The sequence below is a fragment of the Nuphar pumila genome, chromosome 1 (assembly GCF_984573655.1).
Source record: "Nuphar pumila chromosome 1, dmNupPumi1.hap1.1, whole genome shotgun sequence".
NCBI lineage: Eukaryota > Viridiplantae > Streptophyta > Magnoliopsida > Nymphaeales > Nymphaeaceae > Nuphar > Nuphar pumila.
The window spans coordinates 72,423,063-72,711,420 of record NC_143249.1 but is presented as its reverse complement, the minus strand read 5'-3'; the positions used below and the strand labels follow the sequence as shown (position 1 = coordinate 72,711,420).

Below are 288,358 nucleotides of genomic sequence, written 5' to 3'. Positions count from 1 at the left end.
ATAAATTTGTCATCATTGTATCCTTTTAAAATATTGCATGAATCTTATTTATATTCTTTTTACATGTTTGTTTTATTAGAGAGATTTGTACGCAAGATTCTTTGGATTCTGACACCCTACTTTTTATGTTTTTCGCAACCTCAGATGCCTGATAAGAAAGATTTGTTTTGGGGGAAAAGTCATGAGGGGACTACACAACTTTATGATAGATTCTTGGGATGATGTGACTCTTTCTTTTGTTTTCTTTATTTTTATTTACTTATGTCTCCGACTCTATACATTTGAATAAATAAAGTTTGGTTTGTTTTGGTTTGGTATGAAAGATGAGTATAAGACCCCTTGTGGCGGTGATTGTGCTTAACTGTAAGACTCCAGGTCTCTGGGATTGTTTCCGCACTTGTTTAAAGAAATTTTTTTGCCACTTTTTCATGGGAATGAGTTCGGGTCGTTACACATACGCACACATGAAGGTAGATTATGTAACGACCCCAATTCGTACCATGAAAAAGTGTCGAATTTTTATTTTTTTCAAGTGCGAAAACATTTTCAAAAACTCGAGGCCCTTACAGTTAATCACAATCACTACCATAAATGATCTTGTACTCATTTTTCAAACCATACCAAACCCAAACTTTATTTATTAGAATACATAGAGTCTGAGACATAAGCAAATAAAATGTAAATAAAGCAAAAAGAAGAGTCACGCTGTTCAAAAGAATCTGTCAAGCAGTCGTGTAGTCCCTCGTAGCTCCTCTCAAAAGCAAGTCGCCTCATTGGCATTTAAGGTTGAAAAAAACACAAAAGTATGGGTGTCAGAATCCAAAGAATTCTGTGTACGAATCCATCTAGTGAAACAAATAAATAAAAAGAACATAAATAAGATTTAATATTTTAGAGGGATGCAGGTAAGACAAATTCATAACTCAAATAACTAGTCATGCAATAGAAAACAATTATTAAGCATGAAGGAACAATTTAACAACCAACAAAGACCACAATTTAAGTAATAAATATATTTAACATGCATTAAGGAACAAACATCATGCACTCACCAATATATCACAATTAAGCGGATAAGTAAATATGCATGATCTAATGCATAGTAGGAATATGCATGATTTCAGTGCAATGCATGAATAAATTATTATCTTTTATTAGATTTTTTTTTTCATATGCATATCCCTATTAAATGCACACAATTTAAGTTTTTTTTAATTACTGTTGTCTGCAGATACTCCAAACGGGTAAGAATTCTCGAGGTTAAGTAAGGTCACAGAGTAACTTAGCACACAAGTTATATTTTATTAATGAATTTCAAATTTAGCCCTCGACCAAAACAGTCTTTGAAACATTAGACATCCAAATCTAATGTCGAGACACCAAAGACATCTAAATCCACAAGTGTCACTTTCTTGGTATACCAAGATAACAACTGTGTTTACACACCACCCCCAGGCAAAGTGACAGATTCTTTCTAAAACCATGGCCAGGAGAAGAACCTCAATATCGATGGCAACAATAACGCACCCAAAGTTTTAGTATTCTCACGGTTCCCCAAAACAGCAATGCCCAAGATTCTCAAATTATAGACGAGATATCAAGAAAATGTATATTACACTGTTCTTTAATTTCTTTTATCTCGTTATTAATTCATTTATTTTAAATTTGCAATTCAACATGCAAAATTAATAACACAAGTTCGCACATCCACATGCGAAACTCTTTACGGGACCAAAACCTATGGCAACATAGGACAGTGCAATTAGAATGATAATATCACATGTGATTTTTGCAATGCATGAAACAATTTAAAACAAAGAGCAACACATGCTCAATGCTCACACAACTCATGATGATCCATTTTGATCATCGATGCATTCATCTGCAAAAATCATAAATATCATGCGACTATGCATTCCTTTTTAAATGATTTTCAATGCACATTCATTTATGTCAATTTAAAGATGTGCATGAAACAATAATATTTGTATGCATGTGCATGAGTTCATGCCTTCGTTATCAAATGCATGCTTTTATTCAATTCATATATTCATGACAAATGCATGCTTTCATTCATTAATCACTTCACTTCAAACATGTGAACATGCATGCAATTATGTACACGTGAAACACATATCAATTTCATGTATACATATACACTTGAAACAACTTTAAAATAACATATTGCTCCAGCATGTCACATCAAGCACGTGAAAAAATTCCATATGCATGTGAACATAGGCTTAGAAACACACATCTTGTATGCGCATGTTTGTTTCATGCATTTAATTCAAACCTACACATGCCCATGTTTATACCACAAACATTCTGCCCATATGTGGTGTCGTGTGTGACCCCAAATCATGCAACAATTTATGATGCAGGATTATGCAAGCCGGAATATATATGCCTAACTAGTAAATACATGAATGCTGGTCATATGTCAATACTCATGACAAAACATATAATGTTTGAAGCACTTATGCCAACAACACGCGACACATACATACTCTTGACATTTAGAATTTAAACATAGGTAAACATAAAAAAAAAACTGAATGGTGACGCATACTTAACATAAAATAATTATACATTTTTTTTTGTCGAAAACTGCCTAGCCGAACCCCACTTGGCTGGGTTCAGCAGGCTCGCCAGCTGAACTCAGTTCAGCTAGGCCTGATAGGCCGACCAGCACGTAAAACAGGTCTGGTAGGGGTTGGCCAGCCGAGCCGAGCTCGACTGGTTTGCCGACCAGACTAACTAGTGGCTCTCTGGTGAGACCCTGCACTACCCTACACAGGTCGAGCCTGTGCAGATCTGCCAGCGCATGACAGGCCAGCCCAGTGTAACTCGGCTGGGCTACCAACCAGATAAAAAAAAGTATATAGCAGGTATGCTGAAGACGATTTTGTCATGTCACGTGTGCCAAGAAAAATACTATGATTCACGGTCATGCATTGCAAGCCTTTACTTAGGCATGCATATTCAAAAACATATGCATACTTATACCCTTTTTGCATCCCTGCATGTACAGGTTCATATAGAGATAGGTAGGTTCATGCACAAATACATGCAGATTTCATCATCATGAACCATGCATATGCTGATTTTTTTATTCCAGGTTCACGATGAATTCATGAATCATACACAATACATGACATTCTAACAATATTAATAATCAAACACAATTGCTATTTCTGCATGACCATAAACACGTAAAAAAAAAAATTAATATATATATATATATATATAGTTATTCTAGAATAAGCTTCAAAAAGATGGGAAACACATTAACTTCCACCATGCATCCTAGAGTAAATATTCAGATTTACTCTTTTCTCATGGGTTTTCACTAAAATATTGCATGGAAATCGAATCCATGCCCTTTTTCTCATTCGAAACAAGAGAGAAACCTGTACCTTACGCAAAGATCGAAAGAAGAACACTAATGGATGGTTGGAAACGATGGATGATTGAAGAAGGAAACCTTCTTCTTCATCCTCTTCTCTTTTTCTCTCCTTTTCTCTCTTTCTCTCTTTTTTTTTTTGATCTATTTATAAGCCAAAAAGAGGGGACACCCCCCTTCTCCAGTCCCTTCTAGATGGGCTGGAGAAGAGAGTGCAATCCTTTATGGCTCTCTTCTCTCACTCACCCGAATTTTTCGAAACTCTGTTGACTTTTCCAATTTGAGTATTTTTAAAAGTCTTTCTTAAAGCTTCTAAAGCATAAACAAGGGCTCTATAAAGAATCCTAAATACTCTAAAAAAATAAATCTCAGAAATAATTAATTAATTATTTATTTATTTATTATTTATTAATGAATAAATACCTAGAAGCTTCTAAAAATTATATTATTGAACTAGAACACTTCTAAAGTGATTTTATATGGGTTTAAGGGCTCTACTTAGAGTCCTAAACAATTGTCATATTAAATTTTCGGAATTAAATTAAATTAATTAATTAATTAGTTATTTATTTAATATTAAATAATAAATATCTAGAAGCTTCCAAAAACTACCAAATTACCTTGGGAGGCTTTTTAGCATTAATTAACTCTAATTTAAAGGTTTCTAATGAATTTATAGTTGAAAAAATCATTGGGCATGGATTTGGATTCGGATCCAAGATCCAAATCTATCTCTAAAAATCCAAATGGGTCTTGAATTGGATCAAATCCAGATTAATATGGGTTTTGGATAGAGTCCGAATTCATATTAATTCAGATTAGATCCATCAGATCTGGTCCGCTCCAGATCTGGATCTGAACCAACAAACTGCTCAATTTTTGAAAAAATACAATTTTCAGGCTAACCGTCTAGCCCGAATTAAAGAAAATAAAATATCGTTATGCTCAAACTTTTAAGACGCATCCAACAATATATAACTCGAATTTTGCTTTCGAAATTTGCCAGAAAATAACCCAAATTTCGCTCGAATTTAAAGGTAAAAAATAAAACTTTTTCTCACATTTTGAGTGGCTCGTTTAGGCCTTGACAATGAGATCTGGGCCAAGGCCAGACTCCAAAACGTCGGCCTAAAATAAGGAATCTACCAATTTTTCTTCTTTACTTAGCCAAATTTTTGAAAATCTCAAATTTAACTAAGTGTGAAAATGCGCGATATTACAAATTATATGACAATAATACTACGGGTCACATGCTATATGACAGACTCATATTTCCAAATGGATTGAAACCGTCACTTGCGAAGTCAAGATGAACATTTTGAGGTTCCACTGCAAATGATATATGTTTCCTGTCAAACTCGTTTCACAATGCATAATTTAATGGATAAATTAGTATATTCTCATTGCTTGCACGTTGGGTCTTGTGCCACTTCATATTTGATGTTGTTTCCGTTGTCATGAACAAGCGTTGCAACCTCGACTTTTCGAAAAAATATCATAACACCTTTGAAGGCACTTTAATTCCTTTGCCTTTGTGTGGTTTCCATCCTGAAGCATTGCACTTTGGGCAAGTTTTCTTTCTTCTTATGCTCATCTCAGAAATGCATGCAGTCATTCATGTGTGCACTTATCTTCACGTAATCAAAGCCAGTTCGATTCACAAATTCATTCACCTCATAGTAAGAGTTTGATAATCTTTTTCACTCGGAGAATGCCTGATTCAATAAATTAATAAGCATGTCGAACAATTTGTTACTTCAATTGTTCATTAATTTGATATGTAATAACTTAAGAATAAAAGCTAGTTTTGTTAACTTTGTACAACCTGATATAGATTGCTCCGGGCATCACTCATTAAGTCTTGAAGGGGCTTGCATTTGACATCATCATCTGGAGCTTGATCCAATATTGTTCCTATAATAACACCGTTCAACATTTCTTCGACCTGATCATGAACCTCTATCGTATCCTCGCTCTCATCATGAAGTACATGTTGTAACGACCCCAACTAATCCTTGTAAAAATGGTGATTTTTTTTTGTTTTAAAACAATTGCGGAAACAAACCCAAGGATCTGGGGTTTCACAGATTTAATATACCAAACTGCAAACAGATGGTGCATTGAATAAAAGAAAAATGAATCAAACTTTATTAATCAATAAATAAATGTCAAATAAGCTGAAACAGTAAAATCGTATAAGACATAATGAACCAATCTGTTAGGGAACCTAGAACTAGTCACATAAGTCAACCCATCACTGAGCACTCGGTCTTGAAAAACAGTTTTATGAAAACGGGTAAAAACCAAAGTCCTTTGTATGAATTTCTCTAAAAATTCAAACAACAAGGAAATAACATAAACCAAATTCTTGCATAATTTCAAAAAAGTATAACTATAACAATTTCCATAATCAACTTACCATTCAAGCATTTAAAACAAGTATCATGGAATAACAAATAACATATGAGACAGAATAGGCATGCATGCATGAACTAATGCAAAATAGTAAAGATGCATGATTCAATGCACATACATGAATAACTTATTAAGTTATTATCAGAGTTGCTTTTGTATGCATGTCCTTATTAAATGCACACAATTTTAGTTTTTACTTTTCTTTAAACCCGAAGATACTCAAAACGGGGACCACATTCTCGAAGTTCGAGTTAGGTTCCCAGTTGTAGCTTAACACAATTTGTATTTTATTACTTCGTTCAACACTCCTTCCTCGATCGATATCAGAAATTTGCACCATCCATCGAAACATTAGAAATCAATATCTAATGTCGGGATATCAGGAGAATCAACATCCACTAACGCCACTTTTTTTGTATACCAATAATTATAGCTGAGTCAACAACACCACTCCAGGCAAAGTGGTTGAATCTCTCTAAAATCGTGACTAGAGGTGAACCACCATATCAAGTTTTGGGGCACAATCGCACACAAAGTTTTAGTATTCCCACGGTTTGCCAAAGCCGTCATCCAAGATTCTCACATTTTATAAGGGATATCGAGGAAAAAATTAATTACACTGTTTGGTCTCTTTTACCTTTTTAAACAATTTCAGATCCTTTACAAAAGAACCGTTTTGCAAATCAACATGCAAAACCAATTTTAGGCCCTGACTCGTATAATTTAACAATATAATTAATTTAATAGGCTTTATGCATTTTGACTAAGTCAAAAAGCATAAAGCACTAAGAGAGTCGTTGGACTCCCTCTCTCTCTCCTTTATTAGTTCTATAAATATGGGGCCTAACCCCATTGTAATGTATTCTTTTTGGTTGTGGGTAATATCCCACTTGAATAAAATTATATTTTTCATTTTGGATTTGTATTCTCTCTTGGGTGATGTTTGTATATGAACCTTATTAGTTCTTGTGAGTGAGCTTTGCTTATGAACCTTTATGGTTCTTGTGGGAGATCTTTTGTGAGAATCATTTGAGGATTCAGATTATGGGTTGCATCTTATTACAAACGTGTCGACTTTCCAACCTGGATCTATCTCAAGAAATTGGGTTGGGTTTATTGGGACCCAACTTCATAAATATATATATATACAACAACAACAACCACTATGCCTTCATCCCAAAACAATTGGGGTCGACGATATAAACCAAAAAAGAAAATCATTCTGGGTCTTCCACATGAATCCTTCTCCTCCAATCATTTCTATCCAATGCCATGTCCTCGGTGAGGTTCAAAGCATTCATATCCTTTTCTATCATCTCCATCCATGTCTTCCTAGGCCTACCCCGACCTCTTTTAACTAATATATTTTCTCATTTCTCCATCCTTCTAACTGAAGCATCATTAGGCCTTCGCCGAATATGTCCAAACCACCGTAAACGATTCTCTCTCATTTTATTTTTAATGGGTGCAATGCCTACCTTCTTACGTATCTCCTCGTTCCGAATCTTATCTTTTATTGTATTTCCACATATCCATCTAAGCATACACATCTCAGCTACACTCATTTTTTGAATATGATGTCTCTTGGCAGCCCAACATTCTGTACCATATAGTGAAGTGGGCCTAATAGTCGTCCTATAAAACTTTCCCTTCAACCGCAATGGCATTCTACGATCGCACAACACTCCAGTTGCACTTTTGCATTTCATCCACCCAACCTTTATCTTATGATTTACATCTCCATCAATTTCTCCATACTTTTGAATGATATATCCCAAATATTTGAAACAATCATCCATCGGTATTTCTTGCTCACCAAGCTTCACTACACTCCCATCACTACTTCGTTGCTTACTAAACCAGCATTCCATATATTCTGTCTTACTCCTACTCAACTTAAAACCTCTTGCTTCCAATGTCTGTCTCCATAATTCTAACTTAGCATTAACCCCAGTGCTAGACTCATTAATTAAAACAATATCATCAGCAAACAACATACACCACGACATATTTTCTTGAATGGATCTCGTAAGCTCATCCATCACTATAGCAAATAGGAAAGGGCTTAAAGTAGATCCTTGATGTAACCCAACCATTATAGGAAAATTGGTTGTCACCCCTCCACAAGTGCGGACATTGGTTACTACTCCATACATATCCTTATTTATACTAATGTACTTGAGAGAAACACCTTTCTTCATCATTGTCCACCAGAGAACGTCCCTAGGTACTCTATGCCTTCTCCAAATCAATAAAAACCATATGCAAATCTTTGTTCCTCTCTCTATTTCTCTTAATAAGTTGTCTAAGAAGATGTATAGCTTCCATAGTTGATCTTCCAGGCATACAACCAAATTGATTCTCCGATATCATGACAACCTTTTCAACCTAGACTCAATCACCCTCTCCCAAAGTTTTATAGTATGACTCATAAGTTTTATACCACGATAGTTTGTACAATCTTGTATATCACCCTTATTCTTATATAGAGGCACCAAAGTACTCTTCCTCCACTCATTAGGCATCTTATTTGTCCTCCAAATCTTGTTAAAAAGATTTGTCAACCATTCTTAACCTTTCTCTCCCAAGCATTTTCAAGCCTCGATAGGTATACCATCTGGGCCAACTGCCCTTCCTGATTTCATTTTCTTCAATGCCTCTATAATTTTTTTCTTTTGAATCTTTGTGCATGAAGTCACAATTCATCTCATGAAAAGGAATGGAGAAGTCTCTATGTAACGCCCCTGAAATTTTAACCCAGATTTATGTGGATTTTTTTTTATAACAGCGGAAAGAATAACCAATATAGGGTTAAGCATTTCGGAACATTACATTTGAGAGAAAACTCAAATCAGGTATTTCATTTCATTATGATATAAACATTTAAATTACCAGAAACCCAAGGAATCACTGGAACAGTAAATCAACAATCACGATCCAATGCCTCATCCCGCAACCGCTCATAAGTCTACTCGTTTACCTGAAAATGGTAAAAATTATAGGAATCAGACTACCACGTCTAAGCATGAATTCTGTACTCATAGTGCAAGTATATCGTGAATCGAGTGTGTGGTATGAGTGTCATGGTTGATCTTTAGTGTATCACAAGACATGTAAGCATTATGTAACAAAGATCTAAATTCATGTACATGAGCAGGTAAGCAGTTATATAATCATAACAACTATGCCACATTAATATGCAAGTGAGCAGTTATTTAGCAATAACAAATATGCAACATTGATAAGCAGGTAAGGTATGCCACGATCAGTGTAATAACATGTACACTTTCAGATAACTATTTAATTACCTCGTATCCACCAACTTAAGAATTTTACTAATTTACAAGTTGATAATATGAAGCATCTTAAATACAACTTACATATATCTCTCTAGTGTCTCCACTAGTTGTGACACCCAACTCCTCTAAATGATGTTTAATTATCTTATCCCGTGGGTACACACGGGCACATGTGACCATCTCAGAAGAGAACGTTCGGGGGTATATTATTATTGGTAATTTTATTAACCCGAACATTCTAATGGAGACTGAATCCCCAAGGGAGCGACCAATAGCCGAAAGAATCTCCCAAAGGCTTAACTCAAATCAGGATGCATCCCTAACTTCTGCAGAAGACGTGAGACTACCACCTAGGACACATAGGTAGTCTTGGTCCCTAACTCCGAGGACGGGGACCCACGAGCCGCTTCACGCTCGACACCAAACACAAGTCCTCGAAGTCTTGTACCACCACCCTCTCCAAGGTAGGTCTCAACCGAGTAATTGGGTTTCATTAATTTCGTTATTTTCCCGAAGTTTAGAACATTTTCACAACTTCTAATCATTGCCATAACATTAACCCATTCTTAGTAATACACACACACTCAAACATTGAGACCCAATTTCCTTGTCATGTGATATGTTCATTGTTCTCCATATACTAAACATGAGTACCTATCATATGTATCTATCTGATAAATATAACCCAATTGCTTTGTTAACAGAAGTATCATGTACCTTGAGAGTTTGTTCTAACCAATTTGTTTCCAGCTAGATATCTTTTCAAAACTAACAATTAAGCTACTCTGAAATTTGTGGTAAACTACTTTGTGCTGACACTTGTTCAATATAGAATGCAGTTGAACACTGAATTAGTTCAGAAATATAATATTTCATACATAGGGGTGCAGTAGCGTATCAAACAAATTTCCAAAGAAAACAGATAGCACAATTGGCAAGGGTTACTTCTTCAGCCAGATTTAATAATCAGTCATAAACCATTTAAGATGAGAAGTAATAATGGCTCCAAATGTACCAATATGCAGGTCACTCATGGACTGACATGATTCACTACCTACGGCTAAGATAAACTGACGGAATTAGCCACTAATGGATAGAAAAATAAACTCATTCTGGAACTACCCTTGCATGTCAATAGGGAATCAACATCTTCAGCAAAATAAAGGATTCAATACAATCATGCATAGAACAAAAATGCCGAAACAGTATCAAACAATCTGTGTTAGCATGATGTCCATACAACAAGTCAATCAAAAAGGGTGCTGGCACAGTTTATAATATATATATATATATATACCTTTCACACAGCCCTGCCGATATTTAAAACTATCATTACTTTTGGATTCTCAAGAACAACAGATGAAACGAAAGGAAAAATACATATATAGTGGCTTATCAATACCACTGGTTACTCATCTGAAGTTAACTGAACATTAGGATCGGATGCAAGAAAATGCTATTTACCACAAATCAACCATGAGCAAGAAAATCAGTCTGACAGATAAAAGAAAAACAAATCCTAATAAGAAAATGCATAAGATCCAACCGAATGCCAAAAATGTTATAAATTAAAGATTTAAGGCTTAGTCAGCCAGCCCCTTTTAATTTTTTTTCTTTGATCGTACCAAGAAAGGTAAACAAGAATCGGCACCCCCAATCGAATTGGATTTGGGGATTAGGTATTGCCGTGTTAGGGTAAATCAAGAAGACCCCCAAAACGTTTCGGTTTTCAAGATTTAGGGCTTATCAAGAAAACCCCCAAATCGATTTGATTTGGGAATTTATGGTTTATCAAGAAAACCCCCAAATCGATTTGATTTGGGGATTTATGGTTTAGCAAGAAAACCCCCAAATCGATTTGATTTGGGGATTTATGGTTTATGGTTAGGCACGAAAGCATATTCTCTTCCCAATGCTATTGTTACCCTTACCGGTAATCCCAGAACACAACGTTTGTAAGACCCGCAATTTTTCAGAAAATATCTGAATAAAATTCATGAGGCATTTACCGGTAAAAATAGCATTTCTTCTCAGAATGCGAAACGAATCAATTCCTGCGAGCCAGTTATACTTAGGATATTCGTCGAATCGCGAATATATGCTCAAACACTCTGGAAGCCATAACTTCCTACCTGAATAAAATCAAAGGATTCCTGCGAGCCAACTTTCTTAGTTACGTCAATACGAAGGGAATGGCGTACTCAGAATTTTTCGGAAAAAAATCGTCGGAAACCCGAAATTCTTGCGGGACCCACAGAAATATTGGTGGGACCCACAAAAATATCCCATGGAATATCCAAGTGGGCCCCACACCAAGGAACCTCTTGGAATTAAAAAGAAGCCAAGGGGGTAGAAGGGGGATGAAAATTCCCAAGAGGAGGTGGGCTTGGGCTATAAATAGCCCTCCCCACTCTCTCTCTTCTCATAAAAATCGACCCCCCCTCTCTCTCTTGCCTTCTCTCTCTCTCCTAAACCTCCCCTACCTAGCCTAGCCCACCTGAGCCCACCTGACCTTGTCTGAGCCTGCCTGACTTAGCCTGAGCCTGCCTGACCTGGTCCTAACCCACCTGACCTGGGTCTGAACCCACTTGACCTGGTCCAAACCCAGTTGACTTGACTTGAACCTAGTTGGGTTTAAAGTCAAAGTCAAAGTCCTTTTTGGTCCAGATTCTGGTTTGGGTTTCTGAACCCAGACTTAGCCTACTTGAGCTGAGTTTGAACCTGCTGAACCCAGTTGACTTGGATTGAACCCTGTTTGGTTCAAACCACTTAGGTTGAGTAGCTTGACCTGCTCTACCTCTTTCTCAACTAAGTCAGCTTCATCTGACTTAGTCTGACCTCTCGAAGGAAGGCTCGAAGCCAAAGAAGCAACCCGGAGCCGTTTCTTCCACGATTTGAAGTAAGTTCGCTTCGTTGATCCATCTCTCTCAAGTATTTGATTGTTTGTATATAGAATATACTTTCTGAAGTAGTATCTTGCTTTAGTTCTTGGTTGAGCCCCCTAGGACGCTTCGGTGTTCACGCGCTCGCCTCGTAACTATCGTCGGATATATATGTTCGAATGCGCAGTATATGCGTTCTTCAAAAACAGTATCTCACCCTAGTTCTTGGTTGAGCTCTCTAGGACACTTCGGTGTTCACTCGCTCGCCTCGTAACTATCGTTGGATACAGATCTAGGTGTATATCTGCTGATTCTGCCGACGCGTCTTATATCGCACAGGCTATGTAATTTACCTTTGCCGTCGCGTCGTATGATGCCAAGGCTCCCTGTTTTCTGCACTTCCGATTACTGCACTTCCGATTATGCATTTACTTACGCCGTCGCGTCGAACGATGCCAAGGCTCCTGCTTTCTGCAATGTCTTTACTTACGCCGTCACGTCGAACGATGCCAAGGCTTCTGCTTTGTTATATATGTAGAATATTTCGTTCAGTTACACACCCTGAACAATAGTATATGCATTTCTTTACGCCGCCGCTGTATAAAGCACATGCTTCTGCTTATACTACATATATAGCGCATAAATGAGCATTCAAATGGAGATCAACTCCAAATCGCCCATGCGATTCCTTGACCGCTCCTCGTTCAAGATTCTGCTTGACGAATGAAGCCCCTATTGGAAAGGCTTCGGTTTTTGGCAAAATGCTCTTTACGTAATGACTAAGTCAATTTCGTATGGCCTGGCTATGGCCAAGGGTTCCTGCAACCTTGATGGATGCAAAGTACGCACAACGGTGCTTATCCATTTCCCGAATTAAGCATGGCGATTTCCTACCAAAGAGGGGAGATGCCGCTGAAATGGATAAAAGAAACGCACGCTTTCTCCGTAAAAGAGAGGAAGTGCTGCTGAAATTTCTGAAGAAGCTATGAATAGCTCAGAAAGAACGTAGCAGGATACTCTGACATATAGCAGAGTGCTACCCAGTTCATGGTTTGCCCTCTACAACGTAGAAGGGTTCGTCGCACCACTGCCGGTAGAGCAGGGGAGGTGCTGACGAAATGGTTGGCAGAAGAGCTGCCGGAACCAATGGAACGGCATAATGATGTCCGTTGATGGAACGATGCCAGATCGGCTCGTATCCTTGTGCCTGCAAGGGCACCTTGCTCGTAAGGGCCGCTAAGCCGGAGTAGAGGTTGCGCCTTGGCTAGGTTTGGACTCGTTGCGTAAAAATACGCCGAGTAGCCGATCTATTTAGATCGAGTCATATGCATGCTCATTGAGAACGGTTACACAACCAGACTCGTAAGGGCCGAAGAGCCAGAGTGTGTTGTTTCCACCCAAAGAGGTGTGATGCTTGTGGTGGCCGAAGTGCCAAAGAGCGGTGTTCTGCATGCATATGAATAAGACTTAAGGTCGCACATACCCCGCGGTTGAAGATCGTGTTAGGGGTACCCCCTCAGTAATGGATGTGTTGGGGAAGACTGAATGGGGTCGGGTACATACTCCCGTAGTGCTGAAAGCACGAGCTGCCTAAATGGCATGCAGATTCTGTCCAAGTAATTGTAAGACTGGCAGACCCCTTCAGGAATTATGCTCACTGTGGAATGACAGTGATGGTACAGCCTTGAGTGACATGTATTATACTTTGGACCTGATAGAGTCCACGATGGCCTCAGTCACTCATGGGTTTTGGGGTCGTGGTTATCCTTAAGATCTAAGGATTGAACCCAACTACTGCAAGTAGAGGATGCATCCGAATATGGGCCTAGTAGGATTCTCCCAGTTGAAACACACTGCCCTACTATGGATAGGGTCAACAGGCCTCTGGGGTATCTAAAATACATAGAATAATCAACCCCCAGAACGTCGCGTTGATGCCCGGACAATAGCTCTACCTACGTACCAAAGGCGGCAGCGGTTAATTATCAAACAATGCATTAGTTCTAGGTACAACGATGCTTTGAATGTATGAGTGGATGACGTGTTGAGTCAGTCCTGCATAACCTTTGTGAAGGTGTCATGTTCGGTATACTACTGGACCGACTGGGCAAAGACCCGTGTTGTATCCGCACGACTAAGCGAAGCTCGAGGAGTTGTCCTTAGATGCGTGGGATACGGATGTGCCAAGTATGAAGACTTGAGCTAGACATCACTTTGAGACCCGGAAGAGGTCATGGCTAAGTCGTGGAGACTTAAGCGGCTATTCAAATCACAGCCCTGAAAAGGCTTGCTCTAAGTCATGAGGACTCGAGCGGATGTTCAACTCATAGCCCTACGGAGGCTCTTGCGATATACGCTAAGTCTTGGAGGCTTGAGCGTCGTTATTGCGTATTGCGACCCTGAGTGGTCATTATCATACTTGAGTTGAATGGATGTATGACTGCATGCTTACCAGACCATCAGTGGTTCTGACCCCGTTTCATGGGGTTTTCAGGTGTTGTACCTGCGTGGCGATATGCGGAGCAAGGCGGCATCGAGTTCCAGGGTTTCTCTAGACAGAGTTGTACTGCTTCCTTTTTATTGAACCTACACTGCTTTTCTAAGCAGTGGTGTTGTAATAAACAAGTGGTTTTCGATAAATGGAACACTTTGGTGGTCAATGAGTTGCTTGACCACATACCTGCAACGTGCTCGGAGTTTTCTAAAACTGACGACTCATTATCGTCTGATTCCGTTGCTAAAAGCTTTTCTAAATTCCGCTGCAAAGAAAAAAAAAAAGAAATTCATGGAAATTTTAACTTAGCTTTGTTTTGGAAATCCGGGGCGTTACAGAATTGGTATCAGAGCATGAGTCTGAGAAACCTGGTTCAAGATCCGTCATGGTCCCGATATCGCACTGTAAGTATATGTTTTTATACTTTTGTTCTGATTTGGGAGCATCTTTGTATAGATGGCAACTCATGACTCGCGTGGATACTGCTATCGCTGCAAGGTCATGCACGATGAGTGGATATGCCCGTATGAAGTCCAAGACTGCCAATATTGTGGCGAAGATGGGCATTCCTCCAACGAATGCCAAAGGAAATATACCGCCGATATGGGTCGGCGGGCTTCAAAGGGTCTCAGGGATGAGACTTCGCGTGTCAGTGGATCGCATCACTCTAGTGTTGGGAGCAACCATACCCCAACATCTTTTGATGAATTACCAAGGCTGAGGGATTTTGATTTGAACTTCCCTGCGGAGGTCTATCACTCGCCAAGCTACCATCCGGCATCACATATGCCGAGCTTAAATGGCAGGAACAAAAGAGGGGATTCTTTCTGTTCGCCAATCATTATTCCAGACTCCCAGAGTCTTGATCTTGCTGACTGGGAAAGTGGACTGGAGTCTCTCATATATCCCCAGTATTCGCTTGCTAGTGCGGAAGTGCCGCCCAAGCCAAAGCTAGTAGTGCCTGCACCAAGGCCATGTGGCAATAGATGGACCTTTTGGAGTTCGTCTTCATCAAAGAAATCCAAGTCTTAAAGAGACTGGTGATGTTTTGGAGTCAGTAGACTCATGTATATAGTTTCTCAACGCCTAAAGTCTGCCAGTGCGGCATGACGTTTTGTTTAAGGCGATGCTTGTGTAAATGTGATGTATATTAAGTAAATAAAGCTTTTACTTCCTCATATACATCGAGAAACTAAAAACAAGTGCTTGTGTGTGCATAGATAAATGGCTCCTACGACGAGGAGAACCATACCAAGCGAGGAGTCCCATACGCAAGGATTCCTGTTGGAGACACTCAACAACCTGGTTACCGCCATCCGTGAAACGAGGCCAGAACCAGTCGCACCACGAAACGAGCACCTGGGAGGAGTGACTTATGAGAAGTTCCTCAAGCTTGACCCGCCAGTTTTCATTGGCAGAGCCGATCCTGAGCTCGCGGAGAGTTGGATCGAAGAGACAGAACGTGCCTTCTTAGTACTGGGAGTACCAGAGGAAAAGAAGACTACTTTGGCACGTATCGGTTGAAAGACAATGCACGGAAGTGGTGGGATACCACTAAACTTATCCAGTTCTCACAAGTCGAAGTCATTCCTTGGACTGACTTTCAGAGGACTTTTATGGATAACTACTTCCCGTTGCATTCCAGAAACAAGAAAAAGATGGAGTTTCTGGAGTTGGAACAGGGCGGTATGAGTCTAATGGACTATACCACCAAATTTCAGAATCTAGAGCGCTACTGCTCTCGATTGTTCGAAACAGACCAAGAAAGGGCCGACAAATATGTGAATGGTCTGCGCGAAGGATTGCGATCTCGAGTGATAACAAGCATGCCTTCGACTTTTCAGGCTGCGGTAGCAGCAGCTTCAAAAATCCAAGAGGACTGGGCACGATCTAAAGTGATCGTAGCAAAGAAGCCCATAGTGAATGGTGGGAATCGTAAAAGGACGTTCCCAAGTGGCCAGGGTTCACGACAACCCTTTCAAAAGAAGAAGTTCCAAGGAGGGAACAACACTCAACAAGTCGTGAGGCCAAGACAGAACCCAACTCCGAATGGTCAGCAGTCCAACTTCAGCTGCCCAAGGTGTCGTATGAACCACCCTGGAAAGCCATGTCCTCGTGACATTGGTGGGTGCTTATATTGTGGCAAGATGGGCCACTTTATAAGGGATTGCGCCAAGAAGGCTGCAGATGAACAGAGGAGTAATGCCGGATCTGCCGGACCCTCTCGACCAGCACCACAACGTTCTCAGTTTCAACGACCTCCACCTAGAATAGAACAAAGGCCTGCTGCAGGTCGTGTATATGCTGTAACGACTGAACAAGTCGAAAATGGTGACCTGATTGAAGGCACCGTACCTATTAATGGACATGCAGCTTACGTCTTGTTTGATTGTGGTGCTACTCATACGTTTATCTCTGACGATTTCACCGAACAACTCCACGCCTCGGTGCAACCGATTGATAAAATGATCGAAGTATATAACCCGTTGGGTTCACGCACCAAATGTATCCGGTGTGTGAAAAATTTGGATATTGAGATAGCAGGGCAACACTTGCCTACCGACGCCATCCTGATCGATATGATACAGTACGATGTCATTCTGGGAATGAATTGGTTGGCTCAGAATAATGCCAAGATTCTGTGCCGCGAGGGCAGAGTGATTCTATCTCGACCCGGATTGCCTAAGATGGAGTACCGGTTATCCAAACCAGTTCCACAGAAAAGGCTCATATCAGCACTTAAGGTACAAAAATACCTTAGGAAGGGTTGTGTGGCCTTCCTGTTGAGTCTCTCGGTAGAAAAATCCAACGACCAACCCCTTGAGAGTTTGGAAGTGGTACGGGAGTTTCCCGATGTGTTTCCTGAGGAATTGCCAGGACTTCCGCCACTTCGTGAGGTTGAATTTGGAATTCGATCCTTACCTGGAACAGCGCCGATATCCAAAGCCCCGTATCGAATGGCGCCAGCTGAACTCAGTGAGTTGAAGTGTCAGTTGGAAGAACTGATAGAACAAGGGTTCATCCGACCGAGTGTGTCACCGTGGGGAGCCCCAATGCTGTTTGTAAAGAAGAAGGATGGATCCCTTCGGTTATGCATCGATTATCGGATGCTTAACCAGGCAACTGTTAAAAATAAGTACCCGTTGCCTCGGATTGAGGACTTATTCGATCAGCTCAGAACAGCGAGGGTGTTCTCCAAGATCGACCTCAGGTCTGGGTACCATCAACTCAGAGTAAAGGAAGAGGATATACCCAAGACTGCCTTCAGAACGAGATATGGCCATTATGAGTTCGTAGTAATGCCCTTCGGACTCACTAATGCGCCTGCTGCCTTTATGGATCTAATGAACCGGATATTCAGACCATATTTGGATAGCTTTGTCATCGTCTTTATTGATGACATTCTCGTATATTCTGAGAACAAGGAACAACACGTGGAGCACTTGAAAATCGTCTTGAAAACCCTTCAAGATAACCAACTCTATGCTAAGTTTTCAAAATGTGAATTCTGGCTAGATAAAGTGATGTTCCTTGGTCATGTGATCTCGAAAGATGGAATCGCAGTAGATCCTGCGAAGGTGGAAGCTGTGATGGACTAGAAGCAGCCAGAAAATATCACTGAGGTTCGTAGCTTCCTTGGACTTGCCGGATATTATCGGAAGTTCATACAAGACTTCTCCCGAATCGCAGTACCGATGACGAAATTACTTAAAAAGGGAGTCAAGTTTGAATGGACTGACCAGTGTAAGGAGTGCTTTGAGGTTCTCAAACAGAGGCTTACCACTGCCCCTGTCCTTACCTTACCTTCTGGTCAGGGAGGCTTCGTGGCATATATCGATGCCTCAGGAACGGGTCTGGGTTGTGTGTTGATGCAGCATGGCAAAGTAATCGCCTATGCGTCACGACAGTTAAGGGTCCATGAGAAAAACTATCCAACCCACGACTTGGAGCTTGCCGCGGTAGTGTTCGCGCTTAAAATCTGGCGACACTACCTGTATGGAGAGAAATTTGAGGTCATGTCGGACCATAAAAGCCTAAAATACCTCTTTTCTCAAAAAGAACTCAATATGCGGCAACGGCGATGGCTGGAATTCCTCAAAGACTATGAATTCACGCTTTCCTATCACCCTGGAAAGGCGAATGTTGTAGCAGATGCCCTTAGTCGCAAGACTGTTGGCACTCTGGCCAGCCTAACCGGACAATGGAAGTTGATGGAGGATTTCGTCAACTGGAAGCCATTTTTGGCTGATTCTGGCAGAATCCAAATGTCATGTTTGACGATCCACATTGAGTTCCTCGATCGCATCGTAGCCGAACAGTTCAAGGATCCCCAGTACTTGGAATTGAAAGCTCGTGCTGAAAAAGATGATACTTTCTTCCATTTGAAAGAAGATGGAGGAATATGGATGGAAGAAAGGATTTGGGTTCCAAATAACCCTGAGCTAAGACAGGAAGTACTCCAGGAGGCCCATAGTAGCAAATATACTATCCACCCTGGGGGTACGAAGATGTTCCGAGATTTGCAGAGAAAGTACTGGTGGAAGGGTATGAAGCGTGATGTGGCTACGTTTGTCTCGAAGTGTTTGATCTGCCAGCAAGTTAAGATCGAACATCAGCGCCCTGGTGGAAAGATGCAACGGATCGAGATTCCAGAATGGAAATGGGAAGGCATTACGATGGATTTCATCGTTGGATTGCCTCGATCCAAGAGACAACATGACTCAATATGGGTGATCGTGGACAGACTCACCAAGTCTGCTCATTTTCTGCCAATCAACACTCGATACTCAACTGAACGATTGGCGGAGATCTACATTCGGGAAATCGTTAGACTCCATGGAGTGCCGATTTCGATCATATCTGATCGTGACCCGAAGTTCACCTCTCACTTTTGGGAGCAGCTTCAGAGAGCCCTGGGGACGAAACTCAAGTTCAGTACAGCATTCCATCCTCAAACAGATGGGCAATCAGAACGAACCATACAGACTCTTGAAGATATGCTAAGAGCCTGTATGCTGGAATGGAAAGGTGATTGGGATTCCCACCTAGCGTTGGCTGAATTTGCTTATAATAATAGCCACCACGCTAGCATTGGGATGGCACCGTATGAAGCCTTGTATGGACGACCCTGTAGATCACCAATCCATTGGGGTGAAGTGGGTGAGCGAACCTTGGACTCGCCCATTGTGTTGCAGCATTACACTGAGCAGGTCCACATGATCAGAAAGAAGCTACTGACTGCTCAGAGTCGACAGAAGAGCTACGCCGATCAGCGGCGTAGGGAACTCACTTTTGCGGTTGGAGAAAAGGTTTTTATCAAGGTCTCTCCAACCAAGAGTGTGTTTCGTTTTGGAAAGAAGGGGAAGCTCAGCCCCAGATTCGTTGGTCCCTTCGAAGTTTTGAGCCGAATCGGAGAGACTGCCTACCGAGTAGCATTGCCACCACAATATGCGCAAATACATGATGTATTTCACGTATCAATGCTTCGAAAGTACGTTCATGATCCTTCTCACGTCATTCAACATGAAGACATTGACATCCGAGAAGATATGACGGTAGAAGAAAGGCCAGTGGAGATCATGGACCGACGGGAGCAAGTGCTAAGAACGAAGGTCATTCCACTTGTTAAAGTGAGGTGGCAGCATCATGGAATCGATGATTGCACTTGGGAGCCCGAATCGGATATGCGGGATAAATATCCTGAACTCTTCACCTTGTACTCTTAGCTGAATTTCGCGGACGAAATTCCTTTAAGGGGGTAATGATGTAAGACCCGCAATTTTTCAGAAAATATTTGAATAAAATTCATGAGGCATTTACCGGTAAAAATAGCATTTCTTCTCAGAATGCGAAACGAATCAATTCCTGCGAGCCAGTTATACTTAGGATATTCGTCGAATCGCGAATATATGCTCAAACACTCTGGAAGCCATAACTTCCTACCTGAATGAAATCAAAGGATTCCTGCGAGCCAACTTTCTTAGTTACGTCAATACGAAGGGAATGACGTACTCAGAATTTTTCAGAAAAAAATCGTCGGAAACCCGAAATTCTTGCGGGACCCACGGAAATATTGGTGGGACCCACAGAAATATTCCTCAGAAAATATCTGGTGGGACCCACAAAAATATCCCATGGAATATCCAAGTGGGCCCCACACCAAGGAACCTCTTGGAATTAAAAAGAAGCCAAGGGGGTAGAAGGGGGATGAAAATTCCCAAGAGGAGGTGGGCTTGGGCTATAAATAGCCCTCCCCACTCTCTCTCTTCTCATAAAAATCGACCCCCCCTCTCTCTCTTGCCTTCTCTCTCTCTCCTAAACCTCCCCTACCTAGCCTAGCCCACCTGAGCCCACCTGACCTGGTCTGAGCCTGCCTGACTTAGCCTGAGCCTGCCTGACCTGGTCCTAACCCACCTGACCTGGGTCTGAACCCACTTGACCTGGTCCAAACCCAGTTGACTTGACTTGAACCTAGTTGGGTTTAAAGTCAAAGTCAAAGTCCTTTTTGGTCCAGATTCTGGTTTGGGTTTCTGAACCCAGACTTAGCCTACTTGAGCTGAGTTCGAACCTGCTGAACCCAGTTGACTTGGATTGAACCCTGTTTGGTTCAAACCACTTAGGTTGAGTAGCTTGACCTGCTCTACCTCTTTCTCAACTAAGTCAGCTTCATCTGACTTAGTCTGACCTCTCGAAGGAAGGCTCGAAGCCAAAGAAGCAACCCGGAGCCGTTTCTTCCACGATTTGAAGTAAGTTCGCTTCGTTGATCCATCTCTCTCAAGTATTTGATTGTTTGTATATAGAATATACTTTCTGAAGTAGTATCTTGCTTTAGTTCTTGGTTGAGCCCCCTAGGACGCTTCGGTGTTCACGCGCTCGCCTCGTAACTATCGTCGGATATATATGTTCGAATGCGCAGTATATGCGTTCTTCAAAAACAGTATCTCACCCTAGTTCTTGGTTGAGCTCTCTAGGACACTTCGGTGTTCACTCGCTCGCCTCGTAACTATCGTTGGATACAGATCTAGGTGTATATCTGCTGATTCTGCCGACGCGTCTTATATCGCACAGGCTATGTAATTTACCTTTGCCGTCGCGTCGTATGATGCCAAGGCTCCCTGTTTTCTGCACTTCCGATTACTGCACTTCCGATTATGCATTTACTTACGCCGTCGCGTCGAACGATGCCAAGGCTCCTGCTTTCTGCAATGTCTTTACTTACGCCGTCACGTCGAACGATGCCAAGGCTTCTGCTTTGTTATATATGTAGAATATTTCGTTCAGTTACACACCCTGAACAATAGTATATGCATTTCTTTACGCCGCCGCTGTATAAAGCACAGGCTTCTGCTTATACTACATATATAGCGCATAAATGAGCGTTCAAATGGAGATCAACTCCAAATCGCCCATGCGATTCCTTGACCGCTCCTCGTTCAAGATTCTGCTTGACGAATGAAGCCCCTATTGGAAAGGCTTCGGTTTTTGGCAAAATGCTCTTTACGTAATGACTAAGTCAATTTCGTATGGCCTGGCTATGGCCAAGGGTTCCTGCAACCTTGATGGATGCAAAGTACGCACAACGGTGCGCATCCATTTCCCGAATTAAGCATGGCGATTTCCTACCAAAGAAGGGAGATGCCGCTGAAATGGATAAAAGAAACGCACGCTTTCTCCGTAAAAGAGAGGAAGTGCTGCTGAAATTTCTGAAGAAGCTATGAATAGCTCAGAAAGAACGTAGCAGGATACTCTGACATATAGCAGAGTGCTACCCAGTTCATGGTTTGCCCTCTACAACGTAGAAGGGTTCGTCGCACCACTGCCGGTAGAGCAGGGGAGGTGCTGACGAAATGGTTGGCAGAAGAGCTGCCGGAACCAATGGAACGGCATAATGATGTCCGTTGATGGAACGATGCCAGATCGGCTCGTATCCTTGTGCCTGCAAGGGCACCTTGCTCGTAAGGGCCGCTAAGCCGGAGTAGAGGTTGCGCCTTGGCTAGGTTTGGACTCGTTGCGTAAAAATACGCCGAGTAGCCGATCTATTTAGATCGAGTCATATGCATGCTCATTGAGAACGGTTACACAACCAGACTCGTAAGGGCCGAAGAGCCAGAGTGTGTTGTTTCCACCCAAAGAGGTGTGATGCTCGTGGTGACCGAAGTGCCAAAGAGCGGTGTTCTGCATGCATATGAATAAGACTTAAGGTCGCACATACCCCGCGGTTGAAGATCGTGTTAGGGGTACCCCCTCAGTAATGGCTGTGTTGGGGAAGACTGAATGGGGTCGGGTACATACTTCCGTAGTGCTGAAAGCACGGGCTGCCTAAATGGCATGCAGATTCTGTCCAAGTAATTGTAAGACTGGCAGACCCCTTCAGGAATTATGCTCACTGTGGAATGACAGTGATGGTACAGCCTTGAGTGACATGTATTATACTTTGGACCTGATAGAGTCCACGATGGCCTCAGTCACTCATGGGTTTTGGGGTCGTGGTTATCCTTAAGATCTAAGGATTGAACCCAACTACTGCAAGTAGAGGATGCATCCGAATATGGGCCTAGTAGGATTCTCCCAGTTGAAACACACTGCCCTACTATGGATAGGGTCAACAGGCCTCTGGGGTATCTAAAATACATAGAATAATCAACCCCCAGAACGTCGCGTTGATGCCCGGACAATAGCTCTACCTGCGTACCAAAGGCGGCAGCGGTTAATTATCAAACAATGCATTAGTTCTAGGTACAGCGATGCTTTGAATGTATGAGTGGATGACGTGTTGAGTCAGTCCTGCATAACCTTTGTGAAGGTGTCATGTTCGGTATACTACTGGACCGACTGGGCAAAGACCCGTGTTGTATCCGCACGACTAAGCGAAGCTCGAGGAGTTGTCCTTAGATACGTGGGATACGGATGTGCCAAGTATGAAGACTTGAGCTAGACATCACTTTGAGACCCGGAAGAGGTCATGGCTAAGTCGTGGAGACTTAAGCGGCTATTCAAATCACAGCCCTGAAAAGGCTTGCTCTAAGTCATGAGGACTCGAGCGGATGTTCAACTCATAGCCCTACGGAGGCTCTTGCGATATACGCTAAGTCTTGGAGGCTTGAGCGTCGTTATTGCGTATTGCGACCCTGAGTGGTCATTATCATACTTGAGTTGAATGGATGTATGACTGCATGCTTACCAGACCATCAGTTGTTCTGACCCCGTTTCATGGGGTTTTCAGGTGTTGTACCTGCGTGGCGATATGCGGAGCAAGGCGGCATCGAGTTCCAGGGTTTCTCTAGACAGAGTTGTACTGCTTCCTTTTTATTGAACCTACACTGCTTTTCTAAGCAGTGGTGTTGTAATAAACAAGTGGTTTTCGATAAATGGAACACTTTGGTGGTCAATGAGTTGCTTGGCCACATACCTGCAACGTGCTCGGAGTTTTCTAAAACTGACGACTCATTATCGTCTGATTCCGCTGCTAAAAGCTTTTCTAAATTCCGCTGCAAAGAAAAAAAAAAAAGAAATTCATGGAAATTTTAACTTAGCTTTGTTTTGGAAATCCGGGGCGTTACAACGTTGGATTTTCCGACAACCAAGAACAGATTAAAAATCTCGTACCTGCGATGATAATCGAGGTTTCCCTTGACCGACCCAACCCTAACCCGATTCAGTGCACGCCCAACAAGATCAGAGCCAAAATCCTACCTCTTTCCGGATGAAAAATAATTGGAGGTGTCGGCATTAGCAGTTGCAGGTGGTCGACTTCCTCCGGCGTTGGTGCTTCTACAAGCAAGTGCAAAAAAAATCGTCGACAGCGAGGAGAGGGCTCCAGTGAGGTGGGAGGGAAGAGTCGAGAGGGAGGCGAGAGAACAATGAGAGGTGAAAGGGGATCTGCCGAAGGGCGAGGTCCTCTTCTCCCCTTTATCGAGCGAATGTCCCCTCCTTCGAGAATGGCAGAAAAACTGGGTTGTAGCCTCTTTGTAACCCTTCCCCATTCTTCCTGTATTGGGCAAGAATTGTGCCCCTGACACAATTCATCTTTAAATCTTTTAAGATGGGGTCGGGTCCGGGTCTCGCGACCCGTGGTGCCGCTGTACCAGATCCACTCTAACGTGGATCCGGGTCAATAATAAGTTATGGATCCACTCTAATGTGGATCCGGGTTGGCCACCATTTGACAGATCCACCTGGATCCACCTTAATTCAGGTAATGGATCCATAAATTGGATCTAGTTGGCTCCAATATGGATCCAAACCCCATTTACCCAAATCTTTTATTATATTACTTTTTAATTATTTATTTATTATACATTACTATTACATATATATTTTTAATACTCATATTTATATTTCTTTTTGGATCCGGTTAACGGATCCTAGGCCCAATATGTATAACATCACTCAAATTTTAAGGGTATTACATCCTTTCCCCCTAAAAAGAATTTCGTCCTCGAAATTGCCTGTAAAAGTTTTACTCGAAAAGATTGAGGTACTTCTCCCGTATATTAGCTTCAGGCTCCCACATGTTTTCATCAATGCCATGATGTTGCCATCTCACCTAGTTAGTTGACTCATGTTAGTTCTTAGTTAGTTATAAAATTAGTTATGTTATTTTGTTTTTTAGTGTAGTGTTATTCCATAGTTTATTTAGTATTTTTGTGACTTTTCGTAATACAAACCCTTAATATTTTTGTAGTTTTTCATCGTATCTTTGTGTTTCGTTTGTTTATTCTTTCAGGGAAGAGATCAGACGTGTAGTGAGCCCCATTTTGAGCCCTCAAAAGGTTCTTCAAAAGGCTCTTCAAGCCCCTCAGAGAGCCCTCAGGAATACAAGACATTTAAATAGGAATAAAATACTAGTAGCTTGGATTCAGAGGAAAGCACAAGAATCAAGGAGACCAAAGACTCGAAGCACTGAAGGCCTTTTTTTTAGTTCTAGATTAGGATTTATTTTATTTAATTAATTTAGGTTTGTAATAAGGCCATTTATTTTATTGTTTAAAGTCCTCCACAGAGGGCTGCACTCTCTCCTTATTTACTCAATTAATTGATTTTTCTTTTTGACAATAAAGAGTAGTTTAGTTGTTTGTGGAATATAAAGTATTTTCTCGTTCCCTGAGTTTGACCCAGACTTCACCACTCGTGCGAGCCAGTTTTTATGATTTGATGCACGGTTTGCACAAACATTTTTATTGAAAATATATTTTTAAAATGCTTTATTGAAAAAGTTGCATCACTTGCTGACATTCAGAGAAATCATCTTCGAAATGCATTATTAAGGGAATAGTATTTTTAGAAAAGAAATTTAACAATCAAGATAAATGGATACACTTAATTAAAATTAAGTGTTATGCTATGGGTTATGTAAGATTTAGAATACGTGTATGAAATACACCCACACGCCCAAGGTTTTCATTGACCCTATTGGAATCCATTTCTTCAGAAATTATTTCTGAACAATACGAATTAGCCTTAGAAAGGATATATGAAATAAATAATTTAAATATATGAAAATTAGAAATTTAATAGATGAAATTCAATTACATTTAAGCCTAATTCAAATATCATTTAGTGTCATTTCATGTAATTTCACATTTGAATTCTTTTAGAATTTCATTTAAATTTAATTTGAAATTAATTAAGAATTTCATTTAGTGGAATGAAACTCAAGAATTAATTGGACTTTATAAAATAGTAGGGGTCCATTGGTGGGGCATCCCATCCTATGTGGCACCCATTTTCAACTTAAAAAAAATGAAAAACAAACTTTAAAATCAAAGTTATTTTAAAACTTGCCAAAAAGCAAAACATAAAGCAAAGTCAAACTTTCTTGTTTTTTTTAAATAGAAAGCTTGGAAACCCCAAGGGGAGGTGACGTCCAGCCCATATGCTCACATTAAACTACCTATATATTAAACATACTATATGCTATATATAAAATAAATCTTATAGCCTAAGTAGCTAAGATAAAAATACAAAAAAAAAAAAAGAAAGAGAATTTGTCAACTTGCTTGCCAAGTAAGCAAAGTTGCAAATATAGTAAGGGGTTTAACCAAGGGGGTTGACCTACCCTCCCTCTATTATAATTAGTTCACGTTACATATAGTATATAAGGTATATAAAGTATATATATTATATAGGTTGTACTTAAAAAATATATATATCAAGACAAAAAAAAGAAGAAAAAATAAAAAATAGGAAAGGGGGTGTCTTGGGATTTAGAAACTAAACCAATGACTAGATCAAGGGATGAGAATAGTCTTTGCCTTTGACCTTCCCTAACCCTATATAAAGAGCGGAGGTGCTCATGCCCCCCCCCCTGCTTCGCCTATTTGATATTTTTTTTTAACAACTTCTTATTTTCCCCAAGCTTCTTCTACTTTTCCTCTTTTTCTCTCTTTTCCACATCAAATCTCTTGGTGTTTTCTTCCTTGGTTCAATAAGGGAGGCCTTCACGTAATTGAGAAAGGCTTAAGGAGAGCCTATTCAGTGTCTTAGTGTGCGTGGAGTGGACGGATCTTGCGAAAAAACCCATCGGCCTGCGTAGGAGAAAATTTTCTAATAAAAGGTGGGTGGATTTATACTTCTCTTGCGAAACGAAATTCGTAGCTTTTGGGACCCCCGAGCATGAGATGCCCTGTTCGGGGGGGGGTAACATATAACCTGCTTCACAGCGTACCGGGCTTATGAAGGATTTTTTTTAATGTTTTTCTTAAATCTGATTATATCGATGTATTCCCTCATGCATGATTTTATTGGAATGGACTCTATGATCGTCTGATTCTGACATGTGAATAGGTTTTTATGAGGTTTGAAAATGGTTGGTCTAATTTTTTTATAAATATTCAAGCTTAAAAATTCATGTTTTTCATGGAATGAATGTCGTTTTTTTAATTATGTCAAACACATCTGCAGAAAACACCTTGAAAATCCCCTTCTACTTGGGGTAGTCACCAGATCCCCACTCATAATGTGTGTTGCGACAGTGTGTAGGTTCCTCCAAATCATCTATATACTGTCAACAATGTTGATTTTTTTTTTATGTTTGGCAAATATGATTCCATAGATGTGTTTAGGCGTTTGCTAGGAATCGACTGTTGGATTGTGCTTTTTTTGATAAAAAAATAAATTTATGAGTATTTAAGTTTATAAAAATTTTAAGCTATTAATAAAGCTTTATAAACACTTGCTTACATATCATAATCAGATGATCTAAAAGCCTATTTTTATTAAACAAGCCATGTACTTATATCACATTATTAAGGTTAGATTTACAAAAAGTTGAAAATTAGGAGGAACAACCAATATATATATATATAAGGGGTAGCTGCCTATGGCAGCCAATGCTCAGGAGCCATCCATTATGAGATGATGGCAAGCTCCAGTTGATCGCATCACATAACATGCACGTGCAAGAACAGACTTTACTGACTGTCGTGACTGTCTTAGCACTAAAAAAATGTGCGATGTCCATAGCACGAGTGATGGACATCGTGCGGGTGTTAGCCACGGTAAGCACAGAAGGGCGTAGTTGGCTATGCCTCTCTCTCTCTCTCTCTCTCTCTCTCTCTCTCTCTATATATATATATATATATATATATATATATATATATATATATATATATATATATAAGGTAAATATTGTCTATTAATGAAGGTAAAGAACTAATGAGTAGAAATCACTTTTTTTTAAAAAGGTTTTAAATTTTTTGTAGATCAAATGTTACTGATGTGATCTACATGGTCTGTTTAGCAAGAAACTTGTTTGGAATCATGCCATTATGACAAGTAATTAGGTTTTTAAGGGGGTCCAAAAATTAATGGCCCATGCCAAAATTTTATAACTCAAAAGATTATATTTTTACATCAGACAAGCATGATCCAAAACTTAATCTTTAGCAAACAAACCTTGTTGAGCACATCTATGTGGTAAGATTGAGTTGATACAACTTAACTGCAGCTATAATTTCTAGCTCATTAGTTCTTTAACTTCATTAGAAGTATATATATATATATATATATATATATATATATATATATATATATATATATATATATATATATATATATATATATATATATATATATATATATATATATATATATAAACTAGTTTATGTTGGGTTCATTTGGTTCGTAAATGAGCTATCTCGAACTTGGCATTATGAGCTCCAGCTTGGCTTCACTCGCCATAAAAGAACATTAAGAGCTGAAACTTCATTGGACTTGTGATCATGCATACATTTTGCATTTTATTCATATTATCTTGTGCATGATTCAGTGAAAAATCATATTAAAAACTTATTCTTATCGATATTTTTGAAAAACTACATTTAAATTGAAAATAAAAGAAAAACCACCTTTTTAAACCCTTCCCAGCATTTTTTTTAGAGTTTTAGTTATTTTAAGCTTAGTTAGATTAGGAATGTTATTGACTAATTCTAGACAGTTTAGAAGTAATTCTTTTTGTAAAACATGTTTTTTTAGAAGAAGACCCTTCCGAAAATTTTAAAAACTATTTAGACTCCCTCATAAAATCATGAAGCATATGGTTTTAGTATAAATACTAATTTTTAGAAGTAGCCCACATTTTTGCTTCTGAGAAAAATGCCCCCCTTCTCTCTCCTCTCTCTCTTCCTACCGGTTCCTTTCATGTTCTTCCTTTCTTCTTCCTCTTCTTCTTTTCTTCTTAACCCTTTCATCGCTAGTATCTTCGTTCTTTACTCGTCAGGGAGGTGTTTGCAACTCAAGGAAAAGCCATCTTCATCTTCTCAACCCTTTCGTGGGAGGCGAATTGCTTGGTGAGTTTCTTCTTTCCCTTCTCCGTAGTATTTAGAATCATTGCATTGTATTTTTTTTTTGCATTTTCGTTGCATCTAGTTTAATCTAATTTTTATTTGCTCCTTTTTTGCATCATAGAATAGTTATAAGTATTATAGAAATTAGCTTTGCTGCATTTTCTGTCATATTAGATTTCTGATTGATCATTTTAAATAGCATAAATTAATAATAAATTTTTCTAGCAATAATTAGTTTGTAGATTGATCCTTAATTGTTGTTTATCAGTTATTTCTTTTTTTTCTGAGCTCACACATACCGTGGGTCGGTTCAGCATAACACGATCAGCAGATCTGTGCGACACTGAACCACATGAATCGTGGTGTGTGGTGGTTGTGGTTCAAAAATGTTGTAGCACACCCTACGTGTTCTCCGTGCTGAGCACACAAGCCGTGACATCTGCATGGATCATCATCTGAACAACGCTTCACGTTTTCAATAGAATCAACCTTGGATTAGCATCAAACATGTTGTTCAACATGATTGACGCTAATCAGACCACCAGCGTGAAACACTAGATCAGCCGGCATCAATGTCAAACACGCACTAGGCGTGATTGACGCTGATCTCTATTTTAAATTTTTTATTAGTATTCTGTCGTAATTTGTTCTTATTTTTATTAAGTAGATTAGATTACTTATGTCATAGCATTAACATCGTACACGGGTAGAGATCCACATGGCAAATAAAACAAAGCAGGTTATATGTTCCCCCCCCGAACAGGGCCGGTACTGAGATCTCATGTTCGGGGGTTCCAAATAGCGCCACGTATAAGATGCAGACCGGCATGTATCCCCATGTGTGTCCGCATCATATTGCATCGTAATTTGGTGCAGCAGCAAAGACTTAAGTACCCTTTACCGCCATTCGCTTTCTCTTCCTCGAACGGACATAAATGCCCTCCTTCTAGAAAACTGAATCGTCAGTTCGTGAAAAGGACAAAACTTCCCTCCATCGTTATCGCGCCAAAACGTTCCGCAAAGTTTGCGTATGTAGCAAGCCTTATGTTATAGGATTTAAATAGTTAAAAACAATTCATTCTCGGTCTAAGCAGAAAACTCTACCGGAGCATACTCTGCTTTCATCTGTTGTCGCCGGAGCATCCTTTCCTTTGTTCCAGGGCATCCGTTTCCGTCTTACGCGCAGTCGCAGCATCGTTGCCACCTTCTGTTGCGTATTAGTTGTTACTGTTGCTTACTCTACAGTTGGAATATCCAAAATCTCATCGTTTCGGTGAGTTTCGTGTAAGGTTTCGTTATTCAATCTGTAGGTTTCTTCTTATACAACGACTTGGAAGTTTGAGAAATCTTACAAAGATGTGTACTTATGAACCCAAATATTGCAATGATTTGTAATCATGGTGATCGTTTAATGTGTTGTGCAGGTTAGCAATGTCTGCGCCTCATCAGAGAAGAGATGCCCCGTCGTTCTATGGTTTGTGTATTAGAGAAGTGATCCGCCAGTCTCATCTATCCAAGGTTCTTGAGAGGTACCAAAATATACTTAACATTGAGAACGACGAAGACAGGGAGAAAGCCTTGGAATTGTATTATGCGGAGGATTATCCCTCAGATATCGAGGCTGCGGACCAAAAGAATAATGCTGAAGAACGAAAGATGCAGAAGAAGGATGACGAAGAGAAGGCAAAGCAAAGAAATACGGAGGAGAATGAAAAGAGAAGGTGGAGGAAGATGGCAGAGCTTAGGGAAAGGCAAAGAAAGAATAAGGAGGAGAGGGAAAGGTATTTTAACCAGGTAATGATGGAGGCTAGGGCAGAATTAGATAAGGGGATCTTGGAGAATAAAGCAAGGCGAAACAAGGCAAAGCTACTGAAGGAGGCGGAAGAGAGGCAAAGACAAATGAATAAGGAGGAATTGCAACGGAAGGAGAAGGAGGATGAGGAGAAGAAGGAAACGCAATGGAAGGAGGAGGAGGAACAAAAGGAAAGAGAAAGGAAGAAGTAGGAGGAGGAGGTGCTGGAAAGAAGAAAACACTATTTGGAAGAGGAAGAAAGTCGGCTGGAGGAGTTGGAGGAGGAAGAACAGAAGGAAAGGGAAAGGAAAAGCAGGAGAAATAAAGGCAGTAGGCCGAAGAAAGACGGCGGAAGGAGAAAGAGGAGGAGGAAGAAAGGCAGCGGAAGGAGAAGGAGGAGGAGGAAGAAAGGCGGCAGAAGGAGAAGAAGGAGGAGGAAGAAAAGGAAAGAGAAAGGAAGAAGCAGGAGGAGGAATTGCGACGAAAGGAGGAGGACGAGAAAAAGGAGAGAGAAAGGAAGGAGAAGGCGCAAAAGGCGAGAGAAAGGAAGGAGGAGGAGGTGAGAAAGGCGAGAGAAAGGAAGGAGGAGGAGAAGAGAAAGCAGAGAGAAAAGAAGGAGAGGGAGGAAGAGCGAAAGCAGAGAGAAAAGAAGGAGAGGGAGGAAGAGTGAAAGCAGAGAGAAAGGAAGGAGAGGGAGCACGAGAAAATGAAGGAGAAGGAGGACGAGGAAAGGAAGGAGAGAGAAAGGAAGGAGAAGGAGTTCGAGAAAAGGAAGGAGAGAATAAGGAAGGAGGAGGACGAGGAAAGGAAGGAGAGAGAAAGGAAGGAGAAGGAGCTCAAGAAAAGGAAAGAGAGAATAATGAAAGAGAAGAAGGACGAGGAAAGGAAGGAGAGAGAAAGGAAGGCGATGGTGGAGCCGGTAGTGAAGGAAAGGGAAAGGCAGTTTGAGGCATTGGACCCACCAGAAAGGCCTAGGTTGGAGAGAGAACATGAGAACAGAGTGACCAAGGTAAATAAATCTGGCCTGTCTTTGAAGATTTAATAATTTGTTTAGCGATTTTGGTACAGCGATTACTGTGTTAGGTATTAATATCTTTAGCGATTACCGTGATAGTCAATATTATTTATAGCAGTTAGTAGAATAATATTTATAAATACAAATGGAACTAATTGACAATTGGTATGAATAATATGTTATTTTTTGTTACAGGGAGGTCACAGGAGAAGGAGAGCACCAGGTGAAAAGCTCGAAGGTCGGTGTCAATGGCCTGTAGTTCTGTCATGGTATGGTCAACTGAGTGCATATCAGAAGGACCGATTACGAAATATGCACTTCGGTGCCCTTTTGGACCAGCAATATTTTGAAACTTGCTGGAATACCATGACCCACCTGGTAAATAAGTGGAATAATAAGACTAACACATTCCAGTTTGATTCTTTTGAGATGACGATGACTCTAGAAGATGTGGCGAGGATCACTGGCCTTAAGTGCGATGGCAGTGCTGTCCTATTACGGCATTCAAACTATAACGCAAGGGAAGAATGCACGGCCCTTTTGGGAATGTCGATGGACGAATGGAGTCAATGTATTTCTGGTGGAATGAAGTACACATCAATGAAAGTGTCATTCATCCATAATAAATGGGAAGGTTGCTCCGCTACTTGTGCATCTGAAACAGCTGACCAAGAGTTGCGCAGCTTCCTTCTTTATTTTTTTGCTCTTACATTATTTTCCGATTGTTCTGGTTCGAGAATAAGTTTCATGTGGATGCAGTACCTGGCAGACTTAGACGAAGTCGACAACTATGCCTGGGGTGCCGCTATGCTCGCACACTTGTACAGTCAACTCTACCGTGCGAGTAATGGTACGAAAACCGTTGGGGGATTTTGGCCATTTGTTCAGGTATTTGTTGATTGCATAGTTAGTAATTGTAGACTAATTTTATTAAAGGTTGTAGTATTACTAATAATATTGTTTTTGTTAGGCTTGGGCGTGGGAACATATTATCCCATTGCGTCCACGTGCTGCCCCTGCGAGTTGTGGTTTTCCAAAAATCAGTCGGTGGGCTAGAATAAACGTCACAATGCATAATGTTAAGTCCATTTTAGATGGGTTGCAACTGAATGAGGTAAACGTTCTAAAATTGTTTACTTATCATTGAGTATTATAAATCGTTGTAATGTTTAGCATTCTTAAGTAATCATCGTTGCAGGAATGTTTTCCGTAGTACATATTGTTGTCGTCATATCATGCTTAAGTAAATTGTAATATATTTGTCACTCGTTATTGAAAAGAATTAGCAATGTACAGGTTTTGTGGAGACCTTATGGAGATGGGGAGGCCGATGACCAAGACGTTGTTGCAGAGGCTGCTAGATTGTCTGACCGCGATTTGTGGTTGTTTTGCAATTATGAAGCCGAGTTGCAGCATGGTAGTCGAGTTCTCCTACAATCTGGCTCAGTGCAGTCCATACCAAATATGCCTTTGGAAGTGAGAAGGAAGTTGAATAGTGGTGGGTGCAGGAACGTGGATTGGTGCGAACTCTACAGGGATGAATTATTCATTTGGAACTTGGGTGGTGTCCCTGCTGTATCGTATGATTCTAACGGACGACAATTTGATCCCTTCTATTTCGAACGCTATTGGGAACCAATGCGCCGAAATCTGTCCATTGATAAAATTGGGAACCCATGCATCCCAACTGCCCCCTCTCATGTTCCAGCCCAGCCTCTACAACCAAAACGTCGTCTCTCTTCTGTTACAACAACGATGCCCTCACCAACAAACCGCGATGAGGAGCGAACAATTGCTACAAAAGAGTCTGCCTCAAGGTTCGATCTTATGGAGAGGGAGAATAAGAAATTAAGGACAGAAGTTAGCAATATGGGGATACAATTGAACTCAGTTGTGGAGATGATGACCAGCTTTTTTAGAATGATGCACGCAACCCATAGGCCACCCAGGATAGAGGGTCCACCAATAAAAACAGAGAGACAAGTGTATGATATTTCATCTGATTCGTCAAGTGCCTAGTAATAAACCCTGGGCATTCTTTTTTATCACGGTAGCTATTTGTTGTAATTGTATAATTAATTGTTGTAACTTGACATTCTTTTATTGTTTAATTCTTTATTATTACATGTAACAGACACGTTTCGTCTGTGGATCTCGTAAATAAATAAATTATAATAAAAAATATATGTTTGTTCTTCAGAATGTGTGGCATTGAATTGAATAAGGTCGTCATCGTTATGATAGAGCATTTCTGCCCAGCAATCGTTGTATTTGTCTGAACACTAATTTAACGAGTTCTGACGTCGTAATTGACATCAGTGAATAGCGATCAGAGAAGATTGATGCGACAAAATCACTACTGATGATCATAAGTAAACTGTAAGTAGATTGCAATCGCGCAATAGTATGCCGGCCAGCCAAAATCGCTACGATATTGTTCTCTGCCAGAAGTCGCTCATTTGCGAGGATTTTAAATTCATGAGGTCAACAACGCAAACGGCAATGGCTTGTCCCTTTGTAAACGTTGTAAGTCAACAAGGATTTGCGGTGTTAAATGATTCTCGTATAAAGCGACAATGAACGTTTTTAAAAAACCGACAACGGCTACAATATTTGGCATGAATATGTCGCTGTATCCATGTTTGATAATCAATTCAGTAATCGTCAAAGATTATTCATACCTGAAAAACGGGTTTGTTCAGGTCGGGTCAATCTCCCATTCAACCATTGTTATAACATGAAGTCTAAACGACGGTTTTTTAATTATTTAAAACGCAATCATATAAGTTGTGGGTTGTCTTCGATAAAGGGCGGTATTCGAAACGACGGTTTTTAATTATTTAAAACGAAATCATATAATTAGCGGGTTTTTTTCGAAAAAGGGTGGCATGGGGAAAGACGTAAGCTATCACCACACGAGATTCCTATTTAGCTGACAGCACAATCACTTTCCCGCGATAACCACAACTGGCTATGCAGTGATTACGAAGTCTACTTACACATCTCCAAGCGATTTCGAGAAATCGAACCTTACATTTCAACGGCGCATTCCTGGACGAAGAAAGATCAACCATGGAACAAAGGAATTCCGGTCAATGAACCTCTTCGTCTGTTATAGGGTGAGCAACAATCGCTTTAACAGTGGAACTGCAAGTGTGAGTGGTACTCCTTAATTTTTCACAATCGTTCAGATCCCTCTCGTTTTTATCAACAAACGTTGATTATCGCTTTATACTAGTATCGTTTAACACCGCAACTCGGTGTCGACTAATACCATTTACAAAGGTCGAGTATTACAGCACAAATCGCTTTCCGCGATAAGCACAACTCGCTATGCAGCGAATAAGTAGTCGAATTACGCAATTCCAACCGATGGCCATAAATTTTGGATTTGTCGTACATTATTCATTGATCATGTTGGTTGAGCAGTAGAACTTTTGGGTCATAAATAATCGCACAAGTACTCGACGGTGTGATTATCTTCAACTTCGTGAATCAGCAACAATCAAACCAACGGTTCCTTCATAAACCTGGACTCCCCCCCCCCCCCCCCCCCCCCCCCTCCTCCGAACATAGAAAATTGTGGTTGGTGAGGCAGACGAAGACAACTACACGACCAACAATGGCGAATCATGCGTATATTGTCTTCACATTGTCTCCATTTGCAACAAAATCCGTCTCTTTGAAGCCGTTATTTGCGGTTTGTGTTGTGTACTATGTAATGTAATTTTCATATCGTTCATTGCAATGTCCTTATTCATTTCAGTAGTATATCCACCGACAAAGTTGGGCGAAAACTTAGTCAATCACTCGTGGAGGACATCAAACGAATGCGCAAAGAATTCTCAGAATGCAACATGATCAGTAATTTTGTTCGTATGAAACTTGTAGGAGTTGTCTTTATACGTAAGCCATGTGTACGTGCGTTAACAACACCATATTTGCTTCAAACAGACTATATCCGATTTCGTCAGTTATATTAAAAGCAACGCACCAAGCCAGACTATAAGCATCGTCAGCCCGTATTTCATGATATATCGGTTGTATTTTACGTTGCTTTTGGTTATTGATTAAGTCCGATTGATTCGTATGTTAACCTTGTTGTTAGCAATGTTTCGGTATGCAGACGATCTTACGCCGTTTGCCATATTCCAGTGGATTTAAAGACGGCCTACCTTATTGGGTTAACGGTAATCATTGCAGAGACCTTTTGTCAAGTGAAAAGGTAAGCAAACAAACCTAGAATGCAAGGTGACAGCTTGACAGTGCTAACAGCATTTTTTCGATCCATTTGCAGATATTGATTCCTACACTCTGGCAATCAGAAAAGCATTGGGTCTTATACGTGATGAATTTACACGAAAAACAACTCTGGTGTTACAATTCTTTGGAAGTTGACACTGGTTTACGGCTAGACATTTCCCATCTCGTAAGATTCCATCTTTATGAGTATCGTGTCTTGTACTGGGGTCATGAATTTACTTTGCGTCGCATTATTCTTAGATCGGTTTCGTCAAAGCCATTTTGGGAGTCGATGTTAGCGAGTGGATCTATCGCACGGCATACCATGCTCCATTACAAGATAATGGCGTTGATTGCAGCGTATTTGTAATGAAGTACATTGAAGCGATATACAATGGTGCAGAACCCCGTTTCGACGCTGTATGCCATTTCTTGTCCTATGTTATTAGTCATTACATGCATGTCTATTGGTTCCATATTATAATTTGTTTTTGTAGGTTGATATACCTGGATTCCGTGAAGAACTCTGCCAAATATTGACGTCCTTCCTAATTGCGGAGGCGAAACTAGCAGAGCCGCCATGAGGATGTAAAAGGCAGCGACAAGCGGTGCCCAAAACGCATGATTGACAGTCGCAGAATTAGATAGCGATGTATGCAATGAACGAAGCCTTGTAATGTTCGAAATAATAATAGTCAACATCGTTATGAAATGTTTGATTTGTAAACCGTCGTTTCGAATACCGCCCTTTATGGGAGACAACCCACTACTTAAATGATTGCGTTTTAAATAATTAAAAAACTGTCGTTTCGACCTCATGTTATAACAATGGTTGAATGGGAGATTGACCCGACCCGAACAAACCCGTTTTCCAGGTATGAATAATCTTTGACGATTACTGAATTGATTATCAAACATGGATACAGCGACATATTCATGCCAAATATCGTAGCCGTTGTCGGTTTTTTAAAAACGTTCATTGTCGCTTTATACGAGAATCATTTAACACCGCAAATCCTTGTTGACTTACAACGTTTACAAAGGGACAAGCCATTGCCGTTTGCATTGATGACCTCATGAATTTGAAATCCTCGCAAATGAGCTGCATCTCATGCCAACAACATTTTGTAGTATTATCGGGCTTTCCTACACTAATTTGTAGTATTTTCCGGTCTCCAACGAAACCCTATAGCGATTTGTAGTGTTATTCAGTAAGCAAATCGTTGTAAATCGCTACCCGAATTAGGACCAACTTGTCAGGGTCATATCTCCCTAACCGGAGGTCATATTCCAAATCCGTAAAAAGTGGTGTCTTCGTTATTGAGTCTAGTTTATTTCTGTAAATTTTCAGCGATTTCTATTATCATTTCATTTCCCATTTTAACTTCAACGGTACATTACAACCACAATCATCAAAAGAAAGATTGTCCAAGCTAAGAGTCTTGAGAGAGTAGAGGAGGGCCTCACCACCCACCGAACAACAAAAATTACAATGACTCAACTTCAAGTGCAGTAAGGACCCAGAGTGGAATAAATTTAGAGGCAGCTCATCAATAAGGACCCACAACAGTCAATGTGCAGGTCAGTCAGTGCTTGATGGAGCAATGTAGGATCTTCTGATGGATGTGCATAGAAGCAGAAATAGAAGGTAGAGAGAGTGAGAGGGTTGATGAGTCCCCGGACCCCCCTTCTGTAAAGGCAAAAGGCCATGAACACGCTGGGAGGAGCCCTCAGACCACCCTTCTGTAAGGGTAAAAACTCTGAATCAGACTCCATAACTCTTCAAGTTGAATGATGCTACCCACACTGGGAGGAGCTCTCAGACCCCCCTTTCTGTAAGGGTAAAAACTCTAAATCAGACTCCACAACTCTTCATGTTGAATGATGCTACCCACGCTGGGAGGAGCCCCCAGACCCCTTTCCTGTAAGGGTAAAAACTCTGAATCAGGATCTACAACTCATTTAGTTGAATGATGCTACCCACGCTGGGATGAGCCCCCAAACCCTCCTCCTGTAAGGGTAAAAACTCTGAATCAGGCTCCACAACAGTCAATGTGCAGGTCAGTCGGTGCTTGATGGAGCAATGTATGATCTTCTAATGGATGTGCACAGAAGCAGAAATAGAACGGAGAGAGAGAGTGAGAGGATTGATGTTCATGGCCTCCTCCAGGGGAGATTTCTTTCTCAGATAATCATGCAGTGCAGAGACTGGGTCTTAAATAATCATCTTCGGGGCACTTAAGTCTTTACAACCACTCCTTTTCAAGAATCGTCATTTTTTTTTTCAACCAATGGAGGAAAGGGTACTTAAGTCTTTGCAATCGCATCAAAATGTCATCGAGTTTATAGTGATCTGTCATCGACGACTTGCGGCCCGTGCTTGTATTTTTGCTTTAATCGCTAAATAGCAATTTGTGGCTTCTGCTGGTTCATGACATAACTTAATGTCGATTTTTTCGTTATCGTCGAATAGCGATATTTGGCACCGCAGCATAATGATTTGGGGGTATTGTTCGACTGGCATCAAACTGACCAGATTTCAACATTGTCGAATTTGTTACGAGTTTATAGTGATCTGTCATCGACGACTTGTGGCCTGTGCTTGTATTTTTGCTTTAATCGCTAAATAGCGATTTGTGGCTTCTGCTGGTTCATGACATAACGGCATGAAACAGACGGATTCTGCTGAACATGTAGACGATGTGTAGACAATATACCCATGATTTGCCATTGTTGGACGTGCAGATGTCTTCGTCTGCGTCACCAACCACAACTTTGTATGTTGGAGGATGGATCTTCAGGTTTATGAAGGAACCGTCGGTTTGATTGTTGTTGTTTCACAAAGTAGAAGACAAACACAACTTCCAGTACTCGTGCGACTATTTATTACCTAAAAGATGTACTGCTCAACCAACATGATCAATGAATACTGTACGACAAATCAAACATTTATTGTTATCCGTTGTAACTGAGTAATTCGACTTCATATTCGTTGCATAGCGAGTTGTGGTTATCGCGGGAAAGCGATTTGTGCAGCAATACTCGGCCTTTGTAAAGCATGTTAGTCAACACCGATTTGCGGTGTTAAACGATACTAGTATAAATTGATAATGAACGTTTCTTGATAATAACCCCACAGATCTAAAAAAAAAAAACCACGGGTTAAATTACAAAGCGATTATGAGAAATTGTGGAGTACCACTCACGCATGCACTTCCACTGTTAAAGCGAACAAAGTTCCACCTGTACCGGATGAAGAGGTTGACTTACCTCTTAAGAAATGAAGTGAGGAAGAGAAAAGACACATTCAGTAGCCTTTTATTTATAATATTTGGATACAACTTTTCACAGGATAACAATAATGATTTCAAAAGGCAATTGGAGGTGTCACAGAAATCTCGTGTGAGCTATTAATTTAGTTGTCATGCCTCTTTGCATGCCCCGATCTCCACAATGCCGGATTTGTTTTTGAGTTTATAGTAATTTGTCACTGACGACTTGCGGTCCGTGGTTGTATTTGCTTTAATCGATAGATAGCGATTTTTTGCTTCTGCAGGTAGTCGATTGATGACATCACTGTATGGCGATTTGTGGTTATCGTTGAATAGCGATCTGTGGCATCGCAGCATAGTGATTTGAGGGTATTGTTCGACTGTCGATCAAAGCGGGTTGACAAAACCTTGCTCATTGCCCGAAAAAAGCTTACTTGAAAAACCTTTTGTCAACCCGCTTTGATCGACAATCGAACAATACCCTCAAATCACTATGTTGCGATGTCACAGATCGCTATTCAACGATAACCACAAATCGCCATACAGTGATGTCATCAATCGACTACCTGCAGAAGCAAAAAATCGCTATCTATCGATTAAAGCAAATACAACCACGGACCGCAAGTCGTCAGTGACAAATTACTATAAACTCAAAAACAAATCCGGCATTATGGAGATCGGGGCATGCAAAGAGGCATGACAACTAAATTAATAGCCCACACGAGATTCCTGTGTCCCATACCTATCTGTCGAATGCATCAGAGCCTGTCATGAAACATAAAATATTAGATACTGAATTAAGTATCACAAGAAATGCATACCTCCTCGCAACATTGATTATATACCAAAAGGCTTGTAAAACTGTAGCGATCGTTGCTGGAAATCTGGTCGGGAGGAATGTACGTTTGAACGTATGGTGGTACTTCTGCATGGTATTGCTGCATGATGGACATTACGCGAGTTAGCTATTTGACAAGCTTCACGCAATGGGAAGCAATATAATGTTTTACATACTTGTTCATTCCAAGGGCCTTGTTGTTTTTTATTACATGTAGGTTGTTTTTTAGTCATGTTCTTTCCAACCAATTCTAGTGCACCCTTTGCCCTCCGACGACTGCGATCAGAGGCAGGTTTTCTTTTGATACCCTTCGCTTCATGAATATGTTCATCATAATCAACAACGTTCACTACGGACTTGTTGAAGATAATGTTTACGCTTCGGTGCAACTTCTCTGGAGTGTCAAGCGAAACATGATTTTGACCTACGCTTTTCGATCCCATTATCTTCGTCTGGTATTCATTCACTGCAACGGACTTAATGTGAATTAAGTCCACGTTTTCAAGTAACTCCGTTGCAGCTTTTCTCACACATGCATAGCCTTCTTCACTTCTCGATGCCAAATTAGCAACATGCATGAATAACCTACACAGTTGTTGGTAACGGGAGGCTATGTGGCACTTCTCGTCAACACCAGATTTACTCGCATTGTCCATAACGAGCTTTTCAATCTTCGCGTGTCTGGTCCATCTTCGCATTACGTAAGACTCAGGTATTTCTTGTATCTTCTCTTGATTGAGTGCCTTTAATGCATGACAGCATAGAATGCCTTTGAATTCATACATTTTGCACGAACATTCTACCCTTCCGTTATCAACATTGTACGTGACATGTGCTTCTTGCCTTTCCTGATGCTTTTCGCCCTGACAAAAAATATGGTATTTGTGCATATTCTCGGTTTACATGAGTCCTTCTATTTTGCAATTCATGACATGCAACACCTCTTTCTTGATCCATTCAAATACAGTTAGTGTATACAGAGCTGCAGGTCGAATCAATATTCCCATGCCAAAAGTTTGAGGTCGTGTATTGAAGCATTTCACGTCTTGTTCAAGCTCATTCTGTCTTAGACCGTCTACAAATAATTCATATTGTTCCATGAAACGAAACATTGTTAAACATGAATACAAAGTTTTCTTCAGGGTGGCATGCATAGATTCGGCTCTTTGTGTGCTTATCATACCTGCACAAAAGTATTGTCTTCCATATGCCAATGCCCACTTCTCTTTTTCTGCATATAAATTTTGTAACCACAGACAGTCAGTAAGGTCGTATGTCTTAATCATTTTGTCCCAATCTGACTTAAAAGTGACATCGTCTATACTATGAAGTACACACCTTGTAAACGTTTTGTCAAACCCTGTATTCTGATTAAATGTGTCCTATGTTCTTTGCTGCATTTTGAAAGATATGCCACAAACATAGGCGATGTGCATCTGGTCACACATGAAGCACTGCAGCCGCAATTGCGTGATCACCATCTGTAAGTACAGTTTCAGAATGCTTCCCGTTCATTGCCTGTGTAAATACTCTGAACAACCACTCAAAGCTTTCCTTGGTCTGGTCATACACAAAAGCACCGCCTAATATACAACTCTGTGCGTGATGGTTCACTCCCACAAACTGCGCAAATGGCCACTTTTCAGTATTAATCTTTACTGTAGTATCAAACACAAGCACATCATTGAAGCATTCATAATCTACTCTAGACTTTGAATCTGCCCAAAACATATTCACAGCATATCCATCTTCGTCCACTTGCATTGCACTAAAGAAACCATGTTCATTGCTTGATTTATTCTGTAAGTAGCGAATCAAACAACATATTTCTCCGTTCTTCATGTTATCTGTCCTCTTCCTTCTCAAGTGGTTTCTTAGATCCAAAGGTGTGAATGGCACATTTTCGCGACCACCATCTATGCAGGTAAAAAAATTGTATGTCTTCCTTGGTGCAATGCCGGCGCTATCGGCTATTTCAGCCATTGCAGCATGCGCTACAGTTACTTTACGATGTGACCTTAGCATAGCAGTCATAAATGATGCAGATAAATCATGATTATGATCACTAATTAAAGTACGCACGACAAATTTCTCATTCAGATGTCTTCTCAAAACCAATCTCGCCTGACATCCACATCTTGATTCTGGCATGCTCCTTGTTGGATTTCCCATTGATTTCTTCCAACCTTGCTTGGAACTAACATATGTCTTTCTAACCAAGACACCCTGTGCATTTTTTGACCAAGAAAACCTTCTCACACTGAAGCCAACTTTTAAGGCATAATCATTGTAAAATTTATATGCATCTTCCTCGTTATTAAATTGCATTCCTTCTACAGGAACATAATCAGGTGTAATTCCATGTACATTCCCAGTTCCTACGGTTTTATTAAGTGTACTGACATCAAAATCTACCTCATTATTGAATTGCATTTCTTCTCCTGGAACATTCAAGTCAAGTGTACTTCCGTGTACATTCCCGGGGCCTACACTTTTATTATGTGTACTGTCATGGTAGTCTACCTCATTATTGAATTGCATTTCTTCTCCTAGCACATTCAAGTCAAGTGTACTTCCGTGTACATTCCCGGGGCCTACACTTTTATTATGTGCACTGTCATGGTAGTCTACCTCATCATTGAATTGCATTTCTTCCACTGGAACATTCAAGTCAAGAGTGGGTCTAATGCCTGCACCCTTCTTTTCATGTGCATTGTTAGTGCAGATGTTCAATTCTTCAGTTGCGTCATAAGTATAGATATTCAATTCTCCAGATCTTTCGATTGATTCAGCTACATCGTCTTTATTACAACCTGATGATAAGTTCAACAATGTTTTAAGCAATATATCAATTTGTGTTTGCAGCAAAATAGCAAACAAATCGATATTAACTAACAAAACGTGAGTCTGTTACTAATACAGCGGTTTGAGATACAATGCATACGATGAATGAATGTAGGATACCCGATGGGGTAGAGGCCCTTCCTAGCATATGCAAACAAGCATTCTTGTCGATAGGTCCCAGCGCCTTACAAATATCGATAAGTTTCCAACCTTCGTAAGAACAAGATCTACCTGCAATAACCAAACAATGCCTTAATGGCACACAAGACGACATGCCTTCTTCATCGATCGCATGATGAGATGAAAAGCTACTCACGCTGCCTTAATGGCACTGGTTGGAATGTTTGTGCATCATTGCTTTCTTCGATAATGCCTAACAACAACGACAAATAAAATAAGACAGTGGAATGTTTTTTAAGCAATATATTAATTTGCGTTAGCAAGCGGCATAGCTTTACTACGATTTAATCAGGATGAATATAACAACGGATACCACTAGGGTTAAGCAAGTCAAAGCAACGATTTAATGCATGAAAGTATCAAAGCAAGTGCAGTTTGATGTTTGCTTATACTGAGCATCGACTTATCGCTTACCATGCCAATAAAATACACATGTCGTACATGTGTGATGACGATAACGCTCTCATAATATCCACGAGGCTCTAAAGCGAGTTCAATAGAAGTCAATGAGAGAGCAGCAATATGCATGCGAAAATCGCCCCGCCATGGGTGTAACGATGTGTTTCTGCAACCACATGTTTTCAAAGTCTGTGTACAAATATCTTACAAATACATATTACATGAAATATAATATATAACAAAACGATATGTATGTATAGCGATTTGTAAGATATTGAAAATGGATACGGCAGTTCAGCATAATAACTTACAACTCGACGATACAAAACAATACTATCTAAAAGGTCGATAAATATATCACACAATAAATTACAAATCGATAAGGAAGAACTTGAGCATAATAGCAAACAAATCGATATTAACTAAAAAAAATGTATCTCACAAAAACGGGAGTCTGTTACTAATACAGCGGTTTGAGATACAAAGAATACGATGAATGAATATAGGATACCTGATGGGGTAGAGGCCCTTCCTAGCATCTGCAAACAAGCATTCTTGTCAATAGGTCCCAGCGTCTTACAAATATCGATAAGTTTCCAACCTTCGTAAGTACAATTTCTACCTGCAATAACCAAACAATGCCTTAATGGCACACAAGACGACATGCCTTCTTCATCGATCGCATGATGAGATGAAAAGCTACTCACGCTGCCTTAATGGCACTGGAAGGAATGTTTGTGAATCTTTGCTTTCTACCATGATGCCTAACGACAACAAAAATGAAGAGAAGACACTGGAATGTTTTGTAACGCAAGGCAGGCACGAGAAGGCGACAGTGTGTTGTACAACAGGATAAAAAACAAGGCGAAAAGCTCGACTGGAGACGAAGGCAAAGTTTTGGTTGATAATGGGAGCAACTGTTACAGCAGATGGCGCAGGAGTTTAATGAATAGGGAACGTCTCCACTTTAAATGGTTAACATCAAACTTTCTGGATGGAGGACTTTTTTGTCTTTTTATCGACCCGTCGTTTCACAACTTTTGAATGGAGGATATTTTTTTCATTTCCTCGAACCGTCATTTCAGGGCAAGAAAAGCAAGTAAGGGTGATTAAGTCTTTGCAACAGCACCAGAGTCCGATGCAATGTTATATCAACATACACGGGAATACGAGCCCCATGTGCATGAATACGTGGCGCTCATTCGATCCCCCGAACACAGACGTGGAATTCAGTGAATCATCGGGGGCGAACATACACCACCCTCTCCAAATAAAAACATCGTTCACACTGTTTTCAATTGAGGAGCTAATGTGAAACACGATTCTGCGTGTTTGACGCTGAGTCTAGTCCAACGCATACGTGTTCAGATTTTAGTTTTATGTAGATTCAATTTAACTAGTTAAGTTAATTTTGTTAAGTTTTCTCTAGTGTAATTTAACTGTTGCTTTTACAAATTAGTTGGTAGCTCTCAACGTCCCAAATTAGATTGTTAATTTGCTAGTTCAGTGATTAATTAGTTAGATTAGCGTAAAGTAGATATACAAACTTTCTTTATTGTTTATGTGATTCACATTTTCTTTAAGGTATTAGTTTCACTAGTTGGTTTAATTGTTCATAGTTGTTAATTAGCAGAATAATAGTTTGTTATATAGTGTTGCATGGTTTGTTAGTTAGTTAGCTTATTTCTTCATTTAGTGCTTTAGATAGTTACATGTAGTTAGTTTATTTCATGTTAATTTAATTCACATTTTTATGATTTTTAGCTGACACTAACCTTAATTTATGTGAGTTTTTGTGTTTTGTTTTGTGTTTCGTCTTTTGATTCTTACATAGAAGCGTTTAGACGTGTGGTGAGCCCTCGAAAGTACCCTTGAAAAGCCCTCTGAAATCCCCAAAAGACTCTTAAGGCCCCTTTGAGCCCTTCAGGGAGCCCTCAGACATAAGCATCAGTAAAGAAGAAGTAAAAAGATCACAACAACTACAAATCAAGGGACAAAGCTCAAGCACTGAAGACTTTTCCTCTTTCTTTTAGATTAGGATTTATTTTATTCAATTAACTTGGGGTTTGTAATAAGGCACTTTATTTCTATTTGTTTAAGCCCTTTGTAGGGGCAGCACTCTCATTTACTTAATATTTTTTATTTTCAAAGTAATAAAGAACAGTTTAGCTTTTCTATGGAATACAAAATATTTTTCTCATTCCCTGAATTCAACCTGGACTCCACCACTAGTGTGGATCAGTTTTTATGATTTGATGCATGGTTTGTACAAACATTTTTACTGAAAATATATCTTTAAAATACTCTATTGAAAAAGTTTCATCAAATTTTTGACACCGTTGCCGGGGAACGACGATTAAAATATGAGTATTCACTTTATTGTCATTGTGTGTTCTTGTTTACTTAGGTTGCTAGTTTTTTTTTTTTGTTCTTTGTTTAGGATTGCTAGTTTCTTTCAGTACTTAAGATCTAGAACCACGTGTTTGCAAATCCTAGATACCAGCTTACCTTTCTTGCATGACCCACCTATTTGGTTACCCTTATGAGGTGATTGTGCATGATTGATACTATGCTCTTAGTTTATTTTTGTAAAATATGTATTGGGTGCAAGTGTGTGGTGTTGTGTTTACTGCTTTCTAGTTGTCTTTTTCTTTATCTACTTTGTAGTTTGTTGTGGTTTGGCCGCTCTGAACATTAGGTAGTTAGAAAACCAGTTTCTTAAGACAGTTATTGCACCGATCTACCCTCAGGTGCATGAAAGGCAACAATCGCTTGACCCTGAGCTACTGTAAACTTTAGAGGACCCTGAGTCCCTTATTAGGAGAGCCCGTAGACCCGGACCCATGGTTGAGGATCAACAATTGACCCATCCTCTCAAGGAGTACTTCATTCCCAATGCTTACACTCTCGCCTCCTGCATTACGAGACTTGATATAAGAGCAAACCATTTTAAAATCAAGGTCAGTGTCATTCAAATGCCACCCACTTTTTATAGCCTTAACAACGAAGACCCCTATCGTCATCTCGATGAGTTCCTCAAGATCTGCTCTACGGTGCGGATCAATAATTTTGAGGATAACACATTGAGGTTGACGTTGTTTCCATTTTCCCTCAAGGATAAAGCCAAACACTGGCTAAAGGCCTTAGATACGGTTAAGATTACTACTTAAGAACACATGCAAAGAGAGTTTCTCAAAAAATATTTTCTGATTGGTAAGATGAACCAATATCGAAAAGTCATCACCAACTTTTCATAGATTGAGGAAAAACAGTTTCATGAGACTTAGGAGAGGATGAAAGATCTTCTCCGAAAGTGCCCCCACCACCAGGTGCCCCATTGGCAACTAGTGCAATACTTTTACGATGGCCTGACTGAAAAAGATAGGCAGATGGTTGATTCTTCATGTGGGGGTACGTTCATGCTAAAAAATGAGAACAAGGCATGGGCCCTATTCAAAATGCTATGTGAAAATTCTATGCACCATGCCCAGTCCTCGAGGCTTGATAGGATCATATTTGTTCCTGGTGGTCCTAAAAAGGGAGGGACTTATGAAGTTGAGTCCGAACATAAATTGAAAATCAAGGTGGACTAGTTGACCAGGAAAGTTGATCAGTTACAATGGCTTGACTGAGAAAGACAGGCAGATGGTCGATCTCCTCCATTAGGCCTTAGGAGAAGGAGCAAGGCCCACAACTTCTACAGTCATCATATATTCATCGAGCCCCAGTCTCCTAGGCATTCTGAACGCTGATTGCTTTTAGCAAGCAAGAGGTGCAGATGCAAAAGATGCTTGACCTAGTCAAGCAGGATCATGACCACCACTTGTTTGAGGTTGCATATATCGATAGTCGATCGATCCTAGACTCTCCTTTTGAGAATAGTCTCCCAGAGGAGACAAACCTCTGTTCTTCCTGTAGCGAGAGTCATGATATTACTTTTAGGAGTCGAGCAGGTGGGAACACAATGCGCAGTGTCACAGATGACACTCTTTTTCATAGAGAGCCCGATTAAGCGAGACTTCATGTCCATTGATCTCATGGACGATGAAGGGTTTTTTCAGGGATCCGTCTGGCTGGGGATGCCAAACTTAGCGCTTTATAGGAGGCCGCCCATATCTTGTATAGTATTAGATTTGCCTTCGCATTTGTAGATTTTATTAGGTTTTATTTTTTCTTTTTTGTTTCATTCATGAGTTTTCATGTTATGTCATGTATACATTGCATTTATTACAGTCGTAGAACATGCATTCATATTTCATGTCAGGTGTTTCTACTCTTTTTCTCTCATTTATTGAGTCTCATGTGTATTCTCTTAGTTCCATATAAGCATGGGGGAGTGCCATTGGGACAATGTCATTCAAGCATGGGGGAGGGTGTAGTTTGCACACCCTGATATTTTTGTCTACGTTCTTGCACATGTTTACATATCTTTCATGAAAAGTAGGTTTTTAAAAGAAAGAGTTTGAACTTATATGAATTTTATTTCAAATCTAATGTTTTTAGAGGATTTTTAAGCTCCACAAAAAAAATTCTGACATGGATCTAGAAATTATGGTTGTTTATGTGGATTTCGAAGAAATGATGATAGATACATGTTAGAGTATGTTTTGTATCACAAATATGAATATGCACAGTTTTATTTTTGAAAAACTAAGCCAATAAATAAAAGTGCAAAAATGAGCTCAAAAGAAAAAAGAGCATGTGTTAGGTTGTTTGGATAATTTCACAATCCTTAGTAGATGAGACTTAGATGTAAGTTGAAGCGTTTGAATTCCATTTCGAAAAAGAGAGTGGAAAACTTTGTGATCCTTAGTAGCTGAGAACAAACACAAGTTGAAGTGTTTGAATTTCACATCGAAAAGGTAAATGAAGGAAGTCACTTTTGTGCCTAAGTCGATATCTTTTGGTATACATTGATAAAGTATAAAAGATATTGACATTACACAGGGCATAAAAGCAGACCATACGCAAGCCATAAAATAAAAATAAATGCGCAAAAAGAAAAAGCGTAAAAAATTAAAAATCAAGAAAAGAAAAAGTTCACTGCTTAGAAGTGTGATTGAGAAAACTTGTGCAGAAAACAAATGAGTGAGGATAAATAAATAATAACTTTTTTTATTGAATTTTCCAAGAATAAAACATAAATAATTATGATATTTAGAAAAGTGAAAGAAATTCTTTTTCTGTGATGGTATATAAAAGACTCTAATTATGTTTTGATTTTTTTTGTAACAAATATTTGTGAAAATAAATTCTTTAATTACCTACTACTTGTGAAGATATGTGATATTATGCATACATGACAGAGATGTTTGTGGGTAGCATCACTGCAAACCCTCACGAGACCTTACTCGTCCATTGGGGTAACCCAGAGGTTGAAAGAGATTGTTGCATATGCTAAATGCAACCGTGATTCCTACGAAAGTGAGTTAGTGATAGTTTGTATTTCTTGCATTTTTCTAGTTTGCTCGAGAACTAGCAAAACATAAGCATGGGGGTATCTGATTATGCATATATTTTAAGGTTTATTTCATATTAAAATATGTATGATTTCATGAGAAAACATATTAAAAACCCAATTTTATGCTAGTTTCGAGTAAATATGCTAAAATGATAAAAAAATAGAAAATGCTTGAAAATTAGTTTTATTTTGCAATTTAGTGTATATATTAGTAATTGTCATTAATATAGTAGGTTTAGTTTTTAAAAATAATGAAAAAAATAGAATTAAAATAGCATTAGTTTAGATTTTTTTTCAAAACATAGTCAAAATGAGGTGTTTTGTAAATATTTTTTTAGGAGAGGTTTTAAATAGAATTTTCAAAAAATGAGAGAGCTTAGGTGAAAAATCGTGTAACAACTTACCAAATGCGTTTTTAAACTTCACGAAAGGGGAAAAATGGTTATCTTCTCCCTTGCAAAGCCCCTCTCTTCTTCCCCTTCCTCTCCACCTCTTTCTTGCCTCTTCTTCTCCTTCTCCCTCTTTTTCTCCTCTTCCTCTTTTTGGTGGAGTGATGCAATCCGGCGGTGGTGCAAGAAGGAGGATTCCAACCTCTTTTTCCCAACCCAATCTCTACGGTAAGTGAATGTTTCTTCTTCCTCTTCTTCTTCTTTTCTTTTCTTTCTTTCTTCTCCTTCTTTCTTCTTCATCTTCTCTCTTATCCTCTTTCAGTTAGTGCTATAGGAATAGTTGATTTGATCCAAAAAGAAAAGAAAAATGAAAAAAGTTTGCATCAGATTTTGATTTCAGTTCATCGAATTTCCCGTTTTGTTGTTTTTGATTCCCATTTTCTTCATCCATTAAATTTCTGTTGTTCCTTTGTTAGGATTTTGTTTTCCATTTCCTGAAAATCATTCTTTGTATTTTCCTGTTTTGCTTCATTCTTGCGATTTCTTGTTTTCTTCACTAAAATTCTTGTTTCCTCATTCTTTTCATTCTTGATTTCTTGCATTTCCTGTTGTTCTCACATTCTCAATTTCCTACATCTTTTCTTTCATGTAATCTTTCATTTCATAGCATAGCACACTGCATATTCTTGATTCATTTTGATTTAGCATCATTTTATGTTTGTATTTCAGCATACACATGTGTTAAATTTGTTAGATGTCATTCGTATTTTCCCTATTACATTTCTACAATTTGTTTTTCATCCGATTTGCATAGTTTTTTTTGTTCCAGGTTGCAGTCTGTAGTAATTCCCTATATGCATCTTACATATCATCGCATCTGCATTTTTAGTATAGATCTCATTTCATCTAATCGCAATTTATGTTTCTCATTCATTGCATTTTTGGTTATTCATTGATTTCTTGCATTCATTCAATTCCTGTTTTTTTATCTGATTTCATGTTTGTTCAATCTTTGTTTTTTCTGTTTGTTTACATGATGAACCTTTCCTATTTTTTTTTTTTACATGTTTTTCCTGTTTGTTTACGTGCTGAATTTCTTGTCCTATTCAATACATTAATTTCCTATTTCTTCCTTCAATAGCTTTCCTATTTTAAATTTTTTGTTTCTTCATTCAGTAACTTTCTTGTTTTTTTCATTCATCGCCATTTCCTGTTTTCTGAAATTTTTTATTTCCTGTTTCTTTCATTCTCGATTTTCTGTTTTTCTTCATTCAGAAATTTTATGTTCTCTTACATTCCTATTTCCTATTTTTTTTTTAGTATTCCTTGATTTTTTGTTTTACATTTCATTTTCTGTTTTTCATTTCATTTTCTTGTTTTTTTTTTAATCACTGATTTCCTGTGTTTTTCAATATCCGATTTCCTGTTTTGTTGTTTGTTAACTAAGTGTTTTGTTGTTAGGAATTTACTTGTTAGCTGTCATTTAGCTTAGTTGAATTATTAGTGTTAGCTTAGTTGGTAATTGAATTGTTAGTTAGTTGTTAGCTATTATCTGTTTAGCTTAATTGTTAGTTGTTAGATTACTTCACTGATTTGAAACAATTAGCATTTAATATAGTTTTACTTGTCAATTAGATTTTTTTATATTATCTTTCATTGTTTTAGCATTTAGTTAGTATACTTTGTGTAGTATAGTTTCTATTTTTCTCTCTTGTGCTACTCGTGTTCTTTTGAATTGTGCAGGATAGCACGGAGTGGAGCATATGCGAATAAGTGACACGGAAGCACAATCCTAGAAGACTTTTTGCTTTTATTTTAGAATTTAGGAATTTAATTCTGGGTTTGTAATAAAGTCTTTTTAAGCCCTCTGTGTAGGGTATTCATTCATTGTAATAGCTAAGTAGCTTAATGTTTCTCGTACTTTTCATTTTGGCAATAAAGAGTAGTTTAGTTGTTTGTTTGAATACGAAGTATTTCCGTTCCCTGAGTTCGACCCGGTCTCTACCACTAGTGAGAGCCGGTTTTTATTATTTGATGTCTGGTTTTTACATGCTTTTCATTTAAAAATCTTTTCAAAACTACAATTTCTTCAAAAGGACATCAAGTCTCTTCTTCCCCTTCTCCGTAGTATTTAGAATCATTGCATTATATTTTATTTTTTTCGCATCTTCGTTGCATCTAGTTTAATCTGATTTTTATTTGCTCCTTTTTAGCATCATAGAGTAGTCATATGCATTATAGAAATTAGCTTTGCTGCATTTTCTGTCGTATTAGATTTCTGATTGATCGTTTTAAATAGCATAAATTAACAATAATTTTTTCTAGCAATAATTAGTTTATAGATTGATCCTTAGTTGTTGTTTATCAGTTTTTTTTTTCTGAGCTCACACATATGGTGGGTCACGGTTCAGCATCACATGATCAACTTATCTGTGCGACATTGAACCACGTGAATCATGGTGCGTGGTGGCCGTGGTTCAGAAACGTTGCAGCACGGCCTGCGTGTTCTCCGTGCTGAGCACACAAGCCATGACATCTGCATGGATACTCTCACATATATCATCATCTGAACAACGCTTCACGTTGTCAATAGAATCAACCTTGGATTAGCATCAAACACGTTGTTCAATATGATTAACACTAATGAGACCACTAGCGTGAAACGCTAGATCAACAGGCATCAACGTCAAACACGCAGTAGGCGTGATTGACGTTGATCTCTATTTTAATTTTTTTATTATTATTTTGTCATAATTTGTTCTTATTTTTATTAAGTAGATTAGATTACTTATGTCATAACGTTAACATCGTACATGGGTAGCGATCCACAGTGCAAATGAAAACATCGTTCACACTGTTTTCAATTGAGGAGCTAATGTGAAACACGATTCTGCGTGTTTGACACTAAGTCTAGTCCAACGCATATGTGTTCAGTTTTTAGTTTTATATAGATTCAATTTAACTAGTTAAGTTACTTTTGTTTAGTTTTGTCTAGTGTAATTTAACCGTTGCTTTTACAAATTAGTTGGTAGCTCTCAACGTCCCAAATTATATTGTTAATTCGCTAGTTCAGTGATTAATTAGTTAGATTAGCGTAAAGTAGATTTACAAACTTTCTTTATTGTTTATGTGATTCACATTTTCTTTAAGGTTTTAGTTTCACTAGTTAGTTTAATTGTTCATAGTTGTAATTAGTAGAATAATAGTTTGTTACATAGATGTTACATAGTGCCAGATAGTTTGTTAGTTAGTTAGCTTATTTTGTCATTTAGTGTCTTAGGTAGTTACATGTAGTTAGTTTATTTCATGTTAGTTTATTTCACATTTTTGTGATTTTTAGTTAAAACTAACCTTGAATTTCTGTGAGTTTTTGTATTTTGTTTTGTGTTTCATCTTTTGATTCTTCCAGAGAAGTGTTTAGACGTACAATGAGCTCATGAAAGTACTCCTGAAGAGCCCTCTGAGGTCCCCAAAAAGTCCTTTCAAAAGGCCCTTAAAGCCGCTTTTAAGCCCCTCAAGGAACCCTCAGACATAAGGATCAATAAAGAAGAAGTAAAAAGACCACAACAACTGCAAATCAAGGGACAAAGCTTCAACACTGAAAACTTTTTTCTCTTTCTTTTAGATTAGGATTTATTTTATTCAATTAACTTGGGGTTTGTAATAAGGCACTTTATTTCTGTTTGTTTAAGCTCTCTGCAAGGGCAGCACTCTCATTTACTTAATATTTTTTATTTTCAAGGCAGTAAAGAGTAGTTTAGTTTTTCTGTGGAATACAAAGTATTTTTTTCGTTCCTTGAGTTCGATCTGGACTCCACCACTAGTGTGGACCAGTTTTTATGATTTGATGCACGATTTGCATAAACGTTTTTACTGAAAATATATCTTAAAAATACTCTATTGAAAAAGTTGCATCAACTTGTCACAAACCTAGCCGATTTGGTTCCTTCAACTAATTTATGAGTGTTAGATTTTGACTCTAAAATCACATAAAGTGATGGCACAGGTGTGGGACAAGAGGCAATGAGGCGTGGATCTTGTTGTGGCCTATGGGGGGTTCGACTTTTACAGGGAAAGAAGGTATTCCATGATTTTCCTGTAGATTAAGGTGAAACATGCAAATATGGTTTTTTGATTAGCCATATCAAATATCATGTGTTTTTAAATTCAAGAAAAACAAAAGTATATTTTGAAATTATGCTTAAATATTAAGTGCCAAATTGAAAATACACTGACAAGTGTGAAAGGCCAAGGTTTGTAACTAAGTTACGTATGTGCAAGAAAGATGGGCTAATAAAGACCTCCTTGTTAGAGTACCTGATTTGGTTACTGAGTCCAAATCTAGATCTAGTGTCATACAGATATCAGATAGGGTGCATACAATTAAGGACTCTAAGAAGCAAAGTCCAAACCTTCTACCAACGACCTGCAGCTATCAAGAGTCCTTGCATACCATGCCTACACAACAAATGAGATTACATAAAGAGAATATTGTACACAAAGGACACCACAGGATCTACCTTATCTCAAGTGATTTTTAATAAGGACTCATTTCAATTAGCATCCAACACGTCCCACATGAACTTTTGTACATTATCAAGATCATCAAGGACACACAACTAGCCCTGTATGTGAAGCTATAAATATTAATAAAGAGAACTCTCACCGTGTGAGTGTTGAGGTGAGGAATACCATGAAAGTAGGATCACCGAACCGCGTTAAAAATTGGTGCTATCGTGTGATTGTCTCTAGGGGTGTCAAAGGGTCGTGTTAGGTTCGGACCCAGATGGAACTAGACCTGGCCATGATTTTCGGATATGGTATTGTGTTCGGACCCATCATAAGAGAAACCATACTCAGACCCAATAAGAACTACATGAACTAGACCTAGGCTATACCCAGTAAAACCATATTTTTTTACCATTTTTACATTGAAAAATTATGGGTCTTATTCGAAACTCGGATCGAGCTTGGGTCTGGTATAAAATTTCACAAACTATACCCGAGTCCATGTATTAATCGGACATACAGGTTCAGACCTAGGTCTTAATCGGGTCTTCTTATTTATCACCATACCCAGGCCCTATAGGGTTTGGTTCCGATATGGTTTGGGTAAACCCGACCTGTTGACACCCTTAATTGTCTCATGTGTGTGTCTCCTATAACTCGTTTTATGGTATTAGAGCAGATCCTAGGCACCACAACCATGTTGACTTTATCAAGCACAAACTCTAAGCAAAGTTTCTTACATGCTCTAACTGCTTTACAATATTTCTTGAGTACTAAGTTATCTACAAACAACTATTTACTGTGAAAATCACAATTTATTTCACTATTGATCTCATATGATTTTATGAGTTCATTGATGGATCAAAACCCAACTTAGAAAAATGTATTACTCAAAACGTGAAACAAATCCCCAATCTAGAATTTATCAAGTGGCAACATCAAAATCAACTCCTCCTTATTTGGCTCATATCCTCCGTAACTAAACATTTACATACACTGGTTGTTGGATTGTCTACCTCATACGAGGTCTAGACAACACTAAGAGAAACCTATGCTGCTCACTCCAGATCTCATGTTCTGCAATTAAAAAATCAACTGCTCACTTTGAAAAAGAGAGAAAAGTTTTCATAAACTCTTACAAAAAGTCAAATTCATCGGCAAACTTGTTTTAGATGAAGATTTGTTATTATTTATTTATGAAAAATGATTATATTGTATAATAAATATGACATTTTTTAAAATACCCTAAAAAATTTCATATTCACTCCATGTCCAAAATTGCAAATACCCAACTTCGTTATGACCTTTTTAACCTTCGCATGTACGAAACTGATGAAGTTCATATGACATATCGCTTTGCTCCTCGGCTAACATAAACTCTCACTTAAAAGGAGTTTCTCATGTTTTTACTTGCAAACATCATGAAGGTCACATATATATCATGAAGTTCACACGTAATTTTATGTGAACCTCATTTTACTCTCAAACTTTAGAACATTTCACATACCTAATGAAGTTCACACATATGTCATGAAGTTCACATAAAAGTATGTGTGAAACAGTTTAGTATAAAAATCAAAACACCACACCCCATTATCTTTTTTAATAATTTTTTAGGGTTCTTTGTGGTCTCCAACCTATTTTCGAGCGGTGGCTTTTCTAGCAGGACTTCATCCTCAAGTATTCTAGAATCATCGTCAGTGATTTATTTTTCGGTAAGCACATATTTAATGGTTGAATCGATTTTTTTTTTTTAATATAAATTTTTTAAAACATGAGTTCATAGCTAAAACACAATTCATATGCTTTTATTTCATCCTCCAATTTAGTTGTTTATATGTTACAGATCTTGTATAATAAACATGGTATGCTGGGCACAATGTTTGATTTTTTTGTTGTTTTCTTAATGATTTGATAAATTTTTTTCTAGATATGATCATATAAACAACCCCATGTTATGGACATTTATATGTATATATTTATTTATGTTTGGTTGTTGTTGTGGATATTTTTTTGTGTTTATCGTTTGGGGTTTACTATGTTTATAGTTTTTTTCATATATATATATATATATATATATATATATATATATATATATATATATATATCATTTTCTCACATGCTAGTTTCTAAAGATAAGTAACATATGTTGTGTGGTTGTTATAGGCACCTAACGATGACCTTTAAAGGAGTTAAATATATTATTGTGGCATTGATTACCCTACTTCTATAAGAAATTTATAGCTTTGATATCTCATAAAATTGGATATATGAAAGAGTCAATTAGCCTCTGGTATACGAAAGATCCCAAATTAAATGACCAACGTATATGGATAGAGGTCTTAGATGATGATGACATAAAATCCAAGTTATTTTGTGGCAACATTTATTTAGTTGCTTGAAAAATTAAAGATATGGATCCTTTCGAGAGTGTGCATCTATCTCAGGCCCTATCTAAGCTCAGTCCTTTGAAGAATGTGCATCTTCGACGTACAGACAATGAAGAATGAGTAATTGATGTTATGCACGATCAAAGGATTAGTGTAGAGGATGAGGAATCATGTTGGCAAACCAGTGCCAATGATAAAGCTAGGTACAAGTTTTAATTTATGCTTGAGATATATGTGCAATTATTGTATTTTTTCATATATGGTTAATCTTAAATGTTGAAAATACATGAATGTTGAATGCATGGATGGGTTGGAAGAGATAGATATGATGAATCTTGACTTAGTTTGCATAACTGAACAATCAATTAGTGGTAGTAGTGGAGAATCAGATGATATCGATGATGATGACTATACCATGTTGATGAGAGAGGATAAAGACAGTGATAACATGAGACAAATAATGGTTGGTGAAAGCGATGCACATGTGACATTTGAGAAGTTGAAGCCTTGATATGTTGTAAAAGTTATATGAACATTTTTTTATCATAAGAACTATTTTATGTTTTTACACTAATGAGATATTATTGAATAGGTTCTTATTCAATGGATTCTCATACAATGAAGAGAAATTGAAAATCATTGAAGCAGAGATATCTGATTTGTATGAGCAATTGAGTAACACACCACTTATTGATTGTGAATAATTCCAATGGCTAACAAAAAGCTCAAACAATTGAGAAATTGCTATTGGCAAAAGGTTTAATGATCTTCAACATTGTCACAAGTTTTTGAAAGATCACGTGATCAAGGATAACTATAAAAAAGAATTCCTAGAGAACTGCAATAGCAGTTATTGTCGTACGCACGAGAAAGAATCCGCAGAATACAGTTGTTTACCCCTGAAAGATCCATTGCACAAAAGTGCACAAAGCATGGTACTTTCAAGTGAAGAAGTATCAAAGCGAGCATACATGTGGTGGATCACTGAGCAACCTTCTAGTAAAAAAAGTGACTTCAAAGTAGATTTTTTATGTTCTTCACAAATGCATGCATGATAACCCAAAAATAACTCCAAGAGAAATCATGAATGACATCAGTCACGAGAAAAGAATGGAGGTCACTTACAAACAAGCATGGCGTGGACAAAAACAGACTAAGGGAGAACTTTATGGTTCATTTAAAGGGTCCTTCAAAATGATTTCCGTTTATTTAGATTATTTGATGAAGGCTAACCTAGGAGTGCTAGGGTACATTCAGACCAGTCGAAAAGATCAATTTCAGTACATATTTTTATCTTTTCGTCCAAGCATCGATGGTTTTTTGAAAAGGATGTCCTTCAATTCTTATGGTAGATGAAACTTTTCTAAAAATAAGATGCGCCAGTATATTATTATTGGCCTATGGTATTGATCCTTAAGTTGAGATATTTTTTATAGCATTTGAAAATGTTGATAAGGAGTCAGAGAATTTATATGAGTGATTTTTAAGCATCTAAAGAAAGAAATCATATGCTACGACGAATATAAAGAGAGATTAGATCTTACAATTATCTCTGTTGGACATGAAGGTCTAAAGCATGTTGTCCTCTACACATAACCTACATGTCATGTTGGATATTGCATAAAGTATTTGACAAAGAACCTTTTTAAAAAATTTGTTTCACCACTCAGTGCACTTTGATGGAGTGTAGCTCGAGTAGCCGCATACAATTATATTGTCACTGACGTATATTAGGCTAACAATCACTTTCTAGCAAAAAGATATGGGTGTTTAACATTTAATATAACTGAGAGCTTAAATATGTGGATTTTGCCATACGTGATAAGCCTCTAATTCCTCTTATTGAAAAGCTTTATCTCATGCTAATTAAACCTTTTAAGAAAAAAAAGAATGTTGAAAAACATATAATAAACATTGTGGTGATGAAAGTAAAAGAAAAGCTATAAAAACTAACAAGGAAGGTACAACAAATATGCAAGTAGTGTATTGCCACTGACAGTGGTACAAAGCATATAACCGATCTCACAATTATGGTGTTGTCTTCAAAATTACTTGTGCTCTTGTCAAGAGTAGTAGGTTAGAAAGATTTCATGTGAACATGCGATCACATGCATTTTATATGAGGGGACCTACCAGAGGATTATTTAGACAAGTTCTTCACAGTTGAATTGTATCGAGCTACGTATAATATATTTTTATTCTTCTCGATGGAGAACAATGTCCCACACATCGGTTCATCGATTCTTATACCTATCTATCCACTAAAAGTGGTCCGTAAAGTAGGGTGACTTATGGTGAAAAGATAAAGAACAAAATACAAGGATGTTGTGTCATACAAGTATAGTGTATGTGGTGAGGTTGACCACAACAGGCGGACACACGAATAACAATGTAGGATTTGTTAAGAGTTGTTCAATGAATTGCTTTTTTGTATTTATGTAGTGTTTTTTAATGAATTCTTATAATGTCTTATGTATTCTATTTATATGTTATGGAGAGAAAGAATGTATAAACGTAAAGTGAAACATGACATAAAGAAAACAAAATCTTCGTTGAGCTCATCTTGAAACAAGGAACCAATTATGGTGCCTCAGTTATAATTAATGTCCTGAGTCATGTGTATATATTTATCCCACTGTGAGGATATGTGTTTATATACAAATTTAAATGGTGATAAGAATATGTAATGAGGAAGGAGTAGTTGTGCCCGTGAAAATATATGATTTCGGCAAAGAAACATTGTTGGCAAGTGACGTAAGTATAAGGTTTGCTCATTTGTATAGTTGTTCTTTTGTTAAGTTTGTATCCAGACTCATTTGAATATGACATGAATGTACCACATTTTTTACTATGTAGCATCTAATGATTCATAAAAAAAACTATAGTGGCCCACACCAAGGACATGGAAAAATAAAAGAAATTGTCAAAGACCCTTTTCCTTATCCTGTGTTTCGTTATGAGTATGAAAAGTGTGGTTTCTATTATTTTTATGTTGACTATATAAACTAACTGGTAAACAACATTCCTTTCACAGCAAATGATTGCAACTAAAGGTCAGAATGATAGTGCAACTTCATGTTTAGAGAGAAACAACTTATCGTATCAATTCTTTGATGCTGGCAAGGTATCCGTTGAACAACTTTGCATACTTAGAAAGCTTAAATTTTTACGTGCACAATGACCTTAAACTCAATTTATATTGCAGGTCATAATTCCTATCAATTGGAGCAATTACTACTAGGTTCTTTGGGAAATTGACATATAGGAGAAGGTGTTCAAGTTGTATAATACCACGGGGTCCACAAAATTTGCAGATAAGAAAGTCAAAAAACCAGTATGATAACATTACTTGTTCAATATTTTTTTTCTCTTTGTTGCATAAGTTTGTTAACTCGCTTGTATCTTATGCACTTTTTGCAGGTTAAATTTTTTGCAGTGTGGTTTGGTTGTAATTGTTATAGCGATTGGACAACTGAGGTCATGGAGGTTTTTATCAACTAAAAAATAGATAATTTCTTTGCATATGTCTATTAACTTTTGTTGCATGTTTCATACATGTACATGTTCTTTATGACTTGGTATATAACTGTTACAAGTTTGATTATGGTATATTTGTCCTCACGTGCATGTACTTAGCCAAAAATTGAGAATTGAACTTCAAGCAGGCATATATTTATATGTCATGTTTTGTTTACTTTTTTAGGATATAATCTATAGTTAGTTATTTGCTAATAACATTTTTTCAGAAAACTGTGACAAAGTCTCGCCAGCGTATTATAAAATTATATGAACATCAAAAGAAGAAGGCTTTGTAGGGTGCTAAAGAGAAGATTGAATCGTAGCAGAACGAAGATGGTACGAAAGACACATCATACCATGAGATGCAGGCTAGCGAGGTCATGATAGTTGAACTGTGGATACTTGAGACAAATTTATTTTGAATTGTCAATGTAAAACTATAATTTGTATGAATTAAATGTTGAATTCAATGTTGGAACACAGTTTGCCAATAATGAGTTTTTATATGAGTATTAAGCCCTTTTTTCTCGTGCAGAAGTGTTTTATGATAGATCTGAACTATTAGATGTTTTTAGCATGCTCAATTTAGAGGGAATGGACTCTTAGATCATGTTTTTTTGATAAAAAATTGTATTTTTATAAGCTGAAAAAAAATTGATGCCTTCATAACCATTGAATTTGGATCACCAAAAAACCCTGTATGCAGGTCAGATTCTGATGATCCAAAAGTTGATTCCCACTAAACAAAACTTATAGATCACATCTATGGTGTTAGATGTTAGAAAAAACATAAAAAAATACAATATTTGAAGGTGCCTAATGGGACAGAATGAGAAAAGCAGTTAGAACCAGCACATTACTCTATATATACAATAATTCTATGGTGCTCCGAGAGCATCTACTCCCACCTATCAGAAATCATACTTGTAGGTTTCATCTTCTCAATCAAGCTTTATAGAAGTACTTAAAATGATTTATTTTGTAACATGGTTTGGATCATATTTTCAGACCTAAAAATAGGTTTTTATAAGTCACTAAGTTTTGATACATTGTGAGCCATTGATTTTTTATAATTTTAAAAACCTACATGTAGGCTATCATCACATGATCCAAATTTTGTTTTTCACTAAATAAAGATTTCAGATCAATTCTATAGGGTCTGATCAACGAAAAAGAAAGTAAAATTTTTTGAAAATATAAAGCTTCTATTAGGTGGGAGTAGGCGCACCCTATTATTGTGTGGAGCCACTAGTTGAACTAAACTCTATTATTGTGTGGAGCGCCCTATTGAAAGTAAAAAAATTCCACACAAGACTAGTCAGGATTTTGTGGCTGATATCATGATCTGTAACGCCCCCAAAATCCCAACTTGAAAAATCCTTAGATTTTTAGGATTTTTTTTTTTAAACATTACGCAAGCGAAAAATTATAAGGGAAACTAGTTGGAAAATTTGAGGTGGATTATAGAATGAACAACAAGAAGAAACATTTCATTTCCAAAGGTTTACAAAATGAGACAGAATAAATTATACATCTTCCATTTACAAAACGTCTCCCAAAACAGGAGGATCCCCAAAACCACTGCCAAGATCTCCAAAATTCAAAGTGTGGGTTCAATCCTCCGCTGCACATCGGCGCCATTGCACCTCTATTAAATATCACCTGTATCTTCATAAAACGAGGTTAGTACTCTTGCGAGTTAGTAAAATAATATCTACAACTACCCATTTATATAAAACATAAGCAAGCTACCATGAATTTGCAACTATCAACAAAGCTAACATTTACAACAATCTAACATGAATTGCAATTATCATCAAGGCTAACATTTACAACACATTAGTAAATCTAACATGAATTGTAATTATCAACAAAGCTAACATTTACAACACATAAGTAAATCTAACATGAATTGCAATTATCAACAAAGCTAACATTTACAACACACAAGTAAATGTAGCATGAATTGCATTTATCAACAAAGCTAACATGACGGAACAATTAGAAACATTTGCAATAATTAACAAGTTCAACTATATAGTAGCTAACATGTCTTAGACAGTGAAATTAGGCAATTAAATAAGTAGGCAATTAAACAACTAAGCTAAGGAACTACAACATCAACATCAACATCAACTCGTAAGTCAGTAGTTAGCAAGTTAGTTTAATTGTTCTGTCTTGATTACTCCTTTGGGTACGCGAAGAAACCTCACATTCTGTAAAAAATATCGTCGGTGTTTATTATTCTATGTTATATGATAACCGGAGTACCTACAGACCGAGTAAAACCTCATGCGGCGGCTCGTAGCCGAGAGAAAACTTCGCATAGGTAACGAATTACAATCCACACTAGTGCAGTAGCTGAGGCACCTCAATAGGTCACCTTGACCTCCCTAACTCTGAGTGATTGGAGGCCAAAGGACGCATTTGCTCTTAAAACGTGTAGTAAAATTAACAAGTCACTCAGGGTTGTACCATCCACCCTCTCCAAGGTTAATCATTTTTTGAATGGTAATTAGGCGACTTATCTTATTAGGGCTTAGTTAGTCAACATTCTCTCATTTTTGAGGTACTTAGGCCCATCTGGCTTTGTGTTCCCCACAAGGCAACACGAACAACACTAAAAGGTTTAGCCCACCTATTCATGTGCTCAAGCCTCACACGTCCACAAAAGAGCTCTTTGCCTGTGAAGGCAACCATCATACATTCATTATTTAGAGGTTTATGACACAACAAGTATAAGTGAGCTCTACTCACGAAATGGGCACATCGCCCAACTCAAGTCGCCATGGAGTTCCAAACATGTACCAGGATATGCAAAACAAGTGTCATAACCCTATTGTGATGTTCTTGTCCCCTTGGCATTCGGGACGAACCAAGTGTCAAATGTGTATCATGTATCAGATATAAGCGCACATGAAACCATTAAAGCATTCATTGCATGCTAAGAAATATTGTTAAGTATAAGACACTTGATTATAATCATACTCAATTCATCATAGTCTCGTTTAGTGACATGAGGTGCAAGTGACAAGTGTTCATTCGTGCTACAACATTGATATTTCATGTCACATCATATTCATTGCATACTTGAAATCGTATCAAGATGTGTGATAAGTGCACATAACATAAGTCATTTAATCATACATATTGTGAAAAAGGCTACAACATCGATATTATGTGTCACATCATATCATGATTTAGATGCTTGTGCTATATCGCTTTAATCCAGACATACGGTCTAACACATGCTTCTATAGGCAATTTTGCACCCGTGTCAGGCTTGTGCGAGAAGTGCATGTGACATAGCATAGTTTGGAATTTTACGATACTTGAACATCATACTCCTAATGGGTGTGTGACATATCGCATTCATCATGCTACAATAACAGTTTTAATGGTTTCGAATCATGTCATTTTGATTCCATCATGTATTTTCGACAATTCCTTAAACATACAAAAATGTGAATTGTACCAACTAATTATGTCACATATGCTTCATATCAAGATCGTGCCAACATGTGCAAGTGTGAAGTGTACCTTAACAACAAAATTCATTGCTTAAATAACCATAATTTTCACACAAAAAATCTTGAATCGTTCCACACATGTTATCGCATCAATATTTTTATATCATATCATGCTCATTCATATACTTGCAACTGTGTCAAGATGTGCGGCAAGTGCATGTGATTTGAGTCATTCTATCATGCATACGTGAAAAGCTACAACCTTTGAACATCATGGTTAACATTGTAAAGTCCATATTCTTGCTTGAAAATGTGCATGATATATCACATTCAAGTTGCAGTACTCTTTATTTGGTCTAACTATGCTTCTTAATGTGAATGCATCCAAAGGGATGTCGTAGGTGCGGTGAGTTTGCAGTACACATATAAGTGTATATATACATTGCCTAAGCGGTGACCTTACTACCGCAACATCGACAGCCAAGGTGCTGCCCAAAATGCCAACGCCGCAGGAAAATTGCAGCGTCTATATGCAGTCCAACGAAAGCCAAAAGCATACCAAATTGGCAGCAAACTGCTTGCTTCAAACATGCGCAAAATGCAAAGAAAAGATCGCAGCAACCCAACTGGCCATGCGCTCAAGGTATGCAGAGAAACGCAGCCAGCTAGGTGCTGCCAGCCAACACATTGCTACAAGAAAATTTGTTGTGAACAAAGTGCTGCCAGCAAGTTTCCAATGTGCAGGAAAATGCAGCCTTAAAGCATGCTGTCATGCCAGAAATTTGACAACAGCCAAATGTTGTTCAAACGATGAAAAGAAAGTAAATTTGCAGAGATGCAAGTGCTGCCCAAGAGGGGACAGGTGTGCAGCTTGAAATCCCAGCTTTATAGGTGCTATCACAGGGTGTTCTAAGTGCAGACACGGGCTGACGAAGGGGATGACCTAAGGGTCGGTTCTCCTAATGCCAAAGATTACGTCGGTTCTTGCTGGTTTTCGCGTAGGAGGAACTTGAAGGCTAGCTATGCAAGTGTGACAGCTTCTGCCCTTGCTAGGCAGAGTTAGAGGGGCATGTAACCAGCCCACAACTGGGCTAGTGCACAACCTGGTCTGGCTTGACATGCAGGCCCAGACCCGCCGGCGATGTGCGGGAAGAAGCAATGCGGCTTGCAAGCGAAGACTGTCCGGGCTCAAGGAGCTGGAGCGCCCAACAGCTAAACCGGCAGCCCATGAGTTGCTTCCACAACTAGGCTGACACACAGCATGGTCAGCCTGCTGACCAGCTGATCCGGGCTCACCCACTCAGCCCAAAAACTTAAGCAAAACCGTGGTGCAAAGAAGAGCCTAATGCGGTATATATTTTTTTTAAAAAAGATTTAACTTGGCATGTTGTCATTAATGTATTTATTTTTTTGTGTATGCAGGTACCTTCGCAATGGAGCAGACCCCAGAGTGATGGGCTGCTAGGGATCTCGGTTGGGTTGTACCCAATCGGCCCAGCCGAATGGGCGCACCCGGCAAGCAACAATCGCCTGGCAGCTGTGTGATGTCCAACTAGGCAAAAGGAATGCCCAGGTCTGGTCCGAATGGACCAGACCAAGTGTTTGCTGGAAAGGACCGACTGACCCGGTCTGAACCATGTGGTTCAGACCCTGGTCAGGGTCCTCCAACAGCAACTGAAAGCTGGAACAAAAGAAGGAAGAGGAAAAAGACTTGAAACAAAAACAAATATATCTTGTTGGGCATGCACGGCTGTGGGCTAGGGGTGCGGGGACCAACCCCTCTTGCGCCCAAAACTGCAAGGACGGCGCCAAAAGTGCCCAACCATACCTCTGTCCGAAAGCACATTGGGGGTTCTGTGCAAAAATGTATACAAATAGAGAAAAAGAATATGCCTTGTTACGGAAAGGAATAGTGCTATATTGCCATGCATGAACATTGAAACAAGAAAAGAAGGGCAGCAAATTGAAAGGTAAGTGTGGGCGTGTGTGAGTTAACCGTGTGCATTACCTATACCAAAAAGAAATATGCAGCCCTTATGATTCAAATCCACCGAAATTCCTCATGCATTTCAGAATCAGTTTCATGCTTGCATGTAAAAATAAGAGATGCATCATTCAATCACAACAAAAATGGAGAATGTAGACATATTCTCACCTTGATTCTTCCGGAAAAGATGAGGAACACGATTTCACTTGGCTGCTAGTGTAGAGGGGAGTCCCTTTTCGGTACCCAACCCTACACAAGAGCACAACGAAGCTCTAATGGAGGCCACAGATATTCGTTTGGGAGAGAGAGAGAGAGAGAGAGACTCGCATACACAAAAAAATAAATACATTAATGACAGCATGCCAAGTTAAATCTTTTTCAAAAATATATATACTGCATTATGCTCTTCTTTGCACCGCGGTTTTGCTCAAGCTTTTGGGCTGAGCGGGTGAGCTCGGACCAGCTGGTCAGCGGGCTAACCATGTTGTGTGTGTCCACCCAATTATGGCAGCAACTCATGGGTTGTCAGTTCAGCTACTGGGCGCTCCAGCTCCATAAGCCTGAACAGTCTTCGCTTGCAAGCCGCAAGGCTTCTTCCCGCACATCAGCTGACGGGTCTGGGCTTGCATGTCAGGCCAGACCAGACTATGCACTAGCCCAGCCGTGGGCTGGTTACATGCCCCTCCAACCCTGCCTAGCAACGGCAGCAACTGTCGCACTTGCACAGCTAGCCTTCAAGTTCCTCTTACACGAAAACCGGCAAGAACCAGCGCAACCTTTGGCATTAGGGGAAGTGACCCTTAGGTCATCCCCTTCACCAGCCCGTGTCCGCACTTAGAACACCCTATGACAGCACCTATAAAGCTGGGATTTCAAGTTGCACGCCTGTCCCCTCTTGGGCAACACTTGCATCTCCGCAAATTCACTTTCTTTCCATCGTTTGGACAACATTTGGCTACTGTCAAATTTCTGGCACGACAGCATGCTTTAAGGCTGCATTTTCCTGTACATTGGAAACTTGCTGGCAGCACTTTGTGCACAACAAATTTCTTTGTAGCAGTGTGTTGGCTAGCATCACCTAGTTGGCTGTGTTTCCTTGGATACCTTGAGCGCATGGCCAGTTGGGTTGCTGCAATCTTTTCTTTGCATTTTGTGCACGTTTAGAGCAAGCAGTTTGCTGCCAATTTGGTATGCTTTTGGCTTTTGTTAGACGCTGTAGTTTTCCTGCAACGTTGGTATTTTGGGCAGCACCTTGGATGTCGATGTTGCGGTAGTAAGGTCACCGCTTAGGCAATGTATATATGCACTTATACGTGTGTTGCAAACTCACCACACCTACGACATCCCTTTGGATGCATTCACATTAAGAAGCATAGTTAGAGCCAAATAAAGAGTACTGCAACTTGAATGTGATATGTCATGCATATTTTTAAGCACAAATATGGACTTTACAATGTTAACCATGATGTTCAAAGGTTGTAGCTTTTCACATAAGCATGATAGAATGACTCAAATCGCGTGCACTTGTCGCACATCTTGACACGGTTGCAAGTATACGAATGAGCATGATATGATATAAAAATATTAATGTGATAACATGTGTGGAACGATTTAAGAATTTTATGCAAAAATTATGGTTGTTTAAGCAATGAATTTTGTTGTTAAGATACACTTCACACTTGCACATATTGGCACGATCTTGATATGAAACATATGTGAGAAAGAGTACAAATGTTGCTACTTTTTGCAAAATCATGTGAGAATTCTAGGTTTACCAAAAGGTTGACGTATGCCTAAAAGAGCTTGTTGAATCTTTTGCATTTTTGCTAAAAGGGAGGAGCTTTTAAGGAAAACTTTTAAGCTCAATCCCTTAAACAATGATATCAAAGAATAATGTACGCCAGTCATGGGCATCCTCTGTAAAATAAAGAATGCAGAAATTCATTAATGCCCGAGTAACCATAATCGAAATTTGGGGGTGTTTTTGGATGCCATCAAATGCTTCAAACGGAGTGTTTTTATTAGGATTATCTACAAGAAACAAACCAAAAAAAAAATTATACTTCCTAGTCATACCTAAAAATTTAAATACACACCTCTTTTTTTTTATGGCCGAACAATAACACTTGTAAATAGAGCTGTGCAGTTTGCATCGGGTACCCTAAATTCCTGGGCATGGAAATGCTGTCCCGAATAATATTGAGATCCCGACCTGAGCAATATAAAGGCCAGATTGGGGTCATGATTTTTGCCGGGTAGCCATGCAGACCCGGATTTTTTGCGGGGTACCCAAGCCGACACAAGTATTATATATATATTGATAAAAACAAATTTCTAAAATTATGCAGGTCTGGGCTTGGGATTCCATTTTCATGACCCAACAAAACCTGCAGTCAGTTACTAGTTATATGGGCGGTTCTGGGTCAACCCTGACCTTGACAACCCTACTTGTGGACCTAGGGCTAGTTCACAAGTTGGTCATTCCTATTTTCACCCTTATTGGTGATTTCTCTGCTAAATTTTCAGGTTTATCAACTTTTAATTATCGTCAAAAACAGAGCAGTTATCAGGGGCATGGATTTGAATTACCAAAATAAAACCATATATGAATTTAAATTTTAAGCTTTATTTTACTATCCAAGCATGTTGTTGTAGATATCCTACTTTTTTTAGGATTTAAAAATCTAAGACCAGATAGAGTTGAGGGTTTAGCAGGGTGTAAGGTTCGATAGTGAATCACAAGGAATCCCAGACCAACCCATAGGCCGGCAATTTATGCCCGCAACTCTCTTCGAACTTTAGAAGCTTGAGTGACAGTTTTTCATCTGATAGTTGGAACTTGAAGTTAAAATAGTGGTTCTCTGGACGTTTCACTTCAGATCACACTATAATTTCAAGAGTTTACTCTTGTTTCCAGCCATTTTTTACCAGATTTTGTGCTTATGAAAATAAAACAACAATGGCACTTTTTATAACAGGATATTTTCACCAAATCTATACTAGAATTACAGTTTAAATCTAGTCCATTTAAGATTTTTTACATCTAAAATGCTTGTTTTCAACTAGGGATGGCAGTGGACAGGGGGTAAACAGGGATAGGGGACCTAAGATGTTCATAAAACAGAGAATGAACCGGGGATAGAGGTTAAAATCAAAACCCATGCGGGGATGGAGGCAGGAATGGACTTACTCTAAACCCTGCCCCATCCCCGTTGAAGAAATTATTATTAGACCCTTATATATATATATATATATATATATATATATATATATATATATATATATATATATATATATATATATATATATATATATATATATATAACCCTAACATAAAACCCTTTCTCAAATCTCTCCTCCCATTCTCCTAACAAGCAACACAAGCTCCCATTCCTCTATTTTTCTTCCTCTAACAGCCGAAGGCGGCAGCAGCAGAAGGATCAAAAAAATAGGCCTCGCCTCATCCCCAATGGACCAGGGATGGAGGACATGAAACAGAGAATGGATCAAGGATAGATGTTAAAATCAAAACCTGTGCAGGCATGATGGCAGGGATGGAGGGCAAAATTTTGAGATGGCGGAGGGGTGGAGACCTTGTCCCCCACCCCTGCCCCGGTCCACTGCCATCCTTATTTTCAACCAACTACTACACCTACTATCACCATGTAAGTTTAGGATTTAGATTTAACTGTGTTCCTCATAGGATCTCATTCAGATCCAGATCAAAATTAGGATTCAAACACCAAACTTTTACTAACTCCTATCACCATGTGACTATCAACCGTACCTCATGAGAGTTCAGTCACAAACAAGCTTGTGTGATAACTCTTGATATAAAGAATTGACCACAGATGTGGAGTTGACACAGTAATCATGACTTCTATCTTACATGGCGCTGGGAAGGTGTTCAAGCAGTTAATTGGCCTGTACAATTTTATTAAGCAACAAATTTTTTTTTTTTTTGAGGCAAGCTGGGGTTAGGCAGACTCCCACCGGTTATTATTCAACATACCACTGGGTGTTTTGAACCTGCAACATCCCACCACAAGGTGACGTGCACTAACAATATTAGATCATACAACATGATCCATCCCTTATCATCTCCGAATATTGGCATCTTAATTACAAACGAGATTGTGATGTGGTCGACATGAAGATGTAATCCTTCCATTGGTGATACGTAACGCCATAAAAGTAAACCTCAGTAGCCGCTAACAAACAGAAGATCCCATCCTCAGAAAACTCAGTTGCAATTGTTTGGTCAAACTCTTGTCCATGGCAAGAACACGGGCCAGAACCCAGGTCTCAAAAATAACCACAAGCTCACATATGGTTGATCGACTCTAGTTGAGGCCGAAGTCTAACCATAAGCATTGATAAGGTTGACCGCTGTGCAGCCACCAAAAATATGAATGAAAAAACAAAGCTAGAGCATCATCAGGTAGGCCCATTCAAAATGATCCATCAGGACAGAAAATGCCTATATCACAGAGCAGATCTTTCATGCTAAGGTTCATACGTGTCCAATTGTGAACATGGAGCTGTAGGTTAAAAAAAAGAGTTGTACAATGGCTTAGCTGATCTGTGATGTATACCTATGAGCCAGTAGATGCAATGTTGTCCACCACAATGCAGCGGCTGCAGATTTAGAAGATACGCAGTTTTCAGGACCTTGTCATGTTCCCTTAAGAGAAAGAAAAGTTGAAGTCATCTGATTCGTAGAAAAAACATCATCCAAGGTCCAGAAAAAGCAACCATATCAGATCAGTGGACTCACTTCTATGTCACAGATGTGATGATTATGTTCCACTTGTACTACGGTTCCTGTGACCCTTGGCTGCTATTAACATCCTGAACATCTGCCTCCATCTGGTTGAGTGTTTCTTCTCTACTGCCATCCTCATCATCATCATATGCTTGGGAGTTCAGTACTTGGCCTGACAAGTCCTTGTGTTTCAAGTTGCCTGTCACAGTGGATCATGAAAGAAACATGAAAGAAATGGAAGCAAGCACACACATGCACCACACATACAAACATGCAGACATGCATGAGAGATGTATAGGTGGAAGAACATTTGTAATTGCTGCATACAACTATTAGTGGCATGTCATGTAGATTCAGGAAGAAAATTTCTACCTTGTGGTTTTTCTTTTATCAACATCTATTGCTCACAGGTATGAAAATAAAGATAAAGACATTCAAGGGTGTCCAAGAATTTTGACTGATTACAAGATGCAAACTTATCGAAAAATTATGTTTGGGTCTCTCTCTCTCTCTCTCTCTCTCTCTCTCTCTCTCTCTCTATATATATATATATATATATATATATATATATATATGGTGCTATTGAAGGCATGAAACTATTGAATATGAATCACCCGCTTTTCATAATCTTTTTTATTTTTTATTTTTATGTAGATTGGACCTTATGGATGTGATCTACAAGGGTTGTTAAGTAGAAATGAGTTTTGAATCAGGTGATCGTAACATGTAAATAGGTTTGTTAAGGGTTTCAAAAATCAATGTTTCACAATACAATAAATTTTTACGACTGAAAAAATCATATTTTTAGATTGAAATAACACCATCCAAGTTTGATCCTTAGTAAACAAGCCATGCAATTGACTTGACCAAACTTGAACTTATGATTTCTAGCTCAATAGTTTTGTGCCTGCAATAGAACCAAATATTAATCCCTAATATATATATATATATATATATATAGAAAAAGTAGTAGCTGTGCAACCCTTAGGTGAGCAGCTACCAGCGGGACTCCACTGGCCGTCCATTGCGGCCTTGATGGACGGCCAACGCAAAAAGTGAGGAAAAACTCATGCCTTTTTTGGCTTTAGCCGGTTTCTGACCACTGCTAAAGGTCCCAGCAGAAACTAGGACCTTTAGCGACGGTCAAAAATCGATCATTAAAGACTCAGTTTTCCGCTGGGCCTTTAGTGACAGATTTGTGACCGCCGAAAGCCATAAAAGGTGGATTTCCGTATTTTTTTGTGGCCATCCATCAGAGACAGGTAGCTGCGCACCTAAGAGTTGTGCAGATACCTCTCTCTCTCTCTCTCTCTCTCTCTCTCTCTATATATATATATATATATATATATATATATATATATATATATATAGCTGTCTACTTTGATCTGTGCCTCCCGCCAGCCTACGGGGTTTCCGAAGGGATTTGATGTTTTTCTCAAATCTGACCATACAGGTGTTCTACATGCTTGATTTTATAGGAATGAACTCTTCGATCGTGTGATTCCAATATATGGGTAAGTTTTTATAAGGCTTGACAATTGACGGTCTACAATTTTCATAAATATTAAAGCTGAAAAAATTATGTTTTTTCATCATAAAACATGATCCATTATGTTTTTTCATCATAAAACATGATCCATTATGTTTTTTATTCATAAAACATGATCCAAGTGTTGTTTTATAGCAAATCGACCAGGCCGAATACATCTGTGCGGTCAGATTTGCACCATCTGTTTGCTCACGGTAGGCTCCTTAACTTTGGTAGGCATCTACTCACCTCTCTCTCCCCTTCTCTCTCTCTCTAAGGAACCCCCTAGTTGGAACTCATGGGAGGAGGTTGGTTTGACCAAATCTGACTTCACGGATGTGTTCAGCATGGTTAAAGTAGCAGAAATCGACCCTTGGATTATAGTTTTTTAACATAAAAATAAACTTTTTGAGGTTTGAAAATTTGGTACATTGTAGGCCGTTGATTTTTCAACCCTCATAAAATCTGACAAATACATCAGAAAAACATGATCCAAAGGTTAGTTTTTACTTAACTTAATATGTAGATCACATCTAAAGGGCCACATGTGCAAAAAAACAAAAATAATAAAAAATATTACAATTTTTCACTAGGGGTTCCTTACCACAAGGGTATTATATATATATCATAGTCACCTGTATAGTTAAAGGTAATTTCTCGAAGAGATTTTTAAAAGTTGATAATTCTTAGGAATATCTTTGCAAAATATAAAAAATTAAATAAAAATTCTGAAAAATAAGTAAAAATACAAAAAATAGAAAAATGAAAAAACAGCCCCTTCTTCCCTTCTTTTTCTTTTCCTTTCCTGCTTCCCCTCCCTTCCTTTCTTCTCTTCCTTCTTTCCTTTTCTTTCTTCCTTCCTTTCTTCTTTCCTTTTCTTCCTTCCTTTCCTTTCTTCCCTTCTTCTCTTCCTTCTTTTCCTTTACTTTCTTCTTTCCTTTCCTTTCCTTCTTTCCCTCCTTTCTTTCCTTTCTTCTCTTCCTCATTTACTTTCCTTTCTTCTTTTCCTTTCCTTCTTTCCGTTCCTTCCTTTTCTGTAGCGATATTTATCGCGATAATATCACGATATCATTGCGAGAAATATAATTTGCCGATATATTGAAAACATCATGATATATTCCAGATATTATCGGCTACCTTGAAATAGCCGATAATATTACAATATTTTCAATATATCAGTGATAACGGTGACACTGATGTATTTATTTGTTTGATAGGAATCATGCTTTGGATCATGTTGTGCTACAAATATGAGTCCAGATTTAGAGATCCAGGGTTGTATGTAATATCCAACAGCTGTGTATAATCTGTTTTATTGCAGTGAGGGCAGTTTTGTCCTTTCTCCATGTGATTAATATATATTCTTGAGACACCAACCCTAACAGCCTATGTCGGACGTCCCTTAGTCTCCAAGTCTCTTTTCTCTTTCTCCTTCAGCTCATATCTTGCCACTGAAGTTAAGTTTTCAGGACACCTATTTCAAGATTTTTTTCACAGTTTGGATGTAACAATAAGATTTTAAGTCATTAAATTTTAGCACAAGCAGGACGTCAATTTTTGAAGATCTTAATACATGTATGTATATCATAGTCACCTATATTGTTCAAGGCAATTTCTTAGCAAGGGATTTTCTCAGAGATATTTTCAAAAACTGGTTTTTCTCAAGAAATTCTTGAGAGTTTTAAAAATTAAAAAATATAAAAAATAATAGGTTGTTATCAAATTTTCTTGCAAAAATATAATGAAATAAGTTTGGAAAGTAATTAAAATACATAAGAAACAAAAAATTGACTTAAAATATATAAAATTAAATTTTTTTTTCAAAATTATTGCGACAAAATCGCAATATTATCATGATATTTTCATATCTAGAAATATTTTGAAAATATTGTGATATTTTCTGAATATTATCGGGTTACCTGATTTTTCAGATATTATCATGATATTTTCAAAATATCACCGATATCGGTGACACTGATGTATATCACAATCACATGATCTAAAACTTGTTTCCGACTAAGAAACACATGTAGATAATATATATAGGGTTTGATTGACCAAAAACTCAAGAATTGTGAAAATTGCTGCTTTTATTAGGTGGGTGTAGGTTCTCCTAGAGCACTCTAACATAAAAATTTATATATATATATATATATATATATATATATATATATATATATATATATATATATATATATATCCCACATCCATTTAACATAAATGGGCATGCACAACCATTGGATCACGTAAAAGCCGCTGAAGAGCTCTATAGTGGTGGTTATTATTAAGACTGACTGGATCATTGTATCATTGTACCTATTATGGGTTTGGATCTGGACCCGAAATCCATGTATTTATTCTATTGTTTGTATTGGGTCTGGATCTAATGTAATATAATGTAATATCCAGACCCAATCTAATTTTAATATAAGTATAACATATAGGGCATGATCCTGTTTTGAGAGGATTGTACCACTCATTGCCGAAGCCTCCTTCTCTCTCACACGCGTCTTCTCCCTTCTTTGCACCAACCCAACGACGGTGGGCACAATCTTACATGGTATCAGAGCGGGTTCGCATCTGATTTCAGTTCAAGGGTGTGAATCTGATTCCAGAAAGTAACTCGAGAGATTCATCTTCTGTTCTAGGTTAGTAAAACCACACAATTTTTTTTTTTCGATTCTTTATTCAATCTTTGGGTTTTCAGATCTGTGTTAGTTCCAGATCTGATTTCGTTGCAGATCTGTTCTCGTCCCAAATCTGAGTTCGTCTCTTCCTATTGCAAAAAAAAAATATTTTTTTTTATCGATTCTTACATCTGATTTTTCAGATTTGCCTCTCTTCTCATCAATTCTTTATTTCCATTCCATCTTCTATTGTTCCAGACCTGATTTCGTTTCAGATCTGATTTTGTTCCAGATCTGAGTTCGTCTCTTCCTATTGCAAACACACAAAAAAAAATTTCTTTTACCCCTTCATCGTTGCTTATGCATCTGATTGGTGCATCAGATCTGATTGGTGCATCTACCTTCATTAACATCAATTCTGACTCTCCACATCAGAACTCTCATCTTACAACTTCTATTGGGTTTCAAACTCGTATACCCAATTTTATCAAACTTGACGTTACATTTTGGAGTCTGCGATAATCTGTGGAGCTTCTGACCAGTATTAATTGTGCAGTCCACTAAAGGTATTCGAGAAGCAGTGACCCGTTCCAAAAAAAAAAAAAAGGTCGTGAACACCAATTGTTTCTCTAACTTGTGGGACTGTCTTGTTGATATATTCCCCGTTCTTCAATTCCATTTATTCTTATTTCCTTCATGGATTCTCCTTCTCTTCCATCTAACTTCCTTGGTCAACTTATTTCCAAGAAACTCACATACTCGAATTACTTAACTTGGAAGAGGCAAATATTGCCTTTTATTAGGAGTTTGGATCTCTCTGGATATCTTGATGGAACTGTCCCTACACCACCAGAGTTTGTTTTGCAAGAGAAGAGAGATGATAAAGGGGAGGTTTCCAACAAATTGGTTCGTAATTCAGAATTCACAGTATGAAGGAGAAAGGATCAGGCGGTTGTGGCATATATTACTTCTACTCTTTCCCAAGAGGTATTAGTGGGCATTCCCGACGAATGCTCCGCTATGGAGCTATGGCAGAGGTTGGCGCAAACCTATTCACAGATTTCAGAGGCCAGAATCTTACATTTGAAGAAAGAATTTCAGCTCTTAAAGAAGGAAAACTAGTTAGTCACAGAGTACATGAATAAAGTCAAGACCATCACTGATCAACTCGCCATGGTGGGCCGTGAAATTCCTAACAAAGAGAAAGTTCAACAGGCACTAAATGGTCTTGGATCTGATTATCACATGTTGGTCACATCACTCCTATGCCTTCCTTCTTTACCAGGTTTTGAGGATCTTTGCGCGAAGCTATTACAATATAAAGTTACTATTCGAGGAGAAGAGATGCACTCCAGCCACCATGATGTATTGGTTACAGGGATGATGTCAGGACGAGGACGTGGAGGCTTTCGAGGTGGATGTGGACAGAGAAAGAATAGTCAAGGAGGACGAGGATTATTGCCTACGCCCAACGTATCACCTAATTTTTTTCCAGGGAATCAGAGCTCTAGAAACATACCAACATGTTTTCAATGCAACAAAAGGGGGCACATCAAAGCTAATTGTTGGTTCAATCCACAGAACAAGGGAAAATTCAATGGTGCAGAATCCTCTCACAGAGGAAGAATAGGAAAAGACTCGAAGGATGATGAAAAGGATAATGTGAAGAATCTTCTGATATCTGCTTTTCAAGTTTAAGCTTCAAGCAGAATGAGCAAGGAACCTGGTACATTGATTCTGGGGCTGCAGCACATGTGACAGGTGATGTCGGTAAGATTTTAAAACATGTTCCTTATCGCGGAAATTTTCATATTAAAACTGTAGATGGTACTCTTTACTCTAAATCTCACACTGAAAATGTTAACATTTCCCTCCCTAATTCTTCTCTAAATTTGTCCAATGTCTATCATTCTCCAAGTATTGTCAAGAATATTGTCTTTGTCTCTAAACTTGTTGATGATACTAATTCTTCTGTTAAATTCACTCCTTCTGTATGTGTCAAGGATCTTCTCACGAAGAAGACGCTCGTTGAAGGAGAACGACAAGGAAACATGTATATCCTCAAGGAACTTTCTTCTTCTTCTGTTCGTGGTGCTTCATCAAATTCATCCGTCGTTCAGCCAGTGTCGTCTAAAGATTGTTTTAGTTTATCTCAGTGTAATAAGCCAGAGATTTGGCATCATCGTTTGGGTCATTGTAATGGTTCCTTCATTAAGAAACTTGTGTCGAGTGGACTTGTTCCAGAGTCTAGTCTGAGTGTTGAGTCTGATACTTCACTTTGTTCCAGTTGTCAAATATGCAAGAGTCATGTTCTTCCTTTAAATTCAATAAATCAAAGAGCTTTAGTATCTTTTGAAATTGTGTATTCTGATGTTTGGGGTCCTGCCCCACAATCTTCTTTATCCGGTAGTCGCTATTACGTAACCTTTATTGATAGCTAGTCCAGATATACTTGGATTTATTTTATGAAACATAAATCTGAAGTATTCAAACTCTTTCGTTCATTTTTCGCTTCAGTCTGTAATCAATTCTCATCTAAAATTCAGCATTTTCAATGTGATGGAGGAGGTGAGTATCTATCAAAGAAATTTACTGAATTTCTTCAAGATAATGGAATAAGTCATCGTATATCTTGCCCACATACACCACAACAAAATGGTGTGGTGGAAAGAAAACATCGGTACATTGTAGAAAGTGCCTTTAGTATGTTGCATGACACTCACATTCCCGTGAGTTTGTGGACTGAGGCTTTCCACTCAGTTGTGTATATCATAAATCGTCTACCCATGACATTGCTAAAGAACCAATCCCCTTATTTTGCTCTTTTCGGGATTCAACCCGATTATAATGAGTTGCGAGTGTTTGGTTGTATATGTTACGTTCATATTGATAGCTCTCAATGAAATAAGTTTCAAGACAAGGCATGTGTGTGCAAGTTTGTGGAATATGCTGACCAATACAAAGGGTATTGATGCTATGACCCCATCACTCATCGCATCAGAGTCTCACGAAATGTTGTGTTTGATGAAACCATTGTTCAGCACTCAAGAAGTGTAGATGGACACAACGAGGCTGTTGAGTGGTACCAGCCGTGGCTTGCCACTAAGTTGCTTAACCAGAAAGAGACATATGATGCTTCCACATGTCACACACCACCTGTTGAACCGAGTGAGACTGGTATTGAACCTCAGATCACACCACCTGTTGAACCGAGTGAGACCGGTATTGAACCTCAGATGGAAGAATTGAGAAATGTGCAGGTTCCTAGCATATCTACTTCAGATGCCGCAAAATTTCAAGGAATCGTCTATGTACGACGAAACAAGAATAATGATCAGCCAATTGATGTGCAACCCAGACGAACTGGAAGAATTCGCCATCCTATTGAGAGATGGGTCAATTATAACTTCTCTACAGATCTGCAATTATTTGTTTCTCAGATTGAAAAGCAAGATGAACCTGTCCGCTTCTCGAATGCATACATGTCAACCAAGTGGAATGAAGCCATGAATGAGGAGATAGAAGCCTTGCATGAATGTGGAACTTGGGAGATTGTCCCTAGACCCTCAAACAAAAATGTTGTAGGTTCTAAATGGGTCTATAAGATCAAGTACAAACCTGATGGATCCATTGAACGCTACAAGGCGAGACTTGTAGCCCAAGGCTTTACTTAAGAGTATGGGCAAGACTATGATGAGAAGCCCAGTGGTCAAGATGGGAACAATTCGATTAAATTTATCTTTGTCGGTTCAGTATGGTTGGACTCTCAGTCAGCTCGATGTCAAAAATGCATTTTTGCATGGCAGTCTGATAGAAAAAGTGTATATGGAGCAACCCCTTGGTTATGCAGAATGCAGTCCCAACACTCATGTTTGTAAATTACGAAGAGTCATCTATGGGCTAAAGTAGGCCTCTCGTTCTTGGTTTGATAGCTTCTCTGTCGAAGTTCAACGACATGGATTCATTCGATCTTATCTCGATCATTCCTTATTCATTTTTCGAGAACGTCAGGTCAATACTTTACTTCTCATGTATGTAGATGATATTATTATCACTGGGAATTCTGATGAACATATAGAAGTTACAAAGACTCTCTTGAGTCGAAAGTTTAAGATGAAAGATTTGGGGGTTCTGCGTTATTTCTTGGGGGTTGAAGTAGACCGGCGGGATAGATATCTTTCGCTAACTCAAGACAAATATACCTTGGATTTACTGGATAAGGCAGGTATGAAGGATTGTAAACCTTTGTCCACTCCTAGTGTATTGAATCATAAACTCAGTGCTCTAGATGGGGAGGCATATGAAGATCCCAAACAATATCGCAGCCTTGTGGGTATGCTTCAATATCTCACTTTCACTAGACTTGATATTGTGTATGCAGTGAATCAAGTTTCGCAATTTATGCATGATCCACGCACAGAACATATGAATGCTATCAAGAGAATTTTTCGGTACTTAAAAGGAACACTTGGGGATGGCTTAGTTTATCATCAATCTAAGACCAAAGGAGAGCAACATAGACTAATTGTGTATGCAGATGCTGATTGGGCTGGAGATCCAGATGACAGAAGGTCAGTGTCTGGCTATTGTGTTTTTATTGATGAAAACTTAATAGCATGGAAGTAGCAAGAAACAGCGTGCAGTTGCACGATCCAGTACAGAGGCTGAGTATAGGTCTATGGCAGCAGCTACAGTAGAGGTTACATGGCTGAGACATCTTTTGGTAGAATTAGGAGAAACCATTCTACCCACTACTCTTTTGTGTGATAAGCAGAGTGCCATCCAGATTTCCTTCAATCCTATTCATCACAGCCGTACAAAGCATATAGAGATTGATCAACATTTTATTCGGCAAAAAGTAGAAGACAAGGAAGTTGAACCTGCTTATATTCGGACGGCTGATCAGGTGGCGGATTTGTTCACTAAAGGTCTTACCAACATACAATTTTGGTTCTTAAAGAGCAAGTTGTCTATGGTGCATGACCATGCACAACTTGAGGGAGGATATTAAGACTGACTAGATCGTTGTATCATTGTACCTATTATGGGTTTGGATCTGGACCCAAAATCCATATATTTATTCTATTGTTTGTATAGGGTCTGAATCTAATGTAATATAATGTAATATCCAGACCCAATCTAATTTTAATATAAGTATAACATATAGGGCACGATCCTGTTTCGAGAGGATTGTACCACTCATTGCCGCAGCCTCCTTCTCTCTCACAGGCGTCTTCTCCCTTCTTTGCACCAACCCAACGACGGTGGGCACAATCTTACAGTTATGACCGCGACTAAAGGCTCCCAGGCAGCCTTTTTTTCCCTATCAGATGCGCTATGTATGTCCATTCTTGTTCAATGGATTGGTGTAGGGAGCTACTCCCAAACCAACAATAATTTCAGTTTCTTGTCATGGCTAGTGCAATAAGATGACCAAACCAACAATAATTTTGGTTAGAAAAGTACATAAGCATAGTCACATGATGGTTTTGCAAATCTGAGGACTTGTTAAAGAATAGCTTTTCCTAGGAACAAAAAAACACATACCCATCCAAAAGGAGCACCCATTTGAAGTGCTGTGGAGAAGAGCCTTTACATTGAATAGGAAGCGCTCCATTGACCTCTTTGTATAAGGGATCTTGCTAGTGATCATTGTCCTCTTTGATACCTGAACAACAATAACAGATTTTACATTAACGTTTCAGAAATTTTGTGAGAAACTAGCATGGTGATCAAGATTGACCTTGGCCTCAGAGCAAATGGTTTGTATGGTTCTTGTGGCCTTCTGAAGCTCCTTGACCTGAATATTGAAAGGAACCCATAGTGCAGTTAAGTAAACAAAAAAATGAACCAGAATAAGGTGGAACTAACACTCGTCAATAGCATTTACCATTTGAATGATGACTTCATTGTGCACCTCAAAATGGATCTGTAGGAAACCAAAAGCTGGAAAATGTTTTACACAATTTAGTGCTTTGAACAATTAACTTTCTACGTTTTATCTATCCAAACAGCAGATTATGGAAATTGACCAACCTTTTAGAAAGGAGTCCACAAATTTTCCACCATATTTAACAGCCATGGCATGTATGTTCACCTGATTAGACAAAACAAGGATATGTGAAATCTTTACTTTCCATGAAGCCAGAAGGCATTCAGTGAATCCAGTCAATACTTTTGATGGTAATAGTGATTGAATTTCAATGTACTAGGAAGGTTCTTGTAGAAAACAAAAATGACTGGAGTCAATTGATAAACCATTCGAAAATGAGGATACGCCAACAAATGGAAATCTCAATTAGGTATTGCTTGCCCAGATGTTATCTAAAGCAGATAAACATTATATATTTTCAATTTACAAGAACCAAGCCAATTATTTATTGTAGCGACTGGTAGAAGGAACACGAGAACCGAGGCAGGAGAGAGAAAGAGAGAGAGACAGAGAGAGAGAGAAAAGATGTCGGCTGAGAGACTCTTTCACTTTCATTAGGGCTAATCTCTATGTTAAATAGAGAGAGGCCAAACTAACAAATTACATACAAGTCCCTTATTAAACAAGAAATATCAAAATAACCTATGTTTAAGAAAACTTAAACTTAAACCTCTTAATCTCAACACTCCCCCTCAAGCTGGAGCATAGATATCAATCATGCTCAGCTTGTCAGAGCATTTTGAGAAATTTGGTCTAGCAAGAAGCTTAGTAAACATATCTGCAACTTGGTCCTCCGACTTTAGATATTTGGTAGTGATATAACCAGCTTGAATCATATCTCTTACATAGTGGCAATCAACCTCAATATGCTTTGTCCTCTAATGAAAGACCGGATTGTTCGCTATATATGTGGCAGCCTTGTTATCACACATCATGGTCATAGGAGAGGAAACCTTCACCTGAAGATCATTTAGAGCAGTACGAACCCACATTAATTCAGCAGTTGTTTGGGCCATAGCCCTATATTTTGATTCTGCACTCGACCTAGCAACCACATTTTGCTTCTTCTCCATGAAATTAGGTTATCTTCCAAAAACACACAGAATCCTGTGATAGATTTTCTATCCACTACAGATCCTGCATAATCAGCATCAGAGTAAGCCATTATCTCGAGGGTTTCACCTTCTTGAATAATAACCCTTTTCCAGGAGAGGATTTTAAATACCTAAGAATCATTATAGTTGCATCCCAGTGTACCTCAGTTGGTTTGTCCATAAATTGGCTAACTTTGCTTACTGCTAAAGCAATGTCAGGCCTGGTCACAGTTACATATAGTAGTTTCCCTGCTAGAGAGCGATAGCTTTTGCTATCAACCGGTTTCGACCCTTCTTCAAACAACTGAACTTTATGGTCTATGGGAATATTTGTTGGTTTAGCTCCCAACATTCCAGTTTCCTTTAATAAATCAAGAACATACTTCCGTTGAGACAAAATCATCCATTCACGGCTCCGGGCAACTTCTATACCCAGAAAATATCTAAGTGAACCAAGGTCTTTTGTAACAAAGTGTTTTTGAAGATGAGCCTTTGTAGTTTCAATATCTTTCACATCATCTCCGGTAAGAATGATGTCATCCACATATACCACCATCACAACTATGCCTGAGTTAGTTTTCTTGATAAATAATGTATGATCTGCCGCAGACCTATTAAAGCCAAAATTTGACATTACTTGAAACAACTTTTGAAACATGCACGCGGACTTTGTTTCAAGCCATATATCGCCTTTCTCAATCTAGACACCTTCTAACACTCCCCCTCAACCTTGAATCCAGGAGGTTGTTGCATGTAAATTGTCTCAGAGAGATCCCCATATAGAAATGCATTTTTCACATCTAATTGACACAATCTCCAACCATGATGAACAACTACTGAGAAAACAATACGAATGGTGCCCATCCGTGCAACAGGAGAAAAAGTTTCAAAGAAATCAATGCCATAAGTCTGAGTATACCCTTTTGCTACTAATCTGGCCTTGTACCTTTCAATAGAACCATCCTATTTGTACTTTATTGTATATACCCATTTGCACCCAACAATGTCAGCATCCACTGGAGAATCAACTAGATCCCATGTATGATGAGACAATAAAGCATCTATTTCTTCTTGCATAGCCAGCTTCTACCTGTTATCTAGCTCTGCCTGTTGATAGTTCAAAGGAATAGTTTCAGCAGATAAGGCTGACATAAAAGCTTTCATCTGATTTCCAATTCTGACATCAGACACAAAGTTAGATATAGGATACAAGGTACATTGTCGTTTCCCCTTCCGTACAGCGATTGGCCTGTTATCATCATCATGAAGATCACTGTTGTCAGTAGTACTTACCTCAGGAGAAGAAGAAGATGAAGGCACTAGAGATGGTGGAGCTCTACGCACATATGCCAATGAAGGATTATGAAATCGTGAAGAAGATGAAGTTTGGTTCGGTAAAGAGGGCACAGATTCCAACGAAAAAGGAGGTATAGGTAATGGAAAAGACTTAGCTGGATCAACTTGCATTTGGGAACCAGTATTAGAGTAATATAGAATGAATTCCAAGAAAGATACATTCGCACTGACATACTCTCAGCGAGAAATTGGATCATAACATCGATATCCCTTTTGATTTTTGGGATAACCTATAAATATGCATTTTGTAGCTTGAGCAGCTAATTTATCACGATCAGGGCCAAGTTTGTGTACAAAACAAACACATCCAAATATTTTAGGTGAGAAAGAGAAGAGTGGGGCATTAGGTTTTAGGATATGCAATGGAATTTGATCTCGCATAGAGGATGAAGGCATGCAGTTGATCAGATAACAAGAAGTGATAATCGCATCACCCCAATATACCGCAGGAACAATGGATTGTATCATAAGGGTCCGTGCGACATCAAGCAGGTGCCTGTGTTTACGCTCAGCCACACCACTTTGTTGAGATGAATAGGCACAGGTAGTTTGGGGTTGAATGCCATGATCTTGGTAGAATTGTAACAGGGCTTTTGATTTAAACTCAAGAGCATTATCAGTGCGAACAATCTTGACAACAGATTCAAACTGAGTTTTTATTTCAAGAATTAAGGATTTGATAATACTTGGAACTTCAGATCTTTCTTTTATTAAAAACACCCACGACAACTTAGAAAAATCATCAACAATAACAAGATAATATCGACACTGAGTCCTAGTAGGAATCTTACTAGGACCCCATACATCTGCATGAAGAAGTTCAAAAACTTTATGACTGGACTGACTCTGACTCGAAGGAAACGAACTTTGATGATGCTTGTCCAACTGACATGCTTCACACTGAAACGATGTAGTAGAAGGAATTTGAGAAAAGACATAACGAAGCTTTGACAATGAAGGATGACCGAGACGACGATGCCACTGAACAGGACTGGATGAGTGTTCCACTGCAGCATAAACATTACCCATTGGATGATGTAGGTAGTAGACTCCTATTTCTTCATAGCCTCCACCAATCTTCTTATCCGTCAGCAAATCCTAAAAATGACAACTCATTGGTTCAAATATCACTTTACAGTTTAGTTCTTTGGTAAGACGACTAATAGAGAGTAAACTTTGAGGAAATAAGGGAGCATGAAAAACATTTTTCAACTGTAAGGAGGAGGATATAGAAATATTTCCCTGACCAACAACTGGTGAGGAACTCCCATCGGCTAATGAGACTCCTCGATGACCAATAATATCCTTTAGATCTGAAAAGTAAAGTGAATTTCCACGCAAGTGTCTGGATGCACTAGAGTCAATAATCCACTTACTATCATTCAGATGAAGATGATTCCCAGTTGCGTAAGCCACACCAGCTACATGAGAGGAGGAGCTCGAAGGGCGAAGAGCTATCAGCTCATCATATTCTGCTCAACTGAGGGTGATACTGTTACTTGCAGAGGTATTATCATGTGCATTTGCTAGTGTAGTAACATTTGCTTTTGGAGCATTTGACTTTGATGAAGAAGGAGTTGGCCGGCCATGCTTATCCCAGCACCGATCTTCTAAATATCCATATTTTCCACAGAATGTACATTGAAGTTTTCCTCTACCTCTCATACCTCTGCCACAACCTCGTCCTCTGATATTCTGAATATTTCCACGCCCATAACCAGATGAGACAGCTAAAGCAGATGATTGGGACACAGGGTGAGATTGTGGAAGAGAGGTTGCAAGTCTACTTAGACGATTGTATGCATCAGCAAGATTAGGTTCATCGGATCCCGTCAACATTTGTACTTTTGCAACCGAAAATTCTGAAGATAAACCTGTGAGAAATCAAGCTACCATGGTCTGTTCTTGATGATCCTTTTGCTGCGAACAGCACAGAGGCCTGTGGGCATTGAGTCTTTCGAGCGTTGCCTTAACAGAGGCATAATACTGAGCCAAGGTCTGATCTCCTTGTTGCAGATTATATATCTCCTGTTCGACTTGCAGGATACGACTCACATTAGTTTCTTGAGAATACATATCTCGAAGGTTATCCCACATTTGTTTTGTTGTATTGTAGTAAATTAGACCATCTGCAATATGCGGTTCTACACTATTCATGATCCATGACATAATGATGTCATTATCTTCGTCCCAAGTACTGTATTTTCTCACCTTTTCATCAGGTTCAGTTTCTAGTAAAATATATTTTCTACGATGTCCAGATACCGACATCATAAAAGTTCTGGACCACCTGGCATAATTTGTTTCATTCAACCTCACAGATGAACCATACGAGAAGAGGTTCACAAAAGCCTTATACTCTCCAGTAGCCTCAATTTTGGAGTCAAATTTCAAAGCTTCACCCATACTGAATAGAGCTTAATAGGATATGAAATATTTGATGCTAATACGGCTGCAAGGGAAAAAATAATCAGATTTAAACTCTTGGACAGCGTGTTTTATGAGCACACGTCAACCAAGATCACGACAACATGTTCCACGATCATGCATCAACAGATTCCACGACCACGCACAATTTTCCAACCCAAATCATAATAGCTGATGCAGAAAACAGCATGTGATCAAGCGTCAACAGATTTCACGACCACGCACAACTTTTCAACCCAAATCACAATAGCTGATTCAGAAAACAGTCTGTTTCACGATTATATCTCAGCAGATTCCAGGACCACATACGACTATTTAACCCACATCAAACACAATGGGAAAATCAGATCATAAACATACATTAAAAAAAACAGAACACGTCAATCACGACTTCCTGGTACATGATCAGATTTAAATTCAAGCAAAGCAGAACAGCGTCAACACGTCAAATACGACTTTCTTTTTTTTCTGATCAGATTTCAGCAACTACGAAACAGAATATTCACCGCAGCTTCCACAAAGAATAAATTTAATTTTTTTTTTTCGGCATGACAATAAGAAGAACCACTCTGCCGTAACACACAACCACGCTGCAGTCGATCCAGATGCAACACTCATCGATCTGTAGATCTGATTACAGATCTATGTCCTGACTTTAGTCAGACATTAGATCTGTGATCAGATCTATGCACTTCAATGGACAGAACAATAAAAAAATTTGACCACACCTGTTTACGCCGCCTGTTCACGCTATGAGGCTCTTGTTTACGTTATCAGGCTCCAGAGATCCAGCAGCTCTGATACCATGTAGTGACTGGACGAAGGAACAAGAGAACCGAGGCAAGAGAGAGAGAGAGAAAAGATGTCTGCTGAGAGACTCTTTCACTTTGATTAGGGCTAATCTCTATGTTAAATACAGAGAGGCCAAACTAACAAATTACATACAAGTCCCTTATTAAACAAGAAATATCAAAATAACCTATGTTTAAGAAAACTTAAACTTAAACCTCTTAATCTCAACATTTATCAAGTCATACTGAATTGTTGCAGATGCTTCTTCATGAAACCTACTTAGCCACAAGCTCTCAATATAGAAAACTTAAGAAAAAAATAAATGGGAGGCCGGATATAGCTTGACATTTTGCACAGATATGAGTTGAATTAAAAAGATAATACCAATCAAGATTCCAATTGCCAGGCAAACTAGCAAGGATGTGGCCCACAAGATCATACTTGTAGACATAGTTACTTTCATTGATATGTCTATGCATATAGAAATGAAGCTGAAAGTAGGCTGTAGAAATGAACACGTGTAGGTTAACATGTACTAGAGAGATACATGAAACATGGAAGGAAGCTTGAATGCATCATCTACTTGCTTGAACCTTCCCACATATTGCATGTATGTATGCAACACTTATTTTCCATTATAGCATGACAAAAGTTGGATTTTAAGAAGGAACATACTGCAGTTGAACAAATAATCATATTGGAGGGAGAAGGAATAGAGCTAGACTTCAGAGATTGCTGCAAGTTCCCACGGAAATGAACTAATTGCTGAATTATCTAGTGAAATTAGGGAGGGTTGCTGCTAGTTCCTACAGAAATGAACTAATTGCTGAATTATCTAGTGAAATTAGGGAGTCTCTCTCTCTCTCTCTCTCTCTCTCTCTCTCTCTCTCTCTCTCTCTCTCTCTCTCTCATGTCCAAACATACCTCAAAGTGTCTAACACTGCCTTATCAGTATCAGTCTCGGTGTTCAGCCATATACAACACCGAACTTCAAGGTGGTATAATTGCCCATCTAACATAGCTTAAAAAAGATAAAAACTCACCGTTTTCATGATTGTGAGCATCCACATGGATAGAGGTGGTGAATCAAGAGATTAACGCACTTCATTAGTGAGACATATGGGATGTAGACAATAGAGCCGTAGGCAAAAATGTGGTTGAACATGAATGGATCTATAGAATTAATTACAAGCCCGACAACAACATGGAGAGGTCAATCCTCTCCTTGAAGCAAAAAGCTATGCAAATAGTAGGAATTTGACTTTGATGACACTTTCAGTACCATAGTAAGGACGGGCATTATTCTAATTATCCTTTCTTCAGCAATTACTTATGGGTAGAATGTATGTCATTGTCAACAAGACATAAAAATGAATTTTGTGGTGGCAATTTCCTGGTTAGAAATGAGAGATCCACAAGATAAGAATGTACATTTAAAAAGGCCACTTATTTACTCAAACAAGCTTTTATAAATGGTTTGATAGATTTAGCATTGTGGTGAGATCACTTGCTTTCATTAAGAGTCACACAAATTACTCTTGTGAATATTGATTCAAAAGAATCTTTTTTTTTTAAGATGATACAATGATAATCAAGCAAGAATAAACATATAAGGCTGTTAAACAAAAATTTAAACGTAAGTTTGGAATTATATAAGTTTTTCCTTGGTGATCAAATCAGTAGAAGAAAGATCCTAGTTCTAAGGCAGAACAACTATGCACTAGATCTTCAAGAAAATGGAATCAGTGATCAACTGACCTGAACTAGCCAAAACATTTTTCTTTTTGCACACTAGATTGGTTGACAATGAGAAAAAAAAAAGAATCAAAATAGAATGAAGCATTACATTATTTGAGCTCTAATAGGCCTAGTTTGTTGTATTCATCTAATCATGTTTTATGCATGCTCTCCTTTTATTAGCCATATGAATGCATCAAAAAGATTTATAGTAAATCATGGGCATATGATGGATAGTCGTGTATATGCAACCAAACAGAAATTATCTGAATCCACCTTTTGTTGCGTATTCTGACAAACTAGACCAAAATCCTTAACAACAATAAGTTGTGTCATGAGAGAGCATTTATTTTGGTCTTCATTTTGTTTCCCTCTTTTCTCTTTACCTCATCTAGTTTCATGATCTAGCAAAAGTTGAGATATTGCATGCTCAAAAATCAGTTTTGATTCATGGCAAAACATAGCATCTTTGCAATTTCCACCAATCCTAATGGTGGCATGGGAAAACTAAATATGTTAAAAATTATCAAAACACTTTGTTCAAGAAAAAGTTGAAGACCACGAGATTCTCCCTAAATTTGCCACTTATGATCTTCAGGCAGCAAACTTATTTACCAAGGCATTACCTAGCTCACAACATTGGAATTAAAAGATGAACCATCAATGGTGGTTAACCATGCACAGTTTGAGGAGCATGTTGGAGATGCCATGTTAATGATAGAGATGTCAATGATACAGGTTGGGATCATATATCCGATTGACTCAAATCCATTTGATCGGGTTTTAACACATTTCACATCCGAATAGCTAAAATTCCTCAAGATTACGACTTCACCCTTTCCTACCACCCAAGAAAGGCAAACGTTGTGGCAGACGCCCTCAGTCGCAAGTCTTCGGGAGGTTTGGTAACCTACTCTACGTTGGGTGAAGACTGATCGAGGATCTGATCTCCTGGGAACCGGTTGCTAGTACACGGTGTTCGATCAGATTGTCGAACATGGTAGTTCAGTCTGAACTACTCGCAAGGATCGTTGCCGGGCAGAAGTGTGGTGCACACTACAAAACGTTGAGGGCCCAAGCATTGCAAGACGCTACTCATTTCCGTCTTGTAGAAGATGGAGGCATATGGTTGAGGGGTCACATTTGGGTCCCAAACGACCCTATTTTGAGGGACGATATTTTGGCAGAAGCGCACAAATCCAGATACACCATCCATCCGGGTGGTACAAAGATATTCAAGGACCTACAACGAAGTTTTTGGTGGAATGGCATGAAGCGAGATGTGACTGAGTACGTCTCAAAGTGCTTGACCTACCAGCAGATCAAGATCGAGCATCAGAGGCCCAGTAAAATGATGCAGCAGATGAAAATCCCATAATGGAAGTGGGAAGACATCACCATAGACTTCATTGTTGGTCTACCGAGAACGCGAAAGAAGCACAATGCGATTTGGATGATCGTTGATAGACTCACCAAATCGGCTCATTTCCTGCTTATTTGTCGCAGTCAGTCACTGAACAGTTTGACAGATCTTTATATCCGAGAGATTGTGAGACTACACGGTATTTCGGTCTCTATTTCTGATCGCGATCCGCGGTTCACCTCGAGATTTTGGGGGCAGCTTCAGTTGGCCTTGGGCACTAAGTTGAAATTCAGCATTGCCTTTCATCACCAGACTGACGGACAGTCTGAGCGTACAATCTAAACCTTAGAGGACATGCTTTGAGCTTGCATGATGGACAGGAAAAGAGAATGGGATTATCACCTCAGTCTGACTGAGTTCGCGTAAAACAACAGCTATCACGCTAGCATCGGGATGGCCTCGTATGAGGCACTGTACCGAAGGCCTTGTCGTTCACCTGTTCACTAGGATGAAGTAGGCGAACGAAAGCTAGATTCACCGCTAGTGCTAATAGCACTACACTTAGCAACTACACTTAGCAGGTGCAGATGATTCGCGAGCAACTCCGCACTGCGCAAAGTCGGCAGAAGAGCTACGTCGATCGTCGACGTCGAGAACTTTTTCTCGACAGGAGATATGGTCTTTGTGAAGGTTTTACCGACGAAAAGCATCTTTCGATTCGGGAAAAACGAAAAGTTGAATCCCAGATATGTTAGGTCGTTCGAAATCTTAAAGCAGATTGGTGAGGCAGCTTACCGCGTGTCACTGCCTCCTCAATATGCACAGATTCATAACATTTTTCACGTGTCCATGCTAAGGAAGTACCTTCACGATCCATCACACATCATTCACTATGATGATGTAGACATTTGAGGGGACCTGACGTTCGAGGAAAGACCGGTGGCGATCATTGATCGTCAGGACCAAGTACTTAGATCGAAGACGATATCCCTTGTCAAGGTGCGCTGGCAGCACCATGGATTTGAGGAATATACTTGGGAGCTTGATGCTGATATTAGGGAGAAATACCCTGACTTGTACTTTGAATCTTGAATGCAATAAAAATTTCGCGGACAAAATTATTTTAAAGAGGGTAGGATATAAAACCTACGAGAAAAAAAACTTTTGGGTCGGACCCAGGTCGGGTCCGGACCCGAACCGGGTATACCCCCCCCCCCCGAGTGTAACGCTCCAAAATTTTGAACTTGCGAACCTTTCAGAAAACAGGCAAGAGACTAGAAGAAAATCTCTTTCCTTCAAACTTTGTTTATGAAATCAGCGGAAGACTATTCTTTTATTAAATTTAAAAAAGCAAGCTGACAACTTTAGGCACGTTAGCTAAAAGAACCAAAACTCACAATCCATGTTACTTGCAAAACACTTGGAAAAACCACTTTCATTAAAAGAAATTCCCAAACAGTACAAAATTCGAACATCCCAAGGAATATCCGTTACAAAACCCAAAAACGTCCAGGACGCAAGCTAAGAGCAGGAAGAGAAAATCTTGAAGCCATCTTGCAATCGCGTCATCGCCCGTGGTGTACCTTAACATCATCTGTACTCATAGAATGGGTTAGTTTCACGAAAAACTAGTAGGTGCACAAGAGTGACTACAAGAAACTGAATTAAGTACATTTAATTCAGTATGCTAAGCAGTTTAAAGCAGATATGCAGTTAAATAGGTAAGCAATGCAAAACAAGTAGTTCAAGCAAGTAAGCAGTTCAAAGTAAGTAAGTAGTGTAACTGTCAAATGCAGCATGACGATTCATTTGATCTTAAGCTGTGAACTACTGCGCAACAAGCATGTTTTCATTCCTTGAACGGGATCTCTACATTTAATCATTATCAGGACATCGTTTGTCGCACTAACTATTTCTAACAAACTCTTTGTCCTGAACAACCTTAATTTATTCTCATCTATCTAGGCCTTACGCGGCCAACTGACACCTGTTATGACTCGCTTAAGGCATCATAATTTTTCAGAAAAAACCCACACTTCTAAAGAAAGTCCAAAACATGATCTAAAATAAATAAAGATTTGATTCTCACATCTGAGACCTGCATGTAGTCATGCTAAAACAGAAAGCCAAAACTATAGATTTATAACTGGCTATCCCAATCAATCTCAAGGGATCATCATAGCTCGCCATAACTTTTTATAGTAATCAAAATCACAAGTTCCACGTCAGATCGCTAGGTCCGGAAAAATGTACGACCTCACAAGGAATTACCGCCCTAGATGGTATACCTGGTCTTGGACAACACACTTCCTCACAGGAGTTCATCGTCTTTGCGGCTACCCACTCGTGGACAGCGTACATCCTCACAGAGATTCTACCGTTCTAGTTGGGTCACCTGGTCTTAATCATACATACCCTCACAGAGAATCCTTTAGGAACTCGATCCTCATCAAATGTCATATCCAATAAAAGTTATTGCGATACACGCATCAACACAAATGACCGCTCTTAGGGTCGATAGCTACTATTATAATTAACAAAATCAATGCTGAATCACCTGGTCTGGGAAATGTACAACCTCACAAGGAATCACCGCCCTAGATGGTATACCTGGTCTTGGACCATACACTTCCTCACAGGAGTTCACCGTCTTTGTGGCTACCCGCTCGTGAACAGTGTACATCCTCACAGAGAATCTACCACTCTAGTCGGTTACCTGGTCTTCATCATACACGCCCTCACAAATAATCCTTTGGAGATCAGGTCATCAACAGATACCATACTCAGTGATACATGTATCAATACAATCGACTGCTCCGAACAATTGACCGCTCTTGGGGTCAATAGCCACCAATCGGGGCACAAGCATGCATACCAGCAATATGCATTGAATCACTGTACATGGTAAAACAAAATCACAAGATCACACATTCCTCCAATAAGGTTCCATGATCACATCATACAGAAGCATATAATACTACGCATCGTATCATTGCCACCAGGAACATTGCATTCCTCAAATAAGACCTCGAAGCATACATAAACAAACCATGAGTTCTATACACATGAGAACACGCAGATTACATAATATGAATCGACTAAACATCAACATATGTAACTCTTACGTAGTTCGCTAAATTCACAGGATTCAAGTTATATATGCATGTAAGACAATTCAGATCATTGCATCATCATATGCATTCACAATTCTTATCTCAAAGCACATCGTATTCGACCTTTTTAGCGTGTAACTCATGCATATATCTTCAAGACATTTCAATCAAATTCAAGATACTTATCAATCATGTTATACAGGTATGCTATATTTACTTAGGCAATCATAACGCAATTCTCTGCAATAAAACTATGTAGGCGTGATGTATTATTCACCTAAATAGTCTAAACTAATCATTTGTCGGAGCGACATGTCATCCACCTATATGCTAACATAAGCATCATAATCATAAAAATCTCGGAGACACACAAAGTCATACGTAATTTCATCGATAAGGTTTTACTTGACAAAAAAATACGTATCCAAAACACACGAAAGTCTTATAACTCATCAACCAGTGTGAACAGACTTATGTTTCGATATTACTGGCCTGCAGGTACGCGGAAGCAAAACGTAAAAACAACTGAAACTAGTTCAGGCGTCTGTTATTCTATGTATTTTCAATAACCCGAATAGCTAGTTGAGTCCGCTCCTAAGGGGACGGTTTTCAGCCGAGAGAGAATTCCCCAAAGGCAGGTAAGCAGTGTCACGGATACATCCAACTTCTGCAGAAGTTAATGGGATCTACCACCTAAGATAATGTCTGGTAGTCCCTTCTCCTAACTTCAATGACGGGGGAGGCCGAATCTTTACCCGTGGGGTGGTTGTTAAAAACCTATCCATTGGAATTTTGTACCGCTCTGTCCTCTCCCTTGACAGACAACAAGAAGCGAATGGGTGCGTTAGGGGTTGCTTAACTAACGTCTCATTCTATGTTGTGGTCTTTCAATCACTCGAGCATCTTGCCTGTGAAAGTTAATCAGTTACCACATTATGTGATTACAGCATTGTGCATTTAGCACTATTCAAGGTCGCACGACCGTCTCATCCGATCATCGCAGTACTAACATGTAGTGCACGACTAAAAATACTCTAGGATGAAAGGGGTGTAGTTCCTCAACAGGAACCTCAACAAAAGTGTTTCACAAAGATGTAATGTTTCTCAAACTTTACTTTTGACATTCTTTATCTTTTAAAACAGTCAATTGCTTGTGTCAACATCTGGCATGTGATTTTCTCGAATCTCATCCGTTATCGGGGTATCTACATGCCTCGCATGACTCGATACCGGCCTCGATAGACAGAATACGAGTTTTTCAACAGAACCCCTACTAAGAAGTTCGCTCAAGCCCTAATTCGAAGTTATCAGAGACATGCCGAATAGACGAACAGAACCAGCCAAAACACGTTCTTCCAAATACTTCGATTTGGGCAGTCTTTGATGCTTTTGCGCAGCTCCCTAAAATCCTAGGTCCACTTTGCAGGATTGCGTACTCGAAGAGCCAGGATCCTTGCGAGGTATCCCTCTCCTTAGATGATGATGTATCGCCAAACTCTCGACTCAACTCTTGTCACAAGAGAGAGAGAGAGAGAGAGGTAAATGCCTTTGCATCCTCCACGAGGATGCCTTTATAGCATGTGTAATGAGCGAAAACATGAGCGTCATCTGCAATAGCAAGGCAATAACAAAATATTTGCAAAAGCAAGAGCCTGGGCGCAAAGCTCGACGGCAAAGGAAAGACATGACAGAAGTAAAGGACAAGGATCGCAAAACTGCGTCCTTGAGTTAAATGTGTACCCGTATAAATATATATTTGTATATATATTTATTTAATTGCCCTTTTTACTTAATTGAACTCAATTCAATTGTCCAAGTCCTCCATGTAATCTTCCCCTACCTTGGGAAGTTGCAAGCTTGCTGGCGTCTACGAGTGTAAAAGTGACGATCTTACACCAAAAATAGAAGGTCAGGGGCGCAGCCATCGTCCCGAAAGAAGCAGAGGCAGAGGCATTATGCCCTTGCGCACCTGCTATCAACGTAAGAAGCAGGGGCAGGGGCTCCGAGCCCTTGCTAACCTGCTGTCAGCAAAACTACGAGGAGGCAGGGGGTTGCATCCCTGCTCTCAGAAAGCGAGGGCAGGCAGGGTTGCGCCCCTGCCTGACAAAGTAGAAGAGAGCCTAGGTCCTGTCAATAACAAAGGGGAAGCAGGGGGCTTCGCCCCAGTCTGTCGAACGTGCAAGGAGGCAAGGACTTGTCCTCTGCCTGGCAATTATGCGAACAGGCAGGGGGCGAAGCCCCTGCCTGATGTCGGGGGAGAGGAAGAGGGCTCTGCCCCTTCCAGCCGAAAAGCAAAGAGGCAGGGGTTAGGCCCCTGCCCGTTAGCCACAAAAGGGGGGAGGCAAGGGGCTTCGCCCCTGCCTGCCAAAATTAGCGGAGGAAGGGGTGACGCCCCTGCCTACTAGAAGGAGAAGGCGAAGGGAGGGGGCTTGGCCGCTCCCCCGCCAAACTGAGGGTGCAGGGAGGGGCTCGGCCCCTCCCCTGCAAAATGAGTGCACAGGGAAGGGCTTGGCCCCAACCCTGCCAAAGGTTTCGCAGGGAAGGGGCTCAGCCCCTCCCTTGCATACATGAGGTACAGGGAGGGGGGCTCCACCCCTTCCCTGTCGCTAGGAGGGTCGCAGCCCCTCCCCTGAATAATGAGGGCGTAGGGAGGGGCTCGGCCCCCTCCCTTGCCGTAACAGGGAGGGGCTCGACTCCCTCCCTTGCCGTACCTATAAGGGTGCAGGGAGGGGCTTGACCCCTCCCTTGCAACCAAAGGGCAACGGGAGGGGGCTCGGCCCCTCCCTTACCAAACCCAGCGCAGGGAGGGGCTCGGCCCCTCCCTCGCTAAAAGGAGTCACAGAGAGAAGGCTTTGCCCCTCCCCTGCGATTTAGAGCAGCAGAAAGGCGGCTCGACCCCTCCCTACGCAATGGAGAAGTGAGGGAGAAAGAGAGACGAGGGAGCGAGAGGTGAAAAGGAGAGAAAAAGGGGAGGTGGATGCGTACCTGGGGTTGCCGAAAGGAGCTCGCCGGAGGGGAGCTCGCCGGAAAGAGGGAGGTCGTCGGTGGTGGTGCTCGGCAACGCAAAGGAAGTAGGCGGGGAGAGAGAGTCGAGAAAGTAAGAGAATCGAGAGAGCGAGATAGTAAGAGAAGGTGAGAGAGACGGTGAAAGGGCAGAGGGGAAGGAGGTTTCGAGAAACCTCCCCCCTTTGCCTCATTGTCTCTTAAAGGCACGAGAGGCGGTGCCTCAGATTGGGTCCAGGTCCGACCCGAATAAAATTTTTTTTCCAGGTTATTACACCGAGTCTATTTAAAGATGTCGGGGGTTAGGGTTTCTCATTCGAGAAACCCTTCCCCCCTTTCTCTTCTTGTCGCAGCGGCGACCCCCCCCCCCTCCGCTCCTACCACCTGTCTCTTTCTGGCAGGGGCGACGCCCAATGCCCCTGTCGTCTGAACCTTTTTTGGCAAGGGCTTTAACCATTGCCTACCTTCGCACCGTCAAGCAGGGGCTTCGCCCCTACCGCATGCTTTTCTGGCGACCGGGCAGAGGCGACGAACCTTGCAGCTTCATCGGTCGTCAACGAGCAAGGGTTTTTACTCTGACCCCTCTTCCTCTGCGGCAGACAGGTGTTCGCCCCATGTCTCTGTCGTCGTTCCACCCCCCCCCCCCTTCTTTGAACCTCGTCAGGCAGGGGCTCAGCCCATGCCTCTTTGAAGTTTCCTCGGGCAGGGGCGAGGCCCCTGCCTTTTGAACAATCTGACAAGCAGGGCAGACGCCCTGCCTCTCTGTTCATGCCAGGCAGGGTTGTTGCCCTGCCTCTCGGATCTTGTTAGGGGATTCGGCCCCTGCCTTTGCCCTTTTTTCCCCCTCTTCGGACCTTGTCAGGCAGGGGCTTCGCTCTTGTCTCCTCGTAGCTTGCTCGTGCAGGAGGCAAAGCCCCTGACATTTAGACCATCCGACAAGCAAGGCAGTCGCCCTGCCTCTCTGTTCATGCTAGGGAGGTTGTGGCCCTGCCTCTCGATCTTCTACAAACAGGGGTGAACGTTTCTGAGTTTCGGCAAGCAGGGTGTTCGCCCCTGCCACTCTGTACTCTATCAGGCAAGGGTGAAGCCCCTATTACCCGCATGATCAGATCGATAGTGGCAAGGCCCCTGCTTGCTCTGATTCTCGATAGGCGTGGGTCGGGCCCCTGCCTCCTTGGATTTTTGGCAAGGACGAGGTCCCTGCCCCTGTTATCCCTTCGGCAGGCAGGGCCGAGGCCGCCTGCTGCCTTTAGATTTTTGGGAAGGGGGCTTCGCCCCCTGCCCCTCTTCGTTCCCCTCTTCGACAAAGGCATATCCCATGCCGCTGCCCTTTCTTGCTTTTTCCTTTTATTTTTAACATACTAACATGATTATACCTTCGCAGCTTACGCAACGGAGCCCTCTCGTGCCCTGTGGCCCGAGACCGTCATCACTTACGCTCGAAGACGAACTCAGCACTGCGACTCTCCAAGATAGGAGAAAGTTGCGCAAAGGACAATGGATAAATTAAAAATTAAAGCAATTAAAATTAAAGACTAAAAATGGAAAAGAAAGGACCATGGACAATATATATGCATACGTATATGTATATACGTACACCTTTAACTCAAGGACGCGGTTTTGCGATCCATGTCCTTTTTACTTTTCTGTCTTTACTGCTTTCTTTTGCAGCCGCGCTTGATGTGCCCAGGCTTTTGTTTTTTATTTTTACTTTTGTCTTTACTGCTTTTTGCTTCCGCCGCGCTTGATGTGCCCAGGCTTTTCTTTTCGTCTTTACTTTTTTGTCTTTACTGTTTCTTGTTGCCGGCTTTGCTTTTGTACTTTTATTTTCTGCCTCTTTCCTTCCCGCCCGACCTTGGGCGTAGGCTTGCTTCTTGTGACTCCTCCCATGCAAGCCTCGTAGGGACACCTACCAACTTCGCTCTTTTCAAGAAAGACGAAGTTGCGTACAGGTGCTTTAGTCTGGGAAAGGAAGTTTCCCGTACGGAGCTTCGACTTCTCAAGCGCGCAGTTGTGCAGGCCATGCTGAAGCATTCTAGCATCTGAACCTACCCCGAGTCGATGCACTTGGGAGAGATATTTCGGATCCATGATGATCCTAAAACATGTATGATATCTGTTTCACAAAGTTTTAGCATGACAGACTTGTTTTACATCACGTGGTTGTGAAACTCTGTGTTGGGTTGTACTCGATAAACTCATACCCCTATCATCGTAACCATGTCTTTAGACAAGTATGATTCAACGATGAGTAGGATGAGAGGTCATTGGTAACCTCGAAGCGTGTGATGTGCACTTGTTGAAACACATAAGAATGATGATGATCCACCTTCACAGGCAAGATGCTCGAGTGGGTCTAACAGACCAGAGCATATATGATGGGGGCGTCAGTTAAGTAACCCCTGACGCGCCCATTCGCCTCTTATTCCATCAAGGGAGAAGATGAATGGCACAAAAACTTCGATGGACAGGTTGTTAATGTAACGCCCCAAAATTTCAACTTTCAAACCTTTCATAAAACAGGCAAGAGACTAAAAGAATCTCTTTATTTCAGAGTTGGTTTAAGAAATAAGCGGAAGCCCATCCTTTTGTTAATTTTAGAAAGGCAAGTTGACCACTTTGGGCACGTTAGCTGAAGAACCAAAACATACAACCCATGCTACTTGAAAAAGGCACTTTCATTAAAAGAAGGTTCCAAAAGTACAAAATTCGGATGTCCCAAGGAAAATCCATTACAAGACCCAAAAACATCAGGACGCGAGCTAAGAGCAGGAAGAAGAGAGTCTTGAAACCATCTTGCCATCGCGCCATCGCCCGTGAAGTGCCTATTCATCACCTGTACCCATAGACTGGGTTAGTTTCGCTAAAGAAACTAGTAGGTGCACAAGATAGACTACAAGGAAACTGAATTATGTACATTTCATTCAGTAGGTTACGCAGTTTAAAGTAGATAAGCAGTTAAACAGGTAAGCAATGCAAGCAGATAAATAGTGCAAACGCGTATGTAGTGCAAGCGAATCAGTAGTGCAAGCGAGTCAATAGTGCAAGCGAGTGCAAGCGAGTCCAAGTGAGTCAGTAGTGCAAGCGAGTGCAAGCGAGTGCAAGTGAGTCTAAGTGAGTCAGTAGTGCAAGCGAGTGCAAGTGAGTCCAAGTGAGTCAGTAGTGCAAGCGAGTGCAAGTGAGTCTCACTACTCAACAACCAGTGTGAACAGACTTTATGTTTCGATATTACTGGCCCGCGGGTACGCGCAGGCAAAACGTAGAAACAACTGAGACTAGTTCGGGCGTCTGTTATTCTATGTATTTGAATAACCCGAAAAGCTAGTTGAGTCCGCTCCAGAGGGACGGCTTTAGCCGAGAGAGGATTCCCCGAAGGAGGCAGTGCCACGGATGCATCCAACTTCTGCAGAAGTTTTGAGCTAACTATTGTAGCCCCTTTCCCCTAACTCCAATGACTGGGGAGGCCGGATCATTGCCCGTAGGGTGGTTGTTAACAACCTGTCCATTGGAGTTTGTACCGTCCTGTCCTCTCCCTTGACAGACCACTTGAAACGAACAGGTACGTTAGGGGTTGCTTAACTAACGACCCACTCTATGCTGTAGTCTTTAAACCACTCAAGCATCTTGCCTGTGAAGGCGAATGTGAGGCCATTTATGTGATTTCAGCATTGTGCATTTCGCACTGTTCGTGGTCGCACGACCGTCTCATCCGATCATCGCAGTACTAGACGTGTCGTGCATGACTACAAGTACTCTAGGATGAAGGGGGTATAGCTCCTCAAAAGAAGCCTCAACAGGAGTGTTTCACAAGGATGTAAAGTTTATCAACTTTACTATATCCTTTGAAACAGCAGTACCTTGTGCCAACATTATGCCTGCGATTTTCTAGAACCTCATCCGCTATCGGGGTATCTACATGCCTCGCATGACTCGACACCGGCCTCGATAGACGGGATACATGTTTCTCAACAGAACCTCCAACTCGTCTGCAGGACTGCATACTTAAGGAGTCAGGATCCTTGCAAGGTATCCCCCTCCTTAGACGAGGATGTAACGCTAGCTCCCATCTCAACTCTCGTCGCAAGAGAGAGAGGTGAATGCCTGAGGATGCCTTTAAGGCATATGCAAAGAGCAAAAACCTGTGCGGCATCTGCAATAGCAAAGCAGTAATAATACATACAAAAACAAGAGCCTAGGCGCAAAGCGCGGCGACAAGGTAAAGGCGGTAAGCAGAAGTGCGACACTGAACCTCGCCACGATGCGTGACGGCACATACAAACCATAAGCAAGAATGCAACACGAGATCTCGACGTGATACACGATGGTAAGTATAGACTGACATAAGGTAAAGGGCAAGGATCGTGAAACCGCGTCCTTGAGTTAAGTGCATACTCGTATAAATATATATATATATATATATATATATATATATATATATATTTGTATATATATATATATATATATATTCATTTTATTGATCGTTTTTAGTTTAATTGAACTTAATTCAATTATCCAAGTCTTTCGTACAATCTTCCCTTACCTTGGAGGGTTACGAGCTTGCCGACGTCTGCGGACGTACACAATTGACGGCTCGAGTCGCGGAGCGCGAATGAGATCCGTCGTAGCTGCGAATATGCGATATTAACATGCAAGCCCCGACAAAGCAAAAGCAAGGCAAAGACTCAACTTCTCCAATACATAGAGTTGGGGCCAACGGTCCCAAATGACTCAAAACCAAAAAGGATGGGGCAGGGCCAAATGAGCCTTGCCGCCCAAAGAGGGATGTAGTCAATGTGAGCAGATGACTCACGTTCACTAGGAATTCCTCGCTGGAGATCAACAATTGTAATAATCTGTCCCCATTACGATGTAGCTTCCAAAGATTCCCCGGGTCTGTCGACCAAGGGTATAGGCTTGCGCACAAAAGGGGCAGGGGATCGGCCCCTACTGGCAAACAAAAAGGCAGGGGCCGATGGCCCCTGTTAGCAAACAGAAAGGCAGGGGCCAATGGCCCCTGCTGGCACACAGAAAGGCAAAGGCCGATGGCCCCTGCTGGCAAACGAAAGGCAGGGGCCTATGCCCCTGCTGACCAAAGAAAGGCAGGGGCCATAGGCCCCTGCTGGCAAACAAAAGGCAGGGGCCTATGCCCCTGCTGACCAAAGAAAGGCAGGGGCCATAGGCCCCTGCTGGCAAACAAAAGGCAGGGGCCTATGCCCCTGCTGACGAAAGAAAGGCAGGGGCGGCCCCTGCTGGCAAATGAAAGGCAGGGGCCTATGCCCCTGCTGACCAAAGAAAGGCAGGGGCCATAGGCCCCTGCTGGCAAACAAAAGGCAGGGGCCTATGCCCCTGCTGACGAAAGAAAGGCAGGGGCCATAGGCCCCTGCTGGCAAATGAAAGGCAGGGGTCGATGGCCCCCTGCTGGTGCAAAAGAAAGGCAGGGGCCATGGGCCCCTGCTGGCAAATGAAAGGCAGGGGCCGATGGCCCCTGCTGGCGCAACAAAAAGGGGCAGGGAGGAGGGGCTCGACCCCTCCCCTGCCGTAGCAGAGAGCAGGGAAGAGGGGCCCAGCCCCTCCCCTGCCGTACGGAAGTAGGGAGGGGGCTCCGCCCCTCGCCTGCCGTACGAAAGCAGGGAGGAGGCTCAGCCCTCCCCTCCCTGTGCAACGAAGAACCGAGGGGGGGGAGGAATGGGAGAGAGAGACGGAAAAAAAGGGAGAAGAAGAGGAGGGAGAACGTACCTGGTGGTCGGCGGCGGCGGCGGAGAGAGGTCGCAAATGGCGGCAGCAGACGAGCGAGGGAGAGTCGGGAGGCGGTGAGGGAGAAGAGACAGCGAGGGGGAGGGTTTCGTATTTGAAACCCCCCCCTGCCTTATCTTTTTAAAGGCACGAGGGAGGCGGTGCCTCCATTGGGTCCGGGTCGGGTCCGGGTCCGGATCCGACCCGAATCCTAACCATTTTTTTTTTTTAACGGGTTGTTACATCCTACCCTCCTTAAAAATAATTTCGTCCGCGAAATTTTTATTCCTTACACTGGTCAAAATACAAGTCAGGGTATTTTTCCCTGATATCCGACTCGGGCTCCCATGTACATTCATTTATTCCATGGTGTTGCCAACGTACTTTTACAAGAGAAATCGTCTTCGATCTGAGCACTTGGTCTCGACGGTCAACGATTGCCACTGGTCTTTCCTCGAACGTCAAGTCCTTTTGGATATCCACATCATCATAATGAATGATGTGTGATGGGTCGTGAACGTATCTTCTCAGCATAGATACGTGGAAGATGTCGTGGATCTGAGCGTACTGAGGAGGCAGCACAACACGATAAGCCGCCTCACCGATCCGATCCAGGATCTCAAAAGGTCCGACGAACCGGGGACTCAGCTTTCCTTTCTTCCCAAAACGGAAAACGCTCTTTGTAGGAGATACCTTAACAAAAACCATATCTCCTGTTGAGAACTCCAGCTCTCTACGTCGACGATCAACGTAACACTTCTGCCGACTCTGCGCGGTACGCAAACGTTCCCTGATCATCTGCACTTGCTGAGTATAGTGCTGTAGCACTATAGGTGAATCTAACATCCGCTCACCAACCTCATCCCAGTAAACAGGTGATCGACAAGGCTTCCCGTACAAAGCTTCGTACGGGGCCATACCGATACTCGCATGATAACTATTATTGTACGCGAATTCTGCCAACCCGGTATGAGAGTCCCATTCTCCCTTCCAGTCTAACATGCACGCTCGCAGCATGTCCTCCAAAGTCTGAATCGTGCGTTCAGATTGTCCGTCGGTCTGAGGGTGGAAAGCGGTGCTGAATTTCAGTTTCGTGCCCAAGGCCAACTGCAGTTGTCCCCAAAACCTGGAGGTGAACCTCGGGTCACGATCGGAGATGATTGACACAGGAACACCGTGCAATCTCACAATCTCCCTGACATAGAGATCTGCCAAGCTGTCCAGGGACTGACTGAGCCGAATAGGGAGAAAATGCGCTGATTTAGTGAGTCGATCCACGATCACCCAAATCGCATCGTGTTTCCTCCGCGTCCTTGGCAAACCGACGATGAAGTCCATCGTGATGTCCTCCCACTTCCATTGTGGAATCTCCATCTGCTGCATCACTCCGCCTGGTCGCTGGTGCTCGATCTTAACCTGTTGGCAAGTCAAACACTTCGAAACGTATTCGGCTACGTCCCGCTTCATTCCACTCCACCAATATCTGCGCTGCAAATCTTTGAACATTTTTGTGCCGCCCGGGTGAATCGTGTACCTGGACTTGTGGGCTTCAGCGAGAATCTCATCTCTCAAAATAGGGTCTTTTGGCACCCAGAGACGATCCTTACGTCATACACCTCCTTCCTCACTCAGACGAAAGGGGGTATCGGCCCGCTGCGCTAGAGCCTTCAGCTTTTCGTACTGCTCATCGCTCTTTTGACTAACAAAGATCCTAGATAATAGCTCAGGTTGAGCTACCATGCTGGAAAGACTGATCGAAACTGGAGTGACTGCAAACGGTTCCCACGATATCAAATCCTCGATCAGCTTCCACCCCGCAAATAACAAATTAACGGAAACGCTGGGAGACTTGCGGCTCAGAGCGTCGGCCACAACGTTCGCTTTTCCCGGGTGGTAGGACAAGGTAAAGTCGTAATCCTTGAGGAATTCCAGCCAACGCCGCTGCCTCATATTCAGCTCCTTCTGTGAGAACAAATATTTTAGGCTCTTATGATCTGTAAAAGCCTCGAACCGCTCCCCATACAAATAGTGCCGCCATATCTTCAATGCGAAGACCACCGCTGCTAACTCCAAATCATGAGTCGGATAATTCTTCTCATGTATTTTAAGTTGGCGCGATGCATAGGCGATCACTCTATCGTTCTGCATTAAGACGCAACCCAAGCCTGTCCCGGAAGCGTCGGTGTAAATCACGAAGCCGCCTTGACCCGAAGGTAAGGCCAAAATAGGAGCAGTCGTAAGACGTTCCTTCAACATCAGAAAACTGTTCTCGCACATGTCGTCCCACACGAACCTAGCTTCTTTCTTCAGGAGTTGCGTCAAGGGTAGAGAGATCTTAGAAAAGTCCTGGATAAATCTTCGATAATACCCAGCTAATCCAAGAAAACTCCGAATGTCACGAACATTCCTCGGTTGCTGCCAACTGAGTACAGCCTCGACTTTCGCTGGATCCACGGACACACCTTCCTTGGAGATGACATGTCCCAAAAACATGATCTCCTCGAGCCAAAACTCGCACTTAGAGTACTTAGCGTACAAACGCTCCTTTCGCAAAGTTTCGAGAATAACTCTCAAGTGCTCACGATGTTGCTCCCAGCTATCGGAATACACCAAGATGTCGTCAATGAACACGATCACGAAGGTGTCCAAGAAGGGTTTGAACACCCTATTCATGAGATCCATGAACGCTGCAGGAGCGTTAGTGAGTCCGAAGGGCATGACCGTAAATTCGTAATGCCCATACCTGGTCCGAAAGGCCGTCTTGGAGATATCATCTCCCTTAATTCTGAGTTGATGATACCCAGATCTAAGGTCGATCTTTGAGAAGATCTTGGCCCTCTGCAACTGATCGAACAGATCCTCGATGCGTGGCAACGGGTACTTATTCTTTATTGTCGCCTGGTTGAGCATCCGATAGTCGATGCACAATCGCAAAGATCCGTCTTTCTTCTTCACAAACAAGACAGGAGCTCCCCAAGGCGAGACGCTGGGGCGGATGAATCCCTGATCCATCAACTCCTGCAACTGCTTCTTGAGCTCTTCGAGCTCGGCTGGTGCCATCCGATATGGAGCCTTAGAAATTGGCGCAGTACCCGGCAGCAACTCGATGTTGAACTGCACCTCACGAGGTGGAGGAAGGCCTGGCAGTTCCTCCGGGAAGACGTCTGGAAAATCTCGCACAACCTCCAAGTCTCCCATCGAGACTCGCGTCGGCTCGGACTGGACGACACTAACCAGAAAGGCAGTGCATCCCTTCCTGAGGTAGCTTTGCGCCTTCAGCGACGAAATCAACTTGCTTGCCCGAACAGGTTTCACGATCTTGAATTCCACCTTGGGCATTCCCGGGGGAGACAAAACAATCTTGCTATCTCTGCAAAAAATCTTGGCATGATACTTGTGCAGCCAATCCATGCCTAGGATGACGTCAAATTCCGTCATCACTAGCAGGATAGCACAAACCGGTAAATGCCAATCTGCCAGGACTACGTCCAACTCTGGTACGTAGGTCGCACAAACAGTATTTTTTCCAATCGGGTTATACACTTCAAGGGTATTATGTAAGGGTTTTACAGGTACGCGCAAAAACTCGGCAAAATTTACCGAAATAAAAGAGTGTGTGGCACCACCATCAAAAAGCACAAAAGCCGCTTGGTTAGCGACAAAAAGGGTACCTTGCACTAAGTCGCCCTTGGTCAGCTGCTCGGCCTTGGCTGAGTAGACGCATCCCGGTGCCCTCCTTTGACCGCTCGCCTGCGGTTGCGGCGTCTGATACTGCTGTTGGGACTGTGGTGGCCGAGGGAGCAGAGGTGCTCCGCTGGTCTGCCTGGCGTCGTCAGCCGCCTTTTTGCGACAGTCGCGCGCGTAGTGGCCCATCTTGCCACAATACAGGCATCCGCCTGTATCGAGCGGGCACGCCTGCCCGATGTGGGATCGACCGCACCTGGGGCACACATTGCTCGTCTGCTGCCTGGCTGGAGGGTTGCCCTGAGGCCGCTGACGCTTCGAAGGAGGATATCGTCTCCTTCCTCCTTCGCTCTTCACAGGAAGGAACGATCGTTTGCCTGGGTCACCGGAAGGTGTCTTCGGCTCACCACCCGTAGCGGGTGGCCTCCTGCCCTGTGTACTCTTAGTGCGCTCCCAGGCCTCACTCAGGAGGGTGGCAGCAGCAACTGCCGCAGAGAAGGTCGAGGGCATGCTGGTTAGGACCCGATGCATGAGCCCCTCCTTTAGCCCCCGAACAAACTTTCCTGCTCGCTCGCGATCATCCGCGAACAGGTTGGGACAATAGGGTTCTAAGCGCTGGAATTTGGCGATATAATCCGTCAAACTCGAATTGCCTTGGCTGAGCTCCAAGAACTCCACCTTCTTCTTCTCTCTCGCATGAGGCGGGAAGTAGTTCCCCAAGAAAGCCTTTCTAAAAGCTTCCCAAGGAATGGGCGAAATTCCCGAAAACTGCATACTCCGGGCCATGTCCCACCAACTGCGGGCATTCTCCTTCAGCCTAAAGGTCCCGAATAACGTCTTCTTGTCATCGGGCACTGACAAGACCTCGAACACTCGTTCCACCTCCTTCACCCAGTTATCGGCCATGTCTGGGTCGGGCTTGCCATCGAAGGTCGGGGGGTCAAGCTTCAGGAATTTCTCATACGTCACTGCGGTATGCGGCTTCGGCTCAGAAACGGGCGCTGGTTCCCTTTGAGAACGAATCTGGTCTCGCATAGCCGCTGCTAGGGAACTTATGGAATCCAACACGAATCCCCGCTGATCTGACCAATCGTCAGCAGACCCTTCATTCGAGTTTCTTGCCATCCTTGGAGTAAACAAGGAATACCAATAATTAGAATTTTCAGGAGGCTCGAAATAAGCCAGAAACATAAGTACTATTCATGTTTAACATGAGTAGTTTAGGAAAACCCAGCAATGCTGGTACATAAGCAGAACGCGTCAAGCCTCTTAGCTTAACAATGCAAAAAAAACACCTACTAAGCAAAAAGAAAGGTATACTCACAGCGCGATGCGGATGCTCAATGGTCAAGAATCCTTACTTCCCTTAGCTCTGATACCAAGATGTAACGCCCCAAAATTTCAACTTTCAAACCTTTCATAAAACAGGCAAGAGACTAAAAGAATCTCTTTATTTCAGAGTTGGTTTAAGAAATAAGCGGAAGCCCATCCTTTTGTTAATTTTAGAAAGGCAAGTTGACCACTTTGGGCACGTTAGCTGAAGAACCAAAACATACAACCCATGCTACTTGAAAAAGGCACTTTCATTAAAAGAAGGTTCCAAAAGTACAAAATTCGGATGTCCCAAGGAAAATCCATTACAAGACCCAAAAACATCAGGACGCGAGCTAAGAGCAGGAAGAAGAGAGTCTTGAAACCATCTTGCCATCGCGCCATCGCCCGTGAAGTGCCTATTCATCACCTGTACCCATAGACTGGGTTAGTTTCGCTAAAGAAACTAGTAGGTGCACAAGATAGACTACAAGGAAACTGAATTATGTACATTTCATTCAGTAGGTTACGCAGTTTAAAGTAGATAAGCAGTTAAACAGGTAAGCAATGCAAGCAGATAAATAGTGCAAACGCGTATGTAGTGCAAGCGAATCAGTAGTGCAAGCGAGTCAATAGTGCAAGCGAGTGCAAGCGAGTCCAAGTGAGTCAGTAGTGCAAGTGAGTCCAAGTGAGTCAGTAGTGCAAGCGAGTGCAAGTGAGTCCAAGTGAGTCAGTAGTGCAAGCGAGTGCAAGTGAGTCTCACTACTCAACAACCAGTGTGAACAGACTTTATGTTTCGATATTACTGGCCCGCGGGTACGCGCAGGCAAAACGTAGAAACAACTGAGACTAGTTCGGGCGTCTGTTATTCTATGTATTTGAATAACCCGAAAAGCTAGTTGAGTCCGCTCCAGAGGGACGGCTTTAGCCGAAAGAGGATTCCCCGAAGGAGGCAGTGCCACGGATGCATCCAACTTCTGCAGAAGTTTTGAGCTAACTATTGTAGCCCCTTTCCCCTAACTCCAATGACTGGGGAGGCCGGATCATTGCCCGTAGGGTGGTTGTTAACAACCTGTCCATTGGAGTTTGTACCGTCCTGTCCTCTCCCTTGACAGACCACTTGAAACGAACAGGTACGTTAGGGGTTGCTTAACTAACGACCCACTCTATGCTGTAGTCTTTAAACCACTCAAGCATCTTGCCTGTGAAGGCGAATGTGAGGCCATTTATGTGATTTCAGCATTGTGCATTTCGCACTGTTCGTGGTCGCACGACCGTCTCATCCGATCATCGCAGTACTAGACGTGTCGTGCACGACTACAAGTACTCTAGGATGAAGGGGGTATAGCTCCTCAAAAGAAGCCTCAACAGGAGTGTTTCACAAGGATGTAAAGTTTATCAACTTTACTATATCCTTTGAAACAGCAGTACCTTGTGCCAACATTATGCCTGCGATTTTCTAGAACCTCATCCGCTATCGGGGTATCTACATGCCTCGCATGACTCGACACCGGCCTCGATAGACGGGATACATGTTTCTCAACAGAACCTCCAACTCGTCTGCAGGACTGCATACTTAAGGAGTCAGGATCCTTGCAAGGTATCCCCCTCCTTAGACGAGGATGTAACGCTAGCTCCCATCTCAACTCTCGTCGCAAGAGAGAGAGGTGAATGCCTGAGGATGCCTTTAAGGCATATGCAAAGAGCAAAAACCTGTGCGGCATCTGCAATAGCAAAGCAGTAATAATACATACAAAAACAAGAGCCTAGGCGCAAAGCGCGGCGACAAGGTAAAGGCGGTAAGCAGAAGTGCGACACTGAACCTCGCCACGATGCGTGACGGCACATACAAACCATAAGCAAGAATGCAACACGAGATCTCGACGTGATACACGATGGTAAGTATAGACTGACATAAGGTAAAGGGCAAGGATCGTGAAACCGCGTCCTTGAGTTAAGTGCATACTCGTATAAATATATATATATATATATATATATATATATATATATATATATATTTGTATATATATATATATATATATATTCATTTTATTGATCGTTTTTAGTTTAATTGAACTTAATTCAATTATCCAAGTCTTTCGTACAATCTTCCCTTACCTTGGAGGGTTACGAGCTTGCCGACGTCTGCGGACGTACACAATTGACGGCTCGGGTCGCGGAGCGCGAATGAGATCCGTCGTAGCTGCGAATATGCGATATTAACATACAAGCCCCGACAAAGCAAAAGCAAGGCAAAGACTCAACTTCTCCAATACATAGAGTTGGGGCCAACGGTCCCAAATGACTCAAAACCAAAAAGGATGGGGCAGGGCCAAATGAGCCTTGCCGCCCAAAGAGGGATGTAGTCAATGTGAGCAGATGACTCACGTTCACTAGGAATTCCTCGCTGGAGATCAACAATTGTAATAATCTGTCCCCATTACGATGTAGCTTCCAAAGATTCCCCGGGTCTGTCGACCAAGGGTATAGGCTTGCGCACAAAAGGGGCAGGGGATCGGCCCCTACTGGCAAACAAAAAGGCAGGGGCCGATGGCCCCTGTTAGCAAACAGAAAGGCAGGGGCCAATGGCCCCTGCTGGCACACAGAAAGGCAAAGGCCGATGGCCCCTGCTGGCAAACGAAAGGCAGGGGCCTATGCCCCTGCTGACCAAAGAAAGGCAGGGGCCATAGGCCCCTGCTGGCAAACAAAAGGCAGGGGCCTATGCCCCTGCTGACCAAAGAAAGGCAGGGGCCATAGGCCCCTGCTGGCAAACAAAAGGCAGGGGCCTATGCCCCTGCTGACGAAAGAAAGGCAGGGGCCATAGGCCCCTGCTGGCAAATGAAAGGCAGGGGCCTATGCCCCTGCTGACCAAAGAAAGGCAGGGGCCATAGGCCCCTGCTGGCAAACAAAAGGCAGGGGCCTATGCCCCTGCTGACGAAAGAAAGGCAGGGGCCATAGGCCCCTGCTGGCAAATGAAAGGCAGGGGCCGATGGCCCCCTGCTGGTGCAAAAGAAAGGCAGGGGCCATGGGCCCCTGCTGGCAAATGAAAGGCAGGGGCCGATGGCCCCTGCTGGTGCAACAAAAAGGGGCAGGGAGGAGGGGCTCGACCCCTCCCCTGCCGTAGCAGAGAGCAGGGAAGAGGGGCCCAGCCCCTCCCCTGCCGTACGGAAGTAGGGAGGGGGCTCCGCCCCTCGCCTGCCGTACGAAAGCAGGGAGGAGGCTCAGCCCTCCCCTCCCTGTGCAACGAAGAACCGAGGGGGGGGAGGAATGGGAGAGAGAGACGAAAAAAAAGGGAGAAGAAGAGGAGGGAGAACGTACCTGGTGGTCGGCGGCGGCGGCGGAGAGAGGTCGCAAATGGCGGCAGCAGACGAGCGAGGGAGAGTCGGGAGGCGGTGAGGGAGAAGAGACAGCGAGGGGGAGGGTTTCGTATTTGAAACCCCCCCCTGCCTTATCTTTTTAAAGGCACGAGGGAGGCGGTGCCTCCATTGGGTCCGGGTCGGGTCCGGGTCCGGATCCGACCCGAATCCTAACCATTTTTTTTTTTTTAACGGGTTGTTACAGTTAACAACCACCCCTCGAGCAAATGACTCGGTGTCCCCAGTCATCGGAGGTAGGGGACAGGACTACCTGAAATTATCCTAGGTGGTAGATCCCATGATCTTTTGCAGAAGTAGGATGCATCTGTGGCCACAAATGCTTTTGAGGAATCCTCTCTTGATCACTGATTGTCTCCTTAGAAGTCGACTCAGCTAGCTATCCGAGGTATCATAAAATACATGGCATAATAAACTCCCGGTTCAGTCGCGGTTGTTTCTACCTTTCGCATCTATGCGTACCCACAGGGCAGCTAATATTGAAACAAAGAATATCTTGTTCACAACATCTGCTTGAATGTGCATGTTTGAGACGGATGAACTGCTGATTGTATATGCTTATGTGTTGTGTCAGTTAATTGCTTTAATTAATTGTTCTCCGCTTGTGGAATCAATTGTACATGCTAGAAATAGATTATTTCCTGCACAATTAATTGTTCACGCTAGTGTAGCTTAAATTATTGTTTAAAATTGCTTATCATGCTAGGATAATGTCTTGCTTTAATTTTGGTTCCCTTTTTGTCTTTCTTGCGTACCTACCATTTTTTTGTGAAACTAACCCGTTTTATGGGCACAGGTGACGAGTAGGTTTTCTTCAGACAACCGATGGTAGGATGCGAGATGGCCTGAGACTTTACTCTCCTGCTCGCAGTTTTGAGCCTTGGTTACCTGTTTTGGTTTTGAGTTTTGTAAAAAGGGGAAACCCTAAATTTTGTACAACTGAAAGTTTATCATTAATGTATTTTTGGCTCACTAATTATCTTTATAAAATGTTTTTGATAATGATGGTTTCGATTATGGATTTTTTACGATAATGTGCCCAAGTTTTCAACTTGTTTTGCTTTTCAAAAAAATCGTTTCCACTGACAAAAACTCTGAAAAATGAAAGGTTTTCTAAGTATTTTAAAAAGGTCTACAAGTTTGAGATTTTGTGGCGTTACAGGTATGATCCCAAACCATGGCTGCGACATAAGGGGGCCAATCCTTTTATATATATATATATATAAAAGCCTATTAAGCAAGCTATTGTTATAAAATAAAAAAGTTTGAACATGAATACATATAACACAAGCCCTGTATACATCAAAAATCAAGATTCCTACCCTCGTTCATCAATACATGTGATTGAACATGCTAAAAAAAATCAGATTTATTGTTTCCATCTAAAATCCCCATATAAGTCCTAATTTAGACTTTTTCTCCCCCATTCGAATCGGTAGAAGAACTCATACCTTCTTCTTCCTTCTTTTCTTTCATTTTCCTTTTCTTTTTTTTCTTTCTTTTCCCTCCTCTTTCTCTCTCTCTCTAGAAAATGAAATTTAGAAGGAGGGGCTAGTTAGACCCTTTTATAAAAAAAAAATTGTCTTCTAGAGAGAGGATGATGTCCTTTCTCAAGTTTCTCACCCATTTGGATATGAGATAGAGCTCTTCTAATGTAGAACTCCATCTCTAACTTCCTCTTTTCTTTTTAACTACTTTTTTATCTAGTTGTATTTTATTTTGTTTTACTATTTTACTTTAACCCCTTGATTTGCATATGGTTTTTATTGATTTAGAGAAGGCATACGATAGAGTACCTAGGGACGTTCTCTGGTGGACAATGATGAAGAAAGGTGTTTCTCTCAAGTACATTAGTATAATTAAAGATATGTATGAAGGAGTAATAACCAATGTCCGAACTTGTGGAGGGGTGACAACCAATTTTCCGATAACGGTTGGGTTACATCAAGGATCTGCTTTAAGCCCTTTCCTATTTGCGATAGTGATGGATGAGCTTACGAGATCAATTCAAGAAAATGTATCGTGGTGTATGTTGTTTGCTGATGATATTGTTTTGATTGATGAGTCTAGAGCTGGGGTTAATGCTAAGTTAGAATTATGGAGACAGACATTGGAAGCTAGAGGTTTTAAGTTGAGTAAGAGTAAGACAGAATACGTGGAATGTCGGTTTAGTAAGCATCAAAGTAGTGATGGGAGTGTAGTGAAGCTTGATGAGCAAGAAATACCGGTGAATGATTATTTCAAATATTTGGGATCCATCATTCAAAAGTATGGAGAAATTGACGGAGATGTAAATCATAGGATAAAGGTTGGGTGGATGAAATGGAAAAGTGCAACTGGAGTGCTGTGCGATCGTAGAATGCCATTGCGGTTGAAGGGAAAGTTTTATAGGACGACTATTAGACCCGCTTTACTATATGGTACGGAATGTTGGGCTGCCAAGAGACATCATATTCAAAAAATGAGTGTAGCTGAGATGCGGATGCTTAGATGGATGTGTGGAAATACAATAAAAGATAAGATTCGGAACGAGGAGATACGTAAGAAGGTAGGTGTTGCACCCATTGAAAATAAGATGCGAGAGAATCGTTTACGGTGGTTTGGATATATTCGGCGAAGGCCTAATGATGCTCCGGTTAGAAGGTTGGAGAAATGGGAAAATATATTAGTTAAAAGAGGTCGGGGTAGGCCTAGGAAGACTTGGATGGAGATGATAGGAAAGGATATGAATGCTTTGAACCTCACCGAGGACATGGCATTGGATAGAAATGATTGGAGGAAAAGGATTCATGTGGAAGACCCAAAATGAATTTCTTTTTTGGTTCATATCGCTGACCCCAATTGTTTTGGGATGAAGGCGTAGTTGTTGTTGTTGTTGTTGTTGTATTTTACTTTAACCCCATTTGGGCTCTTCTAGAATCCCTACATATTAGGTAGCTGCCATATCCAAAAGAAAATTTGGAATTAATTAATATTTAATATTTAATTAATTTACTATTTATTATTTATTAAATAATAAATTTCCATAAAGTTATCTCCACCTTCTGGGAGTCTTTTCAAGTTGAAAATTCATGCAATTAAACCTTTATATTGAATTTAAAACTTTAAATTAGTTGAACTTGGATTTTGGATTTGGATCCAAATCCGAGATCCAAATCCATATTCAATATCCATATGGATCTTAAACTGGACTAGATCCTAATCAAATTGGGTCTTGTACTGTGTCCAGATCCATATTAACTTGGGTTAAATGGATCTGATCTGATCCGATCTGATTAAATTGAGAACCGGTTGTTCGTTTTAGTTAATTGAACTTAATTCAATTGTCCAAGTCCTTTGTACAATCTTTCCCTACCTTGTGAAGTTGCGAGCTTGTTGGCGTCTGTGGGTGTAAGCGATTAACGGGTCGGTTCGCGGGGCACGAGCGGGATCCGTCGTACAAGCTGCAAAAGCAAGACGTCAACATACTATCTCAATCAGAAAGGTAGAGACGACAGGGGCGTTGCTGATGTCCTGACGTGAAAGAAGCAGAGGCGGGGGCATCGTGCCCCTGCGAACTTGCCGAACGTGAAAGAAGCAGGGGCAGGGGCCGTGAACCCCTGTTGTCTTGCTGTCAACAAACCATGGGGAGGCAGGGGGCTGCACCCCTGCCTGTCGATGGTTCATGCAGAGGCAGGTATTGCGCCCTGCCTTCCGAAAACGAGAGTAGGCAGGGATTGTGCCCCTGCCTGACAAGTTGGAAGAGAGGCAGGGATAAAGCCCCTGCCTAACAAAAACAAGGGAGGCAGGGGGCTTCACCCCTGCCTGCCGAAGGAGCAAGGAGGCAAGGGCCTCGCCCCTGCCCGTCGATCAAAAAGAGGGAGGCAGGGGGCTTCACCGATGCCTGCCGAAATCAGTGTAGGCAGGGGCAACGCCCCTGGCTACTAGAAGGAGAAGGCACAAGGAGGGGGCTCGGCCCCTCTCCTGCCAAACTGAGGATGCAGGGAGGGGCTCGACCCCTCCCCCGCAAAACGAGTGCACAAGGAGGGGCTTGGCCCCATCCCTGCCAAAGGGTACGTAGGGAAGGGGCTCAGCCCCTCCCTTGCATACAAAGGGTACAAGGAGGGGGCTCTGCCCCTTCCCTGTTGTTGGCAGGTGCAGGGAGGGTTGCAGTTCCTCCCCTGAACAACGAGGGTGCAGGGAGGGGGCTCGACCCCTCTCGTGACCAGGAGAGGGAGCAGGGAGGGGTTCGACCCCTCCCTTGCCGTCAAAGGTAGCAGGAAGGAGGTTGGGCCCCTCCCCTGCAAAAGGTGGTGCAGAGCGACCCCTCCCTTGGCCGCAAGGAGCACAGGGAGGGCTCGGCCGCTCCCCTGCCGGAAGGAGACGCGGGGACGGGGCTCAACCCCTCCCCTGTAGACAAAGGGCATCGAGAGGGGCTCGACCCCTCCTTCGCTAAAAGGGGTCGCAGGGAGGTGGCTCTGCCCCTCCCCTATGATTTAGGGTAGCAAGGAGGCGGCTCAGCCCGCCCTCCCTGCGCAACAAAGAGGTGAGGGAGAGAAAATAGGAGGAGGAGGCGCATACCTGGAGGTCGGCGGCGTCACCGACGGCGTTCGCAAACGAGCGAGAGAGAAACAAAGAGGGGAAAGAGGCGGTGGTAAGGTTGCCGACGCGAGGTCTCCGACGAGCAAACACGAGAGGGGGTCGGGAGGAGAGAGAGAGAGCAAAGAGAGAACTGAAGAGCAAAGGGGGAAGGAGGTTTCGAGAAACCTCCCCCCTTTGTCGATGCGTGCTTTTATAAGCATGCAACCGACTTATCACCCGGGTCAGATCCGGCCCGGATCCAAACATTTTTTTTTCAGGTTTTACATCGTACCTTCCTTAAAATAATTTCGTCCGCGAAATTTCTATTGCATTCATTGATCAAAATACAAGTCAAAGTATTTTTCCCTGATATTGACTCAGGCTCCCATGTACATATAGTGTCGTCATATCTTCAATGCGAAAACCACCGCTGCTAACTCCAAATCATGAGTCGGATAATTCTTCTCATGAATTTTAAGTTGGCGCGATGCATATGCAATTACTCTATCGTTCTACGTTAGGACGCAACCCAAACCTATCCCGGAAATGTTGGTGTAGATCACGAAGCCGCCTTGACCCGAAGGTAAAGGCAGAATAGGAGCAGTCGTAAGACGTTCTTTCAGCATCTGAAAACTGCTTTCGCACTTGCCGTCCTACACGAACTTAGCTTCTTTCTTTAGGAGCTTCATCATGGGTAGAGAGATCTTAGAAAAGTCCTGGATAAATCTTCGGTAATACCCCAGCTAATCCAAGAAAACTCCTGATGTCACGAACATCCCTCGGCTACTGCCAACTCAGTACAGCCTCCACCTTCACCGGATCCACTGACACTCAAACCTTGGAGATGACATGCCCAAAAAACATGATCTCCTCGAGCCAAAACTCGCACTTAGAGTACTTAGCGAACAAACACTTCTTTCGCAAGGTTTCGAGAATAACTCTCAAGTGCTCACGATGTTGCTCCCAGCTGTCTGAATACACCAGGATGTCATCGATGAACATGATCACGAAGGTGTCCAAGAAGGGTTTGAACACCCTTATTCATGAGGTCCATGAAGGCTACAGGAGCGTTAGTGAGTCCGAAGGGCATGACTGTAAATTCGTAATGCTTGTATCTAGTCCAAAAGTTCATCTTGGAGATATCATCTCCCTTAATTCTGAGTTGATGGTACCCAGATCTAAGGTCGATCTTTGAAAAGATCTTGGCCCTTTGTAATTGGTTGAACAGATCCTCGATGCGTAGTAACGAGTACTTATTTTTTATTGTTGCTTGGTTGAACATCTGATAGTCGATGCACAACCGCAATGATCTGTCATTTTTTACGAACAAGATAGGAGCTTCCCAGGGCGAGACGCTGGGGCGGATGAATCCCTGATTCATCAACTCTTGCAACTGCTTCTTGAGCTCTTCGAGCTCTACTGGCACCATCCGATATGGAGCCTTTGAAATTAGTGCAGTACCCGGCAACAACTCGATGTTGAACTACACCTCACGAGGCGAAGGAAGTCTTGGCAGCTCCTTTGGGAAGACGTCTGGAAAATCTCGAACCACCTCCAAGTCTCTGATCGGGACTCGCATCGGCTCGGACTGGATGACACTGACTAAGAAGGCAGTGCATCTCTTTCTCAGGTAGTTTTACACCTTTAACGACGAAACCAACTTGCTCGCCCGAACGGGTTTCACGATCTTGAATTCCACCTTGGGCATTCTTGGTGGAGATAAGACAATCCTGCTATCTTAGCAGAAGATCTTGGCATGATACTTGTGCAGTCAATCCATGTCTAGGATGACGTCAAATTTTGTCATATCTAGCAGGATAGCACAAGCCGGTAAATGTCGATCTACCAAGACTAGGTCCAACTCTAGTACGTAGGCTGCACAAATTGTGTTTTTCCCAATCCGGTTATAAAGGGTATTATACAAGGGTTTTACAAGTATATGCAAAAACTCGGCAAAATTTACATAAATAAAAGAGTGTGTGGCACCGCAATCAAAAATCATAAAGGCCGCTTGGTTAGCGACAAAAAAGGTACCTTGCACTAGGTCGCCCTTGATCAACTGCTCGACTGTGGCAGTGTAGACGCGTCCTGGCACCTTCTTCTGACCGCTTGACTGCGATTGCGGCGAATGCTGCTGCAGTGGCCAAGGTGCTCTGTTGTTCTGCCTAAGGTCATCAACCGCCTTATTGCGACATTCGCGGAGGTAGTAGCCCATCTTGCCACAATACAGGCATCTGCATGTCTCGAGCAGGCACGCCTGCCCAATGTGAGATCGTCGACATCTGGGGCATACATTGTCAGCCTGCTGCCAGGCTGGAGGGTTGCCCTGAGGCCGTTGACACTTCAAAAGAGGAAACGGTTTCTTTCCTCCTTCGATCTTTATGGGAAAGAACGACCGTTTGCCCGAGCCGCCGGATGGTGTCTTCAGCTCACCACTCGTAGCGGGTGGCTTATTGCCCCGAGTACTCTTAGAGTGCTCCCGGGCTTCACTCAGGAGGGTGGCGGCAGCAACTGCCGCAGAGAAGGTCGAGAGCAAACTAGTTAGGACCCGATACATGAGCCCCTCCTTCAATCCCCGAATAAACTTTTCTGCCCGCTCGCGATCATCCTTGAACAGATTGGGGCAGTAGGGTTCTAAACTCTGAAATTTGGCAATGTAATCCGTCAAACTCGAATTGCCTTTGCTGAGCTCTAAGAACTCCACCTTCTTCTTCTCCTCGCATGAGGAGGGAAGTAGTTCTCCAACAAAGCTTTTCTTAATGCTTTCCAAGGAATTGGTGAAATTCCCGGAAACTGCACACTCCGGGCCATGTCCCACCAGCTGCGGGCATTGTCCTTCAGCCTGAAGGTCCCGTATAATGTCTTCTTGTTGTCGAGGACTGACAAAACCTTAAACACTCGTTCCACCTCCTTCGCCCAGTTCTCGGCCATATCTGGGTCGGGCTTACCGGCGAAGGTCGGTGGGTCAAGCTTCAAAAATTTATCATACGTCACTGCGGTATGCTGGCTCGGTTTAGGAAAGGGCGATTGATCCCATTGGGAACGAACCTGGTCTTGTATAGCCTCTGCCAGGGTACTTAAGGAATCCATCACGAAACCCCGTTGTTCTAACCATTCGTCAACAGAATCTTCGTTTAAGTTCCTTACCATCCTTAAAGTAAACAAGAGATACCAAAGATCAGAAATCTCAGGAAACTCGAGATAGAAGCCAAAAACATTCGTATTATTCATGCGTAACATAATTAGTTTACAAAAACCCAGCAATGTTGGTATATAAGCAAAACGTGTCAAGCAACTTAGCTTAACGATGCAAAATACAACTACAAAGTAAGAAAAATTGTATACTCACAGCGTGATGCGGATGCTCAATGGTCAAGAATCCTTGCTTCCCTTAGCTCTGATACCAATCTGTAACGTCTCAAAATTTCAAACTTGCGAACCTTTAAGAAAATATGCAAGAGGGTAAAAAAAATCTCTTTTCTTTCAGAGTTTGTTTATGAAAACAGCAAAAGATTATTCTTTTGTTAAATTAAGAAAGGCAAGCTGACAATTTGAGCACGTTAGCTAAAAGAACTAAAACTCACTATACATGTTACTTGCAAAACACTTGGAAAAGCCACTTTCATTTAAAGAAGTTTCCAATTAGTACAAAATTCGAATATCCCAAGGAAGATCCGTTACAACCCAAAACGCCGAGGACGTGAGCTAAGAGCAGGAAGAGGAAATCTTAAAGTCATCTTGCAATCATGCCATCGTCGTGGTGTACCTAATCATCACTTGTACCCATAAAATGGGTTAGTTTCACGAAAAACTAGTAGGTACACAAGAGAGACTACAGGAAACTGAATTAAGTACATTTAATTCAGCATGCTAAGCAGTTTAAAGCAGAAATGCAGTTAAACAGGTAAGCAGTTCAAACCAGGTAAGCAGTGCAACTGTCAAAACACAGCATGACGATTCGTTTGATCGTAAGCTGTGAACTACCACGCAACAAGCAAGTCTCATGACCCATCAACCAGTGTGAACAGACTTTATGTTTTGATATTACTGGTTTGCGGGTACGCGCAGACAAATCGTAGAAACAACTAAGACTAGTTTGGGCGTCTGTTATTCTATGTATTTTTAATAACTCGAATAGCTAGTTGAGTCCGCTCCTAAGGGGACAGCTTTAGCCGAGAGAGGATTCCCTAAAGGCAGGTACTTGGCAACGAATGCATCCAACTTCTGCAGAAGTCTATGGGATCTACCACCTAGGATAATGTCTGGTAGTCCCTTCCCCTAACTCCAATGACTGGGGAGGTTGGATCTTTGCCCGTGGGGTGGTTGTTAACAACCTGACCATTAAAGTGTGTACCGCTCTGTCCTCTCTCTTTACAGACTACAAGAAGCGAATGAGTGTGTCAGGGGTAAATTAATTAATGACTCATTGTATATGCTCTAGTCTTTTGACCAAATGAGCATCTTACCTGTGAAGGTGATCCCATTTTTACGTGTTTACAGCATTGTGCATTTAGCATTGTTCGAGATCGCACGACCATCTCATCCGATCATCGCAGTACTAGTGTGTAGTACACGACTACAAATACTCTAGGATGAAAGGGGTATAGTTCCTCAACAGGAGCATCAACAAAAGTGTTTCACAAAGATGTAATGTTTCTCAAACTTTACTTTTGATATTCTTTATCCTTTGAAACAGCAACAGCTTGTGCCAACATTTGGAATGCGATTTTCTAGAATCTCATCCGCTATCATGGTATCTACATGCCTCGCATGACTCGATAGACGGGATACGGGTTTCTGAATAGAACCCCCGCTAAAAAGTTTACTCAAGCCCCAATTCGGGGTTACACGAGATATGTCGGGTAGACGAACAGAACCGGCCAAAACACATTCTTCCAAATACTTTGATTTGGGCAGTCTTTGATGCTTTTGCGCAGCTCCCTAAAATCTCAAGTCTATTATGCATGACTACTTACTCGAAGAGTCCGGATCCTTGCGAGGTATCTCTCTCCTTAGACAAGGATGTATCGTTAAGCTCCCGACTCAACTCTTGTCGCAAGAGGGAGAGCAGTAAATGCCCCTTGCATCCTCCACGAAGATGCCTTCATAGAACATGCAATGAGCAAAAACTTGAGCATCATCTGCAATGGCAAGGCAATAACGAAACATTTGCAAAAGCAGGAGCCTGGGCACAAAGCGTGACGGCAAAGTAAAAACTGTAAGCAGAAGTGCAAACGCAAAGCCTGGGCGCAAAGCGCGACGGCAAAGTAAAGACCGTAAGCAGGAGTGCAAACGCAAAGCCTGGGCGCAAAGCGCGACAACAAAGGAAAGACATGACAGAAAGTAAAGAACAAGGATCGCGAAACCGTGTCCTTAAGTTAAATGCGTACTCGTATCAATATATATATGCATATATATTTATTTAATAACGCAGACAAATCGTAGAAACAACTAAGACTAGTTTGGGCGTCTGTTATTCTATGTATTTTTAATAACTCGAATAGCTAGTTGAGTCCGCTCCTAAGGGGACAGCTTTAGCCGAGAGAGGATTCCCTAAAGGCAGGTACTTGGCAACGAATGCATCCAACTTCTGCAGAAGTCTATGGGATCTACCACCTAGGATAATGTCTGGTAGTCCCTTCCCCTAACTCCAATGACTGGGGAGGTTGGATCTTTGCCCGTGGGGTGGTTGTTAACAACCTGACCATTAAAGTGTGTACCGCTCTGTCCTCTCTCTTTACAGACTACAAGAAGCGAATGAGTGTGTCAGGGGTAAATTAATTAATGACTCATTGTATATGCTCTAGTCTTTTGACCAAATGAGCATCTTACCTGTGAAGGTGATCCCATTTTTACGTGTTTACAGCATTGTGCATTTAGCATTGTTCGAGATCGCACGACCATCTCATCCGATCATCGCAGTACTAGTGTGTAGTACACGACTACAAATACTCTAGGATGAAAGGGGTATAGTTCCTCAACAGGAGCATCAACAAAAGTGTTTCACAAAGATGTAATGTTTCTCAAACTTTACTTTTGATATTCTTTATCCTTTGAAACAGCAACAGCTTGTGCCAACATTTGGAATGCGATTTTCTAGAATCTCATCCGCTATCATGGTATCTACATGCCTCGCATGACTCGATAGACGGGATACGGGTTTCTGAATAGAACCCCCGCTAAAAAGTTTACTCAAGCCCCAATTCGGGGTTACACGAGATATGTCGGGTAGACGAACAGAACCGGCCAAAACACATTCTTCCAAATACTTTGATTTGGGCAGTCTTTGATGCTTTTGCGCAGCTCCCTAAAATCTCAAGTCTATTATGCATGACTACTTACTCGAAGAGTCCGGATCCTTGCGAGGTATCTCTCTCCTTAGACAAGGATGTATCGTTAAGCTCCCGACTCAACTCTTGTCGCAAGAGGGAGAGCAGTAAATGCCCCTTGCATCCTCCACGAAGATGCCTTCATAGAACATGCAATGAGCAAAAACTTGAGCATCATCTGCAATGGCAAGGCAATAACGAAACATTTGCAAAAGCAGGAGCCTGGGCACAAAGCGTGACGGCAAAGTAAAAACTGTAAGCAGAAGTGCAAACGCAAAGCCTGGGCGCAAAGCGCGACGGCAAAGTAAAGACCGTAAGCAGGAGTGCAAACGCAAAGCCTGGGCGCAAAGCGCGACAACAAAGGAAAGACATGACAGAAAGTAAAGAACAAGGATCGCGAAACCGTGTCCTTAAGTTAAATGCGTACTCGTATCAATATATATATGCATATATATTTATTTAATAACGCAGACAAATCGTAGAAACAACTAAGACTAGTTTGGGCGTCTGTTATTCTATGTATTTTTAATAACTCGAATAGCTAGTTGAGTCCGCTCCTAAGGGGACAGCTTTAGCCGAGAGAGGATTCCCTAAAGGCAGGTACTTGGCAACGAATGCATCCAACTTCTGCAGAAGTCTATGGGATCTACCACCTAGGATAATGTCTGGTAGTCCCTTCCCCTAACTCCAATGACTGGGGAGGTTGGATCTTTGCCCGTGGGGTGGTTGTTAACAACCTGACCATTAAAGTGTGTACCGCTCTGTCCTCTCTCTTTACAGACTACAAGAAGCGAATGAGTGTGTCAGGGGTAAATTAATTAATGACTCATTGTATATGCTCTAGTCTTTTGACCAAATGAGCATCTTACCTGTGAAGGTGATCCCATTTTTACGTGTTTACAGCATTGTGCATTTAGCATTGTTCGAGATCGCACGACCATCTCATCCGATCATCGCAGTACTAGTGTGTAGTACACGACTACAAATACTCTAGGATGAAAGGGGTATAGTTCCTCAACAGGAGCATCAACAAAAGTGTTTCACAAAGATGTAATGTTTCTCAAACTTTACTTTTGATATTCTTTATCCTTTGAAACAGCAACAGCTTGTGCCAACATTTGGAATGCGATTTTCTAGAATCTCATCCGCTATCATGGTATCTACATGCCTCGCATGACTCGATAGACGGGATACGGGTTTCTGAATAGAACCCCCGCTAAAAAGTTTACTCAAGCCCCAATTCGGGGTTACACGAGATATGTCGGGTAGACGAACAGAACCGGCCAAAACACATTCTTCCAAATACTTTGATTTGGGCAGTCTTTGATGCTTTTGCGCAGCTCCCTAAAATCTCAAGTCTATTATGCATGACTACTTACTCGAAGAGTCCGGATCCTTGCGAGGTATCTCTCTCCTTAGACAAGGATGTATCGTTAAGCTCCCGACTCAACTCTTGTCGCAAGAGGGAGAGCAGTAAATGCCCCTTGCATCCTCCACGAAGATGCCTTCATAGAACATGCAATGAGCAAAAACTTGAGCATCATCTGCAATGGCAAGGCAATAACGAAACATTTGCAAAAGCAGGAGCCTGGGCACAAAGCGTGACGGCAAAGTAAAAACTGTAAGCAGAAGTGCAAACGCAAAGCCTGGGCGCAAAGCGCGACGGCAAAGTAAAGACCGTAAGCAGGAGTGCAAACGCAAAGCCTGGGCGCAAAGCGCGACAACAAAGGAAAGACATGACAGAAAGTAAAGAACAAGGATCGCGAAACCGTGTCCTTAAGTTAAATGCGTACTCGTATCAATATATATATGCATATATATTTATTTAATTATCCTTTTTAGTTAATTGAACTCAATTCAATTGTCCAAGTCCTCCGTGCAATCTTCTCCTACCATGGGGAGTTGCGAGCTTGTTGGCGTCTGCGGGTGTAAGCGATTAACGGGTCGGGTCGCGAGGCGCGAGCGGGATCCGTCGTATGAGCTGCAAAAGCAAGACATCAATATGCTATCTCAATCAGAAAGGTAGAGACGACAGGGGCGTTGTCGTTGTCCTGACGTGAAAGAAGCAGAGGCGGGGGGGCATCGTGCCCCTGCGAACCTACTGAACGCGAGAGCGGGGGCAGGGGCCGCAAGCCCCTGCTGTCAGCAAACAACGAGGAGACAGGGGGCTGCACCCCTGCCTGTCGATGGTTCATACAGAGGCAGGGGTAGCACCCTGCCTTCCGAAAACGAGAGTAGAAAGGGGTTGTGCTCCTGCTTGACAAGGTGGAAGTGAGGCAAGGATAAAGCCCCTGCCTAACAAAAACAAGGGATGCAGGGGGCTTCACCCCTACCTACCGAAGGAGCAAGGAGGCATGGGCGAGGCCCCTGCCCGTCGATCAAAAAGGGGGAGGCAGGGGGTTTCACCCCTGCCTGCCAAAATCAGCGGAGGCAGGGGCGTCGCCCCTGCCTGCTAGAAGGAGAAGGCGCAGGGAGAGGGCTCGGCCCCTCCCCCGCCAAACTGAGGGTGCAGGGAGGGGCTTGGCCCCTCCCCTGCAAAACGAGTGCACAGGGAGGGGCTTGGCCCCATCTCTGCCAAAGGGTACGCATGGAAGGGGCTCATCCCCTCCCTTGCATACAAGGGGTACAGGGAGGGGGCTCCGCCTAGTGTTGTGAAAAGCGTTAAGGCATAGCGAGGTGCTGCACCAAAATCTGAGGCGAGGCATGAGCCTCAAGGCATAAAGCGTAAGCCTCAAAAAAAAATTAACTTTAAAAAACTATAAAAAATATCTAAAATTATAAATAAATAAAAAATACTTTATTAATAAAGCAACAACCAACAAGAAATAAAAAATCTCAAATAAATACTAAAAAAATATGAGATTAACATGTAAAAGTAACATTAATGCAACAACTTGATCTATGCAGATATCTAAGAAATAAAATATGAGCATTCATTAAATAAAAAATTAACATCAACAACAAAATGCATATTAGTATTAACAACATCATGTCATAATTAGAAAATGAATGTTAGCATTAACAACCAAATATTAATATATTTGCCCAAAACTCTTCAAAATGAGAGTGTTAAGATTCACAATTACAAATGAAGGACCCAAAAAAACATATAAATAGTCATAGCTCTATGATATGAATTAGGGCCTAGACTCTTCTTGTGTCTCGTCATCATCAATATTTAAGTCTTCAATGTCATTACCTGAGAAATCCATATAAATAGGTTCTCTTTCATCTTCATTCTCTGACTCTTCATCGTCTGCACTTTCTTCCTCCACATCCTCGGTCACTTCTTTTGCTTTTCTTTTTTCTTAAATAAAAAATCATGTATTAAATACTTATTTTATGTAATTTAAAAAAATATATTTATATTCATAGAAAGGTAAAAGGAATATAGCTTTACCTCGATCTCTTGAAGACATGTCTTGCCTAGAACCACTTTGTGAATCATGAGGTGAACTGACTTTTTCAATAGGCACATGCTCAACGGCATTTATGTCGAAGTTCAGATCCAACCATGAATCCTCCAACCAATTGGGATCACTAGGCAACACTGGATCTTCCTTCTCCACAATTCACTCATCGTTTGAGTCTATATGATTAGACATATAGGGTCTTTGGTAACCCTCCTCATATTTCTCTCTCTTAATTTCATACTGTACATTACAAAAACCAATAATTCATCTTCTCTTGTTCAAGTCTATTCATCTGTTTTGTATGCACCTATAAGTTCAAATCATTGATAAACAATTATATGATAATTACACTTATAAAATTATATTTAAAAAATAAAATACAAAGTCACAAACCAATGAAAAAGTATTATAATTCCTCTCACAGCCCGATGCACTGCACGTCAAACTGAGAATTTGAATTGCAAAATTCATCAACTCAGGATTTCGTGCCCAAATGAACTCCACCAGTCAGCTGCATTCAAATAACAAAAACATTAAGAATGTCATAATTAATAAAAACATAAAAAAATATTAACAATATAATTGGAAACTTACAAAGACTTTTTAATTTTCTTGTTGTAACATCTGCCTCTCTACCAAACAACCCCTTAATGCATTGATTTGTGTTGTAATTTTCAACCGAACATTTGCATCAGAAACCAATTTTTCAACACAATCATAAAAGTCATTCATAACTTCTCCATCCGGGTTGAAATTGTCAGCATAATGAAAATGAGGATTTAAATAATAGGCAGTTGCATGCAAATGCTTATGAAGTTATAAGTCTCATCGTCTATCAATGATATCCCAAATAGGTTTATATTTTTTTTCAACCTTGTCAAGGTTTGATGCAATTTCCTCCTTTGCTCTATCCATTGTTTCGTAACAAAATCCCATAGCAGACTCATTTGTATCAACTAATCGCAGCACTTTCACCAGCAGCAGTGTAGCTTTAATTGCATATGATATGGTAGCCCAAAACTTATGATCATTAAGAACAATATAAGAAATGTTCTTAGCATCAGATTTCTTATAGTAATTAGATGATTTAAAATTTGAAGACAAAAACATTGACTTCAACTCTTTCTTATAACATCCAATACTATGAAGTGTGAGATATGTTGTAGCAAAACGAGTGAGGACTAGACATAGAAGTTCTTTCTTCTTTATGAACTTTCTCATCAAATTTAATATCCATGCATGACTATAGATATATCTTTAAAATTTGATATCTTTCCTATATCTTCTAACATAAGATCCAAGCAATGTGTCGCACATGGTGTCCAAAAACATGTTTTTCCTGTTGTTAACATATTCTCAGCTGCCACATAATTTGGTGCATTATCTGTAATGAATTGCACTGCATTACTTTCACCAACTTCTTTAACAACCTCTTCAAACAACTTAAACAAATTTGCACCAGTTTTTTCCATGTCGCTGATGTCAACAGACTTCAAAAATACTATCCCAGATGAGCTGTTTATAAGAAAATTAATTTTCTTCCTTTTTCATCTGTTCAACCATCTATCATAATGTTGCAACCAACCTTTGGCCATTTCTTTTTTATTTCTTTTAAAATTTTATGAGTACAATCTACCTCATCCTTCAAAATCCACGTTCTGATCTCGTGATAAGAAGACGGTTTGAACCTTCGCCTATAATTTGCAATAGCTTCTGCCATTGCACCAAAATATGGAATGTTACAAAGATTAAATGATAGGGCATTTGAATAAAAAAATCTACCAATGGCACGATATACATTTTTTCTTTCATCCCTTTTAAAAGCAGTGTTTATTGTGGTTTGTCGTGCTTCTTTGTTCACAAAGAAGTACATGAGACCACCTATGCTTTTGTTTGCATCACTACATGATCTGTTGGTTTCTTTGTTCACATTATCACCTGTTGATGATCCAAAATAAACACTCCTCCCGATTTTCAACTTATTTTGTTCTACCGCTTGTTTCTTTTGTTTTTAATCTCTTAGATGATTCTAAAAAAATCTTTTCACATCAAGTGGAACCGCTTCGCACATGCTGATACCATGTTTTGTGTCAGCTAAATGATGCTTTAACCTATAGATGCCTTCTGTAGTTTGTTTATGACAGTAATTGCAAATTACATGTCCTACGAGTTTGGGATCTTTAGTGGGATTTGAAACTTTAACTCCATGATCCCATCCTACATCTTTTCCCATTGTTCAACTGTAAAAATGCATATAAGAAAACATATATTAACACAAAAATTTAGATTCATATTCAAACAAAAATGGATGAATCGCGAGTGAACAAATAACCAAAATCTGAAATAAAACAAATTGTACCTTAATGCAAGTATGTACCAATGACCACTATATTAACCCAGTGCTTAGTATTCAAGTTTATCTATGCATCAAGAAGCAGGTAATATGCAGGTAAAAATCTTGATCTGCTCAAGAAGCAGATAATATGCAGGCTCGAGAATGCATGACCACTAATTTTACTTTCATGCACCATATATATCAAATCTGCATATGAATTTGATTCAGATTATGCTACCTAAACTATGCTTAGCACCTCTGCAAACTTATAAACCCAAATGACATTTTGCTGAAACGAGAGAGAGTACTTGTTTTCGAACTCCACCTGATGAGTTGTGGAGCCTGATTCAGAGTTTTTTGCCCTTGCAGAAAGGGGGGTTCGAGGGATCCCCCCTCTGCAAATTTTTTTCTTGGGCTTATATTTGAGACCTGGTTTCTTATGGATCAGACCCGACTTGTTTAGGTTTAGGGCTGTCACCAAAAAATGCATAATAACAGGGAGTAACTGCCAAAAAATGTGGTGTCATCATGGTTGAAAATGCATAACTTGCTTTCTAATTCATGAAAGAAGTTATTGAGTCACCCCCCGATGTGCACAATAACAGAGAAAATCGTGTGTTCATTCTAAAAGAGATGAAAGCAAGAAAAAGAGATATGTTTCATTTGAAAACCATATTACAACTGAAGCTCAGGCAAAGGAATGGGGGTGGGTGAACCTTTCTCAAAAGATGAAGCTTCCTTGAGTTTGCAACAAGAGCAGAAAAAACTTATCCAATATATAGGTACTTTCACGATACACATACGTGCATGCACGCAGACGCATGTTACACCATCTGCCAAATGGGTGATAAATGTTCATAGGGGCGACAAAGTACAATGCTTGCACTCCAGCTCCTGGAATCAACCAAGATTACTCATGAAGACATATGGTGCTGAAAACATTTGCAGCTAGAATTCCATAAAGTCCAAACAAATTTATAGCTACAATGGTACACAAAAAAGCAGAGAGAGGCTGCGTTAGAAAAAACGAGATAGGCTGCGTGAGAAAAAATGAGGGAGAATGAGACTAAGTGAGAAAAAACCTAGAGACGAGAGAGAGCATACCTATTTCGGGGATCCACCACGAGAGCGACTGTTGTGAGAGCTAAGAGAGAGAGAGAGACGACTGTGAGCAAAAAAAAACAGAAAGAAAGAAACGAGCACAAAAAATAAAGGGCCCTCGACCCTGATTAGGGTCGGGAGCGCTTCATTTAAGCCCTAATGTTTGGTCGAATGAGGGTTTTGACCCTCATTTGACCAAATAAAGTGAGGCGTGTATGCCTCGTTCTGAGACGCGCCTTGCCTCGAGGCGTGCACCTCAAGTCCGATGAGGCGCACGCCTCGAGGATTTTGCGCTTTACACATGTGCCTCAAGGCATAACGCCCCTCGCCTTAAGGCGAGGCACGCTTTTTGCGCCTTGAGGCGCATTTTTAATAACATTGGCTCCGCCCCTTCCCTGTTGCTGGCAAGTGCAGGGAGGGTCGCTGCCCCTCCCCTGAACAACGAGGGTGCAGGGAGGGCGCTCGACCCCTCCCTTGACCAAAAGAGGGAGTCAAGAGGGGTTCGACCCCTCCCCTATCGTCAAAGGGAGCGATAAGGAGGCTGGGCCCCGCCCCTGCTAAAGGTGGTGCAGGGAGGGGGTTCGACCGCTCCCTTGGCCGCAGGGAGCACAGGTAGGGCTCGGACCCTCCCGTGCCAGAAGGAGACGTAGGGAGGGGGCTCCACCCCTCCCTTGCCTACAAGGGTGCAGGGAGGGGCTCGACCCCTCCCCTGTAGACAGAGGGCATCGGGAGGGGGCTCGACCCCTCCCTCGCTAAAAGAGGTCGCAGGGAGGTGGCTCTGCCCCTCCCCTATGATTTAGGGTAGCAGGGAGGTGGCTCAACCCCCCCTCCCTGCGCAACAGAGAGGTGAGGGAGAGAAAATAGGAGAAGGAGAGGAGGAGGCGTGTACCTGGAGGTCGTCGGTGTTGCCGTCGGCATTGGCAGACGAGCGAGAGAGAGGAGAAAGAGGTTGTGGTGAGGTTGCCGACGCGAGGTCTCCGGCGAGCAAACACGAGAGGGGGTCGGGAGGAGAGAGAGAGCAGAGAGAGAACGAAAGAGCAGAGGGGGTCGGGAGGAGAGAGAGGGCAGAGAGAAACCTCCCCCCTTTGTCATTGCATGCTTTTATAAGTGTTGAGATTAAGTGGTTTTAAGTTTAAGTTTTCTAAGATTAGAGGTTATTTGATATTTTAATTTAATGAGGGACTTATATGTAATTTCTCCTTTTGGCCTCTCTCTATTTAACATAGAGATTAGCCCTAATAACAGTTAACATGTTCTCTTATTTTTGCTCTCTCTCTCTCTCTCTCTCTCTCTCTCTCTCTCTCTCTCTCTCTCTCTCTCTCTCTCTCTCTCTCTACCTAGGTGTCTGCGCATCTCATCTACCTTCTACATGGTATCATAGCCATTAATCTCGGGATCGTGATCGATAGTGATTGATCTACACCAACGAAAAAAAAATATTAGAATCAAGTGTGCTATTTTTTTTTCTGTATAAGATCTGATAACAGATCTGGGATCAGACCAAGGTCATGACCCAGATCTAAGGGACACGGTGGATGTGTGTCTTTGGTCTGGTAGCCGTAACCCTTGAGCCCCTGAGTTTTGTTTTTTTTCTATGATTTCCTGTTGTTTGGGAGCAGATGTGGATGCGTGTCTTTGGTCTGGTAGCTGTAACCCTTGAGCCCCTGAGTTTTGGATTTTTTTTCTGCCGTGATTTCATGCTGTTTGGGAGCAACGGCAATCTCATTTCCTGTGTTGTTGCTTGTGATCGAGATATGACAGATTTGTTTAACCGTGCCCTGAAGAACTGAAATTCTTGTTGGCTGTCGAGCTTTATATGTCTAGGAGCAGCAGCTGTCGTGATTCTTTTTCTGTGTCTGCATATTATCTTTGGTCTTGATTCCCTGGATTTTAGTTGGTTGTTTTATTTCAGTTGGTTGTTTTATTTCAGAATATGGATTTCAGTAGTCGTGATTCCCTACAGTGTCAAGGTTTTTTTTTAACATGCGTGCTGTGAAAGAAGCATGTTAGTATCGGTTGTCTTTTTGTCGTGGAAACAGCAGGCGTGATTCCCTGCTGTGTTGGAAAATATCCCTGTTTGTGGGTTGTTGTTCTTTACTATTGTGGGATTCTGTGTTGGGTACAGCTGCTGGTTGTCATATTGGCTGATGCATGATGGTAACACACGCTATTCCCTGTGTCGCTTGAAGCCTGTCCAGATTTTATCTCTGGTGTGGAAATCTTGTTGTTCAAGTGAGTGAATCTGATTTTTTTTGGCAGCTGAAATAGTATTAAATCTTCAATATGGCTGAAACTTCGAAATGTGATTCCAAAATTGAACATATTGGGGAGTATAAGGCTTTTGCCAATCCCTTCTCGTACAGCTCTTCTGTAAGGTTGAATGAAACTAACTATGTCAGGTGGTCCAGAACTTTTATGATGTCGATATCTGGACATCGTAGAAAACATATTTTGTTGGAAGACGAACCCACTGAAAAAGTGGAAAAATATGTTACTTGGGATGAAGATAATGACATAGTTATGTCATGGATCATGAATAGTGTTGAACCCCATATTGCAGATGGTTTAATTTACTATAATACACCCAAACAGATGTGGGACAATCTTCGAGATACGTACTCACAAGAGACTCATGTGAGTCGTATCCAGCAAGTCGAACAGGAGATATATAATTTACAGCAGGGAGATCAGACCTTGGCCTAGTACTATGCCTCTGTCAAAGCTGTGTTTGAAAGACTCAATGCTCACAGGCCTCTTTGTTGCTCGAAGCAAAAGGATCATCAAGAACAGACTATGGTTGCTCGGTTTCTTACAGGTCTATCTTCAGAATTCTCTGTTGCAAAAGTCCAAATGTTGACTAGATCAGATGTACCTACTCTTGCTGATGCATACAATCGTCTGAGTAGACTTGCGATCTCTCTTCCACAATCTCAACCTGTGACTCAGTCATCTGCTCTAGTTGTCTCATCTAGTTATGGGCGTGAAAATATTCAGAATATCAAAGGACGAGGTCGTGGACGAGGTATGGGAGGCAGAGGAAAGCTTCAATGTATATTCTGTGGAAAATCTGGACATTTAGAAGATCGTTGTTGGGATAAGCATAGTCGGCCAACCACTTCTCCATCAAAGCCATATGCTCCTAAAGCAAATGTTACTACACTAGAGGCAACAAATGTACATGATAATATCTCTGCAAGTGACAGTATCACCCCCAGTCGAGCTGAATATGATGAGTTGATAGCTCTTCGCCCCTTGAGTTCTGCCACTCCTGTAGCCGGTGTTGCCTACTCAACAGGGAATCATCTTCATCCGAATGACAGTAAATGGATTATTGACTCTGATGCATCCAGACACTTGTGTGGAAATTCACTTGTTTTTTCAGATCTAAAGGATATTACTGTTCATCGAGGAGTCTCATTAGCCGATGAAAGTTCCTCACCGGTTGTTGGTCAGGGAAACATTTCTATATCCTCCTCCTTACAGTTAAAAAATGTTCTTCATGCTCCCAATTTTCCTCAAAGTTTACTCTCTGTTAGCTGCCTTACAAAAGAATTAAACTGTAGAGTGATATTTGATCCGATGGGTTGTCATTTTCAGGATTTGCTGACAGGGAAGAAGATTGGTGGAGGCTATGAAGAAAATGAAGTCTACTACCTACATCATCCAGTGGGGAATGTTCATGCTGTAGTGGAACATTCATCCAGTCCTGTTCAGTGGCATCGGCGTCTTGGTCATCCTTCATTGTCAAAGCTTCGGTCTGTCTTTCCTCAAATTCCTTCCACTACATCATTTCAGTGTGAAGCATGTCAGTTGGGCAAGCATCATCGAAGTTCGTTCCCTTCAAGTCAGAGTCAGTCTAGTCATAAACTCTTTGAACTTATTCATGCAGATGTATGGGGTCCTAGTAAGATTCCTACTAGGACTCAGTGTCGATATTATCTTGTTATTGTTGATGACTTCTCTAAGTTGTCATGGGTGTTTTTAATAAAAGAACGATCTGAAGTTCCAAGTATTATCAAATCCTTAATTCTTGAAATAAAAACTCAGTTTGAATCTATTGTCAAGATTGTTCGCACTGATAATGCTCTTGAGTTTAAATCAAAACTTATGTTACAATTTTACCAAGATCATGGCATTCAACCCCAAACTTCATGTGCCTATTCATCTCAACAAAATGGGGTGGCTGAGCGAAAACATCGGCACCTGCTTGATGTTGTCAGGACCATTATGATTCAATCCAATGTTCCTGCGTTATATTTGGGTGATGCGACTACCACTGCTTGTTATCTGATCAACCGCATGCCTTCATCTTCTGTGGGTGATCAAATTCCATTACATATCCTAAAACCTAAAGCCCCACTCTTCTCTTTCTCACCAAAAATATTTGGATGTGTTTGTTTTGTACACAAACTTGGTCCTGACCGTAATAAATTATCTGCGCAAGCTACAAAATGCATATTTATAGGTTATCCAAAAAATCAAAAGGGATATCGATGTTATGATCCTATTTCTCGCCGAGAGTATGTCAGTGTGGATGTATCTTTCTTGAAATCCACTCCATATTTCTCTAGTATCGGTTCTCCGTTGCAGGTTGGTCCAGCTGACCCTTTTCCCTTACCTATACATCCTTTTCCTTTGGAATTTGTGCCTTTGGTACCAAACCAAACTTCATCCTCTTCATGATTTAATAATCCTCCATTGGTATATGTACGTAGAGCTCCACCTCTGCCCGTGCCTCCATCCTCTTCTTCTCCTGAGGTAAGTACTACTGACAATAGTGATCTTCATGATAATGATAACAGGCCTATTGCTCTACGCAAGGGGACACGACAATGTACCTTATATCCCATATCTCATTTTGTCTCCGATGTCAGAATTGGAAATCAGATGAAAATTTTTATTTCAGCCTTATCTACTGAAACGATTCCTCTGAACTATCAACAAGCAGAGCTAGATAACCGCTGGAAGCTGGCTATGCAAGAAGAAATTGATGCTTTAGTGTCTCAGCATACATGGGATTTAGTTGATTCCCCAGTAGATGCTGACATTGTTGGATGCAAATGGGTATATACAATAAAGTACAAATCAAATGGATCTATTGAAAGGTACAAGGCCAGATTAGTAGCAAAAGGATATACTCAGACATATGGTATTGATTTCTTTAAAACCTTTTCTCCAGTTGCACGGATGGGCACCATTCGTCTTGTTCTCTCAGTAGTTGTTCATCATGGTTGGAGCTTATGTCAATTAGATGTGAAGAATGTGTTTCTATATGGGGATCTATCTGAGACAGTTTACATGCAACAACCTCCAGGTTTCGAGGTTGAGGGGGAGTGTCAGAAGGTGTGTAGATTGAAAAAGGCGATTTATGGCTTGAAACAAAGTCCTCGTGCATGGTTTCAAAAGCTGTTTGAAGTGATGTCACGCTTTGGCTTCAACAGGTCAGTTGCAGATCATACACTATTTATCAAGAAAACTAACTCAAGCATAGTAGGCATAGTTGTTATGATGGTATATGTGGATTACATCATTCTTAGAGGAGACGATGTGAAAAATATTGAAGCCACAAAGGCTCATCTTCAAAAACACTTTGTTACAAAAGACCTTGGTTCACTTAGATATTTTCTGGGTATAGAAGTTGTCAGGAACCGTGAAGGGATGGTTTTGTCTCAACGAAAGTATGTTCTTGACTTATTAAAGGAAACGGGAATGTTGGGAGTTAAACCAGCAAATATTCCCATGGACCATAAAGTTCAGTTGTTTGAAAAATGGTCAAAACCGGTTGATAGCAAAAGTTATCGCTTACTAGTATGGAAGCTACTGTATGTAACTGTTAACAGGCCGGATATTGCTTTAGCAGTAAGCAAAGTTAGTCAGTTTATGGACAAACCAACTGAGGTACACTGGAATGCAGCTATAATGATTCTCAGGTATTTAAAATCTTCTCCTGGAAAAGGGTTATTGTTCAAGAAAGGTGGAAATCTGGAAATAGTGGCCTATTCTGATGCTGACTATGCAGGATCTATAGTAGATAGAAAATCTACCACAGGATTCTGTGTTTCTGAGAGACAACCTGATTTCATGGAGAAGTAAGAAGCAAAATGTGGTTTCTAGATCGAGTGCAGAATCAGAATATAGGGCTATGGCCCAAACAGCTGCTGAATTGATGTGGGTTCGTACTGTTCTTCATGACCTTCAGGTGAAGGTTTCCTCTCCTATGACCATGATGTGTGATAACAAGGCTGCCACATATATAGCGAACGATCATGTCTTTCATGAGAGAACAAAGCACATTAAGGTTGATCGCCACTATGTAAGAGATATGGTTCAAGCTGGTTATATCTCTACCAAATAACTAAAGTCGGAGGACCAAGTTGCAGATATGTTTACAAAGCCTCTTACTAGACCAAATTTCTCAAAATGTTGTGACAAGCTGAGCATGATTGATATCTATGCTCCAGCTTGAGGGGCAGTGTTGAGATTAAGAGGTTTTAAGTTTAAGTTTTCTTAGATTAGAGGTTATTTGATATTTTAATTTAATGAGGGACTTATATGTAATTTCTACTTTTGGCCTCTCTCTATTTAACATAGAGATTAGCCCTAATAACATTTAACGTGTTCTCTTATTTTTGCAACCGTCTCTCTCTCTCTCTCTCTCTCTCTCTCTCTCTCTCTCTCTCTCTCTAGGTGTCTGCGCATCTCATCTACCTTCTACAATAAGCACGCAGCCGACTTATCACCCGGGTCCGGATCCGGCCCAGATCCAAACATTTTTTTTTTCAGGTTTTACACTCAAGGGCTCTATGAGTTGCCCAAAAAGGCCTTGGTCAAACCAAAAAGAAAATAAAATAAAAAATTAAAAAGAAAATTATAATATAGTCCTTAGTGGACTATTCTATTTACAGATCCAATAAAAAGACCAAAATACCCTTATGGGTTATGACTAATTACAAAGGTATATATATATATAAATACATTTTAATTATTTATTTTAACATCTTGCCTCAAACTTACAGTGAAATCACCGAAAGTTTGTTTAGGAGAAAGAGAAACTGAGGTGGATGAAGAGCTTTGGTAAAAAAGTTTGCAAGCTGATAATCAGTAAATAATTCCTTTTAGATACTCATGTATACAATGGCAATTCATCTCAATATGCTTTGTTCTTTCATGAAAGGTGTGATTCCTTAAAATATAAATGACAGTTTTGTTGTCACAACACATCTTTGAAGGTTTAGAGATGAAAATTCCCATGTCTTGAAGCAGAGTCTTTAGCCATTCCAGCTCCATTGTAGTTGTAGTCATTGCTCGATATTTTATCTCAGTTGAAGATAATGAAACCTTCTGTAGTTTCTTGCACCTCCAAGAAATTAATGAATCTCCCAAGAAAACACAAAAAACAGTAGTTGAGATTCTATCATTTGGGTTATCACCCCAATCTTCATCAGTATAAGAAGTTAAATCTAAGGAAGAGGATAAGAAAAGCACTTTCGATGTTGTAGTTTTAATATAATGACAAATATTAGGACATTTATAATTTTTGTTTCCTGAAAGACAAAAAGTGATTTTGCCCAAGTGGTTAGGCCTCTGTACACTTGTGTGTGAGGTCTGGTGTTTGAATCCTACTATTGACTTTTGTTTGAAAAGCGCTTTTTGAAACAAATCAACTCGGCTCGAATTTAAGCTAAGTCGATTTTATACGTTGGGTGTTCAAGCTCGGCTCGAGTTTGAGCCGAGCTTGAACATATACTTTTTTGAACAAGCCGAGCTTTTTGAGCCTAAGCTCGACTCGAGCTCGGGTCGTGTGCACCCCTACTAATGGTGCTAAGTTGACTTGTACTGCAATTACTAGATTCGCTATAAATTTTTTGACAGTGCAGAGTCTTGTAAAAAATAGAAGTGCACTTAAAAAGATGTTTTTTTCATATGAGTGGAATGGACTCGACAAAGCAGGTGCCGCACCCGCGTCGACGCGACGCGACGCGGGTGCGGGTGCGGCACCGAGTGCGGTCAAAACAACCTTGGGTGCGGTCAACGCACTAAGGGTCGTTTTCGTCCACATTTCGGACGTTAAAAAAAATGATGAAAAGGAGTGATTAGGGCAAAAAAAAATTTTGCCCAAATCACTTCTCTCCCCCGCAGTTCAGCTCGATCCCTCTCCTCCCGACACCACCTCCTAAGCTCCTCCTCTCCCTCGTTGCAGGTACGTCCCTCTCGCTCTCTGCTTGTGTCGGCAGGGGAGGGGCCGAGCCCCCCCTGCGCCCTCTCGCTCTAAAGGTGGTTCAGCAGTGGAGGGGCCGAGCCCCCCCTGCTCCCTCTGATTTAGGCGGGGGAGGGGTCGAGCCCCCACTCTCGCTCTCTTGTTGGGTCGGCAGGGGAGGGGTCGAGCCCCCCCTGCACCCTTTGTTTTCGGCAAGGGAGGGGTCGAGCCCCACCCCCCCCCCCCCCCCCCCTCTCGCTCTCTTGTTGGGTCGGCACTTGTTGGGTCGGCAGGGGAGGGGCTGAGCCCCCCTTGCTCCCTCTGTTTTCGGAAGGGGAGGGGCTCGGGAGAGGAGAAGAGAGTGATTTTCAAAATAAGATCGGCATTGACATCTCGCTCACCAACATCTCAGTAATGCCGAGTTGGGTGGTTCGGAAATCGCATATCTGAAGAAACTTTGTTGTTTCTTCACATGGAATTCACAGATTCTTACAAACAAATCGGCCCTTGTTGCTTCTCCCCCAATTAGCGCTTCCTCGCTATCGCTGTCGACTATCGGCTAGTTATCCGAGATGTTCTCTTTCTCAAGGTACCATTTTTTCCTCTTCAAACACTGTTTTCTTCAACAAATTGGAACTCATCACTGCTGATTTGTTGCTTATGTGCATATACACGATTACCCAAATCACCATGTTAGCATTTTTGGCACTTTAATCTTGATGACAATGTGAAGATTTTTTTTTTTCTTTTGGGCTCCCCCTGCTAGAACCAAGTGATCGTGTATATGGTTTTATAGTTTTTGAGATTGCTTTTAATACTTGTGTAAACCTTGTAAGCACCGGAAGGTAAGAAACAGGGCAAGTGAGATTTTATAGATACCCGCGGGAGTTATTTGGGGTAATTCTACTATTGGTTTGATGCTGTTTTGTTTCTTATATTATTGTTTTTTGGGACTTAGATTTGATGGTTGTTGCAATTTGAAAGAGATATATAGATGTGGAAAAGAGCAATATGCGTAAAAATCTGGTATAATTCATGTCTCACTAAAAGAACATAGACCAGTAACCTGCTTCCATTACATCACAAGACATATTGCATTGTCTGTAACTTAGTAAGGAAGATTTCAGTTGCATGCATGATGAATGATATTATGACAATGTTAACTGTTAAATGTTAAACTGTTAAAACTTCAAAATTATATATATATATAATTTTTTTTTACATTTTTGCCCCTGTCGCACCCCCGCACCCGGGTTTTTTGGAAGTGCCGCATCCCTGCACCCGCACCCATGTGACATAGGATATCCCCATTCCCAAAAAGAAAGCTAAGAGGAATTATAGATATTGTATTCAAAAGTGAATTTTGGGATTCATGTGTAAAGTTATTGAAAATCATTATATCTTTGGTGAAGGTGTTTTGATTGGTTGACAGTAAAGACAAACCAGCTATGGGTTATCTGCATGAGACCATGGATAAGGCAAAATAGGCCATTAGAGATAATTTAAATGGAAAGAAAAAATTATATTTGCCTATATGGAATATCATTGACCATAGGTGGACTGGGTAGCTTCATCAACCTCTTCATGCTGCAGCGTGTTATTTAAATTATGTATTAAGATACTCTCCTATATTTAAGATGGACAGGGAAGTCAACAAGGGTCTCTCGAATTGCATTGAAAGGTTGAACCCTGTTTATGGCATTTAATATCAGATTCATAAGAAAATAGAAATTTACGACAATACATAGTATGATATGGGGAGACCTACAACAATGTGAAATCGTACAATAATGTGCCCAAGTAATTTATTTGTTTATTTCAATTTTAATTTCATATTATTATTTAGTTATGATGTTTTGTATGATTATATGATTTGTATCAACTATTGTCTTATTGATTTCTCATTTTCTTGTTTTTTTCAGACATATGGTGGACTAAGTTTGGAAGTGATGTTTCAAACCTAGGAGTTTTTGCTATTCACATCCTAAGTCAAACATGCAATGCAAGTGAATGTGAAAGAAATTGGAGCGTCTTTGAGCATATTCAAATAAAGTGAAGAAACAGATTAGAACACAAAAGGCTCAATAACCTCGTGTGCGTTCACTAAAACCTAGACTGAGGTAAAGGTAATTTTAAATTTATAAATTTATTTGTCATATTCATGTGTCATTTAATATTTTTTTATGCATACAAAACTCGACTAATTTTAAATTTTTCATGTTATCTTTTTAGGCAAATACAAAAGTTGTCATCAAGGAGGCACAAAGAACAATCAGTTAGAGAACTTCGATGTATTGGATGAATGGGTTCAAGAAGAGGCAGACCTCATGAATGAAGAGGACATTAAATGGATAAATGTGGAGGGAGCTCAGGACGTAGATGACGAAGACCCTACGTATATTAGAGATGCTTTGAATGTCGAATGAGGAGAAGAAGAGGAAGAAGATGAAGATGAATATGAAGAACAAGAAGATAATAATGATAATGATTATTGATAGTATACTTCTTAAAAACTTGGTTATGTATTGTAATTTAATTTGTAAAGTATTCATAAACTTGGTCTTTTTGCTTTTTGATGAATCTTTAGGCATGTTCTTAATTGAAGATATTACTATTTTGCGTTGTTCTTGTGAGATTTGATGATTGATGGTGTGTTATGTAGCTCATAGAGACATAAATGCCTCACGTGATTTTATGGTTCCATTTTGTGCATTTCATCATTGTTTTGTGTGTGTTGATTTTTTTAGAATTTTAAAGTTTTTTGTTTCAAATTTTACAATTTTTTATGAAACGATATGTATCTTATTTTGGGCCCGAACAATATGGGTTACAATACGATACATACAACCTTGCTTGTAAGAGTTATGTAGTTTTACTAATTACAAGTCATTCAATACATCGATATGTCCAACTAGAGAGTTTGTGGGCAATTTCTTTGGCTTACATTCTTTGTTCTCCTCTTTCCTTCTTTTCTCTAACTTGCTGAAGATTGCATTTATTCTAGAAAATAAACATAATATTTTCATAATATTGGAGATATTAGTGAATAAGGAATGAAATATGCTGCTCAAGGGAAGATATAGCAGAGATATGGCACAAAAGCATTACTTAAATAGCTGGTGGTCACTGTAATGTGTGCAGAAATAAGCATGTGTGTGTATGCTGTCCATGGGTGCCTTCAAGAATGACAATGTACGTGTTTTTGGGTTGCAGTGTTGCAACAGAAATACCTTGTCATGCACCCTGCATAAATTTACTAACGATACAGATATGTCCACTGATAGCCGCATTTTGCTCAATACAGTCTCTACCACTCCCTTGCTGGTGATAGCTTTTGATTTTTGCAACAGTGCTACTTCCTTCAGCTGAAAGTGAATGAGAAAAGTTCACAAGATCAAGTGCTTAAAATATGGTGAACGGGAGGGAATTATAAACTTTCATGATACTTCAAGCCATAGAAAGTAGAGTAGAGCCAATTATTACCAATTTATTCAGCACCGCAAGGTTCTCCTCATGCTGCATGTAGGATAACAATTCATGAATTTCTACTGTGATAGAAAAGATGGCCAATGAAGTAGCTGGAAGTCATAGAACATGAAGATTGCCTACCAACTCATGATACCATATGGTCATTGTGGCAGGGCAAAGCGTTGGGAGGCTGCTAACTGAATTTTGCTCATTTCTAGTTTTGCAAGAAGGAACCTGAACAAGAATGAAATTTTTCATAAGTACCGTGAACATAGTCAGGTTGCTTAAAAATGCCTACTAGGAGTCTAGGAAATTGAAACAAACAGATTTCAGTACATATCTGATTAAAAGTCACAATAATGTTCACAATTCGTTTTCTCCAGCTATTGGTTACAAGTGAATCCTATCTATGTTATGAAGGAACAGTCACAGAAAGTGGAGTGGAATGGTTGGATCAGATGAGATTATTATGGGCTTGTTGAGGTTCAAATGCACTCAAAACTCACAAAAGTATGACAGGGTTCAGGGTTGCATAGTCCATTTTCCCAAAGTTAGTACAACTTGCAAAAGCATGGCATGAGTTAGAGTGGGATTCTCCACTTTCTCCAAAGCTAGTAATATGGGCTTGTCACGCTCATGATCCCTATCCTAATACAGTAAGATACAGTAAAAAATATTCCAAACCTGTGGCAAGATTGTGCAAGCAAGTTCACTAAGCAAATCACACACCGGTTCATTGTTTGTTAAGTAGATGTGCAGTATCTTCTGCAACACGTCACCCTAAAAGACCCATCCATAATGAGATCAGAATAAATATCAGAAAATATGATTGTTCAAACTTCAACCTATAAACTGCATCAATACCAAAGAGAAAGGTATGCATTAACTGACAAGATAAAGAGCTTACTCTACTTCTCCAGCCACTCTCATGGTCTTGGCAGTCCCAGTCATAAGCTAAGAGCCTCTGGGCTAAGGCTCCAAGCCTCTTACGCAGGGATGGGAGGATTCCAGTTACAAATCCTATACAGTTCTTCCTGTTCCCTTCTGACTGCTTATCCATGAACATCTGGAAAGAGTTCACAAGTGATTGAAGAGTAACCAGTACCTCTGATGCCAATGAGAATGAGGATGAGCATGCTGTACAGGCCAGAGTAAGAAAACAGAAAGATATTATTATGTATCTTCACTGATGACATTTCCCAACTAAAAGTATTAAGTGTTGTACCTATATCTATTATAGAATCAAAGAATGAATAAGCAGCACAGAAGGAGTAGTCTATATTTCCAGATGAAGGAGATGGTTGGATGCCTGAGAGGATATCATCCAGTATTCTACTTGACTGGAATGTGTCCAGCAAATCCTTAAGGATTCCAGCGTTCAGTTGAAAATATATATCTGGAAGACTCAACATCTGAAAATTCATATAAGATCTCAAAACTATATATGAAGTTATAGGGGATACAATACATTTAGGGAACTATGTACCTAGCTGCTCAGATTGGGGAGGAAAAGGGAAGGGATGCACACACACACACACACACACACACACACACACACACACACACACACAGAGAGAGAGAGAGAAAGAACCTTGCTGTAGCAGCACAGAATTTCTTTACAGACAGAGAAGGCCACAGAAGACCTCGATCTTGGCAGTTGAGCTATGCCTGGATTACCAGCTGATTCAGATTTACTTCCCCAATGGTCTTGACAGGTTTCAGAGCCTAAGAATCCATGAATTATGAGATATAATTTGCTTTTCTGACTGCATCTTCACATAAACAGTTACTCAAATGAATCCAGAAATCAGGACAAACATACCCTCCTTCAGCACACATACTGCAATGTCAAGATGCTTCCTGAGACAAGGAAACAATGGCCTAATCTTATTTAAGAATTCCGTGATGGACATCTTGCAGAGACCACACGAGGTCTTGCAACCTTTCATACTAGCAGCAACAAAATGTTTTCTTGTGGGCCTCAACCAATCGAGCTTGGAGTTAAGATCACGAAGAAGATATAAGTGCAGGGGCAGCTGCTAGCTCAGGAGAAAGAATCAACATTATGAAGTTGAACCAAATGAATAATCCTTGCCTTTTGTAACTAAAATAAATTTATCAATCTTAGCATCCTATTTTAAAGAAAAAACTGCAATTACACACCTCTGCTGCAGAATCTGGACAACAAGGCTCCTGCTTCTGCAATTGGACAATGAGTAAAAATAAGAGCACTTCAAGAACTTTTATTTACATACTAATGCACAATAGCATCCAAGTGGAGCTTAGATAAGTATTAACTTGCATCAAAATTCCAAAAGATGTCCATGGGAATAAAGCATGCAATACACCAGAACAATGTAGTAAAACTCAAAGACAAAAATAAAATGGCATATAGTAAACAGAACTGCTATAAATCTTAGCTCCTTAATTCAACTAGGTCTCAAGCATCCCATATCTGATTCCACATTGTAATATGGAAATAAACCATAGTCACCCTATGTCACATGGGTAGGTATGGAGGGTACGACAAGGCAAGTTCGAAAATTGTGGGTACAGGGACCCAGCTATATATATATATATATATATATATATATATATATATATATATATATATATATATATATATATATATATATATATATATATGTGTGTGTGTGTGTGTGTGTGTGTGTGTGTGTGTGTGTGAGATTTTTAAATGAAAAGAATACAACATTTTAAATGTAAAAGAGGAGCAAGGGTAAAATGATTTTTTTTTAAAGAATAAGAGTTTGAAATTTTTGTAAAAATAAGGTGTTTGAATTTTTTTCTATTTATTATAAAAAGGAAGGGGTACTTTGTAACCCCCATTCCCACCTCTCTCTCTCTCTCTCTCTCTCTCTCTCTCTCTCTCTCTCTTTTCTTTATTTATCTTCTCCTGCTGCTCTTTTTCTTCCTCTTTCTCCTCCCCTCGTTCTTCTTCTTTCCCACTGCCTAGGGTGGAGATAGGGGAAGCAAAGTAGCAAAACAAAAAAAAGAGAGAGAGAGAGAGAGGGAAAACTAGAGAGAGAGAGAGAGGGAGGACGAGAGAGAGAAATCCAGAGATAGGGGAAACGAAAGGGAAAAACAAAGAGAGAGGGGGGGGTATCTTTTGAGGGATGGACCAAAATGGCCCCACCCCTTTGACCTTGGTTTGACCAAGGTCAAAACCCTAAAAAAATTTAGTTTGGGTTGGGTCTAGGTTGGACCCGACCCAGACCGGTGCGGGATCCAACTTACGGCATACTTGCATTGTGTCTGATACCCGCACCCGTGTTGTGACGTGTCAACACGAGTACGACACCCATAATGCCATGTCTATGTTACATAGTAGTCAGACCTGACCCATACTGTAAATGAAAGATATATATACATGTTTTAGGTCACGATTTCATTATTGAAAATCGTGACAGCCGCAGCTCCTTTCTCTTTCATCTCTCTTTCACGTGTGACAGATCCTAGTGAAATCAAACAATTGCATGATACTTGCTTTTAAATGCTTGAATGGTAAATGAATTATGAGATTGTTATTGTTATATTCCTCTGAATATTTTGTATGAATTTGATTTATGCTCTTTTCTTATTTGTTTGGATTTTTAGAAGAATTCGTACAAAGACTCTTTGGTTCTTACCCAGTGTTTCAAATGTTTTTCTCAGGACCTACAGCTCAGTGATGGGGTGACCGCCACATGGAGCCTGCGAGATTGCGTGACACATTTATGTTATTCTTGACAGTGTGGCTCTGGATTATATTCTTTATTTTAATTATGTTCTATGACATTTATTTATTGATTAATAAAGTTGGTTATTCGTTGGTTGGTTCAATGTAACGATCACTTGTTTGGTAGTTGTTAAGCTTGTGAGGCCCCGGATCCTTAGGTGTTGGTTTCCGCAATTGTTTAAAAAAAATTACTTTTCATGGGGATGAGTTAGGGTCATTACAGAGTTGGTATCAAAGTCAGACCACAAAATCATACATTGAACCATTTTTGTGTACCAAATTGTCATTGTGTAAGACAAGGTTGGTATTTGAGCCCTGTCAAAAAGTCACAACTCGCACTCCAGAGCAGTCTCCATCAATGGTAAGAGCTACTGTGTACATTAATCCTTACTGTTGTGAAATTGTTATATTTCTATGTTTTGACCATAGGGATAATTCATTTTAATTCCTTATGTGTAAATTTAAAATCTGATGCGATTATATGGTTGTGATTTTTGTTGGGATCAATCCTAAGGGGTAGGTTTGATCAGGGTATAATTTTCTAATAATTTTTCATGTTATAGATGTATGCCCGCACACGATCTTCAACTTTTGGTGCTCCAGCTGACTGGTAGGAGCAAAGGGATTTCATTGTGAATACCCTCAACACCCTAGCAGTGACATTGACCATACACGTCCATGCGCAAACAGCACAGCAGACGACGTATGTTCATCCCGCCAAGATCACTCTGAACCCCGGCGTAGTCACGTTCGAGAAGTTTCTGAGGTTGGATCTACCAACCTTCTCTAGAAAGGCCGACCTTGAGGCAGCTGAGAGCTGGGTCGAGAAGATCGAGAGAGAGTTTCGTGTTCTGCCTGTGCTCGAAGACTGACTGACTGACTTTGGCACGTACTGATTAAAGACCGATGCCAAGAAGTGGTGGGACACCCTGCGACGGGTGAAATACGTTGGAGTGGAGAGCATCCCCTGATATACGTTAAGGGAGGAGTTCCTGGATGCATACTTCCCTGCCTATGCCCGGGAGCGTATGCAGTAGCAGTTCTTCGAGCTAGTTCAGGGGAGCATGAGTTTGGTGGACTACACCACTAAATTTCAGAGCATGGAGCATTATTGCCCGAACCTGTTTACTGATGATAAAATGAGGGCGGCAAAGTACGTGCGCGGATTGAAGGATGATCTCCATGTCCGTGTGATAACAAGTCATCCTACGATGTTCAGTGATGCGATTGAGTCTGCATCCATCTTGAACGAGGAATGGGAGTGGTTCAAGGCTGGATCGCAGAAGAGGGGCAGCAACGGGAGAGACATCAGTGGCAGAGCGAGGACGAACCCACCTGCAGGCGGCAAGGTGCAGGAGGGCAAGTCGAAAAGGCAAAGGACCCAACAAGGGGCCCAGCAAGGTCGACCCCAACAGAGGCAGTAGCAGGGGAGGGTCCAGTCAGTGTGTCGGAGGTGCAACAAGAGTCATCCTCAGAACTCTTGTCCACTCTTCAAGGGGGTCTGCTACCAGTGTCAGCAGCCCGAACACAATGCCTTTTACTGTCCAAACAAGTCGGTGGCTCAGGGAGGACAGTAATCGCAGTAGCAACAGAGGCCTCAGCAGCAGGCGCAGCGGAGGACGAATGGGAGAGCATGCACTGCCACAGCTACCACACAGGGCGATCAGGCCGACCTGATCGAAGGTATATTTGAAGTCGCTGACCACTTTGCTCGTATGATGTTTGATTCGGGTGCTACACATTTGTTTATTTCGTCTTCGTTTGCGGGTTTGCTCGACCTTGTTTTGTCTAGCCTAGAGAAAACTCTTAGTGTAATGTCTTTGATGGGTGCGTCTTCTTGTTGTGGAAAGTATCTCCATGCAGTTCGAGTGGTCATCGAGGGGCATGAGTTGTCTGCCAACCTGATTATACTGGACATGACCGTCTATGGCGTCATTATGGGTATGGACTAGTTGTCCAGACACAATGCTACCCTTCAGTGTCGGGGGAAGAAGATTTTGTTAGAGCGCCCCTCCAATTTTTTTACATACCCACCCCCCTTTCACTTCTTTTTTATACGTCTATAGATATAAATTATGGATCCTCAACTTATCCAAACTATATATATCTATACCCCTATACCCACACATTTAAAAATCCTTGTGTTGTACCCTCCATATCCACACCCGTGCTTGTACCCATACCTATGTGGCATAGTTCAGTTGCATGATATTTTATTTTTGAAGAGTTTGTCTTAAGGTAAATCTTACTCCTTTCTTCATACTCTTATACCTTTTTCTATCTTTCGCATATGTGAAGGAGTGAATATTCATTGAGGAGATCCCTATGTCATGAACGATTTTTTTTATCATCACATACTCACTCTTTGTTTGTATCAAGCTTGGGACGTAATAAGGAGCCGAGTTGTGATATTAAAGACTCGGCAATTGCAATTTTGGTTTTCATGATGCCTCACATAATAAAATCTTATTATTTTAAAAGGTCCCCAAAGTTTCATTCTTTTGTTCAAGTTGTATTTGTAGGAGTCATGAACTCTATTTTGGATAATCTTGCAAAGAGCTTTATTACCTTTTAAGTCAGTCCAACATATTTTTGAGGTCTAGCTCTTGCATTGATTCTTTATATATACCATTATTGTCATTTTTATTTATGATTACAATAGGTATACCTGGATATTTTCTACTAAAAATAAAGATCAGGCATTTCCTATGTTTCATATGTGGAAACTCACATTTTCCACAAAACCCTTATGTCAATAGGTGATTGCACTATTTACAAAATTTATACATGATAAAATGGTGGACTATATGATATATCTCGTCTCAGGACACCTGAGAAAAACGGGGTTGCAAATGCAAACAAAGGCACATAAGTGAGATACTCTCATAACAATGATTAAGTTAAGAGCAGATCTTTAGATTAAAACCTTCCACTCTGTTCTCTCCCATAAACCGTGTGTCTAATTGGGCTTGGATGGAAATTGCCCTTTATTTTTTAACAAGCATCGAGATTCTCTTTTGTGGGTTTTCGGTTGCACATGTTTTGTCCACATACATAGCTCACTTTGTGATAAGTTTTCTCCAAGAACACAAATCAATTCATTGGCTAGATGCTTTGATCTGAAATTCAATCGTTTTATGATATCCAACATGTGATTTTTCATGAAAATGGTCAAACTATTCTTGCAGCCAATGGTTTAGGGTCGACACAATCCAAATTCCATGAAGTTTTCAGCTTTCTTCCAAACAATAGCATGATATACATGATGTGACTGTCTGGTTCTCAGAAAGGATTCTGAACAGCCTATAAAAATTAATGAGACTCAGTAGCCTGCATCAGTAAGTACAATGACCCAACCTTGTATTTGATCAAGTAAATGCTTACAGAGCTGCAGTGTATTACAAAAAACATTTCAAGAATGGAAATTTTGAAATCGTAAAAACAGTGTGTGATCAAACACTGACACCACTGTGAATCCACTGCCAAAAGAGTACAGACTGTATGGAGAAAAAAGCAACAATAAAGTAGCAGAATGCGTGCAAGAATTAGGGATCTCACACACATAGTTTGAACATATTTTAAGGGCAAAATAACATCCTTGGTAGGGACAGATGAAGTTTGGCACTAAAAAATACCAAGCATTATTATTAGCATTAACCATGCAAAAACCAAGACATACCTTTGGATATGCCCAAATCTGATTATGATTTATTATGTGCAAAAACTAGGTTTCTTTTTCCAATAACCCTACATTGGTAGCACCATTTATAGCATTAAAATCGTCAGGATTTGGGATCATTATAAAAGATAAGCAAATTTATGGCATTGCGGTTACTAGATTATAACAGGCTAAAATTTAAGATGAAATATCTCAATCTAGAACATCTAAAAACCCACCTCTGAAAGAGATAGTATTGACAAAGAGTCCACAACTAAAGGCCTGAAGTTGTGTCTTTGCTCATCCAAAATCATGGTTTCCATGGAAATCTTTATGAGATCAAGCACATCACTCAGACATTCTCCATCTTCTGAATCTTTCTTTGTTGAGATTGGGCAATCTTTTGATACCTGCTGGCTCATGGCAGTATCAGCTCTTTTAAGGGTTTCCAAAATGGTAGTCTGTCTGAGGCTTCCACGAAGGTCTGATGCTGGATTACCTGAGGCCTTTTTCTGTCTTTTCTTACTGTTATGCAAAGTTTCATTAGGTACCATTCTCTTGTTTGTCTTAAAATCGCCATGCTGCAACTGTTCATAATTACTGAGGAATGAAGTTGATGAAAGCTCCATTAAACAGTTAAGCTCTGGTAGGGAATAAGAGTGCAACTCAAGACACGCATTCAAAAGACTCTCCAAGAAACTGCATGCACCAAAATACTCAAGTCAATAAGAATGTTTGACATTTTATACATGCATTAATAAAACATAAACACTACATTTTCCATCTGAGATTGGAAAATTTTCCATCCCATCATAAGAGAGGTGTACATAGTTTCCACAGTAGAATTAACTAGAGCTTAATTCAAATCCAGAGATTTCATGCCATTCCAAATTCACTACCTTTTTTACTGACTTGCATAAGAGCATTTGCCTCCACCCTTTCTAAGGAGTATAATAGGACATGCTTCTCCATGCATAAATACTTTCTGAACGAAAGTCAAAAATTTTACAGAACTACTACATGTGCAAAGGCAAACAGAAATTCAACAAATGAACACTTGAGGAATGAACAGATATCTGGAATTCTAATATCCATCGTATCTAACTCAGCAAATTATATTAAGAGGCTACTTTTAATTTAATCTTGTTATTCATTTCACATTTCCTACACTCTCTCCAAAAGACCACGATTGAAAATTGAGTGCAATTAAGAACATGCCATAGGACTTATACTTTCATGCTTCATAAACAAAAATATTATGACACTAGTTACACTCAATTTTCAATCGGTTTTCACTCATTACTTTAGTGTTCCATTGTTACGCCGGATCATCTGATGCCATCTTTGTTGGAGTGTGAAGCATGATTTCTACCTTGATATAAATCTTTAATTTTTGTGATAAATTGGTAGAGTGTTATATGGGGCAGCACCCCCAGAGGCAAACTTTTTTTGAGAGTAGCTTTGTAATTTTACTCATAATAAATGCTTTTTTACCTTACCCATTTTTTGTGTGGAAAAATGGTGAAAATTTATTTATTTTTATCTTAACCCACTTCTTTAGGTGAAAAAACAATGGAAATGCACTTCTAATGGCCTCTAGACAAATGAAGAAGTTGGCCCTCAAAAGGTATTTAAAACCCACAATGAAAAAATAATTTTTGGCCTTTTTTAAAGTGCGATGATAGTGTATCATACGATATGCCTTATATCGTACGATATACCTTGTATCATACGATACACCTTGTATCATACGATACACCTTGTATTTGTACGGTATGTGTTGTATCATACGGTACACCTTGTTTCGTATGATACAACACGATACAGGGGTGTATCGTACGATACACCCGATACGAGTATGATACACACTCGTATCGTGATACGAGTGTGTATCGTATCATGATGCGAGTGTGTATCGTATCGTAAACCGCAAAAGTAATTATATGTATCGTACAATATGGCACAATACGGACAACCTTGGTTATATGTGTTAAATATGTGATAAACTCGCAGTATTCTCACACAATCCCTGTGACTTAGTTTTTAACCTTTTTTGTATTTATGTTATTCTTTTTGACTAGTCATCATAAAGTTGACTAGTTTTGACTAGTTGTTGGGGCTAGTCCAATGGTTAAAAAATATAGTCTTTGGACTAGCTGCAATGTCTATTTTGTATCCTCTTGTGTATATAAAAGGGGGGTGAACCCCCTCATTCTTTCTATGCTTCTTGTATATTTGAGTTATTAATAAATTAATATGTTCACATTTGTGAGCCTTCTTTTGTGTGTGCCCTTAGTGGCCACTTTTGTGCTTATCCATTTTGATTCTTGGTGGACATTTTGTTCGTGATTTAAGGCCCTTGATTCATCACACTGCACATTATTTTTCAAGGCATTACTGTTTCACTCAAATTAAATTCCCATTTTTTGCTCCAAAGAGCCCTGTCAAGCACGTGAACCATTCAATTATGGCACACATGAATCTAGCCAACTCAAGCACGTGAACCATTCAATTAGTAAATGTTTGATCACAGAAAGAATACAGAGCTATATGAAATATTTCCATCTTTTGTTACAAGTCTAGAAGATCCTTGGGATTTAGATATCCAATTGATGTTATTAGATATTGGCCCTTAGCATGAAAGAGTCACATGACTTTCTATATCATGGATTTGCAGAAGAAATTATGATTGGGATCATTCAAAGATTATGAAACAAAAATGAAGTTGGTGGAGAAGACGATACCATGTTGGTGCAGAAAACTAAATAGAGATAAAGAGAGAAATGCATGAAATGACATGTGCATAACATTTTCTTATTACAGAAGGTATTCAGTATAGCCCGTCAAGGCCCCATGTTCATCTTTTAACTTTCTTTGTTTACACAACATGCACATTCATGGTTCAAACACTTTCAGCAATAACATTGATCTCTCTTTTTCAGGATGAAAAATGTTGGTCTTCCCAAGAGTCGAAGACAAACAGAAAGCATATGAAGACAGTATAATTTTATATATGATGCTTATGTGAACTCATGCTTAGCCTTAACTGATAAGCCAAGCCACTAGGAGATCCAACTGTCACAAAATTTTACTGCAAAAAGCATTTGGTATTGAAGGTTTCTCATACGGTCATCACCATCATAATAAAAAAGGTATGAAACTATGAATTAGAACCATTAAATGGCATAACATGTCAGAGAACATCATAAAATAATTACAAACATTGATGCATGTACAACATCAGAAACAGAACCCAAAAAAAATAGATCCTCATCAAAAACATTGAAGCATGTGCAACATTAGCTGCAGAACTCCAAAAAACAACAGGGAAAAAAACTTCATACTGCAGTCCAGATTTCATGTAACCCTTGACATTGTTACAAACACATGCTTACACCAAATTTCTCAAGCGCATCAGTAACTTTGATTTTGCTTCCTCCTTCATAGCATGAGTAATGCAATCCTCTTTGCTAAAAATTTGTGAAGAGAAGGCATTAAGCTACAAATAAGAATGCAATAAACATCAGACAAAACAGAAAGCATAGACAAATACTACAAAAAATCCTATCAACCAACAGTACAGATAAAATGAAATCCATAGCATACCAATTCCCTCATCCAGTTGATGGAATAATAGAGTGACAAACACACTATTTGCTTCTGCTTTGCACTTAGAGATTTCCAGACAGTTCCCATGAAATACTGGCATAATATAGTCAAAAACTAGGTGTGAGATACACACTTCTTATATTCTGCAAATATGATGTGCACTAAACTTCTTGACAACCAGATGTTACTTCCAAAAATGTTTTCAGATATTAAGGAAAAAGAAAAAAAAATCACATCAAGTACATGTAGATGCTACATTTGTGAAAATCTCTACAAAAAGAGATTGACACCACAATACAAGAAATACAAAGAGTGCACAAAGGCACAAAGGAGAACACTCACAAGTGCACGAAGGCATGGATACACATGCACAAAAGCATGAAACAAAATGAACTTCAATTCATAAGTTCCCAAGAGGGGCTTTACAAAAGCATTGTTATTGCATATGCACTCACAAAAAAGGATATGTTTACAAGGGCCACTAAGGCCTATTTATAATGCAAAAAGAAGCCACAGGTGCAGATCAATATGACTGTTGGAGCTGCACCCAACGGTCACATTTGTGACTGTTGGGGCAGCTCCAACAGCTATATGGAGTTGTCCCTTTCACAACAGTCAAAAAGAAAAAAAGTGTAAAAAGCAAAAGTAAATAAAAAAAGAAAAAGTAAAAATCTTAGCCCATTAGGGTGGCTGACACCTATTGAGTAAAAGGACTGAAATACCCCTGATGGGTATTTCAGTTTACAGTTAAAAGAGACATAATATTTTAACACTCCCCCTCAAACTTAGGGTGTCACGACCGAAAGTTTGCTAAGAAGGAAGTTAAATCTTGGAGAACATAGCGCCTTGGTGAAGAAGTCTGTCAGTTGATATTCTGATGTAACATAAGGAAGGTCAATGGTTTTTCTTAAATATTCTTCACGAACATAGTGGCAGTCCATCTCGATATGCTTCGTGCGCTCATAAAATGTGTGATTTTTGGCAATGTAGATTGCACTTTTATTATCACAACATAATTTTGTGGGCCCTTGAACTTGAATATTCATATCTTCCAACAAGTTGCGAATCCAAACAATCTCCATGGTAGTAAATGCCATGGCTCTATACTCAGCTTCGGTAGATGAAAGCGATATTTTTTATTGCTTCTTGCATCTCCAAGAGATTAATGATTCACCTAAAAAAATACAGAAACCAGTAGTGGAGTGACGGTTATTTGTGTCACCTCCCTAATCAGAGTCAGTATAAGCAATTAAACTTAATTCAGACGTAGAAGATAGAAATACTCCCTTGTTTACTGTACCCTTTATGTATCTGATGATGCGAATGATGGCGCTCATATGGGCTGTAGTAGGTGCATGTTGAAATTGACTAGCAACATGTACTGCATGAGAAATATCAGGCCTGGTAATGCTGAGATACGTTAGGGATCCAACCAGTTGTCGGTAAGGTGTGGGATCTTTTAGGAGAATTCCATCATCAATCTTCATCTTCGAACCTACTATTTCAGGAATTTCACAAACCTTGTCATCAGTGATTCCTGATCTGTCAAGAATCTCACAAGCAAGTTTAGTTTGAGACAAAAAAATACCCTCTGTGAGAATATGCAACCTCAATTCCCAAAAAATATGTCAGAAATCCTAAGTCTGACATTTCAAATTTTGAAGTCAAAATAGATTTAATGTTCTTGATTCCTTTGATATCATCACCTGTCATTAACATATCATCAACATATAACAATAATATAACAATCCCTGCATCAGATTTCTTAACAAACAATGCAGTGTCAGTATAGCATGAAGTGAAACCATTTTCAGTCATTACATTGTTAAACCTATTGTGTCAAGCCTTGGGTGCTTGTTTCAGTCTATAAAGAGCTTTACGAAGACGAAGAACTTTATTTTTAGGGATTTTCATACCAGGTGGAGCATCCATGTAAACTTCTTCATTAAGATCTTCATTTAAAAAGGCATTTTTGACATCCATTTGGTAAATATTCCATTTTCGAATTGAAGCAATGGTGATAAGACATCTGACAATAACCATACGAGCTACTGGAGCAAATGTCTCTTCATAGTCAATCCCATATTCTTGACTGTACCCTTTAGCTACAAGACGAGCCTTATACCTTTCAAGAGAACCATCACTCTTAGACTTGACCTTGAACACCCATCGACATCCTATAGTTTTCTTGCCATTGGGAAGAGATTGAAATTCCCAAGTGTTAGCTTTCTTAAGAGCTTTGAGTTCACTCTCCATGGCTTCTCTCCATTCAATACATTGTTTGGCTTCTCCAAAATTTTTTGGTTCAAAATAAGAGTGAATGGCACTCAAACAAGCTCGATATTTAGGAGAGAAAGAATCAAAAGATACGAATCTAGAGGGAGTCCTTCTAGTTCTTTCAGTTCTCCTAGGATGAGAATCATGAGTGAAAATAGTCTCACTAGGATCACTATATAGTTCAATAGCACTCCTAAAGGTGCTTCTATCTCTATGCGAATAAGTGATGGGTTCTCTAAATACATTTTCTTTTTTAGGGGTAGAAGGGTTAGAGTTATTGTTGACCACAACCATTTCATTTTCACTATTATATGTTGATTCATCATCACTAGAGATATCATCATCCTTAAATAAAAGATCAAAAAGAAAGGAGTAATCGGCATTTTCTAAATGAGATTCCTTTTTTTCAAAACCACTATCATTTTCCAAAAAAGTTACATTCCTTAAAACATATAATTTATCATTCTTAGAGTCATAATATCGAAATCCTTTTTGAGTTTCCGAATAGCCAAGGAAAGCACAAGGAATGGCTTTTGGTGAGAGTTTATCATTTTTATCGGTAAGAACAAAGCACTTACAACCAAAAACTCTCAACCTATTATAATAAGGTTCTTTTTCATATAGAATCTCAAAGGGAGAAAGTTTATCTAAATTTTTAGATGGAAGTCGGTTGATAAGATAGACGGAAGCAAGAGTCGCTCCGGCCCAAAAATTTTTAGGAATATTTTGGGAAATGAGAAGGGTTCTAGTGGTTTCAATGATATGCCTATGCTTTCTTTCGGCCAAACCATTTTGTTGTGGGGTCTTAGGACACGATTTTTGATGGACAATGCCACAATCCTCAAGATATTTCTTAAACTCATTAGAGAGATATTCACCTCCGAAATCGGTCCTAAATATCTTTAAATTACTATTAAATTGATTTTTAATCATCATATGATATGTTTTAAAACATGAAAAAACTTCATGCTTATGTTTGAGAAAATGTATCCAACAATATCGTGAGAAATCATCCACAAAAATCACATAGTAAGCAAAACCACTTTTGGATATGACAGGTGCCGGTCCCCAAACATCTGAGTGAATAATTTCAAAAGGTTTAGTACTAAACATAGTTCTTGGTTCAAAAGGTATACTTCTCATTTTTCCAAGAATACAATCATTACAAGAGAAAGTATTTTTACAAAGATCTTTAACAAAATGTAGATAGGATAATTTGGTAATGTTGGGATGACCAAGTCTCTTGTGCCAAATATTTATGTCTTTATGTTGGGCCACATTACAAAAGGTGTTTTTAGGAATTTGAAGAAAGTCCACATAGTACAAGTCTCCTTTCGTAGAGCCTTCCCCAATCAATCTCTCGGACCGGTGATCCTGTATTAAACATTTATTAGATGAGAATTGAATGTTACGCCCAAGGTCCGTGAGTTGAGAAACGGAAAGCAAGTTTAAATTTAATTTTGGTATAAGTCTAATTTTTGGAATAAAGAAGTTTTGGGTTTTAAAATTTCCAATTCCCTTAATTTCTAAAGAAGTACCATCTGTGGTCGAAACAAAAGAAGGTGACACATTTTTAGAATACTCGGAAAGAGATGAAATGTTTGGGGTCATATGAAAGGATGCACCCGAATCTAAGAGCCAAGAAGTTTTACCTGGAGGAGAAGAGGTGGATACGGCGGCACCAGAAATAGCTCCCTTTAGAAGAGGTTGAAGAGCCTACACAATTTGATTGAGAGATAAAGCTTCTTTTGAAGATTCCTCTTTGGATGGTTGAGATGTAGTTGCCATTGCTAAAAGTTTCTTCCATTTTGGGCAAACCGGTTTGATATGACCCGGTTCTTTGCAAAAGTGACACGAGATTTTGCTATAATCTCTTCTTCCTCCTTGATTACCTTGATTTTGATTCTTAAAATGAGGAGGTCTATATGTTCTTAAATTGTTACCGGGTCTAGAAACGGCATTAACACCATCGCATTCTTCTTGATTTGTGGACATTGCAAGCACACTAGGATTTTGCTTGCTAATGCTCATACGGGTTTCCTCTCCACTTAATTTAGTTAAGACATCTTTAAGAGAAGGAAAGGTAAAAGAGGATAGGAGAGAAGATCTTATATGCTCAAACTCGGGCCTTAGCCCATTCAAAAAATTGAAGAATCGGTGTTCTTTTAATTGTTTATGACGAAGCTCTATGGCTTCTCCACTCCACTTGGGTTCAAGCATGGCAAGCTCATCCCAAATTGAAGAGAGTTCCGCAAAATACTCTCTTATAGACATATCACCTTGAACAAGAGTTAACGCTCTCTTTTTGAAGATAATACTTATGGGACAAGTCCCTAGAAGTATACATCTTCTCAAGATACTCCCACGCTTGAGAAGCCTTTTTAAACTTTATAATGTTGGCATTAATCCTTGTCTCAACGGAAGAGAAAATCCAAGACAAGATCTTGAAATTCTTCATTTCTCATTCCTCATGTTTCCTACTATATTCCTCAAGAGCATTAGTTCTTTCATCTCCCTCAAGGATTTTGATTTCCCCTTCTTTAACCAAAGTAATTTTAGGCTCGGGTTCCGGATACGAGCCTTGAATATAACCCCAAAGCCCTTTCCCTTTGATGTGAGCTTCCATGTTTCCGGCCCACACGTGATAATTTGAGCCATTTAACTTGAAACCAAGAGAAAAATGGGAGTCTTTCTCACCCATTAGAGAGGAAAGAAGAAAGAAAAGAATACGTACCACAATAAGATTTTAAATCTTTCTTGTTGTAGTAATCTTCTAAAATATTGAATGAAGAAGCGCCTCCACTCCAATCACCAAAAAGTTGAAGGCACGTTTTTTGAGGAACTTGATATTGAGAAGAATCACACCAATTTCTTTCTCCAAACAACCTTGCTCTGATACCATGTGAAAATCTCTACAAAAAGAGATTGTGTGTAACACCACAATACAAGAAATACAAAGAGTGCACAAAGGCACAAAGGAGAACACTCACAAGTGCACGAAGGCACGGATACACATGCACAAAAGCATGAAACAAAATGAACTTCAATTCATAAGTTCCAAAGAGAGGCTTTACAAAAGCATTGTTATTGCATATGCACTCACAAAAAAGGATATGTTTACAAGGGCCACTAAGGCCTATTTATAATGCAAAAAGAAGCCACAGGTGCAGCTCAATATGACTGTTGGAGCTGCACCCAACGGTCACATTTGTGACCGTTGGGGCAGCTCCAACAGCTATATGGAGCTGTCCCTTTCACAACAGTCAAAAAGAAAAAAAGTGTAAAAAGCAAAAGTAAATAAAAAAAGAAAAAGTAAAAATCTTAGCCCATTAGGGTGGCTGACACCTATTGAGTAAAAGGACTGAAATACCCCTGATGGGTATTTCAGTTTACAGTTAAAAGAGACATAATATTTTAACAACATTCATGTCTTAACTAAATACAAGTCAAAGGTTGGTTCTTGACATATCAAATTTATCAAGATAAAGTTGAAGACATGGGGACAACGCATGAATTTTACAACAGTATATAGTGATACTTTTAATCCAATGTTTATGCCCTCACAAGGACCAATTAAAAATACCGTGGTAAGATAGAAGAATACAGGAGAAAATCAATAATGCTCTTAACAACTGAAACTAACAAAGAGTACCTTGGTAGAAGGAAGATATAGTGGACAACCAAGAAGTGCATCGATACCTCCAAGAGAGCCTTGATTAGTCAACCTCTCAACCTTTAGAAAAAAAGACAAGTTTCTAATGCTGTGAGTCCAATTATCAAGAACCATATTTCCTAGACATCATTACAGGCATTGACATCAGACAGTGGTACATGTCAGATTCTTTGAGCCTCCAAAAATAGATAATCTATATATGGAGGTGCACAATGATGTTTGCAAAACCTATGACCTCTACAGCTAAAACCAAGAACCCTCAATCTACTGAATCAAAATCCTTTCGAACATTTTTTAGCAAGAACACTGTGAGCTAAAAGCACCCTTGCAGTCTTATGCCAAAAAAATACTGCCGTTCATATTCTAATGCCTGCCTATACATGTATCCAGCAATAATTCCACTCACTAATTTTAATTGTAGAAATCAGCCAGACATATTTCATGACATTCTAGCATTTTATTCACTGCCAATTGCTTCCACCAATGCTTAAGAACTTGACCTTAACCAGAAACATGGCCTTGTTTTGGTCCAATCAAATTCTTAATCTGTAAAAAATCAGAGTTATTACATGAATGCAAATGATCCAGACAAGACTCAGCAAACTCAAGCATGTCCTTGATACTCAAGTCTTTGCCAAGCGCTAAGTTACTTTCCACCTCACAACTTGAGAACTGGCTGAGTCAAGTCAACCCACAGCGAACTCAACTTTACTATTTCTAAAAAATTGGCTCACTGGGATAATCTAGCAAAGAACTCAAGAATCTGCATCATGTTTGATACCCATAGAACACCCTCTTACAAGGTTCCACACAATATGGTTCATGCGTTATCTAAAGGGGCAGAAGTCATATGCACTAACAACTGATAATAATAGGAAGTTGGCTGGAAGAAACTGCAAATCTGTTGATTTCCTGCAACACAAAAAAATCAAAATATCTAGATGACAGTAGCCAAGGGACTTAAACTTTTAGATAATAAATAGCATGCTAAACAGAAGAGAGACGGAGAAAAATTATTACTGTTGTGAAGATGAAAGTAGTGACAATATGTTCAAACAAATTGGAGATAGATCACCATCTAAGTTCATCCACAGTTCCCCTGAAGATAAAAAAGAAGGTTCTGCATTATCAGATTTTGGGACCTTCTCTCAGCTCTTAACGATGCATAAAGAATGTCAAGAAATTCAGCCTCAAGAAAAGGAAAAATTAAACTGCTCTCGACAAACCTTCCAAACCACCCATCTCATCAATCTTGCTAGATAATTGGCCTCCCTCAAGGTCATATAGGAATGCAGATTCAAACTCTCCCACAAGCTTGCACATCCTACAGAACAGATAGAGATGAATGCAACAGAAGTATTAATAAGTGCAAGGACAGTTTCATATGGTGTTCCCCAAAGTGCAGAATCAACCATTTGTGTGTCATTATAAACTTCGCAAATCAAGTTTGCAATGTTGGGGTCAAACTAGAAAGCTGGATGGTTAGGTTGCACTATCATAAATGAGAGTTCTCCATTTCGAATCCCATGGGGTTTATTCCCCAGCTTGATAGCAGAAAAAAGAAAAATTTACAATGTGCCCAATTCGACACTGATTTTCAGGATCCATTAGTCAACATCTTTCAATTACCACATATTCAAAACCCTCTATGACAGATTGGCTTCACCTCAAAATAAATTAAAATTTTCATATTAAAAAACAAGCATCATTAACTTAGTAATGAATTTGTAAAAAGTTTTTTCTTCTTTTTGAGTGGTACCAAGTCATATGCCCAACACAATACTCTTTTTATGCTTCTCTATATCTTTCCTTTCAGCATTATGCTTAGCTTGGCTTTGGAATTCTTCGCACCATCAATACGGTTGTTTTGCTCTGAGGAGAGGGGAGATTCAGTATCTCCCTCATTCATGTTGTGTGGGGGAAACACATCCACAAAGTGGTCATTAATCAGCATTTTCTGTAACGCCCCAAAATTTTGAATTTTATAATTTCCTTGAAATAGTTGAAAAAATTCTTTTCTTTATAAAGTTTATTTTTAAAATCAGCGGAAACGATTTCTTTAAAAGAAAAAGGACAAGTTTGATAACTTTGAGCACGTTAGCGAGAGAACAAGGATTTACCATGGACGATCTGCAATAATACTTAGGAAACCATTTCTTCTATTAAAAGAGAGTGTCAGGTTTGCACAAAATTTGGATTTCCTCCAGGGAAACTGTAACAAAAACCAAAATGTCCAGGAGAAGAACTACGAGCAGAAACAATGGATCCTGAAGTCATCTCGCAGTCGCGTCATCGCCTGTGATGCACCTATTCGTCACCTGTACCCATGAAATGGGTTAGTTTTGCGAAAAACTAGTAGGTGAGCACAAAAACAGAAAGAACTAAATTAGGCATAAATAATTTATGCAGATGATAGTAACGGGCAAACTAAGCAAATAAGCTAATCAAGAAGGCTTAAACAAGCAATTTACGCAAGCAAGCTAAGCAGATAAACTGGAGAAACAAGCTAAGTGCAACAAACTGAAAGGTGAGCATGCTCAATTTAGTTATTATTTGTTAACCGGCCATGCGGGTACATACATGGCACGTGAGTCGAAACAGCCGAGACCAAGCCGAGTGTTCATTATGTTAAGTATTTTAAGATACCTCGATTGTCTGACTGAATCCTATTCCTATGGAGACGACCGATAGTCGAGATAGTAAGTCCCCAAGACCTGATAGGGATGCATCCAACTTCTGCAGAAGTGTTAGGCTAACTTATGTAGCCTCTATCCCCCCTAACCTCCGATGACTGAGGAAGACGGGTCTTTTGCCCGTAAAATGCCATAAATTGTCTATCTATCGGAGTTGGTACCCTTCGTCCTCTCTCTTGACGAAGTCAGGTTGAATCGAGCGCGACAGGGTTTCTTAGTTGTTGCCTCATTCTTCATGCTCTGGTACATTAGGCCAAAACGAGCATCTTGCCTATGAAGGCGATCCCATTTTTTTTATATGTGTTTTCAACAACGTGCACAAAGCACTAATCGAGGTCATAAGACTATCTCATCCAATCGCCGTAGTACTAGCATGCCTCGCATGTTCAAGAGTACACTACGAGGAAAGGGACATAGGTCCTCAATAGGAGCATCAGGAGTGTGTTTCGCAAAGATATAATATTTTAAAAAGTTATTTTAACATTCTAAATCTTTTGAAACGATCAACAACTTGCCTACATATGGCATGTGATTTTCTCGAATCTCGCATCCAATGACGCAGTGTTTGGGTGCTACGCAAGTCTCGACACTGGTCTTAGTAAATGGGCTTCGCAAAAGAACCCATCGCCCAACAACTTAATTTTGTCCCAGATCAAGGATTTTCCCAAAACATATCGAGTAAAAATAGTGGAAAAGGTATTGCTGCAGAATACGTTGAGTCGATGGCAAGGCAAAAACGAAACACAATAATGCGAAAAGCAAGAGCGTGGGCGCGAAGCACGACGGCAAACAGAAACAGGAAATGCGAAAGCAAAGGACAAGGATCGTGAAACCGCGTCCTTGAATTAAAAGACAGTAAGTAGTAAATACGAAAGCAAAAGTCTGGGCGCAAAGCGCGACGACAAACAGAAACAGGAAATGCGAAAGCAAAGGACAAGGATCGCGAAATCGCGTCCTTAAATTAAAAGACAGTAAGTAGTAAATACGAAAGCAAAAGCATGGGCACAAAGCGCGACGGCAAACAGAAACAGGAAATGCGAAAGCAAAGCACAAGGATCGCGAAATCGCGTCCTTGAATTAAAAGCGTACTTATATACGTATATGTATATAAATATGTAATTAAGTCCTTTTAATCTTTCATTATTTAAGTTCGATTTAATTATTTAAGTCCTTGTGTAACTTCCCCTACCTTAGAGTATTGCGAGGAAGAAGTCGTCTACGAGCGTAGGTGATCGTTGGTTTAGTTCGCGGGGCGCGAACGAGCTCCGTTGCGTAACACTGCAAGAGTACGATATTAGCATGAATCTTAATTGAAAACGGAACAAAGGCCGGGCATGGGCTTGTTTCCACTACCAGCCGGACATATTCGGGCGGCAGGGGCCAAAGGCCCCTGCTAGCTTTCCAAAAGACGAGACAGGGGCCTTTGGCCCCTGTCGGCTTTCTAAAAAAAATGAGGCAGAGGCCAAGGGCCCCTGCCGAGTCCTGAAGAATCATGGGGCAAGGGCCAAAGGCCCTTGCCGGCAGTTCTACCTCGAATGGAAGGGGGCTTCCCACCCCCTTCTGTTGGCCTGTCGGAAGGCAAAACGAGAGAGAGAGGGGGTCGCAGAGGCCAAATGCCCACCTGCGGCCCTCGAAAGATGAGACAGGGGCCAAATGGCCCCTACCGAGCTTTGCTCGACAGAAAATGGGACAGGGGCCAGAGGCCCCTGTCGATTTAGAGAGGGGCAAGGGCCATCGGCCCCCTGCGGCTTTCAAAGAGGAGGCAGGGGCCAATGGCCCCTGTCGTTCATGAAAAAAAAAGGCAGGGGACGATGCCCCCTGCCGGATTTTGAAAAGAAGAGGGGCAGGGGCCGATGGCCCCCTGCCAGAAGGTAAACAGAGAGAGAGAGAGAGTCGCAGGGGCCTTTGGCCCCTGCCTGCCGTTATCAGGAGAGGAGACAGCGAGAGGGAGGGAACTCAACTGAGGCTGCCGGAGAGAAGGGAGGTCGCCGGGGAGTGGTTGCCGTGAAGGGAGCTCGCCGAAGAAGGAGACGTCGTCGGCGGGGCTTGCTGGGGAGGAGAGTGAGGGAACGAGGGACAGATGGAGTCGGGGAGGGAGAGCAGAGACAAAGGGGGAGAGACGAGAGACGGGAGAGAGTTGGGGGAGAGGCTCGTAAGCCCTCCCCTCTCCCCTCTCGCCCTTAAATATGCACAGGGGGCGGGCGGCCCCCTGTGTGTCGCCCACAGCCAGCCCCTGAAAGCCCCTTTCGATGGGCAGGGCTGGCTCAGGTATGGATCTGGGTCGGGTCCAGACCCGACCCGGGTCTCAAATTTTTTTTTTTACTGGGTTTTTACATTTTCAGTGTCCAATAATAGATACAGATTCTGATATTTTACCATACAGCATGGGGTTGCCTGAAATTTTTCAATGATTACATCAATATACATAGATACATATATAAATATGGGGAAAACATGCAGGCATTGAGGAAAGAAAGCTATTGAGCAATTCTAAAAGACACAAATATTGTAAAAAATCTAGAAAACATCCCAGTGGCCTCCAGTACTGAAGAATCTCATCATCGCTAATTATGTAAACAGAAGTGCAACCTTAACTTAAAAAGAACTAAAAAGGTAGAACATGCCCTTTGGACCTAAACTCGTTCTTTTAACCCTTAAATACATAACCATAACTGCATATGCAATTTACGTTGTGGCAGACAGTTAAGCCACCTCTTTGGTCACGTCGTGAAGTGCACCCAACCCATGCACATACTCTAGTGAGGCAGTTACTCAACAAAGGCAGAGGAAAGCAAAGAAAGTCCCAGCAGCCAGTGGGTGGGTGAACAGAGCATATCAGGGAATGAGAGTTGCATTAGGACTTTCCAAGATTTTAATAGCTGATCATTAGAAAATAAGGTTCACTCATGGCCAGATCAATCAACAGTTGATGATAATCAAATACTTCTCCATCAAAATCCAAGATAACCTCAGAAAAGCTCCTTCTAAAGCATAATAGGATCATCTCTTACGCAATTAGCTTCATCTAATATTATCAGTATCACATTGTATTGTACAATATGATACACTGTATCAAAGTAGCGGTCTTAGGCTGATATGATTTGACCCCCCCCCCCCGCCAATTGTATGAGTCATCTCACTATTCTTTCTTAACTTTCCAATGCTGGAAAAGTAGCAGCTGGACACTTATAGAGACACATTTTATGTTATCAAGGGTCATTTTGGCCTTCTTTTTTCTTCTCCCTTCCTAAACTTCATTTTCTTGCTATCCACTTGCATTTTGAGATCATATTGATCCAATAAATTAGAATGTTTGGCAAAACCGAGTGTGTTTGAGCCTAAATCTACTCATTTCAGTCTTAAACCACTTTTTTCTTGACTCCACACCTCAATCGAGCAGTAGGTGTTTATTTTGAGGTGTTTTATGCAACATCCATTATGATTGAAGCTAGAAGATGACTTTAAAGCACAAAACCACAAGTAAGCTCCCTTCTCGTGGTGCTTTGGAGGGGGGTTTTGTATACTTTCAACATTTTGAGGGCATGGCTACATGAAGAGACCAAGCATTGCATTCAAGTATATTGTAACGGTCCCAACTGACCTTCGAAAAATAGTGAAAAAAAAAATTTAACAATTGTGGAAAACCTCATAAGGACGTAGGGTACAGCAAAGAACCATTTCATGCATAGAGTCAATTGAAAATTATAAATTGAACTTTATTAATTAAATCAATAAGTCAGAAGTCCAAAACAAAAAATCGACTCAATCACATCTCGCACACAAGTCGGAACCCAAGCACCAAGTCACAAGCTTCAAGTCCTCAAACCAGCCAGTCTTACGCATCACTAAGCCCCTGTGCTTGAAAAACAGTTTTAAAAAATAGGTAGGAACCGAAGTCCTCGTACGAATTCCTCTAAAAATCCAACAGTAAAGGAAATATCATAAATTAACTCATGCATAAATTTAAGAGGAAATCACAAACAATAATTTACCAGAAAGTAACTGATCATTCAAGCATTCAACAATATCATGCCAAATCAAATATTCAGAAATGCATGCAACTAATGCTAAACAGCAAAAGGATGTATGATTCAATTCACATGCATGAATAACTTCTTAAGTTATTTATCAAAGTTGATTTTGCATGCATGTCTATTAGACAGTACGATATTTGTGTATTTGTATTTGGGTTTGGATCCGGATCGAATCCAGATCCAACCTATGTATGTGTAACATGTCCAGCGTGTAATATTGGGCATTCTTGTAAATACTTGTGGCATAAAAGGGTTACTTATAAAACCGTGTACTAGGTTTTAGGTTATTATATTAAAAGGAAGAGATCACACCCTTTTCAATATGGGAAAAACGTGATCAATTGCAGCCTCATTTCTCTCTCATCTCTGCAGTTTCCTGATTGTCAGATTTTGGTGATTTCTAACATGGTATCAGAGCATATCTGACCCTAGGGCTAAATTTTTTTCCAGAAGGTGTGTCTCGAAAGACTTTCTTTTCCTTCATATCTCTTTTATAAATCATTGTTCTTCTGATCCCTCTTTTCTAAATCTTTATTCTTCTGATCCCTCTTTTTCTTTTCTAAATCTTTGTTCTTCTGATCCCTCTTTTTCTTTTCTAAATTCTTATTCTTCTGATTTCTTTACTCTTTCTGGACCCGAACCCGAGTACCCCTTTAACCCCCGTGCTTATTAAAGCACGCAAGGGAGGGTTTGCATTACGCAAAATCCTCCCCTGCCCTTTCTCTCTCCTCGTTCACCCGACACCCCCGATCCCCCTCCCGCTTTACCCTTTACCAAAGGGGAGGGTGTTACCGCACCCTCCTCACCCTTGGTCCGGCCAGCAACCTGTGTGCAGGGGCAGAGCCCCTGCCCCCTGATAATTTTTCTACAGTAGTCTGGCAGGGGCATGTCCCCTGCCCCTGCTCCTTTCGACAGGACAGGCAACGGGCAGGGACACAGCCCCTGCCCCTTCCCTTCCTTTTTGAATAAGCAGGCCTGCCCCCCTTTTATTTTACTTTTTGCATACTAACATTTTGTACCTTCACAGATTGTGCAATGGAGCCCTCTTGTGCCCCGCGGCCTGAGACTGTCATCACTTACGCTTGAAGAAGAACTCAGTACTGTGACTCCCCAAGGTAGGAGAAAGTTGCGCAAAGTGCAGTATAAAGTTTTAATTAAGTGAATTACCAAGTTAAAAAGTCTCCCAAAGGGGTGAGATACCCTCTAGAACTTCCTAAAAAATTAATATTTAATAATTAATTAATTAATTAATTATTAAACATTTATTAATTCTGAAATTTATTGTAGATATGGTAGCTACCTATTAAAAGGAGATTCTAGAGGGCCTCACCCTCTAGAAAGACCCAAAAGTAGTTAAGATAAATAAATGAAAAAAATAAAAGAAAAAAATATAGATAAAGGTAGTTAGAGAGAAGAGATAGAGTTCTACACTTGTAGAACTCTATCCTCAACTAAGATTTGGACTCTAGGGGGGCGTCACCCTCTAGAGGAGCCCAATCACTATAAAAACTCAAAAAAAAAATTAGAAGAAAGAAGGAAAGAGAGAAAGGAAGAGAGGAAAAGAAAAAGAGAGAGAAAGAGGGAGAGAGAGAAAATTGAGGGAGAGGAGAGAGAAAGAGAAAGGAAGGAAGAAGAAGGAAAAGGACTTCCTTCTGTTTCAATCGCCCAACATTTATTTCTGGTCTTTTCCGTTTTTAATTGAAGGTACAGGTTCCTCTCTTAATTCAAACTGGGAGAAATAACCCAAATCAAATTTATGTGAGGATTCTAGATGAAAAATATTAAATCTGATTTTTCTAGGCATGTTCAATCACATGCCCTGATGCACGAGGGTATGAACCTTGATTTTTTATGTATCATGGCTTATTTTCGGTTTATTCATGTCCAAACTGTTGATTTTATAACAATAGCAAGCTTAATACGTATATATATAAGGATCGGCCCCTATATATCACAGCCATGGTTTGGGATCATATGTGAACCAAACCAGGTCTGCCGCAGGACCCAATATATATATATATATATATATATATATATATATATATATATATATATATATATATATATATATATATATATATATATATATATATATATATATATATATATATACGTGGGACTGATTGTACATTCGACTGACCCATCAAAGTCCGGTTTTGGATTAGATCCAAAACCAGACCTATTGAAAGGCCCCAGCAAGCTATTTTTTTAGTATATATAGTTGTTGCCTATGTCACATGGGTGCCGGTGCAGGTGCGGGTGCGGGGGTGCGGCACTTTAAAAAAACTTAGGTGCAGGGGTGCAGCAAAAATATAAAAAAATAAATATATATAGTCCAAAAGTTGGACATAAATGACCCTGGGTGCGTTGACTGCACCCAGGGTCAAGTTGACCGCAACGGGTGCGGGTGTAAGATCGCGTATTTTTGGTACCTAGACATTTCTTGAGATTTTTAAAATTTTGTCTAAGTCTGGGAGAAAAATCGTTTGAGGCTCAATTTTTAGACTGATACCTTTGCGTTTACTGCACCGAGGGTCTCATCGACAAGGTCGAGGCGAGCCAATCAAAACGTGGTAGAGAGTTTTATTTTTGACCTCTAAATTCGAGCGAAATTCGGGTTAATTTCGGTGGAATTCGGAATTTCATGTGTTATATGTCGTTAGATGCGTCTCGAAATTCTGAGTGCAACAGTACTTTATTTTCCTCGATACGGGCTACGGTTGGCACGAAAATTGCGTTTTTCTAAAAAAGAAGCGGTTTGTCGAAATGGATCCGGGATTGGATCGGACTGGATCCGAGGCCTACGATCCGAATTTTCATGGGTTTGGATCCTATGTAGGTCCTACTTAAATCTGAGTTTGATCCAAGCCTTGATCCATTTTCGTTTTGGGTATGGGTTTGGATCTTGGATCTGGATCCAAATCCATGTCCAATGTCTTTCCTAGCTTCAAATTCAATTTAAAGTGTTATTTTGGTGTTAATTATAGTTAAAAAAACCTCCAGGGTTAATTTGCTTATTTTTGGAAAGTTATAAATAATTTTAATTAATTAAGAATTAAGAATTAATTAATTAATATCAATTCCGAAATTTAATTGTTGGGCTGAGTGGGACTCTCTAAAAGAGTCCCTATGCTTACCTAAGAGAGTTTTAGGAAAGTTGAAATTCATAAAAGAGGAAAAATCAACATAATGGAAGAGTTTCAAAAAAAAAATTTAGAAACCTACTATAGAGAGAGTCCCTCTTTTTTTGGAAACTCTTTCAAGAGAAAGGGCTGGAGAAGGGGGAACGTGACCCCCTCTCCCTCACTTTATAAAAGAAAGAAAAAAAGAAGGAAGAAGGAAAAGAGAAAGAGAGAGGAAGAAAGGAAGGAAAGAGGGAAAGAGAAAAAGAGAGAGAAGGAGAGAGGAAAGGAAGGAGAAAGAAGAAGAAGTCATTCTCCTCTAGCCCCAAGCTTCCTTCATCATTATTTTCATAGTTTATTTCAAGGTACGGGTTTCTCTTTTGTTTCGGATGGGAAAAAGAGCATGGGTTTGTATTCTATGCAATATTTTAGTGAAAACCCATGAGAAAAGGGTAAATCTGCATATTTACTTTAAGATTCATGGTGGAAGTTTATGTTTGTCCCTCCTTCGAACGTATTTCGATATATATATATATATATTCGTGTTTATAAGCATGCTAGGATAGGGATTTGGTTTTGATCTCCGATCTGATAGAATGGTATGTATTTCGCATATCTTTGTAATTCATGGGGAATATGTAATGAAGGATCAGCACAAGCACGTCCTTGAAGATGAATTTACATATGCACGATTTTGAACCATGTACTTATGTGTGTAATGGAACAATAAAAAGATCATACGTATGTAGCAAAAATCTATATATGCATGTGCAGTCCCCATTAAATCCAGATTTCTGTTATTAATAACATGCAATAAAATCTGCTCTTATTTTAAAAAAAAAAAAGTAAGGAATGTCCACATTAATATCCTGTCTCATGCATTTTTCTTGAGACAGACAATGATGTTTTAGCCTTGTGAGAAATCCTGTTTCAAAGAAGGTGAGACCCTGTAGGTCTGATCAGGGTATGGGAGTTTTGTGTTGAATTCCGATTTCACTTCTTCTCTTCTTGGCAGCCTAACTGCAGTACAAGTAAAGTGCTTTTGCACTTTTATGTACCTTGGTTAAAAATGGCAGGGGGTGACACTAGTGAGATCTGAACCTGAGAGATTTGGTTAGAGATATCCATCAGAATTATTTTAAGAGTAATAAAAAAATTGATGGTTTCCTAAATCACCTATTTTAGTGCTGCAAGTGCATGGCAATATTGTTATATCAACTTCAGAAATTTTGTTTTGGTGCCCGAAATGTTTGACAGCTGATGTTCTGTCATTATATATCTCAACTCTAATGCTAGTCATGCCAAAATATTCTACTGACCATAGATTAAGAAGTCAGCATCTATTGCTACATGGTATGAGTTCTGTCACTCTTGTTGTAACTGAAAACATTCTCTGCATGCAACTTTGTACTTCATATAGGTGATCATTCATGAAGGTCGGCCAATGTTTCATGATTTTTGAGAATTATTCCTACCACTTGATGCTTTATAGAAGCAAGATGATATTGGCTCTCAGTTAATAGTTGTTATTGGCTGATACTGTGTATAATGTCAGTGTTTTTAACACCCTTTCATGGTCAATCACACAGGTTAGCTGTCAAAATGTTCAACTCTATGTAGATTAGTTCAAAAGAGGCCAGTCCTAGCATGGAATTTTCCATGCACTTGACTTGTTTCAGAACTGTTTATTATGGCTACTACCCATAAACTGACGTGTTATCCAAGGTATTTTATCGTGCTAAGTTATGACAGACTTACCTTCCGCTTTCTAGTAGGTTGTGCCTGGAGATGATGATGGATATTCCAACTTCCCTTCATGGTTTTCATTTATTACTCTTCATGCCACCCTGTCAGGGAAATGCCACCCTGTCAGGGAAACTGACATGTGGGATGTATCTTAGCATAGGTCTGCACATGAGTAAGCTCGAATTGAGCCTGGACTGGGGACTGACCCAGCCGACTGTGTCAGCTGGGTCACATGTTAAAAAAAAAAATTGATGCTTAAGTAATATGTTATTTCAAGTGTGTTTCAAGTGCATGTGCATGCATAAAGTGAATGTGTTTAGTTATGTAATAGATTTCCATATTTGTTATTCAATTTGGGCTTGGCTTTATGTATGAAAAAAAGAACGAAACTTTTCGTGTGATTGCACATTAGTATGTCATGCTTAATCGAAGTGTTAATACACAATTGTTCTTAGGTGCACGTGCATTCATGAAATAGATGTGTTTTGCATGTAGTAATTGCATGAATGTTTATAAGTTTTAATTGAAAAGATTCATGAATGAAAGCACACATTTGACATAAAATATGGGAACTGAATGGAAGCGTACACTTGGCGTGGTTGTGTAAGCTCATGCACATGCAGATGAATATTATTGTTTCATGCACATCTTTAAATTGGCATAAATAAATGTGCATTGAGAAGCATTTAAAAAGGAATGCATAGTGGTATGATATTGATGATTTTTGCATATGAATGCATTATCGATCAAATGGATCATCCTGAGCTATGTGAGCCTCGAGCATGTGTTGCTCTTGTTTTAGTTGTTTTATACATTGCAAAAATCGAATGTAACATTATGGTTTTTATTGAATTGTTACATAATTGCTACGGGCTGTGATCCCATGAAGAGCTTGGCATGTTGATTTGCAAGCTTATGTTATTAATTATGCATGTTGATTTGCAAATGTAAAAGAGATGAATTAATAACAAGATAAAAGAAAGTAAAGAACAATGAAATTTATGTTTTTTTGATGTCCCTTCTTTAGTGTGGGAATCTTGGATGTTGCGGTTTGGGGAAATCGTGAGGATACAAAAACTCTGTGTGCGTTGTTTTTGCCCCTGAACCCGATATTGAGGTTCTTTCTCCTGGCTACGATTTTAAGAAGAATCCGCTATTTTGCCTGGGGGTGGTGTGTTTAACACAACTGTTGTTGTTTTGGTATACCAAGAAAGTGGCACCAGTGGATGCTGTTTTTCATGGTGTCCCCAACATTGGATGTTGTTTTCCAATGTTCCGATGGATGGTGTTGTTTTCTGATATCGGTCGAAGGCTAAGTTTGGAACTCAGTAATAAAATATAAATTGTGTGTTAAACTACCCTGAGAACCTAACTTGACCTCGAAGATTTTTATCTGTTTGGTGCATCTGCGGGCAACGGTAATTAAAAAGAGGAACTTAAATTGTATGTATTTAATAGAGCATGCACATGGAAAAAGGAAAACTTAAATAAAGGGTTCATGCATTGCACATAAATCATGCATATTCCTGCTATACATTACATCATGCATGTTTACTTGTCCTCTTAGTTGTTATATGCTGATGAATGCATGGTGTTGATCCCTAATGTATGTTAAATGCCTTTATTGCTTATTGTGATCCATGTGGTTTATTAAATGTTCCCTCATGCTTAATAATTATTTTTCTCTTGCCTGAATGGTTAATTGTCTTATGAATTGGTTGTAACTGTAACCCTCTAAGAATATTACATGAATCTTATTTATGTCCTTTATTCTTATTTGATTCACTAGGACCTGTACGCAGGATTCTTCGGATTCTGACACCCTACTTTTATAGTTTTTCGCAGTCGCAGGTGATCAGTGAAGTCGGCTAGCTTCTGGGAGGGTACGGAGGCTACACTTGCTTCAGACTGCTTCACTTATGGACAGAGTAGCTCTCCTTTGGTTTCTTTTAATCCTTTTTATTTTCCTGCAGTTGTTACTTAACTTTTGACTTGAGCATGAGATTGTTATTGATTCATTAATAAAGAGTTTGGTTTGTTTGGTTGTGGATGATAAATGTAAGTTAGTTTGTGGTGTGTGGTTATCCAGCTGAAATTGGGACTGTAAGGACCCCGGGTCTCTGGGAAGTTTTCCGTAATTGTTCAAAAAATAAAAAATTTGCATTTTCAAGAGGTATGAGTTGGGGTCGTTACAGCGGGTGCGACGCGGGTGCGGCACCTAGTTGGAGAGTCCCTGTGACATAGATAGCTGCTGATATGAATATACCTATAAAACTGATTTATTTTATATTTTTTTATAACACTGAAAATTGGTTGGTTGTACCATTAAGTGGTGTTGATTTTCGATCATAATGGGCAGCAATATGAAGTTAGCTTCCAACATTGGTTATGTTTGCAAACTATCATCAAACAAGGTTTATATATATATGCAGAAATCTATGACTGATAACAAAATGATTTCTGAAAATAACTATGTTTGCAAACTGTCATCAAACAATGTTTATATATGTGCAGAAATATATGACCGTTTCTGAAATTAACTATGCTTGCAAACTGTCATCAAACAATGTTTATGCATGGGAAGAAATATATGACGGTTTCTAAAAATAATTATGTTTGCAAACTGCCCATGTATATCGGTACTCAAAACCAAGTTTGTGAATTACATTTCACTTACCTATGTAAGGTCTATCCAGAACTCTTACACAGGAAATCAGTTGGTTGTTGACAATAGAAAGATGACAAAAAATATCTGGTTATGCCAGATTAGTGTTGATTTCATTAAAATTTCTGTTTTATGGCATGGATACATTACATCAACCGCGATGAGAGTCATGAGCAGTTGTTTATGTTCAGTTTCGTTTATGTTATATGGTTGTCATTATGTGGGTTGATGCTGCCATATGGGTTGGCATCGAACCAGCTTTAAGATCATGAATTCCAAATTATGATAGCATCATGTTAGAATATTTTAGTTATGCTACCACGATTATGTTGAAATTTAATATGTCCTCAATGCTGCCAACTGAATTGTTAAGTGTGTGGTTTTTTAGCCTATGTGGGCTGTTGTAGGGCAAAATAGTGCAGAACATTTTGTGCAACACTACCCGCTGTCCATAGTAGGTATGGCTGCATGTTTCTGGATGAGAAACATGTCGCCAACAGCATACTAATGCCCAAGGACAGCATTCTTCCCTATGCATGTGCTGCGGCCGAGTGATGACCCGGTGGTTATGTTACGCTTCCCAAACAATGTAGTTATTTCCAGACTTATTTCGTAATTCATGTTAAAATATGTGTACTCGTACACATATTTTGAAATATAATCCTTAAATGTACATATATATATTTATATATATATATAAAGATACTTATACATATATATATGTATACGTATCTCTATTTATATATATATATAAATATATATTTTATCTTCCTAAAATACCCTCAAGGGTATTCTTGTAATTTGACATTTTACGCATATTCCAATTGGAATATGCATTGTAATTTTTCTTTTAAATTTTCTGTTTTTATTTTTTTATTTTTTGTTTTCATAAACCATTGGGGGTCTCCCAATAGAGACATTGGGAGCCCCCAACGGTCACAAATGTGACCGTTGGGGGCTCTCCAACGTCTCCTTTGGGAGCCCCCAAGGTGGCTCCTTTTTGTGCTTATAAATAGGGGATTTCCCCTTTGTATTTCTTATTCCTTGGAGGAGCTTATGCTCCATTGTATAGGGTTTTTACCCTCTTCTTCTTATTTCTTCAATAATATTCAATTTATGACTTTAAGTCATATTTACCCCTTTTATGGGTGTATGTATTAGCACATGATGTGCTTGTGTTGTTCCCTTGAGTGGGTACATTCGCACTTAATGTGCATGTGTATGGGTTCATTATCGAACCTAAAGTATTCAAAGTCACTTTCTAACATGAAATCAGAGCCCGGTTACGATGGGGTTGTCTCTTGGCGCAACGGAAAGCGTGGTGCTCAAGAAATGGTGAAGTATTCATTGTTCCTCTCTTTTTTAAAAGGTTTTCGGTATGTATCTCTTTTCTTAACATATTATGCATTATGAAACTATTTTTTTCGTGCACATTTAGTATTTTTTAGTTGAATCATTTCCTTTCACATTTCGCGTGTTCGTATATTTTAAAATATCCACTTTTAAATTTGGTAAACTTGTTTATTGTTCAAATATATAATTCTTGGCTATATATTTATCGATTCCTCATCACATATAATAGTAATTTATGTTAAAACTATCTTCAATTATGTGGGATTTATGATGTTTACATAAGTATTTCATGATTGACCTATAAATTAACTTTTAAAAAAAAATTATATATGATATCTTGATTTCTTATCGCTGACCCCAATTGTTTTGGGATGAAAGCGTAGTTGTTGTTTTTGTTGTTGTTGTGATGATATCTTGATTAATGATCTTTGTTTAAAACTCTTTTCTCTCATATAAAGTCTAATTTATTTTGAGTTCCTCTCTTGTTTATGGATTTTAGTGCATCTTTTTTGAAAAATCTTGATATAATTCTTGTATAAGAATCTCTCACATCTAAATCTTTGTTATGAATCCTAAGTAGTTCTTGTTAATGATAACTATTTATGAGAACTCCTAAAGATATTTCAATGTTTTTGGTTTATTTAAAGGATTTTTGAGAAATTGTTTGTGATAAATAGGTTGTTTGAACCATTGTAAAAGATCTTTTAAAAGAATTTCCCACACTATATAGAATGCATAGTGTATCTATTGCATCCTTTGGTATAAAAGATTTCATTTATTTTTTTATTTTTCTTCTAATGATGCAACTTTATAAACGTATTTGTTTGTATTTTTCACATAAGGTTTCAAAAACCTCTTGATTGTATCTCTAAGGATGCCTACATTGGCCATAATATGGTCTTCTTTGTCTTAAATTGCATTAAAGCTTGAGAGCCTCAAGCATTTGCATCTTTTATGAAATACATGCATTATTGCATGTTTGATATTATTACGCTTTTTTCGTATTTTGTTCAAGTGTTGTGAGAGTGTCTTCGTACACTTCTTTTATAAAGTATTCATGCTTGTATGCGTATTGTCTATTCATAGACATTTTCACATGATACTATCGTTTCAATAAAGAGATGTTTTTATTGCCTTCTTTAGGGCTTGTGTTTGTCTTTTTAATGGACTTGTAAGATTGTTTCTTTTATCATTCCGCAATATCTTGGTACATGTTTGCACATTTAAGATTATTGCCATTTTACATCTTGGTATACATATAATTGCAAATTATAAAGGCTTCATTTGTTTCTTGGATTATTCCAATTCTTTTCTTACACATGACATAACTTAAATATTTCATGTTGTGTTTATTAAAGTTTTTTTATAATGATCATGATTGAACATAATTTTGTATATATGCAACATTATTGTTATATGGCATATTGTTGTGATTAAATTATGTTGGACCTTTTAATCGGCCCTCTTTGTAAAATCACATATTTGGAAAATGTTTTCCCTAAGAGTTCATTGCCTTTTTATGGCATTTTATCTTCTATCCATCACATGTTATATGATGCATCAATCCTTTTTTATGGCCTTATTATTATTAGAGATGGTTGTTGAGGTGAGTTATGGACACCTCGTGTTATGTCATTTTAGATTGTCCACTTGCCATATTATAGATGGTGATTGAGGTGAGTTATGGGCACCTTGGAACTCTAGAATGATTTAGTATATGATCTCTTATTACGAGTGTGTCACTCGTTTGTTTTTGGCCATTGATTTTATGGATGCTCTTATTTATATATAAATGTGATGGATATATGGTGTTTGAAACCTTAAATGTTTTAAGGTATATTAAAATCAAAGTTTTTTGGGATTATTACCCAACCTTTTATTGTTTATGAATCTTATGAGTGCATTTGCACATTTGTGTTTTGTGCTTTTGTGCACAAGTATTCTTGGTGTGTGTATATTCACACATTTATTCCAAAACATGCTTGTTATGGGTATTCTTTTTTAAGAATATTGTTCTATTAATTCAAGGTTTTATTTATATGTTTGTCACTACAAGTTTTGTTGCCTCAAAAGTCTTCTCATTTTATAACTCTTATCTAAGTGTCATCATATGTAGACAAGAATCTTATTACACCTTTGTGTGTTGGTAGCCCGTTGCTGGCTTTGTTTCTCTTGTTCTAGTAGCTAAACACACTTGTCTTGAGTGTTATCATATGTAGACAAGGCACGTTGATTCACACCATGGTGTGTGATCTTTAGTCCATGATTGGCATTTGTGTCTTTGTTCTAGTCGCTGAGTTGTATGCCCATGGTTGGCTTCTTTCACTCAATTCAAGTGTCATTTTATGTAGACAAGAGATGTATTGTGTTTTTTAGCCCATGGTTGGCTTAATACTCTTGTTCTAGTAGCTGAACATACTTGATCTTGAGTGTATTTTTACATAGACAAGAGATGTTTTTTGTCCATGTTGGCGTGTATTCTCTTGTTCTTGTTATTGATGCACTCATTTCAAGTATTATTATATGTAGACAAGAGGTATTTTTACACACATTTGTGTGTGTCATTTGGCCTTTAATGGCATTTTATTCTTGATCTAGTAGCTTATACACTTGATTTACGAGTTTTGGAGGACTAATGAGGTAGTTGCTTGTAGTGGATGAACTACTTTTGAAAATTGCAAAATTTCTTTTGTTTTTAGATACAAGTGAATCATATCTATGATATGTTTTTAAATCAAATTGATATTTTAGCATATATTAAGTGCTTACAGTTTTTTTTCAGCCATTTTTTTATTTAATATACAAAATAAGTCTTTTTTTGTCTCAAATGATATTCATTTTTGAATTTAGGGTGAATGTTTTAATATACTTAGTCAAATCATGCTTCTTATTTATGACACTTGTTTGACATAGATCTTTTCCCTAAAAGATGTGAAAAACTCTATTATGCATGTTAATCTTTATAAAGCCCCTCTTATTGAAGATCATATTCGTCATGCCTTTAGACATTTGTATCCGTGTTCTTTTAAAAATCTTTTGAACTCTTGAGTTCATTTTTTGACTAAAGTATGTTTGGAGCATGTTCATTAATGATTTCTTTAAGTATTAATTCATTTTATGATAGTAAATGCATATGCTCATTATGGCCCTTGAGGCCCTCATTCAATAAAGCATATGTAGCTTATGCCTCTTCGTAGGCTTATTGTGGTGTCCCTTAGTGGACCTTTTTGTTATTCCTCATTATGGGGTTGTGTGTGTCCAATGTTGGACCTTATGAATGCATTATGCATTCTTGCAATTCGTTTTCGCTCACTCTTTAACATGATATTTGTTTCTTTTTTAATTTTTGGTTTCTAAATTTTCTTTTCTAGAGTAATTATCCTATTATGCATAAATTTTGCACCTTGTTAGGAATGTTCCATTTCAGTAAAGTGCAAAGATATTTTTTACTTGTTCTTTGTTGTTATTCCACAGGATTTTCGAGATAGGACAAAGAGAAGTACCCTGGATGGTTCGAGAAATGTGTTCCCTTTAGAAGACAATTGGAGGAAGGCTTTTTCAAGTTTCAATTGCATCCTTGCCGAAGCCTCTTGGAGTCTTCCCCTTTTTTCAATCTTTTCGTTTCCCCGCAAAGATTGAGGGGGGTGTTAAAATATGTGTACTCGTACACATATATTTTGAAATATAATCCTTAAATGTACATATATATATATAAAGATACGTATACATATATATATATATATATATATGTATACGTATCTCTATTTATATATATATATATAAATATATATATATATTATCTTCCTAAAATACCCTCAAGGGTATTCTTGTAATTTGACATTTTACGCATATTCCAATTGGAATATGCATTGTAATTTTTCTTTTAAATTTTCTGTTTTTATTTTTTTATTTTTTGTTTTCATAAACCATTGGGGGTCTCCCAATAGAGACATTGGGAGACCCCAACGGTCACAAATGTGACCGTTGGGGGCTCTCCAACGTCTCCTTTGGGAGCCCCCAAGGTGGCTCCTTTTTGTGCTTATAAATAGGAGATTTTCCCTTTGTATTTCTTACTCCTTGGAGGAGCTTATGCTCCATTGTATAGGGTTTTTACCCTCCTCTTCTTATTTCTTCAATAATATTCAACTTATGACTTTAAGTCATATTTACCCCTTTTATGGGTTTATGTATTAGCACATGATGTGCTTGTGTTGTTCCCTTGAGTGGGTATATTCGCACTTAATGTGCATGTGTATGGGTTTATTATCGAACCTAAAGTATTCAAAGCCACTTTCTAACATGAATGACAAAGCATTGATTGGATATATTATGCATTGTATTATCATGTTTACAAATACTTATGTCATACGCATGAAAATTTATGGAATTTATAGTATCCATGGATATAACCATGTGTATGTCTGAGAGTTTATGTATAAAATGGATCATGAAAATGCATGTTGCAAGCATTTTATTATATGCATATGTGAATTATTTTTATATTTACATTCTTGTTGTGTGTGAATGAATATGCATTGTGGACATGTTTTGAACAACTATGTCTGCACGTTCACTAAGGATTTTGCATAAGATGCATTGGTGGTGGTCAAATGTTAACCACCGTAGGCCAGGAGCATGTGTTGCTCCAAGAATAGTATTTATGCATTGCAAAATTCACTCTTGAAATTTATTGTCTTTCTAAATTAATTACACTGTTAAAAAAATTTGTATGGGTCAGGTCTCGTGTTGTGTTTTGCATGTTGATTTGCAAAACGATTATTTTGTAAAGAATTTGACTCTTGATAAAAAGATAAATGACATAAACAATATAATTAATATTTTTTTCCTGGATGTCCCTTCCACAGTATGGGAATCCTGGATGGCGGTTTTGAGAAAACCGTGAGGATACTAAAACTCTGTGTGTGTTTGTGCCCCTGAACCCGATATGGTGGTTCGTCTCCTGGCCACTGTTTTAGGAAGTTTTTAGCCACTTTGCCTGGGGGGGGTGGTGTGACACAGCTATTGTTATTGGTATACCAAGAAAGTAGCATCAGTAGATGTTGATTTCTAATGTTCCGATGGATGGTATTGATTCCTGATATCGATCGAGAAACAAGTGTGGACCCAGTAATAAAATACAAATTATGTGTTAAGCTATAACTGGGAACCAATCTTGAACTTCGAAAATTTGTAGTGCCTGTTTTGAGTATCCGCAGGTTTTAATGAAAAGTGAAACTAAAACTTGTGTACATTTAATAAGGAACGGCATGCAAAAGAGAACTCTAATAATAACTTAATAAATCATTCACGCATGTGCATTGGAATCATGCATATTTACTAATTCTACATTTAATCATGCATTCTTATTTGTTTATATTCCGTGTGAGAAATTATTATTGCATAATAACTGTTTCCAAATGTTTGAATAGTAATTGGTTTATGAGATGTTTCTTGTTATATTTCCTCTGAAAACTTACATGAATTTGATTTACACTTTTTCTTGCATATTTGTATTTTTAGAGAAATTCGTACAAAGAATCTTTGATTCTTATCCATTACTCCCTATGTTTTTCACATAATTTGAGGCTCAGTGAGAGAATGACTGCTACAGGGAGCCTACGAGACCGTGTGACTTATGTTATTCTTGGACAGTGTGGCTCTATGATTTTACACTTTAATTCAATTATTTTCTCAGACTTTGATTATTGATTAATAAAGTTAGTTGTTTTTATTGATTGGTTAAATATAAAGATCCCTTGTGGTTTGGAATGTTATTAAGTTCGTGAGGCTCCAGATCCTTGGGTTCTGGTTTCTATAATTGTTCAAAAAAATAAATAATAGTAAAAAATCCACTTTTCAACGGGAATGAGTTGGGGTCGCTAAAGAGACCCAAAATAATGGAACTTGGTCAAACCCAGAAAAGAACCTTCCGGTGCAAATCCAAAAGACTTAAAACTAACAGATGTCGAATGATCTATTTAAGAGATCCAGATCCACACAACTCAAATATACTAGAAAGAATTCAAACGAACGAAATGTCCCGAGGGAAAAGTTACTGAAAAGGATAAGAATGTGGTAAGTTAATGACAGATTAAAAAAAGTTACTAAAAGAGACGACAATGAAAAGAGCTATTGATAGATTAAAAGAAATTGCTAAAAGGGATAATAATGAGAAAAGATACAGCAGAATTAAAGCAAATTACTGAAAAAAAGAAATGATAAATTGCCGACAGTTCAAGTTAGTGAAAGGAATAACAATGAGAATGAAATAATGGAGGAAACAGAAGAAAGGAATGAAAAAAAGAAAAGAAAAAGAAGGTTCCTTTTTCTCCTAGGTGTTAGATGGAGAAGGTAAAATAAATGATTTTCAGTTAGATGAAAATCAGAAATAATGAAATGATAAAGGAGAAGAAAGAGGGGAATGAAAAGATGAATCAAAGATTGAAAAGGAGAGTAGAAGAGAGAAGAGGGGAAAAAATGAAAAGGAGGATAATGCTCACAATTTGGAGATGTAAACACTGCACAGGTGAAGTTCATACATGGTTCTGATATCATGTTAAACTATGGAATTCTTGAAAGCATGGTATAACGAGTATATATATACATATAGAGAAAGAGAGTGACTGATGAAATGTGAGCCTTATGGTGATGTTCAAACCAGAGTTACCGGAAGCGCCTAGCTAAAAGGGGAAGCGCGCTTCCCCGAAGCGCGCTTCGGAAGCGCGAAACGTCGCGCTTCCGAAGCGTGGGGGGAAGCGTCCCCCTTTTTTGGGAAGCGTGCTTCCCTTTAATGGGGGACGTGTTTCCCTTTAATGGGGGACGCGCTTCCCTTTAATGGGAAGCGTGCTTCCCCCACGCTTCCCCCACGCTTCCCCCTCGCTTCCCCTGTTTTTTTCAATTTTTTTGTATTTTTTATTTTTATTTTTTTCGCTTCCGAGACGCTTCCTAGGTCGCTTCCGAGACACTTCCCGAATCGCTCCTAAGTGGTCTGACGCTTCCCCGCTTCCTAAAATTTTGAAAGTGTCTCGCTTCCCGCTCCCGCTTCCCGTATCGCTTCCCGCTCCCGCTTCCCCAACTGGCAACCATGGTTCAAACCACTCTTTAGGGCCTAGCTGTACCGCTATTTATAATACTAGTACTAGGCTAGTTGTAAATACTAAAAAAGCCCTTGATAATACAAAAATTATTACAAAAACATGTATAATCTTGTCTACATACTAATATTATAAATTTATAACATTGACCTTACATAAGGTCAAACAACAATATAATAGTTACATATGGAAACTCCCAGTTTTGTGCTAGGCTATGGTTTGTGATCAAATTTAATACAACATGCACTAGCATCGTCTATCCTGCACTAGCATTTCTATAAGGATGTATTGCTTGCAGCTTTAGAGACAGGTTAAAACTAGACAAATTGAAATGTGAAAAAATTAAATGAATAACATATCAAAAAGCAATATTATGAGCCCTATCAATTGTATGAGGACTTGTCCAACCATTGCCTACTAGGTCTGTCTCAGAGTATGTGCAACTTAGGGATATCCATATGCAGATTGCTAAGCCATCTAAAAAGAACAGACCCAGGATGTACAAAAGCTACAAGCGGAAAGGCATTTTTAACTGAGTGAAAATCAATGGTGATGGAATAATATCAAAAGGTTAGCACCAATTGACTACTGTAATTAGAATCTCACCACTCCATAATAGGTGGTTGAAGGCTTGTGCAACCTAACAATCCAACCAACTCATCATAGAACAGGACCAAAAGCAGAGGAGACACTTTGCAAGAGTCAAGTGCGATCTTCAGCAAGTCCAAAGACTCCTCACTGTTTGTTTTCTGCAAAGAATAGATAAAAGGGTAAATATGCAGAAAGAAAACCTTCAAAGACAATATACAAACGACAAAGGCATATGCACATTTAGGATGATCATGGACTAAATTCAGGTCAGGCTAAATTTTGGCCCAAGTCCAAGTCAATTAAAACCACTTTATGCAGAGAGACATGGACAAGGCCAGGCCATTTTATTATGCCACCCAAAGACTAGGGCTAGTTTCCTTGCATGTAAATCTGGTGTAACGACCCCAAAATCTCAGACTTGTAACTTTTTAAGAAAATTTTGAAGGCCTTGTAATCATTCCTTTATCAGAGTTTTAAATAGTAATTCAACGGAAAATGGTATTTTTGAAATAACAAGTCAACGGACCTTGGGTGCATTACAAATGAAACCGTTTATTTAAACAACGGATTTATAACTCCGTACATTTATTAAAATCAAATAGATTCAAAACGAGGTTTTACAGTTTATACGAAAAGTGAAATTTTCAAAGAAACCCTTATACCAAAAATGTCCTCAAGAGCAAAATGTCAGAGAAAGAGTCTCATCTTGATACCATCACGTCATTGTGTCATTGCTTGTCGTACTAACCTAAACATCACCTGTACCCATAAGATGAGTCAGTTTCATGAAAAACTGGTAGGTGCACAATTATAACAATTAAGAACAAAACTAATACATGTGTAGTTTCATTCGTGATATGCAGTTTAACATAAGTAAAATGAGCTTGCTAACAAAATTCAAAACCAAACTAACATATACGTTGTTTCTTTTGCAGTGTGCAAAATAAGTAAAATGGACATGATAACTTTGTTTCGATATTAAACTGTTCTGAGGGTACGCACAGGAGAAACGTAAAAACTATTAGAATATGGATCGGATATGAATCCAGTAGAGGATCCATATCACGTGTATGTTTATATAATATGTATTATTAATGCAGGACAGTTTTGTCCATGAAAAAGAAGATGTAACCCTATTAAACTTAATAGTGTTTTATAAAGAATATCGAGGTAAAGCAAAAAAAGTTGTCAATAAAAGATACATAATATTTACTTCCAGAAGAAGGATTGGGGGTTGGGCCCCAAACATCAGAACATATTATCTCAAAAAGCATAGAGGCTCTTTTATTTATTTGATGAAAAGGAAGTACATGACTTTTGCAGACCTGACAACTGGAAAACATTTTATTCTTCAACAAAGGTGAAACAGACTCTGGAAGAAATCCATTGGACACGAATTTTTCAATAAAGACTTGACTACAATGACCAAGACGGGAATGCCAAATTTCTGGCTTATTACATTGGGATATACTTAGAACACTTCTAGAGGCGTGATCGGACTTGGGGGGCTTCAGAATACTGGAGGCTGGATCTTCATTGAAGATAAACATGTTTCCAAGTCGCTCTCCTTTAGCGAACATCTTCTTCGTTTGAAGATCCTTGACAAAGGCATAAGTAGGAGTGAATTCAACAGATGAATTGGTAGAATCAACAAGCTTGAAAACAGAGACAATATTTTTCTTTATATTTAGTGCATGGACAACATCAGATAAAGGAATGGATAAAGATTTAGGCAAAAAAATGAAGATGTTACCTACGTTTGAAATAGGGTGGTGAGTCCTATCTCCAGTTGCAATATTAGATTTACCAAAATAGGGAGTCAAGGTAGAGAACTTACCTGCATTGCCAGTTACGTAAGTTGCTGCCCCAAAGTCTACACACCATATTCCATCATTATTCTGTTTTAGGTTCAAGTTAGTCATAGCAGACAAGAGAAGATCCTTAGCATCATCAGTGACGCGAAAGGTACCCGCAGATCCTGATGTAGCAACATTTATATTGCTTTGTATTCTATTGTGATTTTGAGGATTGCACCAGCAGTTGGCTTTGATGTGGCCACGTTTGTTGCAATGGTAGCATGTGGAAACATTCCTTGACAGGCTGGGAGTGACATTTAGTATAGGTAGCAACCCACGTCCACTCTGGATTTGTGCTCTTTTGCCTCTGCCACGCCCTCCTCGTGTACGATCAGCAGTCATCCCTGTGGCAAGAACATCATGCATAGATGATTGCCCTGTTGAAGCATCAGAAATGCTTTTCAAGGACATCTCATACTGGAACAGTTTAGCACGCAAATCTTCAGAACGAGGTAACATAGGCAAGCACAATAAGGAAGTCACAAGAACATGATACTCTGATCCGCGGGCATTCAGTGTGTGCTGCACTTTTTCTTTATCTGACACTGGATAGCCAACAATGGCTAATTGATCTGTGATGCTTTTGACTTGATTTAAGAATTCAATAATGGTCATTGTCCCCTTTCTCAAAAGCTGAAATTCACGCTTGAGAAATAACACATTAGCCTCTGATATCTGTGAATAAGTCTGAGCTAGGGTCTCCCACAATTCTTTAGCTATACAATCATCAAGGATAGAAACTAATACTTCTTGTGACAAGGTGGAAGTGATGTACGCGACAAGAGCTTATCGTGCTTCATCCAAGTAACAAAGGTAGGATTACGAATAATGTTTGGTAAACTTCCATCCTCTTTTGCTTCTTGTGTGATAAATTCTAGAGGCGTTGGAGTGGCTTCTTTGTGCTTGAGCAGATGAAGGAAGATGATGAAACTCGTATGAGGAAAGAAGACGTGAAACAGGGAAAAAATGCAGGTGACGTGATCAGATGGTGTTCACGTGACCAGAATAGGTTGCGTGGAATAAAACCAAAAAACAAAAAAACTCGCATGACCAGACGAGTTTCTTGTGACCAAAAGTCGCGTGAGACAAGAGGAATAAAACCTGATGACGAGAAGGGAAGTCGCGTGATGACAAGAAGGGAAGCCTTTGCGTGAGACAAGAAGGAACTGCGATACTTATAACTGATGACGAGAAGGAGGAAGACGCAGCTTTCCACGTTTCCGATGAAGGCCCCTTTTTAAGCCCAGAGTTGATGTTGCTTTGATACCATGATAAAACTGTTGTTAGAATCGTGAAATGAGAAGGAGAAGGGAAAAGGAGAAAGAGAACTCGGGTGCTTGTTGGGAATCGGCAGCCACTCTAATCTTGATTGGCTGCACTAAAACACTATTAAGTTTAATAGGGTTACATCTTCTTTTACATGGACAAAACTGCCCTGCATTAATAATACATATTACATAAACATACGCGTGATATGGATCCTCTACTGGATCTATATCCAATCCATATTATAATAGAAACAACCGAGACTGCCCAAGAGTTTATTATGCTATGTGTTTTGATAGCCCAGACAGCTAGTTGAGTATGCTCCTAAGAGAACGGCCAATGACCAAGAGAGAATTCAGCAGAAGTCACTCGTTCAAGGGATGCATCCAACTTCTGCAAAAGTCCATGGGATCTACCACCTAGGATAATTTTTTATAATCTCGTCCCCTAACTCTGATGACTGGGGACACTGAGTCATTTGCCCAAGGGGTGGTTGTTAACAACCTTTCCATCGAAATTTTTGTACTATTTCATCATCTTCCTTGATGGAAAACAAGAGGCGAATGGGTACGTCAGGTTCTATTTTAAATGACGACCCATTTTGTATGCTCCGGTCTTTCAAACCAGCTCGAGCATCTTGCCTGTGAAGGCGATCATCACCATTATGTGATTACAACAATGTGCATTTTGCACGCTTCGTGGTTACCATAAACCTTTCGTCCAGTCAACATAGTACTAACATGTTGCGTATGTCTGATAGTACCGCTACAATGAAAGGGGTATCGGTTTCTCAACAAGAAACCCAACATCATTTAGAAATTTCAATGTTCTGTTTATCACTATTTATGTGATTTCCATTTTATCATTTTGTATTTGCATGCTACGAGGTTACCATAAACCTCTCATTCAAACATCGTAGTACTAACATGTCGTGCATGTCTGATAGTATCGTTACGATGAAAAGGGTATTGGTTTCTCAGAAAAGAACCCAAACACCAATGTTTTGCGAAAGAAATAATGTAATCATTTTAGTTTAGTTTGACATGATTTGATCTTTCCAGCTACTTTTATATCATTGTGCAATTTGCACGATACGAGATCGCCATGAATCTCTCATATAATTATCGTAGTATCAACATGTTGGCATGTCTCACGATACTGCTTACGATAAAAAGGGTATGGGTTTCTCAGAAAAAAACCCGTCCAATCACATTCCTATGATCCCAACCGGGGATATCCGGGTCATAACGGATATTAAACCGAAGTTAAAACATTTCCTCCTATCATGCCGCTTTGAGGAAAACATAGTTGTAATTAGACAAACCCCAAGTATTTGAAACTTGCTTTTTCAAAACTATGCATTTTTGGAATGTTGGATTCTTGCAAGAAAACCCTTCTCAAAGTTTTAGCGTCCATGCACAAATTCGTTTCTTTTGTAAAAGCGCAATCATGCTACAAGGTAGGAAGTAGTACGAAATTGTGTATATTACGAGGTTGGATATATATACCAATAATACATATATTATATTATGCAGGCTTGTGCACATTTCAGCGCGACGACAATGTATAAAGTAAGGCTCGATATGTGAAACCGTACATCGAGCTAAATAAATGTGTAAGCAGTGCACGAGGTACAAAACCGTACCTCAGCTAAATAAATGCATAAGCAATCCACGAGGTACAAAACCGTATCTCAACTAAATAAATGCATAAGCAATCCACGAGGTACGAAACCGTACCTCAACCTGTGCACATGATAACGCGATGGCAAAGTAAATGACATAAAGCAATGTTCGATATGTGAAATCACATATCGAGCTAAATAAATGTGTAAGCAGAATCCTGTGCATGTAAAAGCGCGGCAGCAAAGTAAATGACATAAAGCAATGCTAGATATGTGAAATCACATATCCAGCTAAATAAATGTGTAAGCAGAAGCTTGTGCACGTAAAAGCGTGGCAACAAAGTAAATGACATAAAGCAATGCTCGATATGTGAAATCACATATCGAGCTAAATAAATGCGTAAGCAGAAACCTGTGCATGTAAAAGCATGGCGGCAAAGTAAATGACATAAAGCAATGCTCCATATGTGAAACCACATATCGAGCTAAATAAATGCGTAAGCAGAAGCCCTTGCACGTAAAAAGCGTGGCGGCAATGTAAATGACATAAACCAATGCTCCATATGTGAAACCACATATCGAGCTAAATAAATGCGTAAGCAGAAGCCAGTGCACATAAAAAGTGTGGCGGCAAAGTAAATGACATAAAGCAATGCTTGATATGTGAAACCACATATCAAGCTAAATAAATGCGTAAGCATAAACCTATGCACGTAAAAAGCGCGGCGACAAAGTAAATGACATAAAGAAAATAGGACAAGTATCGCAAAATTGTGTCCTTGAATTAAATGTTTATATATATATATATATATATATATATATATATATATATATATATATATATATATATATATATTTTTTTTTTTTAATTCACAAGTGAACAGGAGGGCAGTACTGATAGGAAAAGACGAAGGGGGCAGGTCGACTAGAAACAAGTGTGAGGGCAGGGACTGCGCCCCTGCCCGTCGGCCAAAAAAGGAAAGGGGGGCAGGGGTTGCGCCCCTGCCTGCTGGCCAAAAAGAAAAGAGAGCAGGGGTTGAGCCCCTGCCCGCCAGCCAGAAACAAACAAAGAAAGGTGGTAGGGCATGCGCCCCTGCCCGCTGGCCAAAAAAGGAAGGAGACAGGGGGTGTTGCCCCCTGCCTAACTGCTTGCCGAAAAATGGGAGAAAAGAGAGGGAGGCAGAAGGGTCGGCGCCCTCCTGCTGGTGCCAATCAGAGAGGTCGGAGGGTCGGTGCCAAAAAAAAAAAAGTAGCAGGAGGGCCAGTGTCGTCCGGTTGGTGCCAAACAGAAAGAGAAGGGAGCGGGGAGGGGGACGACGCCCCTCCCCTGTAAATCGAGAACACAGAGAGAGGAAACAGGGAGGGGGCGGTGCCCCTCCCTACGAATCGAGGAGACAGACGGCAGGAAAGAGGCGGTGCCCCTCCCCTGGGAATCGAGGAGACAGAGGGCAGGGAGGGGGCGGTGCCCCAACCCTGCGAACTGAGGAGATAGAGGGGACTCACCTGAGGTGGGTCGAATGAGGGTCGTCGGCGATGGGTGGCCAGAAAAAGGGAGAGAGGAGGGTGCGGGGGTCGAGCGAGGGAGAAAAACACAGGGGGAGAGAGAAAGTCGGGGGGGGGGGGGGGGTTCTCTTTTGCGTAAGAGGAAACCCTCCCTACGTGCTTATTTATAAGTACGGGGGGTTAAATGTGGGGGTCTGGATCCAGATCCAACCCAAGTCTGTTTTTTTTTAAAACGACACGGCTCTTACATCTAGTCTTTCTCCCAAGGTTATCGAAAGCACCATAGGACCTGGGGAAGCGTGCTTCCCCGAAGCGTGTTTCGAAAGCGCAAAACGTGGCGCTTCCGAAACGTGCTGGTAAGCGCCAAAATTTTAGGGGAAGCTCGCTTCCCCTTTTTTTTCCTTTTTTGTTGTATTTTCCTTCTTGTTTTTCCTTTTTCTTCCCTTTTTTGCTTCCCCCTAGCTTCCAGTTCGCTTCTCTTCTCGTTTTCGGGATGATTCCCGGTTCTCTTCCAAGTCATCCTGCGCTTCCTGCTTTCTAAAATTTTGAAAATGCCTCTCTTCTTGCTTACACATCACGAATCGCTTCTCCGACTGGCAACTCTGCTTTCTCCATAGGTTGTTGCACATATGCGAAGAAAGATGGCTCCCTCATTCTTTGGCATATATGGAGATAAACTAGAAAGGCTTATGGCCTTGTTTTAACTATTGCCAGCACAGAGAAAAACTAGAATGCCCTTCTACCTCTATTGCTAACACAGATGGTACTTTGTGAGCTGGATATAATAAGGAAAATAGGAGCCTTATGAGTTATGACCAAGATTGGAGAAATGTCTCAACTTTTTGTCACTCTGGCCAGTGCCTAGGGTAAAGCTGTTGGGCAACAAAACTAGGCCAAAGCTAGCACATGTTGCACCAGGACAGCCCACAAACACCTAAAGGACGTTTAAGAGAAAAACTAATGGTCAAATGCTACATATAATTAAGAAGGAAACGAATGAAGAAAAGTAGTTGTATTCTTCTGCCTGTCAGTGAGATATACATTATTGGCTTTCTTTTATTCCTGTAAAGCCTACCCAGGAAACAAGGTGAGAACTATATCAAGCATTGCACTCTGCCTATTGGATGGCACAACACTAACAGAGTCCATTCTGTTCTTTCAAGATGAAACAAGCTCATCTCCTTCAATCGAAAAGAAAATTAATGAAGAAACATTATCAATATCAACGTACTTATAAGAACCCATTATACTAATCTGGCAGTAAGTACAAAAATGTACATGAAACCTAAAGAGGGTCTAACCTGAGATGTGAGCATGCTTGGCAAAGCATTTACTTCACCCAATAAAGAAACTACTTTGAGAGTACCAATTATCCCCATTCTTTTGTACCTCCAATCTGGATGAGCAACCTGCTCAAAATAAGCATGAAAAAGACCTAGTTAAAAATTACAAGTCAAACAGATACTAGGATGGCCTAGACAACATGAAATGCAAACATCACTTTAGGTTAGGGAAGTTTGGAAAAAATAAAAAAAATAAACTATTGAATGATGGTAATCTGTAATACCTGTTTTCGAACAATCATCAAAAGTTCATTTGCAATACCACAACCATCCAAGCTTGCATTAGACCTAGCTGACATAGCTAAATGGCTAAACAGTTCATAAACCTGCACAATGTACCATGGCAAAAATCATAACCAGGTATCATGGCAGCCACAAAGACATGCATGCACACACGTATGTACACATACTCATCAAATAAATGGTGTCTTAGTAATTTGCACAAATTGCAGTAGCATGAGTTGTTTCTGGGACTTAGAATTTTGGGTAATCATATATATGCATCAAGAGTACTAGATCCTCCTAACCAGTTTAGGAGTCTACCAAAGAATGGACCAAACAAGGTCATGCTATGCAACATTGAAAACTAATTGGTCCATTACTAAACTGCTTAGGAGAGACCAGTTATACATAGGGGTGGCAATCGGGTCGGGTTGGCGGGTCGGGTTGGCGGGTTGGCGTGTCAGCATACCTCAACCCGAACCCGACCCGTTTATTAAACGGGTCGGCTGTGGCAAACACGAACCCGACCCGTTTAATAAACGGGTAACCCGACATGACCCGCCAACCCATTTAATAAATGGGTTGGGTCGGGTAAACGGGTTTTCAGGTTCGCGGGTCAGGTTGGCGGGTTGACGGATCGGGTTGGCGGGTTGACGGATCGGGTTGGCAGGTAGGCAGGTTGGCGGGTCGGGTTGACGGGTTGACGGGTCGGGTTGGCGGGTTGACCCACCCGCCTAACCCGTTTATTAAACGGGTTGGCGGGTTGGCATACCCCCAACCCGAACCCGACCTGTTTAATAAATGGGTTACGTGGGTCGACCCGTTTATTAAACGGGTTGGCTTAAGCCCAACCCGAACCCGCCTAAGAGGCGGGTTGGCGGGTCGGGTCAGAAATTGCCACCCCTAGTTATACATATATATATATATGGAGAGAGAGAGAGAGAGTGGGTGTAGTGAAAATCTCTATAAAAAGAGATTTTGTGTATAAACACAATACTAGGAACACAAAGTGTGCACAAAGGCACAAAAGGAGAACTCTCACAAGTGCACAAAGGCACGGATACAAATGCATAAACGTAAAAAATATCAACTTCAATATCTTGGGTCCCAAAAAGGGGCTTTACAAAAGTGTAGATTACAAGGGGGTAACACCCCATATTTATAATACAAGAGAGGGAATGAGGAAGTTGTTGGGCTCCCAACGGCTCTAAATAGAGCCATTGGGGGTCCAACGACTCTCTCTTACTTTATGCTTTTTGACTTGGTCAAAAAAGCATAAAGCCTAAAATCTCCAAAAATAAAACTAAAAGGTAAAAAACAAAAGAAAGCTAACTAAGTTAAATAAACTAACCTAATCCTAACTAAACTATAAAAGTAAATTAAAAACTTATGAGATAACATAAATTACGTTACGTAATTTAACACCCCCCCTCAAACTTTGGGTGACATAACCGAAAGTTTGCCAAGAAGGAAGTTAAATCTTGGAGAGCACAGCGCTTTGGTGAAAAAGTCTGTCAGTTGGCATTCTGTTGTAACATATGGAAGGTCTATGGTTCTTCTTAAGTATTCTTCACGAACATAGTGGCAGTCCATCTCAATGTGCTTTGTGCGCTCATGAAATGTGTGATTTTTGGCAATGTAAATTGCACTTTTATTATTACAACATAGTTTTGTGGGCCCTTGAACTTAAATATCCATATCTTCTAGCAGGTTGCGAATCCAAACAATCTTCATGGTAGTAGATGTCATGGCTCTATATTCGGCTTTTGTGGATGAAAGTGAGACCTTTTGTTGTTTCTTGCATCTCCAAGAAATTAAAGATTCTCCTAAAAAAATGCAAAAACCAGTGGTGGAGTGACGGTTATTCGGGTTACCTCCCCAATCAGAGTCAGTATAAGCAATTAAATTCAATTAAGAAGAAGATAGAAATACCCCATTGTTTATTGTACCTTTTATGTATTTGATGATGCGGAGAATGACGCTCATATGAACTGCAGTAGGTGCGTGTTGAAATTGACTAGCAACATGTATTGCATGAGAAATATCAAGTCTCGTAATGCTGAGATACGTTAACGATCCAACTAGCTGTCAGTAAGGTGTTAGATCTTTTAGAAGAATCCCACCATCAATCTTCATCTTCCAACCTACTATTTCAGGAGTTTCACAAACCTTATCATCTGTGATTCCTGATCTGTCAAGAATCTCACAAGCAAGTTTAGTTTGAGACAAAAAATAGCCTCTGTGAGAATAGGCAACCTTAATTCCCAAAAAAAATGTCAGAAATCCTAAGTCTGACATTTCAAATTTTGAGGTAAAGATAGATTTAATACTTTTGATTCATTTAGTATCATCTCCTGTTATCAACATGTCATCAACATATAACAATAATATAACAATTCCTGCATCGGATTTCTTAACAAAAAATACAGTGTCAGTATAACAGGAAGAAAAGCCATTTTCAGTCATTACATTGTTAAATCTATCGTGCCAAGCTTTGAGAGCTTGTTTCAAACCATAAAGAGCTTTACGAAGCCGAAGAACTTTAGTTTTAGGAATTTTCATACCAGGTGGAGCATCTATGTAGACTTCTTTATTAAGGTCTTCATTTAAAAAGGCATTTTTGACATCCATTTGATAAATATTTCATTTTTTAATGGACGCAATGGTGATGAGACATCTGACAGTAACCATATAAGCTACTGGAGCAAATGTATTTTCATAGTCAATCTCGTATTCTTGACTAAACCCTTTGGCTACTAGACGAGCTTTATACCTCGCAAGATATCCATCACTCTTGGTTTTGACTTTGAACACCCATCGACATCCTATAGTTTTCTTCTCACTGGGAAGCGTTTGAAATTCCCAAGTTTTCGCTTTCCTAAGAGCTTTAAGTTCACTCTCCATAGCCTCTCTCCATTCAATACACTGTTTGGCATCTTCAAAAAAATTCGATTCAAAATATGAGTGAATGACACTTAGGCAAGCCCGATATTTAGGAGAGAAAGAATCAAAAGACACAAATCTAGATAAAGTTCTTCTAGTTCTCTCGGTTCTTCTAGGGTTTGAATTATGTGTGGAGATAGATTCGCTAGGTTCACTATATTGCTCAATAGCACTTTTAAAGGTGCGTCTATCTCTATGATTATAGGTGATAGGGTCTCTAGTTATATTTTCTTCTTGAGAGGTAGTAGGGTTAGAGTTATTGTTGATCTTGACCACTTCATTGTCACTGTTATATGTAGATTCATCATCACTAAAGATATCATCATCTTTAGATAAAAGATCAAAAAGAAAGGAATAGTCGGCATTTTCTAAATGAGATTCATTCTTTTCAAAAGCACTATCATTTTTCAAAAATGTTACATTCCTTGAGACATATAACTTATCATTTTTAGTATCATAACTTCGAGGACTTGTGTTTTGGTTTTGAGCGTAAAGGAGCTCGTTGGTCCCCCATCCTCAAAGTAGAGACCCGGACTACCTATGTGTCCTAGGTGGTAGTTTCACGTCTTCTGCAAAAGTTAGGGATGCATCCTATTTTGGTTTCGGCCTTTGGGAGGTTCTCTCGGTCATTGGCCGCTCCCTTGGGAATTCAGTCTCAGTTAAAATGTTTGGATTAATAAAACACCTTACCCCCGAAAGTTCTCTTCTGTGATGATTGTCTTAGCCCGTGTGTACCTGCAGGATAAGATAAAAGAATCACTTTTTAGAACAGTTAGGTATCACAGTGAGTGGAGATACTAGAGAGGCATTTTCATAATCTTTCCGCCTATTTTATATTCTGAGCTTGTGAAGAAACGAAATCCAAAAATGTGTAAATATGGGATGATTGAATTCAGATTATGATTGTTACATAGATGTTATGCATGTTATTGTTATTGTTGTTGCAGAATATACCTTATATGCTTAATGTCTTGCTTAATTGTTGTTGTTGCATAAAATGTTTTACTTGCTTATGTATATATCTGTTACTGCTCTTGCATATGTTGGTTTACGTACTTTTGTATATGCTAAAGATTTACACATGACACACACATCACCAATTAGATTCATGATATACCTGCATTAAAAGTTTCAGATTTCCTACTTAGACAGTGGTAGTCTAATTCTTATATATTTAATGTTTTGTTACAGGACAAGAGTAGTCATCACAAGTGGCTACAAGAGGGCATCGACTATCGACTTGGTCTACTGGTTCCCAGGATATTTTGTTGTCGATCTTCTTTACTTGACTTGTAAATTTGACTTGTAAATGGAAACATTCCTATGAAAACTCTGAAGTTCATAACTGAAACAAATAAAGTGTTGTTGTTTAGTCTTTACCTCCATGTACCGTTCTGAATGCTTAACCTCGAAATGTACAATGGTTCGACTGTAAAATAAAAAAAAAAATATTCTTAAATTTGGGTTAACTTTTCGGAGCGTGATACAAATGGTATCAGAGCCTGGGAACAATAAATCAAGATCACGATCGTGCCACACCGTGCAAAAGCTCTGTGAGTATAAATCTTTCAATTGTTATTAGGATTGCATTATATTTTCTTGTATGAAACTTTTTGTGTATAAGAGTAATGTAGACCCATTAAATTGTTTCGATATTGTGTGTAACTTCGTGTAATGTTGAAATTGTATTAGATGTGTATAATGCTAGAGAATATAATTTTATATGTCTAAACGACACTCCCAAGGTAGCAATTGTATTAGGGGGTTAGAAATTACCTATTGACCTAATCCTACTTGATATGACTGAATTTGATGTAATAGTGAGGATAAATGAGTTATTTAAACATTATACGAATGCCCTATGTAGCCAAGGGAAAGTAGACTTGGACCAACCCGGATTGCCGTAGGTTGAGTTTAGCCTCTCCAGACCTATAACGAAGACTAAAGTTGTATATGTACTAAGAATCCAGAAGTACTCCAGTTTTTGTTTTCATGTAAGCACCTACAAGTAATTTCGAGGACGAAATTCTTTTTAGGGGAAAAGGATGTAATAACCGCAATTTTTATGCATTTATTTAAGAAATTATATATATATATTATAATTTATGTGATTTGGGCCGAGGATCCAAGTTTCGGATCCAGGATCCATAAAGGGGTCTCTACATATATAGTTATATCGTACAAACTTATAGGTATATGTAAATGCAATAACTTTAAATTTAATTTAATGTTTTGAGTGATAATTATTTTAAATAATATGTAGATGGGCTTGGGATCCACCTTTCGGGTCCAAGACCCACAATGGAACTATATATATATAGAGAGAGAGAGACATATAAGATATATCTAAAGCTGCTCGGGGAGGATCCACAGATGGATCCTTCTGCAAAAGAGGTTCCGAAAACCAAACCCTTTTAGCGACCCGGATCCACATTTATAAACAACCGGATCCAAATAATGCTCGGATCCCGTGTCGCGGGTTTCGGACCCAGACCCGACCGTAACCGTAAAACCAAGATTTTAAAAGAATCATGCCTAGGGCACGAATCTTGCTGGGGGTTGTAACAACCCGAGGGTTATCCCCTCCTCCCTTTCCGAAAGGGGGAGGGGGTCGCCTCTCGTTAAATGGGGGAGAGGGTCTCGCCCCTTTTCCGCCCGCTACCTCGCTTTCTCTCTCCTCTGTCGATCGTCTCTCACTCTCATCCCTGTCGACGACCCCGACCACCAGATGCAAGCCATCGGCGTCGACGACCCCTTTTCTTGCAATATCAGCAACCTCCCTGCTCCTGATCTTGATCGTCACGGCAACACCCTCGGAGTTCGACCGAGCATTTCTCGCACAGCCAGCGTCAACCACATCATTCTCCTCCTCCAATCGCCGGAACTGGTAGGGTTCTGCTTCTTTTTCTGTTTAGGTGTGGATTAAATTTGTCTGTGGTTGGGTCGGTCCAGGGAAACCCCGATTTTTCCTTCACGTTACGAGCAGGTCAAACCCCGATTCTGGTGTGTTTCCAAGGCGATGATGGGAGTCTTGACTGCTGGAAAACTCTGACAGGTGAGTGGAGGTTTGCAGCAGCGGCGATTCTTGTTGTAGGATTTTGTACCTTTTCTTGTTGGGTATGGACCGAGTCCGATGGTGTTTGGGTTGGTCACGGGGGAAACTCTGATTCACACTGGTTCCAGGCCTCTGGTGGGAGTCTTGGCTGTCGGGAAAAAAACCCAAGTCGATAAGATGGGGTGTCCGGTAGCTGTAACATTCCGATTTGGGAATTTTCTTGATTAACCCTAACTCGAAAAACAAAACCCCAAATCTGTTTGTTTTGGGAGATTTCAGCCGAAGCATTGGATAGCCTCAGCCGTGGGGTTTTCGATTTCTTGAAATTGGTAACCCCAGGTGTGAGGGGTTTCCTAATTTGGGACTCGATAAAACCAAATACGGATTTATTTGTGCGTGAACCTATTCCTAATGCTAATTGTCTTTACAATAGAGCATGCTATCCGTTCAAATTACAAATACTTGCTATTGTAGGTTTTGATGTTACTTTTACATTGAAACTTTACTTTATCGATGCCTTAGTTTCACAGTTAAGCTCTCTATATGGCCGTGAAGTTTATACACCACACTAAGTAGTTGATAATGGAAAACTCCTGAACGAGGATACATATCTGATTTGGAGATTCAAATATGGCAAATGCCACAAACATAAAAACAATGTAAACCTATGGTTTATATGATGTTTTGTTGACAGTTTATATACTTGAGTAATATGTTATTTCGTGGATTATATCAAATCTGTTTTCCTATTAGTTTGTTGACTGTGATTAGATTTGATTATAAGATATCTCAGGCCACGAAGTTGGTTTTGCATATGAATTTGCAAAACGATTCTTGTGTAAAGAACTTGAAAATTGTTTAAAAAGTAAAAAAGATCAAACGGTATAATTAATCTCTTCCTTGATGTCTCTTCCACAGTTTGGGAATCTTGGATAGCGGTTTTGAAAAAATTGTAAGGATACTAAAACTCCGTGTGTGATTGTGCTCCTGAACCCGATATGGTGGTTCACCTCCCAGCTACAGTTTTAGGAAGGTTCAACCACTTTGCCTGGAGGGTGGTGTTGACTCAGCTGTAGTTATTGTTATACCAAGAAAGTGGCATCAATGGTTAAAGATTTTCATTGATGTCCCGACATTAAGTGAAGATTTATAATGTGAGGATTCTTGATATCGGTCGAGGAATAAGTGTGGAACCCAACAATAAAATACAAATTGTGTGTTAAGCTACAACTAAAAACCAAACTTTGACTTCAAAAATGTTGTGCCCATTTTCAGTATCTACGGGTTTAAGGAAAAGTAGAAATTAAATTTGTGTGCATTTAATAGAGACATGCATTCTGATAATAACTTAATAAGTTATTCATGCATATTTATTGTTCTGCATTAGTTCATACATTCATGCTTATTCTGTTTCGCATAATAATTGTTATTGCATGATATTTTTTTAAATGCTTGAATTGTAAGTAGATTATGGAAATTATTGTTATAATATCCCTCTGAAATTATGCATGAATTTGGTTTATGTTATTTCCTTTCGGTTTGGATATTTAAAGGAATTCGTACAAAAGGCTTTGATTCTTACCCGTTTTCAAAATTGTTTTCCAGGACTAGGAGCTCAGTGATGGGATGACTTGCTAGCTGGAGACTGCGAGCTTTACGTGACATATTTTGGGTTCTTGACAAAGTGGCTCCTTATGACAAACTATTTTATTATTTCTGCTTATATGACATTTATTCAATTGATTAATAAAGTAGTTATTCTTTGTTGATTCAATGCACTATCTCTTATGGTTTTGTATATATTAAATCTGTGAGACCCCAAATCCTTAGGTTTTGTTTCTGCAATTGTTTTAAAAAAAATCACTTTGTACGAGGATAAGATGGGGTCATTACGTAAAGACATTTCAAGAATATCAAGGATTGATGATATTGAAGATCCTTTATGTAATAAAACATATGATTGAGCAAGGTTTTAAAACCCAGTGACTCGAGACTCGACTCATTCTTTATTGACTCGTGACTTGGCGGGTCAACTCGCTGACTCGGACCGGGTTTTGTTAACTTTTGATTTTAAAAGAAAAATAATATATAAATTGTCAGTCCATGGGAAAGATGTATTATTCAGTACAAGAGTGATTGATCACGCCAACACCTTCATAGCCCTTGGGAACTACATGATCCCAATGGCACTGGTATCCTGTGTGATTATGGATTGCAGTCACTTAGATCATGCAATATACAGAGAATGGCAGGTCCGAGTTAAGAGATTCATTATTTTGGACAAACAAAGAACACATAAAGGAGTTGGACAGATTTTCTGCACCATGCATCACCTTGAAAGAATTCAAACAGTTATTAGCAGCTCGAAAGAAAATAGAATAAAATTTCCAATGCCTAAGATTAGAGGTTAGGAAAAGTGAAATTGCTGTAGGCCTTAGAATCATGATGACCAGCTCTTAAATAAAAGAGATTCCAATTAGACAAAGAGCAGAAACAGAGACAGATGATGGTGGTAAAATGGCCCAGAAGTTGCACCAAATGCTACAGACTAGGGAAAAGTATCGTTGTATAAGATAAACTATTATTTGCAAGAACATAAAGTGGAAAGCTAGAAGTTGCCTTGGACCGCTAGTGGTCCACGAAAGGGTGGTGATGGGACAATGTTAATTATAGAGGCAGAGTTCTTTTATGAAGTTGCATGTAAAGTAATATGTGATATTCAGATAAGGAATCCTTAGGTCCTAACTCTCCAATCTCCATATGTGTCTTGAAAGAAATCCCTGCTTTTAGATGCATAGAATTCTTTGTTAATTGGGTTTATAGACTAGAATGCTTTGTTGTTTGATTTATATACTATAATAGTTATTTGTTCAAAAAGATCTTTCCTGACAGTCCATGGGAAAGATGTATTATTCAGTACAAGAGTGAATATGTGTGTGTGAAATACCCAAAAAATCAAATTTCAAACATCCCAGAACTTGTCAGAGTCAGGCCGAGTCAGCAGCTCGAGTTAAGCTTGCCGGGTTGACTCGCTGCAGGGTCGAGCCGAGCCGAGTCACCGAGTTGACTCGGCGAGTTTTAAAAGATTGTCATTGAGCATCCCTTGAAGAAGTGACAAATAAAAAAACTTAATAAAGTCTATGAAGACATCTTGTGTAATGGGTTTCTTCTTTTATAATTTCAAACTTTCAGTGAGACAGTGTAAGTTTGAGGGGGGGTGTTAAGATTAATGTAATATAAGTATATATATATATACATATATATAATATAATAATATATATTATAAATATATATAATATAATAATATATATTATAAATATATATAATATATATGGGAGTCAAGTCAAACTAGCTTGACTAACTCCCAACGGCTAGAATTCTAGTCGTTGGGAGCTCTCTCCCATGCTTTTATGAGAGTGGTCTTCCCCTCTTTATTTTTTTTCTTCTCCCCCTTGTCTCCTCTACCTTTCTCTATAAATATGAGTGGGTGTGCGCCTTTGTAAAGTGAGAGAGTGATGGGTAGTATTAGGATTGTGCATTATTTTTCCTTTGAGTGCATTGTAGTAAGGCTTCAATGTAATTTTATTTTGTATTTATTTTAATGTTCATTATGAATAAAATTATTTATTTACATTTTGATATGTGTCTTTTAATTCTTAAGTTTGTTGTTTAAATTATAATGTTTTGAGTCTTGGAGATCATCATGGAGTGTATTGGAATCTGCACCATTTCGTGACAGTCAAATTCGAGGAAAAAAAAGTGTCGTAAATACCTAATTCGCATGCCAGTAAACATATTCTAGTGACTCATATATATATATATATTGCAAAACATGGCCTGGAACGACAAAGAATAGCATTGTCCAAACCAGATGGACGATAGGACATATGCATATAGTGTAGAGAAGATATAGTATTTGTCGAGGAAAGGTCCTTTTTGTCAGCATCTTTTGTTGACTTGTGCATGGTTGAAAATTCATGTAACTTTAAAGGGTATGGTGCTTATTTTTTGGAATGTAAAAAGGGGAACCATAATATTAATAAAAGAAAAATAGAGAGTTGAAAATCATGGTCTCTCTTTCTCTCCTTTGTAAATGTCTCCATCTCTATTCTCTCTAATTCCTCTCCCATAATCTCTCTACCCTTCTTTTCTTCCAATATGCAGGTGCAAGAGGCATGTTCTAGAGCATATTAGCAAGTCAGGACATTATACATATATATATATGGGAATATATTTGCTGCAGTCGATTGTAAATACGAAGTAGCAAAGTGGTGGAACCCCTTTTTTTTTTTTCTTCACATCTAACACTATAGATGTGATCTGCATGTTTTATTTAGTGGGATCAAGCCTCTAGACCACCAGAATCCGACCTATATACAGGTTTCTGATGATCCAAAATCAAGAGCTATTAAATCATCAATGTTTCCCAACTCATAAAAACATGTTTTCTGGTAAAAAAAACATGATCCAAGAGTCAATTCCTACTAAACCGAGCATGTTGAACACAACCATGTGGTTAGATTGTGTCAAAACAACTTGCATCATGAGATTGCAACTCGATTGTAGCTACAATCAATTGTAGCAAATATAAATCGTATATATACTATGTCACAGGAACTCGGCTAACCGGGTGCCGCACCCGCGTCGATATGACATGATGCGGGTGTGGCTGCGGAACCTGGTGGGTCAACATAACCCTAGTGCGGTCAACCACACCAAGGATTATAAAACCTAGCCACCCAGTAGGGCCAGGTGTCCCTTTGGTTTGACTTAACACAAACACCTTGCTCTGCAGGGCCAGGTGTCGGTTTTCTCTAGCTGAATGAAATGAGACTTGGGTTTGATCTGGGTTTGGGTTCAGGTCTGATTCGATTAAATCATATATGAATCTGGGTCCAAATCTGATTTCAACTAATTCAGATCAAGATATGGGCTCAGATCTTATTCCAAGTCCTAAACTGTTAAAATTATATGTATACTATATACCCTCCCGCACCCAAGTTTTTTTTAAGTATCGCATCGCCATACCCACACCCGCACCTATGTGACATAGTATATATATATATATATATATATATATATATATATATATATATATATAATATTTTTTTTTTGCACACTTTTTTTGCAAATCCAACCATGTAGATGCGTTCAGCAAGACGAATTTGTTAGGAATCAACTGTTGGATCGTGTATTTCTGATAGAAAAATACAATTTTTGAATGCTTGAATTGGTATGAAGACTATGAGCCATTGATTTTAAAGCCTCAAAAAATCTTTTTATGCATCATAATCGGATGATGCAAGTGCTGGTCCTTATAAAACGAATAGATTTAAGAGAAAAAGAACACAAAAAGTCCATGAAATTTACACTGTAGTTCTCATATTCTAGTGACTATATATATAAGGAATATATTTGCTACAGTCGATTCTAAATACAATCGACAGCAAAGTGGCAGAAAGGAACCCTTTTTTTTGTTTTTTTCCTCACATCTAACACCATAGATGTGACAGCATTGTTTTATTTAGTTAGAACCAGCTTTTGGATCGCCAGAATCTGACATGTATACAGGTTTTACCGGCGATCCAAAAATCAACGACTATAAATGCATCAATTTTTTGTCTCATAAAAACATTATTTTTTGTTGAAAAAACATGATCCAAGAGTCAATTCCTACTAAATCGACCATGCAAAACACATCTATGAGGTTAGATTGTGTCAAAACAATTCACATCATGTGATCACAACTCGACTGTAGGTACAATCGATTCTAGCAAATATAAATCCATATATATAAATATATATGTGGGAAATATGTTGATTTGCAGACGACTTACCAAACTCTTTAACTGTTTTTGTTTTTTCCAGTCAATCCAACCCAATGGATGTGATCTACATGCTCTGTTAATTGAGGATGGGCATCTGGATCACCGGCTTCTACACTGAAGTAGGTTTTTCTTGCAATTTTGAAAAATCAAGTTGTAAATGCATTAAATTTTTGGAACTCCAAAAATATGTTTTTTCCAAGGGTAGATTCCTACTAAATTGAGCATGTTGAGCACATCTACAAATCAAATCGAGTCAAAACAACTTGCATCATTAGATTCGACCTAGACTACATAGTACATACAAACCATGGTACTATATATAAGTGTGTGTGTGTGTATGCAAGGGTGCAAGATGTGATTTTTTATGATTATGAAAAAATTTTGGAGTGCGCTTTGTGTAACCAACAAAGCACCACCATGGTATTTATTATGTAGACAGACAAGGAAAAATGGCATACAAGCATGAATGCACACACACACACATGGGTTGTACATGCGGATGTGGTGATGTATGTGAACATGTGTGTGGCAGTGCTCAAGAGTTGGATCATCAGATGGATATAGAACAGGAAACCTTGTGCAGATTTTCATCACTAAATCCTTCCAGATAGTCCAAAATACCTGTGGAGTACAAGGCAAAGAATTAGAAGGGGGGAGGAGGGGGACATGATATTAATTAGCTTCATTTAACCACATTGAAACTAACAGTGAGGATGGGTTTTACAGATATAAACCATTTATGTGTGAAGAAATTGAAATAAGCTCTTGCGAATATTTGGAAGACAGCAAGATCAAGGTCTCCAGTGCAGAGTTAACTTCAAAATTTATGCCAGAACCAATATGCATAACGAGCGAACCAAGAACCTGCATAATTCATATCTGGAATGAGTAAAGCACTGGTAGAATTGAAAGTTGAAGCTGACAACAAGCTCAACAAATGAAAAACACCAAATTCCATATTTCAAGTTTTGAACTTCGTCTTTTTTCTTTTTTCAGGGTGGGCAAAAGAATAAGAAGCCGATGAAGCAATCCATACTTCTTGTCTAGAATATGAGTCGAAGAACTCTTCAAACAGGGTAGTGTAAATATAGATGCCAAATTCTCTTGCATTTTGTTCATTGCAAGCTAGAAGGAATTCTCCAATTGACAGAAATGAGTAGAAGCAATCCTGAGGATGAAACGAAATGAAACGTAAGAACAATAAATCTTCACTTGAACTGTTGCAGGCTGCTTGAACATGATGATGGCATCCACATAAGACTGACCCGAACCAACTCCTTGTTTCCATGAATGCACTGACCAAACAATGTTTCGCCCAACGAACCATCAACAATTTTCTTCTTTATGATCTTTTCAGTACTCTTTTGCAAGGACCCGCCGTTTGTGAATATCAGAATTAGCAACCACACATCAAGGACCTTGTGATCACGTGCTTTGTCAATGCATGTAAGCTCCTTCAAGATGGCCTCACAAAGAACCTATCACGAATTATAAACCACACATATGTACAGGAGAATTCAGAATTGACAGTAACCATTAACATTGTCCAAAAGTCACTGAAGTGAACATCGTACATTCTTAAATCGCAGGCCTGAACGCAAGGCCTCGTAAATTAAGGCCTCCTCATTAACCTCGGAAACTTTCCCCTTTAGTTTCTTAGTCCTATAAGAGCGAGAATCTGATGCTCCTTCGAATTTTACATGTTCACGGATCTGCGAAATTATCCTTCTGATGTTCTCCGGCGTTGCAGAAAGCAATAAGAATCGCAACAAGTACGGCAAATGCTCCGCGCTGACAGTCCTAATGCATAACAGGGCAATCGTGATCACCTTCAGCCAAATAGAAGAGGCAAGCCGTTGTTAGTCAACAATACGCACCGAACCGCCATCTTTTTTCGGGCAATTATTTGATGCCTCGGCGACCATGGTTGAACGCTAAACTAAGCAGAACTAAGATAAATAAGTTAGCAATGCACCTGCTCCTGCATCTGATTATCGAGATTGAGGTTCGATAACGAATCGAGGACCGGGACGATGAGCTCGGAGTCCTCCTGCAGCATCTGCTGGAGCGAGGAGACCACCTCCAAGTGATTCTGGTCTCCGATGATCTCCGGCAGCGACCCTATAATCTCCTTCTTGAGCGAAAGCGGGCAGATGGAAAGAACCTGCAACAACTTTTGGGAAAACGCCCGCGGATCGACCAGAAAATCAAGCCATCGCAAGTGGTTGATGATAAGCCTCGCGAAATCGTCCTTGAGGGATTCGTATTCCGAATCGAAGTACTCGGGAAGCTTCTCGAGAAGCAGATTCTGGAGAGGCAATTGCAGCGGCGGAACGAGGAGGAGGATCCGAACGAGGCTGTCGCGGCAGGTTGAGGCGTCGGCTTCGCGGTTCATAAGCACCCTGGAGAGTTTTGAGAAGAGTTTGAATCTTAGTTTACTTTGAAATACTTTTTTTCCAACAGAAACAGAATGCAGGGAGTATACCTTCTGATGTTGAGGGGGCTTTGGATGTAGGAAGAGAAGCCGGAGACGAACGCAGAGAGGGCGTCTGGTTTCGAAAAGAAGAGTCTTTCGAGGCGGCATCGAAATGCGTGAGGATCGTTGAGAATGAACGGAAGGGGTGAGGAAGAGGCGGTGCAGAGGGTGCATCCGGCGTCCGCTAACAGCGCGGCCATCGTGCTGATGTCGTCGGCGTCCTTGTTCGCTGTAGAGGGAGATCGATCAGCTGCGTTGCCCGTGGTCGCAGCAGCGTCGGGCTTCTTGCGAGATGCATTCTTTTGAAGGAAAACCATGGAGATGAATTTTCTTCGGTGGGGATTGGGGAAGGATATCGTGAATGGAATGGAGTCGGATGGACACAAAGAGTTTCGTTGGGCGGTGGCGGTGGCGGTGGGGGGTACTTCTCCTTCTTCTTAATTGCACCTGGGTAGTCCAAAAGTTTTCAAAACCTTGCCCTTGGCGCTTTGGAAACTAGCAGCTGGGATGGGAAGTGGCATTTCAGATCCTGGATTTGGCAGCTACCACGTCCTAGAGGCTTTAGTGTAAATACGATGCCACTTCTCATCCCAAATGTACTAACTCCCATCCTAATACCAGTTTCGAAACAGGCACCAGGTGCTAGTTTGACCAACTTTTTGTCCGCATTAATTTCTGTACCAGTTCCTAGATTCCAAACAGGCCCTTAAGTAACTAAATGGAATTCGGGTAGTGCTAAACGGGGATGAACCGGGTCTGGGTCAATCTAAATTGGTTATGAGTCCTGGATCCTGATTACCATGAGATTGTTTGGGACTGGTTAAGCACGTAATAAGGCTTTGCTCTGGAATGGAGTTAGCCCTGTTTGGCGGCCATGAGTTTAATACAATGATATCAGAAACTGAATAATCCTCCTATTCGAATGGGATCTGTTCTTCACCAATTTTCTATCAAATCAGCCGATTCAGTTTTCCATTTGTTTTCTTAATTTTGCGTTAAATACATATTTTAGAAATTGATTTGGCTCTATAAGTCATCTATTGCTTTATTTCCGTATTTTCATACTTTTTCTTGAATCTTTTTTATTTTTTTATGATTTTTTAACTTTCAATTATGAAATTTTTTATATTGTAGACTGCTGGATTTTGAAAGCCTTAAAATTTTTGCTTATACAATGCAATCAAACAATCTAAAAAATGTTTTTGACCAAACAATCCATATAGATCACATCCATATTAATTGATCCCCAAAAAAAAATCCCTAGAAGATTTTGTCAATATGTTTTTTAAAGACAAATGTTTTTAATTCATTAAAAGATTGGTGACTATTACCCTATTAAATAACCTTACCAACCATGCAACTGTAGAGGATAATTTGACACGTTTCCCAAAATGCCTTACAATTTTCAATATTCTTTATATGTTCAAAATCATAAATAGCCAGCTTTGTAAAGTCCTTTAAAACATCTGCATGCCAAGAAGTAAACAAGAAACCTAGAGTACAATTCCACTATGATCTTTGTAGTAAATACTTTCAAAATAGTAATCAACCTGAGAATTATTGGAAAATTGCATTGAGTGAAAGTTTGGTTATATTTTTTGTCTTATTAGATACACCATTTATTTTTTTGTGTATCATAAATCGAGTTTTAATGCTAGGCATAGACAAATTCTTTAAGGATTATCTCAATAATATTTTGAAAGATCTTTGTGAGTATTTAGTTTTACAAATTTTGTTTTCTGTTGATCAAAAGAACCATTACATAATAAATTGAGTTCAGGTATTTTGTCTCTAATTGAATTTGCATTGAAAAATTAGGCCAACATGAAATAGTTCTTTTGAAATTTTTGAAACTAACCCCCTACCTGCAATTGAAATAACACTTGTTGTAATGACTGAAACATAACATGAATCAATTCAAGACCATACAAATTCTCTTAAAATTCAAGAACATATAAATCCATTTTTTTGTAAAAGTACATCATGGTGGAATCAGGTAGTCTTCAACAACAACAACAACTACGACTTCATCCCAAAACAATTGGGGTCGACGATATGAACCAAAAAAGAAAATCATTTTGGGTCTGCCACATGAATCCTTCTCCTCCAATCATTTCTATTCAATGCCATGTCCTCGGTGAGGTTCAAAGCATTCATATCATTTCCTATCATCTCCATCCAAGTCTTCCTAGGCCTACCTCGACCTCTTTAAACTAATATATTTTCGCATTTCTCCATCCTTCTAACTGGAGCATCATTAGGTGTAATATCCGAAAATTTCTAAGTTTTTTTTCTACAGCATTGTGAAATTTCTTGAATTTCGTGCCAATATAAAATCCTGAGTTCTTTAAAAATGAATGTTTGAGTATATTCGTAAGGTTTAGGGGATTTAATATGTTAAAAAGTAATAAATATAAACCCTACATGGTTTGAATACTAGAGAAAATCCAAAGTGATGACCAATTGAAAATGTTTCTCTTAAAAAGAAAAACTTGGTTTTTCTTTAATTAAATTTATTTAAATGATGTGAATTAAAAAAAATATATTGTAAAAATACAGATATTAATATGCTTAATAGGTTGGAATTGGTTTACACTCAATGCCTTTACATTTTCACATGATTTGTGGTTATATAGAACAAAAATGATTTTAATTGAAATTAATAATTATTTAATTATAATTTAATAGAATAGTTTTTTCATAAATTAACCATATTTTATATTTCAGTATGGGTCCATAGGTGGGCCGTCTCATCCTATGTGGCATCATACTTCAAGTTTTATTTCGAAAATAAAGGTATGGTGAATTTCAAGCTTATTTAAAGATTGACTAGTTAAAATAGGGAGATTAAGGGCTCTCATGGGTCCTCATGTTTTGATCAAGGGTTGAAATTAATTTCAGCCCATGACCTAACTCAAGAGGGGTTATAAAACCCTCTCATAGCTCACGCCTCCCTCATTTAGGCTGGAATTTTTTTTTAGAGTTTCTCTCTCCCCAAAAAACCCTCTTCTCTTTCCCCTCTCTTTCCCTTCCTTTTTTTCATTTTTCTTTAGGGTTTCTTTTGGTTCTTGAGTGCAAGATTCAGACTTCAAGGGGTGTGGGGAGGTGATCTAATGCTCCACCTTACTGGAAGAAGGAGCTGATCGGTGGGATCGAGCAAAAAGATATGCTCATTCATCAAGAAACACGTTTTTTTCAAAAAAAAGGTAGGGTTTCTATGCTTTTTTTGCAAGAACGGGGTTCTTGGTATGGATTTTGATGCTTTTTCATGAGTATAGATCATGATCAAACCCTCCTAACCGTAGGTTTGACTCAGATCAAATGATCCATGGCAAAAACACATTTTTCCCTAAAGAAAACCCTCTTTGAAATCAGTTTTTTCATAAAAATCGGTTTCTCCAAAAATAGATTTGTAAAAATAACTAGTATTCAATTTATGCCATGATTTTTATGCAAATGTTGGTTTGGATTGATAGAATATGATTTGTTCCATCTACTGTGAATATTGTAGATTTTTCTGAATTTTATTTCATGCATATTGCCTATTTCTTTTGTATTTTCTTGGGATTCGGGTGACTTTGTTTGATTTACCCGAATGCAAATCTCATAATTTTTAAGTTTCTGACTAGACCTTCGTTCAGTAAAATGGTTGTTTCTCCTTCGTCCGGAAGGGTTTTGACGAACAGATTATTGCGTTGGAAAGCTAATAAAATTTTGCATCTACTGTAAAAATTTTGGCTCCGTTCATGAACCGAGCACGTCCCTGTGATAGTGCGAACAAAAACTGATAGGTCTGTAGTAAAACATTCGTAACTCCCTCATACGAAGAAGTTTTTACGAACGGTTTGTGGCTATGGACAACTAACAAAATTTCTTATATATTGTAGAAATTTCAACTCTGTTCTTGTAGTCAAAAAAAAAATTTGACCTCTATACCAGTCGGACAGAGTTAAGAAATCGGTAAAATTAGGGCAAATTCATAGATCTTGGCTCAAATGATGCATAGTTTATATCTTTTTATGCAATTTCTTTATAAAATTAGCATGCATTATGTGAATGATTATGCAGGTTTGATTTTACGCAATTTTATATGATTATGGCATGAATTGTTAATAGAAGTTTACACAGTTAAGATCAAGGATCTAAGGATCCAATGAATGCAAGTTATATTTTAATTTCTGAAAATGTGTGGGCTATATGTATGCTTACTTATCATGATGATATAACTGTTTCATTGATGTGGATGTTCATATATGTATTTTTTATTGAATTTGCTATGTACATGTGCTATGTGGTGTGTAAAAACGAGTAAGATATTCATACCTCACATGTGCTCAAGTTCGGTTACAAGTTGTATTAAGTGGATCTTTACACTGCTTTATAGAAATGCATCTACCATCATAAGGTAGTTCAAGTTAATGTTGCATGAAAAGTAAGACTGTAACCAAGTAATCATGTAACATTAAAACTCAAAGTACTTGCTGAGAGAGTAGCAAGTGATACACAACTTCATGGGGCAAGTCTGTTACGAGCACGGAAGGTTGTTCCTCCCCTCCCACGATTTTATGGGAAAAACCTCTGCATTAGATTGCAGCGTAGAGGTTCAAGTACTCATAAGGAAAAACTGATGCATCGAGTTAAAAGGTGTTGGGAATCTCTCTCGTATTAACATCCCTCACCCCGTCTTAGTGAATGGACCTAGCCAGGCTAAAGCCATCCCTTTATGTAAAACACGTCATGTGTCATGGTCCTGATCTGAGAATGACTGCCTGTGTCATATCAGCATGGCTAAGAAGTGATAATTTAAATAGTGTGTGTATTAATTTGGCATCGCATGCATCATCTAATTAAGAAAATATAATCAAAGATAAGAAAATATGCATGCATTGAAGGGCTTCTGCATATGGTAAGTCATGCATATTATCTGTTCGTGCATTTTGTATTTTGAATGTATTAATTAATGTTTTTCTGTTAAATGTGAAAATTCTAAACATGCATGATTAGTTGTATGATTGTTTAAGTTAAATTAAATGTTAAACTATGAAATCTCTATTGAAATCTTTGTCTTATAATTCTGTCTTACAAGTTTAGCATATTTTACTCTACTGAGACATGTTTTGTCTGACCCTATATGGTTTAATATTTTCAGGTAACGAGTAGGTACTTACGTGCGAAGGCAGAAGGTTGCGACAGGAACTGAGCCTACCTTTTCTCTGTTTCACGGATTCTGAACTCTAATTTTACTTTAATTCAATTCATGGACAAATGTGATTAATTTTGAATACTATGGAACTTGATTTTATTTCATGCATGGTTAATTAGTTGTTAAAGTTTAAATTCCATAATTATATGGTTGCAAGCATTCATCTGAAGTAGCATGCCAAGTTTTATGCCCAATGTGTTTTTTCCGTTGTTAACTGCTAAAAGATTTAAATGTATTTAAAAAAAAATCCATCATTTTCGGGTTATAAAAATTGAGGTGTTATAAACATGGTATCAGAGCATAAGGAAAGTATGGCTCAAAGCTCATCCAACCAACCACCATCGTTGTAAGTATGTTTCAATTTTTATTCGTTTTGATGATTTATTATGAAAATTATATGTCTATAATTATTTTTTTTGATAAATGCGGCAAGAAGCAGAACGTAGATCTGATAGGGTCACATGAATAAGAATTTTTTATTTATGCCCAACTTATAAGTAATTTAATCCATGTGTGTGTTTGTAGATGGCCGGAAGACAGCCCCCAGGTTGGACTGCTCAGAGGGACTTCACTTTTTAAGCCCTCGTGAATCTGACAGCCTATTGTCAGAACCCTGCTAGCAACGAGGCTAATAACAATGGCATACGCCATCAACATGGGAGACACATAGCGACACCGGTTGTCGCAACCAATGGGGTGCTGTACAAGCGCTTCATGGAATTGAGCCCTTCTGCTTTCACTAATAAGGAGGATATGGACGCAGCAAAGGAATGGGTTCACGCCATAAGCGAGATTTTTGAGATTCTCGAGGTCCCCGCTGAGAGGCAGGTTTCTTTTGCCACCTATCGGCTTCAAGGTGATGCCAAGAGCTGGTGGGAGATGACCTGTGAGGTACGCTATACGCCTGATGAGCGACGCGGCCTCACATGGGAGGAGTTTACAGTGGTATTTATGGACACCTACTTTCCTCAGTACGCACATGATCGCAAGAAACAAGAGTTTTTGAATCTTCGACAGGGGTCTATGAAGGTGGCAGAATACACTACACGCTTCCGACACTTAGAGAAGTATTGCCCACATACTTATACTACCGATGAGCCGCGGGCTAAGAAGTATGTGCATGGGTTACATGATGGTCTGAGGACGAGGGTGCTCACCAGTCATCCTCAAAACCTCAACCAGGCCATCGAGATGGCCACGGTACTTCAGGATAACTGGGAGTCTTGTAAGAAGACTCAACCTAGCCGTTTTGACAAGTCGAAGGGCAGTGAGAATAAGGCCCCTCGACCAATTGCAGAGAGTCATAAGGCACCACCCACAAAGAAGGCCAAGGGACAACAGGGCGGAACACAAGTGCCACAGTCTTATGCAGTATGTAAGCACTGCAACAAGAGGCATCCTGGAGTCTGCTACAGAGTCTCAGGTGCATGTCTCAGATGTGAAAAACAGAGTCACTTTATCAAAGACTGCCCTATGAGGCCAGCTCAGGAGGGAGCTGCCCCTGTTCCTAGAGGTCCACAATAGCCTCAGCAGCAGCGACCCCAACAGTTCCAGGCGCAAGGACAGAAGAAAGCTACTGGACTCGTGTATGTGACTTCTGCAGAGGAGTTGCAAGAAGATGCCAATGTCATTGAAGGTACAATCTCTATTGCGAAGTTTGATGCTAAAGTTCTTTTTGACACTGGTGTTACACATTCCTTCATATTTGTGTATTTTGCAAATTTGATTGGTGTCACACCAACTTCTTTGGGATATATTCTGGAAGTTATCATACCTTCGAGTGGTAGCTCTATCCCTCATACCTATCTATCCAGAGTAGATGTTATGATTGTAGGGCAGAACCTCCCTACCAATATTATCCTTTTGGATATGGTCGGTTATGATGTGATTCTTGGCATAGATTGGATGTATGAGCATTACATTTGTATACTTTGTTGTGAGCGACACATTCAATTTACTCGCCCCGATCAGCTTGTACTTGAGTACAAGGCATGTAAAAAGGAGAGCAAAGGATGAGTTATTTCAGCATTAAAGGCACATCATTGTGTAGAAAAAGGGTGTGAGGCCTTTTTGGCCAGTGTTTCTCTGTTAGACCCATCACTATATCACTGGAGGACTTGGACGTAGTTTGAGAGTTTTCAGATGTCTTCCCAGATGACCTGCTAGGCATACCGTCTACGAGAGAGGTGAATTTTGCGATAGAGTTGGTGCCTGGAACGACCCCGATATCCAAAGCACCCTACTATATGGCCCCAGCAGAGTTAGAGGAGCTAAAGAAGCAGTTGCAAGAATTGATAGATAAAGGTTTTATTTGGCCTAGTGTTTCACCTTGGGGAGCTCCCGTGTTGTTCGTCAAAAAAAAAGATGGGTCAATGCGTATGTGCATTGACTATAGGATGTTGAATCAGGTAACAATAAAAAACAAATATCCTCTTCCCAGGATCGATGATTTGTTTGATCAACTTCGAGAGGCCAAGGTCTTCTCTAAGATTGATCTTCAATCAGGGTACCATCAACTCAAGATCAACGAATCCAACGTGTAGAAGACAACATTCAGAACGTGATACGGCCATTACGAGTTCCTGGTGATGCCCTTCGGGCTAACCAATGCCCCTGCAACATTTATGGACCTGATGAATCGGATCTTTCGTCCTTACCTAGACCTTTTTGTGATCATATTTATAGACGATATACTAATTTACTCAGAGAGCGAGGAAGATCATAGGGAGCATCTGAGGATTATCCTCGAGACACTTCGACAACATCAGCTATATGCTAAGTTCTCGAAGTGCGAGTTTTGGCTGAATCAAGTTATGTTCTTGGGTAACGTAATCTCTACAGATGGGGTGTCAGTCGACCCTGCCAAGGTGGAAGTAGTCATAGATTGGAGACAACCTAAGAGCGTATCAGAGATACGTAGTTTTCTCGGGCTTGCAGGCTATTATCGTCGTTTTATTCAGGATTTTTCGAAGATCACTTCACCTATGACGAAGCTACTTCGTAAAGAAATTAAGTTTGTCTGGACTCAATAGTGCGAAGAAAGCTTTCAAGAGCTGAAGAAGAGGCTTATTACAACCCCCGTACTCACATTGCCTTCTGGGCAAGGAGGTTTTGTGATTTATAGTGATGCATCATATACTAGTTTGTGATGCGTATTAAGGCAGTACGGCGAGGAGATCGCCTATGCATTGCGTCAGCTGAAGGTGCATGAGCGAAACTACCCCACTCACGACTTGGAGCATGTTGTAGTTTTTGCACTGAAGTTATGGCGACATTATTTGTACGGTGAGCAGTTTGAGGTCCTCTCAGATCATAAGAGCCTCAAATTTATCTTCTCACAAAAGGATTTGAACATGAGGCAGAGATGATGGTTAGAATTCCTCAAAGATTATGACTTTTTCATTTCTCATCATCCAGGCAAAGCCAATATAGTAGTTGATGCTTTGAGTAGAAAGGCTGAAAGCCTTGCGAGTTTTATCAGCAGCGAGTGGAAATTGCTCGAAGACCTGATAGACTAGAAGCCTTTCGAAGCAGAATCGAGTCAGATTCAGATCGCTAGCACAACAGTACGGACAAAACTCATGGACCGGATCATCGCCCAACAGAAGGATGACCCCGAATTCAATAAGATGATTGCAATGTGGGAGCAAGATCAGTCAGCCTTGCACTTAGAGGAGGATGGAGGCCAAAGGCTCTGGGTGCCCACAGAACCCCAGTTGAGGAAAGAGTTATTGGATGAAGCGCATCGTACTAGATTCACTATATATCCCGAAAGCACCAAGATGTATAAGGATCTTCAGAGGAACTATTGTTGGCCCGACATGAAGAGAGACATCGCTGGGTACGTGTCGAGATGCTTAATCTGCCAACAGGTCAAGATAGAGCACCAGAGACGAGGCAGTATGATGCAGTCGATTGAGATTCCGCAGTGGAAGTAGGAAGACATTACCATGGACTTTGTGGTAGGTCTACTCAAGACACGCCAGCAGTATGACACCATTTGGGTGATTGTGGATCGCCTTATAAAGTCAGCACATTTCTTACCGACCAGGGCGAATCAAACCTTGGAGAGTTTGGTTGATTTGTACATCGACGAGACCGTCAGGTTACATGGGGTACCCGTTTCGATTATCTCAGACAGAGAACCTAGATTCACACATAAGTTTTGGGGGCAACTTCAGAAAGCTTTGGGGACAAAGCTTAAGTTTAGTATGGCTTTTCACCCCCAGACGGATGATCAGTCAGAGAGGACTATTCAGACACTCGAGGATATGTTGCGAGCATGTGCTTTGGAGTGGAAAGGCGATTGGAGTAAGCACCTAAAGCTAGTTGAGTTCGCCTATAATAATAGTTATCATTCGAGTATCGGCATGGCCCCATACGAGGCATTTTACGGGCGACCCTGTAGGTCCCCTATTTGTTGGAGTGAGGTTGGTGATCGAGCTGTTGAATCACCCATAGTTTTGCAGCATTATACAGATCAAGTACAATTGATTCGTAAAAGGCTTCAGACCGCAGAGAGTCGTTAGAAGAGTTATGCAGATCCAAAGAGGCAAGAGGTTTCTTTTGAGGTTGGTAATCATGTGTTTGTTAGGGTATCGCCAACGAAGAGCGTATTTTGGTTCGGCAAAAAAGGAAAATTGAGTCTGAGGTATGTAGGACCGTTCCTCATCCTCGAGAGGATAGGAGGCACCGCGTATAGATTGACACTTCCCCTTCAGTTCTCCAATATCCACGATGTTTTTCACGTGTCGATGTTAAGGAAGTATGTGCCAGATTCCACTCATGTTATTCAGTATAATGACGTCGATGTTCAGAGAGATCTCACATTTGAAGAACGCCCGGTAGGGATACTTGATCGTTGAGAACAAGTGTTGCGACATAAGACTATTCCACTTGTTAAAGTGCGATGACAACACCATGGACTTGAGGAGTGTTCTTGGGAGCCCGAGGCCGATATGAGAGCTAAATATCCACAATTGTTCGGTATGTAATGTTAACCAAATTTCGTGGATGAAATTTTCTTAAGGGGGATTGGATGTAATATCCGAAAATTTCTAAGTTCTTTTTCTATAGCATTGTGAAATTTCTTGAATTTCGTGCCAATATAAAATTCTGAGTTCTTTAAAAATGAATGTTTGAGTATATTCATATGGTTTAGGGGGTTTAATATGTTAAAAAGTAATAAATATAAACCCTACATGGTTTGGATATTAGAGAAAATCCAAAGTGATGACCAATTGAAAACGTTTCTCTTAAAAAGAAAAACTTGGTTTTTCTTTAAGTAAATTTATTTAAATGATGTGAATTAACAAAGTAGATTGTAAAAATATACATAGTAATATGCTTAATAGGTTGGAATTGGTTTATACTTAATGCCTTTACATTTTCACATGATTTGTGGTTATATAGAACAAAAACGATTTTAATTGAAATTAATAATTATTTAATTATAATTTAATAGAATAGATTTTTCATAAATTAACCACATTTTATATTTCAGTATGGGTCCATAGGTGAGCCGTCCCATCCTATGTGGCATCATACTTCAAGTTTTATTTTGAAAATAAAGGTATGATGAATTTCAAGCTTATTTAAAGATTGACTAGTCAAATAGGGAGATTAAGGGCTCTCATGGGTCCTCATGTTTTGATCAAGGGTTGAAATTAATTTCAGCCCATGACCTAACTCAAGAGGGGTTATAAAACCCTCTCATAGCTCACGCCTCCCTCATTTGGGCTGGAATTTTTTTTTAGAGTTTCTCTCTCCCCCAAAAAACCCTCTTCTCTTTCCCCTCTCTTTTCCTTCCTTTTTTCATTTTTCTTTCGGGTTTCTTTTGATTCTTGAGTGCAAGATCCAGACTTCAAGGGGTGTGGGGAGGTGATCTAAGGTCCCCACCTTGCTGGAAGAAGGAGCTGATCGGTGGGATCGAGCAAAAAGATATGTTCATTCATCAAAAAACATGTTTTTTTCAAAAAAAGGTAGGGTTTCTATGCTTTTTTTGCAAGAACGGAGTTCTTGGCATGGATTTTGATGCTTTTTCATGAGTATAGATCTTGATCAAACCCTCCTAACCATGGGTTTGACTCAGATCAAATGATCCATGGCAAAAACACATTTTTCCCTAAAGAAAACCCTCTTTGAAATGAGGTTTTTCATAAAAATCGGTTTCTCCAAAAATAGATTTGTAAAAATAACTAGTATTCAATTTATGCCATGATTTTTATGCAAATGTTGGTTTGGATTGATAGAATATGATTTGTTCCATCTACTGTGAATATTGTAGATTTTTTCTGAATTTTATTTCATGCATATTGCCTATTTCTTTTTTATTTTCTTGGGATTCGGGTGACTCTGTTTGATTTACCCGAATGCAAATCTCATAATTTCCAGGTTTCCGACTTGTCCTTCGTTCAGTAAAATGGTTGTTTCTCCTTCGTCCAGAGAGGTTTTGATGAACGAATTGTTGTGTTGGAAAGCTAACAAAATTTCGCATCTACTGTAAAAATTTGGGTTCCGTTTATAAACGGAGCACGTCTCTGTAACAGTCGGAACAAAAACTGATAGGTCTGTAGTAAAACATTCGTAACTCCCTCATACGAAGACGTTCTTACAAACGGTTTGCAGCTATGGATAGCTATCAAAATTTCTTATATACTATAGAACTTTCAGCTCTCTTCAAGGAGCCAAAAAATTGTTGTGAGCTCTATACCAGTCCGACAGAGTTAAGAAATCAGTAAAATTAGGGCAAATTCATAGATCTTGGCTTAAATGATGCATAGTTTATATGTTTTTATGCAAATTTTTTATAGAATTAACATGCATTATGTGAATGATTATGCAGGTCTAATTTTACGCAATTTTATATGATTATGGCATGAATTGTTAATGGAAGTTTACACAGTTAAGATCAAGGATCTAAGGATATAATGAATGTAAGTGATATTTTAATTTCTGAAAATGTGTGGGCTATATGTATGCTTACTTATCGTGATGATATAACTATTTCATTGATGTGGTTGTTCATATACATTTTCTTTATTGAATTTGCTATGTACATGTGCTATGTGGTGTGTAAAAATGAGTAAGATATTCATACCTCGCATGTGCTCAAGTTCGGTTACAAGTTGTATTAAGTGAATCTTTACACTGCTCTATAGAAATGCATCCACCATCATAAGGTAGTTCAAGTTAATGTTGCATGAAAAGTAAGATTGTAACCAAGTAATCATGTGACATTAAAACTCAAGGTACTTGCTGAGAGAGTAGCAAGTGATACACAACTTCGTGGGGCAAGTCTGTTACGGGCATAGAAGGTTGCTCCTCCCCTCCCACGATTTTATGAAAAAAACCTCTGCATTAGATTACAGCGTAGAGGTTCAAGTACTCATGAGGAAAAACTGATGCATCAGGTTGAAAGGTGTTGGGAATCTCTCTCGTATTAACGTCTTTCACCTCGTCTTAGTGAATGGACCTGGCCAGGCTAAAGCCACCCCTTTATGTAAAACACATCATATGTCATGGTCCTGATCTGAGAATGTCTGCCTGTGTCGTATCAGCAGGGCTAAGAAGTGATAACTTAAATAGTGTGTGTATTAATTTGGCATCGCATGCATCATCTAATTAAGAAAATATGCATGCATTGAAGGGCTTCTGCATATGGTAAGTCATGCATATTATCTGTTCGTGCATTTTGTATTTTGAATGTATTAATTAATGTTTTTCTGTTAAATGTGAAAATTCTAAACATGCATGATTGGTTGTATGATTATTTAAGTTAAATTAAATGTTAAACCATGAAATTTCTATTGAAATCTTTGTCTTGTAATTCTGTCTTACAAGTTTAACATATTTTACTTTACTGAGACATGTTTTGTCTGACCCTATATGGTTTAATATTTTTTAGGTAACGAGTAGGTACTTACGTGCGAAGGCGGAAGGTTGCGACGGGGACTGAGCCTACCTTTCCTCTGCTTCATGGGTTCTGAACTCTGATTTTACTTTAATTCAATTCAAGACAAATGTGATTAATTTTGGACATTATGAAACTTGATTTTATTTCATGCATGGTTAATTAGTTGTTAAAGTTTAAATTTCATAATTATATGGTTGCAAGCATTGATCCGAAGTAGCACGCCAAGTTTTATGCCCAATGTGTTCTTTCGTTGTTAACTGCAAAAAGATTTAAATGTATTTCAAAAAAAAAATCCATCATTTTTGGGTTTTAAAAATTGGAGTGTTACAAACATGGTATCAGAGCATAAGGAAAGTATGACTCAAAGCTCGTCCAACCCACCATCATCGTTGTAAATATGTTTCAATTTTTATTCGTTTTGATGATTTATTATGAAAATTGTATGTCTGTAATTATTTCTTTTGATAAATGCGGCAAGAATCAAAACGTAGATCTGATAGGGTCACATGAATACAAATTTTTTATTTATGCCCAACTTATAAGTAATCTAAATCCATGTGTGTGTTTGTAGATGCCCGAAAGACAGCCCCCAGGTTGGACTGCTCAAAGGGACTTCATTTTTGAAGACCTCATAAATCTGACGGCCTATTGTCAAAACCATGCTGGCAACAAGGCTAATGGCAATGGCATAGGCCATCAGCATGAGGGACACGTAGCGGCACCGGTTGTCGCAACCAATGGAGCGTCGTACAAGTGCTTCATGGAATTGAGCCCTTCTGCTTTCACTGGTAAGGAAGATCCGAACGCAGCGGAAGAATGGGTTTGCGCCATAAGCGAGATTTTTGAGATTCTCGAGGTCCCCGCTGAGAGGCAGGTTTCTTTTGCCACCTATCGGCTCCAAGGTGATGCCAAGAGCTGGTGGGAGACGACCTGTGAGGTACGCTATACACGTGATGAGTGACGCGCCCTCACATGGGAGGAGTTTATAGCGGTATTCATGAACACCTATTTTCTTCAGTACGCACGTGATCGCAAGAAACAAGAGTTTTTGAATCTTCGACAGGGGTCTATGAAGGTGGCAGAATACGCTACACGCTTCCGACACTTAGAGAAGTATTGCCCACATACTTATACTATCGACGAGGCGCGGGCTAAGAAGTATGTGCATGGGTTACGTGATGGCCTGAGGATGAGGGTGTTGACCAGCCGCCCTCAAAACCTCAACCAGGCCATCGAGATGACCACGGTACTTCAGGATGACTAAGAGTCTTTTTACATGACTCAACTTAGCCGTTTCGACAAGTCAAAGGGCAGGGGGAAAAAGGTCCCTCGACCAATTGCAGAGAGTCATAAGGCACCACCCGCAAAGAAGGCCAAGGGACAACAGGGCGGCACACAAGTGCCACAGTCTTATGCAGTATGTAAGCATTGCAACAAGAGGCATCCTGGAGTCTGCTACAGAGTCTCGGGTGCATGTCTTAGATGTGAAAAATATGGTCACTTCATCAAAGACTGCCCTATGTGGCCAACTCAAGTGTGGCGCCCCAAACCCCGACTTTGGAAAAACTTTGGATTTTCTGTGAATTTTTTTTTTGAAAGGGTTTAACCATAAAACAGCGGAAAGCCAAGTGCGAGTAAAACAAACAAGCCGTGAGCCTGGGCGGCCACCACAGGTGAGTGAGTGCAACAAGTGAACAAAAGCACTGCTATAAGGTAAAAAAGGTAAACACCCCACCAATATTAAAAGTTTACAAAATTAGAGTACAAGTCTCAAAATAGGGATTACATCCCGAACAAAATCCCCAAAGGCACAGGATCTGCAGGTCAGTGTTTGGGTCCACCGAGCTTCCACCACGTATCATCGCATCTGCACTATACTTGTTCGTCACCTACATCCTCATAAAACGGAGTCAGGCCTTTTGCGAGGTGGTGAAGAAACAACCACAGGCATAAACATATATCATATAAAAAGGAAAGCAGTAACAGAACTGACAAGTGTAAGTGCCTGTGTCAGGTAAGTGCAAAGTGACAAGTACTAGTCAACAAGCTGAAGTAACAAGGAACAAGTAGCTAAAGTAGCAAACTAAACTGTAACGAGTATTGAGCAGCAAGTAACTAAACTAACACTGAAGTAACTGTAACAAGTACTCAAGCAGTAGCAAGTGCTGACAACAAGTAGAGCAAAAAAGTAACAACTGAAACAAGTAAAGTAACTGAAGTAAAGTCTACAGTACAAGTAAAGAAACAACTACTGTAAGTCAGCTGTTTGGTTAGTCTTTATGTACTTCTGATTACTCTTTCGGGTACGAGAATGAAACCTTGCATTCTGTGAGACATGCACCCAGCGTCTGTTATTCAAATTCTAGTGTGGTAACCGGGGAAGCTACAGACCGAGTCAACCATATGCGAGCAACACACGGCTAGGAGAAAATACTCGCATAGGCAAGGATTGCAATCCATACTACTACAGTAGTGAGGTCCCAGAAAGACAACCTCAACCTCCCTAACTCTGAGTGACCGGAGGCCAAAGGACACTACAGCTTGTGTCAAAACACGTGTCGTAGTAACGACAAGTCACTCAGGGTTGTACCATCCACCTTATCCCAAGGTGAACCATTTTGTGAATGGGTCAAAGCAGGTTTATCTTTTTTAGGCTCATGTTCATTCATACCTCACAACAAGAAATTTGTCTCGTGGTCCCCGCATGGTACACAAAATGAGGACTTGGCCTGCCCATTCACGTGCTCAGCCTCACGCGGCCAATGAAGCACACTGCTCGTGAAAGCAGTCATAACACCATATTATTTATTTCTCTTTAGGGTATATCACACAAGAGTCCATACACCACACAAGGGCCACTGCCTAAGGACTCCAACTGAGCCCACAACAAGTCATTTTTGTTTATTCATACCCTATGGTGTTCACTCTTTTTATTCTTTTCATTTCTTGAAGTAAGTGCACGCGGTGCACTTACCAATGCCTCAAGCAATGTACCTCCTCAGGGTATGCACTACTCAGTAACAGTGTCAGGATGTGTCAAGTGCAAAGTGTAAGAGTAACATATATTTTCTATCATTTGCACAATAAGGAAAATCAGAGGAATTGCATGATATTAAAATGCACTACTTTGCATACTTCAGTGTTAAGATTGCATTTAACAACATTCTCATGCTCAAGGGTTGAAATTGAATTTATCTAGATTTCCATCTTATGGGAATAACATTAGCTATTTCCACGGTGAACAGTCGCTCTTGCAGGGAAGATGCAATTGCGATAAAAACCTTACACACATGGTTCAACACACTTACAAGTTTAAGGTGAAAAATCTGGGATATTCCCATCTTATGGGAATAACATTAGCTATTTCCACGGTATGGGTGTCGCGCCTGTGGACCCGAAACAAAGATATTTAAACACACTTGTGATATACAACGAGGAAGTCTCTAAGTTTGTGAATTTACAAAAATGTTCAATTGCATACCTCTCTGGTCTGTCGAATGTAGACTAAAGCATAAGGATTCTCCTTACGCAACACGACACACATACGTGTCGAAGGTGATTTTAAATTAACCCATCTAATGGGGATTACATTAGCATTACCACGTTTCGGGGTGCCGCGACCGCGGGCCTTAAACAAACCGTTTGGCAAAATGAACGTAGGACAACAATATATAATTCATACCTAGTTCAGAGTGTGGAATCGTCTGAAGAAGTATCTGGACGGGACATAGGAGTGTCGCAAGCCCATTCGGTCATACCGAGATAATTATGTGTGTTTGTACAGATATTCATATATATATATATATATATATATATATATATATATATATATATATATATAAATATCCACTCTCTCAAACATGCTTGAAGAGGCTTATACATGTTTGTACATGTATACACATATATATTTATACGTTCACATTTACATGTATAAATATGTACACACACACACACACACACACACACACACACACACACATATATATATATATATATATATATATATATATATATATATATATATATATATCCACCCGAAACCCGATACATCTCGAGGCATGCACTCGTGCCAAAAACCTAACTAAGGTGCAAGGATGGTGCAGGGCAATATAAGGGCTAATCTGAACCTAATAGGGTTCAACTCGAATAAGGTGCGAGCTGGTTGTTACTAAAGCATGTTGACAGCCACAATAGTGGCATATACGGGGCTGCAAGTGTGCCCATACGGGGATCCGCACACTTGCTGCTAACAGGTTCCAACTAGGATATAGGTCTAGTCCATCGGACCACGCTGCCACATATACATAAAGGTTATGGTCCGACACTTGGTTCGGACCGGACTGCTAACAAGATTCGGTTGGGGCTGGCTCAAGCCCCTAACAAGGGTTAAACGGCTAATATAGTGAGAGGGGGGTTGTCGAGGTGGGTCAAAGCATCTGGTCCTTAGGACTTGACATCTGCTACAACAAGCTAAGGTCATAACTTTTCAGTTCAGACCCGAGCCCATAGAGGCTTAGCCGAAAGAGAAACCCCGGGGGTGTCCAACACAAATGGGTTGGCACCCGGCTCCAACTAGGTGGAACCGCAGCTAGCACTAGGTGCTAGCTGGGCTGCCAATGGGTTCAGGTCTGAACCACGGTTCAGACCTGCAACCACTAACTGCTAATGGGATGCCAAGGGTGCACAACACCCAAGCGGTGCGCGCCCAGCTCCAGCCAAGGGAAAAACGGGCAGGGCTAGGTTTGCGCCCACGCTGGTCAAACCGGCTATGGTGCGGGTCTGAACCCCTGGTTCAGACCGACACCTTAGCCCACGCCGAAAACTAACAACATGTGAGGCATTAAAATATATATATACAGAAATATATTAGTGCATATATAAAAAGTTATTAGAATGTTTTTGCTGGGCGCGGGGGCCACCCACATGACGCACAACTCCAAATCTAGAGCGCAGTTGGATGGACAAGGGGTCTCGTCCACTCGACCAGACCGAGCCACCCTTGCCAACATGAACCAGAGCCCAAGGGTTCGGTTCACAACTGCAAAAAGGGAGTGCTGGGCATGCCTAAGGTCGGCCCAACCTGCTCCACTCCTTGGTTCCAAAAGAAAAACCGAACAAAATAGAAAAAAAAAAGATTGAAACACAACTGCTACTGGCGGCCTGGCCTTCCCACATCCTAAAGGGATTGGTCACGCCATGACCCATGACGAAGAGCTCGGCTGCAACACCAGTCCCAATGTGTTGGGACTGGGTTGAGCCAAAAACCCAAAAAGAAAGAGAGCACAACGAAGGAAATAAAGTAGAATGTGCTATCGGCTGGAGCTCACCATTCGGTGCTCCAGCACTCAAAGAGAGAGAGAGAGAGAGAGAGCCAAATGGATTGGGTGGAAGCTGGACTAGCCTGGCTCGGTCCAGCACACCCCCGAGATGAATGTGCCATGAACCCAACAGAAAAATAAATAAATAAAACATGACAACACTATCATGGTAAAATGAGCAGCTAACATGCATAGAAGAAAATGAAACACAACCATAAATGACAATGTAGAGATCAAAAGAAAACCAATTGCAAATGCATGCAGCATAGAGCTAATGTAAAACTATGAAGATTCAATATTAAAACTACACTTCTAAGCTAATCCGCCGTTTGGGCTTGCATGCATTGATGCAAAGCACCATTGACTTCATGTCGATCCAGAATCATAATGAACAAGGTGAGTCTTCACCTTAGCTTGCTTGAAGAAGATGGAAAAACGTTATGAGCTGCAGCTACTCCACGCCAAGGAGTCTCCCACAGCTGGAGTGAGGAAGCTTGAGAGAAGAGAGGAGGTTTGGGAGAGAGAGAAGAGAGAGAGAAAGTTAGGAAAAATCGCTCAACAAAGTGGGGACGACATTTCCAAGGAGGTTTTATAGGATGTGCTTTAGGGATGGACGGCTAGGATTTTTCCCTCCAAGATGGAGGGCTAGGGAAATCCACGCCCCCCCCCCACAACCAATGCATGTCATGCATTTAAAATGTTTTAGAAACTTTTCAAAAACGCCATTTTGTAAAGCCCTTGAAACTTTGAAAATTTACAGGGGGCGCCCTTGGCTGCCACCCAACTAGCCCAATCGTTTTTGAGTGTTTGAATTCTTTCAAAAATCTTTCAAATTTGCCATGGGGCGCCAGCCCCATGGCTCCCTTTTGGAAATGACACCCCTCATGATGGAGCCTAAGCTTCATCATGAGGTTTCTTTTGAAAGGATAAGTGGCCAATGAAGGCCTTCTTTTCAAAATCATGCAAGATTATTTCAAAAATACCATCCAGCTGGTCAGCCCTTGACCAGCTGGTCAACCATGGACAAGGACGTCTACTATGGAGGTCGTCCAAGGGGTTTGGATCCTCTAGTAGACCCGAATCCAAATCCAAAATCGCATATTGTGTTACTCTTAAAATAATGCTTATTTTAAAGCACTAAAATATTAATTTAATTCTAATAGATTATTTAGTTCTTTTCATAACCTTAATTAACATAAAATGCTTAATGCCTCTTAAGAAAATTACCTCTTGTTTGCGAGAATTAAGCGTTTCAAGATTCAGGTCCAAACTTGAAGCGAAACTCGTAATTCACATGCACTGACGAGGTTTTTTCATCGTTCGGATCTCAAATTCGGGGTGTATCACTACAACCCTAATCCAAACTGACCCTAAAAGTTTCGGAGGTTAACTCACTCTAGATTTCCCGAAATTGCTCTTTTACTTAAAATTACGCGATTTTACCCGATTATCAAAATAAGCAAATCTTCAGAAATTGCCAAAACAAAAAAAATCACCGATTTTCACATAATTACGCAATATACATCAAAATTAAAATTATGGATCTTATATCCTCCTCTCCTAAAAAGGATTTTGTCCGCGAAATCACTCTTATGAGGTTACAAAAAGTTCTGGATATGTCTCTCTCATGCTCGCTTCTGGTTCCCATATGCATTCTTCAATGCTATGGTGTTGCCATCGTACCTTAACTAGCAGAATAGTCTTGGTACGCAAAACTTGATCTCGTCGATCAACAATCTTGATAGGCCTTTCTGACAAGGTCAGATCTTCCTGTACGTCCACATCTTCGTAACTAATGACATGCGATGGGCCAGGAATGTACTTCCTGAGCATCGATACGTGAAAAACATTGTGAATGTGAGCATATTGTGGAGGCAACTCAACGCGATATGCCACTTCACCAATCCTCGCCACGATCTCGAACAGTCCAACGTATCTTGGACTCAACTTCCCTTTCTTTCCAAAACGAAACACACTCTTCGTCGGCGAAACTCTGTCAAATACCATGTCTCTAACATCAAAAGACAATTCGCGATGTCTCTTATCGGCGTAACTCTTCTGCCTATCTTGTGTTGCCTTCAAATGCTCACGAATCTTCTGCACTTGCTGCGTGTAGTGCTGAAGAACAATCAGCGATTCGCTCGATCTATCGCTGATATTGTCCCAATATGATGGTGACCGACAAGGTCTCGCATACAACGCTTCGTACGGGGCCATCCCAATACTAGCGTGATAACTGTTGTTATACGCGAACTCAACCAAACACAGATGTGAATCTCATTCACCCTTCCAGTCAAACATAAAAGCTCGCAACATATCTTCTAATGTCTGAATCGTTCGCTCGGACTGTCCATTTGTCTGGGGATGAAAGGTTGTACTGAACTTCAACTTCATCCTCAAAGCAGATTGCAACTGACCCCACAGTCGCGAAGTAAACCAGGGATCACGATCGGAAATGATAGATCTCGGCACACCATGCAATCAAACAATCTCTCTGATGTATAAGTCAGCTAGGCTCTCAAGCGACTGACTGATCCTGATCGGCAAAAAATGGGCAGACTTGGTGAGTTTGTCCACGACTACCCATATCGCATCATATTTACGTCTAGTCAGTGGCAAATCTACCACAAAATCCATCGTGACATTCTCCCACTTCCATTGAGGAATCTCAATCCTCTACAAGGTACCACCGGGACGCTGGCGTTCCGCTTTGACCTACTGACAAGTCAAACACCTCGCAACGTAAGTCACTATCTCGCGCTTCATGCCATTCCACCAATACTTCCGCTGTAAGTCCTTGAACATCTTCGTTCCTCCAGGATGAATAATGTATCTCGACATATGAGCTTCGTCAAGAATCTCTCTCTTCAGCTCAGGGTTACTCGGTACCCAAAGGCGATCTCTCATACGAATGCTGCCATCTTCAGACACTCTAAAGGAAGAATCTGCTTGCTCCGCCAAGGCTAGAAACTTGCCATACTGGTCGTCAAGCTTCTGAGCCTCTACGATCTTCGGCAACTCAGATCAAATGGTCAGACCAGACAATCTGATCAAATCACCACCAACAGGAAAAGGTTTTCAGGCTACGAAATCCTTAATAAGCTTCTGGCTCCACACAAGACTAGCCAGAACACCACTCACTTTGCGGTTAAGCGCATCTGCCACAACGTTCGCCTTACCGGGATGGTAAGACAACGTGAAGTCGTAGTCCTTGATGAATTCAAGCCATCGACGTTGCCTCATGTTCAGCTCCTTCTGAGAGAACAGATACTTGAGGCTCTTGTGATCTGAAAAGACCTCAAACGATTCCCCATACAGATAATGTCGCCACGATTTCAGAGCAAACACGACTGCTGCCAACTCCAAATTGTGCGTCAGATAATTCCGCTCATGAGTCTTCAATTGTCTAGAGGCATAGGCAATCACCCGGTCATGCTGCATAAGCACACAACCTAACCCGGTACCAGAGGCATCTGTGTACACCACAAACACACCTCTACCGAATGATAAAGCCAACACCGGTGAGGTCGTTAGCTTCGACTTCAGGATCTGAAAACTGTCCTCACAGGCACTGTTCCACTCGAACCTGACACCTTTACATAAAAGCTTCGTCAAAGGTAGGGCAATCCTCGAGAAGTCTTGGATGAATCGTCGATAATAACCGGCCAATCCAAGAAAACTACAAATCTCTGACACATTCTAAGGCTGCTTCTAGCCCAGAACTGCTTCGACTTTCGCTGGATCGACAGACACTCCGTCCTTCGATATCACTTGCCCAAGAAACATGACGCACTCGAGCCAAAACTCACACTTAGAGAACTTGGCGAACAACTGATGCTCACGAAGGGTACTCAAAACAATCCGCAGATGCTCTCGATGCTGCTCCGGACTCTCCGAGTAGACCAAGATATCGTCAATAAATACTATCACGAATGAGTCCATAAACGGACAAAAGATCCGATTTATCAGATCCATGAACGCTGCTGGAGCATTTGTGAGGCCAAAAGGCATCACCACAAACTCGTATCACCCATATCTAGTCCGGAAAGCTGTCTTCGCAATGTCATCTTCTCGAATACGAAGCTGATGATAATCCGATCTGAGATCAATCTTCGAGAAAATCTTCGCCTTCTGCAACCGATCGAAGAGATCTTCGATCCTCGGTAACGGATACTTGTTCTTAATCGTCGCTTGGTTAAGCATCTGATAATCGATGCACAACCTCAGGGATCCATCATTTTTCCTCATGAACAACACTGGTGCTCCCCACGGTGAAACACTAGGTCGAATAAAACCCTGATCGAGAAGTTCTTCCAACTGTCGTTTCAACTCTTCTAGTTCTGCTGGAGCCATACGGTATGATGCCATGGAAATAGGTGCAGTTCCAGGCAATAATTCAATACCGAATTCGATCTCTCGCTTCGGAGGTAACCCAGGTAGTTCCTCCGGAAACACATCGGTAAATTCTCGGACCACGTCCAAGTCATCGATCAAAACCATCTCGGGTTCAACTAGGGCGATACTGACTAAGAATGCAGTACCCTCGTTCCGCAGATATTTCTACGCCTTGAAAGAAGAAATCATGCAACTATCGCGCAGAGGTCGAGGAAGCTTGATCTCCATAATAGGATGATCAGGCCGTGAAAGAACGACCTTGCCTTCCCGATAAAAGACTTGAGCATGATACTCAAGAAACCAATCCATGCCCAGAATGACATCGTACTCTGTCATGTCTAGCAGGATAACGTTAGCTGATAGGTTATGCTTGGCCACTGACACCTCGATGCTCGGAATATACGAGTCACAAAACGACTGCTCTTCAGTCGGAGTGCAAACCTCCAACGAGAAATCCAAAGACTCGACTGTCAATGGTAAAGTACAAGCAAATCTTGTAGCTATAAAAGAATGAGTGGCACCACAATCAAACAAGGTAAAAGCTTCATGTCCGGCTACTGAGATCGTACCTTGGACCAACTTTGCCTTGGTCACTTGCTCAACCGTTGCCGCGTATGCTCGACCGGCAATAACTTTCTGATTGGCTGGCTTTGGCTCCTGCGATTGCTGCTGCTGATACGTCTGGGGCTGTCTTTGCTGCGCCTGCTGGGAAGTGTTCGGCGTGTTCCTCCGCCTGTTTCTTTCTGCAATCTCTAATATAATGACCCATCTTCCCACAATATAAGCAACCGCCTGTGTCTCGTGGGCAGGGTCGCCCTCGATGGTCAGTAGTACACTTCAGACAACTGGCCCCAGTAAGCTGCTTCTGCTGCGGCTGCTGGCGCTGCTGATGCGAAGGCCTGCGGTTCTGATACTGTATCTGGCGGGTGTTGTTGCTGTTGTTATTGTTGTTGTTGCGCTACTTCTTTGCCTGAGGATGAAACTTCCTTCCACCTGAATTCTTCTGGAATTGTCTCTTCCTCGGCCAACTCTTTTGGTCAAGATGTTATTGCTGCTGACGTGGTGCAGTAGTTCTCTGAGATTCGATCCAGTCATGTTCAAGTAAGGAGGCCGTCTCTAAAGCTTCGTCTACCGTCATTGGTGCACGGGTGTACACCTTTGTCCATAATGCCGACTTCAGACCCCGAGCAAATTTAAGTGCTCGCTCCTTCTCCGTCGTGTACAGGTTCGGACAAAATCTCTCCAGGTTGCGAAATCGGGTAACGTATTCCGCAAGAGAAGAACTCCCATGCTGAAGGTCAAGAAACTCATGCATTTTCCGGCTCCTCTCGTGAGCTGGAAAGTAAACCGCGTAGAACGCTTCTACGAACTGCTCCAAATCAACTGACTGGTTGTCAAACTTTATTTCTCAGGTGGTTGCCCACCATCTTTCTGCATCTTTCTTAAGACGATATGTTCCAAAATCTACTTTACAATCATCTCCGACTTGCAGTACATGGAATATACTCTCCATTTCTCGGATCCAGTCTTCAGCAGCTTCAGGCGACGCTTTCCTGTCAAACAAGGAAGGATTCAGACTCATAAATTGTTTGTAAGGTACCGCTGCAATGGGAACTTAGGCATGTGCTCCCTGTCCATGGGCGGTCTGCTGGATATGCTCGCTCATGTTCCTCATGGTTTCCGCTTGTCATCCGACAACCTCTATAAGGTTGTTCAAGGTCTCCATAAGGTTGTCACACCTCGCACACCATGCAATCTAAATAAGTAAAAGTCTAGACGTAAGCAACTGGCAAGTACATAGAGATAGGAAAATTTCTATTTCATTAATAGGAAACTGCAACATTACAGAAATACCCTTCGTCAAGACAGGGTTAAACAATCACTGTGAACAACTCAAGCAAGACAAAACAAAAAACGAAACACTGACTCAGTGCTTCTAACATCAAAACATCACATCACAAAATCATGACCTACTGGTGTAGAAGTCTCTGTAGTCATTCCGACTCTCATAGCGCCTCGGCCTAACACGAGGAGGAGAAACAACATTCCTCAGCGACGTGTCGGAGATCTCCTGAACTTCCATCTGGATCGGCAGCACATACTCCGAGGAAACCGCATATGGATAAGACTCGGGAGAATATTGGGGAGAATCGATCGCTCCACGTCTTTCTCCGTCTTGGCTATCCACTTCCATAACCAATGGTCCAGTGACCGAAGATGCATCATCGATGTCTTCCGCATTGCTCCTCCAGAGCTCATCCCTCAGTTTCTTCTGGTATTCGACTTCGACATGCCAACGAAGACTGCAGTAGGGGCACTCAGCTAACTCACGAGGACAGATTTGTCCCGTGTGATCTTCCAAACACCTGGCACAGGGAGGGGCCAACATATGCACATTACGTGCCAAATGTCGCACAGCTCCACTCAAGGCCTCTTCGCCTCGAGTCAGGTTTTGGAGAGCTTCCAAAATCTTACCATAGCTCAGATTCGTCGACATCTATTACATACACAGAACCATATGCACAAAACTATCTAAGAAGCAAGGAATACTTAAATAAAGAAAACTTAACTTATACTTACAGTGCGATGGATGATGCACGATGAAGCTCTGACCACACACTTAAACTCTGCTCTGATACCAAGATCTGTGGCGCCCCAAACCCAGACTTTGGAAAAACTTAGGATTTTCTGTGATTTTTTTTGAAAGGGTTTAACCGGAAAGCAACGGAAAGCCAAGTGCGAGTAAAACAAACAAGCCGCGAGCCTGGGCGGCCACCACAGGCGAGTGAGTGCAACAAGTGAAAAAAAGTACTGCTATAAGGTAAAAAGGGTAAACACCCTACCAGTTTTAAAAGTTTACAAAATCAGAGTACAAGTCTCAAAATAGGGATTACATCCTGAACAAAATCCCAAAACCCAAAAACCAAAAGGCACATGATCTGCATGTCAGTGTGTGGGTCCTCCGAGCTTTCACCGCGTATCATCGCATCCACACTATACCTGTTTGTCACCTACATCCCCATAAAACGGGGTCAGGCCTCTTGCGAGGTGGTGAAGAAACAACCACATGCATAAACATATATCATATAAAAAGGAAATCAGTAACAGAACTGACAAGTGTAAGTGCCTGTGTCAGGTAAGTGCAAAGTGACAAGTACTAGTCAACAAGCTGAAGTAACAGGGAACAAGTAGCTAAAGTAGCAAACTGAACTGTAACGAGTACTGAGCAACAAGTAACTAAAGTAACACTGAAGTAACTGTAACAAGTACTCAAGCAGTAGCAAGTGCTGACAACAAGTAGAGTAACAAAATAACAACTGAAACAAGTAAAGTAACTGAAGTAAAGTCTACAGTATAAGTAAAGAAACAACTACTGTAAGTCAGCCGTTTGGTTAGTCTTTATGTTCTTCTGATTACTCCTTCGGGTACGCGAATGAAACCTCACATTCTGTGAGACATGCACCCGACGTCTGTTATTCAAATTCTAGTGTGGTAACCGGGGAAGCTACAGATTGAGTCAACCATATGCGAGCAGCACATGGCTAGTAGAAAATACTCGCATAGGCAAGGATTGCAATCCATACTACTACAGTAGTGAGGTCCCAGAAAGGCAACCTCGACCTCCCTAACTCTAAGTGATTGGAGGCCAAAGAACGCTACAGCTCCTGTCAAAACACGTGTCGTAGTAACGACAAGTCACTCAGGGTTGTACCATCCACCTTCTCCCAAGGTGAACCATTTTATGAATGGGTCGAAGCAGGTTTATCTTTCTTAGGCTCATGTTCATTCATACCTCACAACAAGGAATTTGCCTCGTGGTCCCCGCAGGGTACGCAAAATGAGGACTTGGCCTGCCCATTCACGTGCTCATCCTCATGCGGCCAACGGAGCACACTGCTCGTGAAAGCAGTCACAACACCATATTATTTATTTATGTTTAGGGTATATCACACAAGAGTCCATACACCACACAAGGGCCACTGCCCAAGGACTCCAACTGAGCCCACAACAAGTCATTTTTGTTTATTCATACCCTATGGTGTTCACTCTTTTTATTCTTTTTATTTCTTGAAGTAAGTGCACGCGGTGCGCTTACCAATGCCTCAAGCAATGTACCTCCTCAGGGTATGCACTACTCAGTAACAGTGTCAGGATGTGCCAAGTGCAAAGTGTAAGAGTAACATATATTTTCTATCATTTGTACAATAAGGAAAATCAGAGGAATTGCATGATATTAAAATGCACTACTTTGCATACTTCAGTGTTAAGATTGCATTTAACAACATTCTCATGCTCAAGGGTTGAAATTGAATTTATCTAGATTTCCATCTTATGGGAATAACATTAGCTATTTCCACGGTGAACAGTCGCTCTTGCAGGGAAGATGCAATTACGATAAAAACCTTACACACGTGGTTCAACACACTTACAAGTTTAAGGTGAAAAATCTGGGATATTCCCATCTTATGGGAATAACATTAGCTATTTCCACGGTATGGGTGTCGCGCCTGCGGACCCGAAACAAAGATATTTAAACACACTTGTGATATACAACGAGGAAGTCTCTAAGTTTGTGAATTTACAAAAATGTTCAATTGCATACCTCTCTGGTCTGTCGAATGTAGACTAAAGCATAAGGATTCTCCTTACGCAACACGACACACATACGTGTCGAAGGTGATTCTAAATTAACCCATCTAATGGGGATTACATTAGCATTACCACGGTTCGGGGTGCCGCGACCGCGGGCCCTAAACAAACCGTTTGCCAAAACGAACGCAGGACAACAATATATAATTCATACCTAGTTCAGAGTGTGGAATCGTCTGAAGAAGTATCTGGACGGGACACAGGAGTGTCACAAGCCCATTCGGTCATACCGAGATAATTATGTGTGTTTGTACATATATTCATATATATATATAAAAATATCCACTCTCTCAAACATGCTTGAAGAGGCGCATACATGTTTGTACATGTATACACATATATATTTATACGTTCACATTTACATGTATAAATCCACCCAAAACCCGATGCATCTCGAGGCATGCACTCGTGCCAAAAACCTAACTAAGGTGTGAGGATGGTGCAGGGCAATACAAGGGCTAATTTGAACCTAATAGGGTTCGGCTCAAAAAAGGTGTGAGCTGGTTGTTGCTAAAGCATGTTGACAGCCATAATAGTGGCATATACGGGGCTGCAAGTGTGCCCATACGGGGATCCACACACTTGCTGCTAACAGGTTCCAACTAGGATATAGGTCTGGTCCATCAGACCACGCTGCCACATATACATAAAGGTTCCGATCCGACACTTGGTTTGGACTGGACTGCTAACAAGATTCGGTTGGGGCTGGCTCAAGCCCCTAACAAGGGTTAAACGGCTAATATAGTGAGAGGGGGGTTGCCGAGGCGGGTCAAAGCATCTGGTCCTTAGGACCTGACATCTGCTACAACAAGCTAAGGTCTGAACTTTTCAGTTCAGACCCGAGCCCATAGAGGCTCAGCCGAAAGAGAAACCCCGGGGGTGTCCAGTACAAATGGGCTGGCACCCGGCTCCAACTAGGTGGAACCGCGGCTAGCACTAGGTGCTAGCTGGGTTGCCAATGGGTTCAGGTCTGAACCACGGTTCAGACCTGCACCCACTAAGTGCTAAAGGGATGCCAAGGGTGCACACCACCCAAGCAGTGCGCGCCCAGCTCCAGCCATGGGAAAAACGGGCTGGGCTAGGTTTGCGCCCACGTTGGTCAAACCGGCTATGGTGCGGGTCTGAACCCCTGGTTCAGACCGGCACCTTAGCCCACGCCGAAAACTAACAACATGTGAGGCATTAAAAAAAAATATATATATATATATATATACAGAAATATATTAGTGCATATATAAAAATTTATTACAATGTTTTTGCTGGGCGCGGGGGCCACCCGCACGGCGCCCAACTCAAAATCTAGAGCGCAGTTGGACGAACAAGGGTCCTAGTCCACTGGACCAGACCGAGCCACCCTTGCCAACATGAACCAGAGCCCAAGGGTTTGGTTCACAGTTGCAAAAAGGGAGTGCTGGGCACACCTAAGGCCGACCCAACCTGCTCCACTCCTTGGTTCCAAAAGAAAAACCAAACAAAATAGAAAAAAAAAAGATTGAAACACAACCGCTACCGGGGGCCTGGCCTTCCCACATCCTAAAGGGATTGGTCACGCCGTGACCCATGACCAAGAGCTCGGCTGCAACACCAGTCCCAATGTGCTGGGACTGGGTCGAGCCAAAAACCCAAAAAGAAAGAGAGCACAACGAAGGAAACAAAGTAGAATGTGCTATCGGCTGGAGCTCACCATTCAGTGCTCCAGCACTCAAAGAGAGAGAGAGAGAGAGAGAGAGAGAGAGAGAGAGAGAGAGAGAGAGAGAGAGAGAGAGAGAGAGAGAGAGAGAGAGAGAGAGAGCCAAATGGATTGGGTGCAAGCTGGACGAGCCCGGCTCGGTCCAGCACACCCTCGAGATGAATGTGCTATGAACCCAACAGAAAAAAAAAAATAAAACATGACAACACTATTATGGTAAAATGAGCAGCTAACATGCATAGAAGAAAATGAAACACAACCATAAATGAGAATGTAGAAATCGAAAGAAAACCAATTGCAAATGCATGCAGCATAGAGCTGATATAAAACTATAAAGATTCAATATTAAAACTACACTTCTAAGCTAATCTGCCGTTTGGGCTTGCATGCATTGATGCAAAGCACCATTGGCTTCATGTCGATCCAGAATCATAATGAACAAGGTGAGTCTTCACCTTAGCTTGCTTGAAGAAGATGAAAAAAGGTTATGAGCTGCAGCTACTCCACGCCAAGGAGTCTCCCACAGCTGGAGTGAGGAAGCTTGAGAGAAGAGAGGAGGTTTGTGAGAGAGAGAAGAGAGAGAAAGTTAGGAAAAATCGCCCAACAAAGTGGGGCCAACTTTTCCAAGGAGGTTTTATAGGATGTGCTTTAGGGATGGACGACTAGGATTTTTCCCTCCAAGATGAAGGGCTGGGGAGCTCCACGCCCCCCCACAACCAATGCATTTCATGCATTTTAAAAGTTTTAGAAACTTTTCAAAAACGCCATTTTGTAAAGCCCTTGAAACTTTGAAAAATTACAAGGGGGTGCCCTTGGCTGCCACCCAACTAGCCCAATAGTTTTTGAGGGTTTGAATTCTTTCAAAAATCTTTCAAATTTGCCATGGGGCGCCAGCCCCATGGCTCCTTTTTGGAAATGACGCCCCTCATGATGGAGCCTAAGCTTCATTATGAGGTTTCTTTTGAAAGGATAAGTGGCCAATGAAGGCCTTCTTTTCAAAACCATGCAAGATTATTTCAAAAATACCATCCAACTGGTCAGCCCTTGACCAGCTGGTCAACCATGGACAAGGACATCCACTATGGGGGTCGTCCAAGGGGTTTGGATCCTCTAGTAGACCCGGATCCAAATCCAAATCCAAATTTGCATATTGTGTTACTTTTATAATAATGCTTATTTTAAAGCACTAAAATAATAATTTAATTCCAATAAATTATTTAGTTCTTTTCATAACCTTAATTAACATAAAATGCTCAATGCCTCTTGAGGAAATTACCTCTCGTTTGCTAGAATTAAGCGTTTCAAGATCCGGGTCCAAACTTGAAGCGAAACTCGTAATTCACATGCACTAACATGGTTTTATCGTCATTCGGATCTCAAATTTGGGGTGTATCACTACAACCCTAATCCAAACTGACCCTAAAAGTTTTGGAGGTTAACTTGCTCTAGATTTCCCGAAATTGTTCTTTTACTTAAATTTACGCGATTTTACCCGATTCTCAAAATAAGCAAATCTTCAGAAATTGCCAAAACAAAAAAAATCATCGATTTTCATATAATTACGTAATATACATCAAAATTAAAATCATGGATCTTACATTAGGAGGGAGCTGCCCATGTTCCTAGAGGACCATAACCGCCTCAGCAGCAGCGACCCAAGCAGTCCCAGGCGCAAGGACAAAAGAAAGCTACTAGACGCGTGTATGCGACTTCTGCAGAGGAGTTGCAAGAAGATGCCAATGTCATTGAAGGTACAATTCCTATTGCAAAGTTTGATGCTAAAGTTCTTTTTGACACTGGTGCTACACATTCCTTTGTAACTGTACGTTTTGTAAATTTGATTGGTGTCACGCCGACTTCTTTGGAATATATTCTGAAAGTTATCGAACCTTCGAGTGGTAGCTCTATCGCTCGTACCTATCTATCCAGAGTAGAGGTTATGATCGCAGGGCAAAACCTCCCTGCCAATCTTATCCATTTGGATATGATCGGTTATGATGTGATTCTTGGCATAGATTGGATGTATGAGCATTACGCTTGTATGTTTTGTCGTGAGCAACACAGTCAATTTACTCATCCTGATCAGCCTGTACTTGAGTACAAGGCTTGTAAAAAGGAGAGCAAAGGACAATTTATTTCAGCATTAAAGGCACATCGTTCTGTAGAAAAAGGGTGTGAGGCCTTTTTGGCCAGTGTTTCTCTGTTAGACCCCAGCACTACATCACTGGAGGACTTGGACATAGTTCGAGAGTTTTCAGACGTCTTCCCAGATGACTTGTCAGGCATACCGCCTACCAGAGAGGTGGATTTTGCGATAGAGTTGGTGCCTGGAACGACCCTGATATCCAAAGCTCCCTACCGTATGGCCCCAACAGAGTTAGAGGAGCTAAAGAAGCAGCTGCAAGAATTGATAGACAAAGGTTTTATTCGGCCTAGTGTTTCACCTTGGGGAGCTCCTGTATTGTTCGTCAAAAAAAAGGATGGGTCAAAGCGTATGTGCATTGACTATAGGATGCTGAATCAGGTAACAATAAAAAACAAATATCCTCTTCCCAGGATCGATGATTTGTTTGATCAACTTCAAGAGGCCAAGGTCTTATCTAAGATTGATCTTCGATGAGGGTACCATCAACTGAATATCAAAGAATCCAACGTGCAGAAGATAACATTAAGGATACGGTACGACCATTACGAGTTTCTGGTGATGCCCTTTCGGGCTAACCAATGCCCCTGCAACATTCATGGACCTGATGAATCCGATCTTTCGTCCTTACCTAGACCTTTTCGTAATCATATTTATAGACGATATCCTAATTTACTCAGAGAGCGAGGAAGATCATAGGGAGCATCTGAGGATTATCCTCGAGACACTTCGACAACATCAGCTATATGCTAAGTTCTCGAAGTGCGAGTTTTGGCTGAATCAAGTTATGTTCTTGTGTCACGTAATCTCTAAAGATGGGGTGTCAGTCGACCCTGCCAAGGTGGAAGCAGTCATAGATTGGAGACAGCCTAAGAGCGTATCAGATATACGTAGTTTTCTCGGGCTTGCAGGCTATTATCGTCGTTTCATTCAGGATTTTTCGAAGATCGCTTCACCTATGACGAAGCTACTTCGGAAAGAAATTAAGTTTGTCTGGACTCAACAGTGCGAAGAAAGCTTTCAAGAGCTGAAGAAAAGGCTTACTACAATCCCCGTACTCACATTGCCTTCTGGGTAAGGAGGTTTTGTGATTTATAGTGATGCATCAGGTACTAATTTGTGATGCGTATTGATGCAGTACGACAAGGTGACCGCCTATGCATCACGTCAGCTGAAGGTGCATGAGCGAAACTACCCCACTCACGACTTGGAGCATGCTGCAGTAGTTTTTGCACTGAAGTTATGGCAACATTATTTGTACGGTGAGCAGTTTGAGGTCCTCTCAGATCATAAGAGCCTCAAATTTATCTTCTCACAAAAGGATTTGAACATGAGACAGAGACGATGGTTAGAATTCCTCAAAGATTATGACTTTTCCATTTCTTATCATCCAGACAAAGCCAATATAGTAGTTGATGCTTTGAGTAGAAAGGCTGGAAGCCTTGCGAGTTTTATCAATAGTGAGTGAAAATTGCTCAAAGACCTGATAGACTGGAAGCCTTTTGAAGCAGAATCGAGTCAGATTCAGATCGCTAGCACAGCAGTACGGACAAAATCGTGGACCGGATCATCGCCCAACAGACGGATGACCCCGAATTCAATAAGATGATTGCAATGTGCAAGCAAGATCAGTCAGCCTTGCACTTAGAGGAGGATGGAAGCATCTGGTATGGCCAGAGGCTCTGGGTGCCCACAGAGCCCCAGTTAAGGAAAGAGTTATTGGATGAGGCGCATCGTACCAGATTCACTATACATCCCGGAAGCACCAAGATGTATAAGGATCTTCAGAGGAATTACTGGTGGCCCGACATGAAGAGAGACGTCGCTGGGTACGTGTCGAGATGCTTAATCTGCCAACAGGTCAAGATAGAGCACCAGAGACCAGGCAGTATGATGCAGTCGATTGAGATTCCGCAGTGGAAGTAGGAAGACATTACCATGGACTTTGTGGTAGGTCTACCCAAGACACGCCAGCAGTATGACTGATTGTGGATCGCCTTATAAAGTCGACGCATTTCTTACCGACCAGGGCGAATCAAACCTTGGAGAGTTTGACTGATTTGTACGTCGACAAGATCGTCAGGTTACATGGATATCCCGTTTCAATTATCTCAGATGGAGACCCTAGATTCAAATATAAGTTTTGGGGGCAACTTCAGAAAGCTTTGGGGACAAAGCTTAAGTTTAGTACGACTTTTCACCCCCAGACGGATGGTCAGTCAGGGAGGACTATTCAGACAGTCGAGGATATGTTGCGAGCATGTGCTTTGGAGTGGAAAGGCGATTGGAGTAAGCACCTAAAGCTAGTTGAGTTCGCCTATAATAATATTTATCATTCGAGTATCGGCATGGACCTGTACGAGGCATTATACCGGCGACCTTGTAGGTCCCCTATTTGTTGGAGTGAGGTTGGTGATCGAGCTGTTGAATCACCCATAGTTTTGCAACATTATACAGATCAAGTACAATTGATTCGTAAAAGGCTCCAGACCGCACAGAGGCGTCAGAAGAGTTATGCAGATCCAACGAGGCGAAAGGTAATCATGTGTTTGTCAGGGTATCCCTAACGAAGAGCGTCTTTCGGTTCGACAAGAAAGGAAAATTGAGTCCGAGGTATGTAGCACCGTTCCTAATCCTCGAGAGGATAGGAGGCACCGCGTATAGATTGGCACGTCACCTTTAGTTCTTCTACATCCACGATGTTTTTCATGTATCGATGTTAAGGAAGTATGTGCCAGATCCCATTCATGTTATTCAGTATGACGAAGTCAAGGTTCAGAGAGATCTCACATTTGAAGAACGCCCAGTAGAGATACTTGATCGTCGAGAACAAGTGTTGCGCATAAGACTATTCCACTTGTTAAAGTGCGATGGCCGCACCATGGACTCGAGGAGTGTTCTTGGGAGCCCGAGGCCGATATGAGAGCTAAATATCCACACTTGTTCGGTACGTAATGTTAACCAAATTTTGAGGATAAAATTTTCTTAAGGGGGATTGAATGTAATATCCGAAAAATTTTAAGTTCTTTTTCTATAGCATTGTGAAATTTCTTGAATTTTGTGCCAATATAAAATCCTGAGTTCTTTAAAAATGAATGTTTGAGTATATTCGTAAGGTTTAGGGGGTTTAATATGTTAAAAAGTAATAAATATAAACCCTACATGGTTTGGATATTAGAGAAAATCCAAAGTGATGACCAATTGAAAATGTTTCTCTTATAAAGAAAAACATGGTTGTTCTTTAAGTAAATTTATTTAAATGATGTGAATTAACAAAAGTAGATTGTAAAAATATACATAGTAATATGCTTAATAGGTTGGAATTGGTTTATACTTAATGCCTTTACATTTTCACATGATTTGTGGTTATATAGAACAAAAACGATTTTAATTGAAATTAATAATTATTTAATTATAATTTAATAGAATAGATTTTTCATAAATTAACCACATTTTATATTTCAATATGGGTCCATAGGTGAGCCGTCCCATCCTATGTGGCATCATACTTCAAGTTTTATTTTGAAAATAAAGGTATGATGAATTTCAAGCTTATTTAAAGATTGACTAGTCAAATAGGGAGATTAAGGGCTCTCATGGGTCCTCATGTTTTGATCAAGGGTTGAAATTAATTTCAGCCCATGACCTAACTCAAGAGGGGTTATAAAACCCTCTCATAGCTCACGCCTCCCTCATTTGGGCTGGAAATTTTTTTTAGAGTTTCTCTCTCCCCCAAAAGACCCTCTTCTCTTTCCCCTCTCTTTTCCTTCCTTTTTTCATTTTTCTTTCGGGTTTCTTTTGATTCTTGAGTGCAAGATCCAGACTTCAAGGGGTGTGGGGAGGTGATCTAAGGTCCCCACCTTGCTGGAAGAAGGAGCTGATCGGTGGGATCGAGCAAAAAGATATGTTCATTCATCAAGAAACACGTTTTTTTCAAAAAAAGGTAGGGTTTCTATGCTTTTTTTGCAAGAACAGAGTTCTTGGCATGGATTTTGATGCTTTTTCATGAGTATAGATCTTGATCAAACGCTCCTAACCATGGGTTTGACTCAGATCAAATGATCCATGGGAAAAACACATTTTTCCTAAATAAAACCCTTTTTGAAATTGGGTTTTTCATAAAAATCGGTTTCTCCAAAAATAGATTTGTAAAAATAGCTAGTATTCAATTTATGCCATGATTTTTATATAAATGTTGGTTTGGATTGATAGAATATGATTTGTTCCATCTACTGTGAATATTGTAGATTTTTTTGAATTTTATTTCATGCATATTGCCTATTTCTTTTGTATTTTCTTGGGATTCGGGTGACTGTTTAATTTACCCGAATGCAAATCTCATAATTTCCAGGTTTTCGACTTGACCTCCGTTCAGTAAAATGGTTGTTTCTCCTTCGTCTGGAGGGGTTTTGATGAACGGATTGTTGCGTTGGAAAGCTAACAAAATTTCACATCTACTGTTAAAATTTTGGCTCCGTTCATGAACCGAGCACGTCCCTGTGATAGTGGGAACAAAAACTGATAGGTCTGTAGTAAAACATTCGTAACTCCCTCATACGAAGAAGTTTTTACAAACGGTTTGTGGCTATGGACAACTAACAAAATTTCTTAAATATTGTAGAAATTTCAGCTTTGTTCTTGGAGTCAAAAAATTTTTTTGACCTCTATACCAGTCGGACAGAGGTAAGAAATCGATAAAATTAGGGCAAATTCATAGATCTTGGCTCAAATGATGCATAGTTTATATCTTTTTATGCAATTTCTTTATAAAATTAGCATGCATTATGTGAATGATTATGCAGGTCTGATTTTATGCAATTTTATATGATTATGGCATAAATTGTTAATAGAAGTTTACACAGTTAAGATCAAGGATCTAAGGATCCAATGAATGCAAGTTATATTTTAATTTCTGAAAATGTGTGGGCTATATGTATGCTTACTTATCATGATGATATAACTGTTTCGTTGATGTGGATGTTCATATATATATTTTTTATTGAATTTGCTATGTACATGTGCTATGTGGTGTGTAAAAACGAGTAAGATATTCATACCTCACATGTGCTCAAGTTCGGTTACAAGTTGTATTAATTGAATCTTTACACTGCTTTATAGAAATGCATCCACCATCATAAGGTAGTTCAAGTTAATGTTGCATAAAAAGTAAGACTGTAACTAAGTAATCATGTGACATTAAAACTCAAGGTACTTGCTGAGAGAGTAGCAAGTGATACACAACTTCGTGAGGCAAGTCTGTTACGAGCACGGAAGGTTGTTCCTCCCCTCCCACGATTTTATGGGGAAAACCTCTGCATTAGATTGCAGCGTAGAGGTTCAAGTACTCATAAGGAAAAACTGATGCATCGAGTTGAAAGGTGTTGGGAATCTCTCTCGTATTAACATCCCTCACCCCGTCTTAGTGAATGGACCTAGCCAGGCTAAAGCCATCCCTTTATGTAAAACACGTCATGCATCATGGTCCTGATCTGAGAATGACTGCCTGTGTCATATCAGCAGGGCTAAGAAGTGATAACTTAAATGGTGTGTGTATTAATTTGGCATCACATGCATCATCTAATTAAGAAAATATAATCAAAGATAAGAAAATATGCATGCATTGAAGGGCTTCTGCATATGGTAAGTCATGCATATTATATGTTCGTGCATTTTGTATTTTGAATGTATGGATTAATGTTTTTCTGTTAAATGTGAAAATTCTAAACATGCATGATTAGTTGTATGATTATTTATGTTAAATTAAATGTTAAACCATGAAATCTCTATTAAAATCTTTGTCTTGTAATTCTGTCTTACAAGTTTAGCATATTTTACTCTTCTGAGACATGTTTTGTCTGACCCTATATGGTTTAATATTTTTTAGGTAACGAGTAGGTACTTACGTGCAAAGGCAGAAGGTTGCGACGGGGACTGAGCCTACCTTTCCTCTGCTTCACGGATTCTGAATTCTGATTTTACTTTAATTCAATTCAAGGACAAATGTGATTAATTTTGAATACTATGGAACTTGATTTTATTTCATGCATGGTTAATTAGTTGTTAAAGTTTAAATTCCAGAATTATATGGTTGCAAGCATTCATGTGAGGTAGCACGCCAAGTTTTATGCCCAATGTGTTTTTCCGCTGTTAACTGCTAAAAGATTTAAATGTATTTCAAAAAAAAAAAATCTACCATTTTTGGGTTATAAAAATTTGGGTGTTACATTAGGCCTTTACCGAATATGTCCGAACCACCGTAAATGATTCTCTGTCATCTTATTTTCAATGGGTGCAACACCTACCTTCTTACGTATCTCCTTGTTCTGAATCTTATCTTTTATTGTATTTCCACACATCCATCTAAGCATACGCATCTCAGCTACACTCATTTTTTTAATATGATGTCTCTTGGCAGCCCAACATTTCATACCATATAGTAAAGCGGGCCTAATAGTCATCCTATAAAACTTTTCCTTCAACCGCAATGACATTCTACGATCGCACAACACTCGAGTTGCACTTTTCCATTTCATCCACCTAACCTTTATCCTATGATTTACATCTCCATCAATTTCTCCGCACTTTTGAATGATAGATCCCAAATATTTGAAACAATCATCCACCAATATTTCTTGCTCCCGAAGCTTCACTACACTCCCTGAAAGTGCATTAGGATCGAGGCAACGAGCACTAGAGGGGGGGTGAATAGTGCTTTTAAAACTTTCTGCGGAATATTGAAGGATTTTGCAAATCTCAAAGCAAACACACAAAGAACACAAGATTTTATCCTGGTTCGGTCAAACCCGACCTACATCCAGTCCCCAAGCAAAACCCGCTTGAGATTTTCCACTATCAACCTTGTAAACTACAAGATCACACAGACCATAACCGGTCCCACTTTCAGTAACAATCCCACTGAAAGCAAACAACTCCTTTACACCAAGGAGTCCTTCTTTTTTACACAAAAGAAATAACAACTTACAATACAACCTATGAGCCTTCCTTTTGAATGCAAATGAGATGCAATTAGCTTTTGAGGTTGTTGAAACACTCTACTCACGAATTCACTATATCTCAAAGTGATTTGAGTGAAAAACTGAGGTGAAAATATCACGTGAGTGAGAAAATCAATACTTGACTGAATAAGAGTGAAAAGCAAGATTCAAATAGATTGAATTGTTGTTCTTTGAGTGTAAAATGCACTCATATTTATAGTTAAAAGATTCCATACGTTGAGAGTATGAAAGGGTGTCAAAACTGTCCATTTTGAACGATCAAAACGTTTGAAAAATGAAAAGACACGCCTTTTTTTTGAAGTTTCAGGAAAACGACAAAATTAGTCGACTGAAACATCAGTTAGTCGACTAATAGTTAGTTATTAGTAGACTGACAGTTATCGTCGGTCGACTGATCTGTTAATCGAGCCGTTTGAAAATCTAAACTTTTGAAACTTAGTCGACTAGAGAAAAATTAGTCGACTGATAATATCATCAGTAGACTGAAAAACTTTTCAGTCGACTGCTGCTAAAAACTTTTGAAAAACAAACATTCTGTTCGGTCGACTGATAAAAGCATTAGTCGACTGCTGCTAAAATTTTCAGAAAACACATGTTCTGTTCAGTCGACTGATAAAACCTTCGGTCGACTAATTTGACAAGAATGACTTTTTAGAAAATATGGCGCAAAAGGATTAGTCGACTGATAAGTCTATTGATCGACTAATAAACATGAAAATTTAAGAAAAGAGTTTTCTAAAAAGATTTTCAAAAGAGTTTCTTTTAGAAAAGTTTTTCTTAAGACTTTTAAGGTGAAATGCAACCTAAATATGCACTCTAAGTAAGGCTCTTACAAGAATCTAAGACTTTTAATGAATTAAACATTTGCACACTAGTCTTCAAGGATTCTTCACTGAATTCTTCAATTTCTTCATAGCCTTAGCTGAAATGCAGTTGATTCTACTTGCTCATCATCAAAACCTTGTACTTGAAGTATCATGTATGGCTTCATTGTCGTAACAATCTCCCCCTTTTTGATGATGACAAACTTAATCAAAGATGAAGCATTTAGATGCATAGATGGAGATTTTACTCCCCCTATCAATATGCTGCAAAACATTAAAAGTTAGCACATTTAAAGCACATATATCACATATTGATTGGTTTGCATTTCCATTCATCATTTCTTCATGTATTTAGAAATACATTCATTCAAAGCTTTCTTTTTCTCTTAATTTTGCATTTCTCATGCAAGATCTCCTGTAATGTAATTGCTATCATCTTTTTCTCAAGATCTCCCTGCAATTTCAAAGTAATGCTATCTTTATCTTTTTCTCCCCCTTTGTCAGAATCAAAAAGAGTAAGGGCAAAAATAGCATAAGCAGAAATAGAGATAAGTTTAAAATATTACAACCCATAAAGTATGTTTTTCAAAGATCAAAGATCAAAGATCAGAAAAGAGAGTTTAGCAAATCCTTAATGGCAGTTACATCCTTCTGAATTGAAGCAAGTTGTTGAGTCACATCTTCACGAAAGGTGTGTTGATGCAGCTCCAAAGCTTCCAGTCTCTGCATAACTTCATCATGGTCTTGATTTGTCGAAAATTTCTTTCTTTTTGCATGAGATGAAGGTGTCGCAGAAGGTGAAGGTTCAGAAATAGATGGTTCATTAGGATCAGATGGTTCAGTTTGATCAACATTTAAGGGAGGCAGATATTTAATTTTCATTCTTTTAAAAATTGTTTGATCAAAGAACTCTTTTTGCTCAATGTATTTTTCATTTGTTAAAGGAACTTTGAAATGTCTAAAAATACGGGTTAAAAGACAACCATAAGGAAGAAATGGTTTTTGTTTCCACAAGTTTGTAAAATACACATTGGCCCAGTTGACAGAAATATTTCCAAATAAAACATAAAGAGCCGTAGATAGATCTGTGGAATAATAATCAAAAGAACCAGTTTTGGGTAGAACATTGTGGGCAAGGATTCGTCCAGCAATGCGTGCACGAGTTTGAAAATTAGTATTTTTGAAAGGAGGGCAGTGAGGTGCTTCTGGAAGAAGAATTTGTTCAAAAACTCTTTCATTATTCAATTCAATAGTGTTGAAAAGAGTGTCTGAAGGTGGAATTTCAAGAATTTCTCCAAGCAATTTCGAATCAAACTCGATTTCAACATCACTAACAAGAGAAGACAAAACTCCAGTTTCATGATTCATTTGTAAATTTGTGTAAAACAAGTGAATAAGAAAAGGATAGTGAAGGGTATCTGCACAAGCATAAAAAAGATGTGAAATACCAGGAAATAATTCTCTTATTTTGTAACGAGAAAACAAGTGAAATAGAACATTTCGGCCTGGTAAAATAGGTAGTGCAGAAATTGATCCAAAAGTGTCATAGAGAAGAGGGTTGCGAAGTAATCTTAGTGAAAAACCATGTCTTGAAGTAGGTGTAGGAGGAGGAGAACCTAAACCTTTTGCAGATGCAGACTTCGTGCGAGGCATGGTTACCAAAATGTCGGCTTCCAAATAACGTCCGACAAGGGGAAAAAGCTTTCCGGCGATCAAAAACAAAGGACGATGCGGTGGCTGACAGTGAGGAGAGGTCGGCCAAAAGGGGATTCCGGCAGTGCACTGTCACGGCAAGAGAGTTCCGACGTTTCAAGATCACGGCCAGAAGATTCCGGCGTCTCCCTGTTACGGTAAGAAAATCCCGGTGATGATGGAGTCGAACGGCACTCTGAGGGTTTTTCGGAAGAGAGAGAGAGAGGCAAAAGAGAAAGAGGGGTTTTTGGTTTAAGGGTTTCGTTTTAAAAAAAAAAAAAACATCATCAGTCGACTAATATAGTGTGTCAGGTCCCTTCACTTAAATTTTTTTAAAAAATTTAGTCGACTAAAACTTTATCGGTCGATTAAAAAGTGCGACTTATTCTAAAAAATATCATCAGTCGACTAGAAATATATCGGTCGACTAATATAGTGCGATACATTCCAAAATATAAAACACCAGTCGACTAAAATTTTATCGGTCGACTAATATAGTGCGATTTTGAGATTTTGTTAAAAAATCAACATTTTTATAAATCCAAAAACGAGCAAATACCTAGTTCTCTCCTAATTCTCATAAAATCTTTATTTTTAAGAGGTTTAGTGAAGATATCGGCATGTTGTTCTTTAGTGGAAACAAAATTTAACGAAATATCTCCTTTTAACACATGATCTCTTAAAAAATGATATCTAACTTCAATATGCTTAGTTCTTGAGTGCTGAATAGGATTTTTCGAAAGATTTATAGCACTAGTGTTATCACAATAAATAGTTGTTGTGGAGTAGTTTAAACCAAAATCTTTTAAGGTCTGTTTCATCTAAAGTACTTGTGAACATGCTAAACTAGCCGCTATATATTCAGCTTCAGTTGTTGAGAGTGATACTGAATTTTGCTTTTTACTAAACCAAGAGACTAAGGAATTTCCCAAGAGATGACAAGTTCCACTAGTACTCTTGCGATCAGATTTACTTCCTGCAAAATCTGCATCACTATATGAAACTAAATCAAAGGAAGATGATTTTGGGTAAAACAAACCGAAATCTGAAGTATCTTTCAAATAACGAAGAATTTGTTTTACTGCAGTTAAATGAGATTCCTTTGGATAAGCTTGAAATCTTGCACACATACAAACACTAAACATAATATCAGGTCGACTAGCAGTTAAGTATAATAGAGATCCGATCATACCTCTGTAGAGCTTAGTATCTACACTTTTACCATTTTCATCTTTATCAAGAGAAGTAGTTGTACTCATAAGATTCCTTCTTGATTTTGATGAGTCCATCCCAAATCTCTTGAGAAGTTCTTTTGTATACTTACCCTGATTGATGAAGATTCCTTCTTCAGTTTGCTTTATTTGAAGTCCAAGGAAGTAGTTTAATTCGCCCATCAAGCTCATTTCAAACTCTTCCTGCATAGCCTTGGCAAATTCTTTACAAAGAGAATCATTGGTAGAACCAAATATTATGTCATCAACATAAATTTGCACAATAAGAATATCTGAATTAAAATGTTTAATAAATAAAGTGGAGTCTACCCGACCAATGGAAAAACCAGATTGTTATAGAAAATTTCGTAGTCTTTCATACCACGCTCTTGGTGCTTGTTTGAGTCCATACAGAGCTCTTTTCAATTTGTAGACCTTTTCTGAATATTTCTCATTTTCAAAGCCTGGAGGTTGCTCTACATAAACTTCTTCATTGATGTGTCCATTTAAGAATGCACTCTTAACATCAATTTGATATAACTTGAAGTTCATGTAACTAGCAAAAGCAAGCATCATACGAATTGACTCTAATCGAGCCACTGGTGCATAGGTTTCATCAAAATCTATGCCTTCTTCTTGATTATAGCCTTGTGCCACTAGCCTTTCTTTGTTACGAATGACTTCACCATTTTCATCCAGCTTATTTCGGAAGACCCATCTTGTTCCAATTACTGGATGATCCTTTGGTCTATCAACTAGATCCCAAACATCATTCCTAGTAAATTGGTTAAGTTCTTCAGACATGGCCAAAAGCCAAAATTCATCATCACATGCCTCATTGATATTCTTTGGTTCTAATTTAGATATGAAAGCAACATTTGCAATATATTTTTCTAACTGCCTTCTAGTTTGGACACCACTCTTTATTTCACCAATAACTTGCTCATGTGGATGATTAGGAACTTCTTTCCAAACCGGTTGAAGAGGAATATTTTCTTGAGAAGTACTCTCTATCAAGGGTTCTTCTTGAAGTATTGCTTCTTCTTCTTCGCTTAGAGGAATAACCTGCTCACAATTCTCATCAACTGCAACATGTAGAGATTCTTTAATACAAGATGTTCTTTTATTGAAAATACGATATGCTTTACTTCTAGAAGAATATCCAAGAAATATTGATTCATCTGATTTTGAATCAAACTTATCAAGATTATCTTTGGTATTTAACAAGAAACATTTACTACCAAAAATTTTGAAATATGAGATCTTTGGTATACGATCATAATACAATTCAAAACATGTTTTATGTAAAATTGGTCGAATAAGAACACGATTTAAGACATAACATGCTGTATTAATTGCTTCAGCCCAAAAATATTTTGGTAAATTTTTATCTTGAAGCATGGTTCTAGCACATTCTTGCAAAGTTCTATTCTTTCTTTCAACAACTCCATTTTGTGGAGCCGCTCTAGGAAAAGCAAAGTTGTGAGATATACCATGTAAATCACAAAACTTTAGAAAATATTCATTTTCAAATTCACCACCATGATCACTACGAATTTTAATTATTGATGTAGATTTTTCATTTGTAATTCTTCTACAAAGTTTAGAAAATTCCGAAAAGGCATCATTTTTGCTTTTTAGAAAAATCACCCATGTAAACCGAGAATAATCATCTACTATAACAAAAGCATACTTGCTACCATTCAAACTTTGAATTCTAGATGGTCTAAATAGATCTAAATGTAAAAGTTCAAGAGGACATTTTGTTGAAACTATATCTTTAGCTTTAAAAGAACTCTTAATTTGTTTACCCTTTTGACAAGCATCACATAAGTGATCCTTTTTATATGGTATTCTAGGTAGGCCTCTTACAAGATCATTCTTGGATAATTTTGAAATAATTTTAAAATTAACATGTCCAAGTCTCTTGTGCCATAACCATTGAATTTCATTTGAAACAATAAGACATTTTTCATTAAAAGAGGGTAATTCATCTAGATATAGTTCATACACATTGTTTCTTCTTTTACCTTTAAAAATGATCTTTTTAGATTGAAAATCAGAAATTAAGCATAAATCATTTTCAAAATAAACATGAAAACCTTTATCACATAATTGACTAATAGATATTAAATTATGCATTAAACCATCTACTAAAAGAACATTTTCTATCAAGGAAAATTTTGGATTACCAATATTACCAATACCTATCACTTTTCCCTTGTTATTGTTACCAAAGGTGACGATTCCTCCATCCTTATTTTGGAGGGTGGAAAATAACTCCGGCCTTCCAGTCATATGTTTGGAACAACCGCTGTCCAATATCCATTTGCTCCTTATTTTGTGTACCTACAACAAAATCAAAAAACAGAGCATTTGACCCCTTTCTATTTTCGGGTCCATGAGAGTTAGTCTTAGGAACCCATATCCATTTGGATTTTGGTTTCCTTTGATAATAAATATTCTTTCTATAAAAGGATTTAGAATAAACATGTCTAGAATAATCATTTCTAGATGCATTTCTATTAGAACTAGAAAGTTTAGTTTTATGAACAAAAGGTTGAGAATAATGTCTTTGATTTTTCACCACATAGTTTGGTCTATTTTGAGTATCAAAGAAGCTATATCCCAATCCGGTTTTATTAACCGAGCATCTTTGAGAACCAAGAAGTTTTTCTAGATTCTCTTGACCATTCGTGAATTTGGTCACTATTGAAAGAAGATCATTTGACTTTTCTTTAAGACTAAATATTTCATTTTGTAAGAGATTGGTTCTAACTCCAATTTCTTTTATCTCAAATGCTTGGCAAGAATTTTCCTTCTTGAGATCTTCTATTTCTTGAAGTAACACTTTATTTTGAGAGTCAAGAGTTAAATTTTCAGTTTTTAACTCTTTATTTTTAGAACTAAGACTCTTAAATTTAGCATATAAATCATTAAATGCTTCAAATAACTCATCATAGTCAAATTGACTTACCGAATCTCCTTGTGCTACAAAACACATGTTGGCGACTTCTTCATTTGATTCTTCATCGGAAGAGGAGTCACTATCATCCCAACATGCTTGAAATGCCTTTTTCTTCTTGAATTGGTCCTTGGGCTTGAATTTGAGAAGAGGACAATCTTTCTTGATATGTCCTGCCTTTTTGCAGTTAAAGCACTTTACTTCATTGGGAATGGAAGAATCTGCTTTCTTTGCCTTTCTTTGAAATCTTCCCTTTTTGATGAATCTTCTGAATTGCCTTGTGATGAGGGCAATATCTTCATCTTTATCTTCTTTAGAATCTTCTGAGTCAGAAGTAGCCTTAAAAGCAAGAGATTTCTTTTTAGGCTCTTCTTCTTGTCTGTCTTGAAGTTGGACCTCATATGCCATTAGGTTACCAACTAAGTCTTCAAGAGTGAGAGTATTGAGATCATTTGCTTCTTCAATAGCAGTGGTTTTTCTCTCCCATTCAGGAGTTAAACACCTTAGAATCTTTCTGACTAAATCCACTTGTGAATATTCTTTTCCAAGGGATTTCAAAGTGTTAGTTATATCGGTCATTCTAGTTACCATGTCCGATATAGATTCATTTTGCTTCATTTTAAACAATTCAAATTTATGAACTAAAGAAGCAATTTTAGATTCCTTTACCTTTGACGTACCTTCGTGTGTTACGAGAAGAGTATGCCAGATTTCATTAGCTGTAGAGCATTGAGAGATGCGATTGAACTCTACCTTGTCAACGCCACAATATAAGGCATTCATTGCCTTGACATTAAGTGAAGCAGTCTTCTTTTCTTCATCGGTCCATCGGCTGAAATCAGTTGATGGAGTTTGGTACTTTTCTAAAACAACTCTCCAGATATCGAGATCCATGGATTGCAGGAATATTGTCATTCTTACTTTCCAGTATCGATAGTTTGTTCCATCGAAGAGAGGAGAACGAACAGAGAAACTTCCTTCTTTGTGCTGAGATGTTGTAGTTGCCATGCTAGATGATGGTCAAATCAAAGTAATAGCAAACCTGTGCTCTGATACCAAATGAAAGTGCACTAGGATTGAGGCAACGAGCACTAGAGGGGGGTGAATAGTGCTTTTAAAACTTTCTGCGGAATATTGAAGGATTTTGCAAATCTCAAAGCAAACACACAAAGAACACAAGATTTTATCCTGGTTCGGTCAAACCCGACCTACATCCAGTCCCCAAGCAAAACCCGCTTGAGATTTTCCACTATCAACCTTGTAAACTACAAGATCACACAGACCATAACCGGTCCCACTTTCAGTAACAATCCCACTGAAAGCAAACAACTCCTTTACACCAAGGAGTCCTTCTTTTTTACACAAAAGAAATAACAACTTACAATACAACCTATGAGCCTTCCTTTTGAATGCAAATGAGATGCAATTAGCTTTTGAGGTTGTTGAAACACTCTACTCACGAATTCACTATCTCTCAAAGTGATTTGAGTGAAAAACTGAGGTGAAAATATCACGTGAGTGAGAAAATCAATACTTGACTGAATAAGAGTGAAAAGCAAGATTCAAATCGATTGAATTGTTGTTCTTTGAGTGTAAAATGCACTCATATTTATAGTTAAAAGATTCCATACGTTGAGAGTATGAAAGGGTGTCAAAACTGTCCATTTTGAATGATCAAAACGTTTGAAAAATGAAAAGACACGCCTTTTTTTTGAAGTTTCAGGAAAACGACAAAATTAGTCGACTGAAACATCAGTTAGTCGACTAATAGTTAGTTATTAGTAGACTGACAGTTATCGTCGGTCGACTGATCTGTTAATCGAGCCGGTTGAAAATCTGAATTTTTGAAACTTAGTCGACTAGAGAAAAATTAGTCGACTGATAATATCATCAGTAGACTGAAAAACCTTTCAGTCGACTGCTGCTAAAAACTTTTGAAAAACAAACATTCTGTTCGGTCGACTGATAAAAGCATTAGTCGACTGCTGTTAAAATTTTCAGAAAACACATGTTCTGTTCAGTCGACTGATAAAACCTTCGGTCGACTAATTTGACAAGAATGACTTTTTAGAAAATATGGCGCGAAAGGATTAGTCGACTGATAAGTCTATTGGTCGACTAATAAACATGAAAATTTAAGAAAAGAGTTTTCTAAAAAGATTTTCAAAAGAGTTTCTTTTAGAAAAGTTTTTCTAAAGACTTTTAAGGTGAAATGCAACCTAAATATGCACTCTAAGTAAGGCTCTTATAAGAATCTAAGACTTTTAATGAATTAAACATTTGCACACTAGTCTTCAAGGATTCTTCACTGAATTCTTCAATTTCTTCATAGCCTTAGCTGAAATGCAGTTGATTCTACTTGCTCATCATCAAAACCTTGTACTTGAAGTATCATGTATGGCTTCATTGTCGTAACACTCCCATCACTATTTCGTTGCTTACTAAACCGACATTCCATATATTTTGTCTTACTTTTACTCAACTTAAAACCTCTTACTTCCAATGTCTGTCTCCATAATTCTAACTTAGCATTAACCCCAGCTCTAGACTCATCAATCAAAACAATATCATCAGCAAACAACATACACCATGACACATTTTCTTGAATTAATCTCGTAAGCCCATCCATCACTATACCAAATAGGAAAGTGCTTATAGCAGATCCTTGATGTAACCCAACCGTTATAGGAAAATTGGTTGTCACCCCTCCATAAGTGCGGACATTGATTACTACTCCTTCATACATATCTTTAAGTATACTAATATACTTGAGAGAAACACCTTTCTTCATGATTGTCCACCAGAGAACGTCCCTAGGTACTCTATTGTATGCCTTTTCTAAATCAATAAAAACCATATGCAAATCTTTGTTCCTCTCTCTATATCTCTCAATAAGTTGTCTAAGAAGATGTATAACTTCCATAGTTGATCTTCCAGGCATAAAACCAAATTGATTTTCCAATATCATGACAAGAATCAGGTAGTCTTCGAACTTGATAATTTTATTTGGATTATTTTATTAAAAGAGATATCATCTCAAGAAATACTTGATAGTCGTTTTGTTGTTCCATTTTGTAAATGGCTATGCTTACATGTTGAGTTTTCCTTCTCGTTATTATACTCCTAATATATTCCATGTTAAATTTATTTTGACATAACAAGAAGATTTAACGAGCATTTAGGCAAGTTGGATGAAGACGTGTCAGAACCTTGAGTCAAGTCACCCGATCCTAGCTCACATCAGGCTTGAAGAGTCGAGAAGTCATTTTTTAACGAGATCAATAACATCTTGTACGAAACTAGGGTTTGAGTAGTTAAATTTTATTTTTAAACTTTATAATTTTAAATTTTCTTAGGTTTAGCTCCAATGGCCCGTTAGTATCCATTTGGGCCATTGGTGGGTGCAAGGAGGATTTCCAGTTGTTTTTTTATATATTTGTATTATTTATTTATTTTTTTTGTATAATTTTTGTTTTTAGCCTCACTTGAACCCACCCTTGAGTAGGTTTGGATCTAGACCTAGCTGAAGCCATCCTTGGTCAAACCTGGTTCCAGTTCAAACTGCCCCCCCCCTTCCCTTTTGTGAGAATTAGATCCAGCTAGGGGCCACTACAACCATGTAACCGTTGGAACCCACACCTACCCCATTGGGGTCATGGGCAATGATTCAATATCTCAATGAGGAAGAGACGCCTCTCACCCACTCTTGTTGATAAAAGGAAGAAAACAGGAAGGAGAAGGGGACGCTTGCTGTTTGAAAATAACCCCCATGTGAAGACACAAAGAAGAAGGTGGTGACCCTCCCTCTCTCACTTGTTTACCCTAGCCATGGTTGCTTCCTCCATCATGGAGCTGCCCTCGAGAAGCGATCAGGCTACTCCATCATGTTGGACAACCCCATATGCTACCTTCGTATGCTGATAGGAGTGAAATCGATGACTAATGTGTGATGCCAAAGCTGCTATTACCTTCATTGTTGGTCAAAGTTCCTTCCTTGCTTAAACTAGTCGACAGTTTAAGCTATCTCTTGTAAAAAAGTTAAAGTCTCCAATGAAAAAGGAACTGGCACACAAATATTATGAGGTTTGGCAACTAAAGGTTCCTACGTCCTCGGAAGAGCTTGCTCACTCTTTCTCTATTTTCTTTCTCAATCCTTTACAAGAGCCATGGAAGTCGTATTTATCAATTTTCCCACGACCTTGATTACAATTCCATAAATTTTGCCTTTCTATTTTGTTATATCTAAAATCTTGGTTCACGCTAGAATAGTGGTCTTCTTAAACAATTTCCTTATTTTTCGCAACCACTGATTTGGATAGTCTTGCATTCGTAACAACTCTTTGCCTTATCATTTGACCGCGATTTGAGCTTTCACACGTTGGATCAGCTAGACTCTTTCCTTCAACATCCCCACTCAAGTGCATAGGGTAAACAATCACATGCAACTTGGATTTGAGATAGAAAAACTTGTCTTTGGCTAATGACTTGGTGAAGATATCAATAACCTGATCCTTTGAAGATATATGTTGTATTTAAAATTGCTTCAATGCAAGTTTTTCTCGAACAAACAACAAGTCAATCTCCATATGTTTAGTTTGGGTATGAAATGTTGGATGAGAGGTTAAGCAAGTGGCACTCATATTGTCACACCAAATTGTTGAAATATGTGAAGTAGTCACATTGAGTTCTTGCATCAAATATTTCATCCATAATACTTCGGCTGCAACATTTGCCAAGGCTCTATACTTCAGTGCTAGATCTGGACACCACATTCTGTTTTCTGAAGCTCCATGACACTAGAGTTTTTCCAAGAAAAACTGCATACCCTCCTGTAGAATACATGTCTACTGGGCAACCGACCCAATCTGCATCTGTAAACACAGAGAGAGAGAGAGATCATGTGTGGTATGTATATGTAATTATTCATGGATAGTGGCTTTTAGGTATCTCAATATGCACTTAACAACAATTTAATGAATTTCTGTTGAAGCATGCATAAGCTGGCACACCCTATTTACGACAAAGTTGATATCTGGGCGAGTTAGGGTGACGTATTGAAGTGCCCCCATAGTGCTTCGATATAGAGTAGCATCATTTAATTTGCTTCCTATCGTCTCCATTCTAGTTGTGGCCATGGGTGTGGAAACTAGGCGTATTCCTTCTATCTTAACCTTAAGAAGGATATCCATTACATATTTTTGTTGAGTTAAGAAGATCCCATTTGATGTTTCTTTAGCTTCAATTCCCAAAAAATAGTGTAATTTTCCTAGATCTTTGACTACAAATTCCTTACTGAGACAGGATATGAGTTTTATAATTTCTGCATCACTGTTCCCTGTCACAATAATATCATCAACATACACTAGAACAAACAATTCTATTTGATCAGTAATGAGAATAAATAGAGATGTATGGCTATTTTGAAGCCATTTTTCTGTAGATATGAACTTAGTTTGGAGTACCATGCCCTAGGAGCTTGTTTAAGTTCGTAAAGAGCTTTATGCAGTTTGCAGATATACCTAGGTTTGGATGAATCTTCGAACTCAGGTGGTTGATGCATATACACTTTCACTTCTAACTCCCCATGAAGAAATACATTTTGGACATCTAGTTGCTGTATATGCCATTTTCTACTAACAACAATGGTGAGGACAATTTGTATTGTTTTAGGTTTTACCATCAGACTAAGGGTTTCAAAATAATCTAGTCCTTCCTATTGGTTGTAACCCTTAGCCACTAAGTGAGCATTGTATCTCTCTATAGATCCATTTGCCCTTTTTATTATTTTAAAAATCCATTTGCAACCTATTATGCTCTTAGCATGATGGGCAAGAACTAATGCCCATGTTTTGCTCCTTTTGAGAGAATCAAATTCAATTTGCATAGTTGTTCTCCATCTATCATCTTAAACGGCTTCCTTGACATTCCCGGGTTCATTTGCAGATTGAACTTTAGAAAGTAAAGCAAAAGGTGGAGGATATTTACTCGATGTGAACGCCTTGGGCTTCAGGTTGCCAGTTTGAGACCTGGTTACCATATGGTGTGTGCGATTAATAGATGTATGTTGGACCAGTTCCGTATTGATTTGAGGTTGTACTCCTTGGTCTGACTGAGCTTGCTCAATGAGTTGAGTTTCATTGTTACTTTCGGCACCCAAGGGACCAATCTGCTCAATGATGGTCAAGGGAGCATCATCACTTGTGTGAGGTGTGTTCACTTCATCCTGCGTCTCTCTAGGTTTGTCCATAAGAAAATTTGGAACACTAATAACCTGCACTTTATCATTACTTTTACCTTTGCGTGGCAAAATTGCTGGTTTTTCTTGAAGGTGAAGAAAAGGAAACCTGTTTTCATCAAATTTTATATGTCTAGATATAAAAACTTTGTGATCTTTCATTCCTAAGCATAAATACCCTTGACGATTTTGAGCATAGTCGATGAATATGCATAGATCACTTTTGAAATCTAATTTACTTTTTCTATAGGGCTCTAGACATGGAAAACAAGCACTTCCATACACCTTGAGAAATTTATAATCGGGTTTTCGCTTAAATAGCACTTCTATTAGAGATTTGTATTTCAAAATCTTAGTTGGAAGACGGTTAATGAGATAGACTGTTGAATGAAGAACTTGAGCCCAACATTTGTTTGGTATACCGGCATGAGCCATCATACTCAAACCGGTCTCAACTATATGTCTACGACGTCGTTCAGATAACCCATTTTGTTGAGGGTATGAGGACATGATATTCTCTCTTAGATACCATGTTTTTTTAACATTTCTGACTTGAAATTCTCCACCCCAATTAGAATGAAAATACTTTATTTTTTGGCCAACAACATTTTCTACATAAGCCTTAAATAAAGTAAAAATATTTTACACATCAGACTTATGATTCATGCAATATAACCAGATGTAGTTAGAAAAACCATCAATAAAATTGACATAGTATCTGAAACCACTACTACGTACCGGAGCAGGTCCCCAAACCTAAAAAAAGATCACCTCTAAGTGTTCAGTATAAGAACTTGGAAAGGGAGTTTATGTAACTTGCCCTTTTAACACACTTCACACACAAACTGATCATAATAGTTATCATATGTTACATTGATAGAATTTACAACTGACTCCACGACCATGAAAGCTGGATGTCTAAGCCTCTGATGCCACTTGAGGGTCGACCCACAAATGGCATTGTTAGCTTCTTTATTTTGTTGGGGCAGATTGATTTGATAAAGGCCTCCTTTACTTTCACCATGCTTAATGATCCCCCCTATGCCCTGTTCGTTAATGTAACAAGTAGTTGAAGTGAACTCAAAAATCACATTGTTGTCTCTTACAAATTTATGAACAAAAAGTAAATTTCTTGCTATGCTAGGAACATGCAGAATATTATTGAGTTTAAAATTATTGAGCACATGAGAAGAACAAACATGCTTAATGGAAAAATGTGAGTCGTTGCCAATCTTAACTTCATCTTTTCCATGATAAGAAGAATAAAGAGACTAGTTATTTATATCATTCGAGATATGATGAGTCGATGCATAATCAGAGTACCATGTTTCCTCATCCACTCCAACAGAATTACAAGACCGAGCAACCGTATAGGCACGAGGACCTGCATTTTTATTCTCTTTGGGCAATACGGTGGTGTACCAGTAACACATTTTTGCTGAATGTCCAATTTTTTCACAAATCTGACATATCAATTTGGCTCCATTGTTTTGAGTTGTACCCTTCTTTCAATTCTTCTTATTTTTGGACTTGTAGTTTTGATCTGATCGGTCATTGTTTTGATGATATTGTCCATAATTTCTTGAGCTATTAGATTTGGTGACAACATTAGCATTGACTATCATAAAGTCGCCTTGATCATCACTTTCACTAAAGTGGGCTTCTTGAATCAATAGCATACTATGAAGTTCACTGAGAGAACACAGATCTAGACGAGTTTCAATGGAGGTTCTAAAAGCCACATACTTAGATGGAAGGCCCTTTAGGATTTGCATAATGATGTCATCATCAGTCACCGGTTTTGAGGCAATAGCTTACTGGTGAGTCAAAGTTTTGGCTCGTTGGATGTACTCATCAATAGACCTATTTCCCTTTCACAAGTCCTGAAATTGGGACCTAAGTTGCATAAATCGGAAACGGGAGTGGGCTGCATATAACTATTTTAGAGACTGTCATATTTCATATGATATTTTAAGGCCAACGATTTGGCTATGCACATTCTCAGTAAGAGAAGTCAAAATCTAGCTAACTAAAATCTAATCACGTTGGAGCCACTCTATGTATTCAGGATTAATCTCAGTCAAATCTGGTTTAAACTTAGTAGGGGCTGGGTTGCTCCCGTCTACCATCCCCATTAAATCATAGGTGATGAGGATGAGAGTGAACTGTGACTCCCATAGCAGGTAGTTTTCCCCATTCAGTTTAATCGACAATAAATGCTAAAGGTTGTTTGGTGACTGCAACAGGGTTTGAGAAAGATGCGTACTAGATTGGGAAGATTGGGCTGAGTTAGATGATGATGTGCCTTGAGATGCCAATGTAGCTGAGCTCTGACACCATGTAAAAAAGTTAAAGTCTCCAATGAAAAAGAAACTAGCACACAAATTTTACGAGGTTCGGCAACTAAAGGTTCCTACATCCTCAGAAGAGCTTGCTCAGTCTTTCTCAAATTTCTTTCTCAATCCTTTACAAGAGCCATGGATGTTGTATTTATCAATTTTCCCCCGACCTTGATTACAATTCTATAAATTTTGCGTTTCTATTTTGTTATATCTAAAATCTTGGTTCACGCTAGAATCGTGGTCTTCTTCAACAATTTCCTTATTTTTCTCAACCACTGATTTGGATAGTCTTGCATTCATAACAACTCCTTGCCTTATCATTTGAGTGTGATTTGAGCTTTCACACGCTGGACCAGTTGGGCTTTTTTTTCATCTCTCTCTCTCTCTCTCACTTCACCCAAGTGTGACTATTTTGTTTGGGTTGCACGACAGTCCTGTGGATTACATTGTTAAGGTTGAATCTCATAGTAGATATTGATTAGTGATTAATTTACTGAATCTGATTTTTGCATTTTTGAGATTGAAATGTGTTTTGAGGTTCATAAAGGGTATCGTTTGAGACAAATTTGCAACTAAGATCAATTGTTTGCTTATTTGATTTCTGTATGCTTGATACTTGTGTTCTTTATTGAATCTAAATTTAATCGTTATAAGGTACCACTAGGATAGGGGGAACATTTAACATTTTTTCTTGTGTTGATTCTTTGATATAAATTTTTGTTTTTCATGTTTGAGAGGTGCTCACCAAGTGTTTGGTGAAACTCCTCAATGAACCCAAGTACCTTATTTGAATTTGATTTTTCTATGGCTTTCTTAGATTAATTTAAAATTATACTTGTAAGTGTTTGATTGTTAATCTTGAATCATTTGATGCTCGAATTGCTGTTCCAAAAATCAGCCCATAGTCATTTTTTTGTCTTAAGTATTGTTATCATCTCCTTGTTTGTCACATTGATTCATCATTGCATGCATTGGATTATAACTATTTAGGAGATGTTGCATTCATTTAGAGATTTAATTGTTTAGGACAATGTTATCATTGCAAAATTTTACTTTTGCAAGTCAAACTGACCTTTGAAAAAGTTTTTAAAAATAAATCGCCTCCGTTTTAAAATGTGGAGAAAATTCTGTAGAATGGGACTCGCCTGTCGGTACGAGGTTCAACCGTTCCTGACACCTTTACCAGGGGTAATTGAACCAAGGATCATTTTAGTGCTTTGCTTTGCTCAACTTATCTAAATCATGTTCTATTCCTAAATGCACAAAGAATCAGGCATGTGCTATGAATTTTCTGAAAATGCAGATTGAAAACATGATGTTTACTTTGAATATTTGAAATACCTGAAAAATTCTTGAAAAATATAACACTTTGAAAATCGTGAATCATGATTGGGAGAGAGTCTATGAAGAAAAGAAAATTGATTTATGAAGAAATACAAGTATTTTGTGAAAATCAATTTCTGAGGAATTTCAAATAACTTTGAGAAAAAACTTGATTTCTCTGAATTCAAACTTTGAAATTGAAGATATTATGACTTGAAAAATCATGATTCAAACTTGAGGAATATTTGAAATACCACTTGAAAGCTCATAGTTTTGAGAAAATCAATTTCTGAGTAAGACTTAGAAAATTTTAAGAAAATCGATTTCTCTGAACTAGAATTGGAATTTGCAAATTGAATGAAATGAGTGAATGTGGATTTGAAAGACATTGTTTTGAAGAATTGAGAAAATCCTTTTTTATTTTTGAGAAATGCAGTGCATTTTGAAGTTAGCCTAAGAGTGTAGGCTGAATGTGGCTAATACGAAGATCATAAATCTGTGTCTCATTCGTATTTTGACTATGGTCATGAATACGAATTCCACCAAGTTTGTCAACTCTCTAAGAGCTTGTGCACGTGCCATTCATGTCTACCATGGTGGATTTGTAAAAAAAATGCATGAATTGGCATATATCAGATATTGAAATTTGCAGAATTAAACTATATGCAATGCAGTCCTATTCAAAACAGAAAATGTAAATCATATTCCAAATATTACATTTGATATTTACATTGAATTGAATAAACCCAGTTCATACTTATCTGATATAAACATAAGTGACGAAATTGAATTGGAAATATGAAAATGAGATTTGAAAATTCAAAATTATGGTTAAAATGACAAAAATGCTCCTAATAGCAAGACTATGGCTTTGAAATCAGGGTTTTTAAGAAAGATATTTTATAAAATGCAAATTTTAAAATTCAAATGAGAATAAATCAAACACAAGATGATATGATATGATATGATTAAAAATAAGAAAATATAAGTTAAGAATTTCGAAAATGAAGTCAAATAACCAAAATGCCCCTGATAGCAAGACTATGGCCTTAAAATCAGGGTTTTAAGAAAATATTTTGGTAAAAACTTGGAATTTAGGGTTTAGATAAGATCAAATAGTAGCTAAATTGAACATGAGGTGTTCTAGCATGATTCTAAACATAAAAAAAATCGTAAAACATGAACTTATACCCAAAAATCAGAAATATCATGAAAATCATAATTTTGGTAGTGTTTCAGGATCCTGCAGGTACCCTGTTTTGCAATTTAACTCATCCAAGCATCAAATGATATCCAAAATTGATAAAAATCAACATCTACACTCTTTATAACCCTAAAATTAAACTGCAATCATGAAAACCTATTTTTGACATAAATTAGATACAAAAATTGCATAAAAATCCAAAAATATGCTATTTTTACCTGCGGGCATGTACCCATTTTAGTTTCAGACCCGAATCAGAGGCCACCATAAAAATTTAAAAAGACAAAAAAACAAAGATTCTCCTTTTTACAGATCGGAAAAATCATCTTCGGTTAGGGAGATATTGTTCCTGCAATCTATACTTGAATATAACGAATGCAAAATCGATCAAAACCGGCACTTCCAGTTTCAAATACAGAGAAAAATAGAAAAACACATCAAAAAATTCTAAGATTTCAGCAGTGAATAACAGACATGTAAATAATGAACTTTCCTTTTTACAGATCATAAATCAAATCTTTGGTTAGGGAGATACAATCAACACAAATTGAATTAGGTTTTGAAATAAGAGTAACAAGTTCTAAAAAGTTGATCTAACTCTCTGACAAGGGAAAAATATCAAACAACAATATAAAATTATGACAAATTTACAGTAAATATAGACTCTAACGCGAAGCTACTGCAATTTATGGATCCTGAATCAGATCTCGGATGTCAAAAATAACGCAACTACAAGTTATACTTGAATATGAATAACAATTTTAACCAACAGGAATCACGATTCGACTTTATATTTTTTTAACAGAGTTCCCAAATCCCAAAATCTCTGATTTTTTTAAAGGGGCTCAGTGACACATTCGTGAACTACATATAAAAAAATAAAAAATTTCTAACAGAGATTTAAATACGAAATAGCATGATTTCTATAGATCTAAAATCAAAATACACGAAAATCTAAGTAAAGCCTAAAAAAACATGATTTAACAATGAATAATAAAAAAATACCTAAACAGTAAAACAAAATTTAATTTAATACTGAAATATATGAAATAAACATTAATATGACAAAAAATAAAAAAATACAAGGAATCTATGATAGAAATTGATTTTACCTTTGAAAGGATGGATTTAGCCCATTTAACGGGTAAATCGCATCTTTCGTCGGTTAAGAACATAGAAAATGTACCTCTCATCGATTCCAATGGATTAGAATCCTTGAAAACCCTTCAATCTCAGTTAGATCACTTTCTTGGATCGATTTTGAGGTTCTTGAATGGATTACAAGTTTTAATCCTTGAAACAAGAGACTCCCATGGTGAAATCATGGTAAAACAAGTAGAAAAATTAATAAAAAACATAAAAAAGTTATAAAATGTCACCTTGGGTGGATGCAAGGAAGAAGGAGAGGACTGTAGAGAGGAGAGAGAAGCTCCAAGAAATTGCTGGGAGAGGAATAGGGGTTGACCCCCCCTTGGGCTCTCTTAAATAGGAAATAATTAAGGTTAGTAAAGATTTTTCTTAATTCCAAACTTGCCCTTTTTAAAATTTATCCAAAACCATTAGTGGGGGGCGATTTTTTTAGAGAGGATTTAGCCTAATTAAACCATAATTACTAACCTATCTAAGCCTTAGTCAAAACCCTAAAATACCCCAAATGTGACACCACCTAGAGTGGGCCCACATTGGATTAAAAATCCTGATTTTAAAACTTTAAAAATCACTAGTTAAAACCAAAGTAAAGATGAATTTTTTAAAATCAATTTGAAACCTACTAAGCTCTTAACATAACTAGAATACTGACTAACCCTGACTTTTGCAAATGTGGCGCCACCTCAAGTGGGCCCTACTTGAATTTTGAAAAACGATTTTGAAACTTGAAAATGATAATTTTTTCAAAAGAGATTCAAAAGTAATCTTAGAATTGAAAGTTTTGAAATCGCACGGAGTCCTGACTGAGTCAGAACTCCTCTAGATATGGCGCCAATTGAGTGAACCCCATATCAAAGTTTAAAAAAAAATTGAAATAAAGACTGAAAATAGCTTTAAAAAGGGGTTAAAATCAACATGTGAAATTCAAAGGTTTTGAAAATAGAGTTCTAAGCGAGCTGAAACTCTGGACCAGAGTCCTGAACCAATTAGGACTCTGTGATTTTAAAATTTTGAAAGCCAAATGATGAAAGTTTTGAAAGATTTTATCAGAATTGGTAAATAAAGTCAGAAAATACAGTCAGGGTTAGAATCCTAACTCAACTGAAACTCTAAAATAGAGCCTTGAACCAATTAGAACTATGTAAAATGACCTAATTTTTGAAAAACAAATGAAAATGAATGAAAATACAAGTGAAAACAAACTTCAGAATAAACTCCTAACTGGATTAGGACTCTGAGACAGAGTCCTGATCGGACTAAAACTCTAGATTTTTTTGGTATTTTCTGAAAAACAGATGAAAGAACAGTGAAAAGAATGAAAGTAGAGACAAGTATTAAAATCAAAACAAAGTTCTGATCCAACTGGGACTCTTTGAATAGAGTCCTGGTTCAACTAAAACTCTGAGTTTTTTTTGACTCATTTCGAAAGATTTTAAAAGATTTGATTGAAAATAGCGAAAATAGGCATACAAGATAGAGTCCTAATCCAACCGAAACTCTGAAGAAGAGTCCTAATCCGACTGAGATTCTTGAAAAAGAGTCTTGATCCAACTAGGACTCTGGGATTTTGTCCAAAATGACCGAAATGGGCAAGAGATGTGACCACAACTGGTTTAAAATAAAAATTGGAGTTTTAAAAAGGTTCAAAAAGATGAAAATACAAAGTCCTGATCCAACTAGGACTCTGAAATTTTTGATAAATAAAGGAATCCAGAAGCGACACCACCTAAATGGGTCTCATCTGAGAATTGAAATCTATTGAAATTGAGTTTAAAATGAATCCAGATTGTTTTCTGAGAGAAACACTTCAAAATATAAGATCTTGGAGGTTGGCAAATGGTAGAAGGTCGATTCAAAACCCAGGTTTTGAAACTGACTTTGAAAGAGAAGTTTTAAAACTTGAATCTGGATCCAATATTTTGAAAACATGAGTGCTGGATCTCGATGATGAGATGCAATGACATGCAATGCTATGCAATGCAATGAAATGATATGTCGAATGCATACAATGATATGCAGTGACACATGAAATGTAAACACTGGATGGGGGTAAGAATTTGGGGTGTTTACAGATGCCCCTCTTTACTATTAAGCCGGTATAGGGCCGAGCTTAGTGGCTAAAAAACACACACCAAATTTGGGCTACATAAAAAAAATGCCCCAGTTAGAAGGATCTTACTAGTTATGAAGAAATTAGCCCAGACGAAAAATGGTAGATATGAAATGGAGAATGATGAAGAAAGATCTACTTCAAAGAAGTGAGATTCAGGTTTTGCCCTTAACCTGGATGAGACGAGAAATACCTCGTATAGAAACGAGGTTCAGGTTTGACCCTTTACCTAATCAGGAGAATAAAAGACCTCATCAGAATGAGGCTCAGGTTTAAACCCTTAACCTGATCGAGAAATGAAATACCTCATCAGAATGAGGCTCAGGTTTAAACCCTTAACCTGATCGAGAAATAAAATGATGAAATCCTCGATTGAAGAAGCCATGATGGGACCTTTAGATTTCCGCACAATGAATCCGATAGGGGGTTTGCAAAAGGATGGAAATTGAGATCCCTAAAGCTTGAAAAGTGGTTGATTTTGGGCGCCTCATTGCTGAGACTAAATAACTTTTGAAATTGATGAACTTTTGCGAGAAAATGATTGGTGGCTTAACCTTGAGCTGAAATTGAACTGTCTATGGTGGGACAATGGGGACACAGAGGAGTGTGCGAATCTGATAGCCCAAGCGCTCAGATTATACAAAAGAAGGAAAAGAATCTTGAAAACTTCCGTTATCAACTCCTAAAGAGGGATGACAAATAGTCTTAGGATGTGTCAAAAGCTAACAACAAGCTCTCACTTCACGTCAGGATAACTAGAAAATATTATCAAAATGTTGAAAATTGTTGTTGATTCAAAGTATTTGAAAACGATGCACATTGCTGCGAAAATATTCCCTCTTTTCTACCTGAAGTATTACCTCCAACTGGACTTAACTTCGTAGAATTAAGATTCGAATTCAAATTATTTGCATTTGACTTTCTTTCAAGGAAGCTATCAATTTTTTTGATATGAACAAAAAAAGAGAATTCTCATTGTGAAGGCAATTGGTGAAAGGATATTGATAAAAGAATTGCACAAAATTAAAGAAGATTCTTGGCAGATTTGGCAGTTTGATATCCTGGGATTCTTTTCTCATGATGATCTTTTTACACTTTTTTTTAGCTCTCTTGGGTTTTTTGGGAGTTTATTACATCATCCTTCATTTTGGAGATGTCCTATCTTTTCTCTTTTTTGGAAGGGTACGTCACAAACTCTTTCAACTTGGAGATGTTTCGATCCTTCTTTGCCTCAGGGATTATATTGACGGTATTGGCTCATTGGTTGGTGGTCACTTGATGATAGCGATAATTAAATATCTTTTAGGGTTTGTTGGGAGGTTCATCACATTTGCCTTCAACTTGGCGGTGATATAAACTTTCCCTGGAAAGATTCGTCACAAACTCCTTCATCTCGGAGATGATCCAAATCTTCTTTGGCTCTGAGGGTCTAACTCATCCACCAACCTTCAACTTGACGATGATTGAGAGATCCCTTTTGCAGATATTTAATTGCAGCTTCGGATATTCAAATGATCGGGGATATATGAGAATTGAGTGAATTCTTTTTATCGCTCAGGATATTTCCGCTGCCTTATTTTTACAAGAATGGTCTTTAAAGATCTGTCATAGATGCGATCAATATCAATCACTTATGACTTTATGACAACATTGAATTTTCTTTGTTGGCCATATCGAGAATTTATTCTTCATCCATTTGATTGGCCAATAGAAAAAATTTGAATTTTGAATCCTTTTTCGCAAAAGCTTCGCTCCTTTTGGAAGTAATACTGAAGGTATTATGAGGTAAAGTTTTGTTTAATAAAGATTTTGAAATCAACAAGTATTTGCCGACAAATTGACAAAATGTTCTTGAAATCCTTCGTGAAAGCGAGTATTTGAAGTCCGACTTAACGCATCCATGATAAAAATTTCCCTCTCCTTTCTCCAAAAAAACAGATTCAAAATGGGAAATAGAAATTACTCCTCTCTTCCCTGAAAATAAGGTGTTTGCAAAATGAACTTTCGAAGAAAAATTAAGCTTTTGTCAAAACTTCCTAACATTAGGCTTCTCTTATGGAAATAGGGCTAGTAATAATGAGGTCGGTAAATTGGTCATGAAGGAACGAGTCCATCACACTCTCCCTGAAAAGAGGGTCGTTCATGATGAAATGGTCTAGTATGAAAATTGGGGGGCCACAAGGAAAGTGAGTCTCCGTCGAAGTTCTCCCTAAAAAAAGGGTTCCTTGTGTGAATTTGAAAATTGTTTTGCAAACGGTTCACAAAGACACGAGTCCCTTCAAACTCTCCCTAAAAATGGGCTAAGTGAACAAAGGTTAGCATGGGAAAAGAACGAGCTCCCTCAAACTCTCCCTGTAAAAAGGGTCTCTCGCAGGAGAAATGATTGAAGTTGGTATTGGGTGACCAAAAGGAAAATTGGATGACCTGAAGGTCAAAATTGAGAATTGGGTGACCCGAAGGTCGAAATTGAAAATCAGAAATTGGTTGACCTGGAGGTCAAAATTGGGAATTGGAATTAATATAAAGATTGAATTTGAAAGAATGACCAATACACATACAGAAACTGGTAAAATAACCAATGCAAGGTTAGATTTTTTAAAAGGACCAACACAGAGCTAGATTTAGATGGAAGCACCAATGTAAAAACCAGGTTTGGTTAAAGGACTAATGCTAAATTGGGTTTGGAAGGATTAGTGCTATGCTGGGTTTAGAAGGACAAGTGCTAAACTGGGTTCGGAGGGACCAATTCAATGATTGGGCTTTGGGAAGGACCGATGCTAAACCGGGTTTTGGAAGTACCAATTCAAATATTGGTTTTGAGAAAAAACCGATGCTAAACCGGGTTTCAGAAGGACCAATTTGAAAAATTGGTTTTTCGAAGGACCGATGCTACACCGGGTTTTAGAAGGACCAATTCGAAGATTGGTTTTTGGGAATGACCGATTCTAAAAAAGGTTTTGAAAGTACCAATTTGAAAAGTTGGTTTTTGAAAGGATTGATGCTAAACCGAGTTTTGGAAGGACCAATTCGAAGATTGATTTTTGGGAAGGACCGATGCTAAACAGGGTTTTGGAAGGACCAATTTGAAAAACTGGTTTTTGGAAGGACAAGTGTTAAACAAGATTTGGAAGGACCGATGCTAAACCAGATTTGGTTAAAGGACCAATGCTAAACTGGGTTTGAAAGGACCGATGCTAAACCGGATTTTAAAGGACCAGTGCTAAACCGAATTTGACAAAAAGATTCGAATCGGAATTCAAATCTTCAAGGGAAAACTAAATGAATTGGGTTTTGAAAGAAAATTCTAGTCGGAACTTGGATCTCTATTGTCGTCGCGAAATTTTTCCCGTCTTCCCTTCCTTGCGGCAGAGAGAGAGGAAATGCTTTCACGCTTCAAACTTGACCGGATTTTGGAAAATGATTTTGAAATACTCACCTCCGTTTTGAAAATTGCGGGAAAATCCACGGGATGGGGCTCGACCTGTCGGTTTGAGGTTCGACCGTTCCTGCCGCCTTTAACAGGGGTAATCGAACCAGGGACCAAAATTGTGCTTGACTTAATGAAATTATCGAAATTGTGTTCTATCCTAAATGCACAGAGAATTCAGGCATGTGCTATGAGATTTTGGAAAATGTAAGTTGAAAAAAACATGATGTATGCTTGGAAAATATTTGGAGTTGAAAGATATTTCTCAGGAAAATTCGACTTCTCAGGAAACTCATATGAAAAAGGGTTTTTGAAATCACGAGAAAGTTCATAAAGTTGTGGGAAAATCATGAATAGTTGAAAATCCTGGGAAAATAGAAGTGATTCTTGAGAAAAAGGTGAACATTTGAAAAAGGAAACATTTCTCGAGAAAACTCGGACCTTGAGAATTTTCTTAGGAAAATGATGGAAAATTTATAGGAAAATTCTTTGGAGAAGAAAAAAAACTGAACTTGGGAAATTGAAATCCTGGGAATCTTACCCTTGAAATACTTGGAAATCGATTTGGATCTTTGAGAAAAGTGCGAGACTCCTTTTGAAAATCTTGAGAAAATAACATTCTCCATGGAAAACGGTGGAAAAACTTGACTTGGGAAAACCGATTTTGAAAAGTTTTCAAAATTTCTTGAGAAATCGATTTCTTGAGAATGAAGTTTTCTTGAGAAAATCATGAGAAAACCAATAATTTCATGATGCAAATGATACGAATGAATGAATGCACCTTGAAAGATTTTCTAAGAAATTCGTTGGAAAAATGTGTATTAAGTCAAAATAAATCTTTCACATATTCTGACTGTGGCCATGAATATGTTTAGAGTTTAATTGATTTAATGCACAATATTTTGAAAATAATGGAAATATGATGTGCATTTTAAGATAGCCGAAGAGTGTAGGCTCAATGTGACTGGTAGAGAGATGATAGATCTGGGTCTCGTCCATATTCCGACTAGGGCCGTAAATATGGATTCCACCGAGTTCATCAACTCCCTAAGAGTTGGTGCACGTGCCATTCGTGAACATCCATAGTACTTTTGAAATAAAATGCATGAATCATAGAAACAGGATATTGCATGAATTTAAACTATATGATATGCATCCTAGTCTAAGCAGGAAATTAAATCTCTTATTCCAAAATTTACATTATTACATCACTAAATAAATGAAATAAAAGGAAATTGCAGACTTCAGTTCCTTCTTTGAAATGTCCCTGCCAAACTTGAAATGGGGTTAGCTCAAATATGTGGGTTTTTCCAACATTTTCCAATAATATTCTGAAATTATTGGACTTAGTTGGATATAAACCCTATTCTCATGCTTCCTTTATATTTGAAATGATGAAAATGCAAGAAATTCAGTAGAAAATAGTTTAAAATTTGAAATGGTGGTCAAAATAACCAAAATACCCTTAATTATAAAGTTATACCTTTAAAATCAGGGTTTTTTGAACGAAAACTTGGTAAAATTGAGATTTCGAAATTCAAATTGAATCAAATGATGATGAAATGCAGTATAAGGCATGCTGACATGCTGCTAAACACATTAGGACTGTAAAATCAGAATTTGACATTTTGCAATTTATCCAAAATAACGAATTTCGCTTGGATCAGGGTCCTGCGGGGCCCTGTTTTGATGATATGGCTAAATCGAGCCTCAAATGAATTCCAAATTACACCAAATTGGGTATGAAGCATCTACCTACTCTGATAAACAGCCTAGAATGCTAAAAATCATGAAATGATATGATTTGAATGCTAAAATTTAAAAAAAGTCCTAAAAAGGGTGGATTTTGCCTACGGACCAGAACCAAATGCAATGCTTAATATGGTAATGCAAGATTTACACGATGAAAACTTCTGATATTTTGCAGACTACTAAAGGACTCAAAATGAAACACTTTTGGTTTTTACAGCCTCGGGATTTGAACTATGGTGAGTTCGGTAATGGGGATTTGGTTTTGATAGAGGCAAAATCGACCTAATCTAATATAAAATGCTAAAAAAAATAGAAAACTGCCATGAAAATTTCTGATATTTAACAGAGCTACTCATGAAACCTACGGGGACAACTTTCATGTTCATGACTTTGGCCTTTGATCAACAGAAACATGTATAAAAATATAACTTTTCATGCCTAAATCAATAGAACAGACAAATGTGACAAAACAGGAGACTGACAAGAAAAATCTGAAAACAGGTATCAAATTTATTCTAAAAATCATGAGCTTTCAGATGCAAACAGAGGACATCTCGAACATAACATTCACGTTTTATAGATTTGGATTTGGAGCAATACTCAAAGAGAACCCATCGACTTAAGTCGATCCAAAGTCTCAGAGGCCCAAACCAGGCTCTGACATGTGTCCCGAACTCTCGGATTTTTGTCAGACATTAAAAAAAATCAAAAACATCTGAGAAAATCATGTTAACAATTAGACATCCTCCCAAGTTAAGAACATCTTTCGGATCGAAAATCGGACCTCTCATGAGAGATATCTCGATTTTATAAGTCGGAAATGAAATTTTAAAATGCATCCCGGGTAAGAAAACCCGACTCACCTTTTTGAACGTTTACCATAGTAAACGAATTCAAATCTCTCAGAATTTTTGGCACATTTCTAGGGACACCTAAGGGAGCATTTCATGATTTTTTAAGGATTTTTAATGAAAAATAAATACATGAAATGACGTGTGGACTGACTGACAAAAACAGAGAGCTACTGAAATTGAGCAGAATTGAAATAAATGCTTAATTAAACCTCATTAACTTAGAAAAACATGCTAAATTAACAAAATAAAAAAAAAATTAAATTTAGCTAAATGCATGAATGCTAAAAATCATCAAGGAAGCATAATTACATATTTTTATATATGTCGTTTTATGAGAATAGCTCAATCCATCCCTCGGATGAGCTCTTTCTTCAAACGACACATGAATCGAATCATGATATTAGGAAATCAAGAGGAAAAGAGGTGCAACTTGCGTCGTTATGCAGCTTTGAAACTCTCGAAAGGGACGGCTACCAATGGCTTCGTTCGTCCTTCGATCTGGGGTTCGGATGATTCACAAAGATCGACCCACGCTTGAATCAAATTGGCCACGGAACGAGCAATATAGATGCTTCACTACACCTTCTCCACTGAGCCCAAGGGGGGCGTGAATCTAGAGGAAACCAAGAAAGAAGAAAAAAATGGAATTATGAAGTTCAATTCTCAAACAGGGCTCCCCCTGAGCTGGGCATTGGCTAGGGTATTTGTAGAAATTTTGTAGATTTTCAAAATTCAAACACAGTGAATCTGGACCTTCCATGTGGCACCATCTCAAGGCATGCCATTTTGATTTTTTTGAGAAAATGAAAATGAGAATTTTGTGAGTGAGACACCTCAACAGGGGAATTTGGAATTTTTCAAAAAGCTTGCTTGATTTTCTCTACAGGAGTCTCCCAAATGGCGCCACCTCAGAGGATGTCCTCTTGGAGTTTGAAATTCAAAGCTTGGTTTACCTGGAAGAAGGAGAGATTACCATGTGGCGCCAGCTCTGGGTGGCTCCACACTGCCATGTGTCAGAAGGTAGGAGCAGAGGAAGCAGAAGATGCCACCTCAGAGGGGTTTGAATTCTACTTTTTCTGATGAAAGGAGAGACTAACATGTGGCGCCAATCCAGAGCATCTACATTGACATGTGTCAGAAGGAAAGGCAGAGGATTCAGATGGTGCCACCTCAGAGAGAGTTTGAAATTTAAATTTCTTCTTTTTCTAGAGGAAAGGAGAGACTGCGATGTGGAGCTACCTCAGGGTGGCTCCTACAGTAACATGTGGCAAGAGGGAGGAAAATGAGGGAAAGGGACACGTGGCACCATCTCAAAAAATGAATTTAGAGAGGAGACTTCAGGATTTGCGCCACCTCAGCCTGGAGTTTGAATATTTGAATTGTTGCTTTTTCTGAAGGAGGCAGAAAGTGACATGTGTCACTTGCTTTTTCTGAGGAAAACAGAGAGAGACACGTGTCCCTTGCTTTTTCTGAGAAGAGCAGAGGGTGACATGTGTCACTTGCTTTTTCTGAGAAAAGCAGGGAGTGACATGTGTCACTTGCTTTTTCTGAGAAAAGCAGGGAGTGACATGTGTCACTTGCTTTTTCTGAGAAGAGCAGAGAATGACACCTGTCACTTGCTTTTTCTGAGAAAAGCTGGGAGTGACATGTGTCACTTGCTTTTTCTGAGAAGAGCAGAGAATGACACATGTCTGCTGCAGGAGAGAATACCTCAGATGGCGCCACCTCAGAATGAGACAACTCTACTTTTTCTGGACAAGGCAACACATGACACGTGGCATCTCCTGGTGACCTTGAACTGACACATGGCATAGGGTGAAGATGGTGGACATTGACACGTGGCATAAAATGAAGAAGATGTCTAATGACATGTGGAGGCATCTTAAGATGGCCCCACACTGACACGTGTCAGAGGATGGAAGGAGAGAGAGAATGACATGTGGCGCCACCTCTAGGTGAACCCCACGCTGACACTTGGTAGGTAAATGGGAGGAGAGAGAAAAAGACAAGTGGCACCAATCTAGGGGACAAGGCTCCTATATTTTTGGATTTTTCAAAATTCAAAATTTTCAAAAGAAAAGCCTGTGTGACACCACCTCAGTATGGGTCCCACATTGCTTCTTTATTGACATAAGGACAAAACCTCTTTTTTTGGAATTTTCATAAAATCTAGACTAATTGGTAAAACAGAAATTTTTGGAAAGAGTTGCCCCCTGTAGGGCGATTTTGTAAAAGAATGATATTTGAAATTGTTGACAAAATGGCAAAATCTGAGGTGAAGTGGCTGAAATCCATGTTGAAAACTATCCAGATCATTTTCCTGAGGAAATATTTTGAAATTCAGAGTCCTGGGGGTAAAATGGGAAGAATTGATAATTTTGAAGACCCAGGGTTTTGAAATCAATTTTAAAAGGAGTTGAAATTCAAATCTGGATTGAAAATTTTGAAATCAAGAGTTTTGGACCTCGAAATGACATGCTGTGCAGTGTAGTGATATGAGATGCTCATGCGATGATATGCAGTGCCATGTCTTATGAAATGCAACCTTGAACCAAGACTTGGAGATTCCCGTCTCCTGTTAGGAGTAGAATTTTGAACATCTGAGCTAAAATAGAGAAATTTTGAGAGTTGGAGATGAAATTTGGACTTTTGCAAGGTCTGAGCTTAGAAAATGACCATTTTTCCCTCCGACGATTTCAGAGGCTGGAAGCTGATGCTTGGTGGAAATGTTAGGAAGGCGAATGAAAATTTGGGGTGTTTACAGATGCCCCTCTTTGCTACTAAGCCGACGCCTCAGTAAGAAGGATCTGACTGGGTATGGAGAAATTAGCCCGGTGAAGATGATAGATATGAAATGGAGAATAAAGAGAAATGATTCGCTCTGTGGCAATGGAGTTCAGGTTTTTGCCCTTAACCTGGATGGGACAAAAATACCTCGTATGGAACGAAGCTCAGGTTTGACCCTTAACCTGATTGGGGAATGAAATATCTCATAGAAATGAGACTCATGTTTATACCGTTATCCTGATCGGGCGGAAGATGAAATACCTCTTTGATTGAGGCTCAGGTTTGTACCCTTAACCTGATCGGGCAGAAAATGGAATATTGGAAGGTGAATAAGTCAACTTTTCTTGAAGAGGAATGAGGCGATGAAAATGGGATTGTAAGAGGCAATCTTGGAAGATGATCAAGACGATCCGGTGAATTTTTCATCAGTGTGAAATATTAATAAGGTAAGGAGTAAGACGACTCTTTTGACAATGCGAAAGATGGATATGACAATCTTTTGACGAGAAAAAGGTAACTCTTTCGGCAATGCAAAAGACAAACAAGGCAAACTCTTTAAGAGAAGAGTAAGGCAACTCTTTTGACAACGCAAAAGTTGAATAAGGCAATTTTTCCCATGAAGAATAAGGCAACTCTTTTGGCAACGCGAAAGACAGAGAAGGCAAACTCTTTCAGAGAAGAGTAAGGCAACTCTTTTGACACCGCAAAAGATGAATAAGGCAACTTTTCCAATGGAGAATAAGGCAACTCTTTCGGCAACGCGAAAGACAGACAAGGCAAACTCTTTCAGAGAAGAGTAAGGCAACTCTTTTGACAACGCAAAAGATGAATAATGCAATTTTTCCCACGAAGAATAAGGCAACTCTTTCGGCAACACGAAAGACAGACAAGGCAAACTCTTTCAGAGAAGAGTAAGGCAACTCTTTTGACAACACAAAAGATAAATAAGGCAATTTTTCCAACGAAAAATAAGGCAACTCTTTCGGCAATGCGAAAGGTGACAAAGGTAATCCAAAGGAACAAGGCGATTCTTTCGACAATGCGAAAGATGACAAAGGTAATCCAAAGGAATAAGGCGATTCTTTCGACAACGCGAAAGATGACAAAGGTGTGCCGAATGAATAAGGCAATTCTTTCGACAACGCGAGAGATGACAAAAGGCAATCCAAAGGAACAAGGCGATTCTCTCGACAATGCGAAAGATGACAAAGGTAATCCAAAGGAATAAGGCGATTCTTTCAACAACGCGAAAGATGACAAAGGCAATCCAAAGGAATAAGGCGATTCTTTCGACAACGCGAAAGATGATAAAAGGCAATCCAAAGGAACAAGGCGATTCTCTCGACAATGCGAAAGATGACAAAAGGCAATCCAAAGGAGTAAGGCGATTCTTTCGACAACGCGAAAGATGACAAAGGTAATAATAAGGAACAAGGCGATTCTTTCGACAACGCGAAAGATGACAAAGGTAATCCAAAGGAGTAAGGCGATTCTTTCGACAACGCGAAAGATGACAAAGGCAATCCAAAGGAACAAGGCGATTCTTTCGACAATGCGAAAGATGACAAAGGTAATCCAAAGGAACAAGGCGATTCTTTCGACAACGCGAAAGATGACAAAGGCAATCCAAAGGAGTAAGGCGATTCTTTCGACAACGCGAAAGATGATAAAGGCAATCCAAAGGAATAAGGCAATTCTTTCGACAACGCGAAAGATGACAAAAGGCAATCCAAAGGAACAAGGCGATTCTTTCGACAATGTGAAAGATGACAAAGGCAATCCAAAGGGACAAGGCGATTCTTTCGACAATGCGAAAGATGACAAAGGCAATCTAAAGGGACAAGGCGATTCTTTCGACAATGCGAAAGATGACAAAAGGCAATCCAAAGGAACAAGGCAATTCTTTCGACAACGCAAAAGATGACAAAGGTAATCCAAAGGAATAAGGCGATTCTTTCGACAATGCGAAAGATGACAAAGGCAATCCAAAGGAGTAAGCGATTCTTTCGACAACGCGAAAGATGATAAAGGCAATCCAAAGGAATAAGGCAATTCTTTCGACAACGCGAAAGATGACAAAAGGCGATCCAAAGGAGTAAGGCGATTCTTTCGACAACGCGAAAGACGAATAAGGCAATCCTTTTAGAAAGGAGAAGGCGAATCTCTCGACAAAGCGAAAGACGAGTAAGGCGATCCTTTTAGAAAGGCGAAGGCGAGTCTCTCGACAAAGTGAAAGATGAATAAGGCGATCCTTTTTAGAAAGGAGAAGGCGAATCTCTCGACAAAGCGAAAGACGAATAAGGCGATCCTTTTTAGAAAGGAGAAGGTGAATCTCTCGACAAAGCGAAAGACGAGTAAGGCGATCCTTTTAGAAAGGAGAAGGCGAATCTCTCGACAAAGCGAAAGATGCTAAAGGCTATCCTTTCAGAGAGGAGGCTAATCTTTCAACAATGCGAAAGATGACAAAGGAAAATCTCTCGAAGGGGTCAAGATGCATCAATATGGACATCAAGCTCTCACTTAACGTCGGGATAGCTAGAAAATATTGTCAAAATGTTGCAAATTTATTGTTGATTCAAAGTAATTGAAAATGATGCTCATTGTTGTGAAAATATTCCTTCTTTTCTACCTGAAGTATTACCTCCAAACGGGATTCACTTCGTAGAATCAAGATTGGGAATCCAAATTACTTGTGATTGACCTTCTTCAAGAAAGTTATCAATTTTCTTGATATGAACAGGAAAGAGAATTTGATATCATGAAAGCAATTGATGAAAGGATATTGATAATAGAATTTCACAAATTTAAAGAAGATTCTTGATAAATGTGGCAGTTTGGTATCCTGGGAGCTTCTCTCATGATAATCTTTCTGCACTCTTTTGGCTTTCTTGGGTTTTGGCTACATTTTCCTTCATTTTGGAGATGTTCTGACTTTTTCTCTCTTTCTTTTTCCTCTCTTTCTCTCTTTTTTTTTTCGGGAAGGGTACGTCACAAACTCCTTCAACTTAGAGATGTTTCGATCCTTCTTTGTCTCAGAGGTCATGTTGATGATATTGGCTCATTGGCTCGGAGATCTTTGGATGATAGCTGAAATTAAATATCTTTTGGGGATTGTCGAGAGGTTCATCGCATCTGCCTTCATCTCGACAGTGCTTTGGACTTTCCCTGGAAGGATCCGTCACAAACTCCGTCATCTTGGAGATGTTTCAAATCTTCTTTGGCCCCGAGGGTCTACTTGCTTAATTCGCTTTCATCTTGACGACAAGTGAGAGATCCCTTTTACGGACATTTAATTGTAGCTTAGGTGATTTTGAGGAGACAGGGTTTTGATGAATGCTCTCTTTTTCTAGCGCTCAGGATATTTTCACTGCCTCATTTTCACAAGAATGGTCTTTAAAAATGTGTCATTGACTGTGATCAATATCAATCATATATGGCTTTGCAGTAACATTGAATCTTCTTTTCTGGCCATATCGAGGATTTATCCTTCATCCTTTTGGTTGGTCAATAGAAAGAATTTGGATTTTGAATCCTTTTTCATAAAAGGTTTGCCTTTTTGGAAGTGATATTGAAGGTAAACTGAGGTAAAATTTTGTGCAATAAAATTCTGAAATCAACAGGTAATTGACAAATTGACAAATTGACAAAGTGTTCTTGAAATCCTTAGTAAAAGAGATCGCTTGACATCCGAGTTGACACATCCCTGACGATGGTACTCAATTTCGAAGGTAAATCCAATACAAAGTTGGAATTTTGAAGGTAAGTTCTGGCATAATGCTGGATTTTGAAGGTAAGCCTAACTCAAAAGCTGGTTTTGAAATACCATCTGAATCAGGACTCAGGTTTTACAAGGAAAGATGGAAGATTCGAGTCGAAACTCGAGCCTTCGAGGGAAAGCTAGGAGGTTTGGTTTCTAAGGATAGAAAATTCAGGTCGAAACCCAAATCTTTAAAGGAAAACTAGACTAATTCAGATTTTTGAGTCGAAACTCAAATATTCAGAGGAAAGTTGGAAAGTTTGAGTCGGGCTCGAATCTCAAAGGAAAACTGGGAAGTTCGTATTTTGAAGGAAAGAAAACTTGAGTTAAAACTCAAATCTTCGAAAGAAAGCAGGAAAGTCAGGGCTCAAATCTCAAAAGGTAACTGGAAAGTTTAGGTCTTGAAGGAAAAAAAACTTGAGTTAAAACTCAAATCTTCAAAGGAAAGCTGGAAAGTTCGAGTCAGGGCTCGAATCTCAAAAGGTAACTGGAAAGTTTAGGTCTTGAAGGAAAGAAAACTTGAGTTAAAACTTAAATCTTCAAAGGAAAGCAGGAAAGTTCGAGTCAAGGCTCGAATCTTAAAGGAAAATCTTTGAAATTTTGAAAATTGATAATGCGAAGACTGGGATTGAAAGTTTTGGGAATGGCCAGTTCGAGGACTGGATTATTTGACTTGCAATGAAAAAGACCATCATATTTAGATGTATGTGGTCTGATTTTCAGGATTAACCCCTTATCCTGAACGGGGATATGAATAGAAATTGGAAAATCATGGAAAATGATTCAGGTTTATCCCTTAACCTGAAGGGGAAAAAAAATGGATGCAGATTTAATGCAAAATGAAATGCAAATACACATGAAATGTAAATGAATGCAAAATTAATGCAAGTGGGTGCATATACATGCAAAATGAGATTGGTTTATCCTGCCTGCATACAGAATGTTTGAAAACAAAATTTCAAAAGATGCCCCAGTGTAACTAGGAAGAGGGAATAAAATTTAAAGAAGGCTCTCTGCAGGACTCTGCAGAGCAAAGACAGGATCAAATTTTGAGGAAATTTTTTTGGATATTTGGAGGAAAATATTGAGGAAAATATGGTAGACCATTGGAAGAGTATCCCATTACTAGGGATTGAGTCGTCATAAGGATTATGACAATTGTGTTGTCATCCTTTTGCAAGGAAAATAAACAACGAAAAATGTGCCTTGTTACCTAGGCGAGGTCGTCAACCACGAGGAAAACACCATTTTAAAGGAAAGAGATATCTCTTGGAAAAACAATCCGCAAACGGATTTAGAATAAGGAGAAGGCAATTGGGTAAATGATTTCAACCGCAATAATCAAGATATGCACGAGGAAAATAAGATGAAGAATTTTGCGAATAGACAAAAGGATTGAAAATTCAATAAGAGAAAACATATGATTTTTGAAAATTGCAGGCAGGATAAAATGCAGCTGGAAATTCGAGATCCAGTAGAACGGAAGAATGAAAAATCACCTGGAGTTTTGAAAGAAGTTAAATATTTGGGAAAATCATCCAGGGTTTGAGAAAATAAAGGAAAAGATGAAAAATATGGATATTTGGAAAAATAATTTTGGGAAAAATATGAGAGAAATAAAGGTAGCATACAAACTCACATCCTGCACAAACATTTATGCACATACAACACTCCCTAAAGGCTGACTCTAGATGCATCATTTTGAAAAACAGTTGTAGGGCCCTAATCCTAACTCTAGGCTCAGATCATCTTTGTCCAATCCAGTTATGCCGATATACCCGAATCGAAATCCGAGGTATGTGGCACATAATCTCAACTCCGGTTCTAAGGTAAGGTTTTCCAACATCCTTGAGCCCTACCAATATACTTCGGACTGTGGCCCGCAGTACGTGGTAGGGGGGGTGTTAACCCAAATAATTGGCCCAGTTGTGAGGCTCTGTCCCGAACTAGGGTTCTGGAAGAGAGCCCAGCAACGTGAAGACCGGGTAATGATAGGTTTGAAAAAAAATGATCACATGCAAGAAATAGATAGCTCTAAACCTAAAGAGATAGATTTTGAAAACTTTGAAGAAGCATACATTGTTTGCATTCAGATCCTAAATTGAGGAGAGTTGTGTTTAGACCTAAGTCTATGTGAGCATGAAAATATCTCCTCAATCTGGTCCTACCAAACCATGCCTAGTCTATATGCAATCAATGTCAGCTAGGTCAGAATCTAGGCTCCTAGGTTCGCATGATATCAAAAAGCAAAAAGAGTTGACATTTTTTAGAACACAGTTTTTGATAATTGAACTAAGTCAAGCACACTTTTGATCAGACAACAAACAGTCCCATCACGGTCGCCAAACCTGTTATCGTCGCGAAATTTTTCCCGTCTTCCCTTCCTTGCGGAAGAGAGAGAGGAAATGCTTTCGCACTTCAAACTTGATCGGATTTTGGAAAATGATTTTGAAATACTCGCCTCCATTTTGAAAATTGCAGGAAAATCCACGGGATGGGGCTCGACCTGTCGGTACGAGGTTCGACCGTTCCTGCCGCCTTTAACAGGGGTAATCGAACCAAGGACCAAAATTGTGCTTGACTTAATGAAATTATCGAAATTGTGTTCTATCCTAAATGCACAGAGAATTCAGGCATGTGCTATGAGATTTTGGAAAATTTAAGTTGAAAAAAACATGATGTATGCTTGGAAAATATTTGGAGTTGAAAGATATTTCTCAGGAAAATTCGACTTCTCAAGAAACTCATATGAAAAAGGGTTTTTGAAATCACGAGAAAGTTCATAAAGTTGTGGGAAAATCATGAATAGTTGAAAATCCTGGGAAAATAGAAGTGATTCTTGAGAAAAAGGTGAACATTTGAAAATGAAAACATTTCTCGAGAAAACTCGGACCTTGAGAATTTTCTTAGGAAAATGATGGAAAATTTATAGGAAAATTCTTTGGAGAAGAAAAAAAACTGAACTTGGGAAATTGAAATCCTGGGAATCTTACCCTTGAAATACTTGGAAATCGATTTGGATCTTTGAGAAAAGTGCGAGACTCCTTTTGAAAATCTTGAGAAAATAACCTTCTCCATGGAAAACGGTGGAAAAACTTGACTTGGGAAAACCGATTTTGAAAAGTTTTCAAAATTTCTTGAGAAATCGATTTCTTGAGAATGAAGTTTTCTTGAGAAAATCATGAGAAAACCAATAATTTCATGATGCAAATGATACGAATGAATGAATGCACCTTGAAAGATTTTCTAAGAAATTCGTTGGAAAAATGTGTATTAAGTCAAAATAAATCTTTCACATATTCTGACTGTGGCCATGAATATGTTTAGAGTTTAATTGATTTAATGCACAATATTTTGAAAATAATGGAAATATGATGTGCATTTTAAGATAGCCGAAGAGTGTAGGCTCAATGTGACTGGTAGAGAGATGATGGATTTGGGTCTCGTCCATATTCCGACTAGGGCCGTAAATATGGATTCCACCGAGTTCATCAACTCCCTAAGAGTTGGTGCACGTGCCATTCGTAAACATCCATAGTACTTTTGAAATAAAATGCATGAATCATAGACACAGGATATTGCATGAATTTAAACTATATGATATGCATCCTAGTCTAAGCAGGAAATTAAATCTCTTATTCCAAAATTTACATTATTACATCACTAAATAAATGAAATAAAAGGAAATTGCAGACTTCAGTTCCTTCTTTGAAATGTCCCTGCCAAACTTGAAATGGGGTTAGCTCAAATATGTGGGTTTTTCCAACATTTTCCAATAATATTCTGAAATTATTGGACTTAGTTGGATATAAACCCTATTCTCATGCTTCCTTAATATTTGAAATGATGAAAATGCAAGAAATTTAGTAGAAAATAGTTTGAAATTCGAAATGGTGGTCAAAATGACCAAAATACCCCTAATTATAAAGTTATACCTTTAAAATCAGGGTTTTTTGAAGGAAAATTTAGTAAAATTGAGATTTCGAAATTCAAATTGAATCAAATGATGATGAAATGCAGTATGAGGCATGCTGACATGCTGCTAAAAACATTAGGACTGTAAAATCAGAATTTGACATTTTGCAATTTATCCAAAATAACGAATTTCGCTTGTTTTTCGCTTGGATCAGGGTCCCGCGGGGCCCTGTTTTGATGATATGGCTAAATCGAGCCTCAAATGAATTCTAAATTATACCAAATTCGATATGAAGCATCTACCTACTTTGATAAACAGCCTAGAATGCTAAAAATCACGAAAGGATATGATTTGAATGCTAAAATTTAAAGAAAGTCCTAAAAAGGGTGGATTTTGCCTACGGACCCGAACCAAATGCAATGCTTAATATGATAATGCAAGATTTACACCATGAAAACTTCTGATATTTTGCAGACTGCTAAAGGACCCAAAATGGAACACTTTTGGTTTTTACAGACTCGGGATTTGAACTATGGTGAGTTCGGTAATGGGGATTTGGTTCTGATGGAGGTAAAATCGACCTAATCTAATATAAAATGCTAAAAAAATAGAAAACGGCCATGAAAATTTCTGATATTTAACAGAGTTACTCATGACACCTACAAGGACAAATTTTATGTTCATGACTTTGGCCTTTGATCAACAGAAACATGGATAAAAATATAACTTTTCATGCCTAAATCAACAGAATAGACAAATGTGACAAAACAGGAGACTGACAAGAAAAATCTGAAAACAGGTATCAAATTTATTCTAAAAATCATGAGCTTTCAGATGCAAATAGAGGACATCTCGAACATAACATTCACTTTTTACAGATTTGGATTTGGAGAAATACCCAAAGAGAACCCATCGACTTAAGTTGATCCAAAGTCTCAGAGGCCCAAACCAGGCTCTGACATGTGTCTCGAACTCTCGGATTTTTGTCAGACATTAAAAAAATCATAAAAATCTGATAAAATCATGTTAAAAATCAGACATCCTCCTGAGTTCACAACATCTTTCATATCGAAAATCAGACCTCTCATGAGTGAGATCTCGATTTTATAAGTCAGAAATGAAATTTTAAAATGCATCCCAGGTAAGAAAACTCAACTCACCTTTTTGAACGTTTACCACAGTAAACGAATTCAAATCTCTCCGAATTTTTGGCACATTTCTAGGGACACCTAAGGGCACATTTCATGATTTTTTTATGATTTTGAATGAAAAATAAATGCATGAAATGACGTGTGGACTGACTGACAAAAACAGAGAGCTACTGAAATTGAGCAGAATTGAAATAAATGCTTAATTAAACCTAATTAACCTAGAAAAACATGCTAAATTAACAAAATAAAATATAAATTAAATTTAGATAAATGCATGAATGCTAAAAATCATGAAGGAAGCATAATTATATATTTTTATATATGTCGTTTTATGAGAATAGCTCAATCCATCCCTTGGATGAGCTCTTTCTTCAAATGACACATGAATCAAATCATGATATTAGGAAATCAAGAGGAAAAGAGGTGCACCATGCATCGTTATGCAGCTTTAAAACTCTGGAAAGGGACGGCTACCAATGGCTTCGTTCGTCCTTCGATCCGGGCTTCGGATGATTCACAAAGATCGACCCACGCTTGAATCAAGTTGGCCATGGCACGAGCAATGTAGATGCTTCACTGCACCTTCTCCACTGAGCCCAAGGAGGGCGTGAATCCAGAGGAAACCAAGAAAGAAGAAAAAAAATGGAATTATGAAGTTCAATTCTCAAACAGGGCTCCCCCTGAGCTGGGCATTGGCTAGGGTATTTGTAGAAATTTTGTAGATTTTCAAAATTCAAACACAGTGAATCTGGACCTTCCATGTGGCGCCATCTCAGGGCATGCCATTTTGATTTTTTTGAGAAAATAAAAATGAGAATTTTGTGAGTGAGACACCTCAACAAGGGAATTTGGAATTTTTCAAAAAGCTTGCTTGATTTTCTCTACAGGAGTCTCCCAAATGGCGCCACCTCAGAGGATGTCCTCTTGGAGTTTGAAATTCAAAGCTTGGTTTACCTGGAAGAAGGAGAGATTACCATGTGGCGCCAGCTCTGGGTGGCTCCACACTGCCATGTGTCAGAAGGTAGGAGCAGAGGAAGCAGAAGATGCCACCTCAGAGGGGTTTGAATTCTACTTTTTCTGATGAAAGGAGAGACTAACATGTGGTGCCAATCTAGAGCATCTACATTGACATGTGTCAGAAGGAAAGGCAGAGGATTCAGATGGTGCCACCTCAGAGAGAGTTTGAAATTTAAATTTTTGCTTTTTATAGAGGAAAGAAGAGACTGCCATGTGACGCCACCTCAGGGTGGCTCCTACAATGACATGTGGCAAGAGGGAGGAAAAGGAGGGAAAGGGACACGTGGCACCATCTCAAAAAATGAATTTAGAGAGGAGACTTCAGGATTTGCGCCACCTGAGCCTGGAGTTTGAATATTTGAATTATTGCTTTTTCTGAAGGAGGCAGAAAGTGACATGTGTCACTTGCTTTTTCTGAGGAAAACAGAGAGAGACACGTGTCCCTTGCTTTTTCTGAGAAGAGCAGAGGGTGACATGTGTCACTTGCTTTTTCTGAGAAAAGCAGGGAGTGACATGTGTCACTTGCTTTTTCTGAGAAGAGCAGAGAACGACACGTGTCACTTGCTTTTTCTGAGAAAAGCTGGGAGTGACATGTCACTTGTTTTTTCTGAGAAGAGCAGAGAATGACACGTGTCACTTGCTTTTTCTGAGAAAAGCTGGGAGTGACATGTGCCACTTGCTTTTTCTGAGAAGAGCAGAGAATGACACATGTCTGCTGCAGGAGAGAATACCTCAGATGGCGCCACCTCAGAATGAGACAAGTCTACTTTTTCTGGACAACGCAGCACATGACACGTGGCATCTCCTGGTGACCTTGAACTGACACATGGTATAGGGTGAAGATGGTGGACATTGACACGTGGCATAAAATGAAGAGGATGTCTAATGACATGTGGCGGCATCTTAAGATGGCCCCACACTGACACGTGTCGGAGGATGGAAGGAGAGAGAAAATGACATGTGGCACCACCTCTAGGTGAACCCCACGTTGACACTTGGCAGGTAAATGGGAGGAGAGAGAAAAAGACATGTGGCGCCACCTCTAGGTGAACCCCACGCTAACACTTGGCAGGTAAATGGGAGGAGAGAGAAAAAGACAAGTGGCACCAATCCAGGGGACAAGGCTCCTATATTTTTGGATTTTTCAAAATTCAAATTTTTCAAAAAAAAAGCCTGTGTGACACCACCTCAGTATGGGTCCCACATGGCTTCTTTATTGACATAAGGACAAAACCTCTTTTTTTGGAATTTTCATAAAATCTAGACTAATTGGTAAAACAGAAATTTTTGGAAAGAGTTGACCCCTGTTGGGCGATTTTGTAAAAGAATGACATTTGAAATTGTTGACAAAATGGCAAAATCTGAGGTGAAGTGGCTGAAATCCATGTTGAAAACTATCCAGATCATTTTCCTGAGGAAATATTTTGAAATTCAGAGTCTTGGGGGTAAAATGGGAAGGATTGATAATTTTGAAGACCTAGGGTTTTGAAATCAATTTTAAAAGGAGTTGAAATTCAAATTTGGATTGAAAATTTTGAAACCAAGAGTTCTGGACCTCGAAATGACATGCTGTGCAGTGCAGTGATATGAGATGCTCATGCGATGATATGCAGTGCCATGTTTTATGAAATGCAACCTTGAACCAGGACTTGGAGATTCCCGTCTCCTGTTAGGAGTAGAATTTTGAACATCAGAGCTAAAATAGAGAAATTTTGAGAGTTGGAGATGAAATTTGGACTTTGCAAGGTCTGAGCTCAAAAAATGACCATTTTGCCCTCCAACGATTTTAGAGGCTGGAAGATGATGCTTGGTGGAAATGTTGGGGAGGCGAATGAAAATTTGGGGTGTTTACAATCTCCTAGACCAATTACTAAATTACAAAAAGTTTGAGTAGAAACTCAAACCTCTAAAAGAAAGCTAAGCGAACTGGATTTGGAAGAAAATTCAAGTCGAAACTCTAATCTTCTAGACCGATTCTAGACATTTGAATTGGATTTGGAAGAAAATTTGAGTCAGAACTCTAATCTTGTAGACCGATTTTAGATATTTGAATTGGATTTTGAAGAAAATTCGAGTCGGAACTCTAATTTTCTAGACCAATTCTAGACATTTGAATTGGATTTGGAAGAAAATTCGAATCAAAACTCTAATTTTCTAGACCAATTCTAGACATTTGAATTGGATTTGAAAGAAAATTTGAGTCAGAACTCTAATTTTCTAGACCAATTTTAGGATTTGAATGAAGGAAAATTAGACCAATATAAATTAGGTTTGAAAACATTGATTAGGAAGAAAATCAAAATTGGATTTTAGGAGTATCAACCAGTAAAACAAGATTTAGAAAAATACCAGCATGAATACCAGATTTTGAAATAGTACCAGCACAAGCACTAGATTTTGAAAAAGTACCAGCACAGATACTGGATTTTGAAAAATTACCAGTACGAACACTGGATTTTGAAAAATTACCAGCACGAACACTGGATTTTATAAAATTACCAGTACGAACACTGGATTTTGAAGAAAAAAAATTACTAGCACGAACACTGGATTTTGAAAAATTACCAGCACGAACACTGGGTTTTGAAAGTGTACCAATTGATTCTGATGAAAGATTTTCAGTCTTCACCCTCATGCTGACTTGGACAACTGTTGGGGCCTCAGGATTTATCCTTTATCCTGAATGGGTAGTTCAGGTTCATCCCTTAACCTGAAGGGGAAATGAATTCGATGCATATGGATGCAAATGAATGTGAATGAATGCATGCAAATGCAAATGAATGCAAAATAATGTAAATGGGTGCACATGCGTGCAAAATGAAAGATTTATTGGATCCTGCCTGCCTGCAAAACATTTTAAAGTAAAACAAATTTTCAAAAAAAATGCCCCAGTGTAATAGGGGAAGCAAATTTTGGATAAAAAGAAGATAATTGACAAAGCGGCTGACTTCTTGATTGATTAGAGAGGCATCCTGAAGAATAACACTCATTGTAAGAAGACATGTTGCAAGGAAAGGGAAAAAGCAATAATATATCAAGAATATGATGCCAAGTTATGAGAAAAAATGATAATTTATTGATGCATTGAAGAGAGAAATAACATATCGATAAGAGAATTTAGACTATATTGTCCCTTCAAAATGACAAAAGCAAAATGACATAGCCTCGACATTGTCAGTTTCTTGGAAAAGTTTGATCAGGATAGCCGACTGATGTCTTCCGTATCTTCAACAAGGAGATTTTTGTCGATGCAATCTTGAATGATATTCTTCAGGATGAAACAATTATCAGTGTCATGCCTTACTGTCTGATGAAATTTGCAGAACTTTTCTTTGAATCTGCCTATGATTGCTCCAGGATCAACTGCTTTAGGTAAACGGATCATATCTCTTGCAAGCATGTATTCCAAAATACTCTCGAGTGTCTGGTCCAGGGGGTGAACTTTTGATCAGTACTTCAATCCTTGCGCTTTGGCTTTCCCTGATCTTTCTTTTCTTGTTGAGGACTAGATTGAAGAGGCTTATCATTGTTGACGACCTTTCTCTTTCGGTCCTCAGATCCCTCTAAATGGTCATCAGAATTTCTTCGTTGAGAATGAGAAAGAATGTCATTCAACTGTCTCGGCCAAGTCTCAGCAGAAATCAAACACTCGGCAGGAATAAAGTATGCCTTCGGAGGTCTAACCATATCTTTTGTGAGCATGTATTCCAAGAAACTCTCGAGTATTTGATCCAATGAGGTCATCTTGCGGTCCTGGTTCAGATTGTTATGTTGTACCTCTTGCCGAGTGCTTGATTTCTGCTGAGACTTGGCCGAGACAGTTGACTGACATTCTTTCTCATTCTCAACGAAGAAATTCTTATCGATATAATCTTGGACAATGTTCTTGAAGACGAAACAATGCTCAATATCGTGCCTCATTGTCCGGTGGAATTTGCAAAATCGATCTTTCCGGAGGATTAGCAATCTTTGGGAGTTTAACCATTTCCTTGACCAACATGTATTCAAGAATCTTTTCGAGGGGCTGATCTAGAGGAGTAAATTCATGATCGTAACCCCAACTGTCATGTTTTATCTTCTCTTTCTGTTGACTCATTTTTTCACTCTGCTTTGAAGATTTTTCTTTCTGGCTTATATGATTGCCCTTGTTATCTTTGCAATCATTGCAGTTGGCATTGGCAAAGAAGGAGGAATTTGTTTTCTTTTTTGAATCTTGATTATTCCTGATGGGAGTGATGCCTTCATAGAGGTCTTTGCTCATGAAGACCTTCTTGCCCTTGTCGCAAGCTTTCAAATCTTTAATCATCTCAACCATTTCCTTCAATTGTACTTAGATTGGATCATCCATTGCTTGATTCTTCAATTTATAGGTTATCCCTTGTCTATGAGGGGATCTTTGAAATGCTTGCTGGGCTTCATACTCTTCATCAGTATTGTTCGCTGATTCAGCTTCATCGAAAGTATCCTCATATTGAGTATGCCTCTTGGATATCATTACCGACTTCTTGAATGTCCGGGCTTTGACCTTATTCTTGCGGAAAATCTTCTCTGAACTGACTCCAGCCTATTCACTAATTATCTTTTTCATCATTTTTTGGAGTAGGGTGTACATCTGGGAATCAATGTCATTTTTGGCTTGCTGACCTTGGCTCTTGACTGACCGGAGGGAGTCCATCTCTTCTTTTGAGGCCGCTAAGTATACGATGTGCTCGACTGGTGTAGTTTTCTTTTCTTGCCTCATCTAAACTATTAAGTATCACGAACGCTCTCTGCAGGGCAAAACTGAGGTTTAGGTTCTGAAAATGGTTTTGAATAGGAAATATTTGCTGGATATCTGATAGATAATTGGGAAGATGTCTCATCACTAGGAACTAAGTCGTTGCTGGAGTCACGACAATTGTGCTGCTATTCTTTGCAAAATAAACAACTGAAAATGCACCTTGTTACCTAGGCGAGGTCATCAAACCAAGATAGGATAAAAATTTAAAGGAGTTTTATTGAAGGAAAAACATGATTATATTAATAATAAATTTGGCAAAGATGAGGAGGGCAAACATTTTTCCACCACTCCTGATAATCAGGAGACACTCGAGGACCCAAGAAAAGAGTAAGAGTGACAAAAGAATCTCAGTCATATCTGGTAGAATGATATGCTCCGGACCACTGTGCTGATGTGAGATTGAACTCTGGCACGATCCCTGATAGTAGACGAGCTTCTATGCACTTTTGTCTCTGAGAAAACTGTCTAGCACATCGTTCTGGATGGTAGTAGATGCAAAAAAATGGGCCAAGTAGCCTGAACCGCTTGCCGTATGCATAAGTATATCTGGGAAGTGACTCCTGACGATTAAAGTAGTCCCACACGACCTCTTCTTCTTGAAGATTATCGATCAAGAACCGGTATCGTGCAACTGGAATGAGCTTTTCGCCATTGTATTTGAATGAATCGACTCTGGTGGGCACATGTCGGAGGAACCAGGACTGCAAGGCATAGGTGCACCCTTCGACTAGAATGGATTATCCGAGTGTGAAATGGGTCAACCCTCGGTACAAGAAAGCAAGTGCGGCCATGGTTATAGAGAGGCGGCTGGTCTCTCGACTTCCCCACCTTCACATGAGCTGAACTATTCTGATATCCACATAATTCTGTCCGTTTGGAAAGAAGGTCAGTCCTATAATACATAAGACCATTGCGTGCTGAATTCTCTTTTGAGCTGTTTGAGATAAGGAACTGACTTCCATAAATGCCTCATACTGTCTGTAGATTTCGAGTAGGTTCACATATTCATTTCCATTCTCCTAAATCAATGGTCAAGACTTGCGTCTTGTCATGCAGACTAATGCGTCTCGGGGATCCAGACCCTTGACATTGATCAAGAACTGTCGCTCCAATGAATCTCCTGGATGACCGGCTGGCTCGGGCAATCCCATGATTTCTGAAAACTCATCCATCAACAAGGTCATTTCTCCCCATGGGAACCAGAAGGTACAAGTGCTCGGGTTCCACCGCTCTGCCAGTGCATGGATCAAATTACCGTTGATTGTCTGTTTTTCCACAATGGATGCTAGTTCTAACTCACAATCGCTCAAATGGTCAGGAAACATATGAGAGAAATTTTTGATCCATGAATAATACCACTGGGGAATGAAGGATCCGGTGTTGAGGACTCGATGCTCGGGAAGACCTTGCCGCACCTTGTAGGAGATGCGACCATCAGGAAAGGCAAAATCAAGCTGACTGGATGCCATCAGACTGAAAAACGGGAAAAATTTGGAATTAGACTTGGGAAAATATAGGAATTTTGAAAAATTATAGGCAGGATAAAAATGAAGCTGGAAATTTGAGATCCAGAAGAACGAAAGGATGAAAAATCACCTGGAGTTTTGAAGAAAATAGAGGAGAATTTGAAAAAATCGCCCAGTGTTTTAAGAAAATACAAAGAAGGGTTTCATAAATTGGAAAACGAGGTATTTTGGAAAATCGTCCAATATTTTAGAAAAAATAGAAAAATATGACAAAATAAGATGAAAAATGAATACAGCACATCCTGCACACACAATTATGCATATACAACATTCTCTAAGAAGCTGACTCTAAATGCATCAGTTTTGAAAGAGCTTGTAGGACCCTAATCCTGGCTCTAGGCTTAGATCATCTGTGTCCAATCATGCTATGCCGATATACTCAACCCGAGGCCCGATGTACGTGGCATAAAATCAATTTCTCCGGTTCTAAGTTCATGTTTTCTAACATCCTTGAGCGCCTGCCGATATACGTTGGACTATGACCCTTGGTACATGGCAGGGGGGTTTTAACCTAAATAGGTGGCTCAGTTGTGAGGCTTTATCCTGAACTATGGTTTTGGAAGAAAGCCCAGCAATGTGAAGACCAAGTAGAGATAGGTGGGGTATTTTTTGAAAACATGAGCACATGCGAGCAAACAGAGGGCTCTAAAACCTAAAGAGATAGACATTTTGAAAATTTTGAAGAAGCAAACATTGTTTTCATACAAATCCTATCTTGAGGAGTGTTTTATTAGACCTAAGTCTATGTGAGCATGACAATTTCCTCCTCAATATGGTCCTACCAGACCATGCCTAGACTACATGCATCCATGTCAGCTGGGTTCAAGTCTAGGCTCCTAGGTTCACATGATAACAAAAAGTAAAAGCTGACATTCCATGGAACACGATTTTCACAATTTGAACTAAGTCAAGCATACAATTGACCAGGCAAAGACATGTCCCATCACGGTCGCCAAACCCATTATCATTGCAAAATTTTACTTTTGTAAGTTAAACTGACCTTTGAAAAAGTTTTTAAAAATAACTCGTATCTGTTTTAAAATGCGGAGAAAATTCCATACAATGAGACTAGCCTGTCGGTACGAGGTTCAACCATTCCTGGCACCTTTACCAGGGGTAATTGAACCAAGGATCAATCTAGTGCTTTGCTTTGTGCAACTTATCTAAATCTTGTTCTATTCCTAAATACACAAAGAATCAGGCACATGCTATGAATTTTCTGAAAATGCAGATTGAAAACATAATGTTTGCTTTGAATATTTCAAATACTTGGAAAATTCTTGGAAAATATAACACTTTGAAAATCGTGAATCATGATTGGGAGAGAGTTTCTGAAGAAAAGAAAATCGATTTCTGAAGAAATACAAGTGTTTTGTGAAAATCGATTTCTGAGGAATTTCAAATAACTTTGAGAAAAAACTGGATTTCTCTGAATTCAGACTTTGAAATTGAAGATATTATGACTTGGAAAATCGTGATTTAAACTTGAGGAATATTTGAAATACCACTTGAAAGCTCAGAGTTTTGAGAAAATCAATTTCTGAGTAAGACTTAGAAAATTTTGAGAAAATCGATTTCTCTGAACTAGAATTGGAATTTGCAAATTGAATAAAATGTGTGAATGTGGATTTAAAAGACATTGTTTTGAAGAATTGAGAAAATCCTTTTAAATTTTTGAGAAATGCAGTGCATTTTGAAGTTAGCCTAAGAGTGTTGGCTAAACGTAGTTAATACGAAGATCACAAATCTGGGTCTCATTCATATTCTGACTATGGCCATGAATATGAATTCCACCGAGTTTGTCAACTCCCTAAGAGTTTGTGCACATTCCATTCGTGTCAACCATAGTGGATTTATAAAAAAAATGCATGAATTGACATATATCAGATATTGAACTTTGCAGAATTAAATTATATGCAATGCAATCCTATTTTAAGTAGAAAATGTAAATCTTATTCCAAATATTACATTTGATATTTATATTGAATTGAATAAAAGAGAAATAAAATGAAAATTTAAGTCCTCCACTTGAATAATCCTGTAAAACTAGAAAATATGTTAGCACAAAAATATAGGTTTATCTAGATTTATCCGAAAATATTTAGAAATTATCAGATATTATCCAAATATAAACCCAGCTCATACTTCCCTATTATAAATATAAGTGATGAAATTGAATTGAAAATATGAAAATGAGATTTTAAAATTCAAAATTGGTGTCAAAATGACCAAAATGCCCCTGATAGCAAGACTGTTGCCTTGAAATCAGAGTTTTTCATAAATATATTTTATAAAATGCAAATTTGGAAATTCAAATGAGAATAAATCAAACATAAAATGATATGATTAAAAATAAGAAAATATAAGTTAAGAATTACAAAAATGAGGTCAAATAACCAAAATACCCCTGATAGCAAGACTATGGCCTTAAAATCAGGGTTTTAAGAAAAAATTTTGGTAAAAACTTGAGATTTAGGGTTTAGATAAGATCAAATAGCAGTTAAATCGAACATGAGGTGTCCTAGCATGATTCTAAACATGAAAAAAACCCTAAAAACATGAACTTTTACCCAAAAATAAAAAATATCATGAAAATCATGATTTTGGCAGTGTTTCAGGATCCTACGGGTAACTTGTTTTGCAATTTAACTCATCAAAGCATCAAATGATATCCAAAATTGATAAAAATCAAAATCTACACTCTTTATAACCTTAAAATTAAACTGGAATCATGAAAACCTATTTTTGACATAAATTAAATTTTAAAATTGCATAAAAACCCTAAAATATGCTATTTCTACCTGCAGA

The 288,358-nt window shown here is 39.5% G+C and overlaps 2 protein-coding genes across 4 annotated transcripts; one reads left to right on the top strand and one right to left on the bottom strand.

The window, feature by feature from the left end:
* Positions 1–69,823: 69,823 nt before the first annotated feature.
* Positions 69,824–201,530, bottom strand: LOC149849024 (fanconi anemia group D2 protein). 3 transcript variants are annotated; one of them, XM_090013198.1, is made up of 32 exons: positions 201,208–201,530; positions 200,698–201,124; positions 200,297–200,551; positions 199,988–200,200; positions 199,759–199,890; positions 199,457–199,586; positions 199,297–199,343; positions 186,899–187,000; positions 186,633–186,740; positions 179,098–179,240; positions 157,011–157,108; positions 156,805–156,883; positions 156,645–156,696; positions 155,764–155,844; positions 149,832–149,927; positions 149,621–149,724; positions 146,465–146,924; positions 140,995–141,030; positions 140,654–140,867; positions 140,423–140,556; positions 140,057–140,243; positions 139,739–139,968; positions 139,516–139,611; positions 138,973–139,065; positions 138,847–138,879; positions 138,594–138,728; positions 80,546–80,606; positions 80,400–80,455; positions 80,253–80,309; positions 80,057–80,177; positions 70,367–70,553; positions 69,824–70,273 (listed from the first exon to the last, which is right to left on the bottom strand). In XM_090013198.1, exons 1-31 carry the CDS (start codon positions 201,513–201,515, stop codon positions 70,405–70,407), a joined length of 4,437 nt encoding a protein of 1,478 aa, XP_089869324.1. In that variant the 5' UTR covers positions 201,516–201,530; the 3' UTR covers positions 69,824–70,273; positions 70,367–70,404. The 3 variants fall into 3 exon arrangements, with proteins under 3 accessions (XP_089869324.1, XP_089869328.1, XP_089869321.1); XM_090013202.1 differs by having other exon boundaries at positions 69,824–70,227; XM_090013195.1 differs by having other exon boundaries at positions 69,824–70,553.
* Positions 201,531–207,115: 5,585 nt separating this feature from the next.
* LOC149849023 (uncharacterized) lies at positions 207,116–207,925 on the top strand. Its single transcript, XM_090006498.1, has one exon. The coding sequence runs from the start codon at positions 207,116–207,118 to the stop codon at positions 207,923–207,925; it is 810 nt and encodes a 269-aa protein (XP_089862624.1).
* Positions 207,926–288,358: the final 80,433 nt, after the last annotated feature.

Excerpts from the sequence above, each read along its gene's own strand:
- LOC149849023 (XM_090006498.1), top strand. The coding sequence starts at position 207,116 with ATGGAATTGAGCCCTTCTGCTTTCACTAATAAGGAGGATATGGACGCA.
- LOC149849024 (XM_090013195.1), bottom strand. The coding sequence starts at position 201,515 with ATGGTTTTCCTTCAAAAGAATGCATCTCGCAAGAAGCCCGACGCTGCT. Across the intron at positions 199,891-199,987 it reads GAAACAAGGAGTTGGTTCGG|GATTGCTTCTACTCATTTCT; the intron begins GTCAGTCTTATG and ends TTTCATCCTCAG. Across the intron at positions 156,884-157,010 it reads TGAGATGGGTGGTTTGGAAG|GGGAACTGTGGATGAACTTA; the intron begins GTTTGTCGAGAG and ends TTTTATCTTCAG.